The sequence below is a fragment of the Hypanus sabinus genome, chromosome X1 (genome assembly GCF_030144855.1).
Source record: "Hypanus sabinus isolate sHypSab1 chromosome X1, sHypSab1.hap1, whole genome shotgun sequence".
Lineage (NCBI taxonomy): Eukaryota > Metazoa > Chordata > Chondrichthyes > Myliobatiformes > Dasyatidae > Hypanus > Hypanus sabinus.
The window spans coordinates 24,565,141-24,808,933 of record NC_082738.1 but is presented as its reverse complement, the minus strand read 5'-3'; the positions used below and the strand labels follow the sequence as shown (position 1 = coordinate 24,808,933).

The window sequence follows — 243,793 nt, the reverse complement described above, 5'->3', positions numbered from 1 at the left end:
TTAGGGGTAGTCAAGATGGCTTTATGCATTGTCATTTGTGTCTAACCAATCTTAGAGTTTTACAAGAAATTTGATCAAGGCCAGGCAGTGGATGTTGTCTACATGGACTTTAGCAAGGGAGGTTGGTCAAGAACATTCAGTTGCTTGGCATTCAAGATGAGATAGTAAATTGGATTAGACATTGGCTTTGTGGGAAAAGCCAGAAGCCAGAAGGGTTAGGGTAGCAGATGGTTGCCTCTCTGACCGGAGGCCTGTGACTAGTGGAACACAAGAGGGATTGATCCTGGGTCCATCTGTATCAGCAATCTGGATGATAAGTGGTAAACTGGATCAGCAAGTTTGCAGATGACACCAAGATTGGGGTGGTAGTGGACAGCGAGGAAGACTTTCAGAGCTTGCAGCGGAAACTGCACCAGCTGGAAAAATGGGCTGAAAACTGGCAGATGGAATTTAATGCAGACAGGTGTGAGGTGTTGTACTTTGGTAGGACCAAATAGGGTAGGTCTTGCATGGTGAATGGTAGGGCACTGAGGAGTGTGGTAGAACAGAGGGATCTGGGAATATGGGTCCATAATCCTTTGAAAGTGGTGTCACAGGTAAAAGAGTCATAATGGAGTTTGGATGTTATGTTGAAGTTGTATAAGGCATTGGTGAGGCTAATTTGAAGTATTATGTGCAGTTTTGGTCACCTACCTACAGGAAAGGTGGAAATAAGATTGAAAGAGTGCAGAGAAAATTTATAAAGATGTTGCTGGGACTTTTGGACCTGAGTTATAGGGAAAGGTTGAATAGGTTGGGACTTTATTCACTAGAACTTAGAAGTCTGAAAGGAGATTTGATTGAGGTATACAGAATAATGAGGGGTAGAGATAGGGTAAATGCAAGCAGGTTTTTTCCACTGAGGTTGGGTGAGGCTAGAACTAGAGGTCATGGGTTAAGGGTGAAAGGTGAAAAGTTTAAAGGAAACATGAGGGAGAACATTTTCACTCGCTGGGTGGTGTGAGTGTGGAACGAGCTGCCAGCAGAAGTGATGGGTGTGAGTTTGATTTCAACATTTAGGGAATTTGGATAGGTACATGGATGACAGGGATGTGGAGGGCTATGGTCCAGGTGCAGGCAGATTAGTGGTTCAGCACAGCCTAGATGGGCCAAAGGGCCTGTTTCTGTGCTGTAGTGTACTATGATTCTATGAGGTTAAGGTTAAATTGGGGTTGTCGGGGTTTGCTAGGGTGGCGCTGTATCACAAAATAAATAAAATCCTGCTATTAACCATGTCCTCTCCCATCACACATACACAAACACACATGTCCATGCATGCTGGCCTTCATGGGACAAGACATTGAGTACAGGAGTTGGGATGCCATTTTACAGCTGTACAAGACAATGGTGAGACTACACCTGGAGTACTATGTGCAATTCTGGTCAGCCAGCTATAGGAAAGATGTGATTGTGGGCACAGATCCATCTCAGAGTGAAGACCACCACCCATGAGGTGCCCAACCAACCCCACTACCCTAAAGCCCGACTAGTTCCCCTTTATCTGTCCTACCCTTTGTCGCTTCTGCTGAACTTGCCGCATCCTCTGCACCACAACAACTCTCTGTGGAGGAACAAGATACCTTAGCTCAGATTTCAGAGGCATCATTGAAGAAGTGGAAACATCCTTGTACACATTTAAGCCATTTGTCTGAGATCCCCCCCAGCCCCCTCTGCTCTAAGAAGAGGGGTCTGCTCTACCTGTTAAGGTGCAGTTGGTGCTGTGGCAAGTTGCGAGCATCGCCCAACTGGTGACAAGGAGAGGTGGGCATCACAGTGTGGGCTCCAGCTCTGCAGAAATCCATACCAGTCTGGGTCAGCTGCTCCAGGGAAGGAACTTTGCACATCAGCACTGGACAGTCTCCTGTATGCTCTCCTGCCCACTTCCCACTGAAAGCATGTCCGAGAGGTAATGTTGCAGCTATATAGGATCCTGGTCAGACCCCACTTGGAGTACTGTGCTCATTTCTGGTTGCCTCACTACAGGAAGGATGTGGAAGCCATAGAAAGGGTGCAGAGGAGATTTACAAGGATGTTGCCTGGATTGGGGAGCATGCCTTATGAGAATAGGTTGAGTGAACTCGGCCTTTTCTCCTTGGAGCGACAGAGGATGAGAGGTGACCTGATAGAGGTGTATAAGATGATAAGAGGCATTGATCGTGTGGATAGTCAGAGGCTTTTTCCCAGGGCTGAAATAGTTGCCACAAGAGGACACAGTTTTAAGGTGCTGGGGAGTAGGTACAGAGGAGATGTCAGGGGTAAGTTTTTTATGCAGAGTGTGGTGAACGCGTGGAATGGGCTGCTGGTGGCGGTGATGGAGGTGGATACGATAGGGTCTTTCAAGAGACTCCTGCATAGGTACATTGAGCTTTGAAAAATAGAGGGCTATGGGTAAGCCTAGGTAGTTCTAAGGTTGGGACATGTTCTGCACAGCTTTGTGGGCCGAAGGGCTTGTATTGTGCTGTAGGCTTTCTACGTTTCTAAAATGATAAGACCTAGGAGCAGAATCAGGCCATTCAGCCCATCAAGTCTGCTCCGACATTCGATCATGGCTGATTTGTTTTCCCTCTCAACCCCATTCTCCTGCCTTCCCCCTGTAACCTTTGACACTTGCTTATTCAGAACCTGGGCACCACAGTAGTGGCGTTGCTAGTGTGACGATATTACTGCTCAGAGTGTTGCAGAGTTCAGAGTTCAATTCTGGCTCAGTTCTGTAAGGAGCCTGTACTTTCTCCCTATGGAGTGCATGGGTTTTCTGTGTGTGCTTCGATTTCCTCCCACCGTCCAAAGACATACCAGGCAGGTTAATCGGTCATTGTAAATTGTCCCATGATCAGGTTAAGTTGGGGTTGATCAGGCTTGTTGGGGGTTGCAGGGGCAGCGTGGCTTGAAAGGCCAGAAGGGCCTACTCCGCGTTGTAATGCAAAGTAAATAAATAACCTATCACCTCTGCTTTAAATACACTCACTGACTTGGGATTCACCACCCTTTGGCTGAAGAAATTCCTCCTCTTTTCGTTTCTAAGTGGACGGCCCTCTATTCTGAGACTGTGCCCTCTAGTTCCAGACTCCGCCACTATAGGAAATGTCTTCTCCACATCCACGCTATCTAGGACTTTCAATATTCAACAGGCTGCAATGATAGAATACTTAATCCTATCGAGTACAGAACCAGAGGGATAGGGGTGGGAACGGTGCTGGGATTAGTAAAAAAAAGATTAATAACAAGTGAATTGGCAACCTGAAGCTTTTATTTGTTATATTTACAAAATATTTAAAAGTGTGCATGTCTATACAACTCCATCATCCACATACCTCAATATACAGATACAAAAATACATTAAGCTTCTTACCTGTACCTCTACTATTTACCTGCAAGTGAGCTAGCCATTGTGGGGGTGGGGGGGTGGGGGAAAATAAATCAGACTTATGCTAAGGTGTTCAGGAGGTGCCAGGTGCTGTCAATGGACCAAATTATCTGGAGGAATTCAGTTAACGTCTCAAGTGGAAGGCTCCTCGGCCTGAAACGTTAACTGTGTTCCTTTCTCCACAGAGGCTGCCTGACCTGCAGAGATTTCCCAGTGTTGTCTGTTTTTATTTCAGATTTTTGGCATCTGCATTTCTAGACCAATATTCTGCCGTCTCTCCTGCCTTCTCCTTTTGTCTTCACTTCCCCTTTCTTCTTGTATCTAAGATTTAAAACCTGCTCAATATATGCCACAGCTAACAACGAAAACCAGGCAGAAAGGAAAGTTAAGAAATTCAGACCCTTGTTGTAAATTATAAGACCTTTATTTTTATTCTTGTGCTCGTGAATGGATTAAGAGCCCAAAATGATTCAGGTGAGGGGAGGTTGGATCCCTTCAATGACTTAGGTTTCGTTTGATTGCATTGAATCTATTACCAACCAAAGCTGTAACCAAGCAGAGACTCCAAATGGTTCCATTATATTCCCAGCAGTCAGGATACCAGTGAAACAAATTCTTCTGTTCAGTCCTGTGCAGTCCAACGCACTAAATCACAGCTACACTCTCCTGGATTCACGACATTTCTCAATGATCACACTGACAAGGCAAGTCTCCTTCACTCCCACTATGAAATATTCATTTGAGCAAATTGCATTGTGTTTGCTTGTCACACAGAATAATTCACATAGTTTGCATGCTGTGAATACAGAATTCAATCTAAAGCATTAAATGTGGCCAATTACTTGAGATTTCACTGCCTGCATTTGATACCATTCGTCCAGCATACTTCAGGCAAGCTCTTCATAGATATATGTATATATATATATATATATAAAATCACATTAATACATCACATTGTCAAATAGTAAAGGCTTTAATTTAGACCTGGTTGCAGAAGCTTAAGTGTGGTGTGATATAAACATTACAGGTGAGGCGTCTGCAATAAACAGTGTCAAGAAATTCTAATACGGCCATCGGAATTCTTGATGGAGTTACGTGTTCGCTCCCGATTGACTTGTCACCAGTTGTGATTAAATAGCTTTGCATTCAGCAGTCAGGCCAGTGTTTATCTTCTGTTGTGGAAAGGCTAAAGTAAGATCTCCTAGGATGACATGCAGTACTTGTGAAGTATCACTGCCTCCCAGTTAAATAGAAACTTTCAACAACTGTACAATTAGCACCTGTAAATTGCATGCAAGATACTGCTCATTCCTAGAATATACTCCAGATATTTGTCAATGTCAGTCAAAGTATCACAGGGTAGTGTCAGAGCAAAAAAAATCTGTGCCGTAATATCTCAGCAGGATCAATGTGTGTGAGAGATCAAAGGCACTACACACACACATGTCTTAAAGGACACATTGTGTGGCTGGGAGAGGGTGTGAAAGATTACAAGGGTGTGTGCTAAACTAGTTAAACTAGGGGCTCTGACAAAGCAAAGGGTCTAATAATATTTGGAATCGAGTAACATGGAGCCCAAAGGGTTAACGTTCCAATGAGCCAAAGAGTTTGATGGGAATGTCTGCCTCGGCTGGCTCACTTCTTCGATCCAGATGACTTTGTGGAGGGGCCCATCAGCATTGGCAACTGGTTTTTATGAGTTATTTTAATCTGGAAGAGTCACACAAAAGAAGCCTGTTAGCAGGTTAAACTTGATGAGCGATTCAATGATTTCACTGCACCTGACAATCTCACTGCTCATGAAAGCTTGGAAAGACTTACATCTCCTGGCTACATTCTCACAAACAACCACACTGTGAGTCATTTCTCAGTGCTCACCAGAGTGAGACCACCCAAAGCCATTCCATACAGAACCCATGTGATTCCCAGGCCTCAAGCATCTCGGTGCAGCATAGTGGACTTTGGAAATGATCATCACCCCTGGTGGTGGTTTGATGAAGTGTGAGTATCTAAAAGGGGAACTGCTCTGACGATCGTCGCTGGGTTGGGCTACCGGGACCTTTGGAGACCTTCCACTGAGTTTCACTGTTGATTGGCTGCGAATGGGGTTTGAGGGCCCGAGGGGAAAGCGAATGCCCAAGAGCAAAGTCTCCACAACCCCAGCCCAACCGACCCATCTCCACCTCCCTTCACACTGGGTGACCAAAGATCAGGAGTGTGGAGGCTCAAAAAGAGACTGCAACCCCTCACACTCTGTACATACACTGACTCCTCCCAGCCACACAAACAAAAGGTAGCTGGGGACATGGGACAGCAGTGGAAGGTAAGGAGGTGTCCCAAAGTCACAGCACTCCCACCAATGAGGCAACATGTCAGTTCAAGCCCCCCCCCCCCCCCCTCTGGAGAGACACCCATACCATCCAGGTGGGCATTTCTGAGCAGTTGCAAGGGAGTGAAGTAGTGTCGGTCAGCCCACACCCAATCCGTGCCAGGCTGCTGGCAGTGTTATCGGCGCGACTGTGGCATGGGCTGAGCTTTGCCTTACCACAGGGGCTGTCACTCAGTCAGACAGGGTTGGGGGGGGGGGGAGTGCAATGTCGGATGGCGGGAGCTGTGACTTACAGTGCATGGAGGCTGGACCCAGGGCTCTCCATCAATCTGCATCGGCAGTAGTCGCTTGGTCCTGAAGGGGAAGGAAAAATGGTCAAAACTAGGTGAGGTGCAGCACCGTCGAATCTGCTGACCGAAGGAAGCTCAGCGAGAGGGTTGTCCCCGTGGGGTTCGGCCCAATCAGGCCTCTCGCACTCTGTTACCTGATGGTGACCTCGGTGCACTGAGCCAGTCGCGTGCCGGCACTCTTCAGGCCCGCGTAGATCTGCCCCATTTCAATCACCCCTTCCAGTCCGACCACTTCCAGCAGCTGGTCGCTCAGCTCTGCAAAAGAGAAACACAGCAGCGAGTCCCCTCCGCAACGAACACTCTTGCGCATCGAGCAGGAGCCCTCATAGGCCGCAGCAGGCGATATGGTGGCGCACTGTGGCAGTGGGCGATTTGGGGGGGGGGGAAATGTGCGCTGTTTCTGATGGGGGAGGTTGACCACATGACACAGCGAGCATGTGACATCTGGTCCGCTGCACATCAGGTCATGTGAGGTCGGACGACGTGACATCTGGCAGCGTTTGTGCATTCACCTCGCACACAGTGGGCTTGGAACAGCTGTAGCTGGGGGTCTCAGCGCGGGAGGGCACCTACCAGCAGGGAGAGTGGGGACCCTGTAGCTGGAAAAAGAGGTGGCCGAGAGTGACACAGCTCAGCCAAACCCGCCTCCCCTCCATTTCCATCTACACTTCCCACTGTCTCGGTAAAGCAGCCAGCAAAATCAAAGTCCCCTCCCACCCCTGACATTCTCTCAACTCCCCTGTGCACGTACCACCAGGCTCAAGGACAACTTCCATCCCACTGTTTTAAGACTATTGAGTGGTTCCCTAGTATGGTAAGATGAACTCCTACCCTCACAATTTGCCTCATTTTTCCTAAAACTAAACTCTGCATTCTGTTGTTGCCTTTCCTTGTGCTACCTCAATGAGATGAAATGATCTGCATCAAAGTTTTTCATTGCATCTTGGTACTTGTGTCATGAACAAGCTAATCTACCAATTACCATTTGCAGCCACTGCTCAGATTCACATAGCTGTTGGTTCAACACTCTATCCAGTCCACAGCTCCCGGAGAGTGGCGATGCAAGCAGATATCTGGCCTTCATTGTTCACCGTACTGAGTGTAACGGTGGGGAAGTCATGCCGCAGCTATGTAAAGTTTTGGTTAGGTCACACTTAGAGTATCACGTACAGTTTTGGTTTCCCCACTACAGGATGTGGAGGCTTTAGGGAGGTGCTGCCTGGATTAGATGGTATGAGCACTAAGGAGAGGTTTGACAAGCTTCGGCTGTTTTCTTTAGAGTGTTGGCGGCTGAGGGGAGACCTGATAGAGATTTATAAGATTATGGGAGGCACAGATAGAATAGGGAGTTAGAATTTTCTCCCCCATTATTGAAATGTCAAATGCCAGGGGAATGCATTTAAGATGGGGGGGGGGGGGAAGCTTAAAGGACATGTGCGGGGAGTGATAGGCTGTCAAGGGTGGTGGTCTAAGCAGATACAACTGCAGTACTTAGTGACCTTTAGATAGACACATAAATAAACAGTGGATGGAGGGAGATGAATCACGTACAAGCAGAACAGATTAGCTTAATTTGGCATCATGTTCATCACAGACCTCTTGAGCCAAAGGGCTTGTTCCTGTGCTGTACTCTTCTCTCTGAGCTAAGACGGTATGTGCGCAGTCTGTAGGTGCACAGTATTGTCAGAGGGGCACTGAAAAAATTGTGGTGGCCTGGTAAAGAGTATCAAAGCCTTTGCTTAGGAGCGGCATGGCGCTCCCTCCTCTCCGGGTCTGGCCAACCTCCCTCATAACTGGCCTGACTATCAGGAGATTCGGCATCCACTCACATCACCGGCCTACAGACAATGTGGCTGCACACAGGCAGGCTGCCTTGCTCGTCCGTCACACACCAGGCACTTTCTCTCTAAGTCACTTGGTAGGTGGTAACAGCATCAGGAGGAGGCCATTCAGCCCATTGTGGCTGTCTGGCCATTCAATAAAAGTGTGGAGGTGCCATTTTTCTACACAATTGTCATATCCCTTGATTCCCTTAATACTCAGTCTATATATTCAATATATTAATCTCTGAATTGAATTGAATACACAAATACACTCAGTGACCGAACCTCTCGGGGAGAGAATTCCAAAGATTCACTACTTCTAGATGAAGAAATTTTTCCTCATCTCAGTCCCGAGTGGCCAAAGGGGAACTCTTCTCACTCTGGCTTTCTCTAGCACCCCCCCTGCCACACCCACTCCTAGAGTGTATTCCACCCTCATGAGAAAATCTGTAGATGCTGGAAGTCCAAAGCAGCGCGCACACGCACACAGTGCTGGAGGAACTCAGCAGGTCAGGCAGCATCTATAGAAGAGAGTAACCGGTCAATGTTTCGGGCCAAGACCTTTTACCAGTCCCAATGAGGGGTCTTGCCCAAAATGTTGACTGTTTACTCTCTTTCATAGATGCTGCTTGGCTTGCTGAGTTCCTCTAGCATTTTGTGTGTGTGTTGTAGTCCACCCTGCTTCCCCGATCTCCACACCAGTCCCAATCACCAGCCAAGATTTCAATTTCTGTTCACTTTGTGACCCGCACCCCCACAACTTTGCCCTTTCCTACCCAACTGCGACCTCTCCATCATCATCTTCTCAACACCTCCTTTCAACCCCATAACACATGGCGTCTGGGGGCAGCCGCAGACTCCCACTCACATTGCATGGTGATTTTTCTTGGAAACATCCAAGGTCAAAAATATTTGGACTATTACCTGGATAAGAAAGGTTTGGAGAGATGTGGGCCAAACGTAGGCAAAAGGAGCTAGCTTGGGTGGGCATCTTAGTTGGCATGGATTAGTTGGGCCAAAGGCCTATTTCTGTGCTCCATGACTTTGTGACTACCAACTGAAGATTGGGTCCCTGATTCCCAGGCAGCAGGCTATGGTATTTGCCTCAAAAGATCCATTGAGCCTTCCAGACAAAGCTGGATACTTCCCTTTCTTTTCACCATGTTTGCTCACCTTGCACACATGACTTCAGCGCCTCAGGGTCCGTTATGGCTGCGTAGGTTTTGTTTGGCAGGGGCTTGCTTTCTCCTTTCTTGTTCTCGCCCCACAGGTTTGAGCCCCCATGCATGCTGGGAATGTTGAGGATGGCGATCCCCTCCAATGAAAGGTTGCTCAGGTCCAAAAGGGTCCCACAGCACTGTGAAGGGAAGAAGGAACATGATTAAGGACACCCAAAGGAACACTGCCTTTAAGGGGGGGGGGGTGGTTAGAAAAAAGACTTCCAAATCCAAGACACTGGATGGTCACATCAGTGCCCAATGTGGGTATGTGGACAGGGGATTGGCCTCCTTTCCTAAACTTGTGAGAGGCTGCCTGACCATCCCAGCAAGCAAGGGACACTAGTCCAGGAGATTAACTGACACCCAACCACAGTCATGAAGCTCTAATGCCCAGGATTACAGGAGGCTGCAGAGGGTTGTAGACTCAGCTAGCTCATCACAGGCCCAAATCTTCCCCCTGTCGAGGACATCTCCAGGAGGTGGTGCCTCAAGATGGCGGTATCCATAATTAAGGACCGTCACCATCCGGGATGTACCCTCTTCTCGTTACTACCACTTGGGGAGGAGGAACAGGGGCCTGAAGACCCACACTCAATGATTCAGAAACAGCTTCTTTCCCTCCACCATCAGATTTCTGAACTGTCAATAAACACACCAAAACTACCTTGCTGTTCCTTTTACTGCACTACTTATTTTTGCAATTTTATGTCTTTGCACTGTACTGTTGCTGCAAAACAACAAGTTTCATATCATAAAAGACAGTGATAATAAAGATGATTCTGTTCTCTTGAATGGATTATTGGAGATAAGGTCTAAAACCTTTTTGTAAGCTCTGAACATTTTTGTTTGTGTGTAAGAGGATTGTTCATGGATCCCACTCACCAAAAAATATACTCCAGCCCATTTTAGACACGACTTTCTCCTACATAGATAAAGGAATGTGACAGATGCAATGTGACTTACGAATGTACCCTCAAATTCAGTGCAGAAGACTTTGTCCCTCAAGTCTGCTTCACCATTGTTAAGATCAGTGCTGATCTGATAGTCACATAGATCTGAAAGAATCTACCTGCTTCTGCTTTAAAAATTTCCAAAAATATTCACTATTCTTCAAAGAAGAGAGTTCCAAAGACTCAGGACTCTTCGAGAGAGACCATTTTGCCTCATCTGCATCTTGAAGTTGGCAACCACTTTTTAAAAAAGTGTGACCTTTAATTCTAGATTGTCCTACAAGAATAAAAGCCCTCTCCATGCCCATCCTGTCAAGCGCCCCCAGGGTCATATAAGTTTCAATCAATTCCCCTCTCACTTGACTAAACTATTAACAGATGCAAGTCTAGCATGATCATCGTATAATCTGCCCATTCCTGGTATCGCTTGTCTAATTCATTCCAGGGACATGGGCTTTGCTGGCTGACCCAGCATTCATTGCCTATCCACAGTTTCCCTTCAGAAGGTGGTTGAGAGATGCCTTCTTGAACCACTGTGGCACTTGAGGTGTGGGTATTTCCACAGTGCTGTTGGGGAGTTTGTTCCAGGACTTTGACCTGGTGGAGAAATGGATACACACTATATTCCCAAGTCAGAATGGCGTGTGGCTTGGAGGCCAACTTCTAGGAGGTGATTTTCCCCGAGCTTGTCCTTCCATCTGGTAGAGGCAGTGGGTTTGGAAGATAATGTCTAAGGAGACTTGGTAAGTTGCTTCAGTGCATCGTGTGGATGGTGCAAACTGTGCGCTGATGGTGGAGTGAGTGAATGGTTGTGGATGGAGTGCTTTTCAAGTGACTTGCTCTCTCCTGAATGGTGCTGAATTGTGGAAATGAAGAGTGTTCCATCACACTCCTAATTTGAGCCTTGCAGATGGTGGAGATAGGAGGTGAGTTTCTCACCGCAGGATTCCTAGCCCCTGACCTGCTTTTGTAGCCACATAGCTACTCCAGTTCAGTTTCTGGTCAATGGATATTGATAAGATCATAAGGCATAGGAGCAGAATTAGACCATTCAGCCCATCAAGTCCACTCTGCCATTCTATCATGGCCGATTTATTTTCCCTCTCAACCCCATTCTTTTGCCTTCTCCCCGTAACCTTTGACACACACACTATTCAAGACCCTATCGACCTCTGCTTTAAATATACTCAATGATTTGGCCTGCACAGCCGTCCATGGCAATTAATCCCACAGATTCACCACTGATAGTGGGAGATTCAGTGATGATAATGCCATTAAAGGTCAGGGGGTGATAGCTGGATTTTCTTGTGTTGAATATCATCATTGCCTGGCACTGGTGTACCGTGCATGGTATTTGTCACCACCCAGCCCAGATACAAGTGAGAGTGCAGAATCTGGAAATCTGGAGCAACATGCAAAATGTTGGAGGAGCTCAGTGGGCCAGGCAGCGAAATGAACAAGCCAATGTTTCAGGTTGAGGCCCTTCATCATCCTGAGCTGCTCACTTCCCTCCATTGATGCTGCCTGACTCGCTGAGTTCCTCCAGCATCTTGTATGTTGTACTACCAGCCCAGGCCTGCATATTGCTCAGCTCTTTAGATGTGAACTGCTTCATTATTAGTCCAGTAAACCTCTGAACTGCTTCCAGTGCATTAACATATCGCTGGTATGGTCTAACCAATGCATAACCTCCCTACTTCTATAATCAAATTACCTCAAGTAAACACTAACATTCTGTTATTAGCTTTCCTAATTACTTGCTGAACCCACACAGTAGCTTTCTGTTATTCACGCATTGCCACTCTGATCCCTGTTCCTTGGAAACTAGCACTCTCATACTTGCTTTTTATTTTTTCCTGACAACATGAACCATGTCACATTTTCCACATTATACTCCATTTGCCAGATCTTTTCCCACACACTTAACTTTTCTATATCCCTCTGCAGCCTCTTAATAGCCTTGTCACAACTTACTTTCCTACCCCTCTCTAGGTCATAAGCAAATTTGGCAACAAGGCCTTATGCCTTTATCTAAATCCTCGAAAGTTGAGGTTGCAGTAACCATCTTGGCAATCAAAGACCCCTTTAATACCTTCTCTGTTTCTAGCCAGTCTTCCACCTACACCATTATTTTTTGCCATAACCTTTGGTGCCAAGTGTCTTCTGAAAATCTTAGTACATCCACTAATTTCTCTGTGTGCCCAACATGTGTCATTTCTTCAAAGAATTTCAGTACATTGGACCAATAAATTTTAAAAGTATATTTCCTTGAGTCCAACGACACTTGTTAAGCTGAGCTGGATACAAAGTAACTCACATCTATCTCCAGAGCCTCCTGCAGGTTCTTGCATGTGGCAGAGACGGTTTCTGAGGTTGCAAACTCAAAATACCATAGCTTATTCTTCATCCTAGCAAAGAAAAAAATGTTAGGTTGGAAGCAATTCAAGTTTGCAGGATAGCTTTAATAAATACACGGAGTAATGCTGTAGTCTTTTTAAATGAGGTGGCATATCTTGCCTAACTTACAAGAGTAAAATACTCATTACTTTACATCTCTCACCTCACAGATCTTGAGTTCACGGTCAGAACATATTAAATACTGAGCGAGAAACAGTCAGGGATCTACTAGTTCATCCTGGTAGTCATATGGCCCACCAATCAACCATCAAGTCGCTGATGTCATATTTCAATTCTCCATTCAACACAAGGGTTCATTTTGGTCCATTGAGTTTCTTCTGGCTCACAGGGTGGTCACATTCTCTACTAATCTTTTCCTGCTATCCATTCCCATCAAATTCTCCCGCACACGAGGGAACAATTTACATTGGACAATTAACCCACCAATCTGTAAGTCTTTGGGATGTGGGAGGAACCTTTAGCACCTGAGGGAAAACTCACACAGTCACAGGGAGAATGTGCAAATTCCACACAGACAGGATTAAGCCCAGGTATCTGGGGCTGTGGGGTAATAAACTCTACCCGCTGCACCTCTGTGGCATCCATTAAGAACAACTATCAATAAAGGCCCCCATGTTGCCGTAGCAGTTAGCGCAACACTATTACAGTGCAGGGCACTCAGTAGTTCCGAGTTCAATTCTGGCACCATCTGTAAGGAGCCTCTGTACGTCCTCCCCGTGGATCGCAGGGGTTTTCCCCAGGGACTCTGGTTTCCACCCACTGTCCAAAGATGTATCAGGTAGGTGAACTGGTAAATTATCCTGTGATTAGGTTAGGGTTAGTCAGTTTTTCTGGGGGTTGCTGGGGCGACACGGCTTGAAGGACCAGAAGGGCCCACTTCCCATTGTATCGCTAAATAAATAACATAAAAATAAATAAGCCTTCAACAAGCAAGCCATGTGGTGATGAATGGGTCTAGGGGTGGAGAGCTTTTTGGCCAAAGTCACCCATTCTTTGGGCATGTTACACTTACTGTACATCCAGAGAACTTTGAACGTGTTCTCCCTGACACTGCACAGCTCAAGAAGTGGCACTGACATGTATCACCATGGCTATTGATGCATCTGTGGTCTTTACTGTATTGCAGACACCATGGACTCAGACTGTATACAGCTGCTCATGGACTCACCTGCTATTGAACTTTTCTGGATATTTCTCTCTCATTATGTGAAACCGATGAGCAATTGAGGCATCCTTTAAAGAAAGAAAAGATGCTGCAGTCAGATCTCACCATTGGCCCGCAGCCCACATTTTAACCACAAAGTCTGTAGCACAAAGAAGGTGAATTCATCACAGCCCCTCAGACTCACCCACCCACCATTTCCCTGTCACAATTGTTATGCAGCAGTCTAGTTCGGTATTAACAACCTCATCTCTAGGTCAAAGGTGGGGTGGTCCCACAACCACAACCTCTCGCTAAACGTCAGTAATACTAAAGAGCTGGTTGTTGACTTCAGGAAGGGGAAGGGAGGTGATTGATGGTGGAGAGAGTCAGCAGCTTAAAATTGCTGGATGATCTGTCCTGGGCCCAGCACATAGCTGCAATCAATAAGGAAGCTGTGCCAACATCTCTACTTTTTTAGAAGATCAAGGAGGTTTGGCTTGTCACCAAACACACTAGCAAACTTCTTCAAATGAAGTTGCATCATGGTGTGGTACAGCAGTTCGAGTGTGCAGGAACGTAAGAAACTGTGGAGAGCAGTGGACACAGCTCAATATATCATAGGCACATCCCCCCACCATCGGTAGTATCTACAGGAGGTGCTGCCTCAAGGAGCAATGTCCATTAACAAAGATCCCCACCACTTGGGCCATTCCATCTTCTCATAGCTACCATCTGACAGGAAGTGTAGAAGTCTGAAGTTCCACACCACCAAGTCCAAGAACATCTACTTCCCTTCAACTATTCTGTTCTTGAACCAAATGGCACAATTCTAATCACTACCTTGTTATATAAATATTATACACTACAATGGAATTTTCTGTTCTGTGTTTTTCCATGTAAAAATTGTGATTAATTCATGTTTGTCTTTCTTGTGAATGTTGTGTGCCTATGTGCCTGTGATCCTGCTGCAAGTAAATTTTTCATTACACCTGTGCACACGTACTTGTGCAGATGACAATAAACTCAACTTTGACTTTGTTCAAAGTTCAAAGTTCAAAGTCTATTGCAAGATTTAGCTGCAGCCTGGTTGAAGGCTCCAGTGTTGCTGAAGACAAGGCAATAAGTGATGGCTCTGGCCAAAATACAACACTCAGCCCTCACCCAGGAACTGGTTAGATCTCACAGCTGTTAAAGGGACTTTGCTGTTTGCGAAGTGACCATCATGTTTTCCTGGGCAATATCAGAGACTATCCTTTGTCACTTGCGAAACACTGGGAAGCTTTAGGGTTGTCGTAAAGGCAATACATTCAAGATGCTGGTATAGGAACAGAAGTGGGAATCTACCCTTATTGCCTGCTCTGGCCTATTTATGAAACTTGTCCGGCATCAATCCATGGAACATTGATGTCCCTGAAAGTGGCTATATAATTCAATATGCTTGCTTTTATTAGTTGGGAAGTTATGTTGCAGCTTTATAAAATTTTGGTTGAGCTGCACCCGAAATATTCTATTCAGTTCTGGCTGCCCCATTACAGGAAGGACGTTGAGGCTTTGAAGAGGTTTACGAGATTACCCCCCTGGATTAGAAGGTATGACAAACTAGGGCTGCTTTCTCTGGAGTGGCAAAGGCTGAGGAGAAACCTAACAGAGGTTCCTAAGGTTTTGAGAGGTATAGATAGACAGGGACAAAATGTCTATTACTAGAGGGCATGAATTTAAGGTGAGAAGGAACTAGTTCAGAGGAGATGTGCAGGGCAACTTATTTACACAAAGAGTGGCAGGCACCTGGAGCAGACTGCCAAATGTGGTGGTAGAGGCAAATAGGATAGAGACATTTAAGAGGCTCTTGAATGGGCACGTGGATGTGCAGGGAATAGAGGTATATGGACCATGTGCAGGTAGAAGGGATTACTTTAGTTAGGCATTTAATTACCAGTTTAATTAATTCAGCACAAAGGCCCATTCTTGTACTGTTACGGTTCTAAAATTCATCTGAAGTTTGTTGACTCCTCTGTCTGAGGAGGGCCAAAAAAGCAAGACCTTGCTCCCCACACCCACACCCCATGAATAAATACAACAAAATGATGAATGCAAAATATATATTGATATATCTTTGTGGACTTACCACCCCAATGGAGAAGTAGTTGTTAATAATGTTGTAAGGGACAGGATCTCCTTTCTCCAGACCAGATTCTGTCACCTCAAAGCTCCATCGATCCAGCAACATTGAAGTGCCCACCTCAATGTCTTTCAGCACCTTGGTTAACTTCTCACCCTCGTATCCTTTGAAACACAGCCAAATGTTGCCCTTCTCATTAGAGATTCAGCAGCAACAGATTAAAGCTCCCCTCCCCTCTCAATGACAGTGAGATGGGATGATGATACAAGAGGTGGCACACGTTAGAGTTATGGAGACACAGAGTCACACAGCACGGAAACAAGCCCTTTGTCCCAACTGATCCATGATGACCATGATTCCCATCTAAGCTAGTCCCATTTGCTCTGGTTTGGATCATCTTCCTCCAAATCTTTCCAATTCAAGAGCTTTTTAAATGTTGTTAATGTACCTGCTTCAACCACTTTCTCTGGCAATTTGCTCAATATATGAACCACCCTCTGAGTGAAAAAATTGCCCCTCATGTTTCTATTAATTCTCTCCCCTTTCACCATAAATATACGCCCTCTTGATTCTCCAACTCTGGGAAAAAGACTGCGCACGTTCATCCTGTCCATGCCCCTCATGAATTTATAAGATCACCCCTCATTCCGCTACACTCCAAGGAATGAAGTTCTAGCCCTGTCCAACCCTTCTCTATAACTCAGTTGTTAAATTTCTAGAAATATCATCTTAAATCTTTTCTGTACTCTGCCCAGCTTAATGGCATCTTTTGTATAGCAGGTTGACCAAAGCTGAACACAATATTCCAAATGTGGCCACATTAACGTTTTGTACAACAGCAACATCCCAACTTCTCAACTCAGTGACATGTCAAAATCTTTCTTCACTGCCTTGTCTACTCGTGCCTCCATAGTCAGGGTACTTGTAATCCAGATCCCTCTGTTCTACAGCACTTCCCAGGGCCCTGCCATTCACTGTGAAAGTCCTAAAATGCAAAACATCATGCAAAAGTTCTGATGAAGGGTTTTGGTCTGAAACATCGACTGTACTCTTTTCCACAGATGCTGCCTGGCCTGCTGAGTTCCTCCAGCATTTTGTGTGTGTTGCTCAGATTTCTAGCATCCTCAGATTTTCTCTTGCTTGTGAAGTGTTACACTTCTCCATTTTCCTTTCTTCAACCCACTTACCCAACTGATCAAGATCCCCCTGTAATTTCTGATGACCATCTTCACTGTCTGCACCACCATCCATTTTATCTGCAAACAGATCGTAGCCTGAAGGGCAATCGAACATCCAGATGATGAGGCCCAATGGCCGGAACCTTTAGACTATGAATCTCTTGCACGTCCATTGGGGAGGTCTGGGCCCATTGCATGTGAATCCATGAGTCTGCGGGATGTTGAGGAAAATGGCCTGGCTTGGGATCGGAGAACTGCTTGTATGCATGGGTGGGTAGGCAGGAGCGAGGGAGGAAGGAAGTCTGTTTTGCTGATGTTGCTTTGTTGCTTGGTATGTTCTGTGTTGTTCTGCTGAGCATTTTGGGCATGCTATGTTGGTGTTGAAATGTGTGTGGACCCTAGTACATCCTTGGGTATGTTGGTTGTTAACACAAATGGCCCAGTTCACTGTATGTTTCACACATGTGATAAATAAATCTAAATATAATCTAAATTTACTAATCAAGGCGGCAACTTGATGTGTCACAGGGTGAGACAAATATTGCTTCTGTATGCAGTAAAATAATTGCTCCCAGGAACAGAGTAGGGAGGCTTTCATATTTTGACGAGCTTCTTTTGGATGCCATAGGCAAGAGAGGCAGTGGGCTTTAGTGGGGAAAGGATGAAGGTTAAAATGTTTAGAACAGGACCATGGGAGAGGGACAAGCCAAAGGAACTTTATTGTGGGGCTCGATGGTTAGAGATGGGATTCTGTAAGGCTGTTATTCAACCTCCACAGGAGAAGCAAAGGGAAGTCAGTGAGGACAAGTAGACAATATAGTAAAAAAAGGAGAAAAGAATGGCAGATAAAAACACCTAATTATTTTGCAAAAAGATAGAAACAGTGGGATAGCTGAAGTTGTAAAAGTCCTGCAGACTGGAATGTGCCCTGAAGGAAAATGAGGTGTTTTGACTTGAAGCATGTTGTTTTTCTCTCCACAGATGTTGTCTGACCTGCTGAGCATTTCCAACATTTTCTGTGGTGGTTTTGATTACCAACTGACAATAGACAATAGACAATAGGTGCAGAAGTAGACCATTCGGCCCTTCGAGTCTGCTGTTCTTGTCAAACATTCAAATCTTACCTCAGTTCCTGCTTAACTGAAGGTAATCTCACTGCAACTGAAAGAGCGTTTCTGGATTGGAGATTACTTCAGTGCAATCTAAGTTAGCTATAGCATATGGAAGTCACAGTTTTAGAGGTCTGATTGGAACGATCATTTGCGATGTTCAGCTGTTGGGAACTTGAGTTTCATCAGCAAAATCAGACAGTGAGTCACTGTCACTAATGAGATGGGCACATTATCTTTGCCACCATCTCTCCAGCTGATCATTGTTCTTGGTTTGAAGTGAAAACCTGCCCAACAACAATGAACATGTCTTCCAGTTCAAACTTAGTTGGCTGCTAGTTTAACAATGGCACAAATATGGCTGTTAAATATGAACAAGCGAAGCCATTTATTAAGAATCTTTTACAAGATGTTAAGGACTGTGTGCCAGTGGCTTGGAGAAGTTAGTTGAGTGTGTCTTGAGACCTCGCTGGGTGCTGCCCTCTACCTGTCAGCAGAATGCACAAGGGTGGCATAGTGACAGAGTGGGTCAAGCTGCTGTCTCCCAGCTCCAGAGACCAGGGTTCAATCTTTACCTCTGGTGCTGTCTGTGTGGAGTTTGCATGCTCTCCCTGTAAAAGTGTGAGTTTTGCCTGGGTGCTCTGGTTTCTTCTGTGTCCTATGTTGGTAGGGTAATTAGACATTGTAACTTGCCCCTAGGGGAAATTGATGGGAAAGCAGGGAGAATGCATGGGATTGTTGGTCAGCATGGACTCAGAGGGCCAACTTCTGTGCTCTATCACTCAAAGGCTGGAGCTGGTTCTTACCTCCTCCCCATCGTAGGCAGCGTGCCAAGTCGTTCCCTGTGCCAAGTGGCAGAATGGCGACGGGGGGCTTCACCGGAAAGTGCATTTTGTCTGAAAGAAAAGCGAAAGGTGACTGTAATGCGAACTGCATGAAAGGCCTGTGGTAGCACAAGTACGTTACAACACCTACATAGAGATACAATAGACCTACAGACTATAAGTAATCCTAACACCTCAGGATCAATGAAGAGATACCATCAAAAGTAGCAGGATTGGGGTTGGGATCTGTCTAAGAATCATTGCCAAGAACCCATGTCAACATGTCTTCTGAGAAAAGGCATTGGTTAGACTGCACTTGGAGTATTGTGAGCAGTTTTGGACCCCTTGTCTAAGGAAGGATGTGACAGCATTGGAGAGGGTCCCCAGGAATGAAACGGCTAACATATGAGGAGCATTTGATGGCTATGGGCCTGTACTTGCTGGAATTTAGAAGATTGAGGGGGGAGTCTCTCTGAAACCTATCAGATATTGAAAAGCCTATATAGAGTGAATGTGGAGAAGGTATTTCCTATAGTGGCGGAGTCCAGGACCAGAGAGAACAACCTCAGAATTGAAGGACGTCCCTTTAGAACAGACATGAAGAATTTCTTTAGCCAGAGGGCGGTGAATCTATGGAATTTATTGCCACTATGGCCGTGGAGGATGTCTTTGGGTATATTTAAAGCGGAGGTTGATAGGTTCTTGATTAGTAAGAGCATCAAAGGTTACAGGGTGAAGGCAGGAGAATGGGGTTGACACGGAAAGTAAATCAGCCATGAAGGAATGGTGAAGGAGACTCATTGGACCAAAAGCTCAAATTTTGCTACGATGTTTTATGGTCTTATGGGTAGTTTGTTTTCACACAGAGATTGGTAAGTGCTTGGAATACACTACTGGAGCTGGTGATGGAGGCTGATACAATAGGGACATTTAACAGACTCTTAGGTAGGTACATGGATATAAGAAAAATGGAATGTAGAGGACAGAAGGATTAGAATGATCATGGAGTAGGTTAACAGGCCGGCATAACGTCATGGGCCGAAGGGCTGTACTGTGGTATACTGTTCAATTTTTTAAATTACTCCCATCAGAGGGTGATTGCCCCTTGCACATAGATGCAGGCTTGAGTTCAGCGAACGCCAACTGTTTTTCAACCTTTTTCACTCAACATCAGGCCCGGGGGAGCTGTTGCGCAATCGTGCAGCCAATCAGCTTTCAGTTCTTGGCGCTGCTAGCCCAGCCAACAACACATCATGCAGGCTTCTATCCAAAGGTGTGAGATATAGTCTAGGTCCCACTGCACTGGTGGGAGCCAATGGGAGCACCTCAGTCCTACATGAGGCCCCACTGGTCATTGCCAATGGCCTGAGGGATGCTAGAACAGGCCGCAGGGGCCGAATGCTCAGGTAAAAAAAGGATGCGATAGGCGGGGTAGATGGTGCATGGAAGGTCAGCGGGGAATTCATCAGCACAAGGCAATGGCATAGGGAAGATGCATCAATGTGCAGAAGTGTCACATCTTGCTCATGGCTGTAAATGACAGGCACCTGCATTGCTGTAGCCCCCCCTGCCCAGGTGTCCACTGACTTTGCTGCTGTCATACATTGTGTTGGACATTGCAGTGTTCATTGTGGTCTGTGGTGATACATCTTCGAGAGGGCATCAGCTCTCTATTGGAGGCAGGGGAAGGGGCAACAGAAGACTAGCTGGCTGGCCATGGTAGCATTTCTTGCTGGTAGGGACAAGCACTGTTCAAATGGTGGTGAATCTGCTTCTTACTGACAGTTTCAGTGGAAGTCCACATTACACACACACACACACACACACACACACACACACACACAGAGGCAGAGAGAGAGCATTCCAGATGCACTCCCCCTGAATTGGGCAGGATACCTATCAGTTGTTTGTCTCTGATAGTTACCTCCTCCTCATTGTTCTTGCGTTTGTCATATCTATGAACTCCCTCCATTGTTCTCTCCTCTCCTCCCTCCCTCTTTCTGCCCCTCCAGACAGCTGCTCCTGGCTCCACCCCACCTTTTTGAGCACGGACAATTAGCGCAATGCGCTGCAGCAAAGCCCCCCCCCCCCCTTTGCCTCGGGTTGATGGGGAGGGAGTTCGGAAGCAGCAGAGGAAACCGTCAGACCACATCCTGGGTGCGAGCCGCAAGCGCCTGTCGTCCAGTGCGGATTCACCGCGCAAATTCACTGCGCAACACCAAAGCCTGATTAGCGGCGCTCTTTCCAATGCTCAGAGGCCAATTGTCAGAACCTCAAAGCACATCAGGTACAGAATGAGCAATACTTGACTGCTGGATAGAAGGGAGGGAGGTCCATAGGCTCACGTTAAGGTCTTAAATCAGAGCCATTTGACCAACCCTTGACTCTAGACAAACAAGGCTCATGAGCAGGAGTTTCACGTGGGCATGTGCTTCCCATGCAAAATGAGCAGTTCCAATCAGTTCCAATAGCTGACAACACAAAGTTTCCTCTAACTCAATACCAGTTCTCAGTCTGACTCAAAGCCACAAAGGGGGTTGATGTGGAAAAAAGTCATACACTAATGCAGCAAACAACAGCAGAACTGAGGTGGATCATAGGAGATGAATGTAGAAGGAGTTTCACTCTGTGTTTAACATGTGCTGTCCTCGTCCTGGGAGTGTGTGTGTCTAACCCCAGAAGTGTACGATGGAATAGTGTAAAGGAAGCTTCACGGCGTCTGACCCTGGGTGTGTGCGCTGGAATGGTACAGGGGGACTTTCACTTTGTGTCTGAACCTGGCAGTGTGCGATGGGATGGCGTAGAGGGAACTTCAATATGTCTAACCCATGTTGTCCCTGCCCTGGGAGATTTATTCCAATATTGTCTGCCTCCCTGAAATCAAAAGCACTCCTTCTACACCTGACATCCCCCGGTTTTAAACCATCTTTTTTTGTTGAAAGGTCATTAAAGCATACAATACCAATGGAGTCTAGAATCCATCCCACAGTGCCATCGCCTCCGCACACCAAGACACGGATATTCGGAACGTCATGAAAGAATTTCAGCCTGCAAGAGAGGGAATCAGGGCAGCATTACCAAGACTCGAAACCGAGCAACAGGCGGAATGACTTGGGGGGGGGCGGGGTGGTAAGAGTGCTGGTACTGGTTCATTTGGGATCTTCTGCGGATCTCAAACAGAAAGGGTGACTGGACTGCCTGCAGTTTCCCGCAAAGTCTAGCTCAGGCCCATTCTCTGGTTCAGGTGGGGCAGGGCAAATTCTCCCATTTTCACTAGTTTGAGTTTCACACAGTGAAAGTATCTTGCCCTTTGACATCTCGTGTTAATAATGGCAATTGTGTGAGTGGTTGCAGTTGGGACATCCAAATAGTTCTCCACACAATATGGTGGATAGAGGCTATCCGCAGTGGGAGAACGTTAAACTAAATCAGAGTGACTAGAGACTGCAGATGCTGGAATCTGGAGCAACAACCAATCTGTTGGAGGAACTCACACAAAACGTTGGAAGAACTCAATAGGTCAGGCAGCATCTATGGAGAGGAATCGATGAAGAGTTTCAGCCTCATACGCTGGCTGTTTATTTCACTCCATGGATGCTGCCTGACCTGCTGAGTTCCTCCAGTGTTTTGTGCCTGTTGCTCTGGATTTCCAGCACCTGCAGGATCTCCTGTGTTTATAATCCGCTGGAGGGAATCAGCACTTGCTCGGCCTGCTAGGTTCCTCCAGCAGACTGGTTGCTGTCCTTGAGTGAAAGGGAACCTGGAGAGACTGGGGAAGCAGAGACAAAAAGAACAAGCGAAGGGAGCAGATCCTACCTCGTCCCTGAGGGAGAAAGAATCTGGCGACTGCCAGATGTGCCAAGGGTGAGATGTCACTAATGTCAAGGGTACCAGTCAATTATCTGCAAAGCTGTTTCCCATGGGAAAGCAGTTTAAAAGAGGAGTGTTACACTGCCCTTGGAACAGGCCAAAGTTGGACTGTGAATAACTGGGCTGCTTGGATCTACCAAACTGGCTGCTGGGTAGACCTCTCTCAATAACAGTGAGTTTATCAAAATCAGAATCAGGTTTATTAACACCGGCAGTATTAATCACTGTGAGCCTTCTGTTGCTTGGAGAGGTTTTTTATTGGGATGACTGTGAAATCATAAATTGATACTCAAATGTTCTGAGGTCCATAAATCCATTTGACCTTCCTCACTATAAACACAAGAGATTCTGCAGATGCTGGAAATCCAGAGCAACACACAAAATGCTGGAGGAATTTGGCAGGTTAGGCAGCATCTATGGAGGAAGACCCGATCAAGGTTCTCGGCCGAAACATTGACTGTTTATTCCCTCCATAGATGCTGCCTGACCTGCTGAGTTCCTCCAGCAATTTGTGCGTTGACCTTCTTTACTGCAGTACAGGTCTCTGATTGTGGAAAAGGAGATGGAACAGCCAATCAGTGGTCATGGTTTAAAGGTTAAGGAACTGACACTCATTGGATCTCTTTATAAAGAGAAGTGGTTTAAGAAATGCTGCAGAGCCTTTTTTTTTGGAAGGGGGTCTCTGCCGGGATGCAATTCTGACATGCCTCTGTCCTTCCTTGCTCCAAACGCCTGAATCCCCCTTCCATTCACACAAAATGCTGCTGGAACGCAGCAGGCCAGGCAGTATCTATAGGGAGAAGCAATGTCAGGACGAAGGGTCTCGGCCCGAAATGTCGACAGTGCTTCTCCCTATAGATGCTGTCTGGCCTGCTGCGTTCCACCAGCATTTTGTGTGTGTTGCTTGAATTTCCAGCATCTGCAGATTTCCTCGTGTTTGCCCCCTGCCATTCATGTTGCATGGGACCAAGGAACAGGACAGTGGGAAGCTGCTGATAACCCCACTTCCTTCCCAGTAGTGGGCTACAGAGTGGAGCAGAGGGGACCGTTGTGGCCTGCAATCCTCTGTATGTGAGGTGGGGGCAGATTCAATGGACCATGGGAGTGAGAGTGAAGAAGCTGCTCCTTCACAGGGCAGCATAGGCAGGATGTCAAAATGGCCTCATGGGTTAAAGGATTCATATTTAAGGATAAAAGGTTGCTTTGGCTAGGCAGGAGATCACAGTCAGATTAGCCATGAGCTTACTTAAATGACAGAGCAGGATCAAGGAGCTTAGAGGCTGAACTCCACTCCTCACATACTGAGTCACAGGCCCTGTAAGTAGTGTGTAATGTAACAACACAAATGTCTAACCTGTACTCTTCCATTTGGAAGTTCTTATAATATTCTCCAAATGACTGAACAAGACTCGTAAAAAGACACAGGATTGCTGCTATACTTTGACATCATGTACAGGTATTACACTCTGAGAGGGCAGTCCATGCTCACTTCATTCTTTTCCTCAACAGGTTCATCATACATCAGACATGCTCCCACGTATCCATCGCCCTCCAATTTAAGAGAGTGTGTGTGAAAGAAAACATTGTGTAAAGGCGTAACTCACCAGCTTCAGGAGACCAGTGGTGTGTTTCAGGAGCAGTTGACTTCATTGTCACAAGGGAAACAGAGGCCTTTCATGCAGGCTGTAAGGCTCCTTTTGCCAGAACCGTTTAGCACAGAAGCCGCAAGCATTGCGCCACCTGGCAGTGTGTGAAGAGTCGCTGCTTTCAGCTTGTTAAAGTGCCTTGCTAACAGGACAGCGAAAATCACTGCAGTAATGGTGCTGCCACAGACAGGCTGCCGGTGCCCACAGAGCAAAATTGCGCATTGCACAGTGCGAGTTCAAGCACCCCATCCACCACCTTGAACATTCCCCCTTTCCACCACCCGCACACAGCGATTGCAGTGTGCATTGTCTAGAGAACACACTGCAGTTACTCACCCAGGTTACTCCGACAGCACCTCCCAAGCTTGTGACTTCTGCCACCAAGGCAGTAGGGGAACACCACCACCAGCAGCAGGCTCCCTGCCATGTCACATACCATCCCGAATTATATCACCCTTCCTTCACTGTCATCAGGTCGAAGTCCTGGAACTCCTTCCACAACAGCTCTGTGGGAGCACCCTCACCAGAAGGACTGCAGGGGATTTGAGAGGGCAGCTCACCCCGTCTTCCCAAGGGTAATTGGGGGTGGGCAATAAATGCTGGTCTTGCCAACAGGGATGATTAGAAAAAAATAAAGCCGCGTTTGCCAAGGACTGATGCCATGAGGAACTATGACTCAGAAAAAGAAACAAGAATTTGATGAAGGTGATAAATCACGAGAGGCAAGAGCTCTAATAACCCTTCCCACATGCATTAGCGCTGTGATCTAATTGGGACTGCAGTGTGTTCACAGGCTCTGGAAATTATTGCGCTGAATCGTGATGCATTGCATGGTACAAGTGGCAATTGTAAGTGGTTTCCTGCTGTAAGTCACTATTAATCAGTTTGATGCTATCAGGTCAATCAAATTTTGCCACCTTGTGATGACACCATTAAGCACTGAAGCTCACAGAACATAGACTGCACAGCCCAGGATCAGGCCTTTTGGCTCAAGCTGAATTAAATCCCTTCTGCCTGTTCATGATCCATATCCCTAAAAAACTCTCAACACCAGCATCGGATCTGCTTACATCACCACCGCTGGCAGCACACTCCACACCCACCACTCTGTGTGAAATAAAACTTGCCCCTTACTTCTTTAAACTCTCATCCTCTTTTTTTAAATTCATCCTCTCTAATAATCAACAGTCTTATCCTGGGTAAAGGATGCCATTTGTCTACCTTATCTATGCGTCTCTATTAGCTCTCCTTTCAGCCTCTGATGGCCCAGAACAAAAACAGCCCAAGTTTGTCCAACCTCTCCTTATAGCTCATATGCTACAATCCAGGTAATCAGAGCAGGCTTGATGGGCCAAATAGCCTAACTTTGCTCCTATGCCTTATCGTCTTAAATCTCTTCTGCACCCTCTCCAAAACCTCCATATCTTTTCCATAATGGGTCGATCAGAATGGCACATAATACTCCAAGTGCGGCCTAGACAAAATTTCATACAGCTTCATACTCTGATACTGAATGCCCCAACTGATGAAGGTAAGCAGCTCAGGGGCCTTCTTTACCATCCTATCTACTTGTGTGGCCACTTTCAGGAAGGTATGGACTTGGATCCTAAGATCCTTCTGTACATCAGTGCTGTTAAGGATTCTGCCATTAACTGTATAGTTTCACCCTTACATTTGACCTCCAATGTGCAACATTTTACATTTGTCTGGATTAAACTCCATCTGCTATTTCTCCATCTAAATCTATAACTGATCTATATCCTGCATTATCCATTGGCAACCTTCAACAATAGCAGAGCAAGTGCCCCATTATGTTTTAAAGTACGTTATGCAACCAGAGTCCACAACTCCACCAATCTTCGTGTCATCTGTAAACTTGCTAATCCACCCATCTACATTTTCATTCAAGTCATTTATATACTTTACAAGCATCAGAGGTCCCAGCACTGATCTTTACTGAACATGGACCTCCAGCCAAAGTAATAGCCTTCAACCACTACTCTCTGTCTTCTCTGGGCATGCCATTTCTGTATCCAAACTACCAAGTTACCATGGATCCCATGCATCTTCACCTTCTGGATCAGCTTACCATGACACACCTTGTCAAATGCCTTCCCGAATTTAAATTGGGCCTAAGCTCTGGACAGAGTACTGGCTGCACGTTGCACGTTGAGACATAATGGAGCACTTATCTGCTATAGTCCACCCACCATATGAATGTTGAAGTTCACATCTGTTTAAGGCTGGCTCCAATCTTGCTGGAAGGTTGGGAAGTCCAGCAGGCTGTGAGCCAACAGCACAAGCCTCTCATTTCTCTGTCTGTACCGGTAAGGGCAACCAGGCAGTAATCAGCAACAAAACAAGCACTGATGCGACAAACATAATGCCCCAGCAGCAGCCTGGCATGGCTTGGCACCCTCTCTTAGACACCAATTATCCCCCTGAAGAATTGGATGAGTGATGCCTGGTTGGGGGGGGGGGACTGGAGAGGAGGGGAGACGTTCTCATCATTTGGAGTCAGCATCTTTAAAAGAAAATTCTGAAGGTACAGGTCACTGGTAATGAAATAATCCTTCAATTCATTGATCAAGCGTCTCCCATTTAATTTTCTGAAGGAATATGCAACTAAACATCACAGATTCCCAAATGCAGTTAAGCAAAATGCCACTGGCATCCATCCTTATGTCTCCCATTGTTCAAACGCCACTGTCTCCTTATTCAAGGCAGCAACCCCTTGATTCATTAATGTCTGAAAAGGTCTTGGTGTGTGTTTAGCTCCATTTGAGGTTCTCCTGCAGGAGGTTGGCTAAACCAACCCACTGAGAAATGGCATCTAAATTTAGGGCAGATGATCACAGGAAATCCCCACAGAAATTTCCACAGACAGATAATTACCCATCTCCTCTTCCTTTGAGCCTGTACTCAGCACTGCCTTATTGCAATGTCCCCTTATTATCCCTTGAGGCTCCACTCTTTGTGACAAGTCTAATTTCAATCAAAGCCACACAGCAAAGTAAAATGACCCTTCAAATTAGAAAGAAATAATCTCCATGCATGGCAAAATAAAACAAGACGTCTGCTGAAAATATCAGTCATAAGCATTATGCTCATTGCAGATTATAAGAGACAGGAAAATATTCACCAACTACTATGTGACTCACTGGTATTGAGAGGCCTTGCCATGCAGTGATTGTAATTAAATCTGTCCAGTTCTTTCAAAATCCACTCAGCCTTACCCTGGTTTTGGTCCATCCTTGGCTAAATTGAAGACTTGTCTTGGGTTTAAAAGGTACTGGAACTTTCTTAAGACCCTGCAAATACACAGTGACAGATCATTAGCAGCCTCTAATTACCTCTGCGACAGGCTTCAATAACACTTTCAACTCAGCTGATCACCATAGATTGAAAGAGCCTCGCCTGGGAGTCTTCAAAAGTTCAAAGTAAACTTATCATCAAAGTACATATATGTCACTATATACAATCCTCGGACTGTGTTGGTTGTTGACGTAAACAATGTACTTCACTGTGTGTTTCAATGTATATTTGAAAAATAAAGCTAATCTTGACTTTCCTGAAATTCTTAACTCTACTCAAGGGAAAGGTTAGTGATAGTTAACCCACACAAGCCCACAATTCTCACAGGATAAATTTACTTCGAACTTTGAAAAATGTATTATCAAAGTATATATCCCTTGGTCTATTCCTATTTTGTTGCCTTTCTTTGTCATTGAATATGTAATTTCTACAGAATACCTGGCTTAGAAAATACACACTAATCAAAGAATTATAATTCCACTGAATGGTATTCTCAACTAGTTAGATACAACTGTTTAAAGATGCAAAAATATCCAAATGCACCCCTTTGAAGTACAATCAGATGAAAGTGGATTCTGAACTAAAGATGACTTTAGGAGTATCTAAACAACTCTTATGTTTCATGTTCATTGTACCATATGTACCATCTTTTAGGTAAAAATAATATACACAGTATTCTAGCTGTTACTTCACCATGGCCCGAAAATTGTGGCAAGATATTTTAATCCACGTCCTCTGCCAATAAAGGCCACCACACCATCTGCTTTCCTAAGTGCCTGCTTCACCTCAGTGTTGGCATTCAGAGACAGCTGTCCAAGAACATCCAAATCACTTTGTGCATTAACGTTTCCCAATCTCTCACCACTTAGTGAATACTCAGCACCTCAGTGCATTGTGTAGAAGAAACACGTCGAGGGGTCATGCTTCATGATGGCAACCCGGTCACAGAGACGATCTCAATGAGGGCCAGCGTCAAACAAAGCACGTCAGTGCCCTGACACGTTTTTCAATCTTTCATGCCGCGATGCTGTGCTTCTTCTCCAGGACGGCTCAGACCTTCAGCACGTACAGTTCCGGAACCAAGCTCACCCCAAAGACATGCACAACAAATACAGTCACGCAACACAGTAGCAGGCTCTTCGGCCCACCACACTCATGTTGACTCTAATTTTCCAGTTAAATGATAGCAACAGGAAGAGATGGTGTGCACAGATCACACTTGTGTCACTGATCGGAAACACAAGAGAGAGTAGATGCTGGAACCTGAAGCAACACACAACCCGCTGGAGGAATTCAGTGGGTTGAGCAGCATCTGTGTTGAGAAAAGGAATTAGCATTAGCAATTCTTTTCCCTCACAGACACTGATTGACTTGCTGAGTTTCTTCCAGCTGCTTCTTTGTTGTGTTAATGATCATTTGCTAATATAAAATATAGATCTTCAAATTAATGTGGTGATTATAAGGTCAGAGCACAATATGGTAGTTATTAACCCAGTTCCATAAGAGCCCAGAGGAAGGGATACAGACTACAATAGCTATGCAGAAAAACATTCAAAATACCAATGAGGACTGATTCTTTTTACGTTATATGTTAACGGACATTGGGAATGATGGGTTTGATGGCTTAGTTGTAACGCTTGCAGACAATATATGGTAGGAGGAGGGGCAGGTAGTTGTGAGGAAGTAGAGAGGCTACAGAAGGATTTGGCAGATTAAGAGAATGGCAAAGAAATGGCAGATGGCATATAGTGTTGGGAAGTGTATGGTCTGCACGTTGGTAGAAGAAATGAAAGGGTTAACTATTTTCTAAATGGTGAGAAAATACAAAAAACTGCGGTGCAAAGGGACTTGGGAGTCCTGGTGCAGGACTCCATAAAAGTTAACTTGCAAGTTTAAGGCCTCAGTTGGAGTACTGTGAGCAGTTTTGGGCTCCTTATCTTAGAACGAATGTGCTGAAACTGAAGAAGGTTCAATGGAGGTTCACAAAAATGATTCCAGGATAGAATGGTTTGCCATATGAGGAGTGTTTAATGGCTCTGAGTCTGTATTCACTAGAATTCTGAAGAATGAGGGTGACCTCATTATAACCTATTAAATGGTGAAAGGCTTTGATAGAGTGGATTTGGAGAGGATGTTTCCTAAGATGGGAGCGTCTAAGTTCAGAAGACACAGCCTCAGAATAGAGGGCAACACACACAAAATGCTGGAAGAATTCTGCAGGCTAAGCAGCATCTATGGAAAAGAGTACAGATGATGCTGAATGGTCTTGGCCCAAAACATCGACTGTACTTTTTTCTGTTGATGCTGCCTGGTCTGCTGAGCTCCTCTAGCATTTTGTGTGCATTGCTTGGATTTCCGGCATCTGCAGATTTTCTCTTGTTTGTGATAGGAATAGAGGTACATCCTTTTAGAATGGAGGTGAGGAGGAGTTTCTTTAGCCAGAGAGCAGTGAATCTGTGGAATTCATTGCCACAGGCAGCTGTGGAGGCCAAGTCTTTATGTATAATTTAGACCGAGGTTGATAGACCCTTGATTGGTCAGGGCATGAAGGATTATGCGGAGAAGGCAGGAGATTGGGGCTGAATGGAAAATTGGATCAGCCATGGTGAAATGGCAGAGCAGACTCGATGGGCCAAATGGCCTATATCTTATGATTATGAAAAAGAGGGCAGGCAATTGATGAGCAGGAAGCACATAAGGTCAGAAATAAAACAGACACTTGCATCATAACAAGAAATAGGAAGAGGAACAGGCCATTTGGCTCTTTCAATATGCTTCCGATGTTTCAAGATCATTACTTCTAACTCAACATGTTCCTGTCTAATATCATATCCCTCAATTTCTCTACTAGAAATCTATCAATCACAGGTTTGAATCAGTGACTGAGCTTCCTCAGCCCTGTAGAGTACAGAGCAGCCAAGACTTGTCACACTTTATTTGATCCCCGAATGTCCTATCTCTTGAGCAACACACACAAAATGCTGGAGGAACTCAGCAGGCCAGGCAGCATCTATGGAGGGAAATGAACAGTCCATGTTTTGGGCCGAGACCCTTCTATGGGACTGGAAAGGAAGGGGAAAGAATCCAGAATAGGCAGGTGGGTGAAGGGGAAGGAGTGCAAGATGGCAGGTGATAGGTGAGGCCAGGTGTGGGGGAGTGGGGATGAAGTGAGGAGCTGGGAGGGGATAAGTGGAAGAGGTAAGGGGCTGAAGAAGAAGGAATCTAATAGGAGAGGGCTGTGGACCATGGAAGAAAGGGAAGCAGGAGCAAAACCAGAGGAAGGTGATGGTCAGGTCGTGAGGATGAGAGGGCCACCAAAATGAGGACAAAACAAAATAACATGCAGATTCAAGCAGCCATCTCCCCAGTTTACATGCCAGGAGTCCAAGGTAATAACGTGGGCCAGTTCCCTTACCTTTCACCTTGTTTCCCTCCACTTTTTGGGTTGACGAACACCAGCAAAGGATGGGTATTTGGCACAGGAATAATCTGTTGGTGAGCAGAAGAAACGCAACGGTCAGTTTCAAGAGCACGATACTTTCACTTACAGCCTCCCCAAGCATTTGCTTATCACACAAAGGCTTTGGGTGCAGGTCCCGTTATCAATAACAATATCACATCTCTCAACTTCTCTACTAGAAATCTATCAATCACTGTCTATGTGATGCACAAGCCTGGACAGTACAATGTGAAGAGCAAGCTGTTGCCCATGAAGCAGGCTCCCCCTCTCCACGCAGCTGATGAATCCAAAGGAACGGCAGAGCCCGATACAGTTTGGCACCACTGGCATCACAGGGGTTGCCAGTCAGCATTGAACTCAGCATAGGACTGTCTTAAGGACTCCAGCTCCAGATTTTTCCCATGAGTGGGTATAGCCACGAGGTAGCGGAAGTTTGAGATCACAGTTTTGCCAACCGATGAGCCCTACCAGCCCCATCTGCCTGGTTTTAAGGTGCCATAACCTGCCTTTGCCCCTTCTCCTGTCAATAGAAACGGTTCTGCTGGGCTTAGTAGCTAAACCACACGTGAAGGCCAGGAGCTGGAGTTGGTTGCCAGAGGCTATTTGAGACTCACGCCATTGGGAGCATTTAATAGGCAGTGAGAGCTTATCCCCACTACCCTCCCCTGGATATAACAACCTTAAAGAACAAATAGGCACATAAATTTACGTAAGAAAAATAGAGGGCTCTGTAGAAGGGAAGGGTTACATTGATCTTAGGTAATGTGTTAGTACAATATTGTGGGTTGAATGAAATTTGATTTTTTTGCAGCAGTATAGTGCAACACATAAAATTACTATAGTACTGTGCAAAAGTCTTAGGCACTCTAGATATATATGTGTACCTAAGACTTGTGCAAAGTAATGTACATAGCACCCTGAAATCTATATATATATCGTATATTGAGCTCCACAATTTAGTTACATTAACATTCACTTTGCTTTTTTCTAATAGTATTATTCCTTGTAAAATTAGTGTATCATGTATGCTTACTTTATTTTTCTTGTGAGTGCTGCTTTTCTGATATTGTGTACCTGTGAAAATGCTGCAAGTTCTTTACTGCACCTCTGCACATGACAATATCCTCAACACGGACTCAACTTTGACTTTGAACATAGCAAATGGTACTTGATAAAGACATAACCAGAAAAGAAATTTCCACCGTCTGTGAGCTGGAATACCCTCAATGGGCTGTAAGGCCTCCTTGCATGTCAAAAGGAGAAACATATGGGGGAAACATAGAACCTTGCTGAGTGACTGGAATACCACGGGAAGGTCCTGGTGCAGTCCTCTGGCGTGACGCCACCTTCCCTCTCTGAATAGCTACAGTACCTGGAGAACTTTTCCGTCCACTGTAGTGATGGGATGCTCTCCGTCCATCGATAAGCTGTCCTCTTCTTTCTTCTTCAGGCTGTTCTGCCTGTCCTTTATATTAAAAAAAGAAAAAAAGAAATCTGATGTAAGACAAAAGTTCATTATGTCCAAGAAGCTTATTTTCCTAGACCAAAATATGCCCTTGTGGTTCTTTAAACAACACCCAAATTCAGTGGAATAGTCTACTCTCTCTATATGAGAATGCTGCCTGTTCTCCACTGGGCCCTCTCTGGATTTTACGTTCACTGGTGATGGAGTCTGCCAACGATCCCAAAGAAAGCTGGCTGGCCATTCCTACCACATGCATTTCGGCGTCGACTGCTACATTGGCTCCGTTCACAAGGTTCCCTGGTGTCTAGCAACAGTGACATGAATGTCCTGGCTAAACAACCAATAGAGTCATGGGGAGCTACAGAAATGGGGCCTTTGGGTCATCTTGCCTGTGGTGACCTGGTAAGAACTCTCAGAGTAGGAAACCAGGAACGAAAAGACACAGATCATAACCAAATTTTTAAACATTTGACAGAGCACATGGAGTTATAGTCCTAAGAGCACTTCAGCCATCTAGTCCATGCTGAACTATTATTCTGAATAGTCCTATTGACATGCACCTGGACCCTAGCCCTTCATACCCTTCCCATCCGTGTACTCATCCAAACTTCTCCTAAGGGTTGAAATAGAACCTGCATCCAACCGCTGGCAGCTTGTTCCACACTCTCTCACCACCTTCTAAGTGAAGAAGCTTCCCCTCGTGTTACGCTTAAACAGTTCACCTTTCACCCTTAACTCATGTCCTCTGGTTGTAGTCTCATCCAACCTCAGTGGAAAATGCCTGCTTGCGTTTGCCCTATCAATACCCCTTATAATTTTATATAGCTCTATCAAATCTCCCCTTATTCTCCTTCTCAATGAGGTAGATTTTATAAAGAGTCTTAAAACAGGAGAGGGGAATAAAGAGAAGGGATTTCTGGAACTTAAGTCGAAAACACTGACATCAATGGTGAGGCAATGGGAGTCGGGGGGGGGGGGGGGTGAAGAGGAGTCTAAAAGCTGTAAATAGACAATAAGACATAGGAGCAGAATTAGGCCACTTGTCCCATTGAGTCTGCTCCGCCATTCTATCATGGTTGATTTATTAACCCTCTCAACCCCATTCCCATTTTCTCCCCATAACCCATGTGCCCTGACTAACCAAGTAAGTACCACTTTAAATATTCTCATTGACTTTTTCTCCACAGCCATCAGTGGCAATGAATTCCATAGACTCACCACCCTCTGGCTAAAGAAGTTTTTCCTCATCTCCGATCTAAATGGATGTTCCTCTAGTCTGAGGCTGTGCCCTTTAGTCCTAGACACACCCACTTTAGGAAATATCCTCTCTACATCCATTCTCTCTAGGTCTTTCAATATTCGATAGGTTTCAATGAGATCACCCTCCCCCCCCCATTCTTCTAAACCCCAGCAAGTACAGGCCCAGAGCCATCAAATGCTCCTCATACATTTTTCATTCCCGCCATCATTCTCACGAACTTCCTCTGGACTCTCTCCGCTGTCAGTACATCTTTTTTTTTATATAAGGGGCCCAAAACTGCTTACACTGTTCTATGCGTGGTCTTGCCCAATGCCTTATAAGGTAATATAGCATTGCATCCTTGCTCTTATATTCCAGTCCTCTCAAAATGAATGTTAATATTGCTCTTACCTTCCTTACCACTGACTCAGACTGCAAGTTAACCTTTAGGGAATTTTGCACAGGTCCCTTTGCATCTCAGATTTTTGAATTTAGAAAATATCTACTCCTTTATTCCTTCTACCAAGGCCATACACTACCTCACACTATATTCCATCGGTTACTTCTTTGCCCATTCTCCCAACCTATCTATGTCCCTCTACGGACTGCCTACTTCCTCAACACTACCTGCCCCTCCACCTATCTTCATATCATCTACAAACTTGGCCACAAAACCATCAATTCCATCATCCAAATCATTGACATTTAACATGAAAAGAAATGGTCCCAATACTGACTCCTGCAGAACACCACTAGTCACTGGCAGCCAATTATAAAAGGCTTCCTTTATTCCCCAAATTTGCCTCCTGCCAATCAGCCAATCTTCTATCCATCTTTCCTGTAATTCCATGGGCTCTTATCTTGTTTAGCAGCCTCATGTGTAGCACCTTGTCAAATGCCTTCTAAAAATCCAAATACACAATATCCAAAGACTCTTCTCTATGTATTCTCCCCATTATTTCTTCAAAGAGTTCTTACAGATTTGTCAGGCAAGATTGCCCCTTAAGGAAGCCTTTCTGACTTTGGCCTATTTTATCATGTGCTTCCAAGTACAGTACCCCGAAAGCTTATCTTTAATAATGGACTTCAATATCTTCCCAACCACTGAGGTCAGAGTAACTGGCCTATAATTTCCTTTTTTCTGCCTCCCTACTTTCTTAAAGAGTGGACTGATATTTGCAATTTTCCAGTCCTCTAGAACCATTCTAGAATCTAGTGATTCTTGAAAGATCATTACTAATGCCCCCACAATCTCTTCTGGACTTATTTGCCTTCAGCTCTTTCAGCTTTCCAAGCATCTTCTCCTTAGTAATAGCAATGACACTCACTCTGCCCCGTGACACTGTCAAATTTCTGGTGTACTGCTCATGTCTTCTACCGTGAAGACCCACACAAAATACTTATTAGGTTTCTTTGTCCCCTGTTGCTACCTGTCCAGCATCATTTTCCAGTGGTCCAATATCCATTCTTCCCTTTCTTTTACTCCTGAAGTATCTGAAGAAAACTTGTGGTATCCTCCCTGATGTATATTATTGGCTAACTTAGCTTCATATTTAATCTTTTTTCTTTTGATGGTTTTTAAAGTTACCTTCTGTTGGCTTTAAAAAGCTTCCCAATCTTCTAATTTCCCACTATTTTTTGCTCTATTATATGCCCTCTCAATTGTTTTTATACTATCTTTGAGTCAACCTTGTCAACCATGGTTGCCTTATCCTCCCTTTAGAATACTTCATCTTTGGAGTCTATCTATCCTGCACCTTCCAAATTGCCCCCAGAAATTCCAGCCACTGCTGTTCTGCTGTCATGCCTGCTAGTGTCCCCTTCCAACCAAGTTTGCCCAGTTCCTCTCTCATGCCTCTCTAATTCCCTTTACGCCACTGTAATACTGATACATCTGACTTCAGCTTCCCCTTTTCAAACTGCAGGGTGAATTCTATCATATTATAATCAATGTTACCTATGCTCCCTCATCAAATCTAGTTCATTACACAACACCTAATCCAGAATTGCCTATTCCCTAATAAGCTCACCCACAAGCTGCTAAAAAGCCATCTTGTAGACATTCTACAAATTCTCTCTCTTGGGATCCAGCACCACCCTGATTTTCCCAATCTACCTACATAGTGAAATCCCCCATGACTATCATAACATTGCCCTTTTTATATGCCTTTTCTATGGCCTATTATAATTTGTAGCCCAAATCCTGGCTACTGTTCAGAGGCCTGTATACAACTTCCATCAGGGAGTTTTTACCCTTGCAGTTTCTTAACTCTGCCTACAAGGATTCTACATCTTCTGATACTATGTCACCTCTTTGTAAGGATTTGATTTTATTTTTTAACAGAAGAGCTAACCCACCCCCTCTGCCTACCTGCCTGTCCTTTCGATACAAGGTGTATCCTTGGATGTTAAGCTCCCAACTATGATCTTCTTTCAGCCACAACTCAGTGACGCCTACACATCATACCTGCCCACCTCCAACTGTGCCACCTTATTCTATATAGTACATGCACCGGAAGAACACAGAGTACCTGGAGAGAGTTATTGTACTGCATCAGACGTAAGCTTGTACCAGACTATACTAGAGAGAATTGCGGAAGGTCCAATGAGTTGCTTTCCATAGGATCCCAGACTGTGGCTATGACCTCACTCTGACATGAATGGCCAAGGCTGAGGTTAACGGGCACTGTTCAAAGGCCAGTCCATCTTGGAGGACAGATTGAAGAAGGCCTTGTTGATGAGGAGTGTTATGGTGGTGGTGGGTGGGGGAGAAGGTGGAGCTGGTGTGTTACCTGAGACAGAAATGGGAGGAGGCTGGATGAGGATAGGCTGAGAAGTCCAGGATTCCCCATATTTGTGTACACCACAAGGAGCTGCCTTCCCCTCACTTCTTCTATCCATCTTCCCAGAGCCACTGAATTCTGTGCTCAAGGAAGTCCAGGTGGGACGTTCTTTGTGCCTGGACCTTTGTCCAGTTCTCTGACACCATGGTAATGAGGTTTCTCGAGCAGGCCTCTTGTACAATAAGATGGACTCTTGACCTCACAATCTACCGCTTTATGATTTTGCACTTTATTGTTTACCTGCACTGCACATTTCCAGTGACTTTTACACTTTATTCTGCATTATTACTGTTTTATCTTGTTCTACCTCAATGTACTGCGTAATGATTTAACCTGTATGAACAGTATGCTTTTATCTGCATCTCAGTACACGTGACAATAACAAATCAATACCATTTAGTTATCCCTCGGAAACCAAATACAATGAACAAATACAGAGAGGTAAAAATTTACCAGAACCACAGGATATATGGCAGAGGGCGGAAGCACATGATCCTTAAGTGGTCCGCAGTCACATTCCTCCTTCTCCTGAGGCACACATTCATTGTGGAGCTGTCAGTACAAGAGGGATGGTATTACTGAGCTGTCCACAGCACTGGGAAACACAGGTGACTGTTCCACAGTCAAAAAATGCAGCACAGGCAATTGATGGTTAGAAGCATGTTAAAAGATTAACTGGAAAATAAATAACCTGAAGATGACATCGCATTTAGCACAAAGTTCAGAGTTCACTCACAGGGCGTTTGCTTCCGTTGTCAGGTGTGGCTTCGTGAACTCAAGGTTTCTTCCCAATTCAAGGGCTCCTGAGGCCATAAGGCACATGAGCAAAATCAGGCCATTCAGGCCATCAAGTCTGCTTTAATATTCCCTCTCAACTCCAATCTCCTGCCTTCTCCCGATAACCCGTGACATCCTTACTAATAATAACCCATCAATTCCCATTTTAAATATACCCAATGACTTGGCCTTCACAGCTCTCTGTGGCAATGAATTCCACAGATTCACCACGTGGCTGAAGAAAGTCCTTCTCATCTCAGTTCCAAAGGAACGCCCTTGTATCTGAGGTTGTGCCCTCCGGTCCTAGACTCTCCCAATATTGGAAACATCCTCCACCTCCACTCTATCTAGGGTTTTTAACATGCGGCAAGCTTCAATGAGGCTCCACCCCCCCCCCACCCCCCCGCCTTCATTGAACTTCAATTCAAATCAGGACCTAACATTGGGTTTTGACGCAAATCATTGACAATTCCTTTGCATCCACAGATGCTGTTTGACCTGCTGAGTTCTCCCAGTAGCTGTTTGCTGCTCCAAATTGCAGCATCTGCAGTCTCTTGTGTCTCCCCTTAAATACTTTTGTCCTTTCACTTGCCTTTTATGCCAAGGGCCTCATTCTCACCAATCTGGTTCCTAAAATCCTTGCTCAATTTATTCATGACTGTTTTATTTTAAAGCCCCTTAGTCTATATCAAAACAAATTGCAGATGCTGGAAATCAAAAGATATATGTCTTATGAGGATAGGTTGAGAGAGCTAGGATTTTTCTCTCTGGAATGAAGGACGATGTGGGTGATTTAATAGAGGCATAGATTGAGTAGGTAGCAAGAGAATTTTTCCCAGGTTGGAAATGACTAATACGAGGGGTTATAATTTTAAGGTGATTGGAGAGAAGTATAAGGGGGATGTCAGAGGTTTTTTTAAAACACAGAGAGTGGTAGATGAGTGGAACACACTGCCAGGGACAGTGGTAAAGGCAGATACATTAGGGGCATTTAAGAGACTCTTAGATACGCACATGAATAACAGAAAAATGGAGGGCCATGTAGCAGGGAAGGGTTAGATTGACTTTAGAGCCTGTACTGTTGTGTTCTATGTTCTCTGAAATCTGAGCTAAAAGCAGAGAATTCTGGAAACACTCAGCAGATCAGGCAGCATCTGTGGAGAGAGAAATAGAGATAACATTTCAGGTTGAAGACTCTTTGTCAGCCTTCTCTTTTCTGGAGGCAAGAACTGCAGGCTGTTTTGATTTTGCCAACTGACATAAACTTTCCATTTGGGCTCATCTTATTTAAATGAATTCCTGTGTCACTATGGAGGACAGCAAACCTGGTCGATTCACGGTTCAGTGAAAGTTTAACATAAGCATTGCTTTTCAACTCTATTAATGTTACTAAAGGCAGAAAGAAGTACATTGATGACAATGTAAGAGAACCTTGGATGTTAAGAGAGGTGATGAATTTAGTCAAGAAGATCAAGGAAAAGTATGTAAAGCTTAGAAAGCTAGAATCAAATCAAGCCCTTCAGGATTATAAAGAGGCCAAAAGAGAACTAGCATTGCTATGTGAGGGGCAAGTCGTGTCTTACTAACTTGATTAAGCTTTTTGACAAGGTGACAAGGGTGATTGATGAAGGTAGAGCTATGGGTGTTGTCTACATGGATTTTAGTAAGGTGTTTGACAAAGTCCCTCATGGGAAGCTCTTCCAGAAGACTGAGATGCACGAGATCCTGGTGAATTGGTCATTTGGATTCAGAAATGGTTTGCCCATAGAAGATACAGGGTAGTGGTAGAAGGGACATATTCTAGCTGGAGGTCTGTGATTAGTGGTGTCCTCTGCTGTTTGTCATGTATATAATGACCTGGATGACCTGGTGGGTTAGTAAGTTTGCAAATGATACAAATTTGGTAGTGTGGATAGCATAGAATGACAAAGAATACAGTGGGATATACAGTAGGTCAGTTGCAGATATGGGCAGAGAAATGGCAGATGGAGTTTAACCTGGCCAAATGTGAAATGATGCACCTTGGTAGGTCAAATGTAAAGAGACTATGCACTTGACCCTTAACAGTGTTGCTGAGCAGAGGAATCTTGGGGTCCAAGTTCATAGTTCCCTGAAAGTGGCTACACAGATTGATAGGCTGGTGAAGAAGGTATATGGCATACTTGCCTTCATTAGTCGAGACACTGAGTTCAGAAGTCAGGAAGTTACGTTGCAGCTTTATAGGCCACATCTGGATTATTGTATACTGTTCTGGTCGCCCCATTATAGGAAGGATGTCGAAACTTTGGAGAGGGTGCAGAAGGGGTTTACCAGGATGCTGACCAGATAAGAGGGCATGAGAAGTTGGACAAACCTGGTTTGTTTTCTCTGGAGTAGCAGAGGCTGATGGGGGATCTGATAGAGGTTGTTAAGATTATGAGAGGCATACATAGAATAGACAGGCAGTATCTTTTTCACCAAGGTTAAAGTGTCTAATACTAGAAGGTGAGTATTTAAGGAGGGAGGGGGTAATTGGGGTAATTTCAAAGGAGATATGAGGGCAAGTTGTGTTTTTTTTAAAAACACAGAGTGGTGGTTGCCTGGAGTGGTGGTAGAGGCAGAAACATTGGGGACTTCTAAGAGATGTTTAGATGGAAACATGAATGTGAAGAAATGAAAGGATATGGGCATTGTGAAGGCAGAAGGGGTTCGTTTAGTCGGCCATTTGATTACTAATTTAATTGGTTTGGCACAACATTGTGGCTGAAGGGCCTGTTACTGAGCTGTACTGTTCTATGTTCTAAATGAACTGGGTTTACTAAAACTGTAATAAAGCTGCTTGTTTTCATCAAAGATCTTTGACTTACCAACTTTTTGAATCGATTAAGAATACAATGCAATATTAATTGACACAAGCATAAAATTACAAATCCTACAAAAGTTATTGCTATGATAAATTGGCACCAAGACTATAATTACAAATTGGCATATCACTTGTATTACAGCTATTGCTGAAATGATTTTTATTCCTAAGATTTACCGACTTTATGTGCTAAACAATGAATGATATTCTGAAGAGGGACTCACAGTGTTGTGGCACCAGACACAGTGGACACCGGTAAGGCGTTGAAAACTCTTTATGGTTTTTTGGCAGCTTCCGCACGTAATGTTGCAGTTCCCTTCAACCCACATGTGCTTCATGACCTGAACCAAGAAATGCAAAATACTTGAATAAAATTGAATCAATAGATCCAGGAGTCATGCTGATGCAATAATTGGGTCATTCTGGGATGAATCTCAGACACTACTTCTCAGGGTAGGTAAGCAAGCACAGTTAATTCCAAACACCTCTCTCTCTCTGTAACAAAAATGCTTACAGGAGTCAGTGTCAAAACATAAGGTGCTGGAGGAACTCAGCAGGTCAGGCAGCCTCTACGGAGATGAATAAACAGTTGACATTTTGGGCTGAGACCCTTCATCAAGACTGGAAAGGGAGGGAGAAGAAGGTGGGAGAAGGGGAAGAAGTACAAGCTGGCAGGTGATAGGTGAAACCAGGTGAGGGGTGGGGGAAGGGGGTATAAAGTGAGAAACTGGGAGGACGATAGGTGGAAGAGGTAAATGGCTGAAGTAAAAGGAAGTGATAGAAGATGACAGTGGACCATGGAAGGAAGGGAAGTAACATTTACTAACCCACACTCTTTGACTCTTAAACCAAAGGGGATAACTTCACTTGCTTCATCATAATGTTCCCACAACCAATGGATTCACCTTCAAGGGCTCTTCATCTCATGTTCTCGATACTTATTGCTTATTTATTTATAATTATTATTATTTCTTTATTTTTGTATTTATAGTTTGTTGTCTATTGCACTCTGGTTGAACGCCCAAGTTGGGCAGTCTTTCACTGATTCTATTATGGTTATTATTCTATAGATTTGTTAAGTATGCCCACAAGAAAATGAATCTCAGGGTTGTATAAGATGTAATAAAATTTACTTTGGACTTTGAAGGAGAAGGGAAACCAAAGTGTGATGATGGGCAGGTGAGGAAAAAAGGGGATAACCAGATGGGAAATAGGAAAAGAGAGAATGAGGGGGGGAGGAAGGAAATGACCTGAAGTTGTTAAGAACTTACCCCCTTTTCTCCTCTTCTTTACAACACTGAAGAACCCACACATGGCATGGCTGTTGGTTGAGACACCTCTGCCCTCTGCACCCGCTGTTCTTTAATTCACATCCACAATTACATAGGGTGCTAGTGAGACTGCAGCTGCAATGTCTTGCATAGATCTGATCACCCTACCTAATGAAGGATTGACTTGCAATAGAGGGAGTAGAAGGAAGATTCACCAGATCGATTCCTGGAATGGTGGCTATTACGTGATTAAGGAGACTAAACCTCAGAAGGACAAGAGCTAATTGCAGCAAACCCTACAAAATTCATACTGGGTTTGACATGGTGGTTGCAGGGAAAGCGATTACTCTGGCTGAGGAATTGAGAGCCAAGGATTACCAGCTTAGAATAAGCGAGACTGCAGATGCTGGAATCTGAAGCACTACACAGACTGTCAGACAGCATCGGTGGAGGGAAATGGCCATTCAATGTTTCGGGTTAAAACCCTCCTTTTGGACTGAGAGTGGAGGGGAGATAGACTGTATAAAGAGGCATGGCAAGATCTGGAAGGTGATAGGTGGATCCAGGTGAGGAGGTTAGATGAGCAGATGGAGGAGGAGAGAGTAGAGATAGTGACAGAGGCTGGGAGGTCAGAGGTGGAGATGACACAGGGTTGCAGATGGTCAGATTTTTTATGTCCATTAACTGCAGTCCAGTGCCCAGCCTTTTAGTGGCTCTGTTAGATTGGCCGCCTTTCTGTCCATCTCTCCAGATTTCCAGTTTGAAGTGACAAAGAAGCCTGTTTGGGATGGAGGCAGCTCCATTCTGGTCACCTGTTTTGTAATGTTGCTGCGGTAAGACCTCGCGCCGTTGTCCCTCGTGGGAAGCGAGGTGCTCCGGAGGGAAAGGCTCCAGTGTGCGTGACAATCTGCTCACACCTGGGATCGCACTGACACCCAGAGATGGCGGAAGGAACTGCCCACAGTGCCCAACCCCAGACCGGGCAGAGGTTAGGTTGTTTCCATGCTGATAATGTACATTCAGAAGTTTCCTGTGGGCCAAGTGTGGATGCTGGATAGGTGGGGTCTAAACAGGACAGGACTACCTCTGTGTCTGCCTGCATTTTCGGAGAGGCAGTACTGTTGAATTGGGACAAGGACAGCTAGTGTTGAGTGGCCATGGAGTGGAGAGGTTAAGACCATAAAACCATAATATTTAGGAGCAGAATAAGGCCATTTGGCTCCAAGCCTTCTCCACCATTCCATCATAGCTAATTTAATTTTCCACTCGACCCCATTCTCCTGCCTTCTCCCTGAAACTTTTGACACCCTTGCTAATTAAGAACCTATTCTCCACTTTGAATATACCCAGTGACTTGGCTTCCTCAGCGGTCTGTGACAATGAATTCCACAGATTCACCACCCTCTGGCTAAAGAAATTCTCTGGTCCTAGACTCCCCACTATTGGTAGCAGGTAGGGAGGAAGGAGAGAGCATAATGAAGCAAGGTCAGGGAGAAGAAAGGCAAAGTCTTACATTTGTGTCCTTGATGGATTTTGCATAGGTGCGGATGCAAGATGAAGGAGCTTTCGAGGCACATCTCTCATGCACGGTGTACTTACAAACTGTAAACAAACAGCAAAGCATTCAGTTACCCTATAATCTGGACTCATGTCACTCCCTCAACTCCATTATTGGCATCCACACAGCCTTGAACTGGGAACCCCCACCCCCCAACGACCCCCACAAATGTGAGTCCTGCTCTAATCTGGGGCCACCTATCCCATCCCACTACTAGCCCCCAACCACCAACTGCAGCCCTTCAACCCCCTCGCCCCCTCAATTGCATCTGACCCCCAACAACCAATCTGATCCCCAATACACCTCTCCACAGGTCCCATACCTAGTCTCACCCCTGCACCTCCTGCCATGTCCCACTGCCTGTACCTCACCTCTTCCATCACACCCAGCCCTGACATCTTCCCTCAGACCATACTAAATTCCTTCTTCCCTGCCCCGAGCTCATCGGATTGTCAATCCCTGAATCTTCTCATCCCCGGCTCTCCAACAAAATGAACTCCCATTGCAAGTTCAAGATTCTTTTAAAGTTGAATGCCAACGTCATGTGCAAGGACTTTTTTTTTGGGGGGGGGGGAGAAGGAACTTATCAATATTGCCATGAATAGTTTTGGAAAACACTATTAGATAAGTGTATTCCCAAACCCTAACCATGGTGCCCCCTTGCCCTCCAATGTTTGGGCCTAAATGGCTTTTTGCTGCTGACCCTCCCGACCACTGGCAGCCTGCCCAGCCCCAGAGCAAACTTCCACATCCTACAGTGCACAAAAGGAAGTGTGTAACCATTGGAATGGCCACTATCAATAGGTCAAGCCTTCATAAGAGAAGTGGGAAACAGGATCTAAACACTTGTTATGTAAAGATGATACTTTTAAAACCACCAGTGTGCATTTCGAGAGCAGCTTTAACATCATTAAAATCCCCAGCATGCTTCACAGGAATATCATTTGACAAATAAGTGACACCTCGGATTGAAGGAGACTCAGAGGAGCAGAGGGAGGCAGAGTTGTTGGGATGGGGAGAGAAGAGGGATTGGGGGGGGTGTCAGGGAGAGAGTTGCAGAACTAAACACTTACACGTACAACACAATCCCTGTTTTCTGATTCCCAGGAGAATGTTTTGGCACATGTTACAGAACACTGGTCGGCTAAAATGTTTTAGTCGCCAAATATGTTGCCCGTCATCCTTCAAACTCTGCAAAAACAAAGGTGTGTTGAGGAACTGAGTAATTAACAACCGTAGAGTCCTGGGAACGATCAAATGGATGCTGATGCTGCAACAGACCGTCCAGAAAGGAGCAGCAAGTCACAACATCATCACACCCCACAGCTTCAGAGGGAGCGGGAGAGCGTGCCGGCGGACGTGTGCAAGAGAGTGTAACAGCACAGGTGACAGAGAGTGTGAGGGTGTGTGTTAGTCTGATAAAACAATGTGAGGGTCTGTGTGAGAGTGAGACAGAGACAGAGACGCAGTGTATGTGAGTGTGTGCAAGAATGTGTATGCTTGATAGTGTGGCAGAGTGTGAGGGAGTATGTGAGCGTGAATGTATTGTTGAATGATGACTAAACTTGAACTTGAAGGTGACAGCATGTGCAATAGTAAAAGTGAGAGAGTGTATGAGTGTGCAAGTGTTTGTGAGTGAGAGATATGGGAGAAATTTGTGTACATGTAGGCCTGTATAAGCATGTTGTGTATATTTGTGCCTGTATGTGGATGTGTATACATTTGTGCATGTGCATTATGTGTGTATATGCTTGTGTTTGTGAATATATGTGTGTATGTCTGTACACACTTGTGTTTGTATGAATGGGTATGTGCATGTGCCAATGCTTGTATATGTGTCCACGTGTCTGTGTGCCTGTATGGATATGTGTAAGTGTGTGTGTGTCTGTGTGTTTGAGAGTGTCTATATGTGTGTTTATCTGTGCATGTACGTGCGCGCGCGTGTGTGTCTGTGTTTGTGTCAGCATATGTTTCTATGTGTGTGTTCATGCTGTGTATGCTTAGTATGTGCTTGTCCATGTGTGCTGTTCATGTGTGTGTGTGCGCGCGCGCACTGAGTTTGTTCAGATTGGGCGTGTGCATGCACTCTCTGTGTGGGCACTGTGTGTGCACACATTTGTGTATGTATGACTGTGCAAGCTGTGTGTGTGCATTGTGTGTGTACTGTGTGTGTACAAGCATTACAAGTGTGCATGCGAGTGAACTTTGTGTGCCTGTGTGTGTGTGTGTGTGTGTGTGTGTGTGTGTGTGTGTGTGTGTGTGTGTGTGTGTGTATGTGTGCGCGGTGTGTGTGTATACTGTGTATCCATGTTGTGTATATGTATTGCGTGTGTGTATATGCATGTGTGTATATATATGTGTGTGTATATGTATGTGTGTGTGCACGTGTGTGTATGTGTGTATATGTATGTGTGTGTGTGTGCACGCATGTGAACTGCATCCTCTGCCCAATGACCCTTGCTTATCCAACCACTCACGATCGCCTGTCTTCTGTTTATTTGTTTAAAAAGTTGCAGGGAGAAACCAACTTATCAGGAGACTCACAACCCCATTACGTGACAGGAATGTGAAAACCAACCATCGAGTAAACCAGCTCTCAGCACACCTTGTCCATGGCAATGTACCCTCACATAGCCAAGGCCTGATAGGTTACTCACAGCTTCCAGCCCGAGAAGAACCAATAACGGAGCTGTTGTCATCCCTCCTCTGATCCACTCGTCCAATGAAACTGTACCATTTTTGTCATAATCAATCTCGTTCATCATATCCTTTAAAATCTAAATGAGTTTTAAAATTAGATGAATGTGACTGAGGAAACTCGAGGCAGTGATTATCTTATCTGCATGAAACATGATGTTAGGGCACAGAGAGTGGGAGGGTTCAGAACAGAGACAGAATGCACAGAATGAGGGGGAAGAAGGGAGGAGGGAGAGGAGGAGGAGGGGAGGAGGTCAGAAAAGGAAGGACTGAGAGGAGGCAGGAGGGGAAAGAGAGGAGGAGGAAGGGGAGGGCAGAAGTTGTTCCAAGCCAAATGATCTCATGCTTTTGCTATGATGGATAGATAGAATAAACACATCTATATTAACCAGTTTGATATGGGTTAACCCATTTATTCCATGTGGGGACACAGATGTTAGACCAGTCGATGAGAGTGTTGTTAAAATTTGTGTGATTGTGATTTTAGGGTTAAGCATACTGAAAACTCACAGGCTTAAGCTCTGTCACGTCCCAATCCAAGTACTTAGCCACATGCATCATCTGGGCAATGATACGATCGACCTCCTAGAAAGAGACACAGCCGCAGATCAGAAAGAACACTTTGGGCTCTTGGTGACAGTGCACTGCCATCACAGCAGCACCCCTACTCTGATGACAAGAGGTCATTATCTTCTGGCACAATGTCTCATACACACGCACAATTTGAAATGGGTGAAGCAAAGGGGCTCCTGTCACTCCTCCTCTCCTAAATGGGAGCAGCACTGTGCGGTTAAAAGGTGGCCCTGTCATGTCGCTGGAGCTTGAGATTTTACGCGGGACCTTTAAGAACACGTGCAGATGTCTTTCACGCTGCTCAATGCCTCTGTAAATGGCTCTTCACTGTCTGGGCCTGGCACGGTTCATTCCAGTGCCAAATGAGATCCAGGCTCCAGTCTTTGGAGGGTACACTGCCCTGAAGGGTTCGGGACGTTGCTGGTGTGTGTGCGGTGGTAGAGGGGTTCGGGACAAGATGGAGAGAGTGGGCATGTTCCCTAATCTCAACCTCAAACCCCACCAACCCTCTCCGGGGCCTACCTACACCACACATACATGCATGCACACACACAGATAGGCACAGAAACACTCGCACATACATGCACACACACACAAAAACACAGATACACACAGGCACAGACATGCACACAGTAACCCTAAGGCCATCTCAAACTCTATTGTTACCATCGATAGTCCAGGAGGCCAATTAATTCCTGCCATATGGGTATTGCTAACAAGGCTAATCCTTATTGGCTATTGGAGTATTGTATTTATTTCTGGTCACCTCCATTATAAATGATGCAGAAGAGGTTTAGACCATAGGACAATAAGACACAGGAGCAGAATTAGGCCATTCAGCCCATTGAGTCTGCCCCACCATTTCATCATGGCTGATATATTATCCCTCTCAGCCCCATTCTTCTGCCTTTCCCCTGTAACCTTTCTCACCCTTATGAATCAAGAATCAACCTCTGCTTTAAATATACCCAATGACTTGGCCTCCATAGCCATCTGTGGCAATCAATTCCACAGATTCACCCCCTCTGACTCAAGAAATTCTCCCTCATCTATGTTCTAAAGGGATAACTTTGTATTGAGGTTGTGCCCTCAGGTCCTGGACACTCCCAATACAGGAACCATCCTCCCTATGTCCACTCTATCTTGGCCTTTCAATATTCGGCATGTTTCAATGAGATTCCACATTCCCCTCCCCCCCACTCTCTTCTAAACTCCACTTTACTAGGACGTTACCTGGATTAGAGGGCACGTACTATAAGGAGAGGTTGGACAAACTTGGATTGTTTTCTCTAGAGTGGCGGAGGTTGAGGGGAGAACAGATGGAAATTTATAAGATTATGAGAGGCACAGATTGGGTACATTTCCCCAGGGTTAAGATGTCTAATACAGGATGGCCTGCATTACTGTGAGAAACACAAAGTTTAAAGGAGATGTGCAGGGCAAGTTTATTTTTACACAGAAAGTGGCAGGTGACTGTAATGCGCTGTCAGGGGTGGTGGTGGAGGTGGGTACAATAGAGGCGTTTAAGAAGCTCTTACATAGGCACATGAATGTGCAAAGAATGGACATGGTGCAGATGAAAAGGATTAGGTGTCATTCTCTTAATTAGTTCAACACCACATTGCAGGCCAAAGGGCTTGTTCCTGAGCTGTACTGTTCTCTGTTCTAACTGAAAATTATTATTTAGGTAAGATTTTTGCCTCATCAAATAAGTGAAGCAGGGGAGTGGGAGAGTTGGAAAGTGTATTCCAACCAAGGCAGGTCATCTCAGTGCTGATAAATGGATGTCATGTGCCAGGATGAAACTTCAAAACGCATCTTGGAATGCAGTGTTCAACACTGTCTCCTCAGGGGCAATAAATACAGCACTTCCACCTCAGCGATACCCCAGGAATGCTGTCTTAAATGAGCCTTTCTTCACACTTGCTGACTACAATTGCTGTCAGCAGATCCCATGTGCTAGTGACCCAGATATCCAGCAAGGGGATGCTTTCCTCCAAGCACAGATCCTGACGTCCCATTCCCACACTGACATGTCTGTCCATGGCCTCCTCTACAAGTTGATGCTAGATGCAGATTAGAGAAAAAAACACAAGAGATTCTGTAGATGCTGGAAAACCAGAGGAATTCATACAAAATGCTGAAGGAATGCAGCAGGTCAGGGAGCACCTGCGGAAGGGAATGAACAGTTGAAGTTTCAGGCCAAGACCCTTCATCAGGACAATTCTATTTTGTTAGTCTCCAACCTGGCGGCATTAACACTGATTTCTCTGACTTCCAGTAAACACTCCTCTCTGTCCCCTACCCCCTCACCATTTGTTTTCCTTCATTCCCCCCGGCTCCCAAAAACCCTCCCTTACCCTCATGAATTGTGCATCACCTTCACGTTTTTCCCCTCTGGTCCCCCTTCCCCCCCGTTTTCCCTTTATTCCATGGTCCATTCTCCTATCAGATTCCTTCCTCTTGAGCCATTTGCCTCTGCCACCTATCAGCTCCCAGCTTCTCACATCATTCTCACTTCTCCCCCTCTCCCTCACACCTATCTTCTACTTCTCACCTGGATCCACCCATCACCAGCCAGATCCTGCTCCCTCCCCTCCCCCCAACTCTTTTATCCCAGCTCCTGCCCTCTTCATTTCCATACTTGGCCCAAAATGTTGACTGCTCATTTCCCTCTGCAGATGTTGCCTCCCTGCCGAGTTTCTCCAGCATCTTGTGCGTGCTGCTTAAAATTTCCAGCATCTGCAATCTCTCTTGGGTGTCCATTCTGAATTTGGGGCTGCGCACTGCGGGCACAAAGATGGCCCTGGACTGTGGCTTGGCTCCTACGATTTCTCAATGGGAGGAGCTGAGCAGTGGTGGGGAGATGATGTTGACATGCAGGAGGAGGATGAGTCAGCCACAAATAGTTTTCCATGCTGCCCAGCAACACTCATGACATGGTGTGTTTATGTTGCCCATAATCCTTCTAGTTACTAAGAGATGTGATTCCCAAATAAGGTGTGCATAACATATATCCCAGACAGAACAAACACTGAGCGTGAAGTGCATTGGAATACCAGGAACAAACAGCAAAACTTACAGAGCTGTCCAGAAGTCCGTTAGCATCAGTGTCATACAACTTAAATGTGACTGTTAGGAGAAAAAACAAACGACACGCATATTAGATAAACCCTCAGCATTTTAGGATACGAATATCAGATAAACCCTCCGCTTTTTATTCAGAAAGGGCAACAGCACTTTAAGAATACCTGCCTCAGTTAAATTATTAACTCACAGGTGTAGTTTCTGACTACAAATTAAATAGAGCTTTCAGTCAGGGCCGAGCCAATTTAAATGCAACCAGGTGCTCAGTGATCAGGATATACAGTGGATCAGAGGCGCTCATGTGTGTTGGCCAGGAGAGGATGCCAGAACTCCTTGAAAAGTGACAAGTTACAAGTCAAGTTTATTGTTGTTTAACTATATACGTGTACACATATAATCATATAATGTTTATAGCAACGAGATAATATTTCTTTGAATCAGGGTGTAAAGCACAGCAGTACACATAACACACGATAACTTATGAAGATAAGGATAAAGTCTACAGATGAATCACACATAACCAACAAGCAAACTAAACTGCATCAATTAAATTTTGTAAGATATGGAACAAATTAACCAGTGACACCTCAAGTACAACGCGGCAGAGATTTCAGAAACTCAATAGCCTGGGGGAAGAAACTGTTTCTCATCCTGACTGTTCTTGTTTTTATGCATCGGAGTCTCCTGCCTGATGGTAGAAAGTTGAAGAGGATGCTGGATGGATGGGTGGGATCCTTAATAATACTAAGGGCCCTGCATATGCAGCGCTCCTGATAAATGTCCCCAAATGGATGGTAGGGAGACCCCTATGATCCTCTCAGCTGTTTGCGTAGTCCTATGTAGGGATTTTTGGTCCAATGTTTGACTGCTCCCATACCAGATGCAACTTGTCAGGACGCTCTCAATGGTGCTCCTGTAAAACACAGTTAAGATGGGGGGGGGGAAGAGGGGGCTGGAGCCTTGTTTGCCTCAATCTTCTTAGGAAGTGAAGGGGCTGCTGTGCCTTCTTGTTCAGGGATGTTCGCACGTGAACGGTTGACCACTAAGGTGAGGCATGAAGCGATAAACAACAGAACTGAAACTACACCTCGAAAGGAAGGATTCCTGCTGATTGAGTGGTTCAATATTCAAGATTCTGCAGGCGCTAGAAATCTTGAGCAAGACATAAAGGAGCTGGAGGAACTCAGCAAGTTGGGCAGCATCTATGGAGGGAAATGAACAGTTATCATTTTGGGCAGAGACCCTTCATCAGGTCTCATAGGTGTTGCCTGACCTGCTGAATTCCTCCAGCATTTTGTGTGTGTTGTTCAATATTCAAAGTGATGACTCCATGGTCCCATGCTGTGTCTCTTTCTGTGTCAGATCCATCATTCATTCTGGCTACTTGGGTTACACACGTTTCTTCCCAACATGTAACTCCGTCCATTTCTCCCTGTTATACTTCTGAACCAATAGTGACTCACATCTTGAAGTGCTCCCATGTTACATACTGGGCTGCACTTCTAAACCTAGTGCTCAGTTTCACTCTTGGCTGAAGCACCAATGCATCCAGACACCAAAGACTTTACTCCTCCCACTGGTGGCATCGCAGAGAGCATGCCTCACCTTTGCCGATTTCACTGTTTTCTCTGAGTATGAATGGAACTCCAGTAACTTCATTTCTAAGGAGAGCATGAGTATCTCTGATTCACCCATTTTGCCAAGTATTTCTTTCCTTCTCGGCAACTGTCCTCCGTCTGTGAAGGTGTGAGGTTTAAAGAGCATGGAAACAGACTACAAATGCTTGTACAGGGAAAGCTTTCTGTTTCTGACCAATCCTCCCCACAATCAGCACCCTGCTAATGAATCAGCACCAGCCATTAGTTATAATAAGTCTCGAGCACTTATCAAACCTGCCAATGACCTTTCACATTTGGCTTTGCTTTCCTCACAAAGGAAAATTAGGCATGAGAAGCAATTGGCCACCCACACACAGATGGGTAATTTAATGTCAGTTTTTAAGTGCACACAGCTGAAAAGACCAGGACTTGATGTTGAAATGTGGTAGTGGGATTGCTTCTTAAACCATCTTGGTGGGTTGGTTGAGGGCACTTTGGGGAGCAGGTAAGAGACAAACACGTTGAAGAGGACCTAGGGTCACGTGTAGGCCCAAAGCAGGTAATGAGTGAGCTTGGAGAACATTACTGAGCCAGCTATGCTTCCACAATGGTTTCCCTTCGCCTTAAAAAGGTGAGCTGGAAGAATTCAGTGGGTCAGGCAGCATCTGTGAAGCAGAGGGATAGTTGATGTTTCCGATCAAGACCATGTATCATGGCTTTGCCTCCACAGATGCCAACTGACCCACTGAGTTGCTTCATTGTCCTGTTTTATTTCTTTCAGTCTCTGGCATCTTCAGTCACTCATGTTGCCTTCATGTTCACTTTCACTCTGGTAAACTATTTCTTTAGCATTCCCAAATTATTTAAGTTCTCTAATGAGCAATAGAGGATGGAAGAGCATAAGGTTTGGGAGCAGGAAGAGGCCATTTGGCCCTTTGAGTCTGTTCTCCTGTTTGTTAAGATCATGGCTGACCTTCTACCTTGGCATCATTTTCCTGCGCTATCCCTTGATCCTTTTAATACCCAAACACCTTCTAATCAGCTCTGAACAAACTGAGGGAATGAACCCCCACCTTCCCCTTAGGTGGAGAATTCCAGAGAATAACCACCTTCTGAGTGAAGAAATTCATCCTCATCCCAGTCCTACATGGCTGACACCTTATTCAGAGACTGTGGCCCTGGTCCTAGACACAACAGAAACTTGTTCCATGTACCTAGCCTGTTGAACCCTGTGATTTAAAACCACGACCTAATGACTTCATGACTTGGCATTGCAACTGCTCTGTCGGTGTCTGCAAGAAACTGCAGAGAGTTGTGGACACAGCAGATCTCATCATGGAAACCAGCCTTCCTCCATGGACTATGTCTATACTTCCTGCTGCTTCAGTAAAACAACCAGCATAATCAAAGATCCCACACACCCCAGACATTCTCCCTTCTCCACCATTCTGTCAAGCAGAAGATACAAAAGCCTGAAACTACATATGGCCAGGCTCAAGGACAGCTTCTATCCCACTGTTAGTAGACTACCGAACGGTTCCCTATTATGATAAGTTGAAGTGACCACACAAGCTACCTCATTATGACCTTGCACTGTATTGTCTACCTGCACTATACTTTCTCAATAACTTTAACACTTTATTCTGCATTCTATTATTGTGTTGCCTTGTTACTACCTCAATACATTGACCTGTACGCATGACATTCAAAACTAAGTTTCTCACAGTACCTCAGCCATCATCATTATGTGCCAAGTCGCACGACATGGGCAGTCATAATCTTGTGAACATGATCTTTCTTGGCACATTTTTCTACAGATGTGGTTTGCCATTCTCTCCTTCTGGGCAGAGTCTTTACTAAACTGGTGGCTCTCATGCCATTATCAATACTCTTCAGAGATTGTCTACCTGGCGTCAGTGGTCACAGAACCAGGACTTGTGATAGGCACCAATTGCTCATCCGGCCTGCTCTCTCGGCTTCATGTGGTCTCGATCAGGGGTGACCTGCAGGCTGGTGGAGGGAAGGAGCACCTTGTACCTCCTTTGGTAGAGACTTACCTCCACCCCGCCACCCAAGTACTTCAGTACATGTGGTCGTAATAAACTAATTAACCATGCTACTCAGTTTCGATGTGTGCAATGCCACAGAGCTCCTATCTTTATAAAATTCCAAAGAATTTTGTTTCATCTTAACACTCACATTTGAGTTTGTCTTCAGGCTGTCCCCCCTCCAGAAAGGATAAATAACAGACAACGTCCTTTACACAGACCACCTCTTGTCCTGCTGCATCATCTGGTTTGGAGCTGTTACCGTCTATAGAAAGAGAAGAATAAAATGGCCATCAACAGATCATATTCAAGGAGTGTGAGAGTGAGAGCTCTAGTTCCAACGGAATGGTGTAAAACCACAACAGGACAGAGAATGGACATGGAGGACATTGATCACACCGCGTTTCAAAGGCTGGCACCTAGTTTGAGTAGGAGGGGGCAAGGAAGTAGGGGGTGAAGTTTGTTGAAGAACTTGTGCTGATATTCCGACCCTCCTTCCATACAAGGGAGGTAACACGAGGAAATCTGCAGATGCTGGAAATTCAAACAACAACACACACAAAATGCTGGTGGAACACAGCAGGCCAGGCAGCATCTATAAGGAGAAACTGAAAGTTAGTCCTGACGAAGGGTCTCGGCCCGAAACGTCGACAGTGCTTCTCCTTATAGATGCTGCCTGGCCTGCTGCGTTCCACCAGCATTTTGTGTATGTTGATACAAGGGAGGTGCCAGGACGCTGGGAAATGGGGAGCTTAAGACAAAGCAGAGCAGGACATGTCGGTAACTGTGGAGCAGCCAATGTGACCTCGATAGTGCAGGAACTGTAATTAGCAGCCAAGAATTATGGGCATTCGAGTAAATAAAGTGTCAGGACAGAATATTTTCAAGGCAAATTTGATTGCCTTGACTGAAATTTTTGATGAGTTTAGAGGCAAGGTTGATGAAGGGAGTAATGGGATCTTCAGAAGGCGTGAAGTCTCAATCAAGGCTTCAAAGGGGAACTGGAAAAGCGCTTTGAGGGGATCATCTACAAGGCTGGGGGAAAGAAGCAGAGAAATAGGACTGATAAATCCTAATGGGTTGAGTAACCTTCTGTGTTGTAACATTTCTATGTTTCTGTGAGGGGGAAAGAGAGTGAGGGAGAGTGATAGAGAGAGTGAAGTGAGAGACAGAGGGTGTGTAAAAGAGAGTGAGGGACAGTAAGAGCGAGTGAGAGGGAGTGAGTGTGAGAGAGAGCGCAAGATTGAGAGCGTGTGAGAGTGCTTCAGAGTGAGTGGGAGAGTGAGGGTAAAAGCAAGTGAGTGAGAAAGAGGGTGAATTTGGGCTGGTATTTGACTGGACAGTCAGCATCACTCTGCAATGGTAGAACACGTGAGATAAATGTCAGCCACAGAAGATGTGTGATAATAAAGACCAAAGGCAGAGCAGCCAAGCACTGAATTTGTGACCTTTTTATGTGGCTGTGAGCACGGGGACTGATTGCAGTCCTGATGTAAAGGTGCTGGGGACTGACTGGGGTTTGGGCCTTCACTACTCACCTTTCTCACTTGGCCTTGTCTGAAAGGACCAGAAGAGGTGCTGACAAAACTGACTGGGAATGTCTTCCACATCCAGGTAGATCTTCATGAGTGTTCGAAAGCCTTCGAAGTCTATGTTCTGCAAAATCAAAACAGAGCTAAAGATGGCAATGCTGCACACTGCCACAGCATCTCCCCCATCAGCAAGCCACACAAAGAGGCAAGCAGGGAAGGCTTCGCAGTCAGACTCATTTAAAAGAGAGTGTCAACCTACCCTCATTTGATACCCTGCAACTTTTTTTTTTACTTTGCCTTTATTTCTGCTGAAGCACCTGCATTGTTTGATTGAGGGGCAGCTGGATGCCACAGCGGCGCAGCGAGTAGAGCCGGTACCTCACAGAGCCAGAGACCTTGGTTCGATCCTGACCTCTGCTGTCTGGGTGGAGTCTGCAAGACTGGTTTCCAGGAGGGAGCCAGATTGTGTCAACTCTTTGCGAGATGGCTTCAGATCATTTCCATATAATTGTTAGATTCTATTAGGTCTTAATTCTGACAAGACCGCAAGAAATTGCAGTTGTGAACATGACCCAGTGTATCACACAAACTGGCCTCTCACCCATTCACTCTGTCTGCACTTCCCATTGCCTCGGGAGAGCAGCCATCATAATTAAGGGCCCCACCACCCAGGACATTCTCTCTTCTCCTCTCTCCCATCAGGCAGGAGATACAAAAGTTTGGGAGCACGTACCCCCCACAGTTCCCACCCTGTTATAAGACTATTGAACAGATGTCTCATATGATAAAGATGAACATTTATCTCTAGATCAACTCATTGTGACCCTTGGACCTTATGGTCTCCCTGCACTGCACGTTCTCTGTAACTGCAAAACCATATTCTACATGTTTCCTTTTCCCTTTTAGTGCTATCTGGATGTACTTATGTGTGAAATGATCTGTCTGGATGGCATGCAAAGGGAAGCTTTTCACTGCATCTTGGTACCATATGGCTATAATGAACCCAGTCATTAATCATGTTCACCCTGTGACTGCATGGCTTTCCCCTGGATATCCCAGCTTCCTCCCACATCCCAACGATGATCAGCCCCTGTAGATTGCCCCCAGTGCGTGGGTGGATGGTAGAACAGAGATGAGCAAGAATTTCTCTAGCCAGAGGGTGCTGAATCTGCGAACTCATCATCACAGATGACTGTAGAGGCCAAGTCATTGGGTATATTTAAAGCAGAAGTTTATGGGCTTCAGGTGCAGATGGTTAAGAGCATCAAGTTCCTAGGTTCAACAACAGTTCCCTTGTAGGGCTGCAGGCTGCAATTTAGTGCAGTGTATCTTGATCTCATTTGGTGCCAGAATGAACTGAGGAAAGTCCGGACATCGAAGAGCCATTTAAGGAGGCACAGAAATAGGCCCTTTGGTCCATCTAGACCATGCCAAGACCATTTCTACTGCCTTCTCCCACTGACCTGCACGGGGACCATAGCCCTCCATATCCCTACCATCCATGTACCTATCCAAACTTCTCTTAAACATTAAAATTCAGCTCACATGCACTTGTGCTGGAAGCTCATTCCACACTCTCATGACCCTCTAAGTGAAGAAGTTTCCCCATATGTTTTACTTAAACTTTTCACCTTTCACCCTTAACCCATGACCTCTGGTTGTAGTCTCATCCAACCTCAGTGGAAAAAGCCCACTTGCATTTACCCTATCTATACTCCTCATAATTTTGTATACCTCTATCAAATCTCCCCTCAATCTTCTATGATCTCAGGTATACAGTCCTAACCTATTCAATCTTTCCTTGTAACTCAGGTCCTCCAGATCTGGCAACATCCTTGTAAATTTTCTCTGTACTCTTTCAATCTTATTGACATCTTTTCTGTAGGTAGGTGCCCAAAACTGCACACAATTATCCAAATTAAGCTTCACCAACATCTTACTCTACTTCAACATAACATCCCATCTCCATAACTCAATACATTGATTTATGAAGGCCAACGTGCCAAAAGCTTTCTTTATGACCCTATCCAAAGGTGATGCCATCTTCGACGAATTATGGATCTGTATTCCCAGGTCCCTTTGTTCGACCGCAGTCTTGAGTGCCCTACCGTTCTCTGTGCAGGATCTACCCTGGCTGATCCTCCCAAAGTGCAACACCCTGCACTTGTCTGCATGACTTATCTGCTCTTTCTTGAAAATTTGTGTATAGTTTATGTTTAATTATGTTTTTCCTGTGAACGTTGTGTACCTGATGGTATGTGCCTGTAATGCTGCTGCAAGTGGGTTTTTCATTATGTCTGAGCACACATGGATTTGTGCATGTGACAATAAATTTGACTTTATACCGGGGGCAGGTTTTCTGATATGAATCAATGTCTCAAAATGGAGGAGTGAACAGGTTCCTCATTCCAAAGCAGATCAATGATTATCAGATATCAAAGTTCTGAACCCAGAGATACCTTTCCTTGGCAAGGTGACATGGCACCTGTACAACTTCCCTTATGGGTCTGAACAAAGAACACGTGCACACACTACGCAACATCCGTCGCAAACCTGGCAGTAACCCTCACCTGCTCCGTGCTGTACTTCGACAGTCGGCCATTCCCATCAAACTCGCCCAGGACATCCTTCACTTTCTTTGTGGAATCTGCAAAAAGAAGTGACAACAATGATTAAGCCTAGTTACTTACTTATTTATGTGACACTGGGAGGCCATTCAGCCTATTGGGCTGATGCTAACTCCTCACAGTCCCATTCCCCCCCCCCCCCCCCGGATGACCAAAGATGTGCGCAGGGTGAGTGCGACCCTCGTAAATCCATTGAGTTGTACAGCACAGAAACATGCACTTTGGCCCAACTCATCCATGCCAACCGAGTCCCATTTGCCTACATTCGGCCCACATTCTTCTAAATGTTTCCATCGATCTGTCCAAATGTCTTTTAAATGTGGTAATTGTATTCACCTCTACCACTTCCTCTGGCAACTCACTCAAAATGTGCACCACCCTCTTTGTGAGGAAAGGTGCCTCTCAGGTCCTAGTTAAATCTTTCCCCTCTCACCTTAAAACTCTGTCCTCAAACTGAGATAGAGCCATTGTTGATGCTTAGGAGATGGAGACGCCAACAGTACACGCATGGTAGATGTATACATGTGCTGAACAATCATGGTGGCGCTGATGAAAAATCCCCTCCAAGCACCAGGAGGTGTTAGTGACTAATTCCGTGCTTACAGATGGGTGGTGTGTGGACCATGTAATATAGAAGCACATAAGCAAAACCAGAGAATATTGTAAATACTCAGCAGGTCGGGCAGCACCTGCAGAAGGAGGAACAGTTAACAGCTTAGACTGGTGACCCTTCTCTACAGACTTGCTGAGTGTTTCCCAACATTTCTGGGTTTGTTTCAGGTTTACAACATCTGCAGCTTTTTTTTGGCAGGATGGATTTTCAGTTGGATACAGAGTTGTGTGAACTTTTCTGCAGAAGAACGAGAGGTGATCTCATTGAAACCTATAAGCTTCATATGAGGTTTGACGGGGTAGTTGGAGAGAATGTGTTTCCCCTGGCTGGGGTGTCTAAACCCAAGGGTCGGAGTTTTGGAATAAGTGGTTAACAGTTCAGGAAAGAAATAGAAACATAGAAAGCCTACAGCACAATACTTGCCCTTCGGCCCACAAAGCTGTGCTGAACATGTCCTTACCTTAGAAATTACCTAGGGTTACCCATAGGCCTCTATTTTTCTAAGCTCCATGTACCTATCCAGGAGTCTCTTCAAAGACCCTATCACATCTGCCTCCACCACCATTGCCGGCGGCCCATTCCACGCACTCACCACTCTCGAGTAAAAAACTTACCCCTGATATCTTCTCTGTACCTACTTCCAAGCACCTTAAAACTGTGCGCTCTCATGCTAGCCATTTCAGCCCTGGGAAAAAGCCTCTGACTATCCACACGATCAATGCCTCTCATCATCTTATACACCTCTATCGGGTCACCGAGGAGAAAAGGCTGAGTTCACTCAACCTATTCTCATAAGGCATGCTCTCCAATCCAGGCAGCATCCTTGTAAATCTCCTCTGCACCCTTTCTATGGCTTCCACATCCTTCCTGTAGTGAGGTGACCAGAACTGAGCACAGTACTCCCAAGTGGGGTCTGACCAGGGTCCTATATGCTGCAACATTACTTCTCGGCTCCTAAACTCAATCCCATGGTTGATAAAGGCCAATGCACCGTATGCTTTCTTAACCAATGAAGAGAAAGTTCTTCTTCCAGAGCATGGTGGACATTTGGAATTTTCTATATAACATAGAACAGTACAGCATAGCAAAAGGCCACCATATCTGTCCAAAGATGACGCCAGGTTAACAACTACATCACTTCTGCCTGCACATGATCTACATCCCTTCATTCCCTGCCTGTACATGTGTCTGTCTCACAGCTTCTTAAATGTTTCGACTGTATCTGCTTCCACCACCACCCCTAACAAACTGTTCAAGGCACTCAATAGTGTCTGTGCAAAACAACTTGCCCTGGAAACTTACCCCCTCTCACCTTAAATACATGCCCTCTAGTAACTGACATTTCTGTCCAAGAGGACTGTGCAGGCTCAGTCATTGAGGATACACAATAGTGATCAATACATTTCTGGATCAGATCCACACTTATTATCATTGATTGATATGAGGTGAAATTTTGTTGTTCTGCAGCAGCAGTACCATTCAACATTCTATAAATTTGTGAATCTTGAGGGAATTGAGGTTTCTGAAAGAAGATGGCGTCGAAGTAAATGATTAGTCATGATCTTATTGAATGGCGGATAAGGCATAAAGAGGCCAAAAGGCTTCCTGTTACCTTGATTTCTTCTGCTCCTGCATTTCTTTTATTGAAGAAGGTTTGGCAAGGCATATCACTAGATGCAACACTGTGGGAACTGCCTGCACTTGTTATGGGTGGAGAGGAGGGGGCAGAGAAGGGAAGGGAACTCTGCAGAGTCCTTGCTGAAGGTGAGTCAGAATTTCGGAGTAATAGAGCAATACACCATAGATACAGGGCCTTCAGCTCGACGAGCCGACGCTGAACAAGGTGTCCATCCAGCTGCCCTGCCCCACCCCTCCAAGTGCTTCTTAAGTAATACTATTGTACCTGCCTTAATCACTTCCTCTGGCAGCTCATTCCATTGTCTCGCCACCTTCTGAGTGAAAAAGTTGCCTCTTTTAAATTTCTCCCTTCTCATCCTAAACCTATGCCCCCTAGCTTCAAACCAGCTCACCCTGATGAAAAGACAATTACCATCCAAATTATCTATGCCTCATATAACTTTAAACATTTCTATTTGCTTGTCCCTCTTACATTCCAAGGAATAAAGACCTAGCCTCTTCCTATAACTCAGGCCCTCCAGTCCTGGCAAAATCGTTGTAAATCTTTTCTACACCCTTTCCAGTTTAAACACATCTTTCTGAGGCGGGAGAGCGGTGGTACCGACACTCACGAGCAAGGAAATGATGGAGTGCAGACACTCATCTTTAAACTAATGTGATATATGTACCCAGGTGCCTGTGATGCTGCTGCAGGTAAGTTTTTCATTGTAACTGTACCTCACCACACTTTTGAGCAGATGACAATAAACTCGACTCATCTTGAAAACAAAGGTCGGGTAGGATAGCCTTGCATTGACTGGATCTTAAAAGAGTGAGAGGAGACTTGATTGAAATATGTAATATCCTGAGGGATCTTCTCTCAGAAGGCATTCAATTACTGGGACTCTCTTCCTCAATGTGCAGTGGAAGCAGAGTGTGTGTATGCCTTTAAGGCAGGCGGAGATTGATTCATGAAAAGAAGATAAAAGGCTACTGTGGGTGGACAGGAATGTGGGGCTGAGGTTATAGCTAGATCAGCCACAAGCTTATTAAATGGAGGAGTCGAGAGAATGCCATTCATTAACTCTTCTTTCGGATACAGAGTTCCAGATGAGGTTGTAACAGAAGATGAACAGAACAGAATTAACGGGGTGGATGTGGAGAGGATGTTTCCTATAGTGGGGGAGTTTAGGACCAGAGGGCACAGCCTCAGAATACAAGGACATCCCTTTAGGAAAAAAATGAGAAGGAATTTCTTTTTTCAGAGGATGGTGAATCTGTGGAATTCATTGCCAAAGTTGTCTGTGGAAGCTGATAAGTTCTTGATTAGTCAGGACATGAAAGGTTACTGAGAGAAGGCAAGAGGGATAATAAAATGGCCATGATGAAACGGCGGAGCAGACTTGATGGGTCAACTGGCCTAATTCTACTCTTACATCCTATGGCCTATGCTGTCTTTGCTTTTGCAGTCAGGTAACTTACCATTGCAACATTCTTACCACTGTCTACAGCACAGGCTGTACAGGCGAGAACGGGGTAAGATCACCCATTCCTTCAGAGGCAGATGAACAAGGTTTATGCAAAAGGCAGTGCCCCTGTCTCTGGGTTTACAGTCTGCAACCTGACAAACAAGTGTACAAGGCAACACTTGCCAGGACTGGCAAGGTTACTGGAGACTAAAATTCCAGCATTATAATCAGATAGAGGTAGAGAGGAAGGACAGATATGCTTTCTATAACAATAGGATAGCTAAAGAGATTTCACCCACTAAAACAGGCGACCTGATGTGAAAAATAAAAAAAAAACTGCAGATGCTGAAAATCTGAAATCTCAGTAGCTCAGGCAGCACCTGTGAAGAGAGAAACAGTTAATGCCTTGTACTGTCACAAAACAACGAAGTTCATGACATACGTCAGTGGTAATAAACCTGATCTGATTCTGTCAAATAAAGTATTACAGTTTGAAAGAAAGTGCAGTGCAAGTAGACAATGATAAAGTAGATCGTGAAGTTAAGAGTCTGTCTTATATAGGGAACCATTCAATAGTCTTATAACATCAGAGCAGAAGCTGCCCTTGAGCCTGCTAGTCCTTGTTTTTGAGCTTTCATGTCTTCTACCTGATGAGAGGGGAGAGAAGAGAGAATGTCTGGGATGGGTGGTTAGCATTAGAGTTTAGGGTTAGTGCTGAGAGAACTTTCCTGGTAATAAGCTATTGATAGCATCAAGCATTTCAAAGCCAAGGTTCATATGCTGATGTGAACGCGAAAAGTGACCAAACTGCAAGATAGGATGTAGCTTACAGGACATGGCTTGCTAAGTACAAACAGAATCGGACAAGAGGTACTTACTGAAAAGAACCTGTGAGTGACTGATGACAAGATTAGATAAGATGGCCGGCATGTTTTCCTCAGCTCATTGGTTTTATTTTTACTTTTTTACTTTTTTTTACTTTAATTTTTACTTACTTCACCCTTTTCCTCTTTCATTAATCCACCTACTTCGCTCTCGCATTACTTATCATATAATCAGACTGTTTGGACCTATTGGGCACTTTGATCATGCCAACCTTTTTGTCTAACTGCACTAAACCCGCTTGCCTGCATCAGGACCATATCTCTCTATGCCTCCCTGACTGAAGTGCCTATCAAAAGTAATGATTGTAACTGATCCTCTGCACTCTCCCCAGTGCAACCATATTCTGCCTGTAGGGTGATGACTAGAACTGCACACAATACTCCAAGAGTTTGTAAAGTTGCAATATAGTGTCTCACAATGCATTTTTTGTGTCATTGCATTCTGTTATGGCTTTTCCCTTGTACTACCTCAATGATCTGTATGGATGACACGTAAAACGATGATTATCACTGTATCTTGGTACATGCAACAATTATAAATCAATTTACCACCTTACAATTGTTGGAATTAAGTTGCATCTGCCAACACACCATTCAACTCCTGAGCCAGACTCATTCATGTCCAGTTGACTTTACTGTCATATGCTTCCTTTTATTTCAAGGATCAAGGATCAAACTTATTCACCATGTAGTTACACGCATTAGGAACTTGCTGTGGTATTCAGCAAAAGACGATATTCAACAATTATAAAGAATTATATAAAAATAAAGTTAGAGATTAAAGTACGGATAGGGAATAAAATGGGCATAAGTACCATCTTGTATTTACAATTTAAATGGCATTATAAAAAGAGGTTTAAAGAGTTTAGAGTGCAGTATCTGAGATAATAGAGGGGAGCGGGGTGGTGCTAACTGGAATGGTTGATCAGATTAACTGCCTGGGGGGAAGAAATTTTTAAGAATGATGTGAAGTTTGTGTTTTAACCACCCTATAGCACCTTCCAGAAGGGGGATTTTGGGAAAGGCAGTTTGCAGGGTGGGTAGTATTTGCAATGATTTTTTTCCTGTCCGCTTCTTTGTCCTGGACACATGCAAGTCCTGCAGCGATGGGAGACTGCAGCCAGTGATGTTTTCAGCTGACCTGACAGCTTGCTGTAGTTTTTGTGTGTTGTGAGAGGATGCTGCACTAAACCAGACAGTAATGCGGATCAAACCGTCAATATTTTGCCTTTCATTTCTGAATTATGTTGGCTATGAACTCTCACTAACTCTTTTAAAAGACTCCCACTGATGTTGTTGCTCCCCACGTTTGCCATCGGCAGTTCATCCACTTCCTTCCCTTTGGCAGTTTTGCTCCTTGTCCCCCACCCCTGTGTAATTAACCCCTTGTTAGTTTGACCTCTTCCTTCCCTCATGAGCTTGCCCTGATGTTTGCACCAGGTTCCTGTCTCTGCTCATTTTGTTTCAATGCTCCCCAATGAGGCTCATGTCCACCTTTGGTGAAAATTAGCGCTGCTCCCAAGCAGAGTAGGTTTATGCAGTGGGAGACAGCAAGTTCAGAAGTGGAAATTTTGCCTGTCCCATGAATCATAAGCACGATTGGGCTTGGTATCGTGTTGTGGCCTGTGATGAACTGCGCTTAAACAGTCTGGCTAAAGACAGCTTGAGATAGAACAGCAACCCCAAGCAAGTAAGTGATCAGTGGGCATGCATTGATATCATCAAGTGGTGATCAAAGGCATTAAAACAGAAACTGGAGATCTAAGGAAGCTTGAGGCAGGGAGCGGGAAGTGTGAGTTGGGTTCATTACTTGAACAAAGAGCTGAATGAGTGTCTGGGACTGAAGTCTGAAGGGTAGTGTAGAGACTGAGTAATTACAGACTCCATGGCAACAACAGCTCTTATCCTGTAGATACTATGGCAACATCAGAGTGGAACAGTCTCACACAAATGAGTGCTCACAAGGCCTGAAGTTGCTACTCAGGTCAGTTTAAAATGAGGCTGTTAGCAGGACAACATGGAAGATCTGACCATGCCTGTACTATACAGCAACTAATGTGTACACACATACACACATAATTGCACCACAAACATCCATACCCCACTCACACATGCACAAGCAGTTTACATACAGTTGTAAATATGCAATGCCAGTGCATACAAATACATAAGCACACATTCACACACATCACAAACTCACACCAAACACATAAACACACACATATGAACATGCAAACACACAGACATAAGAAAATATAACTGTCACATACACACAAGTACTTTGCACCATATGTACATACACTTAAAATGCACACATACATCACACATGCACACCACAAACACGCAAACATACGCACAACACTCAAACTTGCTCGTGCACAAATGCACATTCAGCTTACATGCACTCATACACATATGCAAAAATACATTCACAGACACGAATACGAGCACACAGACACATGCAGACACACTGGCATACAAATGCACTCAGGCATTAACGCACACATATGCCCATACAGGCACTCTCACCTCTCTGTACTGAGGACCTGACCGCACCTCCCGGGCTGAGCACCAGCTGCTGGAAGTACCGGGTGTAACGGTGCCCGTCGGTACCCGCGCACCACGGGACTCTGCCTCCAACTTGACTGGAGTTGGGGGAGGTTTTGCAGGGGAAGGATGAGGTTGACCGGGCTTGGGGCAGGTAGGGGACATGGTCGACCCGACGCGCTGAGACGCCAAGGTGGGGTGGGCATCCCCCTCATTCTCCCCTGCCCTACCCTCCTCCTCCTCCCTCCGGCAGCATGCTCCACCCACATCGACCCATTGCGACGCACGGGCCGTTTTCACTTGATCCCGGGTCCTACTCACACTCAATGTACTGGTGAAGCTGAGCGAACTCATCGGGACTCAGGGTGGTGAACGCTTTCCCGTCCATCGGCGCTTCCTCAGGGGACTGGCTCCAGCAGGGAACACCTACAGGAGGGTGAGGAGAGAGAGGGAGAGGTCAGATGACAGTTTCTCCACCAGCGTCCCAGCCTCTAACCTACCCTGTCAGCAGCGCTACTCGCGGCTGCCAGGTCACGGTGAGAGGAGGTGGGTAGGGCGGTCTGCCTCCTCACCTAGCACACCGACAACACTGCCACCCTCACAGCCCCTGTAATTTACCGGAGCCTCCTCTGCCTTGAAGCACAGACCTGAGTGGCGGTGGGGTAGTGCAAATAGCTCCCGGGCCTTGCCAACGCGACAAGTTAAGTTTGACGGATTCATAGGGGATAGGATTCCCTTCCGACGGCCGACCCACGCAGTGGGAAACGGCTGTCACTTCAGGAGCAGAAAAGGCCGGAAGCTTTTGCATTGCGTGACATTGCATCCAAAGCAAAGAGGGTGGGGACAGGAGCGGGGTAGACTGTGAGATCTTCTCCCACGCCCCTCCCCAGTGGGAATCCAGTTTCTACTAAGTTCCTCACCGGGCTTATCTAATTCCCAACTTCTGCTTTGGGAACATCCCGTATATGGATGCACCTGGTTCTGTGCATCCAGCCACGTGGACGCTATGGCCAAAGAAAGCCCACCAGCACCTCACTTCCTAGGAAAGCTAAGGAGATTCAGCACCACAGAGAGCATCCTATCTGGACGCATTACAGCATTTGTCCTGTCTGAAACTACACACATAGTCCATCGTGCAAACCAGCCTTCCCTACATTGACAATGTCTACACTTCCAACTGCCTCAGAAAAGCAGCCAACATAATCAAGGACCCCTCCCATACCGGGACATTTTCTCTCCCCCCTCACTGAGATACAAAAGCTTAAGAACAAGTACCACCAGGCTCAAAGACAGCTCCTATCCCACTGGTAACAGACTCCTGAACACAAGATGAACTCTTGGTTTCCTAATCTATCTCGTAACCTTGCACCTTCTTGCCTACCTGCACTTTCTTTGTAACTGTTACACTTCATTGTGCATCTCGGTTTTCTTTTTACTGCCTTGATACACTTATGTACGGAATGATCTGTCTGGAAGGCGCTCAAACAAAAGCTTTTTACTGTATCTCGGTACATGTGAAAATAATAAATCAATTACCATCTGACAATACTCATCAAACCCCTTTGGAACGACCCCAGTTCCTTTTTAACAAAAATACGTTTACTACAAATCACATTCTACACACAACAATACTACAATAGATACAATAACAGTGACTAACACAATTATTAACACGAACTAAATTAAATTAAAATATTTCCATCCCAGTCACGGATGGCATTTAACTCTTGCGGTGCCTAACGGTCCCGGAACACCTCCATGACACCCGTGCTCTCTCTTCACGGTTACCCGGGCACGGACATACTCCGGAACATCGCCAGGCAGTCCACCCTGACACTACCAATTCGGTTGGGGGGGGGGGGGAAGCCCTGGCTGTACTTCATCGGTGGAGTGGCACAGTTCTTCAGTCTACAGTCCAGCGATGCTGAGGCTTAGACCATACACGGGGAGTGGGGAGTTCGATCCCACCATGGTAATCCCCGAATTCAGATTCAGTTGAGGAAATAATTTGGAATTAAAGCCCGTCCGTGCCGCAGCAAGCAGGAAACTGGCGGGTTGTTTTGAAAACCTATTGAACTGACCAATGCCCTTCAGGGGAAGAAAACATCCCTCCTTTTCCAAGCTGGCCCATACCGCAGTTGTGCTCCCGGTCATCGGAAAAGAGAATCAGGCCGCGTTATGATGCGCACTCTGGCCAAAGACTCTAGTCTTGAAGTCAGACCTTAAAGAGCAGAAAAGCCGCCTTAAGGGACATATGAATGAGCGTGGTTGAGGGATTGGATAGTACCACCTGCGAAGGTCTCAATGCAACTCAGTTCTTTAAACTTACATCCCGCACCGTAATAAAAAACACGGTCGGCATTGGGAAGTTCGAGCAGACTGGTTTCTAAACGCACCGTGTTCAGACATAAAGGTGGAAACCACCAAAGAGCAGCTCACAATTAACAAAAGCCAGCAAGTGACTGGACTGTGGATAGACACCAGCTCTGGGGAACGTCTGCAGCCGCGGCAGGCAGCATTCTCTCACCCCCCCCCCCCTCTCTCTCTCACAGACCGGCTAATCGTTTAACTAACTGCTTTTACTGTCCGGGTTCACCCGCGAGGTCCCGCAGCAGCTTTCCGTTTACCCACGCTCCGCGAAACCCTGCGTGGCTCGCTTCGCTTCCTTTCCCTCGGGTGTTCGGGCTGAAGATGTGACCTCGCGGCCGTGACCGCGCACCACGCTCCTTCCGAAGAGCTCACCCTACCGATGGGCAGCAGAAGCCAGGGAGCTACACCCTCCCGCCACCTCCTCACCATCAACCCCCCGCACCCTTACCCCTAGCACTATGTGTCTGGATCCGGGTCTTGTTTCACACTGCAGTGCAGCATCTACAATCCAGCTCGAGCAGGAGGAGTCACTGCACAGTTCAAAGAAATCCAGGCGAGCAACCTTATGCAGATCGAGCACTGCCTAACTGCTTGTTTGCAGTAGAGTGCAGAGAGCTTAGCTTGTGAATCAGGTCAGGGAAAAACCAAAGCCCCAACCTTACTCGTTCGGTTGCGACCACAAGAAGGAAGGGCACCGGCAGGTTAAATAATCAGCGGAGCCCAGGGGAGGGCGTGGAGGTAAGGAAAGGGGAGGGCGCACAGAGATACGATGCTCTGTGCAATAAAAGCGAGCATTGCCAGTGGAAAAATAGATTCAGACAACACTTACAGCATTGCTTCCTCTTACTGCAGGTTTATGTACAACCTGGCACCAGGAAAATAAAAAACGACGGTGACTCACACCTCCAACCTACAGACTTCCTGTTTGCGATATTGTCACAGGGGTTGCAACTTGCACTCTCTGCAGCAGGTATTCCAGTCGCGCAGACCGTCAGGTCGGGCTGCTCGACAGCGCACGGGCTTGCGGGCTCAGGTGGCTCGGGGAGCGCCGTGTCGGCTGGGCATTCCGCTTTCTGTGACAACCGGACGTCTCATAACCCATGTGGGGAGTCGATGCACTTTGCCAGCGGTTGTCCCATTAAAGGCGCGCCAAGGAAGCCGTGCTTTTTCGCGCTCACCTGGCTGTTTATGGGGTTCTCACGCTGACCTGGTTCACGCCATCTACCAAACATTACCTCAGTGAAAGCAGATGCCATGCCAAAGCCCCTTCAAATCTCCCAGCTTTGCACACAGACTACCCGTAAGGCCCAACACTTAACGCTGACCATTGGAGCGCGTAAGATTCCCAAAAGACCGATAGGAACTCAGACCCTGAGCTGACGGTCCTGCAAGCTACAGGGAATGCTCTTGGATTTGAATAAAGTATTCTTTCAATAACGAGTTATTGCTCTTGAATTAAAAAAAAATCAATAATAAGCTGCTATGCGCACTTTATGAATTGTGGCTGACTCCACAAGCCTGTCTATCTCAAGTTCTGGCTCTCTCTCATCGTCACCTGCCTCTCCCACTCCTTTACTCCCGAAGCTCCAAATCCTTTCAGAGCGTATTCATTGAATTCTCACTGTATTTCTCCAATACTTTGACTCGCTTCAGACCTTCTATCAGTGTTCACACGTGTGCGTATTAAGAATACACATGTCTATGTTACATGTTTATCTGTTATCACATCCTCTAACAAATCCTGACACTGAACCCATCTTCTCACTAATACTTCCCTTCAATTACTTTGGCCCAATATAAGGTGTACTTCCTTATTTAACCAATCTCCTGTATCAGCAGAGAAAATCAAGTTATAACATAATAAATTTCTTCTCTGTCTGTAGTTTCTCTCTGCCCGAATCTCTCGGAGAGCTTTACTCTCTTTTTCTGTCTCTCCCTCTCTTTATTCCCCTCACTCCACTCTCTTCTCCTCGCTGCCTGGCGATTACTGGTAACCCACATGAAATACACTTCACGACCTCAGGGCACCCCAGGTGCCTTACACCCAGGGAAGAACAGTCAGTGCTACAAACGTGCAGATGAATTTGCGTGACAAGCTCCCATAAAAGGCAACGCGATGGTGGCGCCTAAACTTGCTTACTGCTGCCGTCGACGGTGCACCTTAAAGCCCCCTGCCACATTATGTACAATAAGATGGGAGACTTGACCTCACAATCTACCTTGTCATGCACTGCACATTCTCTGCAGTTGTAACACTTTGTTCTTGCTTTTCTCTTGTATTATCTCGATGTACCAGTGCAATGAAATAATTGGGCTAAATTGTATGCAAAACACACTTATCATGGTACCTGTGGCAATAATAAACCAATTATTAATTATCATCTCTCTCAATCTTGATGTACTTATGTATGGAAAGATCTGTCTGGATGGCACATAAACCAAAGATTTTCAGTTCATCTTCGTACATGTGACAATAATAAGCCACTAACAAATTACTTCCAGTAACAATGTCACTGAGTTTGAGTGCTTTCAATCTGCCACTTCCCTCCTTTCCCCTCACCTACTTCCCTCACTCCAGGAAGTCTGACTTGGAGGGGGAGAGAAAAGGAGGGAAGGAACATCTTCTTCTAATTTCTCTCCTTATGTCTGCTTCAAGTCAAATTCATAGTCAAGTTTATTGTCACAAGTACATGTACAATGAAAAACTTACTTGCAGCAGCATCGCAGGTGTTTTGTACTTCATTTTTCAGTAATATGTAAATATATTATTTGATTAAGCATTCTTTGCTGTTTACATAGTTCATTACGGGTTATATGTAAGAGGATGTGAATGGCATATATCATTACAAATTGTAAGTGTGCACCTCACTAAAGTAAGATGAAGTAAGTGTGTACATTATCCTAGCTGCCCCTGTTTACTTTTCAATTAGAACTGAGGCTTAGCTGTTTAGAACTTAGGCTTAGCTGTTTCAGTCATTCCACAAAGTGAGCTTGAACAGTATTTCAAAGACACTGAGCTGAAGCCTGCAGATATCCAAGAACCTATACTGGGGAAAAGTTAACCCCTGTGGGAATGACATTTGTAACAGTGAAATACACCAACCAACAAGCCACACTGGGCTTGTATGTAGTAAAAACAGTAGGGCCAGCACTGTGGGGCTGTGATTGGCTGAGACAACTACAATATGATTGGAGATCCATCCACCATTTGCATGCCACATCCCCGCAAAAGAGTCAACTGAAAGCAAATTAAGAAAAATAATGGATGATGCCACAGCAACGTTCAAGGATGGCATTGGAAAACTCAAACATATCAAGGGTAAATTAGTGCTAAATGAAAATGTCACACCAAAGTTTTTATACCATCCGTGATAAAGTAGCCAGTGAGCTAGATTGCATGGAGGGTGATATTTTTGCAAATCTTTCTGGAGGGAAACACTTCAGTAGAGTGGATTTAGCTGAAGCCTACCTACAGATGGAGATGGAAGAAGAGTCCAAAGTGTTTCTCAGCATAAACACTCACAAATGACTTTATCACTATAATAGTCGTATTTCTGGAGCAAAATCTACACGAGCAGAAAGCTGTGGACCAGGCGTTGCAAGACTGCCCAGGCACTCAGTGTTAGTTGGATGACATCATTGTTACTGGTGAGGATGACAAGGAACATCTCCAAAATCTCAAAACAGTGTAAAGTAGTTTAGAAAATTATGGGCTTAGAGCACAATGCAACAAGTTTGAATTTTTCAAACCAAGCATCACGTACTGTGGTCACACCATTGGCACACAAGAACTACACAAGTGTGCTGAGAAAATTCAAGCAGTGCTGGATGCCTCAAGGTCAAAGAATATGTCACAGTTGTGGTCCTTTTCAGGATTTGTTAATTACTATAACAGGTTCCTGCCAAACCTGGCTACTGTGCTCCGCCGACTGAACTCTTCACTACAGATTGGGAAGAAATGGCAATGGACTAATCGGTGTCAGGTGGCTTTCCAAAAGACAAAGGAAACAGTGACATCAGACACTGTATTCACACATTATGATCCACATTGTCCAGTGAAATTTGCCTGCAATACCTCACCTTCTTTCACTCAAAACATGTGACATGACTGCTCATGTCACATGTTTTGAGTGAAAGAAGTGAATACCCCATAGCCTCCAGTAAACACCCTCACACACTGTTGATGTGTTGAGAAACCTCTTCTTAAGGACTGGTGTTCCAGAACACAGTCATTGAGAATGGACCACAGTTTGTTGCGGAACAGTTTCAGTCATTCCTGGAAATGAATGGAATAAGACATATTAAATTTGCACCGTATCACCCTGCTACAACTGGCTTGGTGGAAAGATTTGTTCAGAGTCCAAAGAACGCACTCTGGTCAATGTCAGCAGAACACACCACACTGACACTGAATCAGAAGCTCGCCAATTTCCTTTTTGCATGTCGCAATGCAGCACACACCACAACCAACAACTCACCTGCTATACTATCACTGGGTCGTCCCTTGTGCTCACGCTTGGATCTCCTCAAAAACAACCTCAGAAGGAGTGTGCAGGACACACATCTGAAACAAATTGAGGGATCCTCCAACAAGGGGGTTTGATGTTTCACTCCTGGACAAACAGTCCTGATGAAGGACTACAGTGATGATCAAAAGTGGGTACTTGGAAAGATTAAGGACAGAACTGAAGATGACACATTGATCAGTTGAGGAGAGCAGAGTCAATTGTTTGAGAGGAAAGGTGGCTAGAGCTGTCAGTCCCAGAGTCAACCACCATGGAGGAGAGCCCAGAACCTGATATTGTAACACAGCACAATTCTCATTTGTCAAGCAGAGAAATCCGTTTGTCAGGAAAGACATTATCCCACAAAAATAAGAAATCCTCCATATTGAGTAAGTCTTCAGGCCCAAATGAGACAATTTAAAATTGACTATGTTTTTATAGTAGTTGTATTATATAGTATACTGTATATATCTGTATAGAAGTTAAAACCTATGTACATGTAACTCATATATAAACTGAGCTAGTGATCAGGGTCGTGCTGTTTGGTTCAAGATCCGAATGGTTGTAGTTAAGTAGCTGTTCTTCAACCTGGTGGTGTGGGTCTTCAGGCTTCTGTACCTCCTGCTTGCTGCAAGAGATAGCATGATTCAGATTGTGCCTTGTCCACCAGACCCACACAACTCCAGTTTCCACCCATCTGCAGCCCTTGCTCCTGTGTCAGCTGACATTGTGAATTATTCTCTCTCCTCAAGTCCCAACTCTTTCCCCCATCAACCTCTTCTCAAACAACCCATTCTTGTGATGTTCCTTTTCTCTTCCAAAGTCGGTGATTGTCTTATTGGTCATGTCACCTAACTCACCACTGAGTCCTGAGGCACCCACTCATTAGAGTTTACCTTCATCCTTAGACAAGGAGCTGTCCAATAAATGGTGGGATACTGAACAGTATGGAGGAACAGAGGCATCCTGGAGCATAGATCCCTGATGGCAACAGGTCAAGTACACAAGCTGATTAAAAGCACACAGGGGATGCCTACCCTTATAGGTAGAGCCATAGAATTTAAGAGAAGGGAGGTGTTACTGGAACAGTATGAAAGGACATAGGACATGGAACAGTATAGTACAGGAACAGCCTTTATGCCTCACGATATTGTACTGAACCATCTAAGTTCATGAGTAAATGCCTAACTGTACTGTAGTGTTCTATGTTCTATTAGGCACATGGATAATGGAAAAATGGAGGCTATGTTGGAGTCGAGGGTTAGATTGATCATAGAGTAGGTTAAACAGTTGCCATGTCTTGGGCTGAAGGGCCTGCACTGTGCTCTTGTGTTCTATGCTCTATTAAACAAATCCATTCTGCCTACACAATGTCCATGCCCCTCCATTATCTGCCTTTCTAGGACCCCCCTGAACACCTCTGTAATATCTGCTTCCACCACCACCCCTGGAAGCATGATCCAGGCACTCAAAACTCCGTGCGAATAAACTTGCCCTCGATATTCGGCATTCTGAGGGGACTGCCTGCTCCACTCCTCCATCTGTACTGGCCACTCACTTTATCATAACTCTTTCCCACAAACCGCAGGAGATACAGCATTTGTCGTCCTACTTTTTCCCCTCCCATCATCCAGTAACCCAAACGCTTCTTCCAGGTGAAGCAGAGATTCACTTGTATCTTTTCTTGTGCTATACTGATCTGTTTTCCATTCAGTGCTCACAATAAGCTTCCATTTGTCCATCTCTTTAATTCTCCACCACTCTTTGTCTTTGTGTTTCAAGGATGCTCAGTGTAAGCCCAAGGAGTGGCACCTCATCCTCTGACCAGAGAGGTTGAAACCCTCAACATTGATTTCCACAATTTCAAATAAGAGCCTTTCCTGCCTTTTATCTCACATTACCAGAACTTCTATTTCTTTCTTTTTTTCGAGATGCGGCGTGGTATCAGGGCCTTCTGGTCCAATAAGCCTGTGCTGCCCAGGTACATCCATATGATTAATTAACCTACTAACTCTATGCCTTTGGAATGTGGGAGGAAACCGGAGATTTACCAGGATGCTGTCTGGATTAGACAGCAGGCCTTATGAGGAAAGGCAGAGCAAGCTAGGGCTTTTCTCTCTGGAATAAAGAATGTGAGAGGTGACTTGATGGAGGTGTACAAGTCAATAAGAGGCACAGGTAGAGTGGATAACCAGCAGCACCTTTTTCTTGGGGTGGAAATGGCTAATATGAAAGGGCATAATTTTAAGGTAATTGGGAGAAAGTTTAGGGGGGAATGTTGGAGGTAAGTTCCTTACACAGGATGTGTTTGGTGCATGGAACCCGCTGCCTGTCAGGAAATGTAGAGGAGGCTTGATCCAAAAGCAGAGAGGTGGCAGAGGCCATTCAGCAGGAACGATAACTTTAGTAATAACCTGCAAAATAACGAGCCATGAGGGGCCACAAAACAAGAGAGAACGAACACCACAGACAACAAGGCAGCTGAAGTTAGGAGCAACTGGTTAAGGCTAACTGGTTCGATGAGTGAACAAGGACGGTGGATGAGAGCTGGGTTTAAATAGGTTGTAGGTGATGAGTTGGAAATGAGAGGCAGGTGACTGCTGTCAGCTGGACAGTGACTGGGAGGTGCCTGCCTATGCAGGCTATGCTCTGCTAGGGGTGGTGGTAGAGGCCATTTAAGAGACTCTTAGATAGCCACATGGATGATAGAAAATGGAGGGCTATGTGGGAGGGAAGGGTGAGATTGGTTCTAGAGTAGGGTAATCCTACTTATGTGTCCGCCAGGCCACCTTTTGTTGCTCACAAGCCTTTACCATTCACTCTCAGCCAGGGTCGCCACCACTTGCATTACTCACGCTCTCACTTCCTCACATCTCAATCTCATGATGCACCTTTCTTTTTGATCTCTCTACCCTCCTCTCACCCCTTCACCCTATTTTCCTTGCAAATTTAAATTAGTTTTCCCTCCAACTATTCCCAGTTCCGCTGAATGGTTGCCAAACCAAACTATTAATGGTCCCTCTCTCCTCAGATGCTGCCTGGCCTGCTGAGTATTCCAAGCATTTTCTGTTTTTGTTTCAGATTTCCAGCATCTGTAAAATTTTGCTTTTGTATGTAACAGAGGCAGGAGTACCTTTTGTAGTTCTGCTCACCAGGTTACAGGCAGGTTGTGTCTACACCTGAGAAGGTTCCAAGATCAAGGTGTTGAGGTCTGAGGAGAGGGACAGGGCGGTTCAGCTTGTTGCTCTGCTCTGCACTGAACTAAGGGTTTATGGACAGACTCTTTCTGTGAACCTCAGTTCAAAATGCTACTTGCTTGCATTGTTTGCATGATTTGCTTTTTTCTCTCTGACAGTCTCCTATTTTTAATTGGTTCATTTGGGTTTCTTTGTTTGTGGCTGCCCGTTAGGAGTTGAATCTCAAGGTTGTATAATAGATACGTACTTTGATAATAAATGTACTTTGAACTTTGAGATTTACAAGTACACCGCTGGTGTTGGAGAACAGCAATTATGAGGGTTGTTTCCTCCAGGGCAGATGCTGCCTGGTCTATTGAGTATCTACTGCATGTTATCTTTTAATCTCAGATTTCCAATATTTCGATCTTCATTTACTGACAAGGCATACAGGCAGTGCTGCCAGAGTGCAGTAGTTATGTTCCTAAGAAACCTCATGTTTTGGAAAGTTCCATTATAACTGAACAGGCTCACAGTCTAGCTTGTTATGGCCCTTGCACCTTATTGTCTATCTGTTCTGCACTTTCTCTGTAACTGTAACAATTTATCAGAATTCTGTATTTGCTTGTTCGTTGTACTAGCTTAGTGCACTGATGTGGTGAAATTATCTGTATGGATGGCAATTTTTTTCACTGTACCTCAGTATGTGTGAAATAATACATCAAATTAGTTACTAGGCTTCAGTTTTCCAAAGCATAGTTTTAAAAAGATTTTTTCTGATCACGCTATAAACAAATGTGGTCTGCATAATGCAAATATTGTTGCCTAATGCATCAATCAGCTTATAACCAATTTGCATTAGGGAGACGTTTATTATAACAGAACTGATGAATGTCTGGGGCAGGCTGCCAGGGGTGGTAGTGGAGGCAGATGTGATAGTGACATTCAACAGGTAATTAGATAGTAGACATATGAATATGTAGCAAATGGAGACACATTATAACAGAACTACCCGTACAACTGAATTATACTATATAAAGTAAAGAAGGGCACTCACAAATTGGATTGAAGCCATTGCTTAAGCTATCAATAATCAAAGAATACAGATGTAAAGCAGCAGATTTACATCTAGATATGGTAGAAGGATTTCAGGGGAATTGAGAAGAACCTTTCTCATCCAGCTTGAGCTTGCAACCTGCAGTAGGGAGGCAGAAACCCACCCAGCACTTTATGTCTTGGAGCATTGTGTGCATTACAGGAAGGATGTGAAGCCATGTATCATGTGCAGGCAGAAGGGATTTAATTCAGCACCATGTTCAACATAGACATGGTAAGCTGAAGGGCCTGTATCTGTGCTGTACTATTCTATATCCTATGTTTAAGGATACTTACAGATCTAACTGAAATGCCCTATCCTGCCAAGCTCTCATTCCAGATCTACCGAGTGGGATGAGGCTCGGTGACCCTTACTCAGCCCGCTGTGCCACAAGTGTCCAGGGTTCCACAAACCTCTCTGCCTCCCTCCGTAAAGGCAATAGATTGGGATTGCCTCCCCGCACGGTGCTGCGTTGAAGGCGACGTGTGGCAGGGAAAATGCCCATGTGGTTGTTCACATCCACCTGGTGAGGCATACATGCCAGTGGCTGACTAGCTCTGGGGCAAAGCTGCCAACCTGGATCAGATGCCTGGAACTCTAAACAAAAGCTGCACATGCTGGAAATCTGAAATAAAAACATTCAGTACGTCAGACATTGCACTATCTGAATTTAACTGCCCCTTAACTGACATATTGTTTTAATCCTCCCTAGCTTACAAAGGTCTGACATGCAGGCTATACTGTACGATTGAAAGAATGTTTGAAAGACTAGTGGGGAGAGCGGAGTAGAGGGATCTTCTAGAATGTCAGCAAAACAAAAGCCTTCAGAAAGGGGGAAGCGGTGCGAATGCTGCTGTCTACATCACTGGTGCTGAGGTTGAGAGCTTCAGGCTCCTAGGTGTGAACGTCATCCTATCACAACAAGATGCACCCTCACAGTCTACTTTGTTATGACCTTACGCCTTATCATTTACCTACACTGCAGTTTTTCTGTAACAGCTATTCTGCATTCTGATAATGTTTTACCTGGTACTATCTCAAAGCACTGTGTAACGATTTGATCTGTAGGAACAGTATGCATGACAAGCTTTTCACTGGATCTTGGTACGTGTGACATAATAAATCAATTTCAAGTCCAACTCTGCCGTCTTGGTTGGTGGCCTCACTTATGACTTGTGAAATGTCCAGGTTACAGACAGTTCACAGGGAAGGAATCCTACTGTATGTAACCTGGGGAGGACCTGTATCACAGAGATTCCCATTGCTCTCTCCCATATCCTCTGCTACCTTGACCAACTTGCTTTCTCTCCTTCTCAGTTCTGATGAAGGGTATTTGACCTGAAGCGCTGTTTCTTGATCCACAGATGCTGCCTGACCTGCTCAAATTCCCGTAGCAAGTCTCGAATCCACACCCCATTAGACATAGAGGGGAGAGCACTGCCAGACAAGCCACGTTAGATTGGGAAGAGCAGGCTCAGAGAGCCGAGAGGCTTGTTTGTCCTCCCGTACTCCCATCCGCCTTCACCCTGCAGGTACTGAGCCGGGGCCCGGAGATCGGAAGTCTGAGGGAGGAGAGAGCAGTAAAGGAAGAAGCTTTGTTTCCGGTTCATTCCACCAGCAGGGTAGTAACTGTTACAGGAAGATCAATGATATGTTTAAATAGAGAAGTACAACACCCTGCAGAGGCTGACTGATAGGCTGCACAACAGTTCAACAAACTGACATCCAGGTAACACACCACGGTTCTTGCACTTTATTTGTCCATCTGCACTGCACTTTCATGTAACTGCGACGCTACACTCAGAATGAGAATGAGAATCAGCTTTATTCTGCATTCTGCTTTTTGCAGCTCAGTCCATCATGGAATTCAACCCCCACTCTATTGACTCTGTCTATGTCTCCCACTGCTTTGGGAAATCAGCAAACATAATCAAATTCCCCTCCCAGCTGCGACATTCTCTCTTCTCCCTCTGGCCGGGCAGAAGATAAAGAGGCTTGAGAGCACCAAGCTCAAGGACTGCTTCTATGCCACCGTTAATCAGAATCTTGAGTGGACCTTTTGTACGATAAAATATGAACTCTTGCATTTTATTTGTCTCCCTGCAATGCACTCCCTCTGTAACTGTAACTCTATATTTTACATTCCATTTTCCTTTTGTACTACCTCAGTGTATGGAATGGTGTGCTTGGATAGCGCCCAAACCAAAGCTTTTCACTGTATCTTGCCACGTAATAGATCAACAGCAATGCCAATTCCAACCCTAAAGCAAAGGGTTCTCTTTAAGGTTGAAAATCAGAAGGAAATCTCGCATCCAGATACTGCTTTTTCTTAGCTCCAATTTTGGACACTGCAGAACTTTTCTTAGCCAAAGTACTGTTGAATTTTAGTTACTTTATAAGTCAGTTTGCTCACAAGAGTGTGCTGCCAGAGCACATGGTCACAGATCCCTGAAGGTAGCGGGAGAGGTAGGTAAGGTGAATAAAACGCACACGAGGTTCTTGCCACACAAGAGAAAAGGCACCCTCAAAGGCAAACAGATAACAGCCAGAGATGATCTCTTTTATTGTCACTGGTTGAGAGTTCCGTGGACTAGACAATAGACTCATTTGTGTTTCTTCAAGATAGCATCTGCAAAGGCAGTCTCTAATGTATCATCAATCAGAGAGTGCAGCACTTCCTTACCTAAGAGATACAGTATGTGTTCAGAACATTACAGAAGGCTTCAAAGTTCAAAACAAAAGTTTTGGCAGTTGACCTTTGATGGGCAAAGAAAAAAACAAGTAGAAAAGCTGCACCAAAGAAGAAGCCTTTATATGGGTAAACTTTCATCCCATGATGGAAACACACACACACTGAGACACATACACATCTTCACACAGACACAGACATAAACAGAAACACACACATACACAACCTCACACACACAGGTACAGACAGATACTCATACACACAAACACAGACACACACACACATGCAGTTACACATGTAAGCACATACTGTACATACATAGACAGTCACAAATACACACACAGATACACAAATACATCAACACACACTTATGCACACACGCACACACACATACACATACAGATACATGCTTGTGTGCATGCACACAACTCAAAGAATGACACAACACACACATCATAAGTAGAAACATACACATCACACACACACACACACACAATAAGACATACAGATTCACACATACATACAGTAAGCACATGTATATGCATAGAGACACACACACAATTAAATACATTTATGGCACTGCTTATAGTGAGTCATGGGTTCAGTGAAAGGCTGCAGAATATGAAAGCAGACACATCTCTGATGAAAGCTTTGGAAAGAAGTCTGTTAAGTGTTCTTCTCAAAGACAGGAATGAAAGTATTTTGGTTTGACTCTCACAAAATTAATCAATCGTTTTTCCATACCCACTTTAGATAGATATGCATTGAGACAAATAACAGTTATCATAAAATAAATATCTTCACATAATATGGAGCAACTTGTTGCTGTTCTGTTTAGGGTGTATGGTTTCTTAGCAGCAGCCAGAAAAAAGTGACAGTAGAAATATTAAGAACATCTCCAAATATTACCAAATATCTCCACTGTAGCATTTTATGTTACACAAAGGATCTGCTTAAATTAATATTTAAATTGAAGACTTATTCAGAATCTCCACATAAGCTTCTTATGGTTTCTTAGCAGCAGCCAGAAAAAAGTGACAGTAGAAATATTAAGAACATCTGCAAATATTACCAAATATCTCCACCGTAGCATTTTATGATACACAAAGGATCTGCTTAAATTAATATTTAAATTGAAGACTTATTCAGAATCTCCACATAAGCTTCTATCAAGAGAACATAACATTAGAAATAGAAGCAGGGAGGCCATTCAGCTCCTTGAGGCTATCCCACTACTCATTCACATTGTAGTTGACCTATTACCAGCACTATTTCCATGCACTAACCCCTCACCCATTGAAGCCTTTAATATTAATAAGTATGCAAGATTAATTTTCTTGAACAGAGATTACTAATTTATGAGCACTGGATACAATAATAAGTTAAAAGCAACACCGCTGATGCAACCACCTGACGATGGAGAAGGGTTCGCAGAGGAAATTATGCCCCAGGGATCCTGATTTACAGCAAAACTTTTGCAGATTGACCCAGTGTTTGTGGTTTTCAAGACCCACGTACTCCTGCTAGGAATGAACTTGCAGGGAAAACATCTTTAGTGAAATTTTCTCTGGAAATGCCTTTACCATTTGATCTCAACTATTTGCTGATATCTTGCAGCAGAACACAATCTGTTATCAGTAGTCTGGTATGAGAAGACCACACCATTTTTCTGTCTGCTGAACTTTTCTGTGTCTTACGGCATGCTTTTTCTTCCTCTACTTCTTTGCTCTTGAAAAACTTAACAAAATGATTGTAAGCAACAAGTTTTATGCCTCTTTGTTGACTTCAGAAGAATCTTTGAATTGCAAAAGCATCAGAATTCAACATTACCAAGAGTGGCTCGGTGGCATCCCATTGGCTGAGCTTTCTGAGTTCTAAAGGAAGGATTTACAACCGGTAGCGGGGTGAAATAACTCCTAGACCTCATCAGCCTACCTGCAGCAGATATATCTGTTCATGCAAAGTAACCACCACCCATCTCTTTTATAGACAAAATCCCACCTTCACACCTACATCACCCTCCATCATGTCCTGAGCCACCACCGTCGGGGATTGATTCAGAGCATCATCATCTGCAGATTCCTGTACAAAAGCTGCACACCCATTCTGACTGAGAATATGGTGAGATTGCACCATCTCGGATCGCAAGACCCTGCAGCGAATAGTGAGGTCAGCTGAGATCTCTCTTCCCGCCATCACGGACATTTACACTACATGCTGAATCCGCAAAGCAAACGGCATTATGAAGGACCCCATGCACCCCTCTCATAATCTCTTCTCCCTCCTGCTGTCTGGGAAAAGGCTCTGAAGCATTTGGGCTCTCACGACCAGACTACGTAACAGATTCTTCCCCCAAGCTATCAGACTCCTCAATACCCAGCGCCTGGACTGATACCTTGCCCTATTGTCCTGTTTATTATTTATTGTAATGCCTGCACTGTTTTGTGCACTTTATGCAGTCCTGGGTAGGTCTGTAGTCTAGTGTAGTTGTTGTGTGTTTTTTTTCTCTGTGTTGTTTCTTACGTAGTTCAGTCTAGTTTTGTATTGTGTCATGTAACACCATGGTCCTGAAAAACGTTGTCTTACTTTTACTATGTACTGTACCAGCAGTTATGGTCAAAATGACAATAAATGTGACTTGACTTGACTTGAGATATATGTACTTCGAGAATAAATTTACTTTGAACTTTGAGAGGTATCATCGCTGAGTTGAAATCCTGGAGCTCCCTCCCTAACAGCACCATGGCAGCCCTTCAGCAGAAGGGCTGCAGTGAGTCAAGGAGATGCTCAGCCCTGGCTTCTCAGTTGGCAATGAATACTGGCCTTGTAAGAGGTGCCTTCCATTAGAAGACACATTAAACTGAGACCATATTAGTCCTATCAAATGAACAAAAAAATGTTCTTCTGCAATAAATTGATAGGCAGTTCTCCCAGTTCTGGGGCAATGAGTATTTTTCAATCAAGGTCACAAAAATATTCAATTTTCTTATTTGCCTGATTAACCTTTATGGAACCTTGTTCTGTGCAAATTGGACTTCAGGTGTGGCTGCAAACAAGAGATTATTGACACCGATGTATTTGCCTGAAATGCAAATGAACATGGCCACATAAACACAAAGCAGATAATGGAGCTACAATAGTTGATGGTGATGCAATATTGACTCCAGATCAGGTGGATTAGTTCAACATCCGAGCAGTCGATAGAGTGACTCATGCTTGTATCGAATTCTCCCTGAGACTGTATTTGTACAGATGCATCTTTATGAAGCCTCACATTAACTCCAATACAGCTTTTATTTGCAGTGCGGTCACCAGTGTAATATGTGCAAACAAAAGGGCTAAAAATTAATTTGCTTAAGATATCCTCATTCTATTTGTAAGTGTCAATTTGCATTAGTCCTTTAATCGCATGCTCTGGCCATATTTTTGATTACCCTCTCACCCCTACTCTTCTCCTCACCTGCCTATTTCCTCCCTTCCTTTTAGAGTTAAGGAACTGCAAGGTTTAAAAGACCCTGATGGGAGTTGTTTATAGACCCCCAAATGGTAGTAAGGATGTAGCCTACAAATTACAACGGGAGATAGAAAATGCATGCCAAAAAGGCACTGTTACAATAGTCATAGGGGATTTCAATATGGAGGTAGACTGGGAAAACCAGGTTGGTGCTGGATTCCAGGAGGGGGTGTTTCTAGAATGCCTACCAGATGGACTTTTAGAGCAGCTTGTAGTTGAGCCCACTAGAGGATCAGCTATACTGGATTGTGCGTTGTGCAATGAACCAGAATTGATTAGAGAGCTTAAAGTAAAAGAACCCTTAGGAGAAAGTTATCATAATATGATTGAATTCACCCTGAAATTTGAGAAGGAGAAGGTAAGATCAGATGTATCAGTATTACAGTGGAGAAAAGGGAATTACAGAGGCATGGGAGAGGAGTTGGCCAGAATTGATAGGAAAAGAATGTTGGCAGGATGATGACAGAGCAGCAATGGCTGGAATTTCTGGAAGCAATTTGGAAGGCACAGGATATGTACATCCCAAAGAGGAAGAGATATTCTAAGGGAAAGATGACACAACTGTGGCTAACAAGAGAAGTCAAAGCCAACATAAAAGCCAAAGAGAGGACATATACTGGAGCAAAAATTAGTGGGGAAGTTAGAAGATTGGAAAACTTTTAAAAACCAACAGAAGGCAACTAAAAAAGTAATTAAGAAGGTAAAGATGGCATACAAAAGTAAGCTAGCCAATAATATTAAAGAGGATATCAAAGGTTTCTTTGATACATAAAGGGTAAAAGAGAGGCAAGAGTGGATATCGGACCACTGGAAAACGATGCTGGAGAGGTAGTAATGGAGGAGAGCAAAATGGTGGATGAATTGAATAAGTATTTTGCATCAGTCTTCACCATGGAAGACACTACCTGTATGGTGGAAGGTCCATGTGTCAGGGGTCATGAAGTGTGTGAAGTTACCATAACTAGAGAGAACGTTCTTGGGAAGCCGAAAGGTCTGATGGTGTACACCTCAGAGTTCTGAAAGAGATGACTGAAGAGATTGTGGAGGCATTATTAATGATCTTTCAAGAATCACTAGCTATTGGAATAGTTCCGGAAGACTGGAAAATTGCAAATATCTCTCCATTTTTGAAAAATGGAGAGAGGCAGAAGAAAGGAAGCTATAGGCCAGTTAATCTGGCCTCAGTGGTTGGAAAGCTGTTAGAGTTGATTATTAAGGATGAGGTCTCAGGGAACTTGGAGGCACATGATAAAATAGACCATAGTCAGCATGGTTTCCTCAAGGGAAAATCTTGCCTGACAAATCTGTTGGAATTCTTTGAAGAAACATCAAGCAGTATAGACAATGAAGAATTGGTCGATGTTGTGTACTTGGATTTTCAGAGGGCCTTTGACAAGGTGCCACACAAGAGGCTGCTTATCAAGCTATGAGCCCATGGTTTTACAGGAAAGGTAAAGGCATGGATAAAGCAGTGGCTGATTGTCAGGAGGCAAAGAATGGAAATAAAATGAGCCTTTTCTGGTTGGCTGCCAGTGGCTAGCGGTGTTCCATAAGGGTCTGTTGGAACCAATTTTTTTACATTATATGTCAATGATTTAGATGATGGAATTGACAGTTTTGTTGCAAAATTTGGAGGTGATATGAAGATAGGTGGAGGGGCAGGTAGTTCTGAGATAGTAAAGAGGCTACGGAAGGACAGACAAATTAGGAGAACGGGCAAAGAAGTGGCAGATGGAATACAGCGTCGGGGAGTGTATGGTCATGCATTATGGTAGAAGAAATGAAAGAGTTAATTATTTTCTGAATGGAGAGAAAATGCAATATACTGAGGTGCAAAGGGACTTGGGAATCCTTATGCAGGATTCCCTAAAGGTTAATTTGCAAGTTGAGTCTGTGATGAGGAAGGCAAATGCAATATTTGCATTCATTTCAAGAGGACTACAACGAAAAAGCAAAGATGCAATGTTCAGACTTTATAAAGCACTGGCATTTGTAGTATTGTGAGCTGTTTCTGGGCCCCTTATTTTAGAAAGGATGTGCTGAAACTGGAGAGGATTCAAAAGAGATTCACAAAAATGATTCCAGGATTTGAGTCATGTGAAATGTATTTGATGGCTGTGGGCCTGTATTTACTAGAATTCAGAAGAATGAGGGATGACCTCATTAAAACCTATTGAATGGTGAAAAGCCTTGATAGAGTGGATGTGGAGAGGATATTTCCTATGGTGGAAGAGTCTAAGATCCTAGGACACAGCCTCATAATAAAGAAATGTCCTTCTAAAATGGAGATGAGGAGGAATTTCTTTAGCCAGAGAGTGGTGAATCTGTGGAACTTTTTGTCACAGGGAGCAGTGGAGGGCAAGTCTTTATGTGTATTTAAGGCAGAGGATAGATTTTTGATTGGTCAGGGTATGAAGGGATACGGGGAGAAGGCAGGAGATTGGGGCTGAGAGGAAAATTGGATCAGGCATGATGAAATGGTGGAGCAGACTTGATGGGCCAAATGGCCTAATTCTGCTCCTATATCTTATGGTCTTATGGCCTCCTCCTTCCCTTTCTGCCATGGTGCACTCTCATCCCTTATTAGATTCCTCCTTCTTCAGCCTTTTAGCTTTTCCACCTATCACCACCTAGCTCCTCACTTTGTTCCCCCACCCCCTTCCCCACCTATCCACCTGGTCTCATCTGTCACCTGTCCTGATGGAGGGTAGCAGCCCAAAACATCAAATATCAAATGTCTATTCCCCTCTATAGATGCTACATACCCTGCTTGGTTGCTCCAGCATTTTGTGCACGTTACTCTGGATTTCCAGTGCCTGCAAAATCTCTTGTGTCTCTGCACAGGATTATTTGGCTATCATCACAACGCTGTCAGGATTTTGTCCAAATTGTTTGCTTAAAATAAGCCAGCAATTACGTCTCAAAATGCACTCAGTCACCTGCAAAATGTGTTTGCTTCTCCTGGGGTTATTGAGGGCATTGTACAAATCCAAGCCCTTCTGTGCTTGCATTGATTTGAAAAACAGCAGTTTTCAGGCACGTTCTTGGCAGAACTGCCCCCATTTCTGAGGTACACACATAGTGCAGAAGTGGTGCTGCAGGTGCACGGCTTCAGGCACCCAGTGCTGTATGTATGGAGTCTGTATGCTTCCCTTGTCTGCTCCCACAACGCTTTCCTTTCACATCCCAAAGATGAGCAGGATAACAGGTTAACCCACAACTGTCAACTACCTCAAGTGCACAGATGAGTGGCAGGAGAATCTGGAAAAGCTGGTGGCAGAACAGCTTACAGGAAGATAAGTGGGATACTGGGACTGAGGGGGATGAGAGCCAGCATAGATAGGGTGGGCCAAATGGCCTCCTTAGATGGCATGGGAAAATATAAGTACAGACATGTTAATCTCAAATACTCTAAGACTGGAAGGAACACCAATAAAATAAGAACAATACCTCTTCTCACCTGCCTATCGCTTCCCTGGGTCCCCTTCTCCTATGGTCTACTCTCCTCTCTTATCAGATTCCTTCCACTCCAGCTCTTCACCTTTCCTACTCAACTGGCTTCACCTATCACCTTGTAGCTAATACTCCTTTCCCTTAACCACATCTTTTTATTCTGGTGTCTTCCCCCTTGCTTTCCAGTCCTGAAGAAGGGACTTGGCCCTAAATGTTGACTGTTCATTTCCATAGATGCTGCCTGATCTGCTGAGTTCCTCCAGCATTTTGTGTGTGTTGCTTTGGATTTCCAGCATCTGCAGATATCCTCATACCTACCAATTAAATCAAGAGCATTAATTCATATAGTGTCCTATCTCAACTGCTGGAATACCCTATAGCAGTTCACGGCAAATGAACTGTTTTTACTTTTGTGTGAATTATGCAATATAGGCAAACCCAAAAGCCACTAATCAAAATGCAAGGTCCCAGAAGCAGCAATGAGGTCAGGGTTAACCAACTTGTAGTCAGTGGCAGTGATAGAGGAAGGACTATTGGCCAAGCTAATGGTGGTACTTCCTACTCTTCCTCTAATGATGTCACAGGATCTTTTACAAACCAGTGGGAGGACAGACAGAGGTTTTGGTTTGATGTCTTACCTGAAGGTGACACCTCAAAGGGTTCAGCTCTCCCTCCGAATAGAGTGTCAGCTTGGATGACGCAATCACACTCTACACTCTGCCTTGAACCTGTGCGACACCACAACAAAACCATTCAAAGATCAGCACCAGCTTTATTATGGTAATATCAATCCTAAGGACCAAAGTACAATGATAAAAGGCATTTCATTCAAGTAGGGCATATTAAATTCCCACTTACTCATAGTCATGGAGCACTACAGCGCAGAAACTGGGCATTCGGCCCATCTAATCCATACCAAACTATTCTTCTGAATAGTCCCACTGATCTGCACCTGGACCACAGTCCTTCATACCCACCCCATCCATGTTTTTATCCAAATTTTTCTTTAATGCTGAAATTGAACCCGTAGTCACCACTTCTGCTAGCAGTTCGTTCCACACTTAAATCCCCCTCTGAGTGAAGAAGTTCCACCTGTCTTCCCTTTAAAGAGTTCACCTTTCACCCTTAAACTATGACCTCTAGTTCTAATCTCACCTAACCTCAGTGGAAAAGGCCCGCTTGCATTTACCCTATCCATACTGCTCATAATCTTGTGTTCCTTGATCGAATCTCCCCTCATTCTCCTATGCTCCAGGGAATAGAGTATTAACCAATTCAAACTTTCCCTATAGCTCAAGTCCCAGCAACATCCTTGTAAATTTTCTTGTGTTCCCATTTACTTTTTCTCTGTCAAATCTTAACATCTAGCTGAATATTACTTTTCTTCCTACCTTCAAACGAAGGCAGGATATCTGATAAACAAGATAAGAGACCACAATATTACAGGAAAAATACTAGCATGGATAGAAAATTGGCTAACTGGCATGAGGCAAAGAGTGGGAATAAAGGGGACCTTTTCTGGTGGGCTGCCACTAACTAGTGGTGTTTGGCAGGAGTTGGAATTGGGACCCCTTCTTTTCATGTCATATGTCAATGATTTGGATGATGGAATTGATGGCTTTGTGGCCAGGTGGAGGGGTAGGTAGTGCTGAGGAAACAGGGAGTCTGCAAGAAACACTTAGATTAGGAGAACTGGGAAAATAAGGGGCAAATGGAATATAGTGTAGGGAAGTGCACGGTCATCTAGGTTCTTGATTGGACATGGCATTAAAGGTTATGAGGAAAAGGCCGGGAACTGGGGTAGAGAAGGAGATTAAAAAAGATCAGCCATGATTGAATGGCAGAGCAGACTCAATGGGCCAGATGGCCTAATTCTGCTCCTATGTCCTATGGTCTTATGGTTATGCACTTTGATAGAAGAAACAAAGCATAGAATATTTTCTAACCAGGGAGCAAATTCAGAATTCAGAGATGCAAAGGGACTTGGGAGTCCTTGTGCAGGGTTCCTTAAATGTTAATTTGCAGGTTGAGTCAGTGGTAAGGAAGGCAAATGCAATGTTAGCATTCTTTCCAAGAGGATTAGAATATATCAACTAGGATGTAAAGCTGAGGCTTTATATGGCATTGGTCAGGCTACACTTGGAACATTGTGAGCAGTTTTGGACCCCTTATCTCTCGGAAAATATGTGCTGGTATTGGTGACATTCCAGAGGAGGTGCATAAGAATGATCCCGGGAATGGAAGGGTTAATGTTTGAGGACCATTTGATGGCTGTGGTCCTGTATTTGCTGGAGTTTAGAAGAATGAGGAGGGATTTCATTAAAATGACGGTTGAAAGGCCCAGATAGAGTGGATGTGGAGAGGATGTTTCCTATAATGAGAGAGTCTAGGACCAGAGGGCAAGCCTTAGAATAGAGGGACATCCCTTTAGAACAGAGATGAAGAGGAACTTCTTTAGCCAGAGGGAGGTGCACCTGTGGAATTTATTGCCACAGATACCTGTGCAGGCCAAGTCATTGGGCATATTTATAGGTTCTTGATTAATGAGGGTGTCAAAGTTTATGGGGCGAAGGCAGGAGAATGGGGCTGAGAGGGATAATAAATCATCCATTACAGAATGGTGAAGTAGACTTGATTGTTCAAATGGCCTGAATATGCTCCTGTGTCTAATGGTCTTACACACAAAATGCTGGAGGAACTCAGAGCATCAGACAACATCTATGGAGGGAAATGGACAGGTCTAAATTAAGGGCCTTCACTTCAAATATCGACTGTCCATTTCCCTCCATAGATGTTGTTTGACTCTCTGAGTTCCTCCAGCATTTTGTGTGTATTGCTCTAGATTACAGCGTCTGCAGTCTTTTGTGTCTCCTTTACTCTTATCTTGTTTCCCTGGCATTTCTGAATCTTTTCTCCAAAATGTTGAGGCTTATATTATCTTGTATTTTCTTCCTTGTTTCAGCTACCCATTTTGGAAATTTGAGCAAGCTTCAAAACTAACTTGACTCTTACTGAGTAAAAAAGCCCGTCCCCAGAAGGTTTATGGAATCATAGAGTCAGAAAACAATACAGCGTTGATACTGGCCCTTCTGCACAATCAATTCCTGCTGACCATATTTTCCATGGAGCTAGTCCCTATTTCCTGCATTTGGCTCATCTCCCCCTAAGCCTTGTAAATCCACATATCTATCCAAGTGTTATTGAATCTGCCTCAACCATTTCCTCTGGCGCCTCAATCCATATACTCATCACCTTCTGCATGACGAAGTTGCCCCTCAGGTCTCTTTTAAAGCAATTCCCTCTCACCCTAAATCTATACCCCATTGATTTGGACTCTCCTGCCCTGGGGAAAAGACTGTAACCATCCATCTCATTTATGCCTCTCATAGAAGTACTTAATGATAAGATTGCTCCTCATTCTCTTACAGTCCAAGGAATAATGTCCTAGCCTGGACAACCTCTCCCTATTACTTAGACTCTCTCGTCCTGTCAATATATTCATAAATCTTTTCCTGTACTCTTTCCACTTTCACCACATCTTTCCTGTGACAGGGTGACCAAACTGTACACTATGCTCTGTGCAGTTTCAGCAATGACTTGTACAACTGCAACTTTATGTCCCAACTCCTGTACTCAATGCCCTAAATATTATGTAGCGCTGTGGAATAAGGAATTTGTGCTCAAACATCCCGCACCCCTGAAAAAGGGAATAGATTTGGCTCTGAAAGCTTTAAGACAAGCTGCAGCTGGTCTCCCGGGAGCCGGTGTTGAGTGTGGCTGACTTGAGCTAAACTTGTAAAATGCTGGAGGAACTCAGCAGGTCAGGCTGCATCTATGAAGAGAAATGAACAGTTGACATTTCAGGCTAGGAGAGGGTTTTGGCTCATTTCCCTCTATAGATGCCGCCTGAGTTCCTGAGTTCCTCCGGCTCATGATTTACAGCATCAGCAAAATCCCCTGTGTCTCCAATTTGAGCAAAACTTGCTTTTCACGTCTGATGAGTCAATTCAGCTATCACACACAAGGGGGCAAGCCAGAGTCAGGAACAGTCCTGACTCACTGAATACCCATGGGTCGCCACATGCAGGTGGAATTTGATCCCAAAGCTGCAGAGGAGATAAACTTTGTCTTATTAGCAAAGAGCTGCTGCAAATACTAATGCCTCTTGTTAATAGAAATCAAACTGTTCAGGGAGCTTGTGCACAATTTACAGTTGGGCGCACTGTTTATTTTTGTCCCCCCAGTGCTGTTTTTAGAACTGTGAATGCAAATGGTGCGATGAAGAGAAGCAGAAGTTTTAGGAAGCAAAAATACAAGTGCAGAAAACTAAAGCAAAGCCAGGACTTGTTGGAAAGCACTATGGGTGAGACAGCATTTGCAAAAAAAAAGGCAAGTTCATACTTTAGGTTTTGCCTTCATACTTTTGTCAGTCTCTTTGGGTCAAGGGTGGCTTGTTTTGCACTTGTTTCTTTCTCCTTATCCACTTGGAGCAGACACATGCTAGGGATACCCACAAGTTCTACTTTCACTGTCCTCCTGGAAATTTCTTGTGGTGATAGAACATCAATCAGATTGCCCCATACAGGAGACCAGTGTTGAGCACATGGACAATGTGGAGATGGTTGTGCACGATTCGAAGCTTGATGGTGGGGACATTAGCAGGGAGAGGTCACTGATGGCAGTTCACTTATCTTACCATGGGATTTTGAAGATTTTGTGGGGTTAGGATTGGGGTTACCTCTCCAGTGCCTTGGGATGCCTGATGTAGATAGCCCAGTTCAAGTCAGTTACTGCTACCTGGTAGACCATGACATTACATTTGATGAGGTCTTGATCTTCAAACACACTTTCCATTTGTCAACCAAAGGCTGTGCAGGAACCCTGAAGAAAATACTGAATTTCATTGTTGATATTGACCTTTTACTATCTGTGGTGCACAGACCAAATGGAACTTCCTTTGTGGGTCAGAAAGAAACATGCATTTGGTAATGAGGGAGTTGGGAAAGAACGATTAGTGGTTATTGGTTGATTGCTGTCATGTGTATTGAGATGCAGTCAAAAGCTTTTGTATTACAGGCCAGCTGAGCAGATCATTCCGTACATCAGTACATTGAGCTAGTACAGAAGGAGAACAGAATGTAGATTACAGTGTGACTGTTACAGAGAAAGTGCCGTGTGGGCTGATGGTAAAGTGCAAGGGCCACAATGAGATAAATTGAGAGAGGTAGATCAAGAGTTGACTTTTATTGTACGGGAGAGCTGATCAAGAGTTGTATAATAGTGGGACAGAAGCTGCCCTCGAGTCTGGTGGTAAATGCTTTTAGGTTTTTTGTATCTTCTGCCCAATGGGAGAGTGAGAAGAGAGAACACCCAGGTGGGAGGGGGTCCTTGATTATGTTGGCTGCTCTCCCAAGGCAGCATAAAGTATACAGGGGAGGGGAGGGGAGGCTAGTTTGTGTGGTGGGCTGGGCTCTGTTCACAACTCTTTTCTTGAGTTTCTTGTGGCAGTTGCCATACAAATTGTGATGCGTCCATATAGGATGCTTTCTGTGGTGTATCTGTGAAAAAATAACTTCAACGGAAAGCTAGCTTCAACAGAGTCCTCCTCTTCAGGAATGGCTTAGAACACAGATTTTTCAAAACCAACACCCTGCTTCACCAAGGGGACATGTACAAAGCTCTATTGAAGCACTGTCAGCTGCTTGATCATCCAAGCATGCTAGCAGAGGGCAGTCCCTGCCAGACCTTTCAGTAAAGCTCTGATAGAGCCCCAGCTGGTCCTGAAGGGGCTCTACTGGTTCTGCCCTTGACAAATGCTGGACAGTTTTCGAAGTATTCCTGGATTTACCTGAGTCAAGTACAATGCAGGGTCAGAGGGAAGTAAGAAGCAGGGGAAATGGGACTAATAGGATTTCTCCCTATTAATAGGACCCTTCGTCAGGAAGGGTCTCGGCCCGAAAAGCCGACAGCGCTTCTTCCTATAGATGCTGCCTGGCCAGCTGTGTTCCACCAGCATTTTGTGTGTGTTGTTATTCTATAGAATTACATCATTTTGTCTATTGTATTTGTAATGGTGGCTTTATAATGTATAGGTCCATTGCTCTATGTTCTACGGGCCTATTATTTTATGCTTAAATGCACTATAGTTCTATAACTATGTTCTATGATGCTATAATCTATGATTCTATGGTCTTATTGCTACTTACTATCATTTTATGGTTCTATTTGCCTGCAGTTCTATTGGTGTGGGTATTTGGATCTATGGGTCTATTGTTTTTTGGAAATACCATTTTATGATTCTTTAGAATCGATGTGTCTATGCACAGTTCTACCGATCTATTAGTTTATTTGTCAATGGGTGAATGAGTCAGTTTTTGGAATGAATCTGTAGAAATGAAGAATCTTACTCCCACAGAAAGATTCATTCATCTGTGTTTTTACATTTCTTTGGGATGATAGGTATCCATTGAATGGATTGGTATGGTATATACCATAATTGTATAGTTTCCCTGAACTGTGGGTATTTTGTTTGATAGTCCAAGGGCATATGTGTATGTGAGTCTGCAGGCAGATAAGAAAGTTAGCCATTACTATCTGGGCCAGTATACCAACAAGAAAGTATCTGATACAATTAGTACAATTAAGTTAGTGATTTAACCATTTACACACCTGTGGACCTACAGATTTATCCATGTGTGTAAACCAATGAACAGGGGTGAAACTGGCTTACATTTCTTTCTAAATGGTTAAATCAAACAAAATACCCACAGTTCAGGGAAACCATAAATATGTGTGTAAATATGGACGTATGGGCCTTTTAAGCAACGGGTCTGTAAATCTACCTGTCTAGCAATGTACGGGTTAATGGCCCTCTGGATCTATCCATCCATGGGGGAGGAGGTCTATGAGTGTATGGGTCCTTCATTCTATAAATCTACTGGTTTGTGGTTCAAAGAATCATTGATTATGTGCAAGTATGAATTGATAGTAGTGTGTGTGTGTGTGTGTGTGAAATGTTCCATGTACCTGGGGTTCTCTGGGTCTGCCCATGGTTATATCAGACCATGAATTTATAAGTTTATTATTTTATAGTTCTGTGGGGATAGGTGTAAATAGATATCTGATTCAATGGGTTATGAATCTATGACGGATTTTTGTTTCTGTGCTTATGTGTGTCAATAGGTCTATTGTTCTATTAATCTGTTTCTAGTTACAGGTGCTAAAATCCTCATGAGTCTAAGGATCCAAGGGTCTGTGATCTATGAGGCTATAAATTTATCCATTAGTCTATGTTTCTTGTTGTTATGGGTTTGTGAATCGTTGGGTCACTAGATTATAGGTTGGTGGGTAAATAAGTAATTTGGTCACAGAATATATGCTTCTGTGGGTCTATTGATACATGGGACTAAATCTTTATGGTACCATGTGACACCATAAATATTTAGTCCTGTGTATCAATAGACCCACAGAAGAGCGTCTCGGGGTCCCTGGATATGTGGGACCAATGGATTAGTTGTTCCATGGTTCTGTGGGTCTACAATCTTTGGCCAATGGATTGATGGTTCTATGGATCTTTGGTCTGTGGGCCTATAGTTTTATAGACCAATTGTCTATGGATCTATGGGTCTCTAATCCGTGGATCATTAGTCTATTGATCTATGGGTTTATAGTCTATGGTTCTATATTCTAGAGCTACAGTATATAGTTATTTGATGCTATGGGTCTATTGTCGTGGGTGCACAGACTTTGAACCGAGTTTATAATCTGTAAGTCTATATTCTTTGAACCTGGAGTAATCAGGTTATAGTCTATTATTCTATGAGTCCACAGCCTGTGACTCCATAGTGTAAAGACCAGGATCTATGGTTCTATCTCTCTATGGATCTCTCTATGAAGTCCTTGGTTCCATGGGTCTATAATGGATCTGTAATCGATGGATATACACTCAGTGGCCAATTTGTTAGGTACACCAGTACACCAGCTTATTAATATGAATATCTAAGCAGCCAATCAAGTGGCAGCAACTCAATGCATAAGAGCCTGCAGATGTGGTCAGAGGCTCAGTTGTTGTTCAGACCAAACATCAGATGGGGAAGAAATGTGATCAAAGTGACTGTGGAATGATTGTTGGTATCAGACAGAGTGGTTCAAGCATCTCAGAAATGGCTGATTTCTTGGGACTTAAATGCAGAACAGTCTCTAGAGCTTACAGATAATGGTGCGAAAAACAAAAAAAAATCCAGTGAGCAGCAGTTCTGTGTTGGCGAAAACACCTGGTTATTGAGAGAGGTCAGAGAAAAATGGCCAGACTGGTTCAAGTTGACAGGAAGGCAACTGTAACTCAAATAATCACGTGTTACAACAGTGGTGTGCAGAAGAGCATCTTTCAACACACAACACATTCAATCTTGAAGTGGATGGGCTACAGCAGCAAAAAACTAAGAAACAGATACTCTACTCAGAATTCTGCTCTCATGAGGTAGACACAAGAAATATTCAAAGATGTCCCAAAGATTCCTTGAAGAAATGCAATATCCCCACTGACTCCTGGAGATCTCTGACCATACTCACTCATGACAGAGAAGTTGCATTCAGAACCTTGGGTCTGTGCATCAGGAGCACACAGATACCCTGTGAGGGAGATGACAGAGTGCACCACCTTACAAACTAGCCACCCACCACCCTTAACTGGCCAGTGGTGTAGTGACATCTGCACTGGATGCTGAGGCGAGTGGTCCCGGCTTCAAATCTGGCCAGCTTCTTGCACACTTTCCATCTGTGCTGGGTTGAGCATCGAGTGAGCAACTCGGTCTCGTAAAAAACAGACAAAAATGCTAAAGGAAATGGCAATTGCCACCCAGTGCACCACAAGGCATGGAGAGTAACAACCCATCACCCTGCAAGGCACCTCTTCCCTATTTGTGAAGGAGTTTGGGGTTTGGTCAACCACTTCAGGATTATCAAACCAGAGTGAAAGCATGTCATCCTTGAATCCCAAGGAATGCCTGGAAAGAAGATCAGTGGGTCTATAATTCTATGGGTCCGTAGGTTACAGGGCTATCATGTATCGACCATGAGGTTATAGTCCGTGGGACCATAACTTCTGGATCCTAGCTCAATAGCCTGTGGATCTATAATCTATAGACTACAGGTCAATAGTTTATTAGTCTATAGTCTATGAGCATAGATCAATAGTATATAACTCTATGTACCATGATGCAATAGCCTATTGGCCTAGACTTTAAATCATTGGCCTGTAGTCAATGGGTCTATGTGTCTATGAAACTAAGGTTATGTGGATTTATTCTGCCATGGGTCTATAATTCTATATTTTTGTGTTTCCATGAACATATGTTTCCATGGGTCTGTCAGACTATGATCCCATGAGACTTGGGTCACACGTATGGTTCAATGGATTGATGTTTATTTATATTTGCCTGTGATTCTGTATATGGGCCTGTGGCTATGGGTCATTGGTGATATGGGACAACAGTTTATGGATAACTGGTCCTTGATTCTATATGTCTATTGCATACAGTCCAAGGATCCAGGGTTCTTTGTGTCTACAGGTCGCTGAGTCTGTGGCTCCATGAAGCTCTGCATCATTGGAGAAACGGGTCTGTTTAAGGGATCATGGTTCTGTTGCTCTCTAGGCTATAGGACAATGGCTCTGTAAGTTTGCAGTTTGATGTTTCTGTGGTCTTAATACCAGAGATGCATAGTTCAATGGTTCTATGCTCCTTTTCCTCTGAGGGTGATGTTTTTCAGATCATTAGGTCTACAATTTAAGGGTTTGTCATTAAAAAGTGAGGTGGGTAGGAACTTCTTTGCACAGCGAGTGCCAAATCTCTGGAATTCTGTTCCCTGGAAGGTTGCTGAGGGTCAAACACTGGAGATATTTGAAGAGGAGGGATATAAATGCTTCAAAGGTCGGTGAATTGAGGACTATGCATAACTGGCACCGGAGAGGTGCTGAGGCCATGGACATATCAATCATATTCATGGTGAATGTCAGGGGCAGAGTGAGCTACTCTACTCCAGTTTTCTTGTGGTCATGTTCTTGTCCATAAATCCATACTCTGTGTGTCAATGAGTTGCATGGCTGTGCATCTACTGCTCTGTCAGTCCAAAGCCACTGTGTCTCTGGTTCTTCAGGTCAAAGGTTAGCAAACCTATGAGTGGATATTGCCATGGGTTTGTAAGCTACTAGAAAATGGCTCCTAGAATTGCTGGGACACTGGGTCTACATTTCCATAGTCAATGGCTCTATAGACCTGCAAGTGTACAATTTGATGAGGTTGTGATTCTATGGGTCTATACACCCATTATTCTGCAAGTCTATGGTTCTGCAGGTCAATTGGTCCTATGGGTCACATGCTTCTATGAATCACTGGGTCTAATGGTTCTAGTGGTGGAGTCTACAGCTCTATAATCCCATATTTCTGTGGATCTGCAACAGCAAAAATACTGTCCATTTATATAGTGCACTGTTTCTATCTTTATTGTTGACAAATTTACACTAAACTGCAGAAGGTGGGATGATCAAAATGAAGAATTTAATGAATGCCTTAAGATAAGTATAAGAGTTAGAGAGGTTTAGAGAAGGAATTCCAGGCCCTTCTGATGTAAGGTTTTTGATCTGAAAAAAACGAATTCTGGTTCTCCCACCACAGATGCTGCCTGATCTGCTGATCAGTCCAAGAATTTCAAATTTTTATTTCTGAATTCAAGAATTTTGGGCTTCAGCCACAGCAGTTATCTGGATTTGCAGGTGTACAGTACCTTGAATGGCACACGTTTGGAGGAGATGCAAGACAGAGAGGTGGGACTTAATACTAAGATAAGAACTTTAAAACCAAGCCAATGTGGGTCAGTGAACAAGACAGTACAAGTTAGCAACTGAGTAATATATGGCCTAAAGTTTATGGAAGGTAAATTGAATGAGGACAGCCAGGGGAAAGTTGCCTAAAAGTCAATTCTAAATGTGACAAAGGTATGAATTGGAGTTTTAGCATGAAAAAGCTGACAGAGTAGTGGGCACTTGAAACTGGCTTCATTCTTGCTGATACTTAATTTGCAAAAACTTCAGTTGCCCCAGATGATATGGAGACTCATTCTATTGACTCTGTAGCTCTAATGGTTTGTGGGCCTGCAGGTGCATCTGAAACAGGGATCTATGATCTAACATTACAGGTGCAGCATTGCAGTGACCTCATTTACAAGGGCGGTGATATTGATTGCAAGTAAAGCTCCTGACAAGATGTCAGTAACAGTGCCTGGGAGTGTGCAAGTTGGGGAGAGATGTAAGCAGATTTATTGGTTTGGCTTGGTTTGTCAAAACATCATTCATATCAAAGAGATCTCACCTAACAACAAGAAAAGCTTGTCTGTGTTGTGATATTATCAATGTCGCTTTACCAGAGAAAAAAAGTTGAGGTTAGTTACAAAATGATGCTATCAGGAAAGCCTTATTTTCAGCTGACATGTCTTTCACTGACCTATTTATGAGAATGTCACCCTTTCTGGAATTTGTGTTTGGTGCACGAGATTCAAACCGGCAGAAAGGTGGCAGCAAGCACTTACCACCATGAGAGTTGGTTAGCTCTTGCACAAAGGATCTGGTCGCCTACCAGAACATCCCTTGTAGTGCTGGAATATTGTTCGACAAATACATGCGTTTGAAATCCTCAAATCAGGTCCCAGAACGGACACAGCTAATTTTGTTTGTTTTACCAGTGCTGTCTCCCTTGTTGGATTTGTTTTTCCTCAGGCCGTTCCACAGTTTCTGTTGCAGCCTTGAATTGGTAATTACCCCCAGGGAACTGTTTCACTCATTTTCTGTACCTCCCCTGGCTCTACTTCTCTTTAGTCTCCTTCCCTTTAGTTACCTATTCATAATTGTGAACCCACAGTCTTCCATCCACAGCCAATTCTGGTCACCCTTTTACAAGAAGGATGAGGAGGCTTTGGAGAAAGGTGCAAAGGAGGTTGGATGCAAGTGATCTGCAACCATTCCAGGGCCTATTCTGAGGATTCTGCTGGGGCTGTGCACTTCCCTGCCTTGCCAGCCGTCTGCCAGCTCTGAAAGACACCTCAGCGGGAATGTACAGGAATGCACGCTGCCAAGCTGTGCAGCCTCCAGCTTTGGAGGAACAAGTTTTAAAGCGGCTTCAAGGTTCTGCTTCTAAATAAAGGGAAATGTGGAAACGTTGAGAGAAAGACATCCAAGCTCAAATCTCACAGCAGGTTTGACAGAATTAGTGGTGAGAAAAGGCAGTTTAATGAAAACAGACAATGTTGGGAACACTCAGCAGGTTAGGCAGTGTCTGTATAGAGAGGAACAGAGTTAATAGTTCACGTCAAGGTCCCTTTGCTAGAGCTCTTTCTATGGCTAAGATCGTCTCTGACCACAAATGTTAACCTTGTTTCTCTCTTCACAGAAGCTCCCTGACCTACTGAATGTTCCCAGCATTTTCTGTTTTTATTTCAGACTTCCAGTATCTGCAGTATTTTTTAAAGGCAGCTTAATGTTTTATTTCTATTAATTTTATTCTGTTCTGGGTACCACTGGCAAGGCCAGCATTTATTGCCCATCCCTAAATGTCCCTTGAAAAAATATGAGGAGTATAGATAGGATAAATGCAGGCAGGCTTTTTCCACTGAGGTAGGTTGAGACTAGAGCTAGAAGTCATGGGTTAAGGGTGAAAGATGAAATGTTTAAGGGGAACCTGAGGGGGAATTTCTTCACACAGCGGGTGGTGAGCTTCCAGTGCAAGTGGTGGATGTGGGGTCAATGGTAACATTTTAGAGAAGTTTGACTAAGTACATGGATGGGAGGGGTACAGAGGGTACAATAGACAATAGGTGCGGGAGTAGGCCATTTGGCCCTTCGAGCCAGCACCGCCATTCACTGTGGTCATGGCTGATCATCCACAATCAGTACCCTGTTCTTGCCTTCTCCCCATATCCCTTGACTCTGCTATCTTTAAGAGCTCTATCTAACTCTTTCTTGAAAGCATCCAGAGAATTGGCCTCCACTGCCTTCTGAGGCAGAGCATTCCACAGATCCACAACTCTCTGGGTGAAAAAGTTTCCTCAACTCTGTTCTAAATGGCCTACCCCTTATTCTTAAACTGTGGCCTCTGGTTCTGGACTCCCCCAACGTCAGGAACATGTTTCCTGCCTCTAGCGTGTCCAATCCCTTAATAATCTTATATGTTTCAATCAGATCCCCTCTCATCCTTCTAAATTCCAGTGTATACAAGCCCAGTCACTCCAATCTTTCAACATATGACAGTCCCACCGTCCCAGGAATTCACCTCGTGAACCTACGCTGTAGTCCCTCAATAGCAAGAATGTCCTTCCTCAAATTTGGAGACCAAAACTGAACACAATACTCCAGGCGTGGTCTCACCACGGCCCTGTACAACTGCAGAAGGACCTCTTTGCTCCTATACTCAACTCCCCTTGTTACGAAGGCCAACATACCATTAGTTTTCTTCACTGCCTGCTGTACCTGCAAGCTTACTTTCATTGACTGATGTACAAGAACACCTAGATCTCGTTGTACTTCCTCTTTTCCTAACGTGACACCATTCAGATGGTACATGGTATAGTGCACGGGTATAGAGGGCTATGGTCCAGGTGTAGCCCGATCGGACTAGGCAGAATAATAGTTTGGCGTGGACTAGATAGGTCAAATGGCCTGTTTCTGTGCTGTAGTACTCTATGAGGAGGTGGGGGTGAGCTGCATTCAGAAATGCCTACAGTCATTCTGATGAATGTGTACCCCCAGTGCTGTTGGGGAGGGAGTGCCAGGACTTAGACCCAGTGAGGGTGAAGGAACAGTGATCCCCAAGTCAGGATGGTGCTTGTCTCGGAGGGGAACCTGCAGGTGGTTGTGTTCCTCTGTGCTCGCTGCCTTTGGCCTGATTGTTGGTAGGGATCACCAAGTTTGGGAGGGAATGTGCTTTTGGAGTATGATCAAAGTCCAACACTTTCACCACTCCCATGCCGGGTGGATGGAGCTGGCAGTGTCAGGCCTGATGTCAGCTCCCACTATTTTCTGATCATATTACCTTTATATATTAACTCATCACATCTTATATTATCCCATTCAGCAACCCACACCCCACCACATGCCTCATCTACCATTCTTGATTCCTCAAAGGGCAGCACAGTGGGTAGAGCTGCTGGCTCATAGTGCCAGAGACCTGGGTCCAATCCTGTCCTTGGTCCCTGTCTGTGTGGAGTTTGCATGTTTTCCCTAACAGCGACTCCTTTGCTTGCATCTTCGGAAACAGCTCTATTTCCACCTTAAATATCTCTATTTTTCCCTTTCAGGATTCTTTTGAAGGCCCTGACCTGGAGTTAGACGCTGACTATGGTTCTTTGTGGGAATGGGACCCGCTCTCGGGGTTCCACGACTGGGCATTATTCGACACGCCAAGGGTTTGGCCTGAGAGTCTCGATCATGTTTGGAAGCCCAAGATCTCGGGACTCTGGATACAGGCGGATCGAGGGTTGGTGTCACGGCAGGAGACTTGTGTGTTGTCGGGCAGGCCGGAAAATCTTTCGCTGTGGGCCCGAAGACCCGAGATCTTTGTGATCTTTGGACACAGAACTCAAAAAAGCGATGAAATGGACTTTTAACATCGTAAATCAGCGGGTTGTTATTATGTCTCCTACTCACTGTGCAAATGGGAGACACCTCCCTCTCCATGGCCAGGGAGAGAGAGAGAAGCTGTGGGTTGTCGAATGTTGGATGAAATGTGAAACCTTTGGGGTAGCTTTGGTGTCTTTGCTATCACTTAGCTCATGCTTGTGCACGGTGGTGGGTGCGTTTTTTGTTTTGCTGGTGGGGGGAGGGGGATTGTTGCTCACTGAAGCTTACACACGGGGAGGGGGGAGCTGGGGGGACTTTGGGGTTCTCACATTTAACTGTTGTTCATTCTTTGGGGGCACACCTCTGGTTTCGTGGATGTTTGTGAAGAAAAAGCATTTCAGGATGTATATTTTATACATTTCTCTGACATTAAATTTGACCTTTGAACCTTTGAACCATTTGGGTTTCCTGTCCAGGTACTCTGGTTTCCTCCTGTACCCCAAAGGATTGCTGGTAGGCTAGCTGACCTCTGTAAATTGCCCTACTGTTTAAGAGAAAATGGCCATGTGTGAGGGAATAATTTCCAGGACTACAGGGGAAATAGGTAGATGAAAATGGGATTGGTGGGAGCTGGTATGGTGCTCCCATGAATAGTCTGCTTTAGTGTTGCAATAAATGAGCTAGGCATTATCTGTAGAAACTCTCCCAGTCGGATGAAGGAGGGCTGACTTACTCAGAGCTTTTTCCCCTCTACTCAATCCTGTCCACCTCAAACCCACAGACAGGGCACCACAAAGCAGACAGACTAACCCCAAACCAGACTCTTCAGCCCAAAAGGGACACCAGAGACTGCAGATGCTGGAATCTGGAGCAATAACCTGCCAGAAGACTTCAGCAAATGAAAATCAAAGGCTCCAACAGAAAATTCTAGGAACACTCAGCAGGTCAGGCAGCTTCTGTGGTGAGAGAAATAGAGTTAATATTTCGGGTTGTAAACCCTTCAGTACCTTATGATGTTTACCTTGACTGTTTCCCACCAGTGCACCAAGGAGTTAAAGCAAGACTTTGCAATATCCCAACCTGTGAAACCGTTTTTTTAAAATCCTCAGTGTTTTTTGAAACAAGAACTCTGTTTCTCTTTCCACAGAGAAGGGCCTTTGATCTGAAATGCTAATTCTATTTCTCTCTCCCCAGATGCTGCATGACCTGACAAGTGTTTTCAGCATTCTCTACTTTTATTTCTATCCTTTTCCAGGCATGATTAAAGCCAATATATTTTAATCTTTTGGGTCTTATATTTTTCTAGAAACTTTACTATTTTCCCAAAACTTTTGGGTTTTCCAGCAGCGGTAGAAATCCCAGTGGAATATTCCTCAGCTCAGTTTAAGGCCGAATATCAGGAGGAGATTGCTGCGAAGTGGCTGACCCTATAACACCTCTAATGCTACTGACAAAGCTCCCAACATGCGCTCCACAAGGCTTTGATGAACAATAAATCAGGAGTATTTACAAAAGTAACCACCCAAACCAGGGTAGGACACGTGCAGTGGTTTCAAGATTCAAGATTGTTCAATGCCATTTCCAGTACATAAGTGTAAAGGAGAACAAAATAAATGTTACTCCATATCCAATTCAGCGCAAAAAGAAACATAATAATAAAAAAAGACAATAAATATAAATATATAAGATAGCTTGCATACATAGATTGATTGTATGTACATAAAGTGACACTAAGTACAGGAGTGTCTGTACATAAGGTGATCTGACAGGAAATGATATAGTAGTTGTGGTGGGGTGGGTTACTGGGTGGAGGTATTGTTCTACCTTACTGCTTGACGAAAGGAACTGTTTTTGAGTCTGGTGGTCCTGCCATTGATGGTACATAGTCTCCTACCTGATGGGAGAGGGACAAACGGTCCATAAGCAGGGTGGGTGAGATCCTACTGGCTTTTCTCCAGCAGCTGTCTGTATATATGTCCTTCATGGCAGGTAGGCTGGTGCTGGTGACGTGTTGGGCAGTTTCAACTACCCATGGTAGAGCCTACCTGTCTGTGTACAGTGGTGCAGCTTGTGAGATTGTGCTCTACTGCACATTAGTCAAAAGAGTGAGTATTGGTGTGGACAGTCCAGCTCTCTTCAGCCTCCTCAGAAAGTTGAGGCATTGGTGAGCTTTCCTGACTGTGTAGAATGTGTTCTGGGACCAGGAGAGGTTGTGTGTGATGTGCATTCCACTGATGTGTCACTGATGTAAAGAGGGTGTGAGTGCCACGAGTTTTCCTGAAAGTCAATTACCATCTCCTTTGTCTTGTTGACATTGAGGGATAGCTCGTTTGTCTGGCACCAGGCCTTGAGCTCTTCCACCTCCTTTTTGTAGGTCACCTCATCATTATTGCTGATGAGCCCCACCACTGTTGTGTGACTGGTGAACTTGACAATGTGATTACTCGAGTGTTTGGCCATACAGTCATGTGTGAGCAGAGTGTACAGCAGTGGGCTCAGCACACTGCCCAGGGGACACCCATATTCAGGATGATGGAGAGGGAGGAGTGGTTGTGCATCCTAACTATCTGAGGTCTGTTTGTCAGGAAGTCCGACACCCAGATACACAGAGGTGTATTTAAACCGAGGAGTAGGAGTTTGTTCACCAAGGTCTGTGGGACAATAGTGTTGAATACTGGACTGAAATCCAGAAACAGCATTCAGACATAAGTGTCCGTGTTTTCTAGATGTGTCAGGGCCAGGTGCAGGACAGATGCTATGGCATCCATCGGCGGTTTTGCTGCTGAGTGTCCAGTGGGGCAGGAATGGAGTTTTTGATATGTGCCATTATCGGCTGTTCAAAGCTCTTCACGATGATAGTGGTCAGTGCCACTGGGAGGTAGTCGTTTAGTTCTTTGGTACAGGGATGATGGTGGCTGATTCGAAGTGTGTGGGGACAGCAGCCTGGGTGAGTGAAGTGTTGAAGACGTCCATGAGGACATCAGTCAGCTGTGTGCACACTCCCTGAGTACCAGGCCTGAGATGTTGTCTGGCCCGGCAGCCTTACGGGGGTTGACTCTGCAGAGTCCTTCTTATGTCTGGTGATCTGACAGACAGTGTCTGCTCACCTGGTGGGTGGGGGTAGCTTTTGTGGCATGCCTCAAAGCGTGTATAAAAGTTGTTTAGAGCATCAGGGAGGGAGATGCCACTGGTACAGTCTACGCTGCTTTCCCTTGAGTAGTCAGTAATGCCCTTTATACCAGCCACATATGTCAGTTATTGTTATAGAACATAGAACATAGAATAGTACAGCACATTACAGGCCCTTTGGCCCACAATGTTGTGCCGACCTTCAAACCCTGCCTCCCATATAACCCCCCACCTTAAATTCCTCCATATACCTGTCTAGTAGTCTCTTAAACTTCACTAGTGTATCTGCCTCCACCACTGACTCAGGCAGTGCATTCCACGCACCAACCACTCTCTGAGTGAAAAACCTTCCTCTAATATCCCCCTTGAACTTCCCTCCCCTTACCTTAAAGCCATATCCTCTTGTACTGAGCAGTGGTGCCCTGGGGAAGAGGCGCTGGCTGTTCACTCTGTCTATTCCTCTTAATATCTTGTACACCTCGATCATGTCTCCTCTCATCCTCCTTCTCTCCAAAGAGTAAAGCCCTAGCTCCCTTAATCTCTGATAATAATCCATACTCTCTAAACTAGGCAGCATCCTGGTAAATCTCCTCTGTACCCTTTCCAATGCTTCCACATCCTTCCTATACTGAGGCGACCAGAACTGGACACAGTACTCCAAGTGTGGCCTAACCAGAGTTTTATAGAGCTGCATCATTACATTGCGACTCTTAAGCTCTATCCTTCGACTTATGAAAGCTAACACCCCATAAGCTTTCTTAATTACCCTATCTACCTGTGTTGCAACTTTCAGGGATCTGTGGACATGTACCCCCAGATCCCTCTGCTCCTCCACACTACCAAGTATCCTGCCATTTACTTTGTACTCTGCCTTGGAGTTTGTTCTTCCAAATTGTACTACCTCACACTTCTCTGGGTTGAACTCCATCTGCCACTTCTCAGCCCACTTCTGCATCCTATCAATGTCTCTCTGCAATCTTCAACAATCCTCTACACTATCTACAACACCACCAACCTTTGTGTCATCTGCAAACTTGCCATCCTACCCTTCTACCCCCACATCCAGGTCATTAATAAAAATCACGAAAAGTAGAGGTCCCGGAACAGATCCTTGGGGGACACCACTAGTCACAGCCCTCCAATCCGAATGTACTCCCTCCACCACGACCCTCTGCCTTCTGCAGGCAAGCCAATTTTGAATCCACCTGGCCAAACTTCCCTGGATCCCATGCCTTCTGACTTTCTGAATAAGCCTACCATGTGGAACCTTGTCAAATGCCTTACTAAAATCCATGTAGGTCACATCCACTGCACTCCCCTCATCTATATGCCTGGTCACCTCCTCAAAGAACTCTATCAGGCTTGTAGGCACGATCTGCCCTTCACAAAGCCATGCTGACTGTCCCTGATCAGACCATGATTCTCTAAATGCCCATAGATCCTATCTCTAAGAATCTTTTCCAACAACTTTCCCACCACAGACGTAAGGCTCACTGGTCTATAATTACCCGGACTATCCCTACTACCTTTTTTGAACAAGGGGACAACATTTGCCTCCCTTCAATCCTCTGGTACCATTCCCGTGGACAACGAGGACATAAAGATCCTAGCCAGAGGTTCAGCAATCTCTTCCCTTGCCTTGTGGAGCAGCCTGGGGAATATTACATCTGGCCCCGGGGACTTATCCATCCTAATGTATTTTAACAACTCCAACACCTCCTCTCCCTTAATATTAACATGCTCCAGAACATCAACCTCACTCATATTGTCCTCACCATCATCAAGTTCCCTCTCAGTGGTGAATACCAAAGAGAAGTATTCATTGAGGACCTCGCTCACTTCCACAGCCTCCAGGCACATCTCCCCACTTTTATCTCTAATCGGTCCTACCTTCACTCCTGTCATCCTTTTGTTCTTCACATAATTGAAGAATGCCTTGGGGATTTCCTTTACCCTACTCGCCAAGGCCTTCTCATGCCCCCTTCTTGCTCTTCTCAGCCCCTTCTTAAGCTCCTTTCTTGCTACCCTATATTCCTCAATAGACCCATCTGATCCTTGCTTCCTAAACCTCGTGTATGCTGCCTTCTTCCACCTGACTAGATTTTCAACTTCACTTGTCACCCATGGTTCCTTCACCCTACCATTCTTTATCTTCCTCACCAGGACAAATTTATCCCTAACATCCTGCAAGAGATCCCTAAACATCGACCACATGTCCATAGTACATTTCCCTGTAAAAACATCATCCCAATTCACACCCGCCTTGTAGCCTCATAGCCTCATAATTTGCCCTTCCCCAATTAAAAATTTTCCTGTCCTCTCTGATTCTATCCTTTTCCATGATAATGCTAAAAGCCAGGGAGCAGTGGTCACTGTTCCCCATATGCTCACCCACTGACAGATCTGTGACCTGACCCGGTTCATTACCTAATACTAGATCTAGTATGGCATTCCCCCTAGTCAGTCTGTCAACATACTGTGACAGGAATCCATCCTGGACACACTTAACAAACTCTGCCCCATCTAAGCCCTTGGAACTAATCAAGTGCCAATCAATATTAGGGAAGTTAAAGTCACCCATGATAACAACCCTGTTATTTTTGCACCTTTCCAAAATCTGCCTCCCAATCTGCTCCTCGGTATCTCTGCTGCTACCAGGGGGCCTACAGAATACCCCCAGTAGAGTAACTGCTCCCTTCCTGTTCCTGACTCAAAATCCAATCATCTGCCCACGATGATTAAGAAAGCTTATGGGGGTGTTAGCTTTCATAAGTCGAAGGGTAGAGTTTAAGAGTCACAATGTAATGATGCAGCTCTATAAAACTCTAGTTAGGCCACACTTGGAGTACTGTGTCCAGTTCTGGTCATTTTGACCCATACTGACTCAAAAGAAGAACCTGCTACATTACCCACCCTTTCTGCAGCTGTAATAGTATCCCTGACCAGTAATGCCACCCCTCCTCTCCTTCCCCCCCCCCCCATCCCTTTTAAAGCACTGAAATCCAGGAATATTGAGAATCCATTCCTGCCCTGGTGCCAGCCAAGTCTCTGTAATGGCCACTACATCATAATTCCATTTATGTATCCAAGCTCTCCGTTCATCACCTTTGTTCCTGATGCTTCTTGCATTGAAGTACACACACTTTAGCCCTTCTACCTTTACACCCTTTATTCTGCTTCTCTTTCCTCAAAGCCTCTCTATTTATTGGATCTGGCTTTACTCCATGCACTTCTTTCACTGCTCTATCGCTCTGCTCCAGTTATGGAAGGGCCCTGGTGTTGAACAGAGAGACCTTAGTTCCCAGAAAGTGAAGTCACAGGTTGACAGGGTAGTGAAATTTGACACGCTTGCCTTGATCAGCTGAGGAATGGGGTACAAGAGTTTGGACACCATGTTACAGTTGTACAAAATCCTGAATAGGCTGACTTGGAAGTATAGTCACTACATCACAGGAAAGATGTGATTAATCCAGAGAGGGCGCAGAAAAGATTCACAACCATTTGTTGCTTGGACTAGAGATCTTGAGATGTAAGGAGAAATTTGATAGGCCATTTTTCCCGGGAGTGAACGTGGCTCTGAGGTGACATAATAGAGGTCTATAAAATTAACAGAAACCTCAAGGGGGTAGGGCCAGAGTCTGTTTTCCAGGATGTGTGGGTCTAAAATCAGAGGGCATGACTTTAAGGTGAGAGAGAGGCTTAAAGGTGACCTGAGGGATATATTTTTCATATAAAGTATAGCTGGTATCTAGAATGAGCTGCCAGAGGGGCTAGCAGGAACAGTAATAACATTTTAGAGGCATCTGGAAAGTATTTGAATGAGCAGTGCATAGGGAGATATGGAATTAACGTAGGCAAGTGGAATTGGTATAGACTGGCATGATGGTTAGCATTGACATGGTAGTTCAAAGGATCTGTTTCTATAACTCTGTGAGTTCAAATGGCCATGAAATAGCTTTCAAAACAGGCAACAAAAGTGGCACCATTCCACAACCTAAGTGGGAGCTGTGACCATGAATAGAGATTCTGTGCTACATGTTGGGTACGGGGATTTATTTCTCAGATCGGTAACTGTGGTGAAGGGTTTCTACATGTCAGAAACGCAGCTGAGTAACCCCACCCGATCTATGCACAGCCAAAGTAAAGCTCTACTCCCTAACACTGATGTGTCGGCCAATGTGTGACAGTCACATTGACTATTCACAATGCATGAAGGTATCTTTGCATTACGGAACTGGAGATTTTGCTGAAAGGACTTGACTGTCCTCTCCTCAAAAGGTCTGACTCACCCAGTGTACAAGCCACATCTTGAACCTGATCCAGCCCACATTTTTCACCCAGCCCTCAGTTTGGCTACATTACTGAGTCCTGGATCACACAATGCATTGGCAAAGTGATTCTCAAACTGAGTTCAGCTGCTTCTGCTCTGACTATGGAGATTCTTCCACAGACGCACTGGCTGAGGTCTTTATTCACTGAACCAGGAAAACACGCTAAATCTTTAGTATTAACATTATTATTAAACATGAGCAGGTTTAACTATGATCTGGAATCTACCCTCAGAAACCTGGATGAAAGAAGAAGTGTTTTATTTGTCAATTACAACCCTCTCTTATGAGATGGCTCTGTCTTAATGGCTGTCTGAAGGGTATGGTCCAGTCCATTGGTTCAATGAGGTGTGGTGTTGGAGGAATGGAAGACGGCTCCTATTTTATAAAAGGAGTAAAGGATAGACTGAGTAACCACTGACCAACCATTGCTCGTGGGCGGATGATTGGAAAAAATTCTGAGCAATGACATAAGTCAGCACTTCAAGAGGCCTATGTTAACCACAGTCAGTCAGCATGGATCTGTTAAAAGAAGGTCACATCTGACTAATTCAATTGAACTTTTGAGGAGGTAACTCAGAAGGTTGATAAGTTAGCACATCTGATGTAATCTACATGGATTTTAGCAAGGCTTTTGATAAACTGCATTGGCAGATTCCCCAGAGGATCCGAGGGTAAGCTGAATTTTTATTGGATCAGCGGAAGAAAAAGAGTAGTGTTGAAAGGAATTTCTAGTAACTGTAGGCAAGTATGCTGTGGAGTACCTCAGGGGCTCAGTCCCTTGCTTTTTATGGTGATCATCAGTGATTTAAACTTACATCTAGGGCCTTGGCTTTGAAATGTGAGGTACCACACATTCGAGGGCAAAAAAATTCAAGTCAAGTTGAGTTTATCATCATGTGTGCACAAATATGGTGAGGTACAGGTACAATAACAAACTTGCTTGCAAAAGCATCACAGGCACATAGGTTCAGGCAACACACCGAACATAAATTACTATACACCTCAAAGTTAAAAAAAAGACTGTGCAAAACAAGACATTTGTGTAAGGATAAACACAGAAGGAAAAGTCCCTGGCAGTGCAAAAGGAAGTCCATAGTGGCCTGTTGCTGAGGTACGGTTAGGGTTGTGTTGGTCAGTTAAGAACCTGAGAGTTGATGGAAGGTACACCTGAACTTGGTTGTGTGGGATTTCAAGCTTCTGTACCCCGTGCTGCCCTGATAAATGAGGATCTTTATTTTATTTAGATTTAAAGATACAGCATGGTAACAGGCCTTTCCAGCCCAACAAGTCCACACCACCCAATTACACTCATGAGAAAAATTATCTTGTGCAGAGATCTCTGAAGGCAGTAGGACAGGTAATACAGTATTTAAGAAAGCAGGTGAATACTTATGAGGTGACACTAAAACTGCATATATCACTGGTTAGACCACAGTTTGTGTACTCTGTATAGTTCTGGTCACTGCATGACAGGGAGGGTGCAGTGCGATTGGTTGAGCAAGGGTACAGAGAAGATTCATGTGTATGAAACAGGATCTGGTGCTTTTCCGGTATGTATGATAAATAAACTCTTCTCGGACTTCCAGCCAGGTACAGTTATCAATCTTAAATGATATTTCTATGACAAACTCTGCCATCTTCAGCAGGGATGATGCTTGGGTATGTCCAGTCCGATTTTATTTATACCCTCATCATCCGTCCCTCCTGATTGGTTAGTCTTCATCCAATCATGTTTCCGCTGTCCCACCGTGTTTACAATTGAATTTCAGTTCTTACTAAAGGAAAAGAATTTTAATGACGAAGGTCTTGCTGTAAGTAAGAACTGAAATTCAATTGCAAACAAGGTGGGACAGCGGAAACCTGATTGATGAGGACAAACCAATCAGGAGGGATGGACAACATCAGTATAAATACCACTGGAGTAGACATGTGTAGGCATCATCCCTGATGAAGATGGCAGAGTTTGTCATTGAAACGTTGGTTAAAATCAATACTTGTAATAGTCTGGAAGCCCAAGAAGAGTTTATTCATGCCCATTGGCCCATGATGTGCCGACCATTTAACCTACTCCAAGATCAATGCAGCTGAAAAGGGATTGGTGAGGCTGGAATTATTTTCCATGCACAATGGAGACTGGGAATTTAACTGAGGGAGAAAATTTTGAGACTTAAACCAAAGAGCTGACTTCCAGAGATGAATAGAGCGTGAAGCAGCATTTAACCAAATGTGGCATCAAGGAGCTCTGGTAAATCTGAAGCCAATGGGCATCAAAGGAGAAATCATCCCAAACACGGCAGTCCTTCTTCACAGAAAGAATGGTGGTTGTGATTGTTAGAGGTCAATCACCCCAGCCCCAGGACATCACTGCAGGAGTTCCTCAGAACAGTGTCCTGGTGTCAACTGTCTTCAGTTGCTTCGTCAATCAGCTGCCTGCCATCATTAGGCCACGATGTACACACTTCACAAGCCCTCAGCAAATGAAGCAGTCCGTGCCTCTGTGTAGCAAGATCTGGACAACATGCAGTCATGGGTTGATAAGTGACCAGTAACATTTGCACTGCCAAAGTGCAGGGCAGTGGCCAAGTCCATTTCTAATCAATTACTCACGACTTTCAGTGGGATTAGAATCCCTCGGATCAACATCCTGGGTTGACCAGAACCTGAAAGTGGATACAAGGTATCCTGGGTGTCGACATCTTGAGAGTCTATCCTGGGTTGAGCATATAGAGGCAAACAGAAAGAAGGCATGCCACCATCTACTTCCTTGAAAGTTTAAGGAGATTGGCATGTTATTGAAGACTGACAATCTTCTACAAATGTACAGTGGAAAGCATCCTGACTGTCTGCATCACAGCCTTGTATGGAAACTTCAATACACAGGAACACAAGGGGCCCAACAGCAACTTCTTCCCCACTGCCCTCAGGTTCTTGAACTGACTTGAAAAACCCTAACAATACTCTGGACTGTCTCTTTCTCTCTCTCTCTCAGTCTTGTTGTTTATTTTGTTGCTTATTTTTTGCACACATGTAAGCTATGTGTAATCCATGTTAAGTTTATGTTAACTTATGTCGGTCCTCATCGTGTAATGTATTATGCTGCTGCTGCAATAAGCCAATTTTCATGGTATTCATTCCGTGTATATGTGGGCCAATGCCAATAAGTACAAACCTGAACTTGAGGTCGGAGGCTGGGTGTTCTGTGGTGAGTGACTCACCACCTGACACCTCAAAGGTTTTCTGCCATCTACAAATCACGAGTCGGGGGGTGTGATGGGACACTCTCCATTTGCCTGGGTGAGAGCAGTTCCAGGAACTGTCAAGAAACTCAACACCATCCAGGACAAAACTACCTGCTTCATCGACAGCTAAAGACACATTTCCTTGGGTACTGGGACACAGTGACTGCAGTGCACACCATCTACAAAACACACATCAGTTATTCACCCAGGCTACTGCAACAGCGTCTCTCAAATCTATTACCTCTGCCACCATGAAGGACAAGGGTGGTAGGTGTAGGGGAACACCAACAACTTTAGGTTACCCTCCAAGGTACACATCATCTTCATTTGTAAATATATTGCTGTTCTTCATTGTCACTGTGTCTAAATTATGGAACGCCATGACCAACAGCTCGCTGTGGCCTTCTCCAGGGCGTTACTGGACAAGCTAATGAAAAACTAGACCTTAAATGAAACCTGTCTTGGTTTCCTGTGGACACTCCCCAGATCATATCAGCATCTTGCCAGAGATATAATTGCCCATTTACTGACCAAGGTTAAATATTGCACATTTTTCATTATCATCAGCACAAAATGGAAAAAAAGCAGTGAAAAAGATACATAGTTGGCATTAAAAAGTCCCTCCTTAACTCCTGTTTGTACCCTACATGTGACTGGTGTGAATGTTAGAAAAGGTTACTCATAGCTCCAGAACGGGAAACTGCTTCTCTACACCTTGAACTACAGTTCCACAGTGTGGGCTGTTCACACCCCTGATATAAATGTGCTTTGACAGTTAGTCACAAACTCAGTTGGAGCGTTTTTCTGTGTGACTCAGTCGGGAGCTTGAAGAAGTGGTTGTAAGATGGATTGGCAGTTTCGGTACTGAAGTCGAATCTGTGTCTTCACTGCACTGATCTCAACCCTGCCTCAGTGTAAAGCAGCTGCCCCATTCTAAATCCTTCAACATAGGACAGACCATTGGCTTTGATTGTCAGCCCTCCAACCCCCCCCGAAACATTCACTTCCTCTATCACCACACACAATATCTGTAGCACGAACCGTTGACAAAATGCACTGTGGTCTCTTACCGAGGCTACTGTGATGTCTCTTCGTGAACCCACAATCTCTACCAGCAAGAAGGATGAGGGCAGCAGGCGTAGGGGAACACCACCGTCAGCTGGCTCCCCTCTGAGTTACACTCTGTCCTGACTTACAGGTACGTGTCCGCTCCTGGGCTGGCACTGGGTCTAAACCCTGGACATCACTCCCCGTGGGAGCACATTCACCAGAAGGACTGCAGCAGGTCAAGGAGACACCTGTAAATGCTGACCTTGCAAATGCTGCACAGATCTTGTAAAAAAGAAAAAAAATAAAACTGTCTAGGATGTAATAAGGGCTCTGTATCATTTCCACTGCCACTGAAAATCTAAATTGATCCTGCTGCATTAGTAAAAAGCCAAAACAGTGGGATGTGTGTTGGGATTTCCTTGTATCTATAAGAGAGACAAGGCTGCACACATGAAGAAAACAGATCTATATACAATCCTGACAGCATAAGCTCCAGGAAGATGCACAGTGAGATTGGGCTTATTGTCAAAGTCACAGTGAAATGAACGCTTTTTATTAATGGACTGTTTGCAGGATGCATGTTGAGACTACACTAGGTCAGTCAATAAGCAGCGAGCTGAGTCACTTACAGCCGACTGAATTGAGGAAAATGATTTGAGGAGGGATATTGTGGAGCGAGAGCTCCTGTTGTAGCAGAGGTTTAACAAAGGGGAATATGGACTTCTCCAGTTTCCCATTTCATGTTCTTCACATTTAAAGAATTAAAGTTATGTGCTAATAACACAAAACAGACATTCTCAATTTGCTTTCATACTTTAAAGCTTCCGGTCAGAAAACCTATATGATACTCTTTGACATTACTGTCACTGAATCCCCCACCATCAGCATTCCAGCAGGTCACTGATTAAAACAGCAAGCTTGCAAGAGCTGGTCAGAGGCTGGGGTTCCTACCTCGGGTGAGTGAAACATCCCAAGGCCTTTCAACCATCCACAAGACATGAGTTGGGAGTGTGATGGAACACACAAACTTTAAAGTACAAAATAAATTCAAGTTCAAAGTAAAATCTGTACAATGGATTCTGGTTAATCGGGACACATCAGGACCAGTACTTTTTGGCCCAATTAAGTGGCTGCCCCAATTAGCCGGTTTCATGGAAGTAATTAAGAAGGTATAAAAAAGAAACTACTTTTAACTGAGTAACAAATTATGTATGTAAGTGAAATACAGAACAAGTTAGAGTACTATCAATATTACTACAGAACTATAAAACTGTATTTGTTCCTAATAGTTATCGGCGGAGGAATTCATCCAGTGCATGTTTCCATGTTCTTTTGATTGACTGTCAATGAACAAAATCAGTGCAGATACTGGACTGCCTTCATGCAATATTTTCAATGATTTCATCCTCCAAATCTTCATTTTCAATGTAACATTCAAGGTGATGGTCGATACTTTCAAATTCTTCGGAGTTCCTAATTTGCTGAAGTTGTGAAATAGTTTCATTTTCACTCCCGGCCATTTCTCCCATCATTGCTTTTTGAACACAAGCACATGCAACTGACGCTATATAAAAACCGTTCTCTCTAATCACAGAGTAGTGACTAATGACTGATGCTAGTTACAAACTGATCGGCAACAGTTTCCTGTCCCAATTAAGTGGCATACTGTCCTAAATAAATGACAGGAATCCCATCTGTTTTCTCAATTTAGTTTTATTTCTTTAGGAGTTGTCCCAAATAAGTGGCTGCCCCAATTAACTGATGACCCAGTTAACTGGAATCCACTGTATATGTCACCAGATACTACCCTGGGATTCATTTTCTTGCAGGCATTCACAGTAGCACAAAGAAATACAATAAAATCAATGAAAAAGTGCACACAAAGACTGACAAACAACCAGTGTGCAAAAGACCATAAGCACCAGAAAGTCTGCAGATGCTAGCAATCCAAAGCGACACACGTAAGTCACTGGAGGAACTCAGCATCTTCCTCGGGACAGATAGGGAAGGGGGAAGAAGCCAGAATAAAAAAGGTGGAGGGAGGGGAAGGCGGCTAGCTGGAAGGTGATATGTGAAGCCAGGTGGGTGGGAAAGGTCAAGGCTGGAGAGGGAAGGAGGAAGGGCTGACGGAAGGAAGGAAGGGAGGAAAGGAGGAAAGAAAGAAAGAAAGAATACTGAGAACATGAGTTGTAGAATCCTGAAAGTGAGTCTGAAAATTGTGGAATCAGTTTAGAGTGAAATTATTCACACTGGTTCAGGACCCTGATGGTATTAGGGTAATAACTGTTCCTGAGCCTGGTGGTAAGACACCTAAGGCTCATGTACCTCCTGGGTGATGGCAGCAGTGAGAAAAGAGCATGGCTCTCTTCACTTGTTTGGAAGGGTGCAGCTGCAATGACTCTCCAGAATCTTGACACCATTTAGGAAAAAGCAGCCTGCTTCATTGCCACCTTGTCTACCACTTAAAGATTGATTTCCACCAGCACTATGGTTGCAGGCTGAGGGTAGCAGACACCAATAGAATCAACAAACTCATTCGTAAGGCCAGTGATGTTGTGGGGGTGGAACTGGACTCTCTGACGGTGGTGTCTGAAAAGAGGATGCTGTCCAAGTTGCATGCCATCTTGGACAATGTCTCCCATCCACTCCGTAATGTACTGGTTAGGCACAGGAGTACATTCAACCAGAGACTCATTCCACCGAGATGTAACACTGAGCGTCATAGGAAGTCATTCCTACCTGTGGCCATCAAACTTTACAACTCCTCCCTCAGAGTGTCAGACACCCTGAGCCAATAGGCTGGTCCTGGACTAATTTCCACTTGGCATAACTTACTTATCATTATTTAATTATTTATGGTTTTATATTGCTAAATTTCTACCTATTCTTGCGACTGTAATGAAACCTAATTTCCCTCGGGATCAATAAAGTATGTCTGTCTGTCTTGCTTAGGTCCCAAACCTGTGACCTCAACCACCAAGAAGGCAAAAAGCAGGAGGAGTATACAGAGAGCATTATTCCCCACACCTCATGCTAGCTTTGACTTGCATTGCTCTTTGTTCTTTATCACTGGGTCTAAATCTGGGAAATCCCTCACCAAGAACAACATGAGAGCACAAAGCTTGTGGGTGTTCAATGAGATGTCTCACTGCCCATCTTCTGAAGAGCAATTCAGGATGAACCATTATTGTTGGCTATACTAGTGACAAGCATTTTCCACCAGCAAATAAAAAAAAATGCTCAGCTTCCTTACACTCCCAAGTATGATGGGATCAATTTGGACTGTTGGTGAGGAATTCCCATATGATTTCCATTGAAACCTCTGTCTCTTCAGCTCACTGAGCCTATGTCGACCATTAACCACCTACTTAAACTAATCCTGCAGTGACTCATCATTTTTATTCTCCCCACATTCCCACCATCTCTATCCAGATTTGGCCACCGACACCACACTAGGGACAATTTACAGCAGTCAATTAACCTACTGACCTGAATGACTTTGGAATGTAGGAGGACAATAAAGCACCTGGGGATCATAGTACAATAACTTAAATACAGCAACAGAGGTCAGGATCAATCTTGGGTCTTGAGAGTTGTGTGGTAGCGACTCTACCCATTGCACCGAAGGGCTGCCCGTAACTGTATTCCTCGCTGACAAGGCTTCCTGCTGGGTCAGAGAATGCCTGCTTCCCTTTCTCTTCTCCCACCTGAAGGTGCTGCACCTGGCTGAGTGAAGTTCAATTCACTCTCTGTTACCTCAGTGGTACCCTTCAAGTAAGAATCTTGGCAGGAAGTTCCGGATGGATACTTGTCTGGAGAATTGGAAATGGAGGAAGGGCTAGTAGGGTTTGGATCTTATAGCCAGGTCTAACAATATCCTCACTCAGAATCCCCACTAGGGCACTTAGAGTCATCAAGTTATACAGCATAGCTGGAGGTCCTTTTGCTCAACTTGTCCTTGGCAGCTTGCTCTATGTATCAGATTCGAGGAAAGGAGAATCAGGTATAAATGTTGTACCCACCGTCCAGGATCCAGATGATTGAATTAGACTGCTACTTTATTGGAGTAAGACTGGTTTCAGAAGGTGTTCTCTATATTTATAATCTCAGATCCAATAATATCTTTCTGTCATCTGCTTCCTCTTTATCACACCAACATCATGACTAACGTAGATGGCAGAATATATTTTGAGTGTTGGGATTTCCCTATGCAAACATGCTTGAGTCATGTTGTGTGTTTAAATCCCATTTCAGGCATCTGAATACAAAACTCTAGGCTGACAATGCACAAGGGGAGCATTGCACCATTTAATGTGCAACATTAAGCCGAGGCCCTGTTAATGAAACTTGTCACACTGTTCTGAAGATTGGATTGACTTCATTACTTACATCCTTCATATACATGAGGAGTAAAAAATCTTTAGGTTACGTCTCCATCTAAATGTGCAATTTATAATAAATAGTATGTAGAACAAGACAGACAATATAACATAGAAATAAAGCTGTGTCAGCATGAACTAATCGGTCTGATGGCCTGGTGGAAGAAGCTGTCCCGGAGCCTGTTGGTTCTGGCTTTTATGCTGTGGTACCATTTACCAGATGGTAACAGCTGGAACAGTTTGTGGTTGGGGTGACTCGGGTCCCCAATGATCCTTCAGGCCCTTTTTACACACCTGTCTTTATAGTGGGAAGTTCACATCTACAGATGTGCCGGGCTGTCCGCACCACTCTCTGCAGAGAGATGAGGGGGGTTGTCTCGCTATTCTACCTTCTCAACTTTACTAGTAGCAGATTATCTAATTATTATCACAGTGCAGTTTGTGGGAGGATATTGTGTGCAAATTGGCTTCTGTGCTTCTAATACTTAATGCTGATCACACATCATGCCTACTTAATTAGAGTCAGGTCACAGATCGGCCATGATTATTGAATGACAGGAAGAGGTTCCACAGACTTCTGTTCCTATGGCAACCTCCTGTTAGCTTATGAACCTGTAGGCAGCTGCTTGATAGTCAAAGCATAAGGTTTGGTGTTTTGCAGACCTCACGTTATACCTGATCACCTTCTATCGACATTGGCTTTCAGAAGCATCTCCCTCACTGGAAGCTTTAGGCTGAGAAGACAGATACCAAGAAGTTCAAAGTTCAAAACTTCAAAGTAAATTTATTATCAAAGTACATATGTGTCACTATATACAACCCTGAAATCTGTTTTTTTGTGGGCACACTCAATAAATCTATAGAATAATAACCATAACAGAAACAATGAAACACTGCCCAACTAGGGCATTCAACCAAAGTGCAGAAGACAACAAACTGCAAATACAAAAGAAGAAATAATAATAAATAAATAAATAAATAAATAAATAAATAAGCAATAAATATTGAGAACATGAGATGAAGAGTCCTTGAAAATGAGTCTATTGGTTGTGGGAACACGTCAATAATGGGGCAAGTGAAGTTGAGTGAAGTTATCTCCTTTGGTTGAAGACCCTGATGGTTAAGGAGTAATAACTGTTCCTGAATCTGGTAGCGTGAGTCCTGAAGCTTCTGTATCTTCACTCTGATGGCAGCAGCGAGAAGAGAGTATGTCATTAATTGGAGAACTACGCAGATGCAACAGAAGTATTCCTGTGCAGGTCTGGCAAAGAACTTTAAAAAGCAGGAAGTTTTTCGACAGGTGTCATTGGTTGGAGTACTGCACAAACACAACAGAAGTGTTCCTGTGCAGGTGCAGCAAAGAACTTTAAAAACTCAATCTTTATAAAAGAGAGGTACCGCCTAGCAGAGTGGTTGCTGTGGGAGCGGTCACCGTTGGAGTAGTCTGAGGCAGAGTAGTAAAAACAAGGCTTCGGTGAGCACAGGCGGAGGCAAGGTAAGTAAGCAAGTTCATTCCTTATTTCTTATTTAAATCTTGAGAGAATAATGGGTATGTCGACAGAACCAGTGTTCTGTTCTGGGTGTCAGATGAGGGATTTCCAGGAGACTCGCAGCCTCCCCAATGGCCACATCTGCGCCAGGTGTATTGAGATGCAGCTCCTTAGGGACAGTGTTAGGGGACTCGCTGGCCTTCGTTTTTTTTAGGGGAAGTGAAGCAGTGATAGACGGGAGCTACAGTGAGGTTGTCAGCCCAAGGCGACAGGAAACTGATAAATGGGTGACTGTCAGGAGGTGGAAGGGAGAATGTCAGGCAGTGGAGAGCACTTCTGTGGCTGACCCCCCTCAACGATCATCATCATCATCAGGTGCCATGGCCAGTTTGAGCTTTGACTGCCATGGCCCACACACTCCTGTTTCGGGCCGTGGATCAATTCATTGGTATTCATTTCCAGTTCTCTGGCTCCTGTCTCCATCATTTGTCTTTGCCTTCCTCTTGCTTTCTTCCCTTCAATCTTTCCCATAATTACCATGCCTTCTAGCTCTTCTTTCCAAATCACATGTCCAATGAAGTTATGTTGCCTTTTCATGATCTCATACATTATTTCATCTTTTTGTGCTTGCTCTGTTCATGACATCCTCATTAGATATTCATTTTGTCCATGATATTCTTGGCATCCTCCTCAAAAACCACATCTCTGCTGCTTCACTTCATTTCCTCATGTTACTAGATGTTGTTCAACATTCTGAACCATATAACATAAATGGATGAATGTAACATTTCAGTATTCTGAGGCGGGTTGTCATGCCTAGTTTAGTGTTGGTCAGAATACTCTTCATTCTCGTAAAGGTGTCTTTTGCCATCCCTATTCTTCTTTTGATGTCCATGTTGCACCTGCCATCTGATGTCACTCAGCTTCTTAAGTAGCAAAAATTGTTCTTGTTTTATGTCTTCGCCGTTTATTCTCAGCCTGCAGATAGGATTCTCCTTCTTTTTGGATATCACCATACATTCTGTCTTTTTGCAATTGATAGATAGACCCATTTTTGCATTTTCTTCAACAACTATGTCAATTAAGTTTTGTAGTTCTTCCTCCGTACTTGCAATTAACACAGTGTCATCTGCATATCTGAAATTATTGATGTTTTCACCGCCAACTTTGATTCCCAAAATGTCTCTTATTTTTTGTAATATTGTTTCACTGTACACATTAAACAAATCAGGGGAGAAAACACACCCTTGTATAATGCCTCTCTTGATTTTCGTAAACTGACTCACTTCTCCATCTATTCTTACAGCGGCCGTTTGTTCCCAGTACAGATTTCTGATTAGGCGGAGGTCTTTCGAATCTAGATCTAGAGTTTCTCGTAATATTTCAAATAACTTATTGTGCTTTACTTTATCAAATGCTTTTCTGTAGTCAATAAAACAAAAGAAATCTTCTTGCACTTGAATAGCTCATTCTGATAGTATCCTTAATGTCAATATCGCGTTTCTTGTACCTTTGTCTTTCACAAAACCACATTGTTCTTTACCTGTTTCAGCTTGTATCTTACTTTTAGCTGTTGTCATCAAAATTCTTAGAAGTAGCTTAGTGATTATACTCATTAAACTTATGGTCCTATGTAATTCACATTCTATTGCTCCAGGTTTCTTAGGAAGAGTGATAAATACTGATTTTTTCATTTCTTCTGGTGTTATTCCAGTCTCATAAATGTCAACAATAAGTACTCCATTTTGAGTACTGTTGGGGGGGGGGGAACTGACCTGGGGGAAGCAACACTGACCATGCCTCTGGCACAGAGTCTGGCCCTGTAGCTCAGAATGGTAGGGAACTGAAGAGGATGGCGGCGGTGATAGTGGACTCCATAGTCAGGGGGACTGGTAGGCAATTCTGTGGATACGAAAAGGAAACACGGATGGTAGTTTGCCTCCCAGGTGCCAGGGTCCATAACGTTTCTGAACGTATCCACAATATCCTGAGCAGCCCGAAATGGCATGTATTGGTACCAATGACATAGGAAGGAAAAAGGAGGAGGTCCTGAAAAAAGAATACAGGGAGTTAGGAAGGAAACTGAGAAACAGGACCTCAAGGGCAGTAATCTTGGGATTGCTTACAGGCAGGTTTACAAGAGCCGCTGGGAGTGGTTTAGACTAATATGGCAGGGGGATGGGTTAAAACTGAGGATGATAGAGCTGAGAATGAGTCAATGAGGTGATGATGTATGTAACATGAATGTAAGGAAGGACAAGCCAATGATTGGGTACAAATGTAGACAGGGCAAGGAGTTAAATTGTACCACAGAGACAAAATTCAAGAAGGTGAAGAATGCAGGACTGAAGGTGTTGTATTTAAATGCATGTAGCATTCGGAATAAGGTGGATGAACTCGTGGCGCAATTAGAGATTGCTCAGTATGACATTGTGGGCATCACAGAGTCGTGGCTGAAAGAAGGCCGTAGTTGGGAGCTTAGCATCAACGCATATACTTGGTATTGAAAGGACAGGCCGGAAAGTGTAGGTGGTGGTGTGACTCTGTTGGAAAGAGATGATAGAGGTGACATAGGGTCAGAGAATGTTGAATCTTTGTGGGTGGAGTTAAGAAACTGCAAGGGTTTAAAAAAAACATTATGGGAATCATATATAGGCCTCCAAATAGTATCCAAGGTGTAAGGTTGAGATTGCAAAGGGAGCTGGAAAAGGCATGTAATAAGGATAATGAACCAACTGTAATGGGGGACTTCAATATGCAAGGGGATTGAGAAAAGCAGGTTGGTGTCGCAAGAGAGGGAATTTGTTGAATGCCTACAAGATGACTTTTTAGAGCAACTTGAGCCTACTCAGGGAAAGGCACTCTTAGATTGGGTGTTGCGTAATAACCCAGATCTTATTAGAGAGCTTGTAAAGGAACCCTTAGGAGGCAGTGATCATAATAAGATTGAATTCATACTGCAGTTTGAGAGGGAGAAGCACAAGTCACACGTATCAGTATCGCAATGGAATAAAGGGAATTACAGAGGCATGGGAGAGGATCTCTGGTGGATTGGAGGAGGATACTGGCGGGGATGACGGCAGAGCAGAGATGGCTGAAGTTTCTGGGAATAGTTCACAAGGTGCAGGATAGACATGTCCCACAGAAGTATTCTCAAATGGCAAGGGTAGCCTACTGTGGCTGACAAGAGAAAATAAGGACTGCATAAAAGCCAAGGAAAGGGCATATAAGGTAGAAGTGAGTGGGAAGTTGAATGATTGGGAAGTTTTTAAAATCCAACATAAGGCAACTGAAAAAGCTATAAGAAGGTAAAAGATGAAATACGAGGGGAAACTAGCTAATAATATAAAGCAGAATATTATAAAGTTTTTTCAATATATAAAGAGTAAAAGGAAGGTGAGGGTTGATATTGGACCACTAGAAAATGATGCTGGTGAGTTAGTAATGGGGGACAAAGAAATGGCAGATGAACTTAATGGGTACTTTACATCTGTCTTCACAGTGGAAGAGGACACTAGCAGTGTGCCAGAGGTCTGTGTTAGGGAGAAGGAGTGAGTGCCATTGCTATTACAAAGGATAAAGTGCCAGGCAAACTGAAAGGTCTTAAGATGGTTAAGTAACCTGGACCAGACAGACTACATCCCAGAGCCCTGAAAGATGTTGGTGAAGAGATAACGGATGCATTGGTCATGATCTTTCAAGAATCACTTGATTCTGGCATGGTCCCAGAGGACTGGAAGATTGAAAATGTCACTCCAATCTTTAAGAAGGGAGGAAGGCAAAAGAAAGGAAATTATAGGCTAGTTAGCCTAACCTCAGTGATTGGGAAAGTATTAGAGTCTATTATTAAGGATGAGGTTTCGAGGTACTTGAGAGGCTAATGACAAAATAAGTCAAAGTCAGCATGGTTTCTAAAAAGGGAAATCTTGCCTGACAAATCTGTTGGAGTTCATCAAGGAAGTAACAAGCAGGGTGGACAAAGAAGAGGCAGTGGATGTCATTTACTTGGATTTTCAGAAGTCACATGAGGCTGCTTAACAAGATAAAATCCTATGGTGTTACAGGAAAGACACTGGCATGGATAGAGGAATGGCTGACAGGCAGGAGGCAGTGAGGGGGAATAAAGGGTGCTTTTCCTGGTACACTGCCAGTGACTAGTGGTGCTCCTCAGACGTCAGTATTGGGACTGCTACTTTTCACGTTGTTTGTCAATGATTTAGCTGATGGAATTGATGGTTTTGAGGCAAAGTTTGTGGATGATAATGAAGTTAGGTGGAGGGGTAGGTAGTCCTGAGGAAGCAATGCGATTGCAGCAGGACTTAGACAAATTGGAAGAATGGGCAAAAAAGGGGCAGATGGAATACAGTGTTGGGAAATGTATGATAATACATTTTGGTAAAAGGAACAATAATGCAGACTATTATCTAAATGAGGAGAAGGTTCAAACATCAGAGGTGCTGAGGGACTTAGAGTCCTCGTGCAAGACTCCCAGAAGATAAACCTACAGGATGAGCCTGTGGTAAAGAAGGCAAATGCAATGTTGGCATTTATTTCAAAGGGAGTAGAATATAAAATCAAGGAGATAGTTTTGGGCCTCATATCTCAGAAGGATGTGTTGTCATTGGAGAGAGTCCAGAGGAGGTTCATGAGGATGATTCCGGGAATGAAGGGGTTAACATATGCAGAGTGTTTGGCAGCTCTGGGCCTGTACTCACTGAAACTTAGGAAAAATGCATGGGGACTTCATTGAAACCTATCAAATGTTGAAAGGACTAGATAGGGTGTGTGTGGAGAGGATGTTTCCTATGGTGGGGGCACCCAGAACTAGAGGGCACAGCCTCACAATTGATGGGCAACCTCTTAGAACAGAGGTAAGGAGGAATTTTTTTTTAGCCAGAGAGTAGTGAATCTGTGGATCTGCCACAGACTGTGGTGGAGGCCAAGTCCATGGGTATATTTAAGGCAGAAGTTGATCGTTTCCTGATCGGTCAGGGCATCAAAGGATATGGCGAAAAGGCTAGCGTATGGGGTTGAGTGGGATCCGGGATCAGCCACGATGGAATGACGGAGCAGACTGGATCAGTTGAATGTCCTAATTCTGCTCCTACGTCTTATGTCCTGGGTGGTGGGTTCCTTGACGATGGATGCTGCTTTCCTGCAACAATGCTCCTTGATGTGCTCATTGGTTGGGATGGGAGGGCTTTACCCGTGATAGACTGGGCCATATCCGCTACTTTTTGTAGGATTTTCCATTCAAAGGTATTGGTGTTTCCATACCAGGTTGTGATGCTTCCGGTCAGTATCTCACTGAACTGGTTTTGTTTGAAGTCGATTTCGCTCTGACACATGGCGGCAGCGAGTTGTGGGATGTGCAAAGGTTATAAATACGGGAAGCCTCTTGTTGTAGTTGAGTCTCTTGTGGCTTGAGAAGGAAGATGCAATTTCCCACAGAGCGCAGCATCAAAAATGTTCACAGTTTGTTCGTGTATGATTATCCTGTGCCCCTTGATGGCAACACAGGCAACAAGCCAACTTTATGCTGCCAGTTAATTTCAAGGAGTTCAGCATGCTGAGAGTGCTGCGCTGACTGCTCATTGCCTTGAGACAGCAGCAAAGAACCAAAATGGTGAGCGACCAGGTCCCATTAAAAAAGCACGTGCTTCTCAAAGGGAGTTGCATTGGACCGGGAACAAATGGTGGTCACCCAGGCAGAGGTAATTCTGACCTGTGGAATGGCAAAGATTGACGCAGCTCGGGAGGGCATGGGCTCTGAGGCTTTGACACGCTGCACAGGATGAGGTGGGCAGGGGGAGGGCAATCTGTTCACCTCATTATAGGAAGGATGTGGAGAGGGTGCAGAAGAGATTCACAAGGACTCTGCCTGGATTATAGGGTATGGGAGGTTGGACAAACTTGACTTGCTTTCTTGAGATAGGTGGAGGTTGAGGGGAGATCTGATAGAAGTTAAGATTATGAGAGGCACAGATAGGGTAGACAGTTGGTATCTTTTTAAAATGTCTGATATTAGAGTGCATACATTTAAGGTGAGAAGATGCAAGTTCAAAGGAGTTATGCAGAGCAGGTTTGCTTTTGCACAGAGGACAATGGTGGCCTGATACGTTCTGCCAGGGGTGGTGGGGAGAGCAAGTGTGATAGAGGCATTTAAGAGGCAAGGCACACGAATGTGCAGAGAATAGAGGAAACGGACTATGTGCAGACAGAAGGGAATAGCTTAGCTAGCCGTTTAATTACTAGCTTGATGAATTCAGCATAAAATAATAGGTCAAAGGGCTTCTTCCTGTGCTGTTCTGATCTGTGCTCTATGTTCTATGCAGAGGATGAAGAGTGATGTCCTGTCCTGTACCTAGAGGTAATCATCAGGTGGTGAGATTCAGGCTTTTAAGCCCGAAGTTGCAAGAACTTCAATGCACCAGACTGCCGGAACTCAATCTTATCAGTCAGATTTGTGAGCCGTCAACTAGCAGCTCACACACCTGCGCACACTTTGTACTGATGGAGCCGACAGGATGACCCCTGTGAGGTCACTGAACCTGACTCTTCTCCAAGGATCATGCCCGTGCCGCCCAGCTGCAGACAAGACCACATCATCCAAACCCATAGCACAGCACACTTCCCTCTCACTTACAGGATAGCAAGTCAATTGGATGGTTAAGAAGGCCTATGATGTGTTGGCCTTCATTAGTTGGGGGATTAAGGTAATGTTGCAGCTCTATAAAACTCCATACTTGGATGCTTATATATATATGCTTATATATAGGCCATACTTGGAGTATTGTGTTCAGTTCTGGTTGCATCATTATAGGAAGGATATGGAAGCTTTAGAGAGGGCGCAGAGGAGATTTACCAGGCTGTTGCCTGGGTTAGAAACCATGTCTAATAAGGATAAGTTGAGTGAGTTAGGACTTTTCTCTTTGGAATGAAGGAGGGTGTGAGGTGACTTGATAAAGGTGTATAAGAAAAGAGGCATAGATAGGCTGGAAAGCAGCAAATTTTTCCCAGGAAAATGGCTAAAATGAGAGGGTGTGATTTTTAAGGCGATTGGAGGAAAGCATAGCAGAGGATGTCAGAGGCAATTTCTTTACACAGAGAGTGGTAAGTGCATAGATCATGCTACTGGGGGTGGTGGTAGAGGCAGATACACCAGGGGAATTTAAGAAACTCTTGGGCAGGCACATGGATGAAAGAAAAATGGAGGGCTCTGTGGAAGGGAAGGGTTAGGTTTAAAGGTTGACACAACATTGTGGGCCGAAGGGTCTGTACTGTACTGTTCTATGCTCCATGCTTAACCTGAGGCGGTGCTCGCAAGGTGGAAGGAGGTAGTGGTGCCTGCACATCCTTGTGCCCCGCGAATAAGTTTGACCATGGTTGGAGCTGGCACTGCTGAGCCTATGGTTGTGCTAGAGGCAAACAAGCCAAATCATGTCAAGCATGTTGTCATGTGCATAGCAGAACATACAATATTACACACAGTACAGGCCTAAGACCCATGATGTTGTGCTGACTTTGTAACCTACTCTAAAATCAATTTAACCCTTCCCACCTACATAGCCCTCTATTTTTCTATCATCCATAAGAGTTTCACATATGTCCCTAACGTATCTGCCTCTATCACCACTCTTGGCAGGGTGATCCTCGCATTCACTCTGTGTAAAAAAACTTAACTCTGACGTCCTCCCTATACTTTCCTTAAATCACATTAAAATTATGCCCCCGTGCATTAGCCATTTCTACCCTGGGAAAAAGTCCCTGATTATCCTCTCAATTTATGTCTCTTATCAATTTATACACCTCTATCAAGTCACCTCTCAACCTCTGTTCCAAAGAGAAAAGCCCTGGCTTGCTCAATCCTCATAAGACATGCTGCCTCTCTAAACCAGGCAGCATCCTCTGCAAGTCCAATGAGGCACGGTTGCACTGAGAAACGTGCCTGCAGCAGAATCACAGGCACCTAGACACAGACGACACACAGAACATAGGATATATATAAATCATAAATGGTGACATTTTCAAACTTAACTGTCTTCTAACATCCTGCTTCCCTTCAAACCTGTATGAGGTTCACTTAACACAAAATGCTGGTGGAACGCAGCAGGCCAGGCAGAATCTATAGGAAGAAGCACTGTTGACATTTCGGGCCGAGACCCTTTGTGAGTGAGTCCTGACGAAGGGTCTTAGCCCGAAACGTCGACAGTGCTTCTCCCTATAGATGCTGTCTGGCCTGCTGCGTTCCACCAGCATTTTGTGTGCGTTGTTTGAATTTCCAGCATCTGCAGATTTCCTCGTGTTAAGGTTCACTTCCCTCCCAGTGCCAGAAAGCTCTTGGTCCAAGCTCGAACACAGAAACTTGAGTATAAGCATCCAGATTGAGTTGTTCATCAAATATTGGTGCTGCCTTTGGACAGGATATCAGAGCAAACCTCCTGGCACCCTTTGATCTGTCCGAAACATGCCATGTAAGTATTTTGAAGAAGAACCAGAGATCTGGTCAATATTTATTCCTCATTCAAAATCATTAAAACAGATGATTCAGTCAATATCAGGTCACTTTATGGGAGCTTGCTGTGCAAAAATTTGGTTGCAGTGTTTCTCTCACCTGACCTTTATCTTCATACAGAAGCCTGAAGGCACACACTCAGCCGTTCAGGAACAGCTTCTTCCCCTCTGCTATCCGAGTCCTGAATGGACTTTGAAGCTTTGGACTCCTCACTTTTTAAAAAATATACAGTATTTCTGTTTTTGCACACTTCTTAATAATCTATTCAATATACATAATTGATTTACTTGTTTATTTATTATGTTTTATTTTCTTTATTATCTTTTTTCTCTCTCTGCTAGATTATGTATTGCATTGAACTGCTGCTGCTAAGTTAACAAATTTCACGTCACGTGCCAGCGATAATAAACATGATTCTGATTTCAAAAAGCATTCTTTAGTTGTGAGGTATTTTGGGATGATCTGAAAAATGCTGTGAAAATGCAAATAATCCTCATCCTGCTGCCCTGGGTGGATTTGGCCTGCAGACAGCCCCCCTTCCTCCTGACTGCTTTCCCAGTAGCCAGTCCTGTTTATTTACTGAGATGTAGGCCCTTCGAGTCACACCACCCAGCAACCCCCGGACTTAATCCTAGCCCAATCATGGAACAATTTACAATGACTAACTAACCTACCAACCAGCACGTCTTTGGGCTGTGGAATGAAACCAGAGCGCCTGGGGAAAAAAACAGGTAAACGTACAGACACCGGGTGAATGTGAACATGGGGAGATTAACCAAACTCCTCACGGGCAGTGGCAGGAATTGAACCCAGGTCACTGGTACTGTAAAGTGTAGTGCTAACCGTTATGCTATCATGCCACCCATTTGTCTTAAAATATAAAGACTTATATAATTATCTATTTGGACCTGTTCTGTAGGTCCTCTGCTCCACTCCCAGTCACGTTACATTCTACAGTTAAGGCAAAGTCCCACCTCTCCTGACCCCTGCTCTCAGCAGATTGCTACAACTTGGAATGACTCTGGAAAGTGCCAAGTACTTGTAATGTTGCACCAGCAGCTTTAAATTCCTGGGCGTTAACATATCAGATGACCTGTCCTGGGCCCAGTAGATAGACACAATCACAAAGAAGGCACACCAGCGTCTCTACTTTCCCTAAAGGTTAAGGAGGTTCAGCTTGTCACTGAACACTCTAACAAGCTTCTATAAATGAAAGTATCCTGACTGGTTGCATCATGGTCTGGTATGGGAATCTGAATGTGCAGGAACACAAGAAGCTGTAGACAGCAGTGGACTCAGCTCAATATATCATGGGCACACTCCTTCCCACCACTTGTAGCATCTACAGGAGAAGGTGCCTCAAAAAGGCAACATCTGCCATCAAAGATCTCCACCATCCAGGCCATGTTCTTCTTGCAGCTACCATCAGGCAGGAGATACAGAAGCCTGAGGTCTCACACCACCAGGTTCAAGAACAGCTACTTCCATTCAATCATTCAGCTCCTGAACCAATTGGCACAACCCTAATCACAACCTCAGTACAGCAACATGACGACCAGTTTGCACTACAATAGACTTTTTTGTTCTTATTGTGTTCTTTCTCACAAAAATTATGTGATAATTATGCTTAATTTATGTTCCGCTTGTGAATGTTGTGTACCTGCCACTATGTGCCTGCAATACTGCTGCAAATGTTTCATTGTACCTGTTTGTATATGTACTTGTGCATATGACAATAAACCTTTGCTCAATTTTGACTTTTGATCCTGTAAAGAAAAGATGATCCTTTGAGACTGCAGGAAGCACCATCCAGTGTCAGACTCTCACTCAGTTGCAGAGAACTGATTGGTGCACCCCATTCCGGAATGGCTTCAATGCATATAGCCTAGCGCAGTGCCCTCCTGATCTGTGTACCTCTGGCATACGTTCACTCTAGCAACCTGACCGAAATAATGCCTGGCACAAGCACGCTGGGATTTCCCAAGAACGATTGCGAATGATCCCAGTTTCCTGTTTTGAATTTTTGTTCTGACGCAGCTGTGAACCGTGAAGAGACAGAAGCAACACACAAAATACTGGAGGGACTCAGTGGGTCAGGCGCTATGTGTGGAGGGAAATGGGCCAGTCGACATTTCAAGTCCTCTCATGTTTTGTATGCTGCTCAAGATTCCAGGATCTGCAGTCTCTGGCGTGGCCGAGTGCAGAGTGAGCCTGTTGATGTCTCAACCTCAATAAAAGGGTAAAAATTTCACAACCAAGGATGCACTGCTTATTGTTCAGACCTTTTAACTAACCACACACAGCTGTTGCTTTTACAGTGACATTTACGTCAGAGGAAGTGTGTATAAGACCATGGATTCAAGGTAACAACAATACTCATACACAGCCTCACCAGGTCACCTCAGCAAACTCACTGAACTTCCTGCACCTGCATTGTTTGGTGCATTACTTTCATGCCACAGCCCACCCGCCACCTCTCCACATCTCTATCATTCTACCAACATTCTCATGATCAATCCTCCCATTTCAAGTCAAGTCACTTTTTATTGTAATTTCGAATATAACTGCGGGTACAGTGCATAGTAAAAATGAGACATTTTTTCAGGACCATGGTGTTACATGACACAGTACAAAAACTAAACTGAACTACGTAAAAAACAAAACAGAAAAAAAACTACACTAGACTACAGACCTACCCAGGACTGCATAAAGTGCACAAAACAGTGCAGGCATTACAATAAATAATAACAGGACAATAGGGCAGTAAGGTGTCAGTCCAGGTTCTGGGTATTGAGGAGTCTGATAGTTTAGGGGAAGAAACTTACATAAGTCTGGTCGTGAGAGCCCGAATGCTTCGGGGTCTTTTCCAAGACGGCAGGTGGGAGAAGAGATTGTATGAGGGGTGCATGGGGTCCTTCATAATGCTGTTTCATTTGCGGATGCAGCGTGTAGTGTAAATGTCCATGATGGCAGGAAGAGAGACCCCGATGATCTTCTCAGCTGACCTCACTATCCGCTGCAGGGTCTTGCGATCCGAGATGGTGCAATTTCCGAACCAGGCAGCGATGCAGCTGCTCAGGATCTCATTTCTTTCTCTGTTCTGGAAACTTAAAATGTTGCAGAATGAAGTTTGCCAAAGTTCAATCTTTCTTGCTAGTTTACAGGAGCTACACAATCTTGGCAAGGCCAGCATTTATTGCCCATTCCTAAATGCCCCTTGAGAAGGTGGGGGGTAAAACACTCCAGACTTTCTGGTGAAGGTGCTCTCACAGTGCTGCTGGGGAGAGAGCTCCAAGATTTCGATCCAGTGATGGTGCAGGAATGGAGATTGTTTCTAAGTTAGGGTGGTGTATGACTTGGAGGGGAACCTGCAGGTGGTGGCATTCCCCTGCCACTCTTGTCCTTGTTGGAGCAACTTGGCTGAGCAATGGCAGTGTGTTTTGGAAATGGCACACACTGAAGTCTCTGGGCATCAGTTACAGAGGGAGGGGGTGTTCAGTGAGGTGGGTTGGGAACCAGACAACAGGGCTGCTTTGTTTTGGATGGTGTGGAGTTTTCTGAGAGTTGTTGGAGTTGCACACTCCCAGACATGTAGACAGTTTCATCACACTCATGACGTGGAAAGGCCTTGGGGTGTAAGGAGATGAATCACTCACCATTGGGTACCCAACATGCTCTTGTAACCATGGTACTTATGTGACTAGTTCTACTATGTTTCTAGTCAATGGTGACTCTGAGATTTTGATGGTGGAGGACTTATGAATATAATGTCATTGAATGTCAAGGGTGGGTGATTCCACTCTCCCGTGCTGGAGATGGCCACTGCCTGGCACTTCTGTAGTTTGAATGCTACCGATCACTTATCAGCCCTTCACCGAATGTTGTCCAGGTCTTGCTGCTTCATTTGCTGAGGAGGTTCAGAAGCAGTTATTACCCTTCAACCATCAGGCTCCTGAACCAGAGTGGATAACTTCACTCACCTCAACACTGAACTGATTCCACAACCTACAGACTCACTTTCAAGAACTCTACAACTCGTGTTCTCAGTATTTTCTATTGATTGACTGATCTATTATTATTTTGATCTGCACATTTTGGGCCCAGACACTACCTTGCAGCGATGTCCTAGGGCTGGCATGATTGATGTCAAATCAAGTTTGGGCGACAAGTGCTTAGTCAAAGCCCTACATCTAACTCATGTTGTGGTAATTTACTGTAATTGGACAAAATGGAATAGAAGGGTATCCTACTGAATGATTCTTTGACATGGATTTTACATGCAGAACAAGAGGACAGGTTTAAAGTGAACTGAGCTCAGAGAAAGCATGGGGATAATAATCCAACAACACCACTGACTACGATAGGTCCAAGTGGAAATGGGATGAGGAACTTAAAGTGGAAGGCAACAGGAAGCTCAGAACCACGCCTGCTGAGTGAGCCAATACTATCACCCAATCTTCAAATGTTTCTCCAGCGTAGAGGTGACCACATTATCAACACTGAATGCAGGGCACTGGACTGGACGAAGTGCACGTGAATCGCTGCCACACTGGAAAGACTGTTTGGGCATCTAGAAGTGGGGAAGGGAAGAGGGGACAGAACAGGAGTTGCTCCTCCTCCAGTTGCAAGCAGAGTTGAACAGAGGGTGGAGATGGAAGAGTGGATCACTGAGTCATTAGGGATCAAATCCCTTTGAAATATTGAAAGGGCAGTGCTGTATGTGTCTGGTAGTGGGACAGATAGATAGATAGATACCTTATTGATCACAAAGAAAATTACTGTGTCACAGTAGCATTACAAGTGCAGAGATATGCAAATATACAAATATTAGAAATAAGAAACAATAAAAAAAAAGTTACCTCAAGCAGTCTAACAGGAGGGGGTTATCACTTTCCTGGCTATAGGTTGACTGATTATAGAGCCCAATGACCAAGGATAAGAATGATCTCATACAACGCTCTTTGGAGCAGTGCAGTGGTCTTAGTCTTTTACTATAAGTGCTCCTCTGTTCAGCCAAGGTGGCATGCAGAGGGTGAGAAACATTGTCCAGAATTGCCAGGATTTTCCATAGGGTCCTTTGTTCTACCACAGCCTCCAGTGGGTCCAGTTTGACTCCGATAACAGAGCCAACCTTTATAATCAGTTTATTGAGCCTGTTGGCATCACCCGTGAAGATACCATTGCTATGACACACCACTGCATGGAAGATTGCACTGGCAACTACAGACTGGTAGAACGTGTGAAGGAGAGGCCTGCACACTCCAAAGGGCCTCAGTCTCCTCAGGACGACTCTGGCCCTTCTTGTACACAGCCTGTGAGTTGGTGCTCCACTCAAGTCTGTCATCCAGGTGTACACACCCAGGTACTTGTAGGTCCTCTGTCCTCACCATCAATAGTAACTGCGAACAATGTAGTCTTAGTCTTCCTAAAGTCCATCAGCATCTCCTTTGTCTTACTGATGTTGAACTACAGATGATTCAGCTTGCACCATTTGACAGGGTTCTCCACCAGGGCCCTGCATTCATCCTCACATCCTCCCTTTATACACCCAACTATTGCTGAGTCATCAGAGAATTCCTGCAGATGACGTGGCTCTGTGTCGTATCTAAAGTGTAAACTGTTATTCCCTGTATACCTCGGACTTTAGATACAACACTGTTGGAACTGGTGGAGTGACCCTGAGTTCTGGTTCCTACCACTCTAATTCCCCATCACTCTCCCACCTCTGTCTGTGGCCTCCTGGAGTGTTACAATGAGCCCAACACAAGCCCAAGGAACAATACCTCATCTACTATCTGGGCACAATGCAGTCTGCAAGAGTAGATATTGAATTCCACAACTTCAGAGAACTCCCTCTTTCATCCTGTTTGTATTAGGAATGTCCACTCGCACTTCCATTCGTATCATTTGTATATTGTGGCCTGCTCAACATATCCCAGTAGACTAGCCGATACGACATCCCCCCCCAAACTTCACTACAGGGGCAAAACATTCCACAGAAATGGAGCTTAACTACCCCTTCACAGCCATATCATTTCACCTTATCAGAGAATTTCCTTGCTCCACCTATTGTCCTCCCCCACTATCTCTGCCACTTTAATTAAGTTGTTTCCTCCCTTTCTCACTTCTGAAGCAGGGCCGTTGATCTGAAATGTTAACTCGTTCCATCCACAGACGCCACCTGACCTGCTGAGTTTTTCCAGCTTTTTTTGGTTGTATTTCAGCTTTCCAGTACCTGCAGTTCTTTCTTGATTTTGCACCATGACCACTATTGGTTGAGGGTTATCAGCTTGTTTGTGAGGTGCTTCCTGTATTGCTGTATGGTCCTCAAGACATTGGTAGGACAGTGTGCACTGGAACAGGCCCTTCAGCCCAGTATGCCTGTGCTTAACACGATACCGAATTAAACTCTCTTCTACCCGTGCATGATCCGTATCCATCCCATCCCTGCATATTCATGTGTCTATCTAAAAACTGGCCAAACACCACTATCCCATCTCCAGCGCATTCCAGGGCACCCACCACCCTCTTGCCCCACATTGTTTTTGAACTTTCCTCCTCTCATTTTAAATGCATAATCCCTAGTATTAGATATTTTGACCCTGGGAAATAAAGATACCGGCTTTCTATGCATGCCGCTCATAATTTTATAAACTTCCATTCGTTTTCCCCTCAGCCTCTGCTGCTTCAGAGAAAACAGCTCAAGTGTGTTCAGCCTCTCCGTATGGCTCATACCCTCTCATCCCAGTGAGCCTCCATGGAACCCTCTCCAAAGCCTCCACATCCTTCCTGTTACAAGCTGACTACAATTGCACACAATTCTCCGTGCGGCCTAACCAGAGGCTTATACAGCTGCAACACTGATTCTTTTGCAAGAATGTCTCTGTAGCCACCATTGCCTTGAGGTCAGTCTGGTGGAAGTTAAGGAACAAATTACGCAGTCAACACACACAAAGTGCTGGAGGAACTCAGCAGACCAGGCAGAATCTATGGAAAAAAGTAAAGAGTCGACATTTCATAGAATAGTACAGCACATTACAGGCACTTCAGCCCACAATGTTGTACCGACCCTCAAACCCTACCTCCCATATTACCCCCACCTTAAATTCTGGCCGAGACACTTCAGCAGGCCCGAAACTTTTCCATAAATGCTGCCTGACCTGCTGAATTAACTCCAGCATTTTGTGTGTGTGTGTGTTATTTGCATTTCCAGCATCTGCAGATTTTCTCTTGTTTGAGATTAGGCAGTGGTCAGTCCAACATTTATTGGCACCTGTCATAACACAGGAGATGCAGACATCCTCACAGTCTTCTGCTCGAACAACGCCATAACCTAATGGGCATTGCCTTATCTACTGCTTGTCTCTCCGATAAAAATGGTCTTGGTTTCAACAAGACTGTGCTCCATGCATTTTCTCAGGAGAAAGGCTCCACTGGAATAGCCTTCTCTGCTGACACTTTTCTAGATGATTCCGAAATAAATGAAATAAGGCCACCCGAATGTCTGTGGAGTCTCTAATGAGTCCAGAGCTACTCTAATTATGGCCAGTCACTTCTGAAGAAACACAACCTACACGTTAGGAATAACCTCCCTCGTCTTTACTTTGGTGACGTGTGACTTTTGATGTGGTATTCTGTCCAGAGATTTTGCGAGTCTCACAGCATTCCCGGAAAATAATTAAAGTCTCTTAAATTTAAATTACACACTTAGCATTCCCTTTAAAGAACAGCATATTCTGTCCTATAATTTTTGTCCAGGCTTCGGGCTGGGTTACACACCCCTCTTTAACTGCTCAGTCCAATATCGTATTTCATGCTGTGAACTCAGAAAATGAAAAGGGTGTTTGAACTTGTGACGCTGAGCGATTAAGTCACATCTGGGATCTCCTGCCCAGCCAGCTTACGGGGCAGATCATGATGCATGTCAATGATGCATGAAGGGCAGGTTGGATTAACAGCCCAAGGCAGTGTAAGAGTGGGGTGAAGATCGCAGTGGCAGGGTTCAAGGAACGTGCACAGATAAGGATGGGGCAACAGCATGAAGTGCACATAGGGAAGGGAGCTTTAAACATGAAGCATTGGAGGGACTGATGTTCATGGCAGTGCCACTACTTTCTTTGAAGTTTGCATAAATTCATCTAAAACTTTGACAGACTTCTATCGATGCATGGCGGAGAGCATCCTGACTGGCTGCATCACGGCCCGTGTGGAAACACCAATGCCCAGGAATGGACAAGTCCACAAAAAGTGGTGCAAACCAGGTGAGAGGGGGAAGGCAGGAGGGTGGGGGACAGGCAGAAAAGGGAACAATGTGGGAAGATAGGATGTGATAGTTGGGAGAGGCAGATTTCCAGCATCTGCAGGCTCTCTTGTGTCATTGACTTTGGCCATCCTGATGAAGTGAAAGGAGCCCAATAGATGAACTTTCATGTGAATGCCATCAATAAATTTGCTGATAACACAACTATTGTTGGCAGAATCTCAGGTGGTGATGAGGTGGCGTACAGGAGTGAGATAGATCAGCTGGTTGAGTGGTGTCACAACAACAAACTTGCACTTAACAAGAGTAATACCAAGGAATTGATTGTGGACTTCAGGAAGGTGAAGTCAAGGAAACACACACCAATCCTCATCAACTGATCAGAAGTGGAAAGGGTGAGCAATTTCAAGTTCCTGGGTGTCAACATCCCTGGATTTCTATCCAGGGCCCAATATATCGATGTAATTATAAAGAAGGCATGACAGGAGTTTGTGGAGATTTGGTACGTCACCAAAGACGGTAACAACTTTCTGCACATGTACCATGGAGAGCATTCTAACTTGCTGCATCACCGTTTGGTATGGAGGGGCCAGTGCACAGGATTGGAAAAAGCTGTGGAGGGTTGCAAATTCAGCCAGCTGCATCATGGGCACTAGCCCCCCTCCCCCCCAGCATCGAGGACATCTTTAAAAAGCGATGCCTCAAAAAGGCATCATGCATCATTAAGGACTCCCATCACCACGCACTCTTCTCAATGGTACCATCAGGGAGGGGGTAAGGAGCTGGAGGACACACATTCAACATTTTAGGAACAGCTTCTTCCCTTCCACTATCAGGTTTCTGAATAGACAATGAACACTACCTCACTATTTTTGCTAAACATAGAAACACATACAGCACAATACAGGCCCTTCGGCCCACAAAGCTGTGCCAAATGTGTCCCTACCTTAGAACTACCTAGGCTTTACCCATAGCCCTCTATTTTTCTAAGCTCCATGTAGCCATCCAGGAGTCTCTTAAAAGACCCTATCGTTTCCGCCTCCACCACCGTCACCAGCAGCCCATTCCACGCACTCACCACTCTCTGCGTAAAAAAACTTACCCCTGACATCTTCTCTGTACCTACTTCCAAGCACCTTAAAACTGTGTCCTCTCGTGCTAGCTATTTCAGCCCTGGGGAAAAGCCTCTGACTATCTCTGGATGCTTTCAAGAAGGAGCTAGATAGGTATCTTATGGATAGGGGAATCAAGGGATATGGGGACAAGGCAGGAACAGGGTATTGATAGTAGATGATCAGCCATGATCTCAGAATGGTGGTGCAGGCTCGAAGGGCCGAATGGTCTACTTCTGCACCTATTGTCTATCCACACAATCAATGCCTCTCATCATCTTGTACACCTCTATCAGGTCTCCTCTCATCCTCCGTCGCTCCAAGGAGAAAAGGCCGAGTTCACTCAACCTATTTTCATAAGGCTTGCTCCCCAATCCAGGCAACATCATTGTAAATCTCCTCTGCACCCTTTCTATGGCTTCCACATCCTTCCTGTAGTGAGGCGACCAGAACTGAGCACAGTACTCCCAAGTGGGGTCTGACCAGGGTCCTATATAGCTTTAATTAAACTTAATTAAAAAAATATTTCTTATTGCAATTTATAGTTGATACGTATTGCTCTGTACTGCTACTGCAAAACAACAAATTTCACGACATATGTCAGTGATATTAAACCTGATTCTGAATCTTATCCAGGATGGCTCTCACACTCCACTGCCTCAGCAATGGTGCCCGCTCCCACCTTCTACCACTGAGTCGGTGGCTGTCTGAGGATGCAGCAGGAAGAGGCTGCAGGAGATGCTGAGGGTTTGCTGCTGAGATGGGAGGGTGCAGAGGGGACGAGGGGGTTGCATCACTCCAGGCCAGGTACGGACTGCCTGGTGAGATAGAGCTGTGCATTGCAGTACAAAAAGCTCATTAAAGCAAAGAAGACCCCCCCCACCCCAGCACATTACCAGCAATGTACAACCAGAGTTATGTGACAAGAGGTCAGGTACAAGAATTGTTATTTTGGAGCAGGGGCCAACAGTGATGTTTTGAAGAGCTGCTTTTGTTCTTGGTGAAATGAATAGGGCCAACTTCCTCTGGAAGTCAGCTAAAAAGGGGGAATTATCCCTCCAGTGTAGGGAGAGAGCAGTGTTCAAATGCCTTTGGGTTGAAGCTCACAATGCTTTAACAGAGTGTAACTGAAGCAGAGGCCATTTTAAACTGCGGATAAATATTGGGCTGCAGGGAGACAGCAAGCGATTGAAGGTGACAGCACAGACCAAGCGGCCTCCTTATGAGCGGTGAACGCCTATGGCTCCAAATGAAATGCTACTTAAGCTGTATTTATAGGAGCAGGTGCACGGATGTGGTTGTAAGACTCTCTCTTCTTTGTAAATGTGAATGTAGAACAAGTGACTTGTGGTGCGTGTCAGCAGCTCACCTTCACCTGTATCGGCTGGAACTTGGCACTTTAGTCAAATCTGCTCGGCCTGGAATGAAAAGAGGTTCCTGTCTGCCACTCTCCACGTCCCTCCCAGCCGAAGGGCTCTGGCAGACTCCATTCAAAATGCAGACTCTCAGTTTAGACCTCCTTCCTTTCCTCTGCTTCATCCACTGGGCACGGGCATTCCCCGTGTGGTAAGAGGGCATGTGTGCCTCCCACAGATATAGGGTAAACAGCTACAAGCTATTCATCTGTGGGAGGCATCTGACAAAAAGAAAGACAGAATCACCAACTTCCAGGCTGCTTGAGATGGACGTTGGTTTGTAACAAGCTGCCACTCTGGCAATGAAAGTGAACCAAAGCCTGGAGCAGAGGTTTAATGGGACAAAAGAGCAGGCTCAAAGGATTGAGTGGTCAACTTCAGTTCCTGTTTCCCTTTGTGCTAGCCTACCTGACACAATCTAAGGCTGTAGGTGCCCTGTGATCAATTGGTTCTGACACCTAATGTTAGAAAAACAGACAGGCCAGGCCTAAACCACACAGCATAGCGGTTAGCATGATGCTATTACGGCTCGGGGCGGTCGAGAGTTTGGACCTCAATCTGGCCCCTTTCTGTGAGGAGTCGCTGTACATCCTGCCCATGGAACGTGTGGGTTTTCTCCAGGTCCTCCCCAAGTCCAACGACATACCGGGTAGGTTAGTTGCTCATGTTAAATTGTATCATGATTAGGTTAGGGTTAATCGGGTTTGTTGGTGGGGGTGGGGTGGTTGCTGGAAGGGCCTTCTCTCCACTGTATTAAGTAAATAAAAATAAACAAATCAAGTACTAAAGTCATTCCTTTGTCATTCTTCATGCCATCTGTGTAACAAAACACAGAGGACAGTAAAACTCATCCAGTAAAAACATTGAGACTGTGTGGTAAGAACAAACAGCAAATGAATAATCTCTGTCATCAAGTTGCGTTGCGAATGCTATATTAGAACTGGCTGTGATACCATTTCTGGTGCTCCAGTTAACAGCGTCTTGCCAAATTCCTGCCTCACTTATTGATTTGCTTGAAAGGCAAAAAAGAAAATGTTGGAAGAACACAGTAGCGCCTGTGGGGAAGAGAATCCAGTTAACAGTTTGGCTCATCGGCCTTTCTCAGAACCGGGCCAAGAGTATAGCTGTCCCAAAATGTTAACTGGCTTCTCTTCCCACAAATGCATCTGGGAGTGACTGGGTTCTTCCAGCATTTCAGGTTTGGTTTTAGATTCTGGCATCTGCAGCTATATTTGACTTTCAGTAACTTGCTTGATTTGTCGGGAATGTGATCAAAGTAATCCGTGAAAGTCAACAACCCTCTTCTGTCAACAACACTTCATAGAAAAAAATCATCAACAAACAGACCATTCCTGATCGGACTTAGTTGGGATTCCAAGACTGAGACGTGAGGGCTGAAGGGCTTGTTTCTGTGCTGTATTAATCAATGACTCAAATGGGCCAAATAGTTTCCTTCTATGCTGTATCATAATCTCTATCTTTAACTCTTTGGATCCCATCTAAGTGGCGGCTCTACCAGTACCTGCTTTACCATTTTTGCCACCTCTCCTCTTCAGTCCTGTTCATTGAGAGATAAATATTGGCCAGGATTTAAGGGAGGACTACTTCACGGTTAGATGCCCCTGAGAGGGCTGTGAATACCTCATGCACACAGCGTCCCTGACAGAGCAGCACCACATCAGAGGACCAGTCTTGACTTAGCACTCAAGTGTCTGGACTGGGACTTGAACCCGCAACCCAACTCAGAGACAGAAATGTCAACCAACACTCACTATTCCAGTTATATAATACATGCTGGGAACAATGGGAGATAGAGTCATAGAGCTCAGCACAGAAATTGCCCCTCTGTCACAACTAGCCCTTGCCAACCTGTCGACCATCTATGCTAGACCTATTTGCACACATTCAGCCTACATCCATGTACCTGTCCAAGTAACTTATAAATGTTGTTAATGTACCTGCCTCAGCCACTTCTTCAGGTAGCTCATACCATTACTGACCAGCCACTGGTTGAAAAAGTTGCCCCGTGGGTCCCTTTTAAATCTTTCACCTCTCCCCTTAAACCTATGCCCTCAGTTTTAGATTCCCCAACCCTGGGGAAAAGAGTGTGTGCATTCACCCTATCTATACCACTCATGTCTTTATTCACCTCTGTAAGGTCACCTCTCAATCTCCCACATTTCAAAGAATGAAGTCTGAGCTAGCCTAACTTCCCTTCATAACAGAGGCCCTCGAGTTTCTGTCCTGTTGTGGCTTTATACCATCCTCTCTTTTGGTAAAGGGTAAATAAAAGTACTCTTCTAGCATTGCTCCATGAGCATTAATTGCCCTCATGGTGCCAGCCCTTACCTAAACTGATTGCTTACTATCACACGCCTGTCAAAGTGTTTGGGTTCCCCTTTATGTTGATGAACATTCTATTCTCATGTTTGGTCCTTGCCCATCGTATTTTCCTGTTCACTTCTCTTATAGAGTAAAATACTCAGCCCAGTTCTCACTTGAATCATTCTCTAATTTATTCAGCCTTTCCTTTGATTTTTATCATTTCTCCAGCTCCTGTAGCAGGAGTTTTGGCATTGGTTCATTGACCGAGCCTGTAAAGAATTCAAAGAACAAAAATGAGCTTTGTTTGTCACACGTACATCAAAACGTACGGTGAAATGCGTCACTTGTGTCAGATCAAATCAGCGAGGATTGCGCTGGGCAGCCCACAAGTGTAGCCACACTTCCAGCGCCCTCAACTCACTTACCCTAACCGCATGCCTCTTTGGAACGTGGGAGGAAACAGAAGCACCCACAGGATATCCACACGCTCACAGGGGGTATGAACAAATGCCTTCCAGACAGCGACAGGAACTGAACCCCAATCTTACAGCTGGCGCTGTAAAGCAATGCACTACGCCACCATGCTGCCTTGTGACCTGCGAGGGTCCTAGATGTATCTGAAACATCTCCTCTTTAGAGCGTTCCTATCGTTACATTACTTCTGTGGACTGGTGTGAACACAACAACTTGAGTCTCAGTGTGGATAAGACTAAAAAGATTTTGCGTTGTAGTAGTCCAATCGCAAACAAGGGAAAATCTGTGGATGTTGGAAATCCAAGCAACACACACAAAATGCTGGAGGAACTCAGCAGGTTAGGCTCTTACTTCAATGGAAAAGAGTACAGTCGACGTTTCAGGCCAAGACCCTTCATTAGGGCTGGAGAAAAAGACGAGGATCAGAGAAAGAAGGTGGGGGGAGGGGAGGATGAACCACAAGGTGATAGGCATAACTGAAAGGGGAGGGAGGGTGAGGTAAGGAGCTGGGAAGTTGATTGGTGAAAGAGATACAAGGCTGGAGAAGTGGGAATTTGATAGGAGAGGACAAAAGGCCATGGAAGAAAGGGAAGGTGGTAGGTAAGGAGATAAGGTGAGAGAGGGAAATAGGAATGGGGAATGGTGAATGGGGAGTCATTACTGGAAGTTTGAGAAATCGATGTTCATGCCATCAGGTTGGAGGCTACTCAAATGGAATACAAGGTGTTGATCCTCCAACCTGCATGTGCCTCATCAGGAGAGGAGGCCATGGGCTGATATGTCGGAATAGGAATTGGAAGTGGAATTAAAATGCGTGGCCACTGGGAGATCCTGCTTTTTCTGACTGATGTAGGTGCACGGTGAAGCAATGTCCCAATTTATGTCGGGTCTCACTGATGCACAGGAGGCCACACCAGGAGCACTGAATGACTGTGGACTTCAAGAAGATGCAGGGTGACCACTCTCTACTGTACATCAACTCAAGTTTCAAGATGTTTGATGTAATTTCCAGTAAAGAAATGTGGAGGAGAATAAAATAATTGTTACTTTGCAGCTTATAAAAACCCAATAATATAAATACATAAGATAGTGTGTGAACACTATAATAAAATGATAAAGTAGTGGTGGTAGGGGCTGTGCTGGGATGGGTTAGTGGGTGGAGGTGTTAATCAGCCTTACTGCTTGAGGAATATAGTTGTTTTTGAATCTGGTGGTCCTAGTTACGTAGCCATGGCTCCACTGTGGACTGAGTCAGAAGCACCAAGTTTCTTGGAGTATACGTCATGTATGATCTCACCTGGTCCCACAACACCACCTCTTTAGTCAAAAAAGCACAGCAACACCTCCACTTCCTGAGGACATTGAGGCGATCAAGACTTCCTGCCCCCATTCTAACCACATTCTACTGGAGCACTATCGAAGTGTCCTGACCAGCTGTATCACTGTCTGGTATGGGAATTGACCGCAAGACCCTGCAGGGTTGTAAGGACGGCTGAGTGTATCATTGGGGTCTCTCCCCACATCCCACCAATCCAGGACATACACCAGGAGTGCTGCGTTCGCAGAACCCTCAGCATTGTCAACGACCCCTCCCATTCATCCCACAATCTCTACTGTCAGACTGAAGGCACCACAGAATAAGAACAAGGCCTGTTAGGCTGGGTAACAATAACCTTGAACTTGAATGAGAATAAACTTGAACTCTATTATTGGCTCATTTACCATTGGGTTTAATCTTTTACTTCATTATAGCATATTTAAGTCCCCCACAATCACTGCAAGATTACCTTTTTCACATGTGTTTTCTATCTCCAGGTGCATTCAATACTATCATCCTCTCAAAACTGATCAATAAGCTTCAAGACCTTGGCCTTAATACCTCCTTGTACCATTGGCTCCTCGATTTCCTCACTTGGAAGACCCCAGTTAAGTTCGGATTGGCAACATCTCCTCCACAATCTGCATCAGCACAGGTGCATCACAAGGCTGTGTGCTTAGCTCCCTGCTTTTACCCACTTTACACTTATAACCGTGAGGCTAAGTACAGCTCCAATGCCATATTTAAGTTTGCCAATTTGTAGGCCAAATCAAAAGTGGTGACAAATAAGCATATTGAAAATCTGGCAGAGTGATGCCACAACAACAGCCTCTCACTCAATGTCAGTAAGACCAAGGAGCTGATTATTGACTACAGAAGGAGGAAATCGGAGGTCCATGAACCAGTCCTTATCGGGGGGGTCAGAGGTGCAGCAGGCCAGCAACTTTAAATTCCTCAGTGTTATCAATTCAGAGGACCTGCCCTGGGCCCAGCATGTGCAATTATGAAGAAAGCACAGCAGTACCTCTACATCCTTAGAAGTTTGTGAAGATTCGGCATGACATTTATAACTATGACTAACTGTGGTGGAGTTAACTGGCTACATCACAGCCTGGTATGGAAACACCAATGCCCTTGAATGGAAAATCCTTCAAAAAGTCGTGGACATGACCCAATCCACATCGCATAAAGCCTCTACTGAGCACACCTACATGGGGCATTATTGCAGGAAAGCAGCATCCATTATCAGGGACCCCCCCCCCCCCCCCCCACCAAAATCATGTTTTCTTCTTGCTACTGCCATCAGAGAGACAGTACAGGACCCTCCGAACTCACACCACCAGATTCAGGAACAATTTTTACCCCTCAACCATTGGCTCTTGAACCAGAAGGGATAACTTCCCTGACTTCACTTGCCCCATCGCTGAACTATTCCCACAACCTATGGATCATTTTCAGGGACTCTTCATCTTATGTTCTGGATATTTATTGCTCATTTATTATTACCTTTCTTTTTGTATTTACACAGTTTGTTGACTTTTGCATTCTAGTTGTCTGCCCCATTAGTGCAGGTTTTCATTGATTCGATTATGGTACTGGATTTATTGCATATGCCCACAAGAAAATGAATCTCAAGGTTGTATATAGTGACATACTTACACACACACACACTTTGGTAATAAATTTACTTTGAACTTTGTACATCCTGACTATTATTATGAGGCCTGTACTTAACACTATCAGTGTCTTTTTACACTTGTGGTTCCTCAATTCTACCCACAAAGTGAATGTTACAAAAATTCTATTCTTGCTTTGCTGGTTGACATTAGAACAGTCAAGATTAGGATCAACATATTCCCTCAATGTCATCATTGTAGTTCTTGAAAGTCTCTGTAGCTTCTGCTTCTGTCCTATTCACTGACTGATGATCTGTAGAATATCCCCAAACAGCGTGGGGGTTCCATGAAAGTTTCTCAACTCTAACCAAATAAATTCTATACTTGATGTTAGAACAATAATTAGTAAACACGGGACTCTGTAATCTCCTGTGTATCGCTGTCAATAAACACATTCTCCCCAAGTATAATTCACTGCAATCATTGGTTAATTATCTGCTTAATATAATCTAAAGAATAGATTCGTTTTATTATTTTTGCTGAACGCCTGTCTTTCACAGTGTTCTTTGAATTTTGTTCAAGATTGTGGAACAGCCTTGGGATCCCCCTGGGTAAATGTCATATGCTGATTTCAGGCAGTCGGCATCCCCCGAGAACCTCAGTTAACATTTTGTTTGGGGAGCAGGTTTCGCGAGCAGCACATCAATATGTACCATTAATGAAAGCAAACCATTTTCCTCCCCGCTGTCAGCACATCACATGCGCCGAGCGCAGCCCCTCCCGAGAACACCTATGGGTCAGTCATGCCCACGATGAAGCCCAATCAACGGAACGCATGCGTCTTTACAGAGTGAGTTCTACTGAGATTGAACACGCTAAAATATAGGCAAGAATCCGTGCTTAATTATACCAAGTACAAACCGCTCATTAACAAACATTTAACATGGCGAAGAAAGCCAATATCCCGAGAAAACGCGTTAATATCCTTGGTCACCCGCACAAGAGTATATAGCTACTTCTCTCTCCTGTGACTGAACTCTGTGGCAAGATAACAATCTTCAACTTCAAAAGTTAATATTTAATACTTGTCACAATAAAGTTTGCATATAACTGTAGGTCTAAACTAATAATTCAAAACACTGGACAAACATCAATATTGAAAAGGGCAAGAGTTGTACTTTGACTAGCTCTTAAAAATGAGGAAATAAAGTTTAAGTGGATAAGATATTGAAGCACAGCCCTTGGCCTAAACTGACAGTTAAGACTGGAACTCAGTCTTTCAGATCGCCAACAGTTTTAGGCAGAGCCCGCGTTCTCCCAGTTATTAGGAAGAGGAAGCCACATCGCCGAGAACTGCATTTGTTCTTACCCTGAAAAATCGGCCCTTGACTGTGAAGGAACTCCCGTCACCAAATGTCAAAGTGGTGGAAATACAGTATAAATAAAAAAGGCAGACAGATGACAGGTCAGCTTGTAAACTGATTTCTGTGTTGTTTCTTGCTGTCCCCAGAACTGGAAGGCAGCTCAATGGAAGCAAGACACACCTACACCCAGTGAAGAGCAACCCTCTGACATCAGCAGGATGTAAAAACAACAGCAGAGTTTCCCTCCTTAATGATAATTTTATCACAGTTCTGAAGTGGCCGCTCTCGTGTATGAAAGGAGCGAGGATTACGCAGAGTGCTGCGCCGATCACACTTTGCCAAAGTCTGACAGCCCAACCCTCTACCCACCTACCGATACGGCAAGTGCACTCTCTCCGGCAGCAGTGCAAAACGAGCATTTTAAAATGAAACCAACTAGCGAGTTAACCCCTTGCTGCCCGAATTTATTTGGCAGCTTCCGGTACTGCAGACCCAATGACACCGGGGCATCGCGGTGACCTGTTTTTAAAACCTCATGGAAACAAAAACACTGTGCATCAAGTCAAGTCAAGTCGCTTTTTATTGTCATTTCAACCATAACTTCTGGTACAGTACACAGTAAAAACGAGACAATGTTTTTCAGGACCATGATGTTACATGACACAGTACAAAAACTAGACTGAACTACGTGAAAACAGAAAAAAACCCACTAGACTACAGACCTACCCAGGACTGCATAAAGTGCACAAAACAGTGCAGGCTTTACAATAAATAATAAACAAGACAATAGGCACAGTAGAGGGCAGTAAGTTGGTGTCAGTCCAGACTCTGGGTATTGAGGAGTCTGATAGCTTGGGGGAAGAAACTGTTACATAGTCTGGTCGTGAGAGCCCGAATGGTCCGGTGCCCATGTCAGAAAGTCCATTCTACAAAGTTCATTATCAGACTGACACTCAGGCAACCTTGTACAAACTCAAGTTTTTTGAGTGAGGTTGACAAGGTGGATGTTGAGAGATGTTTAAAGCAGCCAGCATAATCAAAGACCCTACACATCCCAAACGCTCTCTCTTCTCCCCCCTCCCATTGGGCAGAAGATGTCATAAGGTGGGCGTTGGGAACGGACCCAAATGCAAGACACAGACACTGAAGTACTAGGGAGAGGACTAGGTGTATCAAGAAAGCAGGGGAAGTGGGGAAGAAATGACACTGGACAAGACTAGGAGACAGAGTATGGGCTAGGACTAGAGTAGGAAAGTGGGACCTAGATGAGGAACTGGGAACCTGGACAAGGACTCCGAGCCACAGACTGGAGAGGGACCCGGAACCTGGCTCTTGACTCGGGCTCGGACTCTGGATCCAGGCAAGGACAAGACGTGGCTAGGCAACAGGACTGGACATGGGGGCAGGACTTGGGACTCCAGGGCTGGACAAGGACATGAAGCTCAGACTTGGTCTTGATTGAGGGAGAGCAGGAACGCAGAGCCTAGGTCGAGGGAGAACAAAGCAGAAGTGGGGAGAGGCGTAGCTGGACATGGACACTAGACTTGGACGAGACCAGGACTCAGGGCCTAGGCTATGACTTAGACTTGGACACGGATTGGAACCTCATCGGAGCCTTGGACACGGACTGGAACCTCCTTGGAGCCTTGGACTGGAGCACAGGAACACTGAACACAGAGCCGGGACCCCTCCTTGGGGACAGGACGTAGGGCCAGGACTCATACATGGACAGACACAAAGAGACAGTTCCAAGCTCAACAATAGATAGTTCCTTCTGTCGGCGTGGCAAGGCTCCGGTCTCACTCTGGCAGCTGAACTTGACAGCAATACAGGTGAGGACGCAGGCATGGGTGGCTGGCCATGCTTCAGAGGGAAGGAAGGGAACAATCCAGCCTCAGGGTAACGGCAAAGACAGCCTGACTTATCACACAGAGACAAGGACAGGATACCAACAATTCAAACCAGCAACCACACTCAAACCCAGGGCCACTTACATTCCAGCCCCAATATGAGAATCAGGTGCCTGTGATTAAGCCCAGGACAGACAGAAGACCCGGAGTCCGGAGCCCACAGACTGGACCGTGAACCGGAACGTGGACTTCACGGACCGGACCACGAAAGAAGATGCAATCGCCTGAGCAAGGCACACAAAATGCTGGAGGAACTCAGCAAGTCAGGCAGCATCTATGGAGAGGAATAAACAATCAATCTGCACCTCTGCAGTTTTTCTGGATCGAGAATTCCAAAGATTCACCAGCTTCTGGGTGAAGAAACTCTTTCTCATCTCTGTCCTCAATGCTGAACCCCTTACTTTGAGAGTGTGTCCTTGCCCCAGCCCCCAACTAGTTATGGACATCCCAGTCAGTGGAAGCACCAACTCCAAATCTACCCGGTAAAGCTCCAGAAGAACTGCGTATTTCAATGATATCACCTCTCATTCTCTAAAACTCAAGGGAGTGTAGTCCCAGGCTGCCTAAACTCTTCATATGGCAAACCTGCCGTCTCAGGAATCTGGTGAATCTCCACTGCACTCTCTTTATCACGAGTACATCCTTCCTTAGATAGGAAGATCAGAATTGTTTACAATGCTCCCGGTGCAGTTTACTGAGACCGTGTATGTCTGCATTAAGGTGCCTCTGTACTCAAATCCTCTTGCATTAAAAGCCAATTTACTACTTGCCTTCTGTACCTGCACGTCAGCTTTCAGTGATTTATGTACAACACCTCTCACCATTTTAAAAATACTCCATCAAAAGTAAATGACCTGAAAAATTCCTTCTGTCATGTCTTTGCCCATTCACTTAGCCTGTCCATATCTCATTGAAGTCTTCCTGCATCCTCCTCACAGCCCCAACTGGGACTCAGCAACTTGGTTATATCTCACTTGATTCTCTCATCCAAGTCATTGATGTAGATTGCATAGAGCTGGGACCTCAGCACCAATTCTCATGGTCTCCCAACCCAAAAGTGACCGGTTTATTCCTACCTTCTGTTTTCTCTCTGTTAACCAATCCTCGGTCGATATCAAGATAAAACTCCCACCACCACATGCTCTAATTTGGTTTAATAATCTTTTAGGCGGCACCTTATCAAAAACTTTCTTAAAGTTCAAAAGCACCACAACATCTTATTCACCCTTATCTATCGTCAGTTATAACCTTAAAAAACTCATACAGATGTGTTAAACGTGATTTCTCTTTCATAAATCCACATTGGCTCTGCCCAGTCCTATTATTATTTTCTAATTGCCTTGTTACCACTGCTTTAATAATAGATTACAGCTACAACTGATGTCAGCCTGAATGGTCTTGAGCTCTTGTTTGCTACTGTGTTTCTGCATGAGGCACACTGTGGGTGCAATTTAACAAAAAAGTAAACTAGAAGCAGAATTATCCTTTCAGCAATCATACATATAGACCTGCTGCCCATGACATGCTAAGTCACCAAACAAAGGTGCAGTTTCAACAACTGTGATAATCAGCTTAACCCATCCATAATGAGCACTCTGCATTGCAGTAGGATTTCGCACACAATGGTAGGCGGCCAGGAAGAATGCCAAGACTGTGCTTCCCAGGGTTGGAGATGGAGCACTCTGGCTTCCTGCCGTTTGCAACTGCTGCATCCCGGTAACAATTCCTGCCACTTTCTGTAGGGAGCTTGGACATTCTTCCCGTGACTGCACGGATCTCCTCAGGGTGCTCCGGTTTCCTGCTACAGTCCAAAGGTGTACCAGTGGGTAGGTTACTTGGTCATTGTAAACTGTCCTGTGATTAGGCTAGGGTTAAATTGGGGGTTGCAGGGCAGTGTGGCTCAAAGGGTCAGAAGGGCCTATCTTCTGTATCTCAATAAATAAATACAGAAAAATCAAGAATTAGAGGGCACGGGCTTAAGATAAGAAGGGAAAGATTTAATAGGAACTTGTGAGGCAACTTCTTCACATAGAGGGTGCTGTGTGGAACGAGCTATCAGAGGAAATGTTTGAGGCAGGTACAATAAGAACGCTTAAAAGACACTTAAACAGGTACATGGATAGGAAAGGTTTGGAGGGATACAAGCCTAAGGACTACCTTAGATAAAGGAGCAAACATAATCAAAGATCCACCCTTGGCATTGTCACTTTTCTCTTCTCCTATCGGGTCTGAAAGCACGCACCACCAGGCTCCAGAACAGCTTCTATCCCACTATTCGATGTCCTTTGGTACAATACAGTGGACTCTTGACCTTACAATCTACCTTGTCATGATCTTGTGCCTCATCGTCTGGCTGCATTGCACCTTCTCTGTAGGTATAACACTTCATCATGCATTTTATGAATGTTTTCCCTATACATTGATGTACTGATGTGATGAAATTATCTGGATGGATGACTTGCAAAACAAAGTCTTTCACTGTATCTCAGAACACGTGACAATAATAAAGTACTTACCATCTTGGTTGGCATGGCCAGTTGGGCCAAAGGGGCTATTTCTGTGCTGAACTCGATGATCTGCTATAGATCCCAGCATACATTATATAACCAGCATAATGACTGCTGGCTGGCGGGTCCTATTTCTGTCTCTGAGTTGCGTCATGGGTTCTAATCTGAGTGCAAAATCTAGACTGGTCCTCTGATGTGGTGCTGCTCTGTCAGGGACGCTGTGTGCATGAGGTATTCACCACCCTCTCAGGGGCATCTAAACGTTTAGTAGTCCTCCCTTAAATCCTGGCCAATATTTATCTCTCAGCCAACTGTACTGAAGGAGGGAGGCAGCATAGTGCTGCAGCAGGTAGAGCTGCTGCCTTACAGCGCCAGAAACCCAGGTTCAATCCTGGCCTTGGACACTGTCTTATGGAGGTTCCATATTCATCCACATGGGTTCCTTGAGTGCTCCTCTTTCCTCAAACATCCCAACAGTGTGTGGGTTGATTGGCTGCAGTAAATTGCCCCAGTGCATAGCTGGATGGTAGAATCCTGGGGGTTGGGGTGAGTTAATGGCAATGTGGAGAGAACTAAATGGGATCAGTGATATTGGGTGGTTGTGGGCAGAAGGGCCTGTTTTTGTGCTGTATAACCTTATGATCAGCTGAAATCCATGCTACTGTCTGTAGGAGTTTGCTGAGTGTAACTTGTTAACACCATGACCACATTTCATTGATGTAAGCAATAAAGCATGACCTGTAGGGGTTGTGTTCAAGTCACCCATAAGCCATTATTGAGTATGAGTGGGCATAGCCATTCATCCAACTGCTTGTGGTTCCGAATGTTTCAAACACCTGATTCTCCTTCTGTACATGAATCCAGTACAGTGTAAGGAAAGGAGTTATATTACTATAGCCCCTTTCACAATCACAGAAGGAACAAATGAGGTGCTTCAAGAGTATAAGAAATGCAAGAGAACACTTGAGAAAGAAATCAAGAGGGCTAAAAGGTTGCTCTAACAGACAATGTGAAGGAGAATACTAAGGGCTTCTACAGATATATTCAGAGTAAAAGGATAGCAAGGGACAAAATGGTCCTCTGGAGGATCAGAGTGGTATCTATGTGTGGAGGCAAAAGAGGTGGGGGAGATCTGAACTGGATTTTTTGCATCTGTATTTTCTTTTAAGACAGACACAGAGCCTGTACGAGTGAGGCAAAGCAGCATCGAGGTCATGGACCCTATACAGATCACAGAGGAGGAGGTGCTTGCTGTCTTGAGGCAAATTAAGGTGGATAAATCCACAGGGCCTGACAAGGTGGTCCCTTGGACTCTGTGGAGGCAAGTGCAAAATTGCAGGGGCCCTAGCAAAGATATTCAAATTATCCTTAGTGATAGGTGAGGTACCGTTGTATTGGAGGATAGCTAATGTTGTTCCGCTGTTTAAGAAAGGCTCCAAGAATAAGCCAGGAAATTATGGGCTGGTGAGCCTGATATCAGTAGTGGGAAACTTACTGGAGGTATTCTAAGGGACTGGACATATGAGTATCTAGAAAGACATGGACTGATTTGGGATAGTCAGCATGGCTTTGTGCGTGGTAGGTCGTATCTAACCAATCTTGTAGAGTTTTTCGAGGAAGTTACCAAGAAAGGTGGATGAAGGCAAGGCAATGAATGTTGTCTAAATGGTCTTCAGTGAGGCATTTGACAGGGTCCCACATGGAAGGTTGGTCAAGAAGGTTCAGTCGCTCGGCATTCAAGATGAGGTAGTAAATTGGATTAGACATTGGCTTTGCAGGAGAAGCCCAAGAGTGATAGTAGATGGTTGCTTCTCTGACTGGAGGCTTGTCACTAGTGGTGTGCCACAGGGATCAGCACTGGGTCTGTTGTTGTTTGTCACCTATATCAATGATCTGGATGATAAAGTGGTTAACTGGATCAGCAAATTTGTGGATAACACCAAGCTTGGGGATGAAGTGGACAGCCAAAAAGACTATCAAAGCTTGCAGTGGGATCTTGGCCAGCTAGAAAACAAAGGGCTGAAAATGGCAGATGGAACTTAATGCAGAGAAGTGTGAGGTGTTGCATTTTGGGAGGATCAACCAGGGTTGGTTTTACACAGTGAGTGGTAGGACACTGAAGAGTGTGGTAGAACAAATGGATCTAGGAAAATAGGTGAATAATTAATTGAAAATGGCATCACAGGTAGATAAGGTCGTAAATTAAGCTCTTGGCATATTGGCCTTCATAGATCAAAGTTTTGAGTTATAGAGTTGGGATAAGATGCTGGTGGGGCTTAATTTGGAGGATTGTGTGCAGTTTTGGGCACCTACCTACAGGAAAGATGTAAATAAGATCGAAAGAGTACAAAGAAAATTTACAAGGATGTTGGAAGGCCTGACTTATAAGGAAAGATTGAATAGGTTATAATTTTATTCCCTAGAACGTAGAAAATTGAGGGAAAATTTGATAAAGGTATACAAAGTTATGAGGGTATAGATAGGATAAATGCAAGCAGGCTTTTTCCACTGAGGTTGGGTGGGACTATAGCCAGAGGTCATGGGTTAAGGGTGAAAGGTGAAATGTTTAAGGGGAACATGAGGGAAAACTTCATCACTCAGAGGGTTGGGAGAGTGTGGCATGAGCTGCCAGTGCAAGTGAAGGATGTGATTTTGATTTCAACTTTTAAGAGATGTTTGGATAGGTACATGGATGGGAGGGGATGGAGGGCAGGTCGATGGGCATAGACAGTTTAAATGGTTTGGCGCAGACTAGATGGGCCGAAGGACCTGTAGTTTTCTATGAGTTTGTGACTCTATAACCGTTCACTACAGGTCCAGGTCACAAAGGGAAGCAAGCATGTCCTTGCCAACCAGTGATTCCCAAAGGGGCGGTTATGTGTCCTGATGGGGCATTAGGGGAAATAGAAGTTGTCATGGGTTGTTCAAGATATTCCTGGGAAGGGGGGTCCGTAAGCGGCACCCTAACTTGAGGCATGAGACCTGACCGACTGTGCCAACTCACTGCCGTCATCAACATCTGATAGGCATTCACAGTTTGTGAGATTTTTAAATTCTTAGATAGCCCTGTTAATGATGGATAAATACATATGGTCTTCAGATCTTCATGAGTCTGAAGGCAGTGAAGTCTTGAATTCTAATCTTGCTAAGATACAGAAACTACAGAAGGTGTGTCAATACAATGTTACAATTTATGGTTTTATTCTGTTTCGTCAGTTTAGCAACGCCACATGTGTCTAATTTGTAATACTGTACTGTCTAATGAAGCCATGAAACCGTCAAGATTGGAGTAGCACTTCTGTAAAAGGTACCCTGAAAAGGCTACTTATGGTATTACTCAGTTCCAGAAGATGAAAGAAACATTTGAAAAGCATTGTACACACGAGTCATTTGCCAAGAAAGCTAAAAATTACTTTGATAGTGGTCTCATTGCTTCTTACAACACTTCCAAAATGATAGCAAAAGCGTGGAAAATCTCATGCAATTGGTGAAGGGTTAATAATGCCTGCCGTATCAGAAGTGCTCATCACTGTTCTCAAAATGGAGACCAGTATTTTAAAATCAATTCCTCTAAGTAATAACTTTGTAGCTCATCGTATCGACAAAACGAGTGAAGACATTGAGTATCAATGATGCACAGAGCTACAGAAAATAGAATTTGGGATACAACTGGATGAGTCAACTGTGTGAGATTACGAGGCATTGCTAATGACATATGTGTGATTTATCAAAAATGAAAAAAAGTTTATGAAAAAATTCTCTTTTGTAAAAAGTTAAAAACAAATATCAACAGTGAATCAATCTACGGCGAGCTCAAAATGTATATTGAGGATAAAAGTATTTTGATTAGGAATATGATTTTTTGTGCAACAGATTGAACATCAAAGATGAAAGGTCATCATTCTGGTTTAGTGGCATTTATGAAAAAAGACATTCTAAGTCTGTTTGCAATCTATTGTGTGATTCATCATCAAGATGTCGCAGCCAAAAACCTCAGTCAGCAACTTTTTTTCAAGCATGACTCTTGTAATATCAGTTATCAAAAAATTTAAAGTGCATTAAATAGCAGAATAGTTCACGTCAAGATAACAATGAAGAGTTGGAATGCTTGCTTCTTCACACAGTGTTGGCTGTCAAAAGACTGCTGCTTAAAATGTTTCTTTGATCTTTTTGACACTGTGGTTGAATTTTCTTTTCTACATAGCCAATGAAAAGACAGGCATAGCTGGGGACCATGTGAGTGTCCAGGGCTACCCCTTGAGTTTGGAGAAATTGGGAGAAGCCAAAGGAAAAATTGTTGAGGGTAAGGAACAGTTCTGCCAGATGGAAGGTAGTGGTGGTGGTGGTGGAGGGGAACTGGTTGGGTCTTTTGTCAAGAAAGAAGCCAAAGTGCTTTGGGGGGGCATTGGGCTAAAAAGTTGGGAAACACTGCTTTAAACCTTTCCCATCTAAATGTCTTTCGAATATTATTAAAGAATCTGCCTCCGGCAGCTCGTTCCACACACCCACCACCATCCATGATCAATTTTCCCCTCATAAACCCTTTAAATTTATCCCCTCGCACCTTAAACCTGTGCCCTCTATAAAGGAGTCATCGACCCTTCAGTTTGAAAACCTGCAATAATTTCCCTCCTTCCTCCTCACCCCCCCCCCCCCCAAACCCCATATGCTGTTCGTCTGCTGAATTCCAACAGCAGACTGTTTCGTTGCTAAAGCTTGGAAGGTAATAGGAGTTCACGTGTTTTAAAAATGGGGCGGTATGGTAGCTTAGTGGCTCACATATTGCTATTACAGCACCGGTGACGCCGGTTCAATTTCTGCCACTGGCTGTAAGGAGATTGTACATTCTCCCCATGACTGTGTGGGTTTCCTCTGGGTGCCCTGGTTTCTTTCCACAGTCCAAAAATGTATGAATTAGTTGGTCGCATTGGTGCAATTAGGTGGCATGGGTTTGTTGGGCTAGAAAGGCCTGTTACCGTGCTATATCTCTAAATAAGTAAGTTTTCAAACCATCGTTAGTGTAGGGTTTTGATCTTCCACTGTCTTCTTGGACAAAACCCAAACTTTATTCAAGAAAGCTACACACACCACCTTCCCAAGAACAATTAGGAATGGGCAATAAATGGTGTTTGTGCTGGCAAAGTCCACAACAATGAATAATGGTGGGCAAATGTAAAATGAAAATCATCTGCTGCCCATCAAATTCCCAGGTATGAAGGAGGTTCCTTAGCGATACACTGTACCACTACCCCAACTGTCAATCAACCACCTAACTAGAAGAGAGACATCAGAGAAATTTTGAGGCAGATATATTCAGGTGTCTTGAGGTTGAATGGAGCAGGGAGGTTTGGCCCTTCAGAGAGATTAGCTAGGGCATCCACGGAGGGTGGAACCTTGAATAAAGGAGATCATAACCTCCTCACTGTGTCAAAGCTGGGGATTCTTGTACCCTCCCATCTCTCGTGCTCTGCAAATCCCGAAGTGTTGGATCATCAGCTGGCGCTCAGTGTGAGTTTCTATAACATACAGTAAGGCCATTGTATTCAGTGTGATAGCAGAGATTTTGGTACATAAATTCGAGACAGTCTGCAACTGGATCTTGCAGCTGCCAGCACCTCCCCCCTCGATTTGATATGTTAATGCCAGCCTGCATTTTGTGTACAAAAGTCATCAGGAAATTGTACTGCCCAGGTCCATTAGGACCAGAGTTGTACCTGGTTTTAAACTTCCACTTTGCTGTGCAAGCAGGTCTGAGAGATGTTGTGAACATTCTCCGTTCAGTAGAACTCAGATATTCAATAGCATTTCTGCTCAACATTTTAGGAACAGTTTCTTCCCAACCACCATCAGGTTTCTGAATGGACAATGAACCCATGAACACTACCTCACTATTCCCCTTTTGAACTGTTTATTTATTATTGTAACTTAGAGCATTTTTATGTCTTGCAATGCACTGCTGCTGTAAATCAACACATTTCATGATATATGCCAGAGATAATAAACCCAATTCTGATTCATTTGAAATTCTTAATTGCATGTAAATTTCATAGTCCATTCTTAAGAGTTCCTGCTGGCTTTTTTGATTCCTTCTTAGAATATGGGCATTGTTGGCAATACCAGTATTTATTGCCCATTCTTTGCCAGCCCTTGAGAAGGTGGGGTGATCTCCCTTCTTGAACAGTTCTTCTGATTAAGGTCAGAGTTAGTCACTGTTGGGGTTCCTGTTTTAAGACCCAATGCGATGTATTTTCAAGTTAGGGTGGTGTGGCACTTGTAGGGGAACCTACAAAAATTAGTGTCTCCCTACTCCCATTTGGAAGGTGCTGTTAGAACAGCCTGGGCAACTGCTCTGCATTTTATACATGGGCACACTTGTAGTGGAGGGAGGGAGTGTCTAAAATAGTGGATGGGTGGAAGTTGTTTGAAACCAGAGCACCTGGGGGGGGTGGTTAACCTGTGGGGTCACAGGTAGAATGTGCAGACTCCACACAGACAGCAGCAGAGCTCAGAATTGAACTCAGGTTGCTAGAGCTGTGAGTCATCAGTTCTATGAGCTGTGCCACTGTGTTCTGCCCCATGACCTTGGCCCAACTTCATGGCTTGCTGGTTATTAAGTGTTCATTTTGGGCTTCGGGCAAACTTACCAACAACAGGAGCAGGATTAGTATCCAACTTAACTGACTGAGACTTGAGTGGTTGATTCCTGGATTGATGCTCTTTCCTGTCAGTACAAGTCATGGGATCATGGACGAAATACAACTTCATCAGCTGCCCTTCCCTCTGTGGTAGCGATGTGGCTGTGTCCCACAATGAACATCACTTGTTTGACACAGAGATGAGCTCCAGGTCGGCTTCCCTTGCTCGCAAAGGCCCGTACCCACAGTAAGTGGCTCGGGGAAGTGCCGACCCAGGACACGAGGCAGTCAACAGCAGATGCTCAGCTCTGACCCTGTGAAACCTGTGAATGGACACTCAGTAGGTGGATTCCCAGCCTCCCAAAGCTGGTGCCATCTATCAGAAAGAACGGGCAGAAAAATGCCAGGTGGAATTTAATACAGACAAGTGTGAGCTATTTCACTTTGGGAGGATAAACCAGGAGAGGACTTGCACAGTGAACAGTGGGGCACTGAGGTGTGCAGAAGAACAAAGGGATCTGAGAACACATCCATAATTCCTTCAAAATGGCACACAGGTAGATAGGGTCGTAAAAAGACCTTTTGACACATTGGACTTCATAAATCACAGTATTAAGACTTGAGATGTTCTGTTGGTATGAGATGCTGGCGAGGACAAACTTGGAGTATTTTGAACTCTTCTAAGAATATCTCTATTTCTGCACTTCCTTGTCACTTGCCTAGACTAATTGTTAATCCTCTTATTAGACATACTCTGAGAATATGGGCTCAGTTTAGAAAATTTAATGGCCTTCAAGATTTCTCTCTCTCTAGTCCTATCTTACATCATCATCTTTTCCTACCTTCTATGCAAGACTTAACATTTCATGATTGGTATAGAAAGGGCATTAGGCACTTTGAAGATCTTTTCATGGATAATCATTTTGCAAATTTTCAACAACTGTCTGCGAAGTTTAATCTACCTAATACCTATTTCTTTAGATACCTTCAAATTAGAAATTTCATTAACCCTTTATTGTCTAATTTTTCTGAGATGCCCGAAAAAAACCTGTTTCTTTGTACTAATCCATCGGGCAAAGGCTTAATATCTTTTATTTGTGATAAATTCGTGACCTTGAGGCATGCCCCCTTTGATAAAATTAGAACTGCTTGGGAGCATGATCTAAATATTTCTTTAACTGACGCAGTTTGGGATTCAATTCTTAAGTCAGTTAATTCAACCTCTTTATGTGCTTGCCATTGTCTTTTGCAGTTTAAAGTTGTACATCGGGCTCACATATCTAAAACAAAATTGTCACGGTTTTATCCTGACATTAGTCCTGTTTGAGATAAGTGTTGAGGTTTCTCTTATCCATATGTACTGGGCTTGTCCTAGTTTAGAGAAATTTTGGAGAGAAGTTATTTTATCTTTATCCTATTTTCTTAATTGCCACTTAGAACCTAATCCTCTGATTGCCCTTTTTGGTACTTTGGGTGAGGTAGACATGCATTTGAGTCTGACTAAACGTTGAACATTATCTTTTGCCTCTCTTTTGGCTGGACGCTTAGTTCTCCTTAGGTGGAGAGATGTTGCCCCACCCATTGATGCTCAGTGGCTTAATGATATTATGTCCTGTTTAGACCTTGAAAAAAATCATTACTTCTCAATTTGGACATAAAATTTCAAAACTCCTCTTTAGATTAAGCTTATACTTTTTAATGCCTTACTTTCACAGCTTTTTTTCTCTCTGTAAGTTTTATGGTTTCTTTTTGATGGAAATTACATTATAGTTTTGGTAGTAGGCATTATTCTTTTTTTAACTTATATTTACAGTTTGGGGGGGGGGGGGTTGAATGCTCTGATTATTTTTTTTACATATTGTAATTGTTGGCCTGGAGTTTTTTTTAGTGGGAGGGAGGGGGGGGATACTAACTTTATACGATTTTATTCTGGGTGCTGTTTCCTTCTGGTTATGAATTATACAATTGATATGTTTATTTTGCACTGTATTAATCTTCACTTTGCTGTTGTTTTTTTTGTTTGTAGTTGGTTTGTAGAAATGCATAAAAATTAATAAAAAATTTGGTGTATTGTGTACAGTTCTGGCTACCTACGTACAGACTGAACGAGTACAAGAAAATTTACAAGGATGTTGCTGGGATTTGAGGACCTGAGTTATAGGGAAGAACTGAATAGGTTGGGACTTTATTGCAGGAGAATGAAGGGCAATTTGATAGAGGTATACTAAATTATGGGCAGTATAGATAGGATGAATGCAAGCAGGCCTTTTCCACTGAGGTTGGGTGAGACTAGAACTAGGGATCATAGGTGAAGGGTGAAATGTGAAATATTTAAGGGGAATCTGAGGGGAAACATCCTCACTCAGAGGGTGGTGCAAGTGTGGGACGAGCTGCCAGTGGAAGTGATAAATGCGGGTTGGATTGCAACATTCAAGAGAAATTTGGGTAGATACATGAATGGGTTGAGTATGGAGGGTTATAGTCAAGGTGCAGGTCAATGGAATTGGGCAGAATAAGAGTTTAGCATTGACTAGATGGGCTGAAAGGCATGATTCCATGCTCTAGTGTTCTATGATTCTATGCTGCAACATCCATTTTTTAAGGATCCCTGAAATGCCAACCAGCAATAATGTGCTAGCAATGGTATGCAGGCCAAACATTTGAAATTCAAAACAAAGCGTCATTTGTCTCAATGAATTACTTAAAGAAAGCGTTTTGTTTTAATCAGAAATACACACGGGAAATGCAGCATTGCTCTCTATTGAATAGCAAGACAATAAAATCACGATTGAACAGAGTCCGCATGAATGTAGGAAAGGGAAATCAAATTTGACACATCTACTGGAGTTCTTTGAGGATGTATCTCGCAGTATAGATCAGGAGGACCAGTGGATAGAGAGAGATTGTATTCTCAGAAGGTTTTCAATAAAATTCCTCTCAGGAGGTTGTTGAACGAGGTTAAAGCACATGGTATTGAGGTCGATGCATTAATGTGGAATGTCCATCAGAGATTCCCAACATCCGGGCTATGCCATCTTCTCACAGCTACCATCAGGCAGGAGGTACAGAAGCCTGAAGTCCCACACCACCAGGTTTAAGAACAGCTTCTTCTCTTCAAACAGTTGGTTCTTGGACTGACTGGCACAACCCCTGATCACTACAGTCTAGCAGCACCATGACCACTTTGCACTTAAATGGAATTTGCTTTTCCTTGTTATAATTGCTTGTAAAATTTGTGCATAATCTATGTTTAATAAATGTTTTTTTCTTATGAATGCTGCTTATCTGATGCTGTGTGCCTGTGATGCTGCTGCAAGGAAGTTTTTCATTGCACCCGTGTTTAGACGTATTGTGTACCTGACAATAAACTCCACTTTGACTTTGAACCAGAGCTGATTAGAAGATGGAAAGTAAGAACAATCAGATCCCTCTCGAGTTGGCAGGCTGGGACCAGTGGAATCGGTGCTTGAACCCCAGCCGTTCACAACCTCTCTCAATGATTTGCCCGAGAGGTCCAAATGCAACATTTCAAAGTTTGCTGATGATATGAAGCCAAGTTGGAATCTTGGTAAGAATGCCAAGAGGCTTCAAGTGAATGTAGACAAGCTGAGTGACTGGGTAACGTCATGGCCGGTGGAGCAGAATGTGAAACAGTTGTGAGGTCAGTGGGTAAAACAAAAGCTGTGCAGTTTTACCAAGTGGTAGACTGGGAGGTCTTGATGTTCAAAGAGACCTGGGCTTCTTGGGGCACAAGCCATTGAAAGTGAACAAACAGATGCAGCAGGCAATTAGAAGGGCAAAAAATATGGTTGCCTTCATTGCAAAAGTATTTGAGTAAGACAGTAAAGATATCTTATAATATACAGGGCTTTGGTAAGACCATAACTGGAAGATTGTGTAGCTTTTATTTCCTCATCTAAAAAAATATACTTGCTATTGAAGGAATGCAGCAAGATTTGCCAGACTAACTCTTGGAAAAGCAGGTCTGTCATACAAAGTTCTTTGAGATTGATGGGGTAGATATGGAGAAGACGCTCCTCTGGCTAAGGAATTTAGAACCAGGGTCACAGTCTCAGAATATGTGGCTGGCAGTTTAAGATTGAAATGAAGAGATATTGCTTCATTTGGAAAGTGGTGAATCTTTGGAATTCTCTATCCCAACGAGCAGAGGAAGCTTGGTCACCGAGTTCATTCAACACAGAGACTGATAGATTTCTGAATATGATGGGAAATGAGGGATACATGGATAAGACAGGAGAAATAAAATATCAGCCACTCTTTTTGAAATGAAGCAAGGTTAAAGGGGGATAGCCACTTTCTTATATTTTAGCTCCTTTTGTGACACCAGAAAGTGGGTAAATGAGGGTGTGGTCTGTTTTTATGAGCCATATCCATTGCTACCAAGGTGCTACCAAACAGATAACAGATTGTGTGTGTGTGTGTGTGTGTGTGTGTGTGTGTGTATGTATGTATGTGTGGGTACGCACACACGTACAAGAGAGAGAAAAAGACAGTTCTACCTTTCTCCAGTAATTCTGAGGATGTTGTCAGGACGCAAGGCAGTGAGTTACAGGGAGAGGTTGGGCAGGTTAGGATATTATTCAATGAAGTCAAAGCAGATTTATTATCAAAGTACATTTATGGCACCATATACTACCCTCCGATTCATTTTCACACATGATAGAGCATAGAGGTACATAAAATAATGAAGGGTATAGATAGGGTGAATGCCTTCAGTCTTTTCCCCAGGGTGGCAGTATCAAGAACTAAGGGGCATTGGTTTAAGGTGAGAGGGGAGAGATTTAATAGGAACTGGAGGGGCAACTTTCCAATGAAGAGAATTGTCTGTATATGTGGCAGGTAGAACACAACATTTAAAAGATACTTGGTTGGATAGGGACAGGAATGGGTTAGAGCAGGGGGTTCCAACCTTTTTTTTATGCCACAGCCCCCTACCAATAACTGCGGGGTTTATGAAAGCCAGGTTGGGAACTCCTGGTTTAGAGGGATATGGGCCAAACATAGGCAATGGGGTGAATAGCTCAAAATCTCATCAGCCAGTTGGGGCTAAGGGCCCAATTCTATCCTGTCTGACTTGATGACTTCCTTAAGCACTTCCCAGCTACTTAAGCACTTTTGAAGTTTTTATTAAGCTGATTTGTCCTGTAGAACAAGGGGGTTTGCATCACCCTAATCAGTGAGCCATGAAACCTAAATGACAGCAGAAATTACACTCCAAAAATGCTTATATCATTTGGAATGTGCTTCAAGACATTCTGGGGGTGGGGGGGGGGGGAGTGAAGGACACCAGAGAACTCTTCCCCCCCCCTTTGTCTCTTCCCTTCCATTTGCTTCTGTGTTCCCCTGTGCCCCTCTCGCTTGGTGACCTGACCACTGCTGATAGCACTGAGTGGGTGTGAACTCTTTTGAGCTTTTCCTCATCCCATCAGTTCAAATGAAAGCAAATGAGATAAATGCTCAATGCTCTGTCATCGCCAAGGGCACTTGGAGCTGCTGTTCAGTGATAGGAGAGGCCATTGAGGGATTCACTGATAGTAACTCCATTGTGAACGACTCCTTTCCACAGAGCTGTCTGCTGAAAGCACGTTCAAAGTTACATTAAATTGGTGTTGAAGCCAATCATGCATTTCAATAGGTGGCATTTGATAGTTGTGCAGTTTATTCCAGTAAAGCTGTGCTTGGCTGAATTACAGTATAAACACAAGAGGTTCTTGCACATGCTGGAAATCCAGAGCAACATGTTCAAAATGCAGGAGGAACTCAACAGGTCAGACAGTATCTATAAAAATGAATTACTTTACACTCTTTACATAAGGAATCCAGACAGCTCTTACCTTCATAATTCAGAATCACAATCATGTTTAATATCACTGACATATGACATGAAATATATTGCTTTGCAGCAGAAGTACAGTGCAAAGATACAAAACAACACATTTCAAAGGTCCAATCACAGACAAAAGAAAATCTGCAGATGCTGGAAATCCAAAGCAACACACACAAAATGCTGAAGTAACTCAGCAGGCCAGGCAGCATCTACGGAAAAGGGTACGGTTGACTTTTCGGGCCAGGTCCCTTCATCAGGACTGGAGAAAAAAAGATGAGGAGTCAGAGTAAGAAGGTGGGGGAGGGGAGGAAGAAATGCAAGGTGATAAGTGAAACTGGGAGGCAAAGGGGTGCAGTAAAGAGCTGGGAAATTGATTGGTGAAAGAAATACAGGACAGGAGAAGGGAATCTGATAGGACAGAAAGCCATAGAAGAAAGAAAAGGGGGGAGGAACACCAGAGGGAGGTGATGGACAGGCAAGGAGATAAGGTGAAAGAGGGAAAAGGGGATGGGGGCATTACTGGAAGTTCGAGAAATCGATGTTCATGCCATCAGGTTGGAGACTACCCAGACAGAATACAAGATGTCCAACCTGAGTGTGGCCTCATTGCGACAGTAGAGGAGCACCACAAGGCCCCCTTTATTCCTACTCTCCCTCCTGCCAGCCAGCCAATCTTCTTACCATGTTACCATCTTTCCTGTAATACCATGGGCTCTCATCTTGTTTAGCAGCCTCACATGCAGCACTTGTCAAAGGCCTTCTGAAAATCCAAATACACAACTTCAACTGATCTTTCTTTATCTATCTTGTCTGTTATTTCCTCAAAAAATTCCAGCAGACTTGTCAGGCAAGATTTCCCCTTTAGAAAGCAAAGCTGACTTGGCCTAATTTATCATGTGCTTCCAAGTACTCCAAAACCTCATCCTTAATAATGGACTTCAACATCTTTTTAACCACTTAAGTCAGGCTAACTGGCCTATAATTTCCAGCATCCGATTATTTTCTCTTGTTTGTCATTAGCCTAAAATTTCCTTTCTTCTGACTCCCTCCCTTCAAGAGTGGATTGACATTTGCAATTTTCCAGTCCTCCAGAACCATTCCAGAATCTAGTGTTTCATAAAAGATCATTACTAATGCCTCCACAGTTTCTTCAGCTACTGCTTTCAGAACCCTGGGAAGCAGTTCAACTGGTCCATGTGACTTATCTGCCTTCAGAATTTTTCAGCTTCACTAGCACATTCTCCTTAGTAATAGCAACAACATTCACTTCTGCCCCCTGATATTCTTGCTTTTCTGGCATTCTGCTGGTATCTCCCACAGTGAAGACTGACAAAATAATTATTAAGTTCCTCCACTACTTCTTTGTCTCCCATTACTCCCTCTCCAACATAATTTTCTAGCAGTCCGATATCCACTCTCCTTTCTTTTACTCTTTATATATCTGAAAAACCTTTCTGTATCCTCTTTTATGCTATTAGCTAGCTTACCTTCATATTTCATCTTTTCTCTCTTTATGGCTTTTTTTGGTTGTCTTCCGTTGGTTTTTAAAAGCTTCCTAATCCTTTAACTTCCCACTAATCTCTGCTGTAGTGTATGCACTTCCTTTTGCTTTTATACTGCCTTTGACTTTCCTTGTCTTTCACAGTTGCCTCATCCTGCCTTTAGAATACTTCATCTTTGGGATGCATCTTTCCTGTGCCTTCTGAATTGGTCCCCAGAAACTCCAGCCACTGTTATTCTACCATCACTTTGCTAGTGCTCGCTTTCAATCGTCTTTGGGTAGCTCCTCTCTCATGCCTCTAATTTCCTTTACTCCACTGTAATACTGATACATCGGGTTTTAGCTTCTCCTTCTCAAACTGTAAGGTGAATTCTATCATATTATGATCACTGCCCCCCAAAGGGTCCCTTTTCCATAAGCTTCCTAATCAAATCTGGGTCATTACACAGCACTTAATCTGAAATTGTCATTTCCCCAGTGGGCTCAATCACAAGCTGCTCTAAAAGGCCATCTCATTGACATTCTACAAATTTCATCTCAAATTTCAGCACCAACTGGATTTTCTTAATCTACCTGCATATTGAAATCTCCCATGAATAATCACAACATTGCCCTTTTTACTTGCCTTTTCTATCTCCCGTTGTAATTTGCAGCCCACATCCTGACTACTGTTCTGAGTCCTGTATACATGAAACTCCCATCAGGGTCTTTTTACACCTGTAGTTTCTTAACTTTACTCACAAGGATTCAAAATCTTCCAATCTTATGCCACCTCTATCTAAGGATTTGATTTCATTTTTAACCAACAGAGCCACCCCACCACTCTGCCTACCTGCCTGTCCTTTCAATTCAAGGTTTATCCTTGGATGTTAAACTCCCAATTATGATCTTCTTTCAGCCACAACTCACTGATGCCCACAACATCATATTTGCCAATCTCTAGCTGTGCTACAAGATCACCAACTTTATTCCATACACTGTGTGCATTCAGATATAACACCTTCAGTCATGTATTCATCGCCCCTTTTTATTTTGTCCTCCTGTTACACTTTAACTCATCCCATTGACAGTAATTTTTGGACGATCATCTGCCTGTCCTTCCTTAGTCTCACTACACACAGCATCTACTTGTATACCAACTAGCCCATCCCAACTCTGGTTTTCATCCCTCTGCCAAGTTAGTTTAAACCCTCCCAATAGCTCTAGCAAACCCTCTCACAAGGATATTGGACCCCTCGGGCTCAGGTGTAACCTATCTTTTTGGTACAGGTCATACCCTCCCCAGAAGAGATCCCAATGATCCAGAAATCTAAAGCACTGCCCTCTGCACCAGCTCCTCAGCCACACATCCATCTGCTAAATCATCCTATTCTTACCCTCACTGGTGCGTGGTACAAGCAGCAATCCAGAGATTACTACCCTGGAGGTCCTGCTTTTCACCTTTCTACCTAGCTCCCTACATTCTCTCTTCAGAACCGCCCCCCTTTTCCTACCCATGTCATTGTCCCAATGTGTACCACAACTTCTGGCTGTTCACCCTCCCTTTTTAGTATGCTGTTGACCTGATCTGAGATGTCCCTGACCATGGCAGCTGGTAGACAACATGACAACCAGGTGTCTCTTACACATCCACTGAATCTGCTGTCTGCTCTTCTAATTATGGAATCCCTTGTCACTACTGCACTCCTTTTCTCCTCAGCTTCCTTCTGAGCCACAGAGACAGACCCAGTGCCAGAGATCAGATCGCTGCAGTTTCCCTCTGGTAGGTCGTCCCCACAACAATATCCAAAGCTCTATAGTTATTATTGAGGAGAACCTCCACAGGGCTACTCTGCACTGGCTGCTTATTCCCGCTCCCTCTCCTGACAGCCACCTTGTTACCTGCTCCCTGTAACTTAGAGGTGACTACCTCCCTGTAGCTCCTATCTATTACCTCCCATTTTCCCCACAGGAACCAAAAGTCATCCAGCTGCAGCTCGTTCCTTAACACAGTCTCTAAGGAGTTGCAACTCTGTGTACTTCATGCAGACATAGTTATCAGGTAGACTGCAGATCTCACACAAGGAACATACCACCAACTCTGGACCCATTCTCAGTGCACTAGCTACGTACTAACAGAGAAAAAAATATTAAAAACTTGCTTACTTAGAACCTCGGCCAGTTCTTGCTCGAGCCTGTTGAGCCAAAGCTAGACCACCCTAACTCTGCCCACTCACACAATGGCCACTCCGCTTACACCTCCTTTCTTCTTAGGGGCCTCGCGCTGATTGCTGCCCACTGAGGAAAAAAAAAAGTTGAAAAGCATGAGCTTTTTTTTTTAAGACCTTAAGCTGCATCACCAATGAACAATCTCTTGCACTGATCACTGCCATTGAGAAAAATGCCAAAAGCACCAGAGGTCTTTTTAAAACTTGCGCTATGTCACCAACAAATGACTTCTTGTGCTGATTGCCCACCGAGAAAATAAAGTTTGGTTTGATAATGCCCTCAATCTAATGGAATTGCAATTGGTTTATTAGGGTCACATGTACTGAGATACAGTGAAAATCTTTAGTTTCCATTTATAAGTACATCAAGTTAGTACAAAAGGAGAACAGAATGTAAAATAGAGTGTTACAGTTACAGAGAAAGTGCAGTGCTGGCAGACAAATACAGTGCAAGGGCTACAAGGAGGTAGATAATGAGGTCAAGACTCCACCTTTCATCATGCAAGAGGTCCACTTAAGAGTCTGATAACAGGCTGGTGGTATGTGCTTTTAAGCTTTGTATTTTCTGCCCAGCCAGAGAGGGGAGAAGGGGGAATGCCTGGAGTGGGAGGGGTCCTTGATTACTTTGGCTGATTTCCTGAGGCAGCAGGAAGTGTAGACAGAGTCAATGGATGGGAGGTTGGTTCTGTGATGGACTGAGCTGTGTTCACAACTCCCTGCAGTTTCTTGTGGTCTTGGGCAAAGCAGTTGCTGTACCAAGCTGGTGATGCATCCTGTTTGGATGCTTTTCATAGTGCATCTGTGACAATTGTTAAGTCTCAGACAAGCTGAAGTTCTTCAGCCTGCTGAAGAGGCATTGACACGCTTTCTTATCCGTGAATATGGCTAACAAGAAAACAAAATCCTTCCTGGCTGCAGCTCATTTCCATGTGTGTGTGTTCACCATTACCCTGCAATATTCACAAGGCAGGTTTGCCCTATCGACTGCCCAGTCAAAAGAAAGGAGTGCAGCACGCTTTCTTGGAGCAATGTGTCTGTGAACCTCAAGAACTGTGAAAGCAAGTATCTCCAACCGTAGTCTGCAAGGAGCCAGAGGTGTGAAAGCACTCTGCTGTAGCAGCATTTCCTCTGGTTGACCTGCAGCCAGAACAAGTGGAAGATTCAGTGAGGAGTTGCATGAGAAATCAGATGTCTTACTACTGAAGATCAGACTTTTATTTTGCATAACAATCTTTTCACCATTCTCTTGTATTATTACCATGTACACGGTTTACTCCGAGCTTCTCACAAACCAGGAACTTCATTGCAGCCTGGTGCATATGACAATAAACTAACCTGAATCCAAACTGGGTGTATTTAAGTGATAAATTCTAGATTGGCAAGGGGTTTAAGGGTTACAGGGATAAGGTGGAAGAATGGGGTTGAAAAAAATCAGCCTTGATTGAATGGTGGAGCAGACTTGATGGGCTGAATATTCTACATCTTCCGTTCTTCTAAAACCTACATCTCACGCCTCGTCACTCATGACAGCTCACATTCAAGAGACTCTCCCAGCGCACCACACATCCTGCTGGAATCACATCACTCCCCCCCCCCCCCCCAAGCCCAGAAGCTTGTCCTGACCTAGTCACTCCCCACCCAGGGAATGCCCGCTGCTGGGAGCAACTGGTTTGTCTAGAAGCTTCCACCTACTCCAGCCTCTGACATGGCACTCCCTCTAGATTTTGGAAACTTAAAAGTAACTGGGACAGCAACGAATTGTCAAACGAAACAAAGGACAGTCAAAGTCAGGCAGCAAGCTGTCAGTGGTTAATCAGCTGTGGTGGAGAGTGTTTCCTGTTACTGAACCTTGTCAGCTAAACATGACAATAACTGGGGCTTTAAGCTCTGGTGTTAAAATCACATCACTTGCCTATTGATGTCACAACCCAATTATCCTGCATACTTGCAGCAGAGGATATACACCACACATGTTAATGTCCTTCCCAACCTGGGAGCCAGCAAGGCCCGTGTTATGAATACCTGTATGCATAACAATCCCCAGACTGAAATCACTTTGGCCCCTGAAGCCACCCTAAGCCCAGACTGTTGACAGGCAGAATTTTGTGCCAGTATCCAAACGGAGATGAATGGAATGGGCTCAGTTAGGCAACTTGTTTGGCACGGATGAGCTGGGCCAAAGGGCCTGTAACCGTGCTGTGTAACTCTGAGTGTTGTGCTGGGGCTGGAACTGGAGAAGCGCAGATATGTTGCTTGATTCAGGGATGGAGGTGTCCCCAGAAGTACACCATAAGACATAGGAGCAGAATTAGGCCATTCGACCTATCAAGACTATACCATCATTCAATCATGGCCGATTTATTTTTCCTCTCAACCCCATTCTTCTCTTTTTCCCCCCGTAATCTTTGCCATTCTGCCTAATCAAGAACTTGTTAACCTCTGCTTTAATTATACCGAATGTACTAGCTTCCACAGCTGTCTGTGGCAATGAATTCCACAGATGCACCACCCTCTGGAGTGAGGCTGAGGGAAACCTGATAGGTTTAAAACTTCAGCTAAATGGTGCAGTACAAAGCAGTGTACCATGCTCTGATGTGACTCAGTGTGCTGCATGCCTGCGTGATATGGAGCGCATTCTTAGAAACAGACAATGTACTTCTAATCTGCAGTCTATGGTATTTCCATGAGATTCAGTGTGCCTCTATACACTAACAGCATTACTACAGACTAAAGCATACAATGTTTTCCTATCCTCATGTCCAAATGATATTACAGACAAAATGGGAGGTGTGGACCTCAATAAAATCATTGTCACTAAAGAGATAGTGATGAGCAAACTAGTTAAGGTAGTTAAGTCCCCTGGTCCTGATGGGATGCACCCCAGGGTGCTGAGGGATTTGTCCGATGTTATAGTAGACACGTTGGTAATCTCTCTAGACTCTGGGCAGGTCCTGGTGGATTAGAAGACAGCAAATGTCACACCACTTTTTAAAAAGGATGTAGGCAAAAGATGGGCAACTATAGGCCAGTTAGCTTAACATCTGTAGTCTGGAAAATGCTTGAAGCTGTCATTAAGGAAGGAATAGCAAAACATTTAGAAAGGAATGGTTCCATTATACAGACACAGCATGGATTCAGAAAGGGCAGGTCCTGTTTGACGAACTTACTGGAGTTCTTTGAGGACATAATGAGTGCAGTGAATGGAGGGGAACAGGTGGATGTTGTATACTTGGATTTCCAGAAGGCGTTCGATAAGTTGCTGCACAAGAGACTTATAAGTAAGATACAGATGCATGGAGTCAGAGGAAGTGTGTTGGCATGCAGAGTGGATTGGTTAACCAATAGAAGGCAGACAGTTCATATAAATGGGCGCTTCTCCAGTTGGCAGTCAGTGGTGAGTGAGGTACCGCAGGGGTCGGTGCTGGGCCTGCAGCTGTTTATCATTTACATTGATGATTTGGAAGAGGGGACAAGGTGCGTAGCGTAGCAAAATTTGCTGATGACACTAAACTGCATGGAAAAGCAAATTGTACAGAGGATGTGGAGAGTCTGCAGAGGGATATAGATAGGTTAAGTGAATGGGCCAAGGTCTGGCAGATGGAATACAAAGTTGGTAAATGCAAGATCATCCACTTCGGAAGGAATAATAGAAGAGCAGATTAAAATTTAAATAGTGAAAGATTGCAGCATGCTGTTGTGCAGAGGGACTTGGGAGTGTTTGTGCATGAATCTCAAAAAGTTGGCTTGCAGGTGCAACAGGTTATTAAGAAGGCAAACGGAATGTTGGCCTTCATTGCTAGAGGGATTAAATTCAAGAGCAGAGAAGTCATCCTGCAACTGCACAGGGTACTGGTGAGGCCGCACCTGGAGTACTGTGTGCAGTTCTGGTCTCCATACTTGAGGAAGGATATACTGGCTTTGGAGACAGTGCAGAGGAGGTTCACCAGGTTGATTCCAGGGATGAAAGGGTTAACCTATGAGGAGAGATTGAGTCGCGTGGGACTGTACTCTCTGGAGTTCAGAAGAAGGAGGGGATGTTAGAGAAACATACAAAATTTTGAAAGGGATAGATAAGATAGAAGTAGGAAAGTTGTTTTCATTGGTAGATGAGAATAGAACTAGGGAACATTGCCTCAAGATTCAGGGCAGAAGGTTAGGATGGAGATGAAAAGAAACTGTTTATCCCAGAGAGTGGTGAATCTTTGGAGTTCTCTGCCCAGGAAAGCAGTTGAGGCTTTTTCACTAAATATATTCAAGATACAGTTAGATAGAGATAGGGTAGGGAAAAAGGCAGGTAGATGGAGCAGTTTACAGACAGATCAGCCATGATCTTATTGAATGGTAGGGCGGGCTGGATGGGCCGGATGGCCTACTCCTGCTCCTATTTCTTATGTTATGTCCTTATAGGTTTCAGTACACTGTGTGACTCAGTGCTTCAATGTACAGAATTCCACAATCAGCACACAATCTTTTTCTATTCGGCCATCTATGGCATTCCTAGGAGATCCAACCTATTCAACGATAGAACTGTATGTTTATGTAGATCTCCGCTGTCCCTTCTCTGCAGTCTTGGTGGGAGGGGAGAAGTAGAAGTGAAGACCTCCCTTTGAAACCCTCGTACCCACCCCTCTCCCCCACCCAGCATTTTGACCAGGATATCTATTGCAAAGCTCCCAGATCCGATTCTCTGAATTGCATGAAACCCACTAAAAGCAAGATACTTGCACCATTACTTTAGTATTTGGACACTTTCCCAGGCAACCCATTCCAAGGACCGAAAAATCCAGCAAGTGGCCATGCAGCTAGGGAACTGTAGTGTCCACTGGGAAAGCTGTGTTTGGATTCAGGCCCAGCTGAGGAACCAAATCCACGGAGCCCCACTTGCTGGTATTTGCATATCCTGAAGTAACTTGAATGCCAGGAGGCATTGGATCAATTTCCAAGCAACAATGGCTGATGTTCGCTGCCTGAAGAATTGCTTAGGTTGTAATTAAACAAATGATGTGATGCCCCGAGTACACCTGGCAGGGCTGTAAATGAGTTTGGTTGTTTTGCTCAGAATGATGCCTCACATTCTTGGTGTGAGCTCAGCTGGCACAGGCGATGAGCTTGAGCAGCAATACTGGAGTGAGTATGCAGGGATAAATTCACCGCCACCCACACATTTCACTTAGTAATTCAGGATATGCAAATGACATCAGCACACTGGGTTAGCACATTAGGTCACTGAGCCCAGGCTTGAATCCAACAAACAATCAGCAGAGTATGACCTGAAATGCTGGCTGAGAGCAGCTCGGTCTTTGCCACTTCTTGTGCGTTTCAGTTGGAATCCTCTACCCCCTCCCAGCGCTTTGATGTTAAGTGCAGATGGATGTTCCTCAGAATGGAAGTTCTGGGACAACCAATAGTTTCGTAGAAGACTAGCCCGTTGCTGTAATATTGGACGTGTGCCTACCTTTCTGACGCTTCTCTTCACAATGCATGCAGTCCCCAGGTTATGGAAGGATCAATCCCTGAGAACTGCCCATGAGACAATTTGTTTGCAAGTCAGAAATGTCCATTTTCTGTAGGTACTCATTTGGTATCGCTCTATATACATTGGCTACAATTTTTTTCATTCATGTTCACTCTAAAATTACCCATAATTAAACTACTGAAATATATGCTGCATCCAGTCATTAATGAGTACCGTGACACATGTTATTTCTGATGAAAGGTCTCGACTTGAAACACCAATGGTTCATTTCTCTCCCTAGATGCTACCTGACCTGCTAAGATCTCATCCCAGCATTTCATGTGTGCTGCTCAATATTTTCAGCATCTGTAGAATCTCCTGTGTCATTGTTACTGCTATCTTGTAAAATATGCTTGAAAAATGTACAAGAGAATTTGCGGAAGGTTGAACTTGAAGTGAGGAACAGGGACAAGATAGTTGGTCCTCTGAGGTACCTGCTGCAGTCAATACCCCAGCCTCGTCCAGGATGTCAGCCATCGCCTTTTACTTTTATGGCACTAGCTCTTTCCAAGTAGACAGGTGAATAGAATGCTCCCCATATTCCCATCAACACCCCTCAGATTCTATCAGTCCCAGGATGCAACTGAGGAAAGAATTCCAGGATTTAGGCCCACTAACGATTTCTTTCCAAGTCAGAATGGCATGCGCCTTGGAGAAGAACCTGCAGATGGTGGCAGTCCAAGCCGGACCCATTCAGCACAACTGGCACAATAGAGGTTGTCTTTGGTGTGAAGATGGCATTTTGTCTCTGCGGGGACTTAGCAGTTGTCAGTTCCACTTCTACTGCCACGGAGTGATGTATCTTCCACGGATAGACTGGTGAGAGTGAGATCAAGTTTAACTTGAGCTGGTTCAGTCACTACCTGCTGCAGATCTAACCCAGCCGTTGTGTCCTTCAGGACAGTGAGGGTCCTGCCAAGCCATTCTTGATGCTGTACATCGAACCCTATTCCCCAATCCAGAGATTGCATTCTGCACTTTGGGGCTTTCAGTGCTTTTCCCTCCAGTGTTGAAGGTGGCTCGTTAGAGGTGTACAAGATAAGAGGCAGAGGTAGTGGACAGTCAGACTTTTTCCCAGAGCAGTAATGGCTAATACCAGGGGACATCTTTTCAAGCTGATTGGAGGAAAGTTTAGGGGAGATGTCCGAGTGAGGTCCCCCCCCCCCCCCACAAAGTGATGGATGCCCAGAATGTCCTGCGGGGGTGGTGGTAGTGACATTTAAGAGACTGTTCAATAAACACGTGGATGAAAGAAAAAATGGAGGGTTATGCACTGTGTAGGAGGGAAGGGTTAGATTGAGCTTAGATATTAAAACATTGGCACAACATTGTGGGCTGAAGGGCCCACACTGTGCTGTACCACTCTACAGTATATTCCATGTTCTGCTCTATTTTGCTCAATGTGGAGGACTCCTGATTAAACAGCTAAAAGAGGACGGGAGGTGGCAATCAGGAAGAAATTTCCTTGCACATAGCATCATTAATTAGAGTTGTCCATTTGACCCTTGAGCCTGCTCCACTATTCGTGAACATTCTACCTCAGCTCCATTTTCATACACTGTCCCCCACATTCCATGGTTCCCAATGTTTGTGCTGATGGGGTCCGGAGTCAATGACAAGATGTCTGAAGGCTGGTCCCTCCCAGCTATGCATACCCAGGAATTGGGAATCGGGAATCCAGAGTCTGGCTCGGTATTGGAATTGGTGAGTACAACTGTGCCAGACTGTTGAAGGATTGTGCAGGGCCAGTCTCCCAACTTTGACGTATTCCTTGGATATTTATGGAAAGGGCTCTGCTAGGTTAAATGCCATGTCCAAATTTAGTGCCTCGATTGATGCTGGTGGTCTGTTCTGCAGTAATAGTACAACTGACTGGCTTGCTGGGCCACTTCAGGATAAACAACATTAGCAGATTTTAGAGTCACTTATAAGGCAAGAATTTTGTGATAATCCAGGAAACCTTCAAGGAGTGATGTCTCAAAAAGGACGCATCCACCATTAAGGAGCCCATCACCCAGGACATGCCTCTTCTCATTGCTACCATCAGAGAGGATTTACAGGAGCCTGAGGACATACACTCAATGCTTCAGGAACACCTCCTTCCCTTCTGCCATCAGGTTTCTGAATGGACAATGAACCCATCAGCACTATCTCAGTATTTCCCCCTTCCTTTCCACACTACTTATTTAATATATATCAACACCCATACTGTACTTTTTTATAATTTATAGTTTTTATTACTATGTATTCCAATGTACTACTGCTGTAAAACAGTAAATCTCACACCAGTGATATTAAGTCTGATTCTGATCCTGACCCTGACATGAACTCCTATCTTTGGATTGCTCCTGCCCTAGCCTCAGGTTTATTAGTGCAGTAGATCAACTGCTGTGCTACCAATGCACCCATCTCCAACCACTGATCCTGAGGTCCATCTGGAGTTTGTCCTTCCCTCAGCAACATGCTCCCCCCACAACTCTACCATTTGTCTTCCCCGCCACTCATCTGGTTGTGACACTCACTGCCTTTGGGCCTCCATCTTTCTCCTCCACTCACCTTTGTCTTTCTGCTCTAGAACAGAAGCCCACCACCACCCCAGCTATCCCTTCAATCAGAGAGAAACGGCGGTCAAAAACTGTCAATTGACAAAAAAATGTCAATTGGTTCCCGCAGTTCGAAAGAACCTTGCTGAAACTTGTTACCCTCTTGGAACTGCTCCTTGCAGTTCCCTCCCAGCCTTCAAGCAATGATTAAGGTGGAGGTTGTGCAATGAGCCTGGAATGAGGAAGGAATCAGAATCAGGTTTATCATCAATTACTTACCTGAAAAGAGTTTTGTTGTTTTGTGGCAGCAGTGCAATGCAATGTCACAAAAGTCACTAAAATTACTGCAAAATTTATATATCTGATAGCAGCAAGAAGAGGACATATACAGAATATTCTCCACCCAGGATAACTCAACCCTGATGAGGACAATCTTTTCACTCTTGTCACAGATCATAAGGCCACAAGACACAGGAGCAGAATTAGGCCATTCAACCCATCGAGTCTGCCCCACCACTTCATCACAGCCAAAACATTTCATTCTCAAACTCGATCTCCTGCCTTCTCCCCGTAACCTTTCATGCCCTGACCAATCAACCTCTGCCTTAAGTACACTCAATGACCTGGCCTCCACAGCCCCGTGGTAACAAATTCCACAGATTCACCACCATCTCTCTAAAGTAACTCCCCCTCATCTCCATTCTAAATGGACATCCCTTTGGAGAAATGGGCTGAAAAACGGCAGATGGCGTTTAATGCGGACAAATGTGAGGTATTGTATGTTCTACCTTGGTTTGACCTTCTGTAGTGCAATACCTCACATTTGTCCGCATTAAACTCCATCTGCCGTTTTTCAGCCCATTTCTCCAGAGTCAAGTCAACTTTTATTGTCATTTCGACCATAACTGCTGGTACAGAGCATAGTAATAATGAGACAACGTTTTTCAGGACCATGGTTTACATGACGCAGTACAAAAAACTAGACTGAACTATGTAATAAAAAAGAGAAAGCTATACTAGACTACAGACCTACCCAGGACTGCATAAAGTGCACAAAAACAGTGCAGACATTACAATAAATAATAAACAGGACAATAGGGCAAGGTGTCAGTTCCAGGCTTCGGGTATTGAGGAGTCTGATAGCTTGGGGGAAGAAACTGATACATAGTCTGGTCGTAAAAACCCAAATGCTTCGGAGCCTTTTCCCAGACGGCAGGAGGGAGAAGAGTTTGTATGAGGAGTGTGTGGGGTCCTTCATAATGCTGTTTCCTTTGCGGATGCAGCGTGTAGTGTAAATGTCCGTGATGGCAGGAAGAGAGACCCCGATGATCTTCTCAGCTGACCTCACTATCCGCTGCAGGGTCTTGTGATCTGAGATGGTGCAATTTCCGAACCAGGCAGTGATGCAGCTGCTCAGGATGCTCTCGATACAACCCCTGTAGAACGTGATGAGGATGGGGGGGTGGGGGATGGACTTTCCTCAGCCTTCGCAGGAAGTAGAGATGCTGCTGGGCTTTCTTTGCTGTGGAGCTGGTGTTGAGGGACCAGGTGAGATTCTCCATCAGGTGAACACCAAGAAATTTGGTGCTCTTTACCATCTCTACCGAGTAGCCGTCGATGTTCAGCGAGGAGTGGTCGCTCCATGCCCTCCTGAAGTCAACAACCATCTCTTTTGTTTTGTTCACATTAAGAGACAGGCTGTTGGCTCTGCACCAGTCTGTTAGCCACCGCACCTCCTCTCTGTATGCTGACTCGTCACTCTTGCTGATGAGACCCACCACGGTTGTGTCATCGGCGAACTTGATGATGTGGTTCGAGCTGTGTGTTGCAGCACAGTCATGGGTCAGCAGAGTGAACAGCAGTGTACTGAGCACGCAGCCCTGGGGAGCCCCCATGCTCAGTGTGATGGTGTTGGAGATGCTGCTCCCGATCTGGACTGACTGAGGTCTCCCAGTCAGGAAGTCTAGGATCCAGTTGCAGAGGGAGGTGTTCAGACCCAGTAGTTTCAGCTTTCCAATCAGTTTCTGAGGGATGATAGTGTTGAATGCTGAACTAAAGTCTATGAACAGCATCTGAACTTATGTGTCTTTTTTGTGCACTTTAAGCAGTCCAGTGTAGTATAGCTTTCTCTGTGTTTTTTTAATTACGTAGCTCAGTCTAGTTTTTTGGTACTGCATCATGTAAACCATGGTCCTGAAAAATGTTGTCTCATTTTTACTATGCACTGTACCAGCAGTTATGGTCAAAATGACAATAAAAGTTGACTTGACTCTGGAAAAATGGGCTGAAAAACAGCAGATGGAGTTTAATGAGGACAAATGTGAGGTATTGCACTACGGAAGGTCAAACCAAGGTAGAACATACAAGGTAAATGGTAGGGCACTGAGGAGTACAGTACAACAAAGGGATCTAGGAATACAGATACATAATTCCCTAAAAGTGGCGTCACAGGTAGATAGGGTAGTAAAGAGAGCTTTTGATACATTGGCCTTTATAAATCAAAGTATTGAGTATAAGAGTTGGAATGTTATGGTGAGGTTGTATAAGGCATTGGTGAGGCGGAATTTGGAGTATTGTGTGCAGTTTTGGTCACTGAATTACAGGAAGGATATTAATAAGGTTGAAAGAGTGCAGAGAAGGTTTACAAGGATGTTGCCGGGACTTGAGAAACTGAGTTACAGAGAAAGGTTGAATAGGTTAGGACTTTATTCCCTGGAGCATAGAAGAACAAGGGGAGACTTGACAGAGGTATATAAAATTATGATGGGTATAGATAGAGTGAATGCAAGCAGGCTTTTTCCACTGAGGCTAGAGGAGAAAAAAACCAGAGGACATGGGTTAAGGGTGAAGGGGGAAAAGTTTAAAGGGAACATTGGGGGGGGGGGGGTTCTTCACACAGAGTGGTGGGAGGGTGGAATGAGCTGCCAGATGAAGTTGTAAATGCAGGCTCACTTTTAACATTTAAGAAAAACTTGGACAGGTACATGGATGAGAGGTGTATGGAGGGATATGGTCCAGGTGCAGGTCAGTTGGACTAGACAGAAGAATGGTTCGTCACAGCCAAGAAGGGCAAAAAGGCCTGTTTCTGTGCTGTAATGTTCTATGGTTCTATTCTGAGGCTGTGCCCTCTGGTCCTAAACTCCCCACCAGAGGAAACATCCTCTCCATATCCACTCTATCTAGGCCTTTCAACGTTTGATAGGTTTCAATGAGATCCCCCTAGTTTTTCTAAATTCCAGCGAGTAAAGGCACAGAGTCATCAATTGTTCCTCATAAGCTTTTCATTCTTGTCAACCTCGTCTGAACCTTCTCCAATGACAGCAATTTCTTTCTTATACAAGGCCCCCAAAGCTGCTCACAATACACCAAGTGAGGCTCACCAGTGTCTTATAAAGCTTCAGCATTACACCCTTGCTTTTATATTCCAGTCCTCTTGAAATGAATGGCAACATTGCATTTGCCTTCCTCACCACTGACTCAACCTGCAAATTAACCTTTAGGAATCCTGCAAGAGGATTCTCAAGTCCCTTTGTCTATCCTGCTTGTTATTTCCTCAAATAATTGTAGTAGACTTCTCAAGCAAGATTTTCCTCAGGAAACCATACTGACTTCAGCCTATTTTATCATGTGCCTCCAAGTACCCCAAAAGCTTATCCTTAATAATCAACTCCAAAATCTTCCCAACCACTGAGGTCAGTCCAACTAGTCTATAATTTCCTTTCTTCTGCCTCACTCACTTCTTGAAGAGTGGAGTGACAGTCACAATTTTCCAGTCCTCCAGAACCATGCCAGAATCAATTGATTCTTGAAGGATCATTATTTGTGCCTCTACAATCTCATCAGCTACCTCTTTCGGAATGCTGCGGTGTAGTCCATCTGGTCCAGGTGACTTAATGACCTTCATTCCTTCCAGTTTCCTAAGCACCTTCTTCCTAGTAATAGCAACTGCACTCACTTCTGCCCCCTGACATTCTCAAACTTCTGGCATTCTGCTGGTGTCTTCTACAGTGAAGACTGATGCAAAATACTTATTCAGTTTGCCCATCATTTCCTTGTCCTGCATTACTACCTCTTCAGTATCATTTTCCTGTGATCCAATATCATCTCTCACATCTTTTACTCTTTATATAATCTGAAAAAAATGCTTGACTAGCTTACCATCGTATTCCACTTTTTCCTCCCTTATAGCTTTTTTTTAAAAAAGTTGCCTTTTGTTGGTTTTTAACTTTTCACTAATATTTTCTCTATTACATGGCACTCTTTTGCTTTGATGCTGCCTCTGACTTTCCATGTCAGCCATGCTTGCCTCGTCATCCCTTCTTCAGCTATGGGGAGTATCCTGTTCCTTCCAAATTGCTCAGAGAAACTCCAGCCATTGCTGCTCTGCCATCAATCCTGCTAATGTCCCGTAAGACCACAAGACGTAGGAGCAGAATCGGCCGTTCAGCTGATTGAGTCTGCTCCATCATTCCATTATGGCTGATCCCAGATCCCACTCAAACCCATACACATGCCTTCTCGCCGTAACCTTCAACACCTTTGTCCCCTTCCAATCAACTTTGGCTAGCACCTCTCTCAGATCTCTGTAATTCCTTTTACTCCACTGTAATACTGATACATCTGGTTTTAGCTTCTCCTTCTCAAACAGCAGGGTGCATTCTATCATATTATGATCACTGCTCATTTACCTTAATCTCCCTAAACAAATCTGGCTCATTACACAACCCCCATTCCAGACCAAAGGCCTCAACCATGAGCTACTCAAAAAAGCCATTTTAGAAACATAGAAAACCTACAGCACAATACAGGCCTTTCGGCCCACAAAGCTGTGCCAAACATGTCCTTGCCTTAGATATTACCCAGGGTTACACATAGCCCTCTATTTTTCTCAGCTCCGTGTACCCATCCATGAGTCTCTTAAAAGACCCTATCGTATCCACCTCCACCACCGTCAGCCCATTCCACGCACTCACCATTCTCTGCATAAAAAACATACCTCCGAAATCTCCTCTGTACCTACTTCCAAGCATCCTCTCGTGTTAGCCATTTCAGCCCTTGGAAAAAGCCTCTGACTATCCACACAATCAATGCCTTTCATCATCTTATACATCTCTATCAGGTCACCTCTCATCCTTCCTCGCTCCAAGGAGAAAAGGCCAAATTCACTCAACCTATTCTCATAAGGCATGCTCCCCAATCCAGGCAACATCCTTGTAAATCTCCTCTGCACCCTTTCTATGGTTTCCACATCCTTCCTGTAGTGCGGCGACCAGAACTGACCAGGGTCCTATATAGCTGCAACATTACCTCCCAGCTCCTAAACACAATTCCATGATTGATGAAGGCCAATGCACCGCATGTCTTCTTAACCACAAAGTCAACCTGCACAGCAGTTTTGAGTGTCCTATGGACTCGGACCCCAAGATCCCTCTGATCCTCCACACTGCCAAGAGTCTTACCATTAATACTATATTCTGCCGTCATATTTGACCTACCAAAATAAGCCACCTCACACTTACCTGGGTTGAATTTCATTTGCCACTTCTCAGACCAGTTTTGCATCCTATCAATGTCCCGCTAACCTCTGACAGCCCTCCACACTATCCACAACACCCCCAACCTTTGTCATCAGCAAACTTACTATCCCATCCCTCCACTTCCTCATCCAGGTCATTTATAAAAATCATGAAGAATAAGGGTCCCACATTAGCTCCCTGATGCACACCATGGGTCACTCACCTCCATGCAGAATATGACCAGTCTACAACCACTCTCAGGATCTTCTCCATCAACCTACCAACCACTTAAGTAAGACTCACTTGTCTATAATTTCCTGGGCTATCTCTACTCCCTTTCTTGAATAAAGGGACAACATCTGCAACCCTCCAATCCTCTGGAACCTCTCCCTTCCCCATTGATGATGCAAAGATCATCACCAGAGGCTCAGCAATCTTCTCCCTCGCCTCCCACAGTAGCCTGGGGTGCATCTCATCCGGTCCCTGTGACTTATCCAACTTGATGCTTTCCAATCCCTCCATGACTTTCTCCTTTTCTGCAGCCGTGACACTATCTCTGATCGACAGTGTCACACCTCCTTCTCTTTTACCTCCCTGCCTGCCCTTTCTGAAACACCCAAAGCCTGGTACTCAAAGTAACCATTCCTGCCCCTGTGTGCATTCTACAAATTCTCTCTTGGGATCCATCACCAACCTGATTTTCCCCATCTACATGCATATTGAAATCCCCCATGACTATCATAAGATTGCCCTTTTGACATGCATTTTCTATGTCCCTTTGTAATTTGTAGCCCACATCCTGGCTACTGTTCAGAGGCATCAATATAGCTGCCATCAGGGTCTTTTTACCCTTGCAGTTTCTTATCTCTACCAACAAAGATTATATATCTTCCGATCTTATGTCCCCTCTTCCTAAGGATTTAATTTTTTTTAAACCAACAAAGCCACCCACCCCCTCTGCCTACCTGCCTGCCCTTTCGATACAAGGTGTATCCTCAGATGTTAAGCTCCCAACTATGATCTTCTTTCAGCCACAACTCAGTGATGCCCACATCATCATACCTGCCAATCTCTAAACGTGCTACAAGATCATCTACTTTCTTCAGTAGACTGCGTGCATTGAAATATAACACCTTCAGTCCTGTAATCATCACCCTTTTAGATTTTGTCCCCCTTTTATACTGCAACTCACCTCACTGACTGCAATTTTGCCCTGTCCTTCCTGACAGTCTCACTACACACTGCCACTGCTTGTGTCACTCTGTCACCACCCTGTCACTCTGGTTCCCATCACCATACCAAAACAGTTTAAATCATCTCCAACAGCTCTAGAAAACCTACCCACAAGGATATTGGTCCTTCCCCCCCCCCCCCCCACACCCTGGGGTTCAGGTGGAACCCATTTCTTTTGTACAGGTCATACCTTCCCCAGAAGCGATCCCACTGATTCAAATCTGAACCTCTTTGCCGTGCACCAGTTTCTCAGCCTCATATTCACCTGCCAAGTCATCCTATTCTTACCCTTACTAGAGCGGGACACAGGCAGCAATCCAGAGATTGCTACCCTGGAGGTCCTGCTTTTTAGCTTTCTACCCAAATCCCTAAATTTTCTCTGCAAGACCCCCTCACTTTTGTTACCTATGCAATCAGTACCAATATGTACCAAGACTTCTAGCTGCTCATCCTCCCCCTTTGGAATGTTGCAGACCCAATGAGACATCCCTGACACCAACACTTGGGAGGCAACATACCGCGCAGGTGTCTCTATCTTATCCACAGAATCTCGTGTCTACTCCTCTACCAATGGAATCCCCTAACACTACTGCAGTCCTCTTCTCCTTCCTTCCCTTCTGAGCCACAGCACCAGAGACCCAGTCACTGGAGGCTGTCCTCCTCAATGTAATTCAAAATGGTCTACTTATTATTGAGGGGAATGGCCACAGGAGTACGCTGTACTGGTTGCTTAGTTCCCTTCCTTCTCCTGACAGTCACTCATTTTCCTGCCTTCTACAACTTAGAGGCGACTACCCTCCTGTAGTTCTTATTTATAATTTCCTTAGTTTACTGTACAAGTCAAAGGTCATTGAGTTGTCATTGAGTCCTTGACACATTCTCTGAGCAGTTGCAGCTTAGTACATCTGGTGCAGATGTGGTTATCCAGGAAGCTGGAGGTCTCCTAGAATTCCCACATCTCGCATAAAGAATACAACACAGCCCCTGGAACCATCCTCAATGCTCTAACTATGTACTAATGGTTGAAAAATGGAAAAGAAGAATCTCACCAGATACTTATCTCACCAAAGCCTACTTGCTCTGACACTGGCCCACTCCAACAATGGCTGCTCCACTTGTCCCTGCCTTATTTTTATTTGTCCTTGTCAATGAATCATGACCGTGCCACCAAAAACCCCTTCAAATCTCTCTCTCCTCATAGACCCCTGTAGGTTCAAAACAAGTGATTTTAACCATAGCTGCCTCCAGAATGCAGATATAGGCTAATTCTACCATCCTAGTATAAATTGCATGATTGTGTATTGTTCCTCCAAACAAATGGAAACACAGTCTTTACCCTAGAGCTGGTGGATGATCTTCCAGTTACAGCAGAAGTCACTGAGACTTCTGAAATAGGTAAGGAACACCTACCTGTGACAAAAGTCCCTGACAAGGATGGTTTGGACCCAAATGCTGGAGTATCCAAGGCTTGGATGAAGAAACCATATCAAACTAGATTGAGAAAAGAGCACAAAACAACATCACTAGAAGGAGTTACAATTGAGCACGGAGGCTCCGCTCAGGTGATCTTTAAATCCTCAATTATTGGTGCACAAACCATGATTGCCAATTAATGAGATGGTCCTAAGTCTTAAAAGGGGCCATGCCAGCTATCCATATTCCGCAGAGTTAGAGTGTCTGAACCCCGGAAGCTGGCCCAGGTGGGTGTGTGTCATAACACTATCAAAGGGAGGGTCAATACAAACAAGGCTCCAGATGTTCAAAGTTCAAAGTGCATTTATTATGAACGTACATATGTGTCACCATATACTATACTGAGATTCATTTTCTTGCAGGTATTCACAGTAGAACAGACAACTACAACTGATTCAATGAAAAACTACACATGAACAAAGACAGACAAATAACTAATATGCAAAAAGAGACAGACTAAGCAATTAACTAATAGATAAAGAAATAAATAATACTGAGAACGTGAATTGTAGAGTCTTTGAAAGTGAGGATGTGGATTATGAAAGCGGTTCAGAGTCGAGGTAAGCTAAACTATTCATGCTGGTGGTCATAACTGTTCCTGAACCCGATGGTATGAGACCTAAGTAACGCACACAAAACATTGGAGGAACTTGGCAGGTCAGGCAGCATCTATGGAGAGGAATAAACAGTCAACGTTTTGGACTGAGACCCTTCATCAGAACGCTTTTTCATGATGTCTAAAGTAGGACCATAGAATCTCCTGAGAAGATGAACCCTAGATGCATTGTACTTGCAGCATGTTTCGGCTTTAAAAATTAACAATGTTGTCAGAAGCTTCATATCCGGTGGGTTGAACTAGAAGATTCAGTATCAAACGTAAGTCTGTCAACAATGTGGAGCTTGACTACCAGCAATACATTCTCGCTCTTAGAGATGGTCAACTTGACCATTCCAGAGAACCCACAGCAACTATAAAGTCATAAAGCTTTACAGCACAGGAAGAGGCCCTTCAGCCCATCTAGCATGTGTAGAACTGCTATTCTGCCGAGTCCCATCTACTTGCACCTGGACCATAACCCTCCGTACCCCTACCTATCCAATCTTCTCTTAAATGTTGCATTTGGATCCCCATTCACCACTTCACCTGTGGCTCTTCCTACACTTGCACCATCATCTGAGTGAAGATGTTTCCCCTCAGGTTCCCCTTAAATATTTTACTTTCTAGTCAGAAAGGCAACAGCGTCTCACTTATTCTCACCGATGCTCCTTCTAAGTGGATTGAAGTTCAATAATGTGGTTTTGTACATGTCCAGAGGTTGAGACTGATCTCAGATAGTTGGTGTCAGACAGCACACCCCAGTTCAAGTCTGAAAGGATCATGAGATGCAGTGGTATTAAGCACTCATTAATTTCCCCATGCCCTGCAGCCTCTGACAATGCCGCCCAATTTCTGTATGCATTCTCAAGGAAACGCCCAAAAGACAAATTTTGCAAGGTTGTTAAAGTCCAACCAGGGATCATCATTTAGCTTTCTTCCCATTCAAGTGTAGAATAAGGCCACATTATAATTTCAGAGCCAGCCCTGCCCGTTGTTGGGGCACTGCAGACGCCAAATGCACTCAAGTTCGCTGGAGCCCAGCTTGGAAGAGAGTGCAGAGGGACTTAGAAAAAAAAGCAAAATCACGATTCACAGCCAAACAGCTCATTGGGAAGCAGTTCAAGCAACACGGGAAAGTGGGGGCATTGAGGCTAGCGAACTAGTACCACACCAAGCGGGATAGAGGTGAGTTGGCACAACCCTGCAGTAGGCATAATAAACACAAAGGAGTCAACAGATGCTGGGAGTCTTGAGCAAACACACAAAATATTGGAGGAACTCAACGAGTCAGGCAGCATCCATGGAGGGGAATAAACTGTCAATGTTTTGGGCTGAGAAATGCCATTGCTTATTCCTCTCCATAGATGCTGCCTGACTTGCTGAGTTCCTCCAGCATTTTGTGTGTGCTGCTCAGTATTCAACAAAATCTTGTTTAAATTAGACCAAAGTCCGAGGGGTCCAGGTTGGCTAAGCTGTTGTAGGAAGAGGCACATGAGGCGACACTCAGAAAAGACCCACTGACAAATTTATTCTGAAAGTGGATATAGAACTAATGACTAAAGAGGTGACCAATGCCAACAGCAACTTGAGTCAAGATGTCACACATTCCTCGAGTCAAAAGATGGCACGGCAGTGTAGCAGTTAGCTCAAAACTTTAAAAAAGCAGTTGTAAGATGAGGAATCGATTCTCGCCACTCCCTCTAAGGAGTTTGTACATTCTCCCCATGACTGTGCTAGTTTCCTCCAGGTGCTCTGGTTTCCTCCCACCTTCCAAAGATGTATCGATTAGGGTCAGTGAGTTGTGGCCGTGCTACGTTGGCATTGGAAGCAAAGTGACACTTGTGGGCTGCCCAGCACAATCCTCGCTGATTTGATTTGACACGAACAACACATTTCACTGTATATTTTGATGTACATGTGACAAATAAAGCTTATATCTAATCTCAATGTAACTCTCAGTTTGGCTAGCAGCTTAATATAAGGGGTGACAGCCCCCTGGCCCGGCCAAACTTAAGAAATCTCATTTGGGTCAATGCTGCATGATGTGCCCCCATTACAAATCAGTACCCTGAAATAACAAACAGTACCCAATATGCAATTAAACGATTGAGTTTTACAATTCTTAATTTGATTATATGGTTAGTAAAGAAAACAAGAAAAGGAAAAGAGCCCATTCTCATGAAACAGTCTAATGCACAATGTTGGAGCTCACTGATAAGGCCGTTCATCCACCATCGACCTCCTCCGATCATCGCTGACCTTTGGACCCTCGCTCCAGGTCCACTTTGTCCGAGGTCTACCAACTCTCACCATTCGCGTCTTCTCTCCTCATCTCTCCCTGGCAAAAGACCGTGAATTCCCAGCTCCCGGACACACAAGAAAGAACAACGTCCCACTCATTGGCTATCATGCCCCGTTTTCTCTAGTCATAATCCAAACATTGCTGCCACAGAGAAACCATTACCTCAGCAGTGGTACATTACAGAGAAGCCATTACATTAGCACTGAAACCTTATAGTGTGTTACATCAATAACTACAAAGTCAAAGACAGCTGAGAGACGAAACACACATCTAAGAAAGCCAGTCAACAAAGTGAACCTGTACACGGTGCACATTTGTGAAACACATTTTCAAAGAGGGAGAGGTATACTTGGAGGGAAAAGTGTGGACAGTCACATTTGCACCTGACAAAATGATGTCATTATACATGATGTAAACACATGCACTGGTATTTCAAAGTCTTTAAAAAAGAGTCAACACATGTAGTGAAGCTCCTAATGTCTCTGAAGTGATTATTGTAGATATGGATGATATTTGTAAGTTCTATGAGACTGGCTCCAAACACAAAATGCGTATCAGTAGTGAGGTGGTTTAGGGAGTCCAGAGCTTATGGCCTTGGCAGCTGAAGTATGGCCACTAGGGGTGGGGTGGGGGGTGGGTTTCCATTTGTAGATGCCCAGGAGGGGGTGAATTGGAGGAATGCAGAGTGTAGGGAATTGTGCAATGGAAGATTAAGGACCAAAGCAGAGCTGGAGTTTGCAGATTGGTAGGGGACACTTACTCCGGCCTCTTGAGCAGGCTCCCAGCTGTAAGATTAGCAACCTGACATTCTGCAAATGCAGTTTTGGTTCTAAACGCAACTTAATGCTGATTTAATTTTAGACATCCCATATAATTAACCACTCGTCAGGGAAAAGCAATGATGACCTGTAGCCTCTACAGCCCTGGAATGAATGATTGGAATTGGTTTCAAGTGTAACTGCTCTACACAGCGACCAAGGGACACAATCTGAGATAACTTAGAAACTGCAAGTGGATCCAGCTCAGAGCAAAGTTTCAGGATGGCTCCATTTTATTTAGTTTCTGACGATGCCATGTTGACACAAACAAAACACACACACACACTCACACAATACATAGATGAATGCACATACACAACAGACAACACAGACACACACACACAAACGTAGAAACACACATGAACATGCACACACACAAACACACACAACAGACACAAACATAAATACAGCAATGCTCAGAGAGGATTTTCTTGAGGGATCATCTAACAAAGTCATTTGGGGAGAACTTCGAGATAACGTGGCAGGCGTTAGTGAGACCAGGTGAGGAGGAAGGTGTATGGGTGGGAGGTGGGGAGAATGAAATAAGAAGCTGGAAGGTGAAGGGTGGAAGAGGTAGAGGGCTGAAGAAGTGATCTGATAGGAGAGGAGAGTGGACCATGGGAGAGAGGGAAGGAAGAGGGCCACCAGAGGGAGGTGACCTGGAGAAGAGAAGGGGTGACAGGGGAATCAGAATGGGGGATGGGAAAAGAGTGAAGAGTGCACCACCTCTGTTGGTGGGGATAAACCATAGATGTTATGTCCCAGCTGTCCTCGTGATACGCAAGCCAGGGTAGTACAATATGGAGAGCAAGCAGTTGCCCATGAAGCAGGCTCCCCCTCTCCATGCAGCTGAAGAATCCAAAGGAATGGCAGAGACCAATAGTTGGCACCAGCGACATTATAGGAGTTGCCAGTCGGCATTGAACTCGGTGTAGGACTGCCTTAGGGACCCCAGCTCTGGATATTTCCTCGGGGTTTACTCTCAACGCCTTCCCCATGAGTGGGTAAAACCACAAGGCAGCGGAGGTTTGAGATCAGTTTTCCTTCTCCTAGATGAGCTGCCAGCCACGGCTGACGAGCCCCATCATCCCGAAGCGACTGGTTTTAAGGCACCAGTAACCTGCCTTTGCCCCTCCTCTTGTCAGTAAAAATGGCTCTGCAGGGATTAGTAGCTAAGTCAAACATGACGATTAGTAGCTGGACTTGGTTGTCAGAGGCTGTTTGAGATGCATGCCATTAGGAGCATTTAGTACGTAGTGGGAGCTTATCCCCACTACCTCCCTGGCTATGGCAACCTTTAGCAACTGAGAGAAGGGAAAGGGGGGGGGGGGGGAAGAAATTACCATAAGTTAGAGAACACTATGATGGCTTGCATCAGTTTTATCTAGGGCCGACCTCCAGCACTCCAAAACAGCCACCTGTTTCAAACAACTGGGCCTCTTTCGGTATGTAAATCAATGGCCTGAAACCAAAATGGGCTCCAGGAGGCCCTCTGGTACAATGGTGACACGCTCAAACACAGTGGCTTCCACTGGGCCAACCAAAGGTTACCCCGCTAGGTTGCGAGACCCTGCTAGACATTAAGAGAATAAAGTAGTGCAGGTCTACCCCGTCAGCAAGTTCCTCATTGGCGGAGAAACTGAAGGAGCTGGACTTGGTGTGGATCGTGCTGCTGCCTGCGTCAGGGAAGTGTCAGAGGAGTCAGCGCACGAAGGTGGTGTGCAGTCTAATAGCAAGTGACCATCCCAGTCGCTTTTCCTCTGATTGCAGGACCCTTTTGGACATTGTTAATGTGGAAAGGTTGCAAATCCAATTCACTGGTTTATTGGCAAACAGCGGGAGAGCTGCGTTGCCACAGTTGCATTGAGGACTAGGCCTTAAGCCTGAGTGTCGCCTGTTTGCAGCTGCCCAGGAGAGAGGCATTGGAGTCGGGGTGTTCCACTAGAGTGCGGGAGCCAGTGTGACGCATCGTACAGGCTGGAGTCAGAGCTCCCCTCCAGTGTTTGCTTGGCAGAAGGCAAAATGCATTGTGTTCAATTGCAGACTGCTGCAACATTCATGGACGCAGGGACTTGAACAAGATTTTTTTTTTGTGTGGCTGTATTTTACTGCTGTCTTATACTGTATGTGCTGTGTGTGCCTTGTGCTGTGTATGACAGTTGGTACTGTGTTTTACACTTGGTTCCAGAGTAATGCTGTTTTGTTTGGCTGTATTTATGTATGGTTGAATGACAATTAAACTTGAACTTGAGTCTGTGGTAAAATCACCCCAGCAACTCAAAGGGGAATGGAAAAGGCAAAGACCACCCAAAGTTGGTGGTTAACTCTCTGCAACTGTGTACCTCTCTTGATGAACTTGATGACCCATCATCAGGAGCAGAATTAGGCTATTCAATCTATCAAAGTCTGTACCACCATTAATTCATGGCTGATAATTTTTTTCTAAATTCCATTCTTCTGCCTTCTCCCTGTAACATTTAACCCCTTACCAAACAAGAACTTAAATGCACCCAATGACTTGGCCTCCAAAGCCTTCTGTGGCATTGAATTCCACAGATTCTCCTTCCTCTGGCTAAAGAAATTCCTCCTTTTCTCTGTTCTAAAGAGGTGTCCCATATTCTGAGGTTGTGTCCTCAGGTCCTAGATTCTCCTACTAATGGAAACAACCTCTCCACATTCAACATATCCAGTCCTTTCAGTATCTGGTATATTTCAAATCATCCTAATCCTTCTGACTCCATCAAGTAATAGGTCAGAGCCATCAAACACACTTCATATGTTAAACAAGGCTAGGACCTCAAAAGAGTGAGAGGAACTGCCTGAGTGGGAGGTCCAACTAACACAAAGTCTAAAATTAGTCTGTTCATTGAATAATTGAGTCATTGGTTACTCATTGTGCTGCTATAAAACACATATGGGAAGGCTTAGCAAATGACAGATTTCCTTGTAAAAGCCAGTCTTTTTAATCACATTGCCCTATTATTAAGCATCCCTTCAGGGTAAGGCTCTATAGTGAGGTTCAAGAGAGGATAACTCAGTATTATCTAATCAACCATCAAGTGAGAGGTCAGGTGGCACTGACATTGGCTGTGATTGGCACATATCCCAACTCCACTTCCACAATTTGGTTTCATCAGATACTTAGTGTGCCTTGGTGTCACTGGTCTAAGGAGGAGTAGGAAAACCACCTCAGCTCACAAAACATCAGATCCTGATAGAAAACACTTGCAGACATGGATTTTAGACATTTTCAGGTTAAACTGTGATCTATTCCCTGGTTAAAAGGCCCACTGGCATTTACTGGTGAAATCCCCAGGTAGATGATCTAAGTGGTAAGTCAAACCCTTTGGAAGGCAAACTCCACAGATGGTCAACATCTTGGTTAGTCTGTCTAGTTATCTGTCATATACACCAAGGTGTAATGAAATTCCTTGCATGCTGATGCACCATCAATAACTCACACTGAGACGTAAGGCGAGATATCGGCTTTTATTGACTGGAAGAAGGAACCAGGAGTGAGTGTCCATCATACTATGTCCTGGAGACTGAGGCCGAGCGTCAGGCCTCAGATCGCCTTTATACAGGGGCCTGTGGGAGGAGCCACAGGAGCAGTCAGCAGGGGGCGTGTCCAGACAGGCACATAGTTCACCACACATGCGTGAAGCATGCAGAGTAAATGGTGCAATAATAAATACAACAATAAACACAGCAATGAGGGCAATGCAACAGAAGAGTGGGAAGTATAGCAGTGCTATCTGAGGTTGTGCTAAAGTGACAATAATGGAACTAACAATACAGATAAAGAGTCCAAGAACGTGGCACCACCACCGGGGAAGGGGGTGTGAAAGAGGTGAACGGTTCAGGAGTCTGACAGCAGTGGGGAAGAAGCTGTTCTTGAGCTCAAGGGTTCTGAGATGGAGGGTTGGACATGGGGGGGGGGGGGGGGGTCAGTCCTTTCCAAGTCAAAAAGTCAAAGTAAGTTTATTATCAAAGTATAATTGTTCCTGAACCTGGTGGTGTGGTACCTCCTGCAGAAGAGAGCATAGCTTGGATGATGGCTGTCCTTAATGACAAATGCTGCTTTCTTGGGCAACATTCCTTGTAAACGTACTCAAGGGTTGGGAGAGTGTTGTCTGTGATGGACTGGGCTTTCTGTAGACTTTCTGTGGACTTTTCTGTTCCATGCACTGGCCTTGAATTTCCCAGGTTGATGCTGCCCTGCCCCCCAGCAAGGTGTGTGGTTGGCACCTGGTATAAAAGAACAAAGGTGCAGCAAGAGATCAGGGGAAAATGATTCCTTAGACAAGAGGACATTACAGTGGAGCTGCCACATTGATAGTCAATTCTTATAGGTTGAAGGGTTCAGACAAATTAGACAGTAGAAAAGAGCTTCCATTGACAGGTGGACCTGTGGCCAGAGGAAGTAGATGGGAAATAAAGATTATTTTTATGTTGTGAGACTGAACTGGAAGCAGGTTCAGCAGGGATTGTCAAAAGGGAAATGGAGATATACTTACTGAGGTAAAGTGCTCAGGGCTGTGGGGAGAGGTGGGGGGAGTGAAACTAACTGGAGACTGCTTTCAAACGGTGCTACAGAGATGAAGGGACAACTGTCTGAAGTACAGCCAGTGACTATTATAAGTTAGCTGTGTCTGACTAATAAAGAAGGGGATCTGGGAACGTTAAGAACCAATGAATAAGCAAATGAATCCCAAAGCAAAGGCTCTAGGACCAGACACCATCACAGCTGTAATACTGAATGCCTGAACTCCAGAACATGCTGCACCCCTCACCAAACTGTTCCATCACACTGGCAACGCTGGCATCTACCTGACAATTTGGAAAACTGCCCAGGCACATTCTGTTCATAAAAATGGGACAAATGCTGGTAAGTGGCAAGTAAAGCTGTGCCACAGAAGTGCCAGCCAATGACCGCCTCTGACAAGAGAGAGTCTAATGATCGACCTGTGAATTCTATTACCACTTCTAGGTCCTCACTGTCAACAGCTTGGGCCAACCAGTGAGCAGAGATTTCTTTGGATCTGCCACATAAATACTGTGGCTACAGGAACAAGTCAGAGACTGGAGCTGCTCTGGATTTGGCTGAGAAGGGCTTTTTCCAGGTTACCAAGGAAACACACAAGTAAATAGGAAAAGCTACAAAACCAGTTGACCAAATGCTAAAAACACTGAGCAGGTCAGACAGTCTCTGTAGAGAGAGAAACAGAGTTAATGCTTCAGGTTGAAGACTTTTCATCAGAACCAAGCAAAGTTGGAAAGGAAACTTAATTTAAGTTGCAATAGAGAGGTGGGAGGGGAAGGGGTGCGAGTGACAAGGGTGGAGACCTTGTTGAAGGCAGTGATGCAGATGCCGGTTGTGTTGACAGACAGGGTGGTGAGGGCTTACTAAACACTCCATCATGTAATCTAAATAACTCTTAGAGTCCTTGCAATGGTGTACTGAACATTTATTAAGGAAGTTTCTGAGAATTCAGAAAGTACTTTCATCTACCTCATCATATTGAATTCATTTTCCTTAGCTTTTCCCCCCTCACTCAGTCTATACAAGTACCTTTGTACTAATATAGACTCTCCTGATTTTTATGAGTACCAGACTTGGATGTGTAACTATTGATTTCTTCACCTAAGACTGGAGGACTGTCCGTGTGAGTGGGCGGGTGGGGTTGTTTTTCTGCTGTTGTTTTGTTGCTTGAGTTCTGTGTTATTCTCCTGAGCACTGTCAGCATGCTATATTGGCACCGGAATGTGTGGCACCACTTGTGGGCTGCCCTGGCAGACCCTCGGGTGTGTTGGTTGTTAATGCAAACAACGCATTTCACTCTGTGTTAACATGTACACGTGATAAATACATCTGAATTTGAATCAGAATAAGGTGAAATGTTAAGAACATAACATGATAAGAATCCAGAACAGATCTAAAGGCAAGGTCACATGTCACTTTCTGCAAATCAGCATACCTATCTTTTTTATGCATGCCATTCAATACACTATTGCACATTTGTATTGTAAAACCCAGTCAACTTTCAAACCTAGTCACAAGGTTTGATGCCTTCTCATTTTCGAGTCAGCTTTTGAACAAGACCTTGATGGCATTTTGTTGATGACGTTCTCAATACAGTCATGATTTCACTTAAACAAAGCAATACTGCCTCTTTTTGGTCAGCTCGTATTGGTTCAAGCATTCAGTCACTCTGCCCTGAAAGACAAGCTGCTCCAAGTTAAAGCCCAGACAACCAGACTCAAGAACAGCTTCTTCCCCACTGCTGTCAGACTCCTGGACCAATCATCTCCCTCTCATCCCCTTCCCGGTGGAGCTGCGTGTTCTCAGACTCTTAACTCTACCTCTTGTCACTTTAGCATTTCTTTCTGCTCCACTTCAGATTGCACTACACTACATTTCAGGAAGGCGGATGTCAGGAGAACATTCGCCAGTCCTCATTGAGGCGTCAGCGGTGGAAAGTGCGAGCAGCTTGAAGTTCCTGGTGTCAACATCTCAGCGGGTTTGTCCTGGGTCTAACACATTGAAGCGATCACGAAGAAGGCATGTCCGCGCCTGTACTGCATCAGAATCAGAATCTGGTTTAATATCACCGGCATATGTCGTGAAATTCGTTAACTTTACAACAGCAGTACAATGAAATGCATGATAAGTAAATATAGGGAAAATCTGAGTTACATTTAAGTATATATAGTACATGTCTATTAAACAGTTACACTAAAATAAGTAATGTAAAAATAACAGAAATAATAAGTATTGAGGTAGAGTTCATGGGTTCAATGTCCATTTAGAAAGCAAATAGCAGAGGGGAAGAAGCTGTTCCTGAATCACTGAATGTGTGCCTTTAGGCTTCTGTACTTCCTTCCTGAGGTAATAGTGAGAAAAGGGCATGCCCTGGGTGCTGGAGGTCCTTAATGATGGATGCTGCCTTCCTGATGCACTGCTCCTTGAAGATGTCTTAGATACTGTGGAGGCTGGTGCCCATGATGGAGCTGACTAATTTTACAGGTTTGTGCAACTTACTTTGATCTTGTGCAGTAGACACCTCCCCCCCCCCCCCCACCAGACCATGATGCAGCCTGTTAGAATGGTCTCCACAGTGTATTTGAAGAAGTTTTCAAGTGACAAAACCAAATCTCCTTAAGCTACTAATAAATATAGCCCCGTTTTGCTGTCATTATTGCTGCATCAATATGCTGTGACCAGGTTAGCTCCTCAGAGATATTGACACCCAGGAACTTGATATTGCTCACTCTCTCCACTGCTGATCCCTCTATGAGGATTGGTTGGTGTTCCCTCGTCTTAACCTTTCTGAGGTGCCCAATCAGCTCTTTGGTGTTGCTGACGTTGAGTGCAAGGTTGTTGCCGCGACACCACTCAACTAGCTGGTATATCTTGCTCCTGTACACCCTCCCATTGCTATCTGAGATTCTGCCAACAATGGTTGTATCATCAGCAAATTTATAGAGCTATCCCTAGCCACGCAGTGACGAGAGAGTAGGACAGTGGGTTAAGCACAGACCCTGTGAAGCACCAGTGCTAATTGTCAGCAAGGTGGAGATGTTATTTCCAATCTGCACAGAGTTTGGTCTTACAGTTAGGAAATCGAGGATCCGGTTGCAGAGGGAGGTTCTGTATCAGCATTTTGAAGAGATTCTACCCAAAGACTCTAGCAAATTTCTATAGTCAAAGCAGTATCAAAGTATTATCAAAGTACATACGTACCACCATATACTACCTTGAGATTAATTTCCTTGCAGTCATACAGGAAAATAAAGAAATACAATAGAATTTCTGAAGAACTGTACATAACCAAAGACTGGCAATCTATATGGTGATGTACAGAAGTACTGTGAAGAGCATCACAAGAGGCTGCAGAAGATTGTAAACTCAGCCAGCTTCATCATGGGCACTAGCCTCCCTGCCATCGAGGACATCTTCAAAAGGCGATGACTCAAGAAGGTGTCATCCATCACTAAGGACCCTCACCACCCAGACATGCCTTCTTCTTATTACTACCATCAGGGGGGAGGGACAGGAGCCTGAAGACACACAGGCAATGTTTTAGGAACAGCTTCTTTCCAACTTCTATCAGATTTCTGAGCAGTTAATGAACCCATGAAGACTACCTCACTATTTCTCTTTGGCACTATCTATTATCGATCTTTCTGTCAATTTATAACATCAAGATTTTTAAATGTTTTACACTGTACTGCTGGCACAAAACAACAAGTTTCACAACATGCTGTAGGTCAAATAAACCTGATTCTGATCTTTGCCCCATTTTGCTGTTTTGCACTCATTGCTGTGTTTACTATTACACAATTTACTCTGTGAGCCTTACACAAACAATGTAACCTGATGAATATGACAATAAACTAACCTGAAACTGAATCTCAATCACTTTCCCACCTTTTTTGGACAATAGAGTGACACTTGCAAACTTCTGGTTCAATGCCACAGTTCCAAACATGCAGAGCGCTGAAAAACTATGGCTAACATAACTACAATTGACTTAACTATTCCTTGAACACCATGAAGTTTAAATGGTCTGGCCTTGCAGACTGAGCCACAGCAGGTCCTGTGAATTGCTCTGTTACCAGTTTCCTTTACAGTAAATTAAGTCCAGTGAACTCCTGCCACTGATGTATGCCCCTATTCCGACTTTTCTCCTTGTGTCCACACTGACATTTTCTGGTTGAGTGCCTGGGGGAGATCGGGGCCTGGTCTCAGCTTGGAACATGTGCAGCTACCTGCACATGCAGCACTGCAGCTGGAAAGGCTGCTGAAGATGTCGCACAGATGCTGCAGTACTGTGGGTGTCCAGAATGAAGTGGTAAGAAATGCAGAGCTGCATGACGTCTTCAGCAGTCTTTCTAGCTGCAGTGCTGCATGCACAGCTGGCTGCATATGTTCCGGGCTGAGACCAGGATTTTTGGAGGTGGGGTGTGGAGATGCCTTTCCCACTCCCAGAATCTAGAAGCTCTTGGTGCGGAGATGCCTCCCCTGCTCCCAGAATCCTAGAGATGAAAGTGAAAAAGCCTTTTCCAATCCTGGAATCCCAGAACTAGGGTGTGGAGGATCCTACCCTTCCCCTGGCTGAGGTTAAGCTGGGACAGCCATTGTGTTGTGACTTAGGACTTGTGACACAAGGAGATGCATGCAGTCTTCAACCTTAAATGTTAAATTCTGTTTCTCTCTCCACAGATGCTGCCTGACTTGCTGAATGTCTCTGTTCTCATATTATCAGGTTCTTCATCGCCAAAGGGGTTCAGAAAGCTAGACAGTCAGAGGGAATTATGTGAGCTCCAGAAACGCATACAGAATCCACACCTGCTGCAATGGCTGGATGTGGATGAGGAGTTTCAAGAGCTGGCAAGCCTTGGAATCCTCTGAGACCTCACTGAAACCCACAAGGTACTGAAAGGCCTGGATAGAGTAGCTGTAGAGATGATGTTTCCATCACTAGGAAAGCCCAGGCTCTAAGGGCACAGTGTCAGATTAAGGGACGTCCATTGAGAACAGAGATGAGGAATTTCTTTAGCCAGAGGGCGGTTAATCTGTGAAATTCATTGCCACAGGTGGCTGTCGAAGTGAAGTCATTGGGTGCACTGAAAGCAGAGGTTGATAGGTTCTTGATTGGTTAAAAAAAAGGTAAATGGTTACAGGGGAATATGGGAGAATGGGGTTGACAAATAAGTCAGCCATGATTGAATGGTGAAGCAGATTCAATGGGCTGAATGATCTAGTTCTGCTTCTATGTCTTATGGTCTCATGATCCAGTGTTGTTACTTTGTTCCCGCAGGTTCACAGGGGTAGCTCTATGACTTACAACCTTGAAGAACAGGATGGCTCAGTCACATCCTCACAGTGGACATAACAAGATTCCAAATGTGCTGGACTGTATGACAGACAGTGCACCCTCCGGGAACTTCCTGTCCTCCTGGTTTCAGTCAGCAGCCAGCAGGTGAATGTGGAGCAGCTGCTAACCCTGGACCAGGTCTGTGATGAATAAAACTTCAGGAAGTTATGACTCAACTGTGTGGGAGTGGACGGGCCTCGATTTGCTGAAAGTGTATGATGCAGTGCTTCTGGCTGGCAGTGTGTTGGAATCCACGAGAAGGGCATTACCACCCTCATCGACAAGCAGAAGGGGGAGAGGGACAAGATCAGAAATTAGTGACCCATCTCACCGTTTAATCTGGATTACCAGATTCTGATCAAGGTTATTGCCGACTGAATCAGGTTTGCTCTGGGGCAGGAAATCCACACACGACATGCTTGCACTGTACTCGACAGAAAATCTCTGATTGGCTGTGTAGGGAAAGGCGCGAGAACTTAGTTACAAGAGATTTTGCAGATGCTAGAAAAGTTGAGCGGCACACACAGACTGCTGGAGAAACTCAGCAAGACGAGCAGCATCCATGGAGGGAAATGAACAGTCAACATTTCAGACTGAGATTATTCTTCATCATCTCTCTCCATGGAAGCTGAGTTCCTCCAGCATTTTGTGTGCATTAGTCGGGGTTAGAATTTGGCTGGTCAGTTTGGGCTGGGTAAAGGTCTTTGATGGGATAACACACACACATATATTATGGACATGCTTTCCAAATGAGTCTTTTACCGAATCCATTGGGAAGGATGCCAGCATGAGAAAGGCAATGATCTCAGTGCTGGCAGCACTCAGACAAATATCCGCCTGTGCACGGATGACTTGCTCCGACCCTGGACCAGCTAATATTTTGCTCCCTTCACCGTTAGATCCGATTACCCAAAGGTGTGGGGAGCCTGGTCTGGAAAAGGCAGGTGCATGGCAAGACTGGCTGGAGCAGATAGTCAGCGTGTAAGGAAAAGTTGTCACTGTGGGAGTGGGGCTCCGTCTCAAAGGTGGGTACACTCTGTCATCAAGTGCAAGCTGCTCCCAATACCTCTGATGGGTCGCAGATCCAATTTTATTCACAGAATCCAAATGGCTTGTGTCCACATGGGCATAATGTACAGATCCTCAGAAATTGGGGGGGGGGGGGGGGGCGGGAGGGTGGAGAAACGTAGCTAATGCAGCTATCATTCTGACAGTCACCTTTGTGTGGTCCTGCATCAAGCTGTGCGTAGACCATGGGCAATGGGAGCAGCAGGTGTCAATACATGCTGGGGTTTTTGACCGGTGCCCAGTATAGTGATGAACAGGCCTGACCATTTGCTGACAACACCACCATTGTTGGAGGCAATGAGTCAGTTTACCAGAGTGAAACAGGACACCTGGTTGAGTGGTGTACAACAACAACCCATTGCTCAGCTTCAGTAAAACTAAACAGCTATCATTGGCTTCAGGAAGGGAAAGAAGGGAAAGATGTTAGTCATCTTTGGGGGATTGGTGGTGGAGAGAGTCAGCAGCTTTAAATTCCTGGCAATAACATATCTGATGACCTATTCTGTGCCCAGCACATAGACACAATCACTAGGAAATGTGCCAGCATTTTTGCTTTCTTTGGAGGTTTGGTTTGTCACTGAACACTCCAACAAGCTCCTACAAGGTACTGTTGATAGTATCCTGACTGGTTGCATCATGTTATGTTAGGGTGATTCAGATGAGCAGGAATGTAAGAAGCTGCAGAGACTAATAGACTCGGGCTGATAAATCACAGGCACAAGAAGGCAACGTGCCAAGATCAAAGATCCCCACCAGCCAGGCCATACCATCAGGCAGGAAATACATAAGCCATTAGGTTCAAAAACAGTTATTCCCCTTTGATCCCTTTGAACCTACACAACCTTAATCACTACCTCACTAAAGCACTACCTCAGTAAGACCACTTGGACCACAATGCACTAAAATAGATTTTGTTTTGTTCTAATTGAGTTATTTTTTGTAAAAACTGTGTATAATTTATATTTTATCTTTTGAGTGTTGTGTATCTGATGCAATGTGGCTATGCAAGTGTTTCATTGCACCTGTGTAATATATACACATGACTATGTGGCTAGGCAGCTCAAATACCATCTATAAATTTGCTGCCGACACAACCATTGTTGGTAGAATCTCAGGTGGTGACGAGAGGGCATACAGGAGTGAGATATGCCAACTAGTGGAATGGTGCCACAGCAACAACCTGGCACTCAACGTCAGTAAGACAAAAGAACTGATTGTGGACTTCAGGAAGGGTAAGACAAAGGAACACATACCAATCCTCATAGAGGGATCAGAAGTGGAGAGAGTGAGCAGCTTCAAGTTTCTGGGTGTCAAGATCTCTGAGGATCTAACCTGGTCCCAACATATTGATGTAGTCATAAAGAAGGCAAGACAGCGGATACACTTTATAAGCAGTTTGAAGAGATTTGGCACGCCAACAAATCCACTCAAAAACTTCTATAGATGTACCGTGGAGTGCATTCTGACAGGCTGCATCACTGTCTGGTATGGAGGGGCTACTGCACAGGACCGACGAAAGAAGCTGCAAAAGGTTGTAAACCTCGTCAGCTCCATCTTGGGTACTAGCCTATAAAGTACCCAGGACATCTTTAGGGAGCGGTGTCTCAGAAAGGCAGCATCCATTATTAAGGACTCCCAGCACCCAGGGCATGCCCTTTTCTCACTGTTACCACCAGGTAGGAGATACAGAAGCCTGAAGGCACACACTCAGCGATTCAGGAACAGCTTCTTCCCCTCTGCCATCCGATTCCTAAATGGACATTGAACCCCTGGACACTATCTCACTTTTTTAATATACAGTATTTCTGTTTTTGAATATTTTTTAAATAATCTATTCAATATACGTAATTGATTTACTTGTTTGTTTATTATAATGTTTTATTTAATTTATTATTATTAGTTTTTTTCTCTCTGCTATGTTATGTATTGCATTGAACTGCTGCTGCTAAGTTAACAAATTTCACGTCACATGCCAGTGATAATAATCCTGATTCTGATTCTGTGAAACATGTACTTCTGAATAGGCCAACAAAGTCGACTTTGACTTTGATACCTGGAGTGAATGGATATTTAAAATACCTTGTATTCATGTTACACTTCTAATGCAGGAATCTGCCCTGAGAAAAACAGGTTATGGAGAGAGGCCCAGGATAATAAGAAACAGCCTGGTCAAAGATGTAGATTTAAAGGAGGGAAGCAGGTGGAAAGGTTTTGGGAGGTTTCAGGAGCAGCAGGGATGTGATCCAGAGAGAGCGATTGAGAATCCAACTATGTGCATTGTGATATTCAAAGGCATTATCATTGTTGAGACCCCACTATCAATATTGTTAGGTCCACCATTGACCAGAAACCCAATGGGGTCAGACACATAAGTACTATGGCAACAAGCACATGACCGAGTGTCTTGTGTCATCTACAAGGCACCGGTTAGGAGTGTGATGGAACACTTTCCACTTGGCTGGAATAGTGTAACTCCAATGGGACTCAGGAAGCTCTAGCTCTAGACTAGCCAGGACAAGATAGCCCACTTTACTAACACCCTATCTTCCGTGTTCCACCAATGGTGAACGGCGGTTGCACAGTCCACCAATTACAAATTGCACTGATAATTCACCCGGGTTAGTCCACCAGCAGCTCCACACCTGTAACCTATAGCACAAAGGGCAAGGGTAGCAGGTGCAGGGTTACACCACCTGCAGGTTGCCCTGAAGCTGCGCACCATCCTGACCTGGAGAGATATCACCACTCCAGGAAGGATGCAGCAATGGCATTCCCACCTCCAGGAAATGGGGGGCAGTGATGTTGGGGGAGGAGGTAAATTTTGTCTTATCCCTGGTGAAATGATAACGGGAGGAGGCAGTGGTGTGAAAGTTTCAGTCTTTTCTCACATCAGCCAACAGTGTGGGAAAAATGTACTTTATGGCAAATTTTAAGTGGTTGAAATCAGGACAGTCAGCAAGTTGGTAGAGTGATATCACACAGCACAGGATTGGCATCCCTTCTGCTTTTATTCCTTATGCTTTTGTGGTCTCTGAGCAGCTTCACCACATCTGATAGATGAAGGAGAAACATACTGAAATGTTGGGCATGTCCCAATGAACACTGCGCTCCTGCTCTATCTCTCAATGTTGGCATCTCTAAACCTGATTCAACTTTGGCTGAACCTGAGCAAAGTCTTTGGCCCAAAGCAACATATCCATATTGGCCATCTCCACTCTCCTCTCAGCCCTGATGCAGGGTTTCAACCTGAAAGATCAACAATTCTTTTATCCTCACAGACGCTGCTTGAGCTGGTGAGTTCCAGCAGATTGCGCACTTGGTGCCCACTTAATTAGGTACACCATACACCGGTTTGTTAACGTAAATATCTAATCAGTCAATCATGTGGCAGCAACTCAATGCAGAAAAGCATGCAAACATGGTCAAGAGGTTCAGTGGTTGTTTAGGCCAAACATCAGAATGCAGAAAAAATGTGATCTAAGTGACTTTGACCACGTTGGTGTCGGACTGGGAAGTTTGAGTATCTCAGAAACTGCTGATCTCCTGAGATTTTCACACACAACAGTCTCCAGAGTTTACAGAAACTGCTTTGAAAAAGGAAAAAAACATCCAGTGAGTGGCAGTTCTGTGGGTGAAAGCACCTTGTTACTGAGAGAGGTCAGAGGAGAATGGCCAGACTGGTTCAAGCTGCCAGGAAGGTGATATTAACTCAAATAACCAGGCGTTACAACAATGGAGTGCAGAACAGCATCTCTGAAAGCACAACACGTCAATCTTTGAAGTGGATAGGCTACAGCAGCAGAAGACCACAAACATACACAGTGGCCACTTAATTGGGTATAGGAGGTACATGCTACAGTGGCCACTGAGTGTCCATCCTGTTGTTTATCATGGTTCCAGCTTTCAAAGTCAATGTCAAAGTAAATTTATTATTAGTGTTACCATATACTACCTAAAGATTAATTTTCTTCCAGGCATTGACAGGAATATAAAGAAATGCAATAGAATTTATAAAAAAACTATACAAAGACTGACAAACAGCCAATGTGCAAAAGAAGACAAACTATGCAAATGAAAATAATACTGAGAACGAATTGTAGAGTCCTTGAAAGTGAATCCGTGGGTTGTAGAATTAGTTCAGAATTGTGGTGAGTGAAGTTATAGGGTAATATTTCTTGGTGGTGTGGCACCTAAGGCTCCTATACCTCCTGCCCAATGGCAGTAGTGAGAAGAGAGCGTGGCTGGATGGTGGGGTCCTTGATGATGGACGCTGCTTCTTGTGGTAGCGCTCCCTGTAGATGTGCCAAAAGCTGCAGCTACATCCACTTCTACTTGCTGAAGTTCTTCCACCAACTCTCACATTCTCCTTTGGAAACCCTCGAGTTGCAGATGTCGGTAAATTGGTTTATTATTTCCACATGTACCAAGGTACAGTGAAACACCTGTCTTGCATACCATTCATACCAATCAATTCATCACATCAGTACATTGAGATAAAACCATAACGGAGTGCAGAACATGGTGTTATGGTTAGAGAGAAAGTGCAATGCAGGTAGACAGTAAGGTGCAAGGTAGATTGTGAGGTCAAGAGTCCATCTTATCATAATAGGGGCTGTTCAATAGTCTTACAACAGTGGGGTAAAATTCCAAAGGCAGTACCTCTTGAAGATGTGTGGAAAAGGATTAAATATGTTGACTGTTCACCAGAACATCCATGCCAAAACCAAATCATCTCATTGTCATATGTAGCACCGGATCTATTCTCTCAGCCTGCCCAAATCACTGGGCCCAAATCGACCAATCAAACATTCAAAGACATTTCTGCATTAAACATTCTTTAATTACTGACAGTCACCCTTTGCCTAGAACATGACCCCAGTGTATGCTGTTCTGTGAATAACAACTCCACCTCTACGCTTAAGAATATTCATGCTCAAACATATCATACTGCCCAGAGGAGGTCACAGTCCTGCTACCCACAAGCTCATGGTGAAGCCATTGCATTTAACAAGACGGCCACTCTCCCATTATGCTCCAATCACAAGCGAAATTATTCTGTCTTTGTGAAATTTTTATTCCTTTCTCGTATAAGTGAAAAGGAATTCCATTCCATTACGCTCCTGAGTTTAGTGAAATTTCAGGTAGTCTCCTGACTTACAGTTTACACAGACATCTCCCAGACCAAAGCACTGACCTGCCTGACAATGGAACTTGTTGTCCCCAGTTCCTCATCAATTGTCCTGTTTGTTTACATGAAGGTGATTCTTTTCCCATGGCATTTCTCTGATAAAGGATTCATCTTTCAGCATTATTTTCCCAAAAGCAGGACACATTTCCCTCCTGCAGAATTTCAGTTCCCTGCCACATTTCTGACACATCTGCATTCTTGGGTCTCTTTAGCTTTGGCTTCCAGTTTGTTTTTTTCTCACCCATGAGTTTTCTGTGCATTCTCTCTTTAAGCTGCTTTAAGTTGAATTCCATGCTTACTTCCACGTAGTTTACTTCACCTGCTCTGAAGATCCACTCTCAATGTCTGCTCCTCCACCATGAGCCCATGGACACCACCTCAGTACAATTTATTTATTTTTGTAACTTATAGTAATTTTATGCCTTGTACACCCACAAAACAACACATTTCATGAGATATTCCAGTAATAATCAACCTAGTTATGATTTCTTGGTGGGATCTTACTCAAAGCTTCAATGTTGCAATTCAAAACCCAATTCGGCCTCTTACCATTTCTTCCAGAGGAACTGCAGTTTTTACAGTGCTGTTCTACATTGGTCACATGCCTCAACACCATCCTTCCTTCCCTTGTTAAATTTGTACCTCTCAAAGGGAATATTTTTGCATAGTTGACAGTATCAAGAAAACTGCCTCCGCAATATGCACTCACCTTTCTACTGGGTCCCGTTTTTCCAGGTGGAGTAATCTTCTAGCTCTGTCCTGGTAAGAAGTATCATTTCTTGGACACCCTGGGTTTTGCCTCAGTTCCGTCCCCGCAAGGCAGTTTTGCCACATTATCTCAAAAATCATCCACTTTTCCGAAACGACTCCAGACCCCGTGGTGACAGCAGAGAACTGCACGAAGCCATCCTGCAACCAACCTAATCAATAAGTGTAGCTAGGGTCAATTCAAAGTGCAAACAACTTTTATTTTAAGTAAAACTACAGTAACTGTGTACATAACGCTCAGGATACAGCAGTGTCCACAGAGTTTGGCTTGCTGCCTCATTAGTGCACAGCCAAGAGCTCTCTCGGACAACGTAGATACCAGTATGTCCCACTGCCTCAACATGTACAACAGATTACACTGACACGGAAACTTAACTGCCCCCTACTCCTACTTGGTCTCATTCTATTAGACACATTTGTTTTACTTATAATTTCCCCTACCTTCTCTATTACTGAAAATGTCCTTGTTCTTTCTTTCGCAGCTTTTATGAAGGGTCCCCTACCTGAAACATAAATAGTTTCCCTCCCCATAGATGCTGTCTGAACAGCTGAATATTTCCAGCATTTTGTGTTTTTATTGCACATTTCTAGTTTTTTGTTTCTCTCTTAGTGTAAAGTGCAGGCCAGAGTTTGTGACTTCATCGACCACTAGCAGAGTGCTCACTCCTGGATGCTCCCATTACATCACTGAGGCAAAACCACCACCAAGTTACTGGTATCGAGGGATGCATGATGGTCAGTGCAGACTCGGTGGGTGGAAGTGCCTGTTTCCGTACCATTTGCTCACTGTAACTATGACAATTCTCCAGTTGTTGGTCCCTCTCCAGTGCTGTCACATCCATCCTGTAGTGTGGTGATCGGAAATGTACTCATTGTGGCCAAACCTTAGTGTAATTTGAGTCATTCAGAATGCAGAATTTGGTTTATTGTCTCTGACATCTCATGAAACTTGTTAAATTTGCAGCAGTGGTACAATGCAATGCATGATAAATATATTACAATAACTGAATTATAGTAAATATATATAAAATAGTTAAATTAAAATAAGTAGTGCAAAAACAGAAATAAAAATAGTGGTGAGGTAGCGTTCACGGGTTCAATGTCCATTTAGGAATCGGATGGCAGAGGGGAAGAAGCTGTTCCTGAATCGCTGAGTGTGTGCCTTCAGGCTTCTGTATCTCCTACCTGTTGGTAACAGTGAGAAAAGGGCATGCCCTGGGTAGTGGAGGTCCTTAATAATGATGAATGCTTGTTGTCTGAGGCACTGCTCCTTGAAGATATCTTGAAGACTATGGAGGCTGGTACCCATGATGGAGGGGACTAATTTTACAACTCTCTGCAGTTTACTTCGATCCTGTGAAGTAGCCCCCACCCACCCCCCATACCAGACGCTGATGCAGCCAGTCAGAATGCTATCCACAGTACTTCTGTAGAAGTTTCAAGTATTTTTGGTGACAAACCAAATCTCCTCAAACTCCTAATGAAATAAAGCCACAGTCATGCCTTCTTTATAGCTGCATCAATATGTTGGGCCCAGGATTGATCCTCAGAATTATTGACACCCAGGAACTTGAAATTGCTCACTCTCTATAAATTATAATATGAAATCCAAGGCCTCCATCATTCAGAGTTGACCATGGATATTGCGTCCTGGCTGTCTGGATACACAAGCCTGGGCACTACAATATAGTGAGCAAGCTCTCCCACTCCACACATCTGATGAACGGCAGAGACCCATACAGTTTGGCACCAGCAGTGTCGCAGGAATTGCCAGTCGGCATCAAACTCAGTGTAGGACTGCCTTAGGGGCTCTGGATTTTACTCTTGCGCCTTACTCCCGAAGCCTTCTCCATCAGTGGGTACAGCCACAAAGCAGCGGAGGTCTGAGCTCAGTTTTCCTTCTCCCTGATGAACTGCCAACCACGGCTGACGAGCCCCATCTGCCCGAAGCAACTGGCTTTAAGACCAGTAGCCCGCCTTTGGCCCTTCTCCTGTCAGTAGAAACAATTCCACCAGGTTTAGTAGCTAAGCCACATATGAAGGCCAGGAGCTGGACATGGTTGTCAGAGGCTATTTGAGATGCACACCATTGGGAGCTTTTAATAGGCAGCGAGAGCTTGTCCCCACTACCACCCCCAGCTATGGCAACTTTAAGAAACCACATTTAGAAATATACAGTATATAAATAAATGAGCTGTTTGAAAAGACAGCAAAAATATAGAGATAGTATTTATGGGTTGTTTCATTGCCCATTCAGAAATCTGATGGCAGAGAGGAAGACGCTGTTCCTAAAGTGTTGAGTATGGGTCTTCTCCCTTGTACTTCAACCCGCTGGTAGCAATGAGGAGAAGGCATGTCCTGGGTGGTGGGGGTCTTCATGATGGACACCGCCATCTTGAGGCACTGCCTTTTGAGACAATGCTGGGGAGGCTAGTGCCCATGATAGGGTGGGCTGAGTCTACAAAGCTCTGCAGCCTTTTCTGATCCTGCACAGTGGTCTCTTCATATCAGATGGTGATGCAACCAGTTAGAATGTTCTCTACGGCAGATCCCTCATAGAGGGATCAGAAGTGGAGAGAGTGAGCAGTTTCAAGTTCCTGGGTGTCAAGATCTCAGAGGATCTAACCTGGTCCCAACATATCGATGCAGTTATAAAGAAGGCAAGACAGCGACTATACTTTATTAGGAGTTTGAAGAGATTTGGTATGTCAGCAAATACACTCAAAAACTGCTATAGATGTATTGTGGTAAGCATTCTGACAGGCTGCATCACTGTCTGATATGGAGGTGAGGCCGGGGGGGGGAGGGGGGGGTCTACTGCACAGAACTGAAAGAAGCTGCAGAGGGTCGTAGATTTAGTCAGTTCCATCTTGGGTACTAGCCTACAAAGTACCCAGGACATCTTTAGGGAGCCGTGTCTCAGAAAGGCAGCGTCCATTATTAAAGACCTCCAGCACCCAGGGCATACCCTTTTCTCACTGTTACCATCAGGTAGGAGGTACAGAAGCCTGAAGGCACACACTCAGCGATTCAGGAACAGCTTCTTCCCCTCCGCCATCCGATTCCTAAATGGACATTGAATCCTTGGACACTACCTCACTTTTTAAAAAATATATAGTATTTCTGGTTTTTTTGCACAATTTTAATCTATTCAATATACATATACTGTATAAAGTATACGGAATAAGATTTACTTATTTATTTATGATGACTATTTTTTCTCTTCTATATTATGTATTGCATTGAATTGCTGCTACTAAGTTAACAAATTTCATGTCACATGCCGGTGATAATAAACCTGATTCTGACACCGTAGATATTTGCTGGAGTCTTTGGTGACATACCAAGTGTCCGAATAGCTGATATCAAGTAATTGATTGACAAAGCACAGAAACAGGTCTTTCATGTCAATGAAACCAACAACCAACGCTTACACCAATCTTACAATCATCCCATTTTATTCTTCCATGTTCACATCAACACTGCTCAGGTTGTCCCCCCACTCACACACTCGGCAATTTACAGAGGTCAATGAAGTGGACATTAACATGTCTTTGGGATGTAATTTGCTGTAGTTATATGGCTAGGCTGGCTTTATTCTTGACAGGAGGTTGAGGAGTGACCTTATAGAGGCTTATAAGATAAGGTAGATAGCTAGAGTCTGTTTCTTAGGGCAGGAGAGTCAAGAACTAGAGGGTACAGGTTTAAGGTGAGAGAGGAGAGATATAAACAGAATCTGAGGGCTCATACAGAGGGTGGTGGTTATCTGAAACAAGCTGGCAGAGGAGGTGATAGAAGCAGTACAGAGAAAAGTACAACATAGGAATAAACCCATTGAGCTCACAATGTCTGCGCGAGTAAAGATAACAAAGGTTTGATTTGAACTTCACATCTCCCTCTATAATGCATCATAAATGTCACCATTGTAACTGCTTCCACCACTCCTCTTGGCAGCTCTTTCCAGGCTGCTATCACTCTCTATGAAAAAAGTCTCTTTTGAACTTTCCCCCTTTCACCTTAAAGCCACGTCCTCTAGTATTTTAACAGTTCTACCCTGGGGTAAAAGACTCCAACTGTCTGTTGTATCAAATCCTCCCATAATATTATAAACCTCCATCAGAACACCCTCAGCCTCTACCACTCCAGAGTGAACAACCCAAGTTTGTCAAGCTTCTTCTTATAACTCATAGCCTCTAATCAAGACTGCACCCTGGTGAACCTCTTCGGCACCCTCTCCAAAGTCTTCACACCCTTCCTATAACAGAGTGACCAGAAATGCACACAATAGTCCAAGTTCGAGCTAACCAAATACATGGATTCCAGTTAATTGGGCCATTGTTAATCGGGGCAGTGTGTATTTAGGGCAACTCTTAAAGAAAAAAAAACTAGTTGAGAAAATAGCCAGGATTAGTTTATTTGGGACACTGTGCTGCTTAAATGGGGCAGGAGACTATTGCCGAACAGTTTCTAACTAGCATCAGTGATGTGCACTTGTGTGCTTGGAGTGAACAGTTTTTAAATAGCATCGGTTGCATGTGCTTGTGTTATGTTATCCATTTGGGCTATCGGTTGCTGATTTTAAAAACAGTGATTTTCGATCATTTTGTTTGTTAGTTTAACTTTAAAAAATTTCAGACCCTTTACGAGAAGCCACGAAACAATTTGACCCTAGCTGAAAAATTACCCTAGGTGCCTGTGCTGATTTTGTTCATTTACAGTCAATTAATAGAACGTGGCAGCGTACACTGGATGAATTCCTTTGTCAATAACTATTGGGAACTAATACACCATTTTATAGTACTGTAGTAGTATTGGTAGTGTTTTAATTTGTTCTGCATTTCATTTAAATACATAATTTGTTACTCAGGTAAACAGTAGTTTGTCTTTTTTTTATGCCTTTTAACTATTTCCATGAAACTTTGGCTAATTGGTGCAGCCATTTAATTGGGTCAAAATGTACTGATCCTGATGTGTCACAATTAACTGGAATCTACTGTTTACAACAGAAGTAGAGGCTTACAGGCCTAATGAGGGCAAATGGGACTAAAGTAGATAGGCAGCATGGACAAGGTGGGCTGAAGGGTTTATTCTCCACCTGATCCAGGCTTCACGTTGGTGAGCTTCGCAACGATTTTCCCCACTGCGTGATGTGATGAACTGAGGCAAGGCTGAGGCTATAGGCCTACTCTGGCTGCTCTGGGCTTCAGGTCTGTGGAGCCTCTTTCATTCTGCAAGCTGTTGCTTGGTTTTATTGCCTGCACAATTTGTTTTTTGTCTCTCTATCTGTACGTTGGGTGTTGGTCTTTTTGTTAATTAAGTTCTTTCAGGTTTCCTGTTTTGTGGCTCCCCATAAGCAGACAAACTCAAGGTTGTATAATTTATACATACTTAGATAATAAATACACATTGGACTTTTATTTATTTATTTTTTATCATCACCATTTGCACAGATTGTCTTCTTTTGCTTGTGTGTGATTCTGTTGTATTTCTTTGCATCTACTGTGAGTGCCTTCAAGGAAATGAATCTCAAAGTCACATTTGGTGACATATATGCTCTTTGATAATAAATTTACTTTGAACGTTGATCCTCTGACAGGTGGGAGTGCTATTAGAACCTGGGGTAAAATGGTACAAGAAGGCAATGGATCGGTCTTGTCTCTCACATAGGGATGAGGAACTGGTGCATCTAAAGGGACTGAGGCAGTGTGTGAGCTCCCTGACTTGAGGGGGCGGAAGCTCTGAAAACCTTGGTATTGTGACACAAGAGTTAGTGAAGCGGAAGGGGATGACTGAAAGACAAGTATGACTCATCGATGTATTTGTGTCATGGAGAAAGGCAGCAAAGGTGTGATGGGGGTGGTGAGAGCAGAGAAAACAAGCAGTCAGTGTCTACATTTAGCGGAGTGGCTTTGCCACCCTTTGCCCTTTCGGTGAACTGCCAGAGAGCATGGGTGAGGAGTCTCAAAGAGGCCACTCAGCCAGGCACGCCAATTCTCGTCTCCCTCCTGCACTGGGAGCAAGCTCATTCCCTGGACAACCTGGATACTTAGTGAGGGAGCTGGAAGGGGCAGGTTGAGCGAACAGGGTGGGAATATAGAAAACCTACAGCACAATACAGGCCCTTCAGCCCACAAAGCTGTGTCGAACATGTCCTTACTTTAGAAATTACCTAGGGTTACCCATTGCCCTCTATTTTACTAGGCTCCATGTACCTATCCAGGAGTCTCTTAAAAGACCCTATTGAATCTGCCTCCACCACCATCGCCGGCAGCCCATTCCACACACTCACCACTCTCTGTGTTAAAAAAAACTTACCCCAATATCTCTTCTGTACCTACTCCCCAGCACCTTAAACCTTTGTCCTCTTGAGGCAACCATTTCAGCCCTGGGGAAAAGCCCCTGACTATCCACACGATCAATGCCTCTCATTATCTTATACACCTCTATCAGGTCACCTCTCATCCTCCGTTGGCATCATGACAGAAGCTCGCAACAGCTAGGCCCAATGACCCATAGACTGGAAACAGTTCTGTAAGTGAAATGAAGCCCCTTATTCGGGTGTAGCTTTTTCTGTAGGTGGGATGTTATTAAGGATGTGGATTTCAAGCCCTGTTTCACTGCAGTGCTGCACCATCAGAGGGGTTGTCTACCAGATCAGGCTCACTGTACCAATTGAGATCTCCTGGTGGCCAGCCCATTGAATTCTACTTCCACTCCCACACCAACATGTCTGTTCATGACTTGCTCCACTGCCAAGTTGAGACTAGACACAGATTAGAAGACAGCACATCATGTTCTGCCTTGGTATTCTCCAATCTGACGGCATGAACATCCACTTCTCTAACTTCCAATAACCCTCCTCTGTCCCATTCCTTATTTTTCCCTTATCCCACTGTCATCCTGTTTCTTTCCCTTCCCCACCCACACACACCTCCTACTGGTACCCCTCCCCACTTTGTCTCCTTTATTCCATGCTCCACTGTCCCCTCCTATTAAATTCCATCTTCTTCAGCCCTCTGTCACTTCCACCTATCACTTCCTAGCTTCTAACATCATTCTATCTCTCATCTACCTATTGCCCCCTCCCCTCACTTGGATCCACCTATCACCTGCCAGCTTTTGCTCCACCCCTTCCCTCCATCTCTTTATATTGTCTATCTCCCTTCTTACTTTCAGTCCTGATGAAGGGTCTTGACCCAAAACGTTGACTGTCCGTTTCGTCCAACAGATGCTGCTCCTCCTGCTGAGTTCCTCCAGCATATTTGTGTCTTGTTCAGACTCCTATGTCTCCAAATGGTAGAAGGAATTGATCCACACGATTACAGAAAGACCAGGTCCTGAGACTAAAGTCCTAATGCAAGGTTTTGACCTGAAATATTTACAATACCTTTATCCTCCCCTCCCATAGATGCTGCCCAACCTCCTGAGTTCTTCCAGCAGATTGCTTGCTTCTCTAGATTCCAGTGTCTTGCATCCATTGAAAGGGTGCATACCAAACACCCGGGCATTGTGAGTGTGAAGGCAGTGGCTAAAGGATTTGTCCATTTGCCTGCTACAAAAGATGTACAGCTTCTGCCATCATATTCCTGAATGGTTCCTCTTTTACACTACTTATTTAGTTTGTAATTTATAGTATTTGTTAATGTCTTGCACTGTCCTGTTGCCAGAAAACAATAAATTTCACAACATCTGTCAGTGATAATAAGCCGGATTCTGATTCCTAAAGAACTGCTCTAAGGTCAGCCACTGCAAACTGAACACTCTGCAACCCCTCATATTCCGTCTGGGCACGAACAATTTCCCTAACTTCTGCCTTTTTCTAACTTTCTCCCCACTTCCCCTTTCCTCTTTTTCCATTCCCCATTCTTGCCCCTTCTCTTCTCTTCATTTGCCCATTACTGCCCTCTGGTTCCCCTCCTCACTTCCTTTCTCCCATGGTCCACTGTCCTCTCCTATCAGATTCCTTCTTCTTCAGCCCTTTACCTCTTCCACCTATCACCTCCCAGCTTCTTATTTCATTCCCCCTCACCTGGTTTCACCTATCACCTGCCAGCTTGTGCTCCTTCTTCTCCCTCCATTTTCTCATTCTGGCTTCTTTCCTCTTCTTTTCAGACCAGATGATGGCTCTCGGCCCCAAACGCCAACTCTTCATTCATTTCCATAGATGCCATCTGACCTGCAGAGTTCCTCCAGCATTTTGTGGGTGTTGTTAGGGGGTTAATAGCCCATGGAGCGGACATACTCTAATCCCCAATGGCTGAAGGATGCCAACTATGACAGACCACAGCTGCTTTCACGACCAAATGAGCAGTTTCAATTCCCCTTTGAACTCATTCTCAATGGAAGGGGCACAGCCGGCAAGGCTGCCAGGTCTTGAATGCACCACTGCAACTTCAGAGCAAGCCACATGCTGAGGGATGTGAGTCACATTAAAGCTGTAGCAGGCAAATCTCAGGATGTTTAGGATCACAAGACCAGGAGGAGAACATCTAGCCCCTCCGGCCTGTTTCGTCAGTGGGCTACATCGTGGCCGCTCTATACTGTTGCTCATGTAAAACATTCATCCTTGGAATAAACCCCTGGCTTTGGGAGCAGGGAACTTCACCTATCTTGACTTGCCCCCTGACTGAACTAAACCCCACCCACACAAACCCAGTCTCATTCACTCATCCATACACATTGCCATAGTCACTCACTCCCTGCCCTGCCCACTCACCCCCACAGCTCCTCCCCTCCCACACTCACTCACGCCTGTCCCTATCTGAAGAACCCAAGTACTCATTTTTCTTCAGCCACCACTGAGTTGTTTAGTTTGGACTCCTGTCTCTTCCTGGTGGCTCGGTCAGTTTGCATTTCCCAGTCCTGCGCTGAGCTTATGACATCAGTTCAAGGTGGCACTTTGAGCCGGCATCCACTGGTCAGTTATTGGAACTGGCCGCCTTGTTCTCTGCACTGTGAAGCTACCTGTGCCTCAGAAGTCCTTCAATGCTGCTGAAGTGCTTTCACCTACATAAAATTTTGTATTTATACAGCACCTTGCTCAACAACCTCAGATTATCATAAACTTGTGCAGTTAATGAAGTGATACCGAAGTGCAGCCAGTGCTGCGATACAAGAAACACAGCTGATAGTTTACACACAGCTAAGCAGATTAATAATAAAAAGATGAACCTGTGTTGGGGTTTGAGAGATAAATATTGCCCAGGACACCGTGTGCAGCTCTCCAGCTCTTCTTTGAAACACTGGCATTCGACCTTTTCACACTCAACCGAGAAGCCAGAAAGATTCGCCTGGAGGGGGCATGCAGGACTGTCTTCTCGTTGACAAATACGATTTAAAGGCAGCAGCAGGTCAACACGACATCGCATAATGCGGCCTTTTCAAGACAACACTGTGCAGCTAATGTTCCACTTCAACCTGCCGCACTCTGTAAGTGGCTCACAGTAGAGATAGCAAGATAGAAAAACAAGTCAAGTTTGGAGAAGAGGTTAACCTTTAAGTGACAAAACCCTTAAAATGAAAAGATAAAAGTAATCTTGGTGGAAATGAGAAAGGATCCCACAATCACATTTTTAACCGTCAGTCATAAAACTTTGAACTGTGCAGTGTTGGTTCTGGCTGAACTGACTGAAAGTATGTCACTGCCACCATGTGGTAGAATGCAAGTCAGCGCCTTCAATCTCTGGGGACTGATTCACTTGAGAATTCTCCGTGCCCGCAACTACTGGAGAGAACTGTGGAAATCCCAGAAAAGTACAGAGGTTATGTGGGATTACAGGGAATCAGATGGAAATTTCCTCTTTATATTTGTAATATTCGTTATTGATCCTCACTGAGGGGTCGTGATGGAAAGGGTGAGCAGTTTCAAGTTCCCAAGTGTCAACATCTCAAGAGGATCTATCCTGGGACCAGAGAGGCAATCATCTACTACCACACTCTGGTTTCTCCCACAAGGCCAATGACTAATCCAATTTACTACCTCATCTTGAATACCAAGTGACTGAAATTTCTTCACCAACCTCCCATTTGGGACCTTGTCAAATGCCTTGCTGAAGTCCATATAGGCAACATCCACTGCCTTGTCTTCATCCAACTTTCTTGGTAACTTCCTTGAAAAACTCTATAGGATTGGTTAGACATGACTTACCACACACAAAGCCATGCTGACTATCCTTAATCAGTCCATGTCTATTCCAATACTTACACATCCTGTCCCTTAGGTTACCTTCTAATAACGTTCCCACTACTGATGTCAGACTCACCAGCCAATAATTTCCTGGCTTATTCTTAGAGCCTTTCTTAAACTGCGGAATAACATCAGCTATCTTCCAATCCTCCGGGACGTCACCTGTCACTAAGGATGAATTAAATATCTCTGCTAGGACCCCAGTAATTTCTGCACTTGCCTCCCATGTGTTTTGAGGGAACACCTTGTCAGGTCCTGAGGACTTACCAACTTTAATTTGCCTCAAGACAGCAAATACCTCCTCATCCGTAATCTGTTTAAGGTCCTGCTGCTTTGCTTCACTTCTATAGACTCTGTGTCTGTTTTCAGAGTAAATACAGATGCAAAATACCCATTTAAGATCTCCCCATCTCTTTTTGCTTCATGCATAGATTACTATTCTTAAAGAGGATCAATTTTGACCCTTGCAATCCTTTTGCTCTTAATATATCTGTGGAATCCCTTGGAATTCTCCATCACCTTGTCTGCCAGAGCAACTTCATGCCTTCTTTTAGCCTTCCTGATTTCTTTAAGTGTTCTCTTGCATTTCTTATACTCCATAAGCACCTCATTTGTTCCTGCCTGCCTATATCTGCTATGTACCTTCTTTTTTTTTCTTTTTTTAACCAGAGCCTCAACATCTCTCAAAAACCAAAGCACCCTAAACCTGTTGTCCTTGCCTTTTATTTTGACAGACACAAACAAGCTTTCACTTACCAGGTGCACCTTTGCCAGAAAACAGCCTGTCCCAATCCACACCTGCCAGATCTTTCCTGATACCAACAAAGTTGGCCTTTCTCCAATTTAGAATCACAACCCGCGGACCAGACACATCTTTTTCCATAATTAACCTGAAACTAACGGCATTATGATCACTGGATGCAAAGTGTTCTCTGACACAAACACCTGTCACCTGCTCAGTCTCATTCCCTAATAGCAGACCAAGTATTGCATACGTTAATGTGGGCATACCTTTCTTATTCCTCAGTTCCACCCATAAAGCCTCACTAGGTGAATTCTCCAGTCTGTCCTGCCTGAGCACTGCTGTGACATTGACACTTTCCCTGACAGTAATTCCACCCCTTTTAATCCCTCCCGCTCTGTTGGGTCTAAATCAAAGGAACCCCAGAATATCGACGCAAACACGAGGAAATCTGCAGATGCTGGAAATTCAAGCAACACACACAAAATGCTGGTGGAACGCAGTAGGCCAGGCCGCATCTTTAGGAAGAAGTACAGTTGATATTTCGGCCTGAAACGTCAGCTGTACTTCTTCCTATAGATGCTGCCTGGCCTGCTGCATTCCACCAGCATTTTGTGTGTGTTCCCAGAATATCAAGCTGCCAATCTTGCCCCTCCTGCAACCAAATGTCATTAATGGCTACAATGTCATAATTCTAGGTGTTGTTCCATGCCTTGAGCTCATCTGCCTTTTCTACAATATTTCTTGCATTGTAATATACACAACTCAGAACATTAGTCCTACCACACTCAACTTTTTGATTCCTGACTTTGCTTGCAGTCTTACTAACATCTGTCTCCACAACCTCTCCATTATCAGTTCTGGTGCTCTGGTTCCCACCTCCTGCAACTCGTTAAGTGCCCACCGGGCAGCATTAGCAAACCTAGGATATTAATATACCACTAGGATATTAGTTCCCCTCCAGTTCAGGTATAAACTGTCTCTTCTGTACAGGTCTCACCTTCCCTGGGAGAGAGCCTAATGATCCAAAAATCTGACATCCTTCCTTGTACACCAACTCCTTAGCCACATATGTATGATATTCCTATTTCTGGCCTCACTAGCACGTGGCACAGGTAGCAATCCTGAGATCACAACCCGGGATGTCCTGCCCTTTAACTCAGCACCTAACTCCCTGAACTCCCTTTGCAATGGTGCAGAATCGTATTTTACAACCAATTCATCCTCCTGAGAGAGGCACAACAGACCTATCGCACTTCCCGAGAATGATTGCACCAATAACCAGAGGAGTGGGATTGATGGGACTACTCTGAGACCCAGCAGAGACTTGATGGGCTGAATGGGAAACATCTATAACCCATCTGAGTTTGTGATGTTATTGTCCACAGCTCAAGTTCTGGAGCTTGCTTTTGTGTATCAGATTTCTGTGAACTATTAAGCCAATATTTCTGTGAAAGATTACCCAGAGAGTTTCACTTCTCCCAGTCCAGCTTCATGGTCCAAGTCTCATATTCTAACAGATCAAGTTACTTCTTCTGCACTCACTTCCAATTGATACAGTTCCTATCAGTCTACACTTTTTTGGATTCTTGGATTTGAATAGATTCAAGCCCTCCTGTCATAACTTCAGCATTAATCCTCACAGATGGGTAGTAATGGCTTCCACTGTGAAGCACTTTAAATTTAGAAGAGTTCATGGATGTCCTGATGTGATTGCAATGTCCAACAGCACGGAACAAACAAGCCATTTGTTTCTGAGGATTTTAAGGTAGTCCCAAATGTTCCTGTCCATACTGGAGAGGCATGGGTTTGGTAAGTAACTCTTTTAAAGGCAAAGAATTGATCATCAAAGCGTACGCTGCTGAATTGCCCCATCTTCCACCATTGCCATCCTATCAAAGGATCAATTTCCTGTGTTGGACACTGCCCATTCGAGCATTCCACATGCACAATAGAGCATGTTATCCTAACTTAATTGCTGCAACACAGAAAGAAGCCACTTAGCCCACTGAGCCCATGCTAGCCCACAGAGCAGCAATCCCATCAGCCTCACTATCCTGTACCTTATCATGCGCTCTTTGACTCTTATGCTACCCATCTTCTCTGAGGGGTGGTTTACGGATTGAATTCACCAGCTGCACTCTCATTGGGATGTGGCAGAAACATCCAGAGAACCCCACACGTTCACGGGGAGAATGTGAAAACCCTGTATACAGTCAGCACTGGAGGTCAAGGTCAAACCCCGAGTCCCTGGAGCTGGAGCAGCTCTAGCCACTGTACCACGATGCAGCCCCTGTGCTTGTGCTACGTTGACTGAGCATAGGAAATGCAAGGGAATCGAGCAAGCAGTGATGTCGACCCGGATTGCAGATTTTATTTATTCAGAGATACAGCACAGTAACAAGCTCTTCCAGCCCAATGAGTCCACGCCACCCAATTACACCCATGTGACCAATTAACCGAATTATGAGAATACATGAGGAAATTGGAGTACCCGAAGGAAGTCCATCTGTCCTGCAACCTCCTTCACACAGGGATCTCTGGACATCATTCAGATCAGGTAACTGGGGCTTATTTTTCCCTTCTTAACCAAGAGGCACTGAGGATAATCACAATGATTTCACTCCCCCCTTGGCACACGACATACCGGGCTGCAATGCAGTGCTGGGAAACTTAACACAAGCAGCCTCAGGTGAAGCTGACAAGGCCTGATCAGAGAGAAGGGAATGTCAAGCAGCTATGATGTAAAATTGGACTGTAGCTAAGCCTGGACAAGGTGTAAGAATAATCAGATTGGACTGGGGGTAAAATGGGACAGAATATAAACTTGGGTGTAAGACCGGACATGGTGTATAAGATAGCATAGTTGTAAGATTGAAAGGGATGTAAAATTAGTCATAGTTTAAGAGTCATAGAGTATTACAGCACAGAAACAGGCCCTTTGGCCCATCTAGTTCACACCAAATTATTATTCTGCCTAGTCCCATGCAAGTGGACTTTAGCCCTCCATGCCCCTCCCATTTATGTATTTATCCAAATTTAATTTAAATGTAGAAACCAAATTCACATCAACCATTTCTGCTGGTGGCTTGTTCTACACTCTCACCACCCTCTGAGTGAAGAAGTTCCATCTCGTGTTCCCCTTAGCCTTTAACCCTTAGCCTGTGACCTCTTGTTCTCATCTCACCTAACTTCAGTGGAAAAAGCCTGCTTGCATTTACCCTATCTACACCCCTCATAATTTTGTATACTACTATCAATTCTCCTCTCTTTCTCCTATGCTACAGGGAATAAAGTCCTAACCTATCCAACCTTTCCCTCTAACTCAGGTCCTCCAGTCCCAGCAACATCCTTGTAAATTTTCTTTGCACTTTTTCAATCTTGTTTACATCTTTCCTGTAGGTGGGTCACCATAACTGCACTCAATACTCCAAATTTGGCCTCATCAGCGTCTTATACAGCTTCAACATAACGTCTGGGTTTATGAAGGCCAATGTGCTAAAAGCTCTCTCTATGACCCTATCTACCTGTGATGCCATTTTACAGTGAGTTATGGACCTGTATTCCCAGATCCCTTTTCCTGTTACATGTGACTCGGACTGCTGGTTTTTAGGTATTTTTTGGTTTGTAGGGATGGTTTTGGTGACAGGGAGGGGAGTTAAGGGACTGGTTAGGGTTTAGAGACAGGGATGTGGTGAATTCGAGGACTGGCTGGAGTCTGACCCCCTACTCCATGCTTGAAGGCCAGCAACATGGGTGTGGTTGGATGTTGGGCCAGCAGACCAGCTAGTATTCGGGGTCCACTCAAGGCCTGGTTTCCAGGTCTTCATCCGGGGTCCTCATTCATTGTCATCAGCGAGTCTTGGGTCATTACTAAACACCGATGCCCAAAGGTCAATCAAAAGTCCAGAAGTTGAGGCCTGGTGGCCAGAGTCCGGAGTCTGTGAATCTCTGTGAGTCTATAGAGGAAATCACAGGCCCAATGCCTGTGAATCCACTAGTCCACTGGAGGCTAGAGGCCAAAGATGGCCTGTCCTGAGGTTAGAGGACTGTGTATGTGGGTGGGTGGGAGGAATGGGGCTTGCTTTGCTGCTGTTGCTTTGCCACATAGTATATTCTGTTTTGCTCTGTTCTGTGTTGTTCTGCCGAGCATGGTGGGGATGTTATGTTGGCACTGGAATATAGAAAAACATAGAAAACCTACAGCACAATACAGGCCCTTCAGCCCACAAAGCTGTGCCAAACATATCCTTACCTTAGAAATTACCTAGGGTTACCCATAGCCCTCTATTTTTCTGAGCTCCATGTACCTGTACCTGTGGCGAAACTTGCGGGCTGCATTGGTTGTCAACACAAATGGTCCATTTCACCGTATGTCTCAATGTACATGTGATAAATAAATCTGAATCTGCTCACTTAGAGAGCCCCTCATGGCAGTTGCCCCTACAGAAAGAAGCAGACATGACTGATGTGAGTTTGGTTTCAACATTTAAGATAAATTTGTATAAGTACATGGATGGAAGGGGCATGGAGGGTTATGGTCCAGGTGCATGCGACTAGGCAGGATAATAGTTCGGCGCAGACTAGATGGGCTGAAGGACCCAAATGGCTAGAGTCCCTCCCAGCACTCAGAAAGTTATTCAACCAGTTTGCGTTTTGCCAGATTACGTGCTTGAATTGGGCTGCAGTCTGCATTGGGTGCCAATTCGGACTGTGGCATTATAGGGCTGCTATTCTATTACCACTAAACTAATAAAGGAGAGATATTAAATAATTCTTGGAACAAATTATAGTTTGGAAAATGACCCAGGAACATTGAAAACTGGAAGAATTCTCAGCAAGGGAAAATCTCCCTGAATTTCAATTGAATGCTAAAACAGTCTGGAAAGTTAAATACAGCCCTCCAGGCACTGGAACAGAAATATCGGAGCCAGTTAATATCAACAGGAGGATGTCTCAGACTGAAGATCCCTGAAAAACTATGGTGCACTGAACACACAGCAACACCCCCCCCCCCCCAACTTCCCACCTTACCAGTGCTACTTAAATCAGGAGCTATGGACAGATCCATTGCTGTATTATTTTTTTCTTGCTGCCAGGTAAATTATGTGAACATCTGGTGGGTTCCTGTACTTGCCTGAAGGTTGATGTATTTACAGAGAGTGGCCTGGAGCATACAAAAGTACTTTACAAGGGGTTTAAAAAAGAATGCAGAGCTTGGCTGAGGAGTGGCAGATGGCGTTCAATATGGAAAAGTGTGAAGTGATTCACTTCGGAAGGTCAAGCTCAAATGCAGAAAACAGGATTCTTAGCAGCGTGGAGGAACAATGGGATCTTGGAACCTAAGACCACAGATCCCTCAAAGTTGCCGTGCAAGTTGCTAGGGTGGTTAGGAAGGTGTGGGTTGTGCCGGCCTTCACTGAGTTTCAAGAGCCATGAGGTAATGTTGCAGCTCTATAAAACTCTTGGAGTATTGTGTTCAGTTTTGGTTGCCTCATTATAAGAAGGAGGTGGAAGCTTAAGATGGGTGCAGAGGAGATTTACCAGGATTTGTCCGGATTAGAGAACATGTCTTATGAGGGAAGGTCGAGCAAGCTAGGGCTCTTCTCTCTGGAGTGAAAGAGGATGAGAGGTTATTTCATAAAAATGTATAAGATCATAAGAGTGGATAGCCAATGCCTTTTCCCCAGGGCAGCAACAGCTAATGCAAGATGAGTGGAGTAAAGTATAGGAGGGTGTCAGAAGTAGTTTTCTTTCACAGAGAGCAGTAAGTGCCTGGAACGCACTGTAGGGAGTGATGGCAGAATCTAATACCTTAGGGATACTTAAGAGAGTTGGATGAAAGAAATGTGGTTATGGGCTGTGTAGGAGGGAAGGATTAGATTGATCTTAGAGTAGGGTTATAGGTCAGCACAACACACTGAGCCAAATTTTCTGAACTGTGCTGTACTTTCCTGTGTTCTGTGCTCTAAAAGCTTGTGTTGACATAGCTATCTTAGATATGGGTGGGGTGGTAGGACTTCCTCTGGGAATTGGACATGAAAAGAAGCCGTGCTGGAGTAGGTGGAGGAACAGTCCTATCTGTCCATGATGCTTAAGGAGCCATCCTCTTCCACCCTCTTACCTCAGCTTTAAAGCACCAATGGTTCAGCGGTCTTGGGCAAAAACCAAAGTGCTCAGTAGGTTGAGCAGCAGCTATGGGGGGAAAGGAATTGTTGATGTTTTAGGTCAAGACCCTGCATCAGGATTGGAAGAGTAAGAAATCAGCTAAGGTCTTTGAGTTAGAGAGCGTGGAAATAGGCCCTTTGGCCCTACTGGTCCATGCCAACCAAGTTGTCAAACTGAACTAGTCCCATTTGCCTGCATTTGGCCCGTATCCCTCTAGGTCTCCTATCCACATACCTGTTCAAATGTCTTTTTGTAATTGTACTCGCTTGTAGCACTACCTCTGGCAGTTCATTTCATCTACCCACCACCCTCTGTGTGGGAAACTCACCCCTCACATTCCCTTTACATCTTTACCCTCTAACCTTAAACCTATGCTCTCAAGTTTTAGACACCCCACCTTGGCTCCAGACTTCATTGTTTACCTCTGCTGCATGCTGGTCTGGCACGGAGAAGTTGCCCCTTGCCACTCTGTCATACTGCTGGATGGTTGGCACCACCTGATGCAACAGATGTAGAGGTAGGTGAGGGACCACTGCCCAGGCCCAGAGGAACAGGATGTGCTCTGTTTCAGTTGCCCAGCCTTATAACACTTGGCCCTCCCACTCATCGTCCATGTGAGCAACAATCAAGATCCACTCTGCTTACCTGGCACCACATCCCTTTATCCCTTTCCCCTTCAACCTTCTGTCCAAATAAATCCTCAATCACATTTGCCCGTCCTTTGTTGGTGGGATAGCAAATGGTCCTGCAGAGTGTCAATCTGTAGTTGTGGAGCAAAGGATGTGCAGTGAGGTTACACATGGGCCGTGGACAATTCTACTGTTGATGTTCCACAGCATTTCATGGATGCTCAGTTTGAAGCAGTTTCCAGGGTGATCTTGGTCTGAAGACATGACTTTGCCTCTACAAGGACTGTGCATTGGTTAGTGAGGTCAGTAGGTGTATCCCTGTTATGGTTCACTCACTGCCTGCCGTAAACCCGGTCCTTCAGGACTTGGCCAGCTCGATCAGTGAAACCTCTCAGTGGTGGACATTGAATGATTTCCAATCCAGAGCAATGGCCATTGAGTTCCCCCAGAGATCACATTCTGTGCCCTTCCTTCTCCAGTACTTCTTCTGTGTGTTGTTCAATGTGACAGAGCCCTGATTAAACATCTCAGGGAGGATGAGAAGTTGGGATCAGAGGGACTTTCCTGGCTCCATGTTTGACCTGATGTCACTTGACTTTATGAGGTCTGGAATCAATGTTAAAACTCCAAGGTCTCCCTCTTACCTGTCTGTATACTAACGTTCAGCCTCTTTTGATGGGTCTGGGCTATTGGTGGGACAGGATAAACTCAAGGATACAAGTGGATGTTCACCAAAGCATAGAATCATAGCTGTCAGCTGTGCCAGACAACTGCTTGGCTAACCTGTAGGACAGCATTCATGAAAACCAAATAATTACATGTCGGACTTGTCAGCAGCTTCTGATCTAGTTATACCTTTATAATAACTGAATCCGATGCCTCTTCATAGAGTCATAGAGAGGTACACCAGGGAAACGGGCTATCTGACCAACTATGTCAATATCAACCATTGGAAACTCCTCCACATTAATTCCATCTCCTAGTACTTAGCCCAAACCCTTTTATGCCTAAGTGATTTAAGTGCTTATGAGGAGTTCCATCTGATTTTATTATTGCATTTAAATGCAGAAGGTTGATACAAGTGAAAGGCTTGTTGGGTCATTTCAAAGGCCAGCTATGAGTCAATCACATTGTTGTTTGTCTGGAATCATACATTAGCCAGAATTACAAGAGATAATGAAGGCAGATTTCATTTCCTTAAGGGTATTAAGTGAACCAGATGGTCACTTTAGTAATCACTGTAAACATTTTCCTAGGTAACCAATCCCTTAAATCTGTTTGACTACATTTCATTTGAAATGTTATGAAGGCTTTGTGGAGATGTGGGTATGAGGTATCATTGTCACTTCCTCACAATGAAAAAGTACATTGTTCAGGTAGGACCTTGACCATTAAAATGATGTTGGTTGATGCTTAATGTTCAATATTTGCTCTTCAACTTTGTCCTAATTACTCGACTTCAGTAGTTGCTGACGCAAGATAAAGGCTTTAGTTGATCACTTCTTGATTGGTCAGGGCATCAAAGGTTATGGTGAGAAGGCAGGTGCATGGGGTTGAATGGTATCCGGAATCAGCCATGATGGAATGGCGGAGCAGACTCAATGGGCTGAATGGGCGAGTTCTGCCCCTATGTCTTATGGTCTTGTGGTCTTATGTTTATTACTCAGGTTTGGTTCATCACCATTCTTAAAACCAGACTCATAATTGATTGTCCAAATCTAATCCAGCCTGTGATCATTGAGTCACTCAGGGTGAGAGTCAGTACTTCATGACGTCAACATGAGACAGTTTACACTGGGGGATTAGTGGTAGAGAGAACCAATAACTTTACATTCCTGGATGAACTATCCCTGCCCTAGAACATAGATACAATCACAAGGAAAGTGCACCAGTGTCTTTACTTTCTTTGAAGGTTAAGGAGGATTGTCTTAACAACTTCTCTAGATGTACTGTTGTAAGTATCCGGACTGGTTGCCTCACAAACTGCAATGTCAGTTCCAATGCATAGGAATGTAGGAAGCTGCAGAGAGTAGCGGGCACAGCCCAATCATGGGCACTCCTCTCTCCACTATAGGAGGCACTTCCTCAAGAAGGCAACATCCATCACCAAAGATCTACACAATCTGGGCCATGGCATTTTCTCCCAGCCACCATCAGGCAGGAGGCACAGAAGCTTGATGTCCCAAATCACCAGGTTCAAGAACAGCTACGTCCCTTCATCTAGTTGTTGCTTGAACCACTTAGTACAACCCTAATTACTACGGTTCAGTAACACTATGACCATTTTGCACTTTGCACGAAATGGACCTAGTTGTATTTTGTTCTATGTTCTTTCTTGTAGCAATTGTGAATACTGCTTACCTGATACTCTGTGCCTGTGCTGTTGCTGCAAGATGGTTTTTTTTGTTGTACCTGTTCATACATATACTTGGGCACATGACAATAATATCAACTTTTATACTTTGAATTGTCTCAAAGTACATACAGTACATTTCCTGAGATCTGCTTAGGTTTTCTAGTCTTTCTTGGATTTCCTTCCCATTTATATTAAAGTAATCAATTCCACTTGGTATACCTCTATTTTGAATGACAAGGGTCTGTTCAATCTAATTCAGAAGATTAATTCAGTACAGTTTTCACATTAAACCTGTCTCATGATACTAATCAGGAGATTGAACCATGGGTAATTTTCAGCTCAATAACCTTATTCCTTTGAAGCAAATCAAAACAGCTCAAATTGATTTTGGCCAACAGGGGAGAGAAGCTGTGATCTGTACATGTTCCCTTTACCAACTGAAGCATCAAGGAAAATAATTAGAATCTGGAAGCAATTTTCTTTCAAAGGCTTGCCAGCTATCAGTTTAGTCTCGCCTGCTTCTTATCTTGCACTCTTACATTTTTCTGACTGTTGGCAATCTCATCTCTCTGGCCTGCTGCTCTAAAAAGGCACATTTATTCAGCCTTCTACTCTCACTTTCTGCTAGTTTATGGAACAGCTAGACTTAAAAGGAAAAGCGGGCTTCTTTCAGCAACCCAGTCACCTGAACTTAGAGTTGTCAGCTCTAAATTGGATATGTTCCTGGAGTTTTCATCACATGATTGAAGTTCAAAGTAAATTTATTATCAAAGTACGCACTGTATATGTCAACCCTAAGATACATTTTCTTGCAGACATTCACAGTAGAACAGAGAAATGTAAAAGAATCAATATAAAATACACACAAACCCTGACAAACAACCAAATTGCTTAAAGGGAGATTACAGACTGCAGATTGTAGTTCAGAAGAAGTATATCGACTAGTTTTGTGATCTGCCTGCAAAACATTGCCATATATCACCGGCGCCATCTTTATCTTGATCTGCCTCCAACTGCCCCATTCTCTGGCTCCTGTCACTGGATTTGGGAAATGTTCATCACCATGGTTCCTTGGAATGTCACTTACAAAATGATCAAATCTCTCATGGCCAAACAAACTCTTTTTGAATTGCTGTTAACTAGTTAAATGTGCTCAAGGAAAACTAAAGGAGGACCATTTCTTAACTGATGCAGCTGTGATTTTCCCCCTGGGTTACTTATAGCATTATTCTGAGGACTTAAGTTCACATCTGGTGCTGGAAAATCGAGCAAGGGGCACAGAAGACCAGTCAGGAGGGACGGCAGTGATCGACAGTGACAGTACACAGCCCTATATCAGAACTTCATGAATGAGAGCTCAAGACAGAAGTGAGGGTCGGCTCAGTAAAATGGCACTATTCTGGAGAGTGTTCATGAGCAGATGTGCCTGGGTGAACATGTGCACAAGTACTTGAAGCTACTTGGGTATGTTAAGTAAAGCAAATGGAATTCTGGATTTATAAATAAGGCATAGGGTACAAGTGCAGGGAGGTTATGTCGATGCTTTGTAAAACCCTGGCTGGCCTGCAGCTGGAATATCACCTCAAACTCTGGTCATCTCACTTTGAGAAGGATATGAAGGTCCGAGCAAGGACAAGGGAGAGATCTACTCAAATGATTTTGGGGAAAAGGGATGTCAGCTCCAGGGTTAGACTGGAAAAGCAGGACTTGTTTTACTTGGAATAAAAGAGATTGTGAGGGGTTTTAATCGCGGTGGATTGAATTACAATCGGTTTAGAGAGGAGGAACAAGTGGAAGCTGTTCTAATTGGTGGATGGCTTAAGGTCTGGGACACGGATTCAAAGTGATGGACAAAAGGCGCAGTGGGGGTGTAAGGAGAAACTATTTTACATCGAGAGTGATGATGATCTGGAACTCAATTCGGGTTTCAAAAGGGAATTGGAAAAACACTGTAAAGGGAATAATTTACAGGTTGTGGGGAAAGAGAGGGCTGAAGGGACTGACAAGAATCTGTTACTAGGATCCAGCAGGACTTGATAGGGTCAATAGCCAGAAGAGCAATGCCCTCATTTTAATGCCTCACCTTAAGGATTAGTGTACTAGGCAGGCCAGTGGCCTGCTTGTTAAAGGAACATATTTCTAGTTAGCAGGACCCTGAAGTCACAAGTGAGGAAACCTAAAAACAGGAAGTGACCTCAAGAAGGTTTCTGCTTGGACCTCAAATGAAAAAAATAAATCAGTGACACTATCGTAATTGTGTCTCACTGGAGGCAATTATATAATGACATTTACAGGCAACTCTGCGCCTGTGAGGCACAATTAGGCCTTGCAAAGTCTCAAGACCTACTACATCAAATAAATATAAGGAGTCATCCATTTAAGCCTACATGAATTAAAAAAGCACAGAATAATATGCAAAATCATTGACCAATACTCTGACCAATTGACCTATATCGGAATGTGGAAGTTAAAACCAGGCATTGGTCCCGTAGAAAAGAAAGGCTCCTGTGTTAAAGCACTTTGACTTGGCATTTGGAATTAATGAGATGCATGTGACTTTCACAGAGCGGGACAGCTTTCTGTCATCAGGGTGAGGTGCGGAGCATGCGATACATTGCGAACGAGTACAGCTCGTCAAGATCTCTTAACATCGAGTTTTCAAATGTTTTCCTTCATTCCACCTGTTCTTTAACTGCTTTGTTTCGCTATTTCAAGTCATGCCTTATGTGTGGGCTGAGATCGCAGTGGTGGGATATTCAACCGATTCAGCCTTCACCTGATAGCCAGCCACATGCACTTTCCAGCAACACCAAAAGGGGGAGCTCTGGATGACTTTCCCTCCTTGACCCAGTGGCATTACGATTAAACATAAAGTCAGCCCTCGTTACAGTCAATTCATAGCACAGGTCAGGGATTGAACCTAGGATCTTCCTCATTACTACAATTCCCACATCAAGGATTTGCATTTTTTGTGCCTTTTGAGTTCTAGATGGAAGGACGATGTGGCGCAGTTTTTTGCCCAGGTTACTGAGTGCTATCCTCTTTGGGCTGAGAGGAATGTGCTACATAACTTTGGGTTTCACAGGAAATCAGGAGCAGGAGTAGGCCACTCAGCATCTCAGGCTACCCCCACCATTCAATATGATCGTGATTGATCTATGCTGGCTTCTGTGCCAGTTCCCCATGAGATTAAGTATTCAACATTCAAGATTGTGTATTATCATTTCCAGTAAACAAGTGCAGAGGAGAATCTTAAAAATTATTATTCCAGATCCAATGCAGCACAAAGAAAAAAACCCACAAGAAGAAAAAGAACACAATAATTTTTTTAAAAAAATACAATAAATATAAATAGATAAAATAGCTTATATATTCAGATTGATTGTATGGCCATAAAATGATACCGTAATAGGCACAAGGTGGCTGACAGGATATGATAGGGGTTAGGGGGTGGAGGTGTTGATCAGCCTGACTGCTTGGGGAAAGTAACTGTTTTTGAGTCTGGTGGTCCTGTCGTGGATGCTGTGTAACCTCCTCCCTGATCGGAGTTGGACAAACAGTCTGTGAGCAGGGTGGGTGTAATCATTCATGATGTTACTGGCCCTTTCCTGGGACCAGGAGAGATTGTGTGTGATGTGCACTCCAGGAGTTTGAAACTCAGTTTCCATTGCTGTGCCGCCAATGTACAGAGGGGTGTGAGTAGTGCGAGTTCTCCTGAAATTGATCACTATCTCCCTGTCTTGTTGCCATTGAGGAAGAGGTTTTGTCTGACACCAGCCCTTGAGTTCTTTCACCTCCCCTCTAGGTAGCCTCATTGTTATTGGTATGAGCCCCACCACTGTCGGTGAACTTGACAATGTGATTTGTAACACTTACCCAACAGGCTGGTATATGTCTGGGGAAAAGGAGATCCAGCCACTCACCAACCCCACCTCCCATACACGCAGGTGCTGTGAGAATCAAGTTTATGCCCCGCGTACACACACAATATCAAATTCACACCAGATACCGTTATGGAATACACTTTAAAGATTTTACTAAAACTAAAAGAGTACTAGGCAATACAGTATATATGAAGGAAAAGAAAATAAAGTAAAAGGTGCCAACTTATCAAAGTTCAGTCAGTTTAGTGCACATCGTTGGAGCTCAACCATTGAACCATTCGACCCCTCGTCACTCTCCTCCGACCTCCACGTCCTCGCACCTGGGACCAACTGGGTGGTCGACCGAGCAGTGCGGTGCACATCCACCTTCCTCGGCATCTTCTTCCCACCTCCCCTGAAAAGACCACGAAACCCCCCAAGCTCCCAGCCTCACAAGACAAAATAACATTCCCCATTGGTCAACAAATGAATACGATCCCGATATCAGCAAGTCTAAAGCTAAACAACTGCGAGAGAAAGCACTTATCATACAAAGAAGCATTCCTACTCTTAACAAAACAAAGAAGCCATTTTGATTAACATACACAGTACATTGTACAGATTACTCAGGTGTTTGCTTGGGCAGTCGTGTGTGAGCAGAGTGTACAGCAGTGGGCTGGGGGGGTGGGGGGCAGCCATGTTGAGGTTGATGGAGAGGGAGCATCAGTTGTGCTTCCTGACTACCTGAGATCTGTTGGTTAGGAAGTCCAACAACCCCAGTTGCACAGAGGTGTATTTAGACTGAAGAATAGGAGTTTGTTCACCAAGGTCTGTGGGTCAAGTGTTGAATGCTGAACTGGAATCCAGAAACAGCATTCTGACATAAGTGTCCTTGTTTTCTAGGTGCAGGGCCAGGTACATGAAAGATGCTACAGCATTTGTCATAGAGTGGTTCTGTTGGTAATCATATTGTCCAATCATAGTGTCCAATGTGACAGGAATGGAGATTTTGATATGTGCCATTATCAGCTGTTCAAAGCTCTTCATGGTGATTGGTACCAGTGCCACTGGGTGGTAGTTGTTTAGCTCTGAAGGTGCAGAGTTCTTTGGTACAGGGATGATGGTGGATGACTTGAAGCATGTGGGGACAGCAGCCTGGGTGAGTGAAGTGTTAAAGATGTCCATGAAGATGCCAGTGAGCTGGTGTACATGCTTCCTGAGTATTCAGATAAAAAACACAAAATGCTGGCAGAACTCAGCAGGCCAGACAGCATCTATGGGAGGAAGTAGTGATGACGTTTCAGGCCGAAACTCTTCATCAGGAGTGAGTGAGTCCTGAGTATTCAGCTTGGGATGTTGGCTGGCCTGGCCGCCTTATGGGGCAGAGTCTCTGCAGAGTCTTTCTCATGTTGCAAACAGAGGCTGCTCACCTGGAATCCCTCAATTCTTTGATCCTTCAAATATTTATCCATATCTACCTTGAATATATCAAATGATCTGGCCTCCACCACCCCTTTGGGGCAGAGAATTCATGCCCCACTGAAGGAAGATATTTTTAATGATTAATGCTGTGTCTGTGCACAGCTCCATATCAATTAAATAACAGCATGCATGTGGGAGATAGCTTTAACTGGTGTATTCACATTGCAGCGAGACAACAGTGCATATACAAACCACAGATCGATATGTGGTGCTAAGGGAGGGGTTGTTGCTCTAAAGAAATAGATATATGCATTACACTTCCTCCCCCTTTAGATTAATGCAACATAAACTATGTACGTACAAAATGTTCAATTTTCCTTTCATAAATACATATTCCAAATAAACATGCTTTCACAGTAACAGTCCATGACTAACTTCACAGTTTGAAAGGTTCAGTCTTTAGGGTGGCACTCAGTTTCTTTCAAGATAGCATCTTTGGACCTGTGGAATGGCATCAGGTTTGGCAGGAGTCTTGTCAAAGACAATGTGTCATGTTGCTGTCGGTGACATGATTATCAGTGAGAGGTAAGTCCGGTGACTGTAATGTGTCCATCTTGTTGGATGCAGTCCGCTCAGGTTGAGCATCCAGTATCTGGTCCACATGACGTCTCCATGTCTGATCTCCAACATCCACTGTGTACATCAGTGTTTCAGTTCTTGGAGCTGTCCTACCGGGTGTCCACTGGTCTTCTCAGTAATCATGTGCTAGGATCTTGTCCAATCTCGAAGCTCTTTGTTGCTTCACTTGGCAACTGGCTGAACTGTGTATTCTTACTGCCCTCCGGAGGTCTGGTTTCAGGAGGTCTACGCAAGATCTCAGATTCCCGCTCATGAACAGCATTGCAGGTGTTTGATTTGTTGTTGCATGAACAGAGTTCCGATATATGAGAAGGAAGTTGTCCACCTTGTGCTGTAGAGAAATGTCCTCCTTGCCCATCACTTTAATGGAATTCTTGAAGGTTTGGATAAACCCTTCAGCTAACCCATTCATAGCTGGGTGGTGAGGAGATGATTTGAAATGTCTGATGCCATTTTACTTCATGAAAATTCGGAATTCTTATGACGTGTTTGTGGCCTGTTTTCACTCACAATTTATTCAGGTAGGCCATTTCTGGTGAAGACAGTCCTCAGAACGGAGACAGTCTTTGCTGAGGCAGTTGATTTCATTGGTATAACCTCCGGCCACTTCGAATGAGCATCCACAACAATCAGGAACACGGAGTTCATGAATGGCCCAGCAAAGTCAATATGTACTCTTTTCCATGGTAATGATGGCCACTCCCATGGGCATAACAGTACCCGTAGAGGTACATTTGATCCTTTTGGCATCCTGAACAGCTTTTGGCCGTGTTTTCAATCTGTTTATCTATCCCCTTCTCAAACACCTTCTCAGCATTAAGCAGCTATGATAACCTCTGATTAGTGCTACCATTTGGGCTGCAGTTGCCTGTTGATGCCACACTGAGAGCTTTGATTGAATATCAGTTTAGTTGGATTTTTCTCAACCATTCACATCTGAAAAGTGCTGGCCCTCCACTTTTCAAAAGGTAAAGCTCTAACTGCTGTGTTTGGCCTGCATATGTCACATTTACCTTCATTTTGCCTTTTGGAGACACATTTTTCGCCTGTGTAGGCTTTTAGCATCACTGAGGTCACCTCTAATGGTACCTTAGAAAATAGTCTGCTGTAGTTAGCCTCTGGAATTATAGACCAGGCTGACCCTGTGTCTAGCTCCATTTTAAGTTTTACACTGGACACATCATTTGTGATCCAAATGATTTTGTGATCTGCTTCAGTTACTATGCAGTTCTAGGCATGACAGTTCACCTTTTTCAGACTTTACATTGTCTGATTCTGTTTTACATTCGGTAACTTTATGCATGTGCTTAGTTTTGTGTTTGGGACTTTTCACTCAGTTGTGCTTTCTGTCTGCCTCACACACTCTCTCTATGTGACCTTGTCTGTGACGCTTTCTGCAAACTTTTTCTTTGAACCAACAGTCAGTTGCATCATGGGAGGGTTGATAACATTGATAACATCTTTGGCTTTTTGAACCATTCAGGGACATTTTGTGCATTTCACATTCTAACCTGCTTTTTTGTAGTTCTGCTGCATCCTTTGCTGCAGTCTCTAACCATATTGCAAAGGTTAATGCCCATTCTAAGGTCAGGTCTCTTTATGCCAATTGCCTCATTTGAATGCTTTGACTATGCATGCCACATAGAAGTCTGTCCCCTAATGCATCAGAAAGTCCATCTCTAAAGTCACAGTACTAGGAAATTTTGTGCAGCTCTGCAATGTACAGTTTTCAGATATGCTTTTATCCTTTGACTGGTTCCATTTGTAAAATCTAAATCTCTCAGCTATTACCAGCAGTTTAGGGTTCAGGTAATTTTGTAAAATTGCAACAATTTAATTGAAAGTCTTGTTTGCCGGCTTTTCAGTGGCTACTAAGTTGCGTAAGTGACTGTATGTTCTTGCACCCATTAAGCCTAGAGGGCCTTCTGTTGCTTCCTCACATTGTTCGCGTTACAGTACAGCTCCACCCTCTCAATATATGACTCCCAGCTTTCATTAGTGCTATCAAATTTATCGACTTGCCCGACTGAAGCCATCGCCACATTATTTTCACATTAAGTTCAGAGTATCTTTCACTGTTAATCACAGATCCTTTGGCCTTCTTGTGCTGTAATGTTTCATCCCATAATTGTCAGTGCAGTTGTGATACTTTCTGACATTCAGGTTCATACTTGTCGCCAATTTGTTGTATCTGTACACAACTACATATATATTAAATAAATACACACAGGTAGGAGATGGGTTTAACTGGTATTTACATTGCAGAGAGAGAGAGCAAGAGAGCAATGCGCATGTATAGGCAACAGCCATACGCAGACAACAGATCACTACGTAGTGCTTGGGGGGGAGAGGGGTCATTGCTCTGAAAGAAATAGACCCATACATTACAATTAGCTATAACATTGTAGCTATGCCCCCTTGTTTGTGACTGTCCCACTAGACTTCTCAAGATTCTATATGTTTGAATAAGGTCTCCACTCACTCTTCTAAACTCTAGGGAATACAGACTCAAACGATTTAGCTTCTCCTCATCTTCTCATTCACCTTGGTGAATGCAGCTGTATCCTTTCTTTGGTAAATGTTTCAAAACAGTGCACAGTGTTCCAGGTGTGGCCTCAGTAACATCCTGTGCAACTGGAACAATATTTCCCTGTTTTTAAATTCTAGCCCCTTAACAAGAAAGGCCAAAATAGTTTGCCTTCTTAACCTCTTGTTGAACCTTTTAGTGATTCATGGTGTTCATGAACACCTAGATTCCTCTGTAATTCATTAATTTGCTATCTCCCTATTTTCAGGCCATGTGTTCTTCTTGCTGTTGCTATCGGGATGGAGGTACAGGAGCCTTAGGTCCCACACCACCAGGTTTAGGAACAGTTATTACCCTTTAACCATCAGGCTTCTAAGCCAGCATGGACTTCTTCACTCACCACAACACTAAACTGATTACTGAGTTTGTGGATGTACTTTCAAGGACACTACATCGCAGTATTATTTGTTTATTTATTTATTTGTTTGTTTTTTATTATTATTTATTGTTTCTCAGCTCAGGCTGGTAAAACCTGAGGTATAGGCATAGCCAAACACACTCATTTGTCATTGGTAGAAAATTATGGACTATTCCAATGGTGTTTTGTACTGTGGCTTTCTGAACATTTACATAGACATTACTGTGTAGCTCTAATTGTTAAATGCCCTTGTGTAGTGACTTTGGGATGACACCAGTTGTAGATATTACTATTGGGACAATGTATACCTTGTGTCCAAAATTTCCTCTTTTAGTTCAGCATATTTCTAGTGTTTTTCACTTACTGATTTCTGTGTGTTATGTGTGTTTGGAATCATTATATCTATTAAGTAAATTGGTCTTGCTTGTTTATCCTGTAATATTATATCCAGGCAGTTATTATGGATTGTCCTATCTGTAATAACGGATCAATCGTAATGTAATTTGTGGTCTTCTGACTCTAAAACTGGATCAGTATTTATAGTAAGGTGTGATTTCATTTATGAGTTTGTATTTAAAGCAAGATTTTGATGGATGATGTTTGCTGCTTGATTGTGTCTGTGTAAGTAATCAGATTGAGTTAAACTGCTACAGGATCCTGTAATGTGTCAGATTATTTCTGTTTTTCCCCAGCATTTTCTGCATTTATCACCTTGCATTTGTTGGTCTTCTATTATGTATTTTTGATTTTTTTTGTGTTAACCTGTATTGCCTGAAGGAACCCTTCTGTTTCTGGGAATAGGTCTCTAAGTCTGAGCCAGGTGGTTAACGCTTCCTTGTCAACATCTATTCTGCTCAGATCACGGGGATGTCTTCCATGGAGGGTCATGCTCTTCCATTGGTTAGTTTTTTCTTCATTAGTGATAATGTCTTCACTTTTCTGGGTTGTGCTCTCGTTTAAGTTTAGTGGTGTCAGAATTTCATATGCTTGCATGATTTCCTGTATTCTTCATTATTATCATTAACAATACATTTTGTATTTGTGCAGATTTTTACTTTTGCACATTGGTTGCTTTTCAGTCCTGTTGTTTGTGCGTAGCTTTTCATTGAATCCATTGTATTTCTTTGTTCCACTGTGAATGCCTGCAAGAAAATGAATCTGAGGATAGCATGTGGTGACATGCTTTGATAATAAGTTTATTTTGAACTTTGATTTTAATAATAATCCGCCGTTTGATTCCCCTTACAGAAGTGCACGTCCTGGCACTTCCCCACATTAAACTCCATCTCCCAGGTTTTTGCCCACACGCTCGATCTATCTATATCCTGCTGCAGAATGACATTGTCCTCATCACAACGCTGAACGGAAAACTTGGAAGCATTAATTTTGCCCGATCTTCCAGGTCATTCACGTAAATAGTAAACAAATGAGGGCTTATATCCCTTCAGCCTGAAAGGGACCCATTTACTCGGACTCTCGATTTTCTATGCTGTGGTGGTGCAGAGTCCTGGCAACCACACTCCAGGATCATGCATGAAGAATTGCAAGACAGGATGATGCATGAGCCAGGGAAGGGCCAACCCCAGCCCCAGATCCAAGCAGTGCTCATTAACGTTGCTAAGTGTTGAGGACTTTAACTAATGCAAGTTTCCCCTCACAGCTGGGGTTGGTCAGCAAACAGCAGAACGAGTGTGTACAACCAGTGCAGTCAGGGAGAAGAACTCCTAGGAGCTGAGCTCTGGGACCAAAGGTCATTTGTAATTAATTTCCATCACAATGTTCTTAATTACAATGCTCTTGGCCAGATGGCCTGACACTTGCCCTCGTGGTTCAGAGGAATTTTATTAAAGAACCTCTGGCTTACAGTCAGGGTAACAAGTTGTTGAGCTGCCACTTCTTGAAGACTTGTTGAGAAGGGACTGGACAATTAACTTCTCTGCTTGGCACTTGTCCAATTTTGTTAGCTAAGAAGCTGGCCATCAGTCTCTGCCTCATTAACGATTATTGCATAAAGCTGAAGGCTGGCTTTCAAATAAATTCCAGAACAGTGGCAATGAGCTGAACTACAGGAATTTATATTGTTTCTAGCTGATCTGGTTCACACTCTTTAATTGGTTCATTTGAGACAGAAGTAAATCCTGAAAACCCTGTGCCCTCAATTAAAGTTCAAACTAGAAGTCTGTACTGAAGGCCTTCTATTTAGACCTGGAGATAACACTCTCCTGTCTTCCTGCTGCATCTTCATCAGAATATACTTTCTAGATGGTGCCAAGCTGCAAACCTCCATTGCATTGTAGCTCAGATTTAGCTGTTTTTAAAATCATTTTTTTTGAGGTTTATAAGGATGGATAGGGGTCAAGTTAGGGTTTAGGGACAGGAATGTGTGAGAACAATGCTGAGGATCGAGGCCTGAGGGTCAAATCAGAACGCCGGAAGGCCTGTTGGCTGGAGCCGAGTCTGCAAATCTGTGCAAGACGGCAGGGGAGGTCAAAGCCCAGTGTCTGCAAGCCCGAGTATGTGTCGGCTGTAGGCTGGAGGACTGACCTGGGGTTAAAAGACTGTGCACGTGCATTGGTAGGAGGGAGGAACGGGGTTTGTTTTGCTGTTGTTGGTTTGTTGCATGTTGTGTGCTGTGTTGTTCTGCTGAGCGTTGTGGGAATGCTCTGTTGGTGCCAGAATACGTGGAGACACTTGTAGGCTGCCCCCAGCACACCCTCAGATGTCTTGCTTAACACAAATAATGCATTTCACTCTAAGCTTCAACGTGTATGTGATAAATAAACTTGAATCTTGAACATGCATTTCACAAAGTTTTGTGAAAAAAAACTTATTAACGATTTCTCCCAGGATATTGCAGTGCTGGTAAATAGGTAAAAGATTTTTTCATAATAATGGCCTAATATTTCCAATCTGGCTGCATTAATATATCAGACTAGGACTGGTGGGTTAATGGCTGTCTGAACGGATGATCAATAAATTTCCAGCCAAGTCATTAGACTTGGAGAGACAAATGACTGCAGATGCTGGAACCTGGAGCAACATACAAACTGCTGGAGAAACTTAGCAAGACAGACTGCATCTATGGACAGTGTGTGTTTCAGGTCAAAACCCTTCATCTGGATGGGACCTGGATTCTTTTGACATTCTGCCAATGCTTTTTGCAGGATTGCTGACATGAAGCACAGTGTAAGTTTCCACCGAGGTTTCCAGACTAACTTTATGAAATAATGATTATGGGATAGAAAGACACAAATCAAAGTCTGCCAATGACACAAAGACAGGTGGTTTGTAAGCAGTGTAAATGGCCGCATTAAGTTAAAACTCTGCAGCAAGTTTTGCCAACATTGGCAGAATATAGTATTAATGGTAAGACTCTTGGCAGTGTGGAGGATCAGAAGGATCTTAGGGTCCGAGTCCATAGGAGACTCAAAGCAGCTGCGCAGGTTGACTCTGTGGTTAAGAAGACGTACAGTGCATTAGCCTTCATCAACTGTGGAATTGAGTTTAAGAGTTGAGAGGTAATGTCACAGCTATATAGGACCCTGGTCAGACCCCACTTGGAATACTGTGCTCAGTTCTGGTCACCTCAATGCAGGAAGGATGCGGAAGCCATAGAAAGAGTGCAGAGAAGATTTACAAGGATGTTGCCTGGATTGGGGAGCATGACTTATGAGAATAGGTTGAGTGAACTCGGCCTTTTCTCCTTGGAGTGACGGAGGATGAGAGGTGACCTGATAGAGCTGTATAGGGTGATGAGAGGCATTGATTGTGTGGATAGTCAGAGACTTTTTCCCAGGGCTAGAATGGCTAGCACGAGGGGGCACAGTTTTAAGGTGCTTGGAAGTAGGTACAGAGGAGATGTCAAAGTAAGATTTTTTACACAGAGAGTGGTGAGTGCGTGGAATGGGCTGCTGGCGATGGTGGTGGAGGTGGATACGATAGGGTCTTTTATGAGACTCCTGGACAGGTACATGGAGCTCAGAAAAATAGAGGGCTATGGAAAACCCTAGGGAATTTCTAAGGTAAGGACATGTTCCGTACAGCTTTGTGGGCCAAAGGGCCTGTATTGTGCTGTAAGTTTTCTATGTTTCTAATATTGGAGGGGACTAAGAGTCATAGTTCAGGGAGACAGGAGTCAGTGGGTAGGTGTCTTAGACCTGTTTGATAGATACTGAGAAAGTTGCGAAAAAGGTGAGCCTCTGTGCACATCTATGGCCTCAGGTTCAGAATATCTCTAAGAAACGACCGACAATTTTCAGGTCACAACTGGGTGTCCCCATCATTACCAGTGCCTACCTACTGCTGTGTGGTGGCTGCATTTATCATAGAAGCTGAGGTCTCAGAAGCAAGAAGGAGAGCAGGGATCACAGCTCCCCAGTAAACAATGAGTTTTGTGCCAGATCTTTAGATATAATTTTCCTCAATCAACTAAAGGTCGTGGCTGGTGCATAAAAGACTGTGGTGGAGTTCATCATCAGTGTCTGTGTCCATGTTCACTGAGCAATGACTTCTGATGTTGGTGAGATACGTTGGGTGAAGGACCTTTATATACATGCACGGTGGAGAGCATTCTGACAGGGTGCATCACAGCCTGGTATGGAGGCTCCAATGCACAGGACCGCAAGAGGCTGTGGAGGGCTGTAGTCTCAGCCAGCTCCATCACAGGCACAACCCTCCCCACTGTTGAGGATGTCTTCAAAAGGTGGTGCCTCAGAAAGGTGGCATCCATCCCTAAGGACCCTCATCATCTGGGACATGCCCTCTTCTCATTACTACCATCAGGGAGGAGGTACAGTAGCCTGAAGGCACACACGCAGTGATTCAGAAACAACTTCTTCCTCTCCACCATCAGATTTCTGAATGGTTTATGAACCCATGAATACTACTCTGTTATTCCTTTTTTGCATTATTGGTTTATTTATTTTGTAATTTATAGGAGATTTATGCCTTTGGACTGTACTACTGCCACAAAACAACAGATTTCACGTCATATGCCAGTGAGAATAAACCTAACTGTGATTCTGAGGTGAGACTTTGACTGCACTGGACGGGCCATTAACATGTGTGACATCAGACACCAACAGGCACATGATTCCAAGCTCTGTAGCAAGAAGGGATCATCAGGGGAAAAAAAAAAATTCCAGGATCCTCAGAAAAATGTAACCGACTCCTGGGAACTTCTGGCCAATGTGGAGAAGGGAGCATTTGGGATGGGATTGAGAACCTCCAGTTGCGCATCAGGAGCACAAAGAAGTTTAGGGTAAATGGCTGAAGGAGCACATCACTTCTCAAACTCCTCATCAGCCACCTCAGATCCCACAGAATTAAAGTGGAAGCAAATCATCCTCAATCCTGAGAGCCTACCTTAGAAGAAGCAATAGAGGGATGAGCCTCTTCATCTACTCCTCTGCTGAACCATACTCTGTGTAGATCAGGGTTCCCAACCATGAGGTTTAAGAACAGTTACTACCCCTCAACCATCAGCTTCTCGAACACTCATTCTGTTTCTGGAGTTCCCACGACTGATGGTCTCACTTTAAGGACTCTTTATCTTGTTTTTCATGTTCTCATTATTTATTGCTATTTATTTATATTCGCATTTGCACAATTTGTTGTTTATTGATCCTGTTTACAGTTAATGTTCGACTGATTTGCTGAGTATGCCCGCAGGAAAAATCTCAGGGTTGTATTTGGTTAAATGTATGTACTTCGATAATAAATTTTACTTTGAACCTTGAACCTTTGAACTTTTTTAGGTCATGGACCCCTACCAATAACTGAGGGGTCCATGGACCCCAGGTTGGGAACCCCTGGGATGGATCCTTATGTGTGTTGCCTGGCACCTATATCAGGGCCTACTATTTTTACCTTGGTGAGTTTGATCAAACAGGTTACACTGGCTCTTGATCATCACAGCTTGTCTTCATCCACATGATGCCAACAGACGGAAACTGGGCTAAATTCTGAATACGAGAGATTCTGCAGATGCTAAAAATCCAGAGTAACATGTAGTGTATATCTATTTCAGCAAGGCATTTGATAAGGTGCCCCATCGAAGGCTTACTAAGAAAGTAAGGAGGCATGGGATCCAAGGGGACATTGCTTTGTAGATCCAGAACTGACTTGCCCACAGAAAGCAAAGAGTGGTTGTAGACAGGTCGTATTCTGCATGGAGGTCGGTGACCAGTGGTGTGCGTTCTGGGACCCTTACTCTTTGTGATTTTTATAAATGACCTGGATGAGAAAGTGGAGGGATGGGTTAGTACATTTGCTGATGACACAAAGGTTGGGGGTGTTGTGGATAGTGTGGAGGGCTGTCAGAGGTTACAGCAGGACATTTATAGGATGCAAAACTGGGCTGAGAAGTGGCAGATGGAGTTCAACCCAGATAAGTGTGAAGTGGTTCATTTTGGTAGGTCAAATATGATGGTAGAATATAGTATTAATGGTCAGACTTTTGGCAGTGTGGAGGATCAGAGGGATCTTGAGGTCCGAGTCCATAGGACTCTCAAAGCTGCTGCGCAGGTTGACTCTGTGGTTAAGGCGGCATACAGTGTATTGGCCTTCATGAATCATGGAATTGAATTTAGGAGCTGAGAGGTAATGTTGCAGCTATATAGGACCCTGGTCAGACCCCACTTGGAATACTGTGCTCAGTTCTGGTCACCTCACTACAGGAAGGATGTAGAAACTACAGAAAGGGTGCAGAGGAGATTTACAAGGATGTTGCCTGGATTGGGGAGCATGCCTTATGAAAACAGGTTGAGTGAACTCAGCCTTTTCTCCTTGGAGCGACAGAGGATGAGAGGTGACCTGATAGAGGTGTATAAGATGATGAGAGGCACTGATTGTGTGGATAGTCAGAGGCTTTTTCCCAGGGCTGAAATGGCTAGCACGAGAGGGCAGTTTTAAGGTGCTTGGAAGTAGGTACAGAGGAGGTGTCAGGGGTAAGTTGTTTTTTTTTGTTACGCAGAGAGTGGTGAGTGTGTGGAATGGGCTGCTGGCAACAGTGGTGGAGGCAGATATGATAGGTTCTTTTAAAAGACTTTTGGATAGGTACATGGAGCTCAGAAAAATAGAGGGCTATGGGTAACCCTAGGTAATATCTAAGGCAAGGACATGTTCGCACAACTTTGTGGGCTGAAGGGCCTATATTGTGCTGTAGGTTTTCTATGTTTCCATGTTCTATAAAATGCTGGAGGAACTCAGCATCTTTGGAGAAGAATAAACAGTCGATGTTTCAGGCCAAGGCCCTTCATCAGACAGCCGAAACACAGACCGTTTATTCCTCTCCATAGATGCTGCCAGACCTGCTGAGTTCCTCCAGCAGTTTGTACTTTTGATTTCTGATTGGGTTGCTTCCAGGAAAGTCAGTAGTGCACTGGCATGCCTCAAAGCACCTTGTCCTAACTTCCCTCGCAACAGAGCAAGTTTTTACTTGAAGATCAAAACTCCTAATCTCCCTGTGTGATTCATCCTCTGACTTGTGACCCAACACCAATTGATCTTTAAAAGCATCTCTAGAATGGTGTAAAAACAACAGAAGGAGCCGATTCCAACACAGCCAGAATCTCTGCACACTTCTGACTGGACCAGAGACTATCCTTTGTTCCGTGTGAAATTACTATCTCCCTGCTACGATGAAATGGGTAAACAAAAACAGCTGCCAGTTAAACCAGGTGAGCAAGAGATCCAAGTTCAAAGTAAATTAAACAGCACACATATGTCATCATATACTATCCTGAGATTCATATTCTTGCCCGCATTCACAGTAGAACAGAGAAATACAATAGAATTAATGAAAAACTCCACACAAAGACTGAAAAACAACCAATGTGCGAAAAGACAAACCGCAATTTTTTAAAAAATAAGTAAATAAATAATACTGAGAATACGAGTTGTAGAGTCCTTGAAAGTGAGTCCATAAGTTAAGGAATCGGTTCAGTGTTGAGGTGAGTGAAGTTATCCATGCTGGTTGCAGGGTAGTGACTGCTCCTGTACCTGGTGGCATGGGACCCGGGGCTCCGTCCTGATGGCAGAAGTGAAAAGAGATCACGGCCTGGATGATGGGGGTCATTCATGATGGATTCCGCTTTTCTGTGGCATCATTCCTCGTAGATATGTTCAGTGGTGGGGAAGGCTTTATCTGTGATGAGCTGGGCTGTATCCACAACTTTCAATCATTTAACTATTGTATGGGCGGTGGATGGGAAGCAGTGTGGGCTCCTTCATGCCAAACTTGGTTTTTATTCCCTCCTCCAGGAGGTGAGCGGGATCAAAAAAGTGGAAGGCTGGGAAGAGTTTCTGGCTGTCTTTCCACCGAAGATGGTGCTGGTGAGACATAGCAATGCTTTGTCGGCAGCTAACAAGACTCGTGACAATTCTACTAAATATACCTCTTCAGGACTATGATCACTGCAGTCTGCAGCGTATAATTTCCTGCTGGGAGGCGTGCTTTTGACCCCTCTATATAACCTGACGTTTGTGGTACCCTGAACTATTCGGTGAACTGGACTCTCGAGAATAGAGGCACTGCTATGGCAGCCAGTGCTGGGGCAGGCTTGGGACTGGACTGAAGTGGTGGGGCCTGTCCCAAGGGTACATAACAAACCAATGGTTGGCTGATTTAAGTGGCGGGCCAGATTAAAAAGATTAAGGTGTTGAGGCTGAGGGTGGAGGACGATCCAGTGTTCAGTTCACTGCTCTGTGAGGCTTTACTCGCTCTCAACGCTGAACTGACTCTGCAGCCGTGACCTACAGTCATCAGCATTCATCAGTGTTGAGCCTGGCTCCACAGTTGTAGCCTGTAGCCAACGAGCTCCTGGACCTGCTGCAACGCTGAACTGGCTCTGTGGCTGTGAATTTACTTTTGGGGATTCTGTGGGTCATGTTCTGTGGGTTGCTTGTTTGCTTTTTAAAAAAAATAAATTGCTTGCATGATTTGTTCATTCACATTGGAGGTATGACTGTCTTTGTGGTGAATTCTATTGTGCTTCTTTGTTTTGTGATCTGAAGGCACTTGAAAAGTTCCATCAACACTGTCTTCGAAACATCTTAAATATCAGCTGGGAAGATAGAAGAACCAACATCAGCGTGCTAAATGAAGCAAAAACAAGCAGTGAAGCCTATGTCATCAAGAACCAACTAAGATGGAACAGTCATGTTGTTCGGATGAAAGACGAACGTCTGCCAAAACAAATCTTCTACTCCCAGCTTAAAGAAGGCAAACGTAAAAGAGGCGGACAATAGAAAAGATTCAAAGACGTCTTAAAAGCCAACATGAAGAAATGTGACATCGACATCAACAATTGGGAAACCAATGCCAAGGACAGGAAACTCTGGCAAGCCATCACCCGAGAAGGAACAGCAACTTTCGAAGCCAACGGATGTGCAGAATTAGAAGAGAAGGGAAAGAGAGGCAGCAACAACCAAAGTCCGATCTGCCATCTGGAACTACCTGTCCTGATTGCTGAAGAACTTTGAAAGCCAAGATTAGACTCGTAAGCCACTCAAGAGCCCATAAATAGATCAACGGAACGAAGACCATCATCCTCAACCTTGAGGGATAGCCACGACGACGTGTGAAGGCAAATACAATAGAGATGCTTAAGTGGCTCTTAGATAGGCACATGAATGTGCAGAGATATGGACATTGTGTAGACAAAAGGGATTACATAGAAAATCTGCAGCACAATACAGGCCCTCCAGTCCACAAAGCTGTGCCGAACATGTCCTTACCTTAGAACTACCTAGGCTTACCCATAGACCTCTATTTTTCTAAGCTCCATGTAGCCATCCAGTAATCTCTTAAAAGACCCTATCGTTTCCACCTCCACCACCATTGCCGGCAGCCCATTCCATGCACTCACCACTCTCAGTGTTTTTAAAAAAAACTAACTTACCCCTGACATCGCCTCTGTACCTACTTCCAAGCACCTAAAAATTGCACTCTCATGTTAGCCATTTTTAGCCCTGGGGAAAAAGCCTCTGACTATCCACATGAGCAATGGATTAGTTTGGTTAGGCATTTAACTAATTCAATTAGTATGACCAAAAGGCCTGTTCCTGTGCTGTACTGGTCTATGATGGATATATAGTTTTAAAGGGCTATAATGGTTGAAAAGGTAGAAAAAGCAAAAGCCTTGGAGTGGCTCATTCTCCAGCTGATGTGCCCAGTGTATATTTGTAAGGTTGACCTGGTTTTCACTGCACTCCAGCCAGCCCTTTACCAGTGAGGTGCTACGCTGAATAATGTTTGAGAATATACAAGTGCAAGTTTAGTCTTGCAAATCAATATTGGCTCATCATTTATCTGTGTGTGTGTGTGTAGATCATACCACTAATTTGAGCTCTGAAGGATTAGGTGTTTACTTTTCCGTTCCCTTGGGAACTACCAGTGACTTTATAATCATAGATGGTTACTAAGGTGAAACATGTTACAGCCTTTCAACTGGGCTTTGTTATATCCAGATGTCCACCAGTATTGCCACATTCCATCTGGTAGTCTGAAAGGCAATTATCTACCATAGACCCTTTACATTAACTGAAACCTTCGACTGACCCTTCTCAGATAGGGAAGCTGCACAAAAAGACCATTTGGCCCATCGTGCCTCCACTAGCTCTTTGAATAGCTACTCAATCTCTATCCTGGCCTTTCCCCTTGTGAACATATCAAGTCAGTCCATATCATTGCTTAAAGATTTCTCTTCATCTCCTAATTATTTTAGATCTGTGATCCCTGGTTACTAGCTTTCTAGCTAGTGGAAACTGCATCTCCATATCTACTCTGTCAAAGCCCTTTATATATTTGAGTATCTGTAACTTCTCCTCTTACCCTACTCTATTGAAAGGAGCAGCATACGCAAAGTGCTGTAGGAACTCAGCAGGTCAGGCAGCATCTATGGAGAGTAATAAACAGTCGAAGTTTTGGGCTGAGACCCTTCATCAGGACTGAGAAGGAAAGGGGAAGAAGCCAGAATAAGAAAGTTGGGGGGAGAGGAAGGAGTACAAGATGGCAGTTGATAGGTGAAGCCAGGTGAGGGGGAAGGTAGGAAGGGTGGGAGAGGGAGATGAAGTGAGAAACTGAAGTGAGATAGGTGGAAAAGGTAAAAGGCTGAAGAAGAAATCTTATCAGAGCAGAAAATGGAAAGGAGGAGGGACACCAGAGGGAGACGATGGGCAGGTGAGGAGAAGGGAAGGGATAAGAGGGGAGCCAAAATGGAGAATGGAAAGGAGAGAAGGAGGCAGAGAGAAATTACAGGAAGTTAGATAAATCAATGTTCATGTCATCAGGCTGGAAGCTACCCAGACAGATTGAGGTGGTGCTCATCTAATCTGAATAGCCTCATCGTGGTAGTAGAGGAGGCCATGGACAGACATGTTGGAAGGGAAATGGGAAGTAGAACTGAAGTGGCTGATCACCAGGACATCCCACCTGTTGTGCAAGGAGATCAATTCCATTGTCAAAGTCAAATCAAGCTGAGTTTATTGCCATTTGCACAAGTACAGTGAGGTACAGATACAATGAAAAACCACAATATCACAGGCACGTGGGTATAGACAACACACAGAATTCCACAGAAGACCCCCATCCTGGTATCATACCCTCACCAAAAGCCAGAATTGAATAGAATACTTGAATTGAGATTTAACCACTGATTTTAGTTAGTTTGGATCATGGTTCCCATAAGTAGGTGATACCCCCTCCCTCCCAGTGGCGCTGAGAGATAAAGATAAAGGGGGCAGTGAGGGGTGCACATAGCAAGGGGGGCAGCTGAGGGATTATACACCTAATTTAAACAATTAATTACTTTTTATAAGCATTTGATCCTCAGAACCTTATAATTGATTACAATGATCATGTGATCACCTCATCTCTTGCTAACCTACCATTCTCTTAGACTTTGCTCAAAGCACATTATAGTTGTTGAAAAGCAATGTGACACTTCTGTATCTGGCATACTGTTAGAAATGTGGACTAAGTCATTGAGTTATTTCCAAACCCAGCCTGTGCCATATTGCTGTTCACTACTGTAGTATAGTTTTATCTACTAAGATTCTCATACTCTATCACGTGAATTAGGGTGTGGTGTTCAATGGGGTAAATTTCAGAATTTGCCCTTTCGAATGGTCTTGACTGCATTTCTCTAGCCCACGGCCCAACCGAGATATCGCTGCTCCATGTATGTACCTTCAGGCAGAGGGTTAGGTTTTACCTGAGCTATGATGATGTCATAACTTTCCCCTTTATTGATTGCAACACTTGAGGTTGGACTTAAACTACTGTGGTCATTAATCCATAGTGAAAATGGCAAGCCATTCAATCCTGGAATCATTTTCATTAACCTTCATTGAACCATCTCGCTTTTATGAGCTTTTGAAACTGTGCTTCATTTAGTAAACAACTCAAGAATATTAGGCATGACATTGCTCATTTGTCAGAATTATTTGCAAAGTTTAATGAAACCTACCTTCGATTGCAGGTAATGATATGAATCTTATCAAAGTCAAATCAGTCATCTCCACATTTCTGTCCATGTTAACCCTATTTATGTGCAATATTGGCCATTGTGATCTTTTTCTATTTGCAATCCACTCAGTTGGAAGAGAAGGAATACCAGATGATAATCTTCAAGTTTATTGTGCTCACCAGGGTGAGCTGCATATAGCCATGTCAGAGGGATTTCAGGATCTTCTCTCGATCCAGATTGGGTAATAAATCCATTCCTGAACACTGTAATGAGGAATGAATGGGAAGAATGGAGGAATAACTGATCTCATTACAAAATGACTTTGAGCTGAAGCCAAGATTCAAAAAAATCACATCATGACTTTTGGTTGCAGAAGGAAATCTCCGAATGCTCTCCTGCATTGTGGGGGTGGGGGGGGGGGAGGTCAAGTTGTTCTTTATTGCCTTTCCAGCATCATATTCAGTGGAGTGTAGTTTCAGTGCAGTCACCCAACTTCTATCAAAGCAACAAAACAAACTGCAAATTACTGAACGTGGGGATGGGAGACTCCTTCTGAGTGGCATTCAGCCTGATGTTGAGAAGCTGATATCACTGCACCAAGCCCATCCATCTCATTGAATGGTTAAAATGCAATGAAATAGTGAATAGTTGGACTATTAATGTACGTTCTAAAATTGTTAATGAAGATAGTTTTTAACTGTAATCAAATAAAGAAATAATTCTATAGCTTTAAATAGATGTACATAATTTTTGTAATTATTTGTCTCTGCTTTGAATTTGCACTTTCTATTTTCTTTCACTGTACATCATTAATCAAAGTTCTTTATAGTTTTCATGTAGTGGCCAGAAAGGGCATAGAAGATGTGGTCTGGGAGCCAAGGGGGTGATAACCCAAAATAGTTTGGGAACTACTGGCAGATTAATGTTCTTTCTTCTGCATTCTCTGCTTCTAATAATGAAGCCAATGATCCCATTTTAACATTGTTTTCAA

General features: G+C 44.3%; 1 protein-coding gene across 10 annotated transcripts; it reads right to left on the bottom strand.

Annotated features, from left to right (window-relative positions):
* Nucleotides 1–3,274: 3,274 nt before the first annotated feature.
* On the bottom strand, nucleotides 3,275–210,704 carry LOC132384709 (diacylglycerol kinase beta-like). Of its 10 annotated transcripts, XM_059956084.1 has the most exons (27): nucleotides 210,554–210,704; nucleotides 201,324–201,534; nucleotides 164,418–164,549; nucleotides 85,888–85,977; nucleotides 64,768–64,872; nucleotides 57,260–57,336; nucleotides 54,696–54,813; nucleotides 53,309–53,422; nucleotides 49,507–49,556; nucleotides 46,362–46,436; nucleotides 45,812–45,931; nucleotides 44,228–44,345; nucleotides 43,110–43,198; nucleotides 40,550–40,666; nucleotides 37,160–37,258; nucleotides 32,531–32,623; nucleotides 31,114–31,187; nucleotides 27,620–27,694; nucleotides 21,830–21,915; nucleotides 18,850–18,939; nucleotides 15,763–15,920; nucleotides 13,662–13,726; nucleotides 12,393–12,483; nucleotides 9,079–9,262; nucleotides 6,217–6,337; nucleotides 6,026–6,086; nucleotides 3,275–5,113 (listed from the first exon to the last, which is right to left on the bottom strand). In XM_059956084.1, the coding sequence occupies exons 5-27, from the start codon at nucleotides 64,832–64,834 to the stop codon at nucleotides 5,039–5,041; spliced, it is 2,217 nt and encodes a 738-aa protein (XP_059812067.1). In that variant the 5' UTR covers nucleotides 64,835–64,872; nucleotides 85,888–85,977; nucleotides 164,418–164,549; nucleotides 201,324–201,534; nucleotides 210,554–210,704; the 3' UTR covers nucleotides 3,275–5,038. The 10 variants fall into 10 exon arrangements, with proteins under 10 accessions (XP_059812067.1, XP_059812068.1, XP_059812073.1 ...); XM_059956085.1 differs by lacking the exon at nucleotides 164,418–164,549; XM_059956090.1 differs by lacking the exons at nucleotides 85,888–85,977; nucleotides 164,418–164,549.
* Nucleotides 210,705–243,793: the final 33,089 nt, after the last annotated feature.

Bases quoted from the DNA above. Each gene is read 5' to 3' on its own strand.
- LOC132384709 (XM_059956084.1), bottom strand. From the start codon at position 64,834: ATGGACGGGAAAGCGTTCACCACCCTGAGTCCCGATGAGTTCGCTCAG. The intron at 32,624-37,159 runs GTAAATTTTTAC...TTTAATATAAAG, and splicing joins CCATATATCCTGTGGTTCTG to GACAGGCAGAACAGCCTGAA. The intron at 5,114-6,025 runs GTAAGTCACAGC...TGACTCTTCCAG, and splicing joins GGGTCCAGCCTCCATGCACT to ATTAAAATAACTCATAAAAA.